General features: G+C 39.7%; 5 protein-coding genes and 2 long non-coding RNA genes across 16 annotated transcripts in view; 4 read left to right on the top strand and 3 right to left on the bottom strand.

The window, feature by feature from the left end:
• Positions 1 to 32,523: 32,523 nt before the first annotated feature.
• Positions 32,524 to 172,605, bottom strand: LOC109405544 (zinc finger protein hangover). 4 transcript variants are annotated; one of them, XM_062845952.1, is made up of 12 exons: positions 172,192 to 172,604; positions 152,933 to 153,274; positions 152,828 to 152,875; positions 134,779 to 134,937; positions 134,034 to 134,723; positions 118,701 to 119,084; positions 95,495 to 96,465; positions 91,818 to 92,485; positions 67,531 to 67,890; positions 67,392 to 67,461; positions 32,853 to 39,311; positions 32,524 to 32,791 (listed from the first exon to the last, which is right to left on the bottom strand). In XM_062845952.1, the coding sequence occupies exons 1-11, from the start codon at positions 172,318 to 172,320 to the stop codon at positions 38,912 to 38,914; spliced, it is 4,221 nt and encodes a 1,406-aa protein (XP_062701936.1). In that variant the 5' UTR covers positions 172,321 to 172,604; the 3' UTR covers positions 32,524 to 32,791; positions 32,853 to 38,911. The 4 variants fall into 4 exon arrangements, with proteins under 4 accessions (XP_062701936.1, XP_029723956.1, XP_029723958.1 ...); XM_029868096.2 differs by having other exon boundaries at positions 67,392 to 67,890; positions 172,192 to 172,603; XM_029868098.2 differs by lacking the exon at positions 118,701 to 119,084 and having other exon boundaries at positions 67,392 to 67,890; positions 172,192 to 172,603.
• On the bottom strand, positions 60,104 to 67,355 carry LOC134285362 (uncharacterized). Its single transcript, XM_062845958.1, has 3 exons — positions 64,012 to 67,355; positions 63,837 to 63,940; positions 60,104 to 63,773 (listed from the first exon to the last, which is right to left on the bottom strand). Exon 3 carries the CDS (start codon positions 62,386 to 62,388, stop codon positions 60,118 to 60,120), a length of 2,271 nt encoding a protein of 756 aa, XP_062701942.1. The 5' UTR covers positions 62,389 to 63,773; positions 63,837 to 63,940; positions 64,012 to 67,355; the 3' UTR covers positions 60,104 to 60,117.
• A 23,176-nt stretch (positions 172,606 to 195,781) lies between the features above and the next one.
• On the top strand, positions 195,782 to 200,619 carry LOC134290223 (uncharacterized protein K02A2.6-like). Its single transcript, XM_062857296.1, has one exon. The coding sequence runs from the start codon at positions 196,147 to 196,149 to the stop codon at positions 200,617 to 200,619; it is 4,473 nt and encodes a 1,490-aa protein (XP_062713280.1). The 5' UTR covers positions 195,782 to 196,146.
• A 400-nt stretch (positions 200,620 to 201,019) lies between these two features.
• LOC109405671 (protein ovarian tumor locus) overlaps positions 201,020 to 288,358 on the top strand; it is a 123,684-nt gene continuing 36,345 nt past the window's right edge. The window contains exons 1-13 of one of the 5 annotated variants that reach the window (XM_062845957.1): positions 201,020 to 201,176; positions 201,234 to 201,468; positions 202,693 to 202,790; positions 207,836 to 207,990; positions 208,056 to 208,244; positions 208,315 to 208,682; positions 208,886 to 209,105; positions 218,591 to 218,961; positions 219,025 to 219,163; positions 240,426 to 240,509; positions 267,931 to 268,412; positions 268,462 to 268,773; positions 269,137 to 269,576. In XM_062845957.1, coding sequence (XP_062701941.1) covers positions 201,238 to 201,468; positions 202,693 to 202,790; positions 207,836 to 207,990; positions 208,056 to 208,244; positions 208,315 to 208,682; positions 208,886 to 209,105; positions 218,591 to 218,961; positions 219,025 to 219,163; positions 240,426 to 240,509; positions 267,931 to 268,412; positions 268,462 to 268,773; positions 269,137 to 269,205 — 2,718 coding nt within the window. In that variant the 5' untranslated portion in view covers positions 201,020 to 201,176; positions 201,234 to 201,237 and the 3' untranslated portion in view covers positions 269,206 to 269,576. Of the gene's footprint in view, positions 201,177 to 201,233; positions 201,469 to 202,692; positions 202,791 to 207,835; positions 207,991 to 208,055; positions 208,245 to 208,314; positions 208,683 to 208,885; positions 209,106 to 218,590; positions 218,962 to 219,024; positions 219,164 to 240,425; positions 240,510 to 267,930; positions 268,413 to 268,461; positions 268,774 to 269,136; positions 269,577 to 288,358 lie in introns of those variants that run through there. The other 4 variants (XM_029856451.2, XM_029856452.2, XM_029856453.2 and 1 more) reach the window with 4 other exon arrangements.
• On the top strand, positions 217,207 to 217,579 carry LOC134286211 (uncharacterized). Its single transcript, XR_009996863.1, has 2 exons — positions 217,207 to 217,368; positions 217,403 to 217,579. It is a non-coding gene; the product is annotated as an uncharacterized LOC134286211 (long non-coding RNA).
• On the bottom strand, positions 242,676 to 252,093 carry LOC134285359 (uncharacterized). 3 transcript variants are annotated; one of them, XM_062845941.1, is made up of 3 exons: positions 251,541 to 252,093; positions 251,415 to 251,481; positions 242,676 to 251,358 (listed from the first exon to the last, which is right to left on the bottom strand). In XM_062845941.1, the coding sequence occupies exon 3, from the start codon at positions 249,388 to 249,390 to the stop codon at positions 243,889 to 243,891; it is 5,502 nt and encodes a 1,833-aa protein (XP_062701925.1). In that variant the 5' UTR covers positions 249,391 to 251,358; positions 251,415 to 251,481; positions 251,541 to 252,093; the 3' UTR covers positions 242,676 to 243,888. The 3 variants fall into 3 exon arrangements, 2 of the variants coding, with proteins under 2 accessions (XP_062701925.1, XP_062701926.1); XR_009996309.1 differs by having other exon boundaries at positions 242,676 to 243,339; positions 243,399 to 252,093; XM_062845942.1 differs by having other exon boundaries at positions 251,415 to 252,093.
• Positions 276,366 to 278,441, top strand: LOC109405533 (uncharacterized). The gene is made up of 2 exons (XR_009996311.1): positions 276,366 to 277,828; positions 277,893 to 278,441. It is a non-coding gene; the product is annotated as an uncharacterized LOC109405533 (long non-coding RNA).

Genomic DNA, 288,358 nt, shown 5'->3' on the forward strand with positions numbered 1-288,358 from the left:
ATTTAGTCTTTAAAACGCGAAAAACTATCAGTGTGTTTATTCAATTAACCATTCAAAGCCAACCAAAATTTCAAGATCGAAGACCGTTTCCCTCAAACATTAAACAGTTTCTTTCCATCCAGTTACCTAAGAAAACCGTTTACCCTTATAACCCATTTGGCCTAGTGACCAGTTCGGCCTAACGACCCGACCCATCCGGCCCAATGGCATATTCGGCCTAAAGAGCCTTTCGGCCTAACGACCCTTTCGGCCTAACGGCATTCGGCCTAACGACATTCGGCCTAACGGCATTCGGCCTAACGGCTTTCGGCCTAACGGGGTAGAACCTAAGAAAACTTAGTTATTTAACTAAACCAATCGATTCAAAAATGCCATTTGATAGAAAATTCAATAATCTTTCGAATAAGGGTCAAAAAACTTCGATAAGTTTAACCATTTTCACGTTATAGCCAGTTCAGGCAATAAGAGTCAAAAACATGAAAAGTTCAATAACTACGTAACGGTTGAGATTTGACCATATACGTAGAACAATTTTTTTCACCATTTATGGTCCTCTAACACCCTTTAAAAAGTTTGCACTCAGGAACCTATGGGAATAGGGGTGATACACAAATTATGTCACGCAAAAATCGACCTTTTTCAATCCCCCTCCCCCCTATGTCACACTTTTTGTATGGGACCTCAATATTTTTTGTAAGGGTCGTCACGCTCTGCAAAATCCGCCCTTCCCCTGAAAGCGTGACGTAATTTGTGTACGGCCCCATATAGGGATGATCAATTCACAAATCCAACAATCGGCCATCCTGACCACCAGCGGGCTTTGATGGCGTATCCAAATGCTGCATCTCATCACCGTACTCGTCATCGTCGTCGTCGACGATGAACACCTCTCGTTTCCTTCGCCACATCGTTGGGACTGTAACAGTTGGTTGTCTGGATCCTTCCACCTCTATTTCACATGCGACACATTCGTCATCCACAACGACATCGCTTTTTTCTGTATTGTTCTTATGGTTATCATCTTTTACTAGAACTAAATTACTCGGCTGCTCTTCAACTTGCGGAAGTTTATGTTTTAGTTCATAGTTTATACGCTTCAAACTTAAAATCTCACTGTTCATATCAACTATCACAGCACTTAATCTTGAAAATTCAGCATTAACGCGAATCATTTGCTCAGCCAAATGTTCATAAGAATAGATGCACTGAAATAGAGCAGTGCTTCCCCGTTGGGACCCATGGCTAAATTAACTTTGCCAATATCCACTTATCCGCGATCGGTAATGGCGGCGGCGGGCATATCAAGCCGGTTCGGAATTTGACGTTTCTCGGGGGAAAGTCAAAACAGTTTCATTCTCCTCCTCACCCCTTCACCCACCGATCGGTGGCGCCAACCGATTGCGATCCCCACGAAACGTCAAAATTCGAATCGGTTGGTTGTGCCCGCCGCCGCCATTACCGCTCGCGGATAAGCGGATACGCTCGCATCCAGGGATAGGGTGCGACTCAAAACTCTTTGCGTGCCGCACAATCTGCTATGAGACAGCACAACAAACTAGAAGGAGACTGTAGTGTCTACCTAATAATTGTGTGCATAGGATATCTACCTACATGGAATACTATTCATTACAGTACCTAAATGTCTAGGTATGATTCATTATGTCTACCTAAGGTAGTATAAATACGTGTGGTCATTGGACCACACTGCAGAGACTGCACAAGCCTTGGACTTGTCAACATCTTTAATATTCTTCTTTTGAAGGATATAAAAGTGGCGACGAGGATCAAGGAACGTGTAATTTCATTTGAGTTATTCCGAAATTATTTCCTTTTGGTTTTCAGGTTGTTGTAATAACAAATTGTTATTTTTGCGGAGAACGGAATTGTTCTTTTATGGTTTGCCATTACGTTGTGAACAGAATGTTCTTTTTGGCCGATGTTGCATGGACGAAATTGTCTTTTTGTTTTGGTAATAACGAAATGTTATTTTTTTTGTGGTGAACGAAATTGTTCTTTTGTGGCGGAATTGTCATATGTTTGGTGAATGGATTTGTGTTATTTGTACTTTTTGGTAAAGTTGCCGATATTGGGATGACGAAATCGTCTTTTTGTTTTTGTAGTTTTGTTAGCGAACAGATATATTCTTTGAAAGTGACGGACTCGTCAGTTTATTTGTGCTATTATTATTTTGGTGATGACTTTCTGAGTTTTCTAAAGGGGAAAGGACTGTAGTGTCTACCTAATAATTGTGTGCATAGGATATCTACCTACATGGAATACTATTCATTACAGTACCTAAATGTCTAGGTATGATTCATTATGTCTACCTAAGGTAGTATAAATACGTGTGGTCATTGGACCACACTGCAGAGACTGCACAAGCCTTGGACTTGTCAACATCTTTAATATTCTTCTTTTGAAGGATATAAAAGAGACGAGTACGCGCAATCGGTTGTGTGTTGCTCGCTTACTTTGCCGCGCGCTGGAGCTCTCCTGTCTCTCACGCTCTGTCGTATGCACTCTCTCGGTGCTTGTCTCCATGCTTGGCACTTGGCTTGATACTACGCACGATTGGAAAAATTTCGAATCAAACGACCCATCACTTGTCAACCCTTGACAAGCTTAACAACTTTGCCGAAAACACAAACTCTTCAATTAATTTATTATTTGAACTATCATTAAAAACGGCTACGCAGTCTCGAAATTAGCAAACGATGTTTATTACTTGCCCAACGTTTCGACACGGGGTTAGTGTCTTCTTCAGGGGGAACTAGAATTTAATACATGTACTAATTGGTCTGTTACATAATTTTGTCACGGTAACTTACACTAATTTGGTCGTTTTTGGTCTTGTGTTTCGTCTAACTGTAACTGTCCTGTCATTAATTTGTTGGTACATGCTGTAAAATTATAGTCATTATAAATGTTGTCTAGTTACTTGTCTGATCTAATAAAATTTACGGAAACTAATTGTCTTACACTTATTTTGCTTGTTATAACTTTCAACGGACATTTGGCAATGGCGCAATTTTGCCTTTATCATCCCCTCAATTATGTTTAAAATTTGTTGGTAGCGAAAACTGCCCTATCTTAATAACTACGATTCGTCTACATCTACAGTATTTTCTTGTGTGTCAAGTGTGTATCGTTTGGATGAATTTTTGCTGCTGTGCAACACTGCTGCGTATGTGGTACTTAGTCTATCAATGTCTGTCCGTTTATTAACTGTGTGGTCTGTGTTTGTGATGTGGCACATCTCGAGGAATGGAAGTAGTGTCGGTTTGTAGCTGTGGTCTATAATCTCTGTTAGGTCTAAGTTAAATCTATGGTTGTGTTGTATGCAGTGTTGGATCAGGGCTGTGGTTGTCTCTATTAGTGTTTCTTTGGCTGCTTCTGTGTTAGTCTGGTGTTCGTTCATCAATTTCTCTAGCTTGTTTACATTGCTTCTGTGTCCTATTAGTCTTTTGCTCAGATTATTCCTCGTCATTCCAACGTAACAGCTATCACAGTCGTTGCATGCGTAGCCGTTTTTAATGATAGTTGAAACGATACAGTCGAACCTCCACTAGAATTTATTATTTGATTTTTTCTGTTTGGAGACAAGCGCAGTCCCAAGCACCGTGCATTACTCCCTGCGCCGTAGAGCTAGTGCTGCGATTGTCTCTCGCACAATAAAATAAAATGTACATATTCTATTTTTTTTTTATTTAATAATTTGTTATTAACTATTGATCTCAAGCAAAACTAGGGTTAAAGAGAAATAAAAACAAGAAGGTCACAACTTTGAACTGAAACCATGAAATTGATCTATGCGAACTAAACAGAATTGGATATCAACAAAAGAATCGAATTTCCTATTCTCCTGCACATCCCTATTACCCCAATTTGCCACCAACCATAACGCACCACCACATCGACACCCACTGTCGGTGTTTGTAAGACGCCCTCCGACGACGACGAAGCCGACTACCGTCGACGACGACGAAGCCGGCGACGACGACGCCAAGGTACAAAACCGCTGATGATCGTTCGATCAGGCTCTAATAGGGGAGCCACACTGAATGGTGCAAGTTGTGCGCGATAATTTATCCGTTTTTTTTCTCCCGAATAGTGAACCTCCATGATAATTGAGTGAGTGAGGTATCGGGCGGTGCTCCACGGTTAGTGTGACCCCTCGTGGACTTGTGGAGTGAAAATCGACCGCTGTGACCCCTTTTGCAAGAGTGGAACGGAGTTTGCCGGTGTGCTACGGTGTGGCCCGGTTGGCCCGACACGGAAGAATTTCAAGCCCTGGGACGAAGCGTCGCCGGTGTGCTACAGTGTGGCCCGGTCGCCGCTAAAGACGCTGGGCGCTGCAACCAGGAGTAGAAGAATTTTCCCTCTGAAGAAACCATTTCGAAGAAGCGTTGCCGGTGTGCTACGGTGCGGCCCGAGTGGCCCGGTACGGAATAGATTCAATCCCTGTGACGAAGCGTTGCCGGTGTGCTACAGTGTGGCCCGGTCGCCGCTGAAGACGCTGGGAGCTGCGACCTGGAATTGAAGATTTTTCCCCTGAAGAGACCCTTTCGAAGAAGCGTCGTCGGTGAGCGGAGTGGCCCCGCCCAGAAGCATTCGTTTTCATCGTTCAGCTGCTAGTAAAGGTTTCGAGCACCGACGCCACGATGCCGCCCTGTTCGGGTGCGAATGTGCTGCCACGCACGGAGGTGCCGCCATTGCTGAAGAGGATCCCCTCATGTACAAACTAAAGGTGTGTAAATTATTTTCCATACTTTCCTTTTTCCCTCATGCCACTATGTAAAACGTGAAATGCCAAACTAATTAAATCGAATAATGTAAACTAGAAATTTTAATACCTTTTTGAATTTAGACACTCAGAGCCCTGATTTCCTCCATCTTTCGCGGAGACAGTTCGCTTTGGTCAAATTTTGACGTAGGACTACGTCCGGGTTTTTTTGGGAAGTTGTTCCGCTAACCGCCCAATTTCCTCTTGGAGCCTAATTAAACGACCCTGAGGCGAAGGAGAAAGCCTGGGGGCCACAAAAGGGTGGCCCGACAAAAGATTATCTAACAATTGGCGCCCAACGCAAAATAAAAAGAAAAGGTTTCCATTTTAACCTTAAAGTGGAACCCTTTTCAGAGTAGCTCCGGGAGGAATTGGAATCCATTATTCCAATTGTTATTTTTATGAGAGGTGAACTGATTCGTATCGAAATAGTATTGTGTAAAAGGAATTCCTTTGTTCTTTTGGAATCGTTCGGATGATGAGAACTACTGCTGTGAATCGTTCTTTTCCTTTCGATTCGTCTTTATAAATCAGTTTCTTCTCTTTATAAAAAAAACTGAATTATTCTATTAGTAGAGTTAAATAAATTAGTGGTGAAATTTTTGCTTCCTTAAATACACCGTGCTTCAAATTTAAGATTTTCTTGTAAATATTTTTCCTTTTTTTACTTTTATACTTTTATAGTGTCTAGTTTAGCATAAATTATGCTGTACTAGTTTATTATTTTTATTTTTTAGTTTTTTTTTGTGTATTTTTTTCTTAATTTAATAGAAATAAGCTATTATTTAAGCCACTTTCTCGTTTATTTTAGCGAAAAGTAGCTGTATTGATTCTTTTTGTAGTTTAAGCTTATTTTGTCTAATTATTTTGGTTTCATTTCGTTCTTTTTTTAATTCTATTTTACATTCTCATTTGAGAAATGGCTGAAGCACACGAAACACAATTTGCACACGCAGTTGAGAAGATTCGGGAGTGGTATCACGGCTTAAGGGTGGACCATTTGTCTCCAGAGGAGTTGGACTTCGAAACCAATATTCGATCGATCGTCATTCGGGATGATCCCACCTACTCACGACGGCGAAGGTGGCTCCGTGAGCATATGAAAACTGAGAAGCAGAATGATACTATTATTGAAGAGGTAGTTTTAGAGGGGAATGGTGAGGAAGTTGTACAGTTCTGTCGACGCAACTTCGACGAACTTTTTGCAGGATTGCAGCAGAGCGATAAGAATTTAAGGGTAAGAGGCAAATCAAAATTGCTACATTTCGGTCACCGGCTTATCCTTTATCTAAAGCACTTTAGGGATTCGGAGGAAACAGAAAGTTTCCTCAAGTCAATGCTTGTTGATGTGGTGGATCTGTTGGACCGGTATTTCTACACTAAATCCTCTGCATCTGAACAGCACAATCAGGAGGAACTGGAGGAACAAGCTCTGATCGACTTGTTTCGTTCAGAGAATGTTTCGGCAGTTCCACCTCCTCGAAATGCGGATCCAGGTGCAGCCGTTTCAGTGAGTACTACTGCTTCAGGAATTCCTGCAGTAGCTAACCAGTTTGAAGGCAGCGACTGTATACGCTCTTTACTAGCTCGCATTAATGAGTTGGAAGCGAAAATGGCCAGGATGGGAACACCGTGTGAAGAAGAAGCTCAGCACAATGAAACGGAGCTTCCGAGTAGAAGTTCACAGCCACTGGTGGATGCGCCACCAGTTCTTCAAGTTTCTTCAGCTCCTCATTCCTCTTTCACACCTTTTCCGGGATTCTCGCAAGGGTTGAGCTCTTCAGTAGCTGCCAATCCTTCTAGGCCGATTACTAGTGTAACTTTTTCGTTACCGCAAAGTCATCCTACTGCACAGCCGCAGCCACCTTCATCGTGGCACAGCTACCTTCAGAACCATCAACAGCCGTTTCAACCTCCGATCACCAACCCATGGTTAGGATTCCCTGGTACCTCTACCGTACCATCATTGAATCCTGTTCCGGGGTCCGCGGCTATGAACCTTGGACATCCTGGGAATCCATGGCTTGGAAATCCCACTTTTACTACTCCGCCGGTCAATCCGTGGGCTGGAACCTCAGTTCCTATATCAACCCCATTCGCTCATCTTTCGCTCGCTTCGTTGAGTCCATTGCCTCCAAGCAACCCGGCGCGGCACAGCTTGCCGGTGTCCAAGTGGACAATTACGAAATACGATGGTGAAGATCAAGGGTTGAAATTGAATCAATTCCTAGGAATGGTTCACGCCATGGCCGTCGCAGAACATGCTTCGGAAGCTGAACTATTTGATTCGGCGATCCACCTTTTCAAAGGGCCAGCATTGCAGTGGTACATGACCATGCGTGCCACAGGTCGTCTGGTGAACTGGCAGCATTTGGTTCTAGAGCTCAGGAGGACTTTCATGCACCCTGATCTAGACACGCTGATCAAAATGAAGGTATATCAGCGACACCAGTCACGAAATGAGACCTTCCTACAGTTCTATCACGGCATGGAGGAGCTCTTCGGGACAATGAGTGTTCCCTTACCGGAATACGAGAAAGTCCAAATCCTTCTTCAGAATATGAGGATTGATTACAAAAAGCAACTCAATTTCCTCCCTATTGTTGATCTTCCGACACTTGTGTCTGCTGGTCAGAAGATAGATGCCGTGAACTTCTCAGTCTACAACAAGGTTTTTGGACCTGAGAAGTCGGTTAACTTAGTTGAGTGTTCGGAACCGAAGAAATGCTTATCCCAGGAAAAGCCCAATAAATCCTCTACTCCACATCAACAAGCATCGTCGAGAAATACGAAGGCCCACTCTCCTCCACAGACCAATCAGAATCGCAAGGGTTCCGAAACCGGAACCGATACCCTTCGTGGACCAGCTCGGGCACCAACCACTTTGGAAGACATGATCAAGTCTCATAAACCCTTATCCAGCCGCCATTGTTTCAACTGCGGCTTATTTGGGCATCGGATGGACCAATGCAGGCTTCCAAGGGGAGTCCTGTGTGAAAACTGCGGTTTTAGAGGCTATCCGACAAATAATTGCCCATACTGCGTAAAAAACGCCTTAGCAGCGAGCCAAAACCGCCGCCCGCTGAACCCAAACTACTAAGCGTAAATCCCCCTCCATTTTTCGAAGCGGCCTCCGAGAACCTTTATCCGGAGATGCCTGCTTCTTATACTATCTCATATCCAAGTGCCAATGACAACCGTCCATACATTTCGGTTGACATTTTTGGGATTACAGTTTCTGCATTACTTGACAGCGGAAGTAATCTCACGTTGATCAACGATGCAGTGTACAACATGGTTAAACCTAAGCGCTTATTCCCTCTCCGTGATCCACCCGTCTTGCGTACCGCAAGCGGAGAAGCGCTCGAGGTCCGTGGAAAAGTTTATTTACCTTTTTCATGGAACGGCACCGTTAGGGTTGTTCCGACATTAGTCATCCCGAATCTGGCAATAAACTGCGTTTGCGGGATGGATTTCTGGAAGAAATTCCAAATTCAACCCACAATCGTAGGCTGCGCTATGGTTGAATATACGGGAGAAAACCCTACCCCGACTCCGTTGCCTTCATCTTCTGTTTTGACTGCTTCAGAACAGCAGACAATCGATCAGATCAAGACCCTTTTCATACCTGCCCGTCCGGGAAGGCTAACAACTACTCCACTGGCGGAGCATTCAATTGAACTCGCCGAAGAGTGGCGAAGAAAACCGCCGGTCAGGCAGTTCCCCTACGTAATGTCTCCCAAAACGCAAGGTTTGGTGTCCGTGGAGCTGCAACGTTTACTCGACGCTGGCATAATCGAACCCAGTCAGTCTGATTGGTCGCTGAACTGTGTACCCGTTATCAAGCCTCATAAGGTTCGGCTCTGTTTGGATGCGCGCAAGATCAATGAATGAACTGTTCGTGATGCTTACCCCTTGCCGCACCCATGTCGAATTCTTGGCCAACTTCCCAAGGCGAAATACCTTTCAACAATTGACTTGTCGGAGGCTTTCCTGCAAGTTCCGCTGGAGAAGTCTTCAAGGAAGTATACGGCCTTTAGCGTGCAAGGTAAGGGGTTGTTTCAGTACACCAGAATGCCTTTTGGTCTTGTAAATAGTCCAGCTACGTTGGCAAGACTGAAGGACCGAGTTCTAGGCCATGGTGTACTGGTACCTTATGTCTTCGTTTACCTCGACGATATCGTCGTAGTAACGGAGACATTTGAGCATCACGTACAGCTCCTTCGTGAAATTGCGCGCAGATTAAACGGAGCCAACCTTATGATAAACCTGGAGAAGTCTCAGTTTGGGGTGCCGGAAATTCCCTTCCTAGGGTATCTCTTGAGTTCGGAAGGCCTTCGTGGGAATCCCGATAAGATTCGACCGATCGTCGAATATGAAAGGCCAACCACTATTACCAAACTCAGGAGATTCCTTGGGATGGCGAATTATTATCGCTGGTTCATCCCAAACTTTAGTGAGACTTGTGGGCCTCTGTCGGATCTCCTGAAGTCAAAAACCAAGGTCATCGGTTGGAACGAAGCCGCGGAGAGAGCTTTCTGCAAAATCAAGGAGCAGCTTATCAGCACTCCTATCCTGGGGAGCCCGGATTTTTCTCGGGAATTCGTCATCCAAACGGATGCCAGCGACGAAGCCGTCGCTGGAGTTCTAACTCAGCAGCAGGAAGATGGTGAGAGAGTCATCTCATACTTCTCCCGGAAGCTCACCACTCCGCAGAAGAACTATCACGCTGCTGAAAAGGAAGCTCTCGCCGCTCTTCTCTCAATCGAGGCGTTTCGGGGGTACATTGAAGGCTACCATTTCACCCTCGTGACGGATTCCTCCGCACTCACCCACATTCTAAAGACGAAGTGGAAGGTGGGATCCCGGTGCAGTCGGTGGAGCTTGGACTTCCAGCAATTCGACATGACAGTAGTACACCGTGAAGGCAAAGAAAATGTGGTTCCGGATGCTCTGTCGCGTAGCATTGCTGTAGTCCAAGATTCACCGGCCTCCACGTGGTACTCTTCTTTAATGGAGAAGGTCACTAGTCGTCCAGACGACTTTGTCGACTTCAAGGTCGAGAACGGCAAACTTTTTAAGTTTATTACAGCCAAAAATGTACCCTTTGACTCTCGATTTGAGTGGAAGGAGCTTGTTCCAACTGATGACGTCCCCCGGGTGCTACTAAATGCACACGATAATAACTTTCACCCGGGGTTTGACAAAACGCTATCTCGTGTCCAACAACGCTACTATTGGCCCAAAATGGCCAAGGATATAAGGGCGTATGTACAGGCTTGCCCAACCTGTAAGGAGATCAAACCTTCCTACGTACAAACTGCCCCTGAGATGGGCAAAATGCGATGCGCGTCCCGACCATGGCAGATCATTTCTATGGACTTCGTTGGTCCGTTGCCACGTAGTCGAAAGGGAAATCAACATATTTTAGTAATATGCGACTACTTTTCCAAGTGGGTAATGATTCACCCGGTGAAGAAGCTGGATAGTTCAGCCGTGTGTGTGATTTTGAAAAATCAGTGGTTCTATAGGAATTCTGTCCCTGAAACCATTATCACCGATAACGGCAGCTCTTTCGTTTCGAAGGAGTTCAAAGAACTATTAGACCACTTCAAAATCACACACTGGCTGAACTCCCGCTATCATTCCCAGTCGAACCCCGTGGAGCGAGTGAACCGAACAATAAACGCGGCCGTCCGCACTTACGTCCAAGAGGACCAAAGGATCTGGGACATCAAGATCCCGGAGATCGAGCTGATGCTCAACACCAGCGTTCACTCCTCCACTGGGTTCACTCCGTATTTCATTATCCACGGACACGAGATAGCAGAACAGGGATCCGACCATCGTCTTTCTCGACACGACGAGGAACTTTCTGCGAAAGAAAAGGTGGAAAGGCGCAAGCAGGCGTTCGCCAAAATTCACGAGATCGTTCGCAAAAACCTCGAAAAGTCTCACGAGGTCTCTCGGGACCGGTACAACTTGCGAAACCGTACTTTCGCGAAATCTTTTACGGTGGGACAGCTGGTCTACCGCCGGAACATGAAACAGTCCTCGGCGGCTGAACATTATAACGCCAAGTTAGGGCGTCAATATCTTCCCTGCAAAGTGAAGAGCAAGATAGGCTCGTCTTCCTACGAATTGGAGGACTTAAGTGGGAAAAATTTGGGAATCTGGCCAACTGTTCACCTTAAACCCGGATGATAACATCCACGTAAGTACCAGAGATCCTGCTTCGCTTTCCTCCTGCCGATTCTCCGAATTCCCTAAAAAGGACTTCACGGCCGGTAACATATACCGAATACTTACCTGCTGCATCCTGTTTTCCTTTTCATTCATGCCTGTTCGTCGATGTCGTCAGAGCTATTATGTTTTTATTTCTACTCCTCTTTGCCACATTCGCAACACCATCTGCTTCTTTTCCCTTTTGTTTTGTTCTCTTTGTTCTTCCTAAAACAGGGTCGAACTAAGGAGATTGTTTACATTTTTGCGTAACGCCTCCCTGGTGGCGAATTTCGATCGTCCATAAAATGTCCAACCGAGGGGTCTAGAGCGTTGTTGCTAGGCCTCCTCATTTTTTAGTAATAGGGTGCCCTAGAATCTTAGTTATTAGCGTGTGAATGAATTGTGTGTTGTCCTGGTGTGTCAAGTTTTGATCCAGACAACCGTGTGAATGAGATGAATGAATGAATGTGATTGTATGAATGGTGGGGGGGAATGGCTGTGTATGAGTGTATGCGTATATTTTCTGTTCCCGAACAAAGTATTCGGGGATGAAAAAAAGGGAAGAGCAGGTTTCCGAAAGTTTATTTTCTCTCCTAATTAGAATCTAGAAAAAAAATAAAAAAATATATATTAAAATGTTATAATAGAGTTACAACAAAAAAAAATTACAATTACAATTAACATAAAAGTTGAATTTATAAAGATTTGATGGTGAGAGGATGGATAAGGACGCTTTTTTTCTGACGAACATTTTTCTGGAAGGCAGTTTTTCAATTTTACATACTATTTCGAAACAAATCAAACATCGACCTCATGGCCGAGCAGCCAAAAGAGAGCTTCTTCGCTGAACTCCTCAAACGTCCCTTCCTGGTGGACAGTCTCTATTATTAAGTGTTATGTGATTATGTGGGAAAGAGTTCCTCTACATGGACAAAATCATTCCACATAATCAGCTAACACTTAACAAGAGGAGGGCCACATTTTTAAGACTTTTCCCGAGTGGACAGTCTCTATTATTAAGTGTTATGTGATTATGTGGGAAAGAGTTCCTCTTCATGGACAAAATCATTCCACAAAATCAGCTTAACACTTAACAAGAGGAGGGCCACATTTTTACGACTTTTCCCGTGTGGACAGTCTCTATTATTGAGGGTTAAGTGATTATGTGGAAAAGAGTTCCTCTACATGGACAAAATCATTCCACATAATCAAACTAACGTTCAACAAGAGGAGGGCCACAACCTCCCGGTGGACAGTCTCTATTATTGATTGTTACGTGATTTTGTGGGAAAGAGTTCTTCTACATGGACAAAATCATTCCACAAAATCAGCTTAACAATTAACAAGAGGAGGGCCACAATTCCCGGTGGACAGTCTCTATTGTTAAGAGTTATGTGATTATGTGGGAAAGAGTTCCTCTACACGGACAAAATCATTCCACATAATCAGCTAACACTTAACAAGAGGAGGGCCACTAAAACAAATCCATTTCCCCTTCGTCCCATAAAAAAAAAACACAAGTTTTTTTTTTATTTCGGAGAGAGGGATGAATGTTACCTTTCAAAATAGGTCACATTTACTCTCTGTAAATAAAATGTACATATTCTATTTTTTTTATTTAATAATTTGTTATTAACTATTGATCTCAAGCAAAACTAGGGTTAAAGAGAAATAAAAACAAGAAGGTCACAACTTTGAACTGAAACCATGAAATTGATCTATGCGAACTAAACAGAATTGGATATCAACAAAAGAATCGAATTTCCTATTCTCCTGCACATCCCTATTACCCCAATTTGCCACCAACCATAACGCACCACCACATCGACACCCACTGTCGGTGTTTGTAAGACGCCCTCCGACGACGACGAAGCCGACTACCGTCGACGACGACGAAGCCGGCGACGACGAAGCCGGCGACGACGACGCCAAGGTACAAAACCGCTGATGATCGTTCGATCAGGCTCTAATAGGGGAACCACACTGAATGGTGCAAGTTGTGCGCGATAATTTATCCGTTTTTTTTTCTCCCGAATTGTGAACCTCCATGATAATTGAGTGAGTGAGGTATCGGGCGGTGCTCCACGGTTAGTGTGACCCCTCGTGGACTTGTGGAGTGAAAATCGACCGCTGTGACCCCTTTTGCAAGAGTGGAACGGAGTTTGCCGGTGTGCTACGGTGTGGCCCGGTTGGCCCGACACGGAAGAATTTCAAGCCCTGGGACGAAGCGTCGCCGGTGTGCTACAGTGTGGCCCGGTCGCCGCTAAAGACGCTGGGCGCTGCAACCAGGAGTAGAAGAATTTTCCCTCTGAAGAAACCATTTCGAAGAAGCGTTGCCGGTGTGCTACGGTGCGGCCCGAGTGGCCCGGTACGGAATAGATTCAATCCCTGTAACGAAGCGTTGCCGGTGTGCTACAGTGTGGCCCGGTCGCCGCTAAAGACGCTGGGAGCTGCGACCTGGAATTGAAGATTTTTCCCCTGAAGAGACCCTTTCGAAGAAGCGTCGTCGGTGAGCGGAGTGGCCCCGCCCGGAAGCATTCGTTTTCATCGTTCAGCTGCTAGTAAAGGTTTCGAGCACCGACGCCACGATGCCGCCCTGTTCGGGTGCGAATGTGCTGCCACGCACGGAGGTGCCGCCATTGCTGAGGAGGATCCCCTCATGTACAAACTAAAGGTGTGTAAATTATTTTCCATCCCAGGTAACCACTAAGCACTGTTCTGAGCATTATAACGGCCATTAAACAGCTTTTCAGTGCTAAGTAGCTCTATATAAGCATTCCTAATGCTTATAGGCACTATAACCAGTAAGAACTAAATTAAGCCCTGTAAGCCTATATAAAGCCTACAAGCTGTAAAGAAGTTTGTCAGTGCTGTCACAGGGCTTGGAGCACATGACGTTTATATCAATCAAAATAGATTTCGACCAAAACAGACTCGAGTCGGTCATTATCAATACATTTTAAACATCCATGTCGGACGGGATTGACGAAACGGGATTATTTTTGGCACATTTATCGGAATGGTGTTGTTAAATAGATAATGGAATTTGGTTATCTTGATTATTCCATTTTTTTCAATCAAGACAAACTCCAGCTCGTTTCCCTCTTCTTGTGAAACGTTTCCCGACCATTTATATAAACATTGCTTCTCCTGCATCAATTCCTGCGTTCGTTACCACCAACCTTACCACTGAATCATCCTCATCCCATATCATTTTCAACCCTCGAAATGCCCAAACTATTTTATTTTTCATGGTTTAAATACTAGTTTGATCACACCATTCCCATGGTGCATTGGTGGAGCAGATGAGAAAGGCAACGGACTTGGACTTGATCAGGAACTCGGAGGACAACAGTTAGAATCTGGATGAAGTAGCAAAAAAGCAACTTCAATGGAAGCGAAGGAAGTTAGAAAAGAACAGGAGATAGACAATTTTTTTTTTTTTCTTTGTCTCACTTTTGACAACTTTCGCTCCAGAGACTTGGTACGATATTTTAAAGTTGGCCGTATATCAGCCGAATAATTCGCCAAAAGTGGCTTTTGAGCAGCTCTATAAGAGGATATAGAACCAATTAGCTCTGTTAGCCAGGTTCTACATTCGACTATAGAGCCGACTTAATGCCATTTTTACGGCTTAATGGTTACTTGGGATACTTTCCTTTTTCCCTCATGCCACTATGTAAAACGTGAAATGCCAAACTAATTAAATCGAATAATGTAAACTAGAAATTTTAATACCGTCAAGGCGCCATTCACCGTGGGGACTCCATTCACCGTGTGCCTTCGAATATTTTTTCATTATTTCCATATTATGATTGAATGATATGATAATTTCCCTTAAATTTCACCAATACAACACTAATGTATTGTTACCATGTCAAAACGCTCATTAGAAACATTGAAAAGTATCATTTTGACACTAAAGTGTGTTTACATGAAGCGAGTTTCTGCTCGTTCACTGCATTCATAGTGAAAAAACGAAAACTGCGCTACGGTGATTTAAGCGATAAACTAAATGTAGTAACGTTTTTATTCCACCAAGAAGCAATTAAATTCACATATCAGGTATGTATTTTGCATTACCGAAGTAAATTTAACAAGAAAGTACGATTACTCGTACTTTTTATTTGAAACAAAAAGGCACGGTAAATGGGTATCCTAAAAATCAATGGTCTCCATTCACCGTGCCCCATATTGTCCCATATATCTAGAAAAAAATCGAAAATTTTAACATTCGTTTTTCTAATAAAATCTTGCAAGTTATTACTTAAAATGAAATTAAACGAAGAAAATTCCCTTGGCTGGGTTGTTTTGATCATTTTCAAACAAAATTTCTCATACACGGTGAATGGGTCCCTACTACCACGGTGAATGGAGACCTACCACGGAATTAGGCGACCCTACTACCCTTTACTAATTGTACTATATCACCAAATTTTGTGAAAAATTTTGTACTTCTGCGGATATTGTTTTAATTTTAACCTATAATGAAGGCAATTAAAACCGGCACCAACAATGTTTATAAGACTGGTGTCAAATGACAGCCCTTATTTGCCCCGAATACTCTTAGATCCACGGTGAATGGTGCCTTGACGGTACCTTTTTGAATTTAGACACTCTGAGCCCTGATTTCCTCCATCTTTCGCGGAGACAGTTCGCTTTGGTCAAATTTTGACGTAGGACTACGTCCGAGTTTTTTTGGGAAGTTGTTCCGCTAACCGCCCAATTTCCTCTTGGAGCCTAATTAAACGACCCTGAGGCGAAGGAGAAAGCCTGGGGGCCACAAAAGGGTGGCCCGACAAAAGACAAAAGATTATCTAACAATTTCCAATTTCCAATTTAGTCTTCGACAACGTATCCTAGGATGTCTGTTTCCCGGACGAGCCCCCAATTTGTTGGCCGGGATCTTAAACTATCAAACCCATCCACAATTCGGACTACGCTATCGAAACTCGACTTCTTCATATCTCGCAACCGACCCGGTCGGATGTAAAGTAAAACAACAACTGACTCTTTATTTAATTCAAAGTGCTCTTGTGTGTACAGCTGTTATTGGGAATATAGGGATGGTCAATTCACAAATTGGCATCTTAAAAGAAGTAACTGGTCAAAATTTCAGCCAAATCCATTGAAATTAAGGTCTGAGGTCACGCTCCTCGTGAGAGAGAGAGGATTCTTCGATTTTGGGAACTTCAATCGTAATATCTCGAATATGAAGCCAAATATTACAATTTCCACAAGACAATCTCTTCAAAATATATTTTAGAATATTCTGTGAAAATTTCATGATCTTAGACTTAGCCAAATTTGAATTTATTAGAAAAGAGTAAACTGTTGTCAAAAGCTATTTTCGCCGCCTTGACACTTGTTTCTAATATTTGAAGTAATTAGAGGCATTTGATCGCAAAATCGTCCCGACAATCTCTGAAGATATTTCCTATGATCATTTCAGTACAAAAAAAAGTACGCTAACTATGGTACATTTTTAGTAGTCTACATTTCATTTCAGTAAAAATCTAAAATTTTTGATGAAACTTCTCTCATATGAGAGAAATTATTTTCTCATTTTCTCTGCTCGTAACAGACAAACAAGAGCACATGGAATTGTGGTGGGGTTCAGGGTTACCAGGATTGGTCATGCGCATAACACGCATAGTTGCATTTCTAACAATAATATTTACATATTCTAAAGTTATTTATTTCTCTATAAAATATTTTTCATCTTTCTAAAGTAACGACCAAAATGGAACTGAGCCTGCTTTAGTTTTCTATGAGAACTTCCTCGGTTATTGGCTGAGAACTTACTTTGCCAATCGATCATTTTTCGTTTGTGAGGAATTCACTCTATAACCAAGGAAGTCCAGAATATAGTATCCATTGACAAAAGATCCTGACTCGACCGAAAAACGTTTTATTCCAATCTCATACTTCGTTTAGCCAAAGATGGCAACCCTATGAGGCTCACAATGATGATCCTCTGTATGTTGCTCTGCGTTTGCTCCCACGGTGTGTTTAGTGGAACACGCTTTGATTGCTCGAATATATACCAAGTGCACAACTTACTAATACTAAATAATATATCAAGTTCGTTAGAAGTCAATTCACTTATGACTTTCCTGTTCAGATCAGAAGGCCGGCTCCAGAGGCATGTTATCTTCCATTTGGGACATTTGTGCCATGATCGACTTTTTGTAATTATATAGGAATTTCAATGAATATCTGAGTTTGCTAAGCTCATTCGAGGATACTTGAAGAATGTTAGAGTTTTCCTCGATTTTACGATAACTGAGAAATTCAGATGAATATTTGAGTTCACTGAGCTTGCTCGAGGATTCTTGGAGAGTTTCAGAGTATTCCTCGATTGTTTGTGATTATTTAGGAATTCTAATGAATATTTGAGTTCACTGAGCTTGCTTGAGGATTCTTGAAGAGTTTTAGAGTATTCCTCGATTGTTTGTGATAATATAGGAATTCTAATGAATATTTGAGTTCACTGAGCTTGCTCGAGGATTCTTGAAGAGTTTTAGAGTATTCCTCGATTTTTTGTGATTATTTAGGAATTCTAATGAATATTTAAGTTCACTGAGCTTGCTCGAGGATTCTTGAAGAGTTTTAGAGTATTCCTCGATATTTTGTGATTATTTAGGAATTCTAATGAATATTTGAGTTCACTGAGCTTGCTCGAGGATTCTTGAAGAGTTCTAGAGTATTCCTCGATTTTTTGTGATTATTTAGGAATTCCAATGAATATTTGTGTTCATTGAGCTTGCTTGAGGATTCTTGAAGAGTTTTAGAGTATTCCTCGATATTTTGTGATTATTTAGGAATTCTAATGAATATTTGAGTTCACTGAGCTTGCTCGAGGATTCTTGAAGAGTTTTAGAATATTCCTCGATTTTTTGTGATTATTTAGGAATTCCAATGAATATTTGTGTTCATTGAGCTTGCTTGAGGATTCTTGAAGAGTTTTAGAGTATTCCTCGATATTTTGTGATTATTTAGAAATTCTAATGAATATTTGAGTTCACTGAGCTTGCTCGAGGATTCTTGAAGAGTTCTAGAATATTCCTCGATTTTTTGTGATTATTTAGGAATTCCAATGAATATTTGTGTTCATTGAGCTTGCTTGAGGATTCTTGAAGAGTTTTAGAGTATTCCTCGATTGTTTGTGATAATATAGGAATTCTAATGAATATTTGAGTTCACTGAGCTTGCTCGAGGATTCTTGAAGAGTTTAAGAGTATTCCTCGATTTTTTGTGATTATTTAGGAATTCTAATGAATATTTGAGTTCACTGAGCTTGCTCGAGGATTCTTGAAGAGTTTTAGAGTATTCCTCGATATTTTGTGATTATTTAGAAATTCTAATGAATATTTGAGTTCACTGAGCTTGCTCGAGGATTCTTGAAGAGTTTTAGAATATTCCTCGATTTTTTGTGATTATTTAGGAATTCCAATGAATATTTGTGTTCATTGAGCTTGCTTGAGGATTCTTGAAGAGTTTTAGAGTATTCCTCGATATTTTGTGATTATTTAGGAATTCTAATGAATATTTGAGTTCACTGAGCTTGCTCGAGGATTCTTGAAGAGTTTTAGAGTATTCCTCGATATTTTGTGATTATTTAGGAATTCTAATGAATATTTGAGTTCACTGAGCTTGCTCGAGGATTCTTGAAGAGTTTTAGAATATTCCTCGATTTTTTGTGATTATTTAGGAATTCCAATGAATATTTGTGTTCATTGAGCTTGCTTGAGGATTCTTGAAGAGTTTTAGAGTATTCCTCGATATTTTGTGATTATTTAGAAATTCTAATGAATATTTGAGTTCACTGAGCTTGCTCGAGGATTCTTGAAGAGTTTTAGAATATTCCTCGATTTTTTGTGATTATTTAGGAATTCTAATGAATATTTGAGTTCACTGAGCTTGCTCGAGGATTCTTGAAGAGTTTTAGAGTATTCCTCGATATTTTGTGATTATTTAGGAATTCCAATGAATATTTGTGTTCATTGAGCTTGCTTGAGGATTCTTGAAGAGTTTTAGAGTATTCCTCGATTGTTTGTGATAATATAGGAATTCTAATGAATATTTGAGTTCACTGAGCTTGCTCGAGGATTCTTGAAGAGTTTAAGAGTATTCCTCGATTTTTTGTGATTATTTAGGAATTCTAATGAATATTTGAGTTCACTGAGCTTGCTCGAGGATTCTTGAAGAGTTTTAGAGTATTCCTCGATATTTTGTGATTATTTAGAAATTCTAATGAATATTTGAGTTCACTGAGCTTGCTCGAGGATTCTTGAAGAGTTTTAGAATATTCCTCGATTTTTTGTGATTATTTAGGAATTCCAATGAATATTTGTGTTCATTGAGCTTGCTTGAGGATTCTTGAAGAGTTTTAGAGTATTCCTCGATATTTTGTGATTATTTAGGAATTCTAATGAATATTTGAGTTCACTGAGCTTGCTCGAGGATTCTTGAAGAGTTTTAGAGTATTCCTCGATATTTTGTGATTATTTAGGAATTCTAATGAATATTTGAGTTCACTGAGCTTGCTCGAGGATTCTTGAAGAGTTTTAGAATATTCCTCGATTTTTTGTGATTATTTAGGAATTCCAATGAATATTTGTGTTCATTGAGCTTGCTTGAGGATTCTTGAAGAGTTTTAGAGTATTCCTCGATATTTTGTGATTATTTAGAAATTCTAATGAATATTTGAGTTCACTGAGCTTGCTCGAGGATTCTTGAAGAGTTTTAGAATATTCCTCGATTTTTTGTGATTATTTAGGAATTCCAATGAATATTTGTGTTCATTGAGCTTGCTTGAGGATTCTTGAAGAGTTTTAGAGTATTCCTCGATATTTTGTGATTATTTAGGAATTCTAATGAATATTTGAGTTCACTGAGCTTGCTCGAGGATTCTTGAAGAGTTTTAGAGTATTCCTCGATATTTTGTGATTATTTAGGAATTCTAATGAATATTTGAGTTCACTGAGCTTGCTCGAGGATTCTTGAAGAGTTTTAGAATATTCCTCGATTTTTTGTGATTATTTAGGAATTCCAATGAATATTTGTGTTCATTGAGCTTGCTTGAGGATTCTTGAAGAGTTTTAGAGTATTCCTCGATATTTTGTGATAATTTAGGAATTCTAATGAATATTTGAGTTCACTGAGCTTGCTCGAGGATTCTTGAAGAGTTTTAGAGTATTCCTCGATATTTTGTGATTATTTAGGAATTCTAATGAATATTTGAGTTCACTGAGCTTGCTCGAGGATTCTTGAAGAGTTTTAGAGTATTCCTCGATTGTTTGTGATAATATAGGAATTCTAATGAATATTTGAGTTCACTGAGCTTGCTCGAGGATTCTTGAAGAGATTTAGAGTATTCCTCGATTTTTTGTGATTATTTAGAAATTCTAATGAATATTTGAGTTCACTGAGCTTGCTCGAGGATTCTTGAAGAGTTTTAGAATATTCCTCGATTTTTTGTGATTATTTAGGAATTCCAATGAATATTTGTGTTCATTGAGCTTGCTTGAGGATTCTTGAAGAGTTTTAGAGTATTCCTCGATATTTTGTGATTATTTAGGAATTCTAATGAATATTTGAGTTCACTGAGCTTGCTCGAGGATTCTTGAAGAGTTTTAGAGTATTCCTCGATTTTTTGTGATTATTTAGGAATTCTAATGAATATTTGAGTTCACTGAGCTTGCTCGAGGATTCTTGAAGAGTTTTAGAATATTCCTCGATTTTTTGTGATTATTTAGGAATTCCAATGAATATTTGTGTTCATTGAGCTTGCTTGAGGATTCTTGAAGAGTTTTAGAGTATTCCTCGATATTTTGTGATTATTTAGAAATTCTAATGAATATTTGAGTTCACTAAGCTTGCTCGAGGATTCTTGAAGAGTTCTAGAGTATTCCTCGATTTTTTGTGATTATTTAGGAATTCTAATGAATATTTGAGTTCACTGAGCTTGCTCGAGGATTCTTGAAGAGTTTTAGAGTATTCCTCGACATTTTGTGATTATTTAGGAATTCCAATGAATATTTGAGTTTGCTGAGCTTATTCGAGGATTCTTGAAGAATGTTAGAGTTTTCCTCGATTTTCTGTGGTTATTTAGGAATTCTAATAAATATTTGAGATTGCTGAGCTCGAGGATTCTTGAAGAATTTTAGAGTATTCCTTGATTTTACGATAACTGAGGAATCCAGATGAACATCTGAGTTCGCTGAGCTTGCTCGAGGATTCTTGAAGAATTTTAGAGAATTTATAGAGTTTTCATGATAACTTAGGAATTCTAATGAATATCTGAGTTTGCTGAGATTTTTCAAGTATTTTCGTAGAATTTTAGAAGTCTCTTAAATTTTACTATACCTGAGGATTTCAGATAAATATTTGTGTTCACTGAGCTTGCTCGAGAATTCTTAAAAAAAAATGAGAATATTCCTCGATTTTTTGTGAATGTTTAGGAATTTATGGAGTATTTGAGTTCACTGAGCTTGCTCGAGGATTCTTAAACAATATGGGAATATTTCTAGATTTTTTATGATGACTGGGAAATTCAGATGAATATATGAGTTCACTGAGCTTGCTCGAGAATTCTTAGAATATTTAAGAATATTCCTCGATTTTTTGTGATTATTTAGGAATTCTAATAAATATTTGAGTTCACTGAGCTTGCTCGAGGATTCTTGAAGAATTTGAGAGTATTCTTCGATTGTTTGTGATTTCTTAGGAATTTTAATAAATATTTGAGCGTGCTGAGCTTGCTCGAGGATTCTTGAAGAATTTTGGAGTATTTTTAGAGTTTTTATGATAACTGAAGAATTCAGATGAATATCTAATTTTAGAGTGTTCCTTGAATTTTGTGATTATTTGGAAGTTTTAATGAATATCTGAGTTTGTTGAGATTATTCGAGGATTATTGAAGAATTGGAGAGTATTCCTCGATATTTTGTGATTATTTAGTTATAATTATTATTAATATTTATTAAAGACACTTACCACTTATGTGACATTCGTGTTGTAAAGGCGACTCTCCACGAAGTGAGTGTAATTTACATTCACCTCGTGGAGAGTTGCCTTCGCAGCTCCCTCACGACTTCGGTATGCGTGTGCGACTCCTTCAGAGCTGAGAACATATCAAGTGAGTGTAACTTTTTGCATGTGAGTGTTCCTATCCTTGCAATGAACATGATTGAGGAATCGTGAAGAATTTGAGAGTATTCCTCGATTTTTTGTGATTATTTAGGAATACTAATGAATATGTGAATTGACTGAGCTTAGCTTACTGAGGTTTCTTGAAGAATGTTAGAGTTTTCCTCGATTTAACGATAACTGAGGATTTCAGACAAATATTTGAGATCACTGAGCTTGCTCCAGAATTATTGAAGAGTTTGGGAATATTTCTCGATTTTTTGTGATCATTTAGGAATTCTAATGAATATTTGAATTCATTGAGCTTGCTCGAGAATTCTTGAAGAATTTGAGAGTATTCCTAGATTTTTTTTTGTGATTATTTAGGAATTTTAATGATTATCTGAGTTTGCTGGAAATATTCGAGGGTTATTGAAGAATTTTAGTTAATTCCTTGATTTTACGATAACTTAGGAATTTGGATGAGTGTTCACTGAGCTTGCTCAAGGATTTTTGAAGAATTTGAGAGTATTCTTCGATTTCTTGTGATTGTTTAGGAATTCTAATGAATATTTGAGTCCACTGAGCTAACTCAAGAGTTCCTAAAGAAATTGGGAATATTTCTAGATTTTTTATGATAACTGGGAAATTCAGATGAATATCTGAGTCCACTGAGCTTGCTCGACAATTCTTGAAAAAATTAAAAATATTCCTCGATTTTTTTGTAATTATTTAGGCATTCTAATGAATATCTGAGTATGCTGAGCTTAATCGAGAATTCTCGAAGAATTTTAGTGTATTCCTCAATTTTACGATATCTGAGGAATTCAGATGAATATCTGAGTTCACTGAGCATGCTCGAGGATTCTTGAATAATTTGAGAGTATTCATGCATTTTTCATAATAACTTAGGAATTCTAATGAATATCTGAGTTTGCTGAGATTGAATTCGAATATTTACCGGAATTTCCAAATCACCATAAATATCAACAAATATTCACAAATACTTCAACAAACTCTCGAGCAAGCTGATTGAACTCAAATATTCACCAAAATTCCCAGCTCATCATAAAAATTAACAAATATTTACAAATACTTCAACAAACTCTAGAGCAATCTGATTGAACCCAAATATTCACCAGAATTCCCAGGTCATTATAAAAATCAACAAATATTCACAAATTCTTCAAGAACCCTCGAGCAAGCTCATTGAACTCGAATATTCACCAGAATTTCCAGATCATCATAAAATCAACAAATATTCACAAATATTTCAACAAACTCTCGAGCAATCTGATTGAACCCAAATATTCACCAGAATTCCCAGGTCATCATGGAAATCAAGAAATATTCACAAATACTTCAACAAACTCTCGAGCAAGCTCATTCAACTCAAATATTCGCCAGAATTCCCACGTCATCATAAAAATTAACAAATATTCACAAATACTTCAATAAATTCTCGAGCAAGCTGATTGAACCCAAATATTCACCAAAATTCCCAGCTCATCATAAAAATTAACAAATATTTACAAATACTTCAACAAACTCGATTCATACTAGAGTACTGCTCGATCCATACTAGAGTACTGCTCGGTTGTTTGGAACCCGTTCTACAATAATGGGGTCGGAAGGATCGAGTCCGTTCAACGACGGTTTTTGAGGTACGCTCTTCGACGTTTGCCTTGGAACAATCCATATCGTTTACCAAGTTACGAAAGCCGCTGTCAGCTAATCCACTTGGAACCGCTGTCGACCCGTAGAGATACTGCCAGGGTTTTACTGGTAACAGATATTCTGCAGGGCCGCATCGAATGTCCCGCTCTCCTAGGTCAAATAGACATCAATGTCCAACCTCGTGCTCTTCGCAACAACTACATGCTGCGGCTGCCTTTGAACCGGGCGAACTACAGCATGTTCGGGAGTGTCAATGGGCTGCAGCGTAATTTCAACAGAGTTTCTTCACTGTTTGATTTTAACGTGTCTCGTCAAATACTTCGTCAGAGATTCAGTCTGTTTTTTTCAAGGTCTACTTAGTGTTTATTCTGTATGCTGCTTTTTGTTTTTGTATGTGTAGTTTTGATTATAATTTGTATTGTATTAATTTACTATCCATTGTTAGTATGTAAGTTTTATATGTGACTGTAAGTTTTGTACTTTAAATCTTAGAATTAAGTAACATTATTGGGGCTTACACATAGCTTGTTGATTAGACAAATAAATAAATAAATAAAAACTCTCGAGCAATCTGATTGAACCCCAATATTCACCAGAATGCCCAGGTCTTTATAAAAATCAACAAATATTCACAAATTCTTCAAGAACCCTCGAGCAAGCTTATTGAACTCAAATATTCACCAAAATTTCCAGCTCATCATGAAAATTGACAAACATTTACAAATACTTCAACAAACTCTCGAGCAAGCTCATTGAACTTGAATATTCACCAGAATTCCCAGATCATCATAAAAATCAACAAATATTTACAAATACTTCAACAATTTCTCTAGCAAGCTGATTGAACCCAAATATTCACCAGAATTCCCAGGTCATCATGAACATCAACAAATATTCACAAATTCTTCAAGAACCCTCGAGCAAGTTCATTGAACTCGAATATTCACCAGAATTCCCAGATCATCATGAAAATCAAGAAATATTCACAAATACTTCAACAAACTCTCGAGCAACCTGATTGAACCCAAATATTCACCAGAATTCCCAGGTTTTTATAAAAATCAACAAATATTCACAAATTCTTCAAGAACCCTCGAGCAAGCTCATTGAACTCGAATATTCACCAGAATTCCCACGTCATCATAAAAATCAACAAATATTCACAAATATTTCGACAAACTCTCGAGCAATCTGATTGAACCCAAATATTCACCAAAATTCCCAGCTCATCATGAAAATCAAGAAATATTCACAAATACTTCAACAAACTCTCGAGCAAGCTCATTGAACTCGAATATTCACCAGAATTCCCAGATCATCATAATAATCAACAAATATTTACAAATACTTCAACAATTTCTCTAGCAAGCTGATTGAACCCAAATATTCACCAGAATTCCCAGGTCATCATGAAAATCAAGAAATATTCACAAATACTTCAACAAACTCTCGAGCAATCTGATTGAACCCAAATATTCACCAGAATTCCCACGTCATCATAAAAATTAACAAATATTCACAAATACTTCAACAAACTCTCGAGCAAGCTGATTGAACCCAAATATTGGCCAGAATTCCCAGGTCTTTATAAAAATCAACAAATATTCACAAATTCTTCAAGAACCCTCGAGCAAGCTCATTGAACTCGAATATTCACCAGAACTCCCAGATCATCATAAAAATCAAGAATTATTCACAAATACTTCAACAAACTCTCGAGCAATCTGATTGTACCCAAATATTCACCAGAATTCCCAGGTCATCATGAAAATCAAGAAATATTCACAAATACTTCAACAAACTCTCGAGCAAGCTCATTGAACTCGAATATTCACCAGAATTCCCAGATCATCATAAAAATCAACAAATATTTACAAATACTTCAACAATTTCTCTAGCAAGCTGATTGAACCCAAATATTCACCAGAATTCCCAGGTCATCATGAAAATCAAGAAATATTCACAAATACTTCAACAAACTCTCGAGCAATCTGATTGAACCCAAATATTCACCAGAATTCCCACGTCATCATAAAAATTAACAAATATTCACAAATACTTCAACAAACTCTCAAGCAAGCTGATTGAACCCAAATATTCACCAGAATTCCCAGGTCATCATGAAAATCAAGAAATATTCACAAATACTTCAACAAACTCTCGAGCAAGCTGATTGAACCCAAATATTGACCAGAATTCCCAGGTCTTTATAAAAATCAACAAATATTCACAAATTCTTCAAGAACCCTCGAGCAAGCTCATTGAACTCGAATATTCACCAGAATTCCCAGATCATCATAAAAATTAACAAATATTCACAAATATTTCAACAAACTCTCGAGCAATCTGATTGAACCCAAATATTCACCAGAATTTCCAAGTCATCATGAAAATCAAGAAATATTCACAAATACTTCAACAAACTCTCGAGCAAGCTCATTGAACTCGAATATTCACCAGAATTCCCAGATCATCATGAAAATCAACAAATATTTACAAATACTTCAAGAACCCTCGAGCAAGCTCATTGAACTCGAATATTCACCAGAATTCCCAGGTCATCATGAAAATCAAGAAATATTCACAAATACTTCAACAAACTCTCGAGCAAGCTGATTGAACTCAAATATTCATCAAAATTCCCAGGTCATCATGAAAATCAAGAAATATTCACAAATACTTCAAGAACCCTCGAGCAAGCTGATTGAACTCAAATATTCACCAGAATTCCCAGGTCATCATGAAAATCAAGAAATATTCACAAATACTTCAAGAACCCTCGAGCAAGCTGATTAAATTCAAATATTCACCAGAATTCCAAGACCATCATAAAAATCAACAAATGTTCACAAATACTTCAACAAACTCTGGAGCAAGCTGACTGAATTCAAATATCCACCAGAATTCCCAGGTCATTCTAAAAATCAACAAATATTCAGAAATTCTTCAAGAACCCTCGAGCAAGCTCATTGAACTCAAATATTCACCAGAATTTTCAGATCATCATAAAAATCAACAAAAATACACTAATATTTCAAAAATTTTCGGGCAAGGTCATTGAACTCACACATGCACCAGAGTTCCACGTTTTATCAACGACTACAGACCATGAGAGCTTTCGAGCAGTCGTGATTTCTATTCCTGGTTCAATGAAATATGGTTTATGTGAATGTCTAATTTGTTACGTGTTGAGTATTACACAGATTGGATGTAGCGCTGAATGCATGCTCTTACATTTTATTATATTTATTCATACAAACTTCAAACTGCTCATAAATAATATCATTGAATGTTTGTATATTCGAGCAATTTGCTCGAACAGCATGAAATTATTTCCTAAACAACTGTTACTGTTTCAGCAGCTACCAAACGCACCCGCTTTACTGTGCTTCATTGTTCTATCCTCTCGAAACAAGCTGGCTGAGCATTGTACCTACCGATCGATGCAATTGTATCCCCGCTTGACTCCTGAGCGGTGCTGTGTTATCAAGGCAGCCCAAAAACGAGTTTATTTTTAGTCAATACTAGAAATCCTCTACATAGAGATAAGCGGAAGTTACATATGTCGATTCGGCAACGCTGTTCATTTTGTTTACATCAGCTGCCAACACTTGCTGCAAAGCTAGATGTTCAAACTTTGTGCGTGACTTCGTAGTGGTTCAAGTTGTTTTGTTTACATTTTCTAATTATGGTAGATTATTTTTTCAAAATTTTGAAAAAAATAGCGGAGCAATCGATGAAATCTGAAATTTATTGCAAAGTGTTAAGCTAAACATATCGGCAGAACTGAAGCAAGAAGCAGCAATGAAAGTTTTTTCGAGAAGTGCATCAACAAAAGTTTCGTCATAAGCTTGAGCTTTTGAAAGCAGAATTAATTAAATTCTATTGGGCTTAAGGTTTCAGTGGAATGAAATGCTGAGTTTGTTTAATTAACGAAAGAAACGGAACTTTATTTAACTACGTCTGTACACTTCGAATTCAGTTTTACTTTTGACAAAATGGCGCTCCATGCGCAATGATGCTGCTGTCACTAAAGACCCTCGAGAAAGAGGATGCAGCATAAAGAGGCCACCTAAAAAGAGGTGTAGCGTGGCATGCTCGTTGTATATATCAACAAATTCTATCTTTTTACTAAACTTACATATACCGTCAATTTCTCGATATTAAAAATAAATAATTTTAATTTATTTAGTTCGGATTGCAATACCGTTCAATCGACGCCTTCTTACGAACGATCAGCCTGTTCATTTGGCTCACACTTTGACAGTTCTTTCTGCACGATTGGCTTACAATGGCCGCCTCCGCAGATCTCTATAATGTAGGATTACTAGTCAATACGCACCCGTTCAAACGTCAAATCCGTTATGTCGTGTATTGATTGGTCTTATGCGATTTTTTTCTTTCCTTTTGCTCTGTGCTGTGGTTTGCAGGAGAGTAAAGATAAAATAGAAATCAATGTGCACGGATCATCGTATTCATGGTTGCCAATGATCATGTTTCTGCCACTTGGCAAAATGTACAACAATTATGATTTTATTTTGTGTGATATTATATAGTTTTGATGAAGCTGCTATCCCAGGTAACCACTAAGCACTGTTCTGAGCATTATAACGGCCATTAAACAGCTTTTCAGTGCTAAGTAGCTCTATATAAGCATTCCTAATGCTTATAGGCACTATAACCAGTAAGAACTAAATTAAGCCCTGTAAGCCTATATAAAGCCTACAAGCTGTAAAGAAGTTTGTCAGTGCTGTCACAGGGCTTGGAGCACATGACGTTTATATCAATCAAAATAGATTTCGACCAAAACAGACTCGAGTCGGTCATTATCAATACATTTTAAACATCCATGTCGGACGGGATTGACGAAACGGGATTATTTTTGGCACATTTATCGGAATGGTGTTGTTAAATAGATAATGGAATTTGGTTATCTTGATTATTCCATTTTTTTCAATCAAGACAAACTCCAGCTCGTTTCCCTCTTCTTGTGAAACGTTTCCCGACCATTTATATAAACATTGCTTCTCCTGCATCAATTCCTGCGTTCGTTACCACCAACCTTACCACTGAATCATCCTCATCCCATATCATTTTCAACCCTCGAAATGCCCAAACTATTTTATTTTTCATGGTTTAAATACTAGTTTGATCACACCATTCCCATGGTGCATTGGTGGAGCAGATGAGAAAGGCAACGGACTTGGACTTGATCAGGAACTCGGAGGACAACAGTTAGAATCTGGATGAAGTAGCAAAAAAGCAACTTCAATGGAAGCGAAGGAAGTTAGAAAAGAACAGGAGATAAACATTTTTTTTTTCTTTTTTCTTTGTCTCACTTTTGACAACTTTCGCTCCAGAGACTTGGTACGATATTTTAAAGTTGGCCGTATATCAGCCGAATAATTCGCCAAAAGTGGCTTTTGAGCAGCTCTATAAGAGGATATAGAACCAATTAGCTCTGTTAGCCAGGTTCTACATTCGACTATAGAGCCGACTTAATGCCATTTTTACGGTTTAATGGTTACTTGGGATGAATTGTCAGACATCAAAGATTGTTGCAACCTTACCACTGAATCATCCTCATCCCATATCATTTTCAACCCTCGAAATGCCCAAACTATTTTATTTTTCATGGTTTAAATACTAGTTTGATCACACCATTCCCATGGTGCATTGGTGGAGCAGATGAGAAAGGCAACGGACTTGGACTTGATCAGGAACTCGGAGGACAACAGTTAGAATCTGGATGAAGTAGCAAAAAAGCAACTTCAATGGAAGCGAAGGAAGTTAGAAAAGAACAGGAGATAGACAATTTTTTTTTTCTTTGTCTCACTTTTGACAACTTTCGCTCCAGAGACTTGGTACGATATTTTAAAGTTGGCCGTATATCAGCCGAATAATTCGCCAAAAGTGGCTTTTGAGCAGCTCTATAAGAGGATATAGAACCAATTAGCTCTGTTAGCCAGGTTCTACATTCGACTATAGAGCCGACTTAATGCCATTTTTACGGCTTAATGGTTACTTGGGTAGTTTGATCACACCATTCCCATGGTGCATTGGTGGAGCAGATGAGAAAGGCAACGGACTTGGACTTGATCAGGAACTCGGAGGACAACAGTTAGAATCTGGATGAAGTAGCAAAAAAGCAACTTCAATGGAAGCGAAGGAAGTTAGAAAAGAACAGGAGATAAACATTTTTTTTTTCTTTTTTCTTTGTCTCACTTTTGACAACTTTCGCTCCAGAGACTTGGTACGATATTTTAAAGTTGGCCGTATATCAGCCGAATAATTCGCCAAAAGTGGCTTTTGAGCAGCTCTATAAGAGGATATAGAACCAATTAGCTCTGTTAGCCAGGTTCTACATTCGACTATAGAGCCGACTTAATGCCATTTTTACGGTTTAATGGTTACTTGGGATGAATTGTCAGACATCAAAGATTGTTGTTGCTAACATTGCTTATTATGCAAAACTGACAATAATTTAATCGTGAGTAATTCCATACTAACTATCCTTGCCCTGATATTTTCATTACTTTTCATTACTAGAAAGCAGCTTATTTTTCTTATTTTTTCTTTACCTAACGTATGTACACTGGATCACGGCCTGCTTCTCAGCTTACTGTTTTATGAGCCCTTCCACAGTTATTATTAAAATTATTTTCTTCAGAATGTATGTTATTCGAATATGTCGAATGCAATTATTCACTTGCTTGAATAATTATACAAAACTTACAAATAAATGTTATAAGAAAACCTGATTACCAAGAGCCAAATAGAAACCGGAGTTATGATACTGATTCATGTTGTAGCATTTTAGGGATTTCCCCCCACACAATCTTGGCCACCCTGCCGCACTTGATCAGGCGGGAAAGTTTTCCTCTCTGAGAGAACTTCAACGTGCTTTCTAAACGACAACACGTGACAATATCAATTTTTCAACGGACGAGCTTGACCTCAGACCTTAAGAGGTGCATCAAATCAATTTTGTGTTTTCGACTATTTTCGAACTTCAAAAAATCATAACTAAAGGGTGATACGGTCAAAATTTGGTCACACTTTTTTTTATAACTTTAGACTGCGTACACCAAAACAGCTGATTTTTGGACCAGTAATGCTACATTATATGTATCTTATACCATAAAATTTTCATCAAAATTTTCATCAAAATCGAATAAGTTTTGGTTGATATATAGATAAAACCATCGACCTACCTTTTTAAAATTTTGTACAAAGGCGCTCCATAGTAAATTTTCGAAAATTTAAGGTCAGTAAAGCACAATTTCGATTATAGAACTACCAATACTGCTCCGATTTTTATCAAAACTTTACAGTATAATACTATTATGAAAATATGTTCTTAGTAAAATTTTGAGTCATTTTGTATGAATACTTTCAAAGTTGTAGCAGTTTGAATACGAAAAAACTTACCGGGTGCCACTCAAGCAAATATAACTTTTAACGGCTGGATCAAATTGAATGAAATTTTTACACAACATTTTGATATGCATACTTCACTTACAGAAAAATTTTCATTGAAATCGGTTAAGTATCTCTGGCTCTATTAATGAAACAGTAAAAATGTGTTCTTATTTGTGAATCCTCTTTGCACAAAATTTTAATATTTCAGATCTCAGGGTTCAATATTATCTCCGCAAATACTAGACCGATTTTGATGAAAATTTTATGGTACAAGCTACATATAATGTATCATTACTGATCCAAAAATCAGCTGTTTTGGTGTACGCAGTCTAAAGTTATGAAAAAAATTGTGTGACCAAAATTTGGCTTGACTTGACAAAATTTGACCACTTAAACAAATATAACTTTGTAACGGCTGGATCAAATTGAATGAAATTTTTACACAACATTTTGATATGTATACTTTACATACAGAAAAATTTACATTGAAATTGGTTCAGTATTTCTGGCTCTATATTTAAATAAAAGAATAAAAATGTGTTCTTATTTTTTAATCCTCTTTGTGCAAAATTTTAAAATTGCAGTTAAAATACTAAACCGATTTTGATGAAAATTGTATGGTATAAGCTACATATAATTTATTATTACTGGTCCAAAAATCAGCTGTTTTGGTGTACGCAGTCTCAAGTAATGAAACAAATTGTGTGACCAAATTTAAACCGTATTGCCCTTTACACCAAAACTTGTCAAAAATTAATTCTTTCGGCAGGAATTGAAAGATATTCTTGTTTGCTAAAAGTTCTTCAAACAACGTATGCAAATAAAATTAAAGGAAACATACTAAATCTTCTACGGGCATTAAAAAAAGTTACGAATAATGCATTGGGGTTGTGGTACTCTGTCAACTGATGCGTTGTTCCCCGATCGACGCACACCCGTACACTGAACCAAAGCTTCATCCTACAATCGACTGCAAGGTGATACGCACCCGCCCCTTGACGAACATCATTCATTCTTCGGATGATTTCCAACCGAATGCTTAAAAGTCGAATGACTACAACCCGAATGATGATCATCCCAAAATCGAATGATTGATCAGGTGAAAACCGAGTGTTGCGTCATTCGTTATTTAGAGGAGGTTGATATGATAATTGGATGAATAACGTTTGAATTTAGTATGGAAAACCTTCTGAATTTTATATGAAAGCCAGTTTGAGTTTTGTATGAAAACCCGTATTTGGAATAAATTTGTTGTTTGCGAGGGAATACAATAACTAACACAGTTTTTTTTTTCTTATTTTCCAGTATTTATTAACCGATTTTACATATTGAATATACATACTTTCATTAAAACAAATCAGAGGGAATCCCGCTTGCGGCATGCTGCGTACAGCATTATGCATGCTTATGGCTCGGCAGGAAAAGAACAAACGGCGCGGCTGCTGCTTGGCACGGTCCCATTGATTCACTGGGAAGATGGATGACGGCCAATGAATGATGTACGAACTCCGCTTCCATTCCTCTGTCCGGCACAGCTTCGAGTTGGGTTTCCTGAAACGCAAATAAAACTTCAATCGCAGCGATTGATTTTCATAAAAATCGAATTACTTACCTCAAAATATAAAATTTCTGCCGAGATTTCTGCTATTCCATGTTTTACAGAACATGTCTGTTCCGTGTAAAAATACAAATGGCGGAGAAATGATCGCGCACTCAGCATCGACCTCTACCGCTACCGAGAACTCGACCGTCAATCACTCCAAACGCGGATGACGAATCATCCCGAAAGCGAATGACAATCGTAAAGGGGCGCAACCAAAATACTGTTCATCCATTCATGGGATGGTAGTCAGTTGCACCTGTACAGGCTAGGTATCGAATGAAGTACCACTCGAAAACTGAAGTATAAACGTAAGCATGAAGAATGATTTTGATTCGCTATTTCAGTGATAGTGCATACGCTCGGTTTTGTCATATGGAAATAGAATTATTAATTTTAGACATGAGGCGGATGACGAAAAATACGAATGAAGGATGATGTTTGGGTTCAGTGTACAAGACTCCAGGTTTTCACCATCCACACATTCTTGCGTCTTGCAACGCGACCAGATCCAATGTTGTCTCTCTCACTCGCTAAGCAAAACCTACACTCTAAATCTCTACTAATTACTTCGTGTCAGTATTAACGCAATCAGCAAGATTTGCGTATATTAGTATCAAGTCATATAGGATACCACATCTCCCTTTTTCTACGAGACGAAATATGTGTTCATATGAAATCTTGAGTCACTTGCTCTTTATGAAAACCAGATACATAAATTTCGTTTTAATCAATGCAGTTTCCCATTTTCGTTGTTCAATAACAATCTTGTAAAATGATATCTCTTCCGGTAAGTCAGATGTCTGTGCTATGGTAGCTCAAAGCAGTGTTTTTCTCTGTAATATCCCAAGTAACCATTAAGCCGTAAAAATGGCATTAAGTCGGCTCTATAGTCGAATGTAGAACCTGGCTAACAGAGCTAATTGGTTCTATATCCTCTTATAGAGCTGCTCAAAAGCCACTTTTGGCGAATTATTCGGCTGATATACGGCCAACTTTAAAATATCGTACCAAGTCTCTGGAGCGAAAGTTGTCAAAAGTGAGACAAAGAAAAAAGAAAAAAAAAATGTTTATCTCCTGTTCTTTTCTAACTTCCTTCGCTTCCATTGAAGTTGCTTTTTTGCTACTTCATCCAGATTCTAACTGTTGTCCTCCGAGTTCCTGATCAAGTCCAAGTCCGATGCCTTTCTCATCTGCTCCACCAATGCACCATGGGAATGGTGTGATCAAACTAGTATTTAAACCATGAAAAATAAAATAGTTTGGGCATTTCGAGGGTTGAAAATGATATGGGATGAGGATGATTCAGTGGTAAGGTTGGTGGTAACGAACGCAGGAATTGATGCAGGAGAAGCAATGTTTATATAAATGGTCGGGAAACGTTTCACAAGAAGAGGGAAACGAGCTGGAGTTTGTCTTGATTGAAAAAAATGGAATAATCAAGATAACCAAATTCCATTATCTATTTAACAACACCATTCCGATAAATGTGCCAAAAATAATCCCGTTTCGTCAATCCCGTCCGACATGGATGTTTAAAATGTATTGATAATGACCGACTCGAGTCTGTTTTGGTCGAAATCTATTTTGATTGATATAAACGTCATGTGCTCCAAGCCCTGTGACAGCACTGACAAACTTCTTTACAGCTTGTAGGCTTTATATAGGCTTACAGGGCTTAATTTAGTTCTTACTGGTTATAGTGCCTATAAGCATTAGGAATGCTTATATAGAGCTACTTAGCACTGAAAAGCTGTTTAATGGCCGTTATAATGCTCAGAACAGTGCTTAGTGGTTACCTGGGATAGCAGCTTCATCAAAACTATATAATATCACACAAAATAAAATCATAATTGTTGTACATTTTGCCAAGTGGCAGAAACATGATCATTGGCAACCATGAATACGATGATCCGTGCACATTGATTTCTATTTTATCTTTACTCTCCTGCAAACCACAGCACAGAGCAAAAGGAAAGAAAAAAATCGCATAAGACCAATCAATACACGACATAACGGATTTGACGTTTGAACGGGTGCGTATTGACTAGTAATCCTACATTATAGAGATCTGCGGAGGCGGCCATTGTAAGCCAATCGTGCAGAAAGAACTGTCAAAGTGTGAGCCAAATGAACAGGCTGATCGTTCGTAAGAAGGCGTCGATTGAACGGTATTGCAATCCGAACTAAATAAATTAAAATTATTTATTTTTAATATCGAGAAATTGACGGTATATGTAAGTTTAGTAAAAAGATAGAATTTGTTGATATATACAACGAGCATGCCACGCTACACCTCTTTTTAGGTGGCCTCTTTATGCTGCATCCTCTTTCTCGAGGGTCTTTAGTGACAGCAGCATCATTGCGCATGGAGCGCCATTTTGTCAAAAGTAAAACTGAATTCGAAGTGTACAGACGTAGTTAAATAAAGTTCCGTTTCTTTCGTTAATTAAACAAACTCAGCATTTCATTCCACTGAAACCTTAAGCCCAATAGAATTTAATTAATTCTGCTTTCAAAAGCTCAAGCTTATGACGAAACTTTTGTTGATGCACTTCTCGAAAAAACTTTCATTGCTGCTTCTTGCTTCAGTTCTGCCGATATGTTTAGCTTAACACTTTGCAATAAATTTCAGATTTCATCGATTGCTCCGCTATTTTTTTCAAAATTTTGAAAAAAAAATCTACCATAATTAGAAAATGCTGATGTAAACAAAATGAACAGCGTTGCCGAATCGACATATCGACAGCTTGGGGGCTCAACCGGGATCATATCCCACATTGTGCACATTATTGGAAAAAGTGAAATGGTTTATATCAAAGCATCTTATGCATCGATGGTCGATGCTTCGGTTGGCTTTAATCAACATCATAGTGGATACAACATGCAGTATTCTCCCTGGAATAATTTTATCAATCCACCGACCTTTGATGGTAATGTATATCGTAATCCAGCACCTGAGTTCGTCGAGGATTTGGAAAACTTCCTGGCGATGCATGAGAGAAATTACTGGATATCCGAAGAAGAGAAATGCTTCGTTTTTCTGGCAAGCCTCAGAAATGACGCGGCGGTTTGGGGTAGAATATTTGGTCGCCGATACCGTAGCTATGAGTCCATGAAGTCGTCATTCTTACGCACATTTTGGGGTGCAGACGTTCAGTGGCGTGTACGAGATCAGTTTTATTATGGATCCTACCAACAAAAAGGGCGATTTTCAAAGATGGGAAAATATTTCGCTGGCATGTATCGCAGAGTGTCTTTTTTATCACCACCACTACCACAGCGGCAGTTCATCAACACCATCTCTGCACATTTCCCTTTCCATTTGGAACAGCAGATAAAACGCATGGCATCGGCTGAAGACGTATACGTCATGCTTGTCCAACGTGATCGAACTCTAAACAACTCTACTCGGCATTATCATCTCCGAAAGCAGAGAATGAGTGAAGTTTACAAATCAAACCCTACCATACTTAAGAACCGGTACTATCAGCACAATGAGAGCCGTGGTAGCAGAAATGAGAATTATAGAGACTCAATCTTCCACTATTCTTCTTGTTCTTCCTCTTCTTAGTGTAACGTCCTCATTGGGACAGGACCGTCATCCTCAGCATGATCTTGCTGAATACCCGCGCGTTCAGCGCTCCGGCGATATGCGCCCTGCAACCATAATGTCGCGTATCTGTTCTCTGTTTCAACTGCTATGATCAGTTTTAAACCTTAGAAATCTATCAACCTGTGCAATCGATATGTCAATACTTCTATCTAACATTGATTTTAGTTTCCCGTGTGTCCTTCATGTATCTCACTGCCCTAACCTGCTTCATTCAAAACGTTTACCAAACTATCCTTTCCCTCAACATATCCAGCAGAACTTCCGCTTATCTCTATGTAGAGGATTTCTAGGAAAAACTCGCGCTAGTGTTCGTGTGTTGAAATGTCACTTATGAGCATGAGCATGAGCATGAGCATAGATGACCGTACTATTCGTAGTTGCTACTCCGTGATTGACCAGAACAATCGAAGTTGCACAAGGAACCAACCGACGGAGCTTGGGAGTAGCTTACCGTCCTCAATGTGCATCTTCGAGAATTCCAAACTTTATTAGGTCAATAACGGCGCCGGCCACGTCCTTACGGTCATCGAGGAAGGAAAGGAATGTTATTATGACGTGCGTTGCTTACTAAAGACCGAGATCACCTCTGCGTCTCCACGTCTGTCATGGGAAGGACTTTTTGTTAGTGGGGAGGGGAAAGGGCGCATGATATGAGTTCACTTTGGTAAGTGGAGTGATTCATGCAACCCTATTAATATCAAACCACTTATTTTCATTTGGACTAAAACAAAAAATCGCAAAAATCTAGCAAAGCGAGCGCGCGAAACTTTGCTGCTGCCGAACTACCGCACACTACTGACTGCTTGGCGTCCCGTCGTCGGAGCCCCGCAGAGGGAAGAGGAAAAAAAATCGCAAAAATCTAGCAAAGCGAGCGCGCGAAACTTTGCTGCTGCCGAATTACCGCACACTACTGACTGCTTGGCGTCCCGTCGTCGGAGCCCCGCAGAGGGAAGAGGAAAAAAAATCGCAAAAATCTAGCAAAGCGAGCGCGCGAAACTTTGCTGCTGCCGAACTACCGCACACTACTGACTGCTTGGCATCCCGTCGTCGGAGCCCCGCAGAGAGAAGGGGAAAGAAAATCGCAAAAATCTAGCAAAGCGAGCGCGCGAAACTTTGCTGCTGCCGAACTACCGCACACTACTGACTGCTTGGCGTCCCGTCGTCGGAGCCCCGCAGAGGGAAGAGGAAAAAAAAATCGCAAAAATCTAGCAAAGCGAGCGCGCGAAACTTTGCTGCTGCCGAACTACCGCACACTACTGACTGCTTGGCGTCCCGTCGTCGGAGCCCCGCAGAGGGAAGAGGAAAAAAAAATCGCAAAAATCTAGCAAAGCGAGCGCGCGAAACTTTGCTGCTGCCGAACTACCGCACACTACTGACTGCTTGGCGTCCCGTCGTCGGAGCCCTGCAGAGGGAAGAGGAAAAAAAAAATCGCAAAAATCTAGCAAAGCGAGCGCGTTAAACTTTGCTGCTGCCGAACTACCGCACACTACTCTGTTCGTGTGTTGAAATGTCACTTATCTCTATTATTTTACTTCCACTGGTTATGCCTTGCGTTAAACACAATGTCGAAAGTGGCGCGCTGTATTGTTGTTGAATAGTCAGTGATCGCTCCTCATAACTTGTTTTTAATGAATACTGGCAGCACTGCCGCTGACGAACCATAACAGATCGAGGCTTGTGTTGTTGTTTATAATGCAATTTCTTTTAGTTATAAGTCAACTGTTTCTGTAGAAACACCGAATAAATGTTCTGTGATCCGTAGAAGTGTTCCGTGTGTTTCTTTTGCGATCGTGTAATTTGACCAGATATCGGGGTCGGCCAACAATTGTATTGTCGCGCTTATCTTTTATTATATCAGAAGCCAGAGGCAGATAATCGCCATATTCTGATTTTTCTTGAGAGGCATAATATACCTGATACTCTACACAGCGCGCTAATTCTGACATTGTCAATGTCGAATTAAAATAAATAAGTTTGTACTGACAATAGTCTTTACTCTAACACAGACCCTCCCCCCCCCACCCCGTTTTTTATGAACGGCCCCTAACAATATAGTGTTAAAAAATTGAACAAGTAAATGAAGAAGTATGAAAAATTATTTTTAAATTTGGATGGCCCATTAGCTTGAGGAGCGATTTGCGTTCTTCTGTGACAGCTGATTCTCGATAACTGGTACTGAAACTTAGCAAGAATGTCATCAAAAAAAAAAACATGCAGTAAAAATAACATATTTTAGTATTATTATTTATTGGATACAATACAGTAGCGACCAATACTAATAGTTAATAGGCTTCGAGATGCTAAATGCTGTACTTCTAGATGCGAGCAATGAATGAAACATTTGCATTGATGTTGATTTAATGTTACTACTTGGTTTTTCGTACATGTATGGCAATTTATTAAGTTAAGTATGTTTACATTGCTACGAGATAAATTAAAGTGATAAAATGCATCATCAAGTCGGTTCTTGTTTAATCTCTGTTGAATCAACAGCATCGCTGCTGCTTTGCTGCTTGCAAGACGAACTGCTGCTGCTACTACTACTGTTACTGGAACTAGTGGATTCTGTTGATGTTCTATGCGAGAATTGAACGTTTCCTCCTAATCCTCCATTGAGGAAGTGCTCTGATACGTGCTGCCTAAGTAACTCCGCTGAGTTGAACGGAACTTGACATAACTCACAAAAGTATTGTTTAATGTTTTTTTTGTCATCGGTTTCCATTTCGTTATTTGAATCATCTTCGTCATTTGAATCGCTGCTTTCGTTCAGATTGTCCTCTTCCTCGTCATCATCTTCATTATCAATAAATTCGGCTTCAATAACGTTATCGTCATCACCATCGGCATCTTCAACCCTACAAATTATACAAAATATAGGAAACATTATCCTGGTTAACAACGGTTATTCTGGCAACGTGCAAAGATGGAAACACTGACTTGCAAAGAGGAGTTACACTCACTTGCTATTTTCTCATCTGAGAAACATGCTATCAAAAACAGTGTATGAAGAGCTTTTACCTTATCTTCTAAAAGTTTGCGAGCAGAGCAAGGGTCGCACACGAGAGTCGTGACAGAGTTATTAAGGCGACTCTCCACAAGGTGAGTGTAATTTACAATCACCTCGTGGAGAGTCGCCTTCACTGCCCCTCTTCGCATATCAGTCCCATGTTGTTTTTCAAAGCGCCTATTATATTTTGTGCTATATCTCCGAATATGTTCAAGAAAAATGTATTCACTTCATGCATACCCTTTTCGTAGCTGTGAAATGAGGCGAAAAGAATATCAAATTTGGTTTAAATGACCTCGTGAGTGACAAAAGTATGATTCGCATTAGAAACGACATGGGACTGCCATGCGAAGAGAGGTAGTTCATAGCTCTCTCACGGCTTTGGTATGCATGTGTGACCCTTGCTTTATTTGTCAAACTTTTAGATAAAACTATAAGGTGAAAGTCCCCCATACTCTGTTTTTGATAGCATGCTTCTATGTTGAGAAAATAGTAAGTGAGTGAACTTTTTGCAAGTGAGTGTTCCCATCCCTAGCAACGTGTGGTTAAAAGATGATATTTGATCACGAGTGTCTAACTGGACATATTTTTTTTTTTATTATCTGTATTAACGAGATTTTTAGCCCTAGGCTAGTTCATCTCGGGACCCACGCTTTGCTTCCCTTCCGAAGGAAGAACTCACATTTTGTGAGTTTGTCGGGAGTGGGATTCGATCCCAGGTCCTCGGCGTGATAGTCAAGTGTTCTAACCATTACACCAGGCCCGCTCCACTATTAATTGGACATAATTTCACTGTTCTGAAGTCGGTATTAACATGGTTTTTCGTCAAACAACTACGAAAGATTAGTTCATTATGTAACTAGTAGCCTAGGGAGAGATGGCATCTGAAGGCATGGCAACCCTGCCATGTGTAGAAGCGAGTAGAGACTTGACATTGTATGATCTGTCTTAACCCCACGTCTCCACTAGTCTGAAATGTCTTGCCATTTTGCTGCCAGAAAGAGAAAACGTAACAGAAATGATCAACATCGCTGCTTTGCATGCAAACAGCGAGATAACATTTCTGTCATGACACATCTGTCCAGCAAAATGGCAAGACATTTCTGTCTAGTGGAGACGTCGGGTAAGAGTGCGAGCGAAAAGCTCAACTGATTCCGTTAAACGGAAACGAGATGTGTTTGGCTGTGTATGAACCGGCTATGATAAAAAGGTGAATAAAGCAAAGACGAGTCAGTTCTAGTTGAAATCTCATAACGTACAGTGGTGTTTTTATTTCGATCTGAGAAGCGTGCTTAAAACAGAATAGTTGCGACGAAGGAAAAAAAGTGGTGAACAGTAAGACTTTTCTTTGCTGGACTTATTTGCCTGCCTTTGGAAAGAACTTTGGATCGACGGCTGCGGGAGTGACTTAGAAGTAAAATTCGCGCGTAGTCCAAAACATCTACGGTGGAGTTGGCCGCTTTCACATCGGGGGATTGACTGGCTGTTGCTGATTCGTCCGAATCGGGAAAGCGTAACAAAGGCAAGCTTGAGCGGGCTATACTGCCCCCATTCGCACAACAGTCCCATGTGAATAGGAAACCCAGCAAAGATGGGACTGTTATGCGAATAGGGGCAGTATACTATCCAGTGGGCGGTGGCGTTTTTGCCTGAACAAATACGGCAATTGTTACACCCGGGTGGCAAATCAAGGTGAATCACGTCAACTGACGGCTCCTGCAATTGCCAACAGGCATTTCCACGGAGTCCATTGGGTCGGCAAGGGCTGACGGAGTATTCTGATTTCCATTGGAAGCGCGCAAACCATGGCCCACCGAAATCAGCTTCGCGTGAATAAGGATCAAAACCATTTCGAGAAGCCAACCATCCGGTGGGGTCGGCAACGGTCGCAGCCAACAAGACAGTCCAGTGGTGATGAATTTCACGGTTTTTCGGAGGATGAATTGCAACGAGGACAAAAGCGGAAATATGCTGTCGAAGCAGAGGAAAGATCACCCGGAACGATGCCTAGAAGATCTAAGAGGATTAGAAGAATTAAGTGTGACAAAGGTTTCGTATATTTGAGCTCAAAATGATTTTAAAATTACGTTTGAATTCTCATTGAAAATTAAAATCATTATGAACTAGGTTTTAAGTGTTATTTCTGAATTTGCTCAAGATTGTTAATGTAATTCTTTCCTAAGGGGAAGAACTGTATGATCTGTCTTAAGAGTGCGAGCGAAAAGCTCGACTGATTCCGTTAAACGGAAACGAGATGTGTTTGGCTGTGTATGAGCCGGCTATGATAAAAAGGTGAATAAAGCAAAGACGAGTCAGTTCTAGTTGAAATCTCATAACGTACAGTGGTGTTTTTATTTCGATCTGAGAAGCGTGCTTAAGGCTGCGGCCAGAGTGGACGCGTCACGCGACGCGACGCGGTGCGGCGCGTTTTTGACGCGGCTTCCAACGCGGCTTGATAGCCACAGTGAACGCGGTGCAAAGCGTCTGTTCGTAAAGCAAACTGAAAAGTTTTCATAATTTCCGCCATCTTTGCACATAAATACTGACCATAACTATTTTATTTATATATGTTATTTTATTAAACTCACCATATTTATTTTATCTTTCGAATTACAAGAAACGGTGAGAAGTTTTGATAAGATTTTTTAGATATTGGAACACTTCACACCATCAATGTACAATTTCTAACTCTGGTTGCAGAGACAGTTTGTGACAGGTTCGCCTTGACAACCAGTAGCACACAATCAAAGTGAGCTATCTCCTCTCTATCGGTTTAAAAGCCATAACATTTCAACAGTTTTCTAGAGTTATCTGATGAAAGATTTCCAGGAGATATGTGATTATTGTGCTCAACCTAAAATTAAAAATGAACCATTTATCTTAATTTACCTTCAACTGCTATTTCTTTCAGATGATTCAGAAGAGGTATACATTTGGGATAATGGTGATTTCCTAACCTCAAATCTACCCGCCCTACAGGTACAAATTTTGAAATTTTATGAACAAGTGAGCTTGCAGTCAGAGCTACCACAGGGTTGTATACGTAAAAAATGGCACCCCTTCGTTTATTTTTAAACAGCAATGCAATAAAACAAGTTGGTAACTCAAAAATAGTATATTTTTATTTTGAAACTATTTTTTAAGCTTACAGCCCTAGTAGAATACTTTGAGATAGTAAAATAATCGAGAGGGTGCCAACCGTTTTTATGCATGAAACATGGGTAGGGGTAATGTGAAAGCTCTGCTTGTAATGGATGTAGAATGACAGAGATTTCGATTATTTCCGTTAAGTCTTTAATCATAAATTTGAAGGAAATACTTATTTTGATTCGCAAAATAGGTGAAAAGTGAGGTTACGAGACGCCACCGGATAATAAACATGTGATATTATTCATGTTAATATATTTTATTAATTTTATTAATTTTGAATACATTTGAAAAACAATTTCGTAAAATTAGCGCCATGATTTTGTAAAAACGGACGAAATCCACACAAAAATACAAAATTATCCGCGCAACCGCATGACTTCCGCATCAAAAACAGTGCATGCACTGTTTTGTCGTGCGTCGCGCGGCTAAACGCTTTCCGCTTCGCATCGTTCCGCGCGCACTCTGGCATGTTTTGATTGTTTTCCCTGTATTCTAATGAACGGAGTTCTGCCGCGCGTCGACGCGCGACCTGTCAAATGCCGCATTGCACCGCGCCGCGCCGCGTGACGCGTCCACTCTGGCTGGCACCTAAAACAGAATAGACATCACGCGCCTTTTTATATTTCCCTTTGTGTATTTGCCTTAAATAAAAGTACAGGGTGCGTGCGGTAATTTTGCACTAACCTTCAAACAGGAATATTTCATCAAAGGGTTGCAATAAAAATATAAATCCTGCATCATCAAATGCACCATATTTCTAGTGAACTGTGAAAAATATAAAACCAATAATAATCAAAAACGTGGTGGTATGAGAAAATATTTTCAGATCCTATGTTTTACACTAGCGCGCCCAATAACATTTCGGGTTCTACTATTTGTTATGTAAATAAGACGAAATCAGTAAAATGTAATAAGTAAAAGCCCGATAATGATACACGAGACGTAATGATACAGATATGCTTCAAAAATTATAATTCAAATAATTGGTGGTAATTTTAACACATTATCGAATAGCATCAATAAAAACTGGTTGTTTTTTCGATACACTAAGTCTAGGGTACAACTTTTTTTAGCAAGTGTCGGATCACTTAGCGGTCTTCAACAAAGATGTTCCGCATAGAATTCCCTATAATAATACTAAAAATAAGGGTTATTGAACGCTTCCAGTGCCATTCGAAGTAGATCTCCAAGGTAATAGTCAATTAAGTCATTCTGATCTGTTCTATCACAGCAGCTTTAGTCTTTGCTACATTGAAGTGTAGTTTTATTGGAAATATGCTGAATGTCGTTATTGAAAAGAGACGTCTAGAACTGTGTCCTGCTAGTTGTTCCGTCATGCACATACGTCATGTCTTAATATGTAATGCTTAGGAGATTAACGAAAACACGTGTGTTCGGTCGGATGTCCATTGCGTGGAAAGTCAAGGAAAATAGGTTTGCTATGTAAGCCTCGCTTGAAGCACTGCCCGTGAGAACCCGGTCATCTGTACACCAGCTAATCCGTATCTTCGTACACAGCTAAATACTGTACTGTCAACCGGCGAAAAGCCTACGGGTAAATATTAAAAATTGAATAATAATGCTGTCTAGCGCATTGTTTCCTATCGGCCACTATTGTAGTCTAGTCCCAACTGCAAGCTTTTTTCCAATCTTAGCGTCAATTGTCTTCTAGATTCTTCTAGATAGATTCATCGAATCAGTCGAACCCGTTGTAGTGTACCCCACTGTGTACACTACTTTCGATAATCAATACATGTACGATAGAAGTGAGTGGCAACTCAGCATGCATGATGTATACGACCGAAAGAAATATATTTCAGTTTAGTTCTCACTGTTAACCGAGTCAGATGCCTGCCGAATCCGAAAACCTTTGAATATAACAGTGGCTCGAGGATGAACTGGATTTATTGTTTATCATTTTTGTCGCGTGATTTTTTTTCGGCCATTGCTTCTTGTGAAAGCGTGCAAAAGTTTGTGAAAATGCGTACAACGCGTGAATTTTGTGTTGTGCATTTTATGTTGGCTCGGCAGCATCTTTTTGTGCATTTTTTTGTTTTGTTTCGGTGACGATACTGGGTGACGTTTTTTTTCTCGTTTTGCACTTCAACTTTTTTTCCTGCCGATTAGGTCGTTGATTTTTACATAGGTAACTAAATCATTTTTCCAATCGTGCAGCGTATTTTTTTTATTTTTTGTTGTAAGTGTGTTTTTTTTTAATTGAACTGTTCATAAACGTCATTTTGAATCGCTAGCAACGATTCTTTTGAACCCAGATTTTATTGTTTGTCATTTTGTGCTATTTTGCTTGACGACGGTGAGCAGTATGAACAATGATATCATTTACAAGAGAGTCGCACTTCGGCATATTAGGATGTTTCAGCAACAACGGTGCGTCAGGGAGTGTTTGTTGCCCAATTTTGATGTGAATACTGTTTCCCGACGATGGAGAGAAGGGCGTATGACGATCACCTCACGCAAACGCTATACTGAATGTGTCTGATGCCGGGAGTCAATCAGGAAAATTATCGTTTGGCGCTTCCACATCTCTAACGTGTAGTCTGTTTGCGGGTTTTTTGTGCAGCATCTAGGGTAGTTTCGCCAACTATGGAGAACTGTTTCGAAATGGGAAAGAATCAACCTTGGAACCAACTCTTTAACCTTAAATGGTAGTAAAAATGGATGTAGCAGTATGCAACTATATAATTATAAAAATAGCAGTTTTGATAATAGTTTTTTTTATTAGTCTAATATCTCACTTACTGATGCAAGTGTTTCATTTTAAATTAGAGCAAATCAAACCTGATTTTGCATTCTGAATGACTGATTGGAATTGTGTTGTAGAACCTGACTTTTCTGAATAAAAAGATAAATAGTTTTCAATCCTAAGGGAAAAGGAGTTGTAGTGTACTCCACTGTGTACACTACTTTCGATAATCAATACATGTACGATAGAAGTGAGTGGCAACTCAGCATGCATGATGTATACGACCGAAAGAAATATATTTCAGTTTAGTTCTCACTGTTAACCGAGTCAGATGCCTGCCGAATCCGAAAACCTTTGAATATAACACCCGTATGTTAAAATATAGTCGATTCTGTGTCAAATTGTTTTCTTGATTTCTACTTCTCTGTGTTCATCTCTTGTGTCCTTAAATTGTCATCGGTCCAAAACCCACATTAACATGTAACTGAACTTCTGATATTTTTTTCTGTTGGTGTCATAGCACCATCTAAGAGATAAACAAAAATACGCCAAGTTGGTCAGTTGACTTTAATAAAACAAAAATTGCTTGCCAACTATTATGTATTCATCCCCCTACAAATACCTTGAAAAATATTCAAATTCGTTCTGTCCTATCGGTCCTACCAAGATAAACCATGTCATATTCTCATGCGCGGCCTAGAAATGTCAACCTAGTCATACAAAAGTAACGTTGTTCAGTTAATAAAAAGCAATCAGTTTTTCGTCCAAACTGTCACGTCGAACGCATTGACATCAACAATGCGTTTAAGTGTTCGCACGTTAGCTTCGAATCTATCAGCACAATTAAGTGCTGCAAATCTTCTTCCCACTATTAATTTTTCGGTTGATTTTAATTGCTTTATTTAAAGAAAATATAATCAAGTACCTAACATTGTAAAAATTCGAAAAAGCGACTATGGCATTAATAAATTACTAATCAAAATCAACCGAGAAATGTGGCAAATAGAGCCCAAACAACATTTTGAAGTCGGCTGGCTGTAAAAGGTTCCAAAACCAGTCACAAATCCTATAAAACTTTTATTAGGATTTGTAACGATCATCAAAACCTTCTCAAATCCAACCGATTTGGAACTATTGCTTGGGAATGGACTCTACTGAGCCCTGGCGGTTCCTCCGTGTTTATCGAGCATGTCTGATGCATATGATCAGCCATACTCCATCTGCAGCAGCCGATTCGCGATGAACCGTTGGAGGCGCATTAAAGTGTTAAAAAGGTGATATGTTTCACTAAAGAACACTACATTACAATAATCAAAATGAAACTCCTTCACTTTAATACCGTCAACCCCTGCGAACTTGGCCAGGGTAATCCAAGGATCAATTTTAATAGTTTATTTTGCTTTACCTGTAAGCGTTTCAGGTGTGATCTGGCGCAGTTTTGCCACACTGGAGATCCGTATGTTAGCTTTGGTCGGAAAATACATTTGAACAGAAGCAACTTATTGGCGAGTTGTAGAGCAGACCTTCGATTAATGAGTGGATATAATGCCCTGGTTAGCCAATTCTCCTTAGCTATGCTTTCATTTATATGTTTGTCAAATAACAATTTTTGGTCTAAGATTAGTCCAAGATATTTTCCCTCCGTCGTCCACTTAACGGGAATCCCATTGATTTTTAACATTGATGATGGAAAATGGTGTACAGCTCTCCTCTTTGTAAAAAAGACAATTTGGGTTTTCAATGGATTTATCTTGATCCTCCATCGGTGTTGATATTCCTCCAGTTTGTTTTGGGCATGCTGGAGCTTGGTAGTCACTATCTTGGCATCGTCGTGGGTAGTGAGGAAACTCGTATCATCAGCAAAGAAGCCATACACGACATCGCCCACCTTTTCGACGTCGCTGGTGAACACGTTGTATAATGTGGGGCTCAAGACGGAACCATGGGGAAGGCCGAAAGGGATGCTATGGCAGCCGGATAGTGTCCCGTTTACAGTTATTTGGAACTGTCTTTGTGTCAAAAAAGACTGCACAAGTTTGACAAAATAAATTGGGCAACGGGATACATGAAGCTTACGTATAACAGCATCATGCCAAACTGTATCATATGCTTTCTCCACATCTAATAATACCATTCCCGTCGATTTTTTCGCTTCGAATCCGGCATTTATCATTTTGGTCACACGCACTAATTGGTGACACGTGGAGTGACCTGCCTTAAACCCGAATTGTTCATTTGGAACTACTTGAGCAAGTTCTATGTGGTTGTTCAAGCGTTTAAGGACAATCCTTTCCAAAATTTTACTTAAACTGCTGAGTAAGCTGATGAGGCGATAGTTACTCGGTATTATTAAAGCTTGAGTCATTTAATATCTGGACGCAAAAAAACGGATCTGTCTCGGAAATATGTTATTGAAATAAAAAATATGTTGTACTTAAAATCAAGGATATTTATTGAACTTTCTAGGAAAAATAGCCTTAAAATTATTCCGAATTGATTTTTATGAAATTTTGACCTTTCCCCGAAAAACCACTCATCATATCTTGGACAGTCTGTTATTTCACCTGAGCGGCTATTTAGTTCCACCATCTTTGCATCTATGTTGCATCCCGACCACCTTTCCACTCTTCTTCAACTTCTGCTTGACAATTGCCCAATATTTCTCGATTGGGCGGAACTAAGGGCAATTTAATGAATTGATTTTTTTTTTGTTAAAATCCACCTCGTTGTATTGATACCACTGTAGCACTTCTCTGCTGTAGTGGCAACTTGCCAGATCTGGCCAAAACTTAACAGGTCCATTGTAAGCTGTTCAGAACGGAAGAACACGCTTTTCCAGGCACTCCTGCTTGTACACTTTGGAATCCATGGTCCTGTTTGTCACGAAAACCTTTGTTTTTTGGTCGCAGCTGCAAATACCTTGCCTGATCATCAACTTTCTTATTGGCAAAAACAAACTTGAACTTACTGGGGACATCACCCCGACCTGCGGATTTATAAAATTATTGTCCGGGAAGCTGACCATTGTCCATTTTCACGTACTTCGCAATTTTTGAACCTGACCACGTTGGATTTTCGAAGTGTGTGTCCAAAATTAATTATCGATGCGCGGCTTCCATTACGTATAACTTTTAGGAAACGAAACCAATCGTGACAAAATTTTCAACACTGAAGGAGGCAACATTCCAAAACAAACTGCTGTCAAAGTTTTCCAGATCCGACCACCAGAGGCGCTACAGTAAATTGAACAGTGCGTCCAGATATTAAATGACTCAAGCTTTATATCCTTATCCGGCTTTGGAATTGGAACTACGGTTGCAGTTTTCCAAATATCTGAAAAGTACCCATACTTCAGTCATGCGTTGAATATTTTGCAGAGAAACACTAATCCTTTGCGTGGCAAATGCTTTAGTTGCAGGTTCCGTATTCCATCTTGGCCGGGTGCTTTCCGACATTTCATCTGTTTAATAATTGTTCTTATTTCACCAGGCTTACAGGATGTTGAAGGATCCTCGTTGACGTTATCCATTGTCACAATTTCTTCTACGGAGCGATTAACTGCTTCTGCCGTAGTCGTGTCTCCAGGCAGAGTATTATTATGTGATGCAGAGAATGCTTCGGCTAGGACGTTGGCTTTTTCTGCATTCGTTACCAGGAGTTTGTTTCCGCTTTTCAGGGGAGGTTGGTATTTTACCGTGTTCCGGCTTATCTTCCAAAATTTGTCACTGCTGTTGGTTAGATTTCGTAACGTTGTTTCAAAATTCCTATAGTTGAAGATTGCACATTCTTCGCGAATTCGGTTGTTCAACTCGTTGACCACTGCATTAAGATATGGGTCCCTGGTACGGTAGTATTGACGGCGGCGAACGTTCCTTAGGCGAATAAGCAGCTTTACGTTTTCCGGTAACTCCTCCCAAGTAACCATTAAGCCGTAAAAATGGCATTAAGTCGGCTCTATAGTCGAATGTAGAAGCTGGCTAACAGAGCTAATTGGTTCTATATCCTCTTATAGAGCTGCTCAAAAGCCACTTTTGGCGAATTATTCGGCTGATATACGGCCAACTTTAAAATATCGTACCAAGTCTCTGGAGCGAAAGTTGTCAAAAGTGAGACAAAGAAAAAAGAAAAAAAAATTGTTTATCTCCTGTTCTTTTCTAACTTCCTTCGCTTCCATTGAAGTTGCTTTTTTGCTACTTCATCCAGATTCTAACTGTTGTCCTCCGAGTTCCTGATCAAGTCCAAGTCCGTTGCCTTTCTCATCTGCTCCACCAATGCACCATGGGAATGGTGTGATCAAACTAGTATTTAAACCATGAAAAATAAAATAGTTTGGGCATTTCGAGGGTTGAAAATGATATGGGATGAGGATGATTCAGTGGTAAGGTTGGTGGTAACGAACGCAGGAATTGATGCAGGAGAAGCAATGTTTATATAAATGGTCGGGAAACGTTTCACAAGAAGAGGGAAACGAGCTGGAGTTTGTCTTGATTGAAAAAAATGGAATAATCAAGATAACCAAATTCCATTATCTATTTAACAACACCATTCCGGTAAATGTGCCAAAAATAATCCCGTTTCGTCAATCCCGTCCGACATGGATGTTTAAAATGTATTGATAATGACCGACTCGAGTCTGTTTTGGTCGAAATCTATTTTGATTGATATAAACGTCATGTGCTCCAAGCCCTGTGACAGCACTGACAAACTTCTTTACAGCTTGTAGGCTTTATATAGGCTTACAGGGCTTAATTTAGTTCTTACTGGTTATAGTGCCTATAAGCATTAGGAATGCTTATATAGAGCTACTTAGCACTGAAAAGCTGTTTAATGGCCGTTATAATGCTCAGAACAGTGCTTAGTGGTTACCTGGGCTGTTTACGAGTGGTGCGTGTGACTAGTGGAACTGAAGTATTCTCAGCTTCTACCATTACTGAAGAAAACAGTGCTACAGCTTCGTCGATTTGTTCTTTTGTGTTTAGGTTGTTGATAATACCTGAGTTGATGTCAAGACTTCGATGCACGACGTTGGAGAAATTGTGCCAATCAGCATGACGATAGTTCCGGCACAGACAAACAGACGTAACACTCTGATATTTTGCATCGTACACCGATTTAACGGTCTATTTGAAAATTGGATAGTTGGCCAACTGACCACCCGTGGCGCTCGCATCGTTTTTGCTCGAGTTTGACGTTTGCCCACTACCGCCACCTAGTTGATTGGCTATCGTCTGCAGCACTCGTTCCTGCGGACCTCTTCAGTGGGAAGGGCCGGCCAACCTCTGTCCAGTGTCCGTGATCGGACATTTTGGTCCTTCGAACCGCCCAGTCAACCAGTCATCGTATAAGATTTTGAATAAGATGTTAAAGTGGATGTGATATGCGTACATTTTACATGCGCCTAAATGGGAGCATGTACGTATATGGCCTCCACTTTATCATCTTATGCAACATATTATACGATTACTGGTTGTCTGGGCGGATCCACGAGCGATCCGTTTTGGTGTTGCACCCGCAACGTACGCGTCCCAAGCAACACACATGTTATAATAAAGTTACGACAGCGCAAGTTTTGGTTGTATAGAAGTTTATTTTACGTAATTCAAACATTGTGTTGAAATAACTTAAAATAAACTTCTATACAACCAAAACTTGCGCTGTCGTAACTTTTATATAACATGTGTGTTGCTTGGGGTGTCGTCAATCTGACGATTGAGGCACCACCCCGCATACAGTCCACTACCCAGTCGCCAATCTGACGATTGCGACGATACCCGTTCCGCTGAGACGATAGCCGGCGCAGTTATTCAGAGCTGGTTTTCCTCTGGTTGTCCAAGAGTCGTGTTTCTCTGACGTGTCCGAACACGTCCTGTTCCTGCGTGGTGCGAGAGGCGCATCACAGTTTCGGTTCAAATGTGAACCAGTGAGTGAAAGTTTGAAAGTCCGATTTGTTAAACGCGAAAGTAAGTCGCGCGCGAGTGGTCGAAGTTTCGGCGTGAACGCCGACAGTGATAGTGGTAGAGTATTTCCCTGACGTGTCCGAGCACGTTCTGCTCCTGCGTGGTGCGAGAGGCGCATCACAGTTCCGGTTCAGGTGAACCAGTCGTGAGTGGAAGTAAATCGAATAGCGATTTTTGTTGCCGTGTTCTTGCAACCGCAACGTTGTGTCGCCAGTCTGCGGATTGGGACGAACCAATTTTCCTAGCGATTCGGCCAGAGTGTGTTCGTGAATCTATTGCGATGTCCAAGTGATTTTGTGAATGGAAATCAAATTTCAAGTCAGATAAAATTCAAACCCGAAAGTAAACCGAGCGCGAGTGGTACTGTGATCAGTCCGACATTTTCAACCCGCAAGCAGATCGCGCGCGAGTGTTTCCAGATGCCAGAGAGTGAAAACATCTGAACTTGTCCGAACACGTTTCGTTCCGATGTGGAGAGGAGTGTTAATCGATTAAGTGAATGCGTACTGAAATTGTGAACATTGATAAATGAAGTAAAGCTTTTGGTGTTTTGAAAAACATTTGAGAAAAAGTCAGTGTGGAAGTGAGTTTTGAACATGGCCGAAAAAGTTGAGCTTTTGTTACAAATTAGTGAGATTGAAGTGGAGCTGACGTGCATCGAAGAGGCCCTCAGCAATATCTGTTTTGATTCAGAGAAAAATGAGGTGTTCATGCAATTCCTCAAGCATCAAGTGGAAGAATGTGGACATGAGTGTGAAGAAGTGGATTCCCTACTGATGCTTTACAGAGCAGAGCCAGAATATGCCGAGCTTTTTGTGGAGTGCGAGTTGTTGAAGGTCCAACATTCTGATGTGAGTATACTGATGGAGAAGTTGAGCGTGTCTGCTGCTGCATCTAGTAAGCCTGTTTGTGAACAACTGCCAGCTGATGTGGAAACCCGATCTTTGACATCGTCGGTGAAGCAGCCCATTCCAGCTTCAGCAACGAAACTCAATTCGTCGACATCGATTCTTGTACCGTTGGATGATCAGCCGTTTAATCAACCATTGGAAGTGGTAATTTCTCCTTTAATCAACCATTGGAAGTGGTAATTTCTCCTGATGAAACTACAGTATTTTTGAAAAAGTATTCCGAAATCGAGGAGCAATGTCAGCCTTACAAGAGGACCCTTATCGTAACCGGGAACAAAGATCCACACAAACTCGAGCAAGTCATCGTGCAGCAAGTGAAGATGCTCGAGATAATTGCTTCTGCATTGCTGATGATCCTGCTGAATGAATCGGATCAACCGTCAAAGCCTCCAGACCCTGATGTAAGGATATCTCATCCGACTGTGAAGCCGAGAAATCCACCTGACGAGCTATCACTAAGCTCTTTTATCGTTGAACGTCAACCGCAACACAAAGAACTTTATTCTTTGCCGGGGAGTATGTTCGCTCACGAAGCGAAGTTTCCAGTTTCTGCCGGTGATGTTTTCACCCCACATCGACGCCGACAACAGCGAGACCAGATTCCAGCATCGTGCGAACGAAACGAGACGAGGACGCGAAGAACACGCTGCGACATGTTCGCATCTCAGCGTCGATCAGGGCACCGACCAATGCGAGCGAGGCTAGCGCTGATTGGTGGATGGTGTGTTTTGGGAGTGCTGGGGTGGGATATATAAGTGATCGCATTTGCTCGAAGAGAATCAGTTTTTGTAAAGCAGTCATAGGATAAACATCGTTGTAACCGTATCCCTCAAGCCTTCTTTCTTGGACAGCCGAATAATCAGCCTTTTACAAGACTAACACTTAAGAGTTATTCAGTCGTCGAGCTATCGTCTGCAGCACTCGTTCCTGCGGCCCTCTTCAGTGGGAAGAGCCGGCCAACCTCTGTCCAGTGTCCGTGATCGGACACCATGATCTGTGACGAGCGTTCAGGTCTCCAATTACAAAAAATGGGTCATCGAAACGGACGAGTCTCCGAACATCTCTTTTGAACTGATTCAGAGTACGAGTGTTTGAGGATCCTGGGAAGTAGGCAGCAATAATACAAATCCTGGCAGAGTCCGTTTCAACTGTAATGCCAGCTGTTTCAATGACTGATGTTTGCAGCTCCATTTGGTTGAATTTTAATCCTTTTCGAACGAATATCGCAACTCCTCCTCCTCGTTCGGCGTCTTCACTGTTCCTGTCAACTCTAACACAAGCATATTGATCGTTGTAGACGGATATTCGGTGGGACAGCCACGTTTCCGTCAAGACCGCAATATCTAGTTCGTGTTGGTGTAGGAACTCAAAAAATTCTGTAGTTTTATGGCGTATAGAACGACTGTTCCAATTTAGAATTTTAAGACTAGTTTGATTATGCATTGTTGTACACATACTTAATTGTAAGCTCGGCTAGAGCTGCAAACTGCATTTCCTTGGAGCAACACTCTGAAAGGCGAGTAATTAGATCCCTTGCCAGGTTCACAAACTCATCTGGAGTGAATAGTTGTTGTTGAGTCTGTGTTGGAGTTGGGTTTGATTTTAAGGCTTCAGCGAAATTACACCCACTGACGACGAACGATGATGTAAACGAACGACGTCTTCCCGCAGCTGAAGAAATGTTTGTGTTCCGGTTTGCCAGCTGTTCTTTTCTCTGTTGTAATGCTTCGATGTAACGCTTCCTTTGAGGGCAGCCTTTGTAGTTAGCGGTATGATTTTGGCTGCAATTAGCGCAGCGGATTTTTTCACGTAACTGGGTGTTATTACCAGCCACTTCAGCCCTTGTTGGCATTTCACATTTGTAACGTTCCGTCCTGTTTCCAAAAGCTAGCGGCTTAAGCGCCACCTCCTCTAAAGAAGGACCGTTAGCTCTGCTAAGTTTTACCCGGATGAGACTGCCAACTCAGGGCAGGTTTAAGTTCCACCAGAACCGAAGTCGCACTTCAACAACACCAAAACGTCGTAGCCAATAAACCAATTCAGTACTTACCAACTTCAAATTGAACACAAAAACTAAGAAAAATATATACAAACCTCAAAAATCAAACAATAAGAAAAAAGCTTAGCAACTAATAGGAAAATTTCAACCTTAAATCTAATCAAAAAAATCCGTGACGAAAGCAAAGTGGAGTGTGGTCTAAACTAGAAGTAATTTTATTCGTTTTATTCAATTTACGCACGCGAAATAATAGAAGCGATCAATTTTTCGAGTAATGACCGTGCAATAGGTAGAAATTGATTTATTAAATTAAGGAAAGCCTAGTTCCCTAACCGTGTGTGACGTCACGTTCTCAATTCAATTCTAATTAACTGGATTTGTTTCTAGAAACAGTTTTCGAGCAAAGGGCAGATCTGACCTTGTCTTCTTCCGGCGATCCCACGTCGGATGTCCTTGGACTTGGCACAGACTACGTAGCAAACTCTCAATGCGGCAGTTTCGAGCCAACAATGTACGCCACCCACAGGACTCGCGCGCAGGTGTCTTATTTCGGGGTACAGATATCCCCTAGCACTGTGGAGTGTTTCCGTTAAAAATGTCACGGCTGACACCACGCGACTGATGGACTTGCGAGTCGTGTCACACGTGCGGGTTTTGTTGCACGACTGTCGAAACAGCTATGCGACGAGATGTGGGCTTCGATGGGCGTCCCCTTGGCGTCGCGTCGGTGCGAAATTCAAACGACGACGCACGTGCTTCCGCAACCGTTGGACCGTAGTCACTCCGCACAAACCGCCCACGTTGGCTGGGCTCGTTTTCCTGCTCAACGCGGATAATTTCACTATTTGCTCGAATTATTTCACGTTATTTCACTAGGCTTACCTGAATTTAGGAATGTTCACTAATCCAAAGCACGAATTATCACAAATTATCCCAATGGTGGGATTTTCTCTAAAAACTTTTATCACACTCGACTAATTGAATCACTAAATGTAAGAAAAATATCATTAAATACACTTAATTTATTTAAATAGACAAGAAACGACCGCGAACTTACTTCGAGTTTAGTGTTACACAATAAGAATTAGCTTTAATCAAACTTTAAAGTCACTTCGAAAGTTGGACTGTTCAGTTGTACGCACTCCACAATTATGATCAACCCGACGCGAGTTAGATTGGGCAGATCCTAATCGCTGCAGCGCTAATCCCGTCTATTGTTCGATTTAAGAGAGAGATTTGATTGCATTAGGTATTTCTCGCTATTCTTAAACAATACTGCACCGATTTATTCTCTACGACGCAATTTGGCATGTTACTGCGTAATAAATTTGAATATTGGAATATTCCATCCGGTTTACTTGTTCAAACACTAGGTGTCGCATTATTGGGTGGTGTCTTCGGTAAGCTTGAAAAGTACGCAGCCTAGTTACGATATTTCGTTGCAGTCAAACTTGCTGCACCCATCTGACAGCATGACAACTGACAGCACAACAAAAAACATATCAACATGATAAACATTTTAAAGTAGGTTCACAATGTCCTTACATTCTCGCCCATCCTAACTGAATAAAAATTTTGAAATGTATTTCGAAATTTTTATACTACAACAATTACTATTTCCAAACCGAATGACAAGAACTAACATTAATCACGATTTCCACATCTAAACCGACAAATGGTTGATTGAATGAAGAATCTGAATGATTTTTTTACGGGTTGGTTGTGAATGACACCTATTGCAGGTATGTTGTGGCTTTAATCTTAATCCGAATATCTTAATGCAATTTCCGAAACCTCAGGGATGCCTGAGAAAAAAAAATAATAATTACCTAGTCTACCAAATCCAATTTACCTCAGAAAAGTCTGAGAACTCTAATCATTCAAAACCGAATTTACCTCAGAAATGTCTGAGCACACAATCATCACGCGTCTCTTTTTTTTTCATCCAATTAACCTCAGAAATGTCTGAGACCTTCTATTCATTCAAACTACTTTTTACTTCAGATACTGTTCTGAACATTATTACCTAAACTGTACACTAATTTTGCCACAACCATACTTTGGACCAAATGAAATGTTACGCGATGCTGTGAGTTAACTGACGTTGAGAGAGATGGGCTGTCAAACGGATCTGTCAAATGAACTCGAGTGATGATTGGCCGGGCTATTGTCAAACGAAAGTGAAAGTGAAATGAAAACCAAAATAAACAGTGATTGGATGCATCGGTGATTGAAAACTATAGAATAATCGAAATTGATGGAGAAAACTACTATTTGACGCTACAATTGCAGAAAATTAATAGGCTATTGATGGAAGGAGTTGCGGGCTATTGAATGAGGTATGTATCTAGTGAAACTATGGGGAGAAAGAGTGTTTTTTCTTCGAAGCAAAATGTGTCTACAAAAATGAAATTGAAAGTGAAAGTGCATCGATCCCTCATTCAACCAAATTCCAATTAGAACTAACTAACATGACAAAGTTTTAAAAGGATAATGTATTTTATTTACTGTGAACTAGTTTATACCTAAGAATCAACAACGGAGGAAACACTATGTGACATCTCGACGTTGGATTATTGCCGTACACCTCTAAGAGTATTTTGTTTTCGTTGGCTGGTTTCTGTGCATCGGCGGATGCACCGTCATAGCTGGTATTTCTTATGCGCGTTTGAGGAAGGATCCGTGATAGCTACCAGGAATCCGGTTCCCATCCAAATCCTCTACTACGTAGGTGTTTGTTCCGAGCACTTCACGTACTCGAACCTTGCTAAATTTGTTTCCAAATTTGCCTACAAAGTTCTTTTGCTTGTCCGATAGATGCATTTCCTTTTTGTACACAACATCTCCTACTGCGAAGTGGTGTTTTGTATTGGCTCGTAGATTATATGGTGTGCTATACCTTTTATATGCTTTCAACAGGTTTTCTCGGACGATATTGAACAAATTGCTTGTTTCTCGTTTTAGGTCTTCTGAACTCCGGTTATCCTGGACGCGTTGCAGGAGTTCATATTCGTCTCCACTGCTCACCATATTCCGACCGAAGTTAACGAAATACGGTGTGTAACCCGTACTATCGTGTACGTTCGTGCGAATCGCCTTCGCAATCTGGTGCACAGATTCGTCCCAGTCCCTGTGATCCTTCTTATGGTTCAGCGAGCATCGGATCGCGGTGACGATAACCCGATTAACACGTTCGGTGGGATTCGGCGCTGGATGGTACACGGAGAGGTTCCAGTGAGTAACCGCATACTTTTGTAGTAGTTTTGTGAACAATTCACCTTTAAAGACTTGTGCATTGTCGGTTATGCATACGGCAGGTGCGCCAAATAAATTGAAAACCATGTTTTCGACGAATGCACAAACTGATTGGGCTGTTGCAGTTCGCATACATTGCACCAACACGAATTTGGAAAAGAAGTCACTGACCACCAAAATCCAAACGTTTCCTTTCCTGCTTCGCGGGTATGGTCCGAGAAAATCTAAGGAGATTAGCTCCCATGGACGTGAGCAAAGTTTTGGTTTTCCGCAACGAGGAGTCACGTTCAAATTTGGCACTTTTGATTCACGGCAAACTTCGCATCGGAAGCAAAATCTCTTCACTTCGGTTGCCATTCGTGGCCAATAGAACCGCTCACGAATTTTGGCAAGTGTCTTGACTGGTCCAAGGTGGGCTTCTTCGTGAATTTTTCGCATGATATCTGGTCGCTCGTTGAAGGGTACCACGTACTTCCATCTGAAGCTGTTATCTTCAGCAACTGACGTATTTGTGACGAATTTGTATATTTTCCCATCTTGAATGTTGAAGTCACGGTACTTGTCGGGAAACTGCTCGATCATTCTCTTCAGTTGAGTGATGTAGGGATCCCCAAGGACAACGTCGACTGTATTAACCGCTCTCGACAAGGCATCTGCTGGGATGTTTTCGCTACCTTTACGGTACTGTAACAGCAGATCGTACTTGGACAGTTTCAATGCCCAGCGTGCAATTCTAGGCGATTTGCTCTCGATGGACATGTTGCGTAGAAACGTGAGGCTCATGGCATCGGTTTGTACTACGAACTGTGATCCCTCAACGAAATGTTTGAAGTTCTCTATACTCAAGAGGACGGCGAGACACTCTCTTTCCGTAGCGCTATAGCGTCGCTGGGTACTTGATAGCTTCTTAGAAAAGTACGCTATAGGTCGCCTTTCGCCGTCGATGTTCTGCGTCAGCACAGCTCCTATCGCGAGGTCCGAGCTGTCCGTTTCTATCACGAAAGTTCTCGTAAAATCCGGGTTCGCGAGTACTGGCGCTGTTACGAGTAGGGTTTTAAGTTTTGTTAGTGCATCATCAGCTTCTGCAGTCCAAGTGAACTTCTTACGATTCTTTTTTAGCAAATCGGAGATAGGACTAGTAACTTCTGAATAATTGGGTATGAATTTTTGGTAAAATCCAGCCAATCCGAGGAGTCTTCTTATGTCCTTTATCGTCTTGGGTACGGGGTACTCTAGGACAGGCTGTATCTTGCTAATGTCCATGGACAAGCCGTCTTCTGAGAGGACGTACCCCAAATACCGGATCTTCGTCTGACAAAATTTACTTTTCTGCAAATTTATCGTGAGACCCGCGTTACGAAGTCTCCGAGCTACTTCTCTAATCAGTTCGATATGTTCCTCCAAGCTATTAGAAACGATGATGATGTCATCGAGGTATACATAAACCCTCGGCTCCAAATCGTGACCCAATACTCGAGCCATAAGGCGAGCCATGGTTGCCGGAGCGTTGGACAAACCAAACGGCATTACTGTAAACCGATAAAGGCTCTTAGCCGTTCGAAATGCGGTCATGTTCTTTGAAGATTCATCCAAGGCCACTTGATAATACGATTCGCTAAGATCTATTACCGTGAAATATTTGGATTTCGGTATTCTCTGCAGTATGGACATCATATTCGGGAACGGGAACTCATCCCGTTTGGTGAACTGGTTCAACCTTCGTGAGTCAAGGCATATGCGCCATTTCCCATTGGCTTTTTTGATGGGTAGTAATGGGTTCAGGAAATCAACGGCTTGAGGACATTCTTCAATGACGCCTAACTTCTTCATTCTCTCAACCTCTGCATCGATTACGCTTTCAACTGACGGGGACCAACGATAGGAAGGAAATTTCTTTGGTTTTGCTCCTGGAACAAGGTCGATTTGGTGTTTTAATAGAGCTGTTCTCCCTAATTGTCCTTCCTTTGTCGCAGGGAGAGTCTGGACAGCATCAAAGAGCATTTGCCGTTCCGCCTCACTCAGAGGGTGTTCCGTTTGCAAATCTTCGGCATGGTGCATGTGCGATTCTGGAATTTCCACCGTGGGCATTTCCAAACTTGGATCCAACTCAATTTTAGGCGTTTCGTTTACTTCGCAAGGAAGTAATTCGAAGCAAATCGTCTCGTTGTTATTCCCAAAATAGTCTTCCACGAAGCCAACGTCTAGTTGATTTATTTCAGGCAAAACGGTTTCTGAAGAGCTGTTGGACACTGATTCGTTCTTAGAGGCGGTCAAACGGAAACCAAACTTATTAAGAAAGTCCATTCCCAATATGAGCTTCTTGGTAATTTCTGGAACGATGATTGTTGGAAGAACATGGGTGACATTCCCGAATGAAAATGGGACGTTGACGTATCCGTGACAGTGGTATCCAGTTCCATCAGCGGTTTTAACTTGGAGAGGCACTGGATGAATTTGGAGTCCTAGCTTTTCGATTAAGTCTAAGGCGCTGATGATTGAAATACTGGCTCCAGTATCGGCTAATCCTTCGATTTCTTCTGACAATATTCTGACCTTCAAATGCGGGCATCGGGAAACGGAAGTGTTGATTTGAAAAACTCGTTCAAAGTAGGAAAATACAGCGTTGGGAATCTTCACATCACTCGTAGGAGGACAATGATTCCCAGAATCGTCCTCAACTACTCGTTTTTTGGCTCTTCGTCTTCGTAACGAAGGTTATGCTGGTTTGGACACTTGAACGCCGTTGTGTCCATCATTCCGCAAATATGACAGAAGATTCTCTTCCGTTTATCACAATCGCGCCATAGATGACCCGCCGTATTGCAGTTCCAGCAAGTCATTTCCGATGGTTTTTGCTCATTGGAAGACTTGGTTTCCGAAGCTGTCTTCCCTGGTGCTTTATTTCGGTTTTGCATCATCTTGGAACGCAGCGCATAAACTTCGGCTTCTGAAGCATCCAAATAATCCTCGTTTCCCTCATCTTCCAACGCGACATGGTGTACAGACTTTGACTGGTTGTAAACCTGATACAAATTACTCTCAAGCGCGTCAAATTTGTAGCACATCTGGGCCAAATGGTCTATCGACTGAATTGGCTCCAACGCTAGACGCCGCTTGTACGAGAGTTTCATGTTCTCAACTATCATCTCAAATTTCTCGGCTTCTGACATTTTCCGGATCATACGTTGAGCTAACATCTCCATATCGGCTAAGAAAGCACTGAAGAGCTCGTTCGGGCGCTGCTTACGATTGCGCATCTCTTCGCGTATCAGCCTGTCTCTGTTAGGATTGTCGTATCTCATTTTGAGATAGACTTCCAGCGTTTCCCACGAATTGAACTTCTCCTCGTATGTCGTGTACCAAACATAAGCGTTGTCCTTAAACAAAAGATGGGCGTGCATACGGAGCTCCTGCTTGCTGATATCGTACGATCGGCATAGAATGTCGATCTGCCTTAAAAAGTCGGTAACGGGAACGGTATTCGTATCTCCGGTGAATTTTGGCCACTTCTCGATGATCGCACACTGTTGATGGGGTTGTCTTCTTGGCGGTAGATTTCCACGATAGCCATCGACATCAGGTTGGTATCTTGGTATCCCAGGTGATGCTACGGCCGGTCTAGGATTAAGAATGTTTCCAAACTGAACTGGAACAAATCGATCTCCTTCAGCTGCAAAAGTTCGATGCAGATTCGCGGTATTTTGTCTCGGTGTACTCCGAGCATCCGGACGAGATCCACTTAGTTGAAGAGGCGGGCTCGGTTCACGCAAATTCATTAACTGCGGTGGAATTATTCGGTTTGGTAGACTGTTCTGCACCTCCTGGTCCGCGAAACGCACTTGCGCGACTTCATCTGCCAAGTTGTTCATCAAATTGTCTTGTCCAATAGAATATCTTGTTCCTTGCTGGGTTATCTGCTCCACACATCTCTTCACATAAGCCTTGATCTGTGAACAATGCACGTACTCATTCATGTTTATGTTTTCAGCCGCTATCCTCGGTGTCTGACGCATCTCATCGCCTCCTTGAGGACGCTGATCACTCCTCGGCTGCGACAGAACTTCCTGCTGTTGGCGTCTGAATTGCTGATGATTCTCGATGATCTCTTGGGCTGGATACGAATTAGGAATGCTGCGTACAGGGCCTTGTGGATTTTGTAGATTGAAATTAACCGACGAAACCATCTGCGGTGGCGACTGTACAAAGTCCGGAGCGGATGGTCTAGCAGCACGAGGAATCGCTCCTGTGTACTGCGGCTGGGAACCTCCGGTACGCCACAAATGGAATGCACCTCCTTCTGGTCTAGGATGCACCACTGCTGGTTCGGGATTGTTCAGTGCCGGCTGACGATTTACTGAAACGGATCCGATATCACCGCCCACTGCACCTTCCAAATTTATCGAGCCTGTGGAATTCGGCCGACCGGGATTCATCAACGAGCCACTTCTAACCTGTTCACCATCTCCTGGACGTATGGCATCCGGTGGCTGCATGATAAACCGCGGCGAGTTCGCTGCCGGTAAGTCCCTGATTTCGTCCTGCGGTACTGGAGTCTCCATCATACGGAAGTCCACCTGGAAGTACCTTCTGGCCAAATCATCGACCAACTCCAACAAACGTCGACGATTCTCGAGCTCTACTGGATTATGCGGGACGTAACGACGAACTCTCTGATGGTAATGGACCAATCTCGACAGCATACCTCTGCTCGATTCATCAATCATAATCCTTTCGATTTCTTGCAGCTTGTACGGTACTATCTCGAGATCCGCCTGCATCATGTGATCGGCAACGACCAGCGTTCTCAACGAATTCGGACCACGGAGAAGGTTCCTCAATTCCCTTCGACGCGTCTCCTGGCCGCCTACAAGAGGACATGCGCGAATTGCCAGCTCATAGTCCAGCTCTTCGTTATCGAGGTCATCGGCATAGATTCGGTACCACTCCATTATGAAAATTTACTTTTTATCACTATCAAACTCAGTTAGGTTCATATAATTCCTGTTCCAACCACAAAACCAATCACAAACTCTTTGACAACCGCGAAATTGACAGCAGAAACAAAACAATTCAACTTTATTACAGCACTATTTGAAAATTGTTTGTGAGTTCAAGCAAATTTGCTCAAAACTTAGCAAAAGTAGAGGAAAAATTATTCAAATTCAACTTATTCAACTAATTATTCAAATTTTAAACTAATTTCGAATTCAATTCTTAGATCTAACCAAAACCAACCAAATTCAATAAACCTAACCAAATTTCTTAACTTCTAGATTCCAAACAGACTGATTATTCAATCAACTAATTCGAAAAAACCTATCAAACTTCAAATATTGGCAAATTCTAATCAACTCGGCCCCACGTTGGGCGCCAAAATGTAACGTTCCGTCCTGTTTCCAAAAGCTAGCGGCTTAAGCGCCACCTCCTCTAAAGAAGGACCGTTAGCTCTGCTAAGTTTTACCCGGATGAGACTGCCAACTCAGGGCAGGTTTAAGTTCCACCAGAACCGAAGTCGCACTTCAACAACACCAAAACGTCGTAGCCAATAAACCAATTCAGTACTTACCAACTTCAAATTGAACACAAAAACTAAGAAAAATATATACAAACCTCAAAAATCAAACAATAAGAAAAAAGCTTAGCAACTAATAGGAAAATTTCAACCTTAAATCTAATCAAAAAAATCCGTGACGAAAGCAAAGTGGAGTGTGGTCTAAACTAGAAGTAATTTTATTCGTTTTATTCAATTTACGCACGCGAAATAATAGAAGCGATCAATTTTTCGAGTAATGACCGTGCAATAGGTAGAAATTGATTTATTAAATTAAGGAAAGCCTAGTTCCCTAACCGTGTGTGACGTCACGTTCTCAATTCAATTCTAATTAACTGGATTTGTTTCTAGAAACAGTTTTCGAGCAAAGGGCAGATCTGACCTTGTCTTCTTCCGGCGATCCCACGTCGGATGTCCTTGGACTTGGCACAGACTACGTAGCAAACTCTCAATGCGGCAGTTTCGAGCCAACAATGTACGCCACCCACAGGACTCGCGCGCAGGTGTCTTATTTCGGGGTACAGATATCCCCTAGCACTGTGGAGTGTTTCCGTTAAAAATGTCACGGCTGACACCACGCGACTGATGGACTTGCGAGTCGTGTCACACGTGCGGGTTTTGTTGCACGACTGTCGAAACAGCTATGCGACGAGATGTGGGCTTCGATGGGCGTCCCCTTGGCGTCGCGTCGGTGCGAAATTCAAACGACGACGCACGTGCTTCCGCAACCGTTGGACCGTAGTCACTCCGCACAAACCGCCCACGTTGGCTGGGCTCGTTTTCCTGCTCAACGCGGATAATTTCACTATTTGCTCGAATTATTTCACGTTATTTCACTAGGCTTACCTGAATTTAGGAATGTTCACTAATCCAAAGCACGAATTATCACAAATTATCCCAATGGTGGGATTTTCTCTAAAAACTTTTATCACACTCGACTAATTGAATCACTAAATGTAAGAAAAATATCATTAAATACACTTAATTTATTTAAATAGACAAGAAACGACCGCGAACTTACTTCGAGTTTAGTGTTACACAATAAGAATTAGCTTTAATCAAACTTTAAAGTCACTTCGAAAGTTGGACTGTTCAGTTGTACGCACTCCACAATTATGATCAACCCGACGCGAGTTAGATTGGGCAGATCCTAATCGCTGCAGCGCTAATCCCGTCTATTGTTCGATTTAAGAGAGAGATTTGATTGCATTAGGTATTTCTCGCTATTCTTAAACAATACCGCACCGATTTATTCTCTACGACGCAATTTGGCATGTTACTGCGTAATAAATTTGAATATTGGAATATTCCATCCGGTTTACTTGTTCAAACACTAGGTGTCGCATTATTGGGTGGTGTCTTCGGTAAGCTTGAAAAGTACGCAGCCTAGTTACGATATTTCGTTGCAGTCAAACTTGCTGCACCCATCTGACAGCATGACAACTGACAGCACAACAAAAAACATATCAACATGATAAACATTTTAAAGTAGGTTCACAATGTCCTTACACATTCACTGGTTTGATGCAGTTCGCCACACTTAACCCTTTCCTTCCCACGACTTTGAACGACTATATCTATGCTAAAAAGCGTTTCCAAAATAAGTGCTTGAACAAAAATTATTGCAAATTGGCTAAATTTTTCGAAATCAATGAAAAAAAATTTGGTTGTAAATCAATAGGTTTTTGATTGTTTATCAATAGTTTCACTATTGAAACAAGTAGTTAGTAGTTGGATCAACCTTATGAGGTTATAACCATATTTTGAAAATTATTACATCATATTAATCTAATTCCATTTGTCCCGAGTTCGCCGAAAACCGATGGTGCTCTAGAGCAACCATGGGAAGTAGAGAGTTAACACATTTTGCCTCAAGGTTGCAATAACGCATTCCGTGGCCGAATTTCTGACACCTGAAGCATTGGACAGCATCCGTAGGTTTTCGGGTGTAGTGTCGCCATTCAATAATCACATTGAACAGCGAAGTCTTCTTTTGCAGCTCCTGCAGCCGAATGGATCCTCTAGGAAAGGACACAAGGTAGAGTGCATCGTCTCCGGTTTTAGAGACACGTAGCAGCTTGACGTCCAACGGTATTATTCCTTCGTTACTTAATTCTTCATGTATATCTTCCACTTCGAACCTTGATAGCCCAGATAGCACGTATTTTACTGGTATTTCGTCGTTTGTTCCATGGGTATAAAACAGAACATTGGTATTCCTCAACGCTTCCACCGCTGTGGTGAAATTTTGTTTTTTGTTTATGTGGATCCGAATTGATCCATTGCTTAACCTCATTCTGTACTCGGATTTTTCGATGCTGAGAGTAGCCATTGTCTTGTTAATATCAACAACGCTTTTGCCGTACACCGTGATGGGTGGACAACGAGTTTTGGTTCTTGGCGGTTGTTGGTGGTTAACGAAACCAGCATTGTTGTTAGGAATAGTGTCTTCTTGCTGCGTATCATCGTCCATAGTGAACACATCATATTTATTTTGCGTGGATACATTCACTGCAGTCTGCGCGTTTATTTGTTGTTTGTCCTGCCTTTGTCTGCGACCATGAGGTGTCAATAGAGCATTGTCAACCATAGCGTTTATCCCCGCCGGAGTCAACCGCACTTTACTTTTATCGTAATTTCTCCGAATCATGGAGGAAGATGGACCAGATTCGTTGTTCGCGGAGCCCGCGGCATGATTCTGACCTGGCTTGCCCAGGTTGAGTCTTTTAGAGAACGTTTGTAGATAGATTTAAAGCTTTAGCGAGAGCGAAAAAAAACCGACGACTTTGCCTGTTAACGCTAGGGCCTCGTCATACTGAAAATTCTCTCAGTTCAAGTCAGTCTTGTTAGAATTTTCTTGACACTGCGTACCGTTGTACAGGAATCACACTCGTATCACATGTCTGTCCGGGGTATTACGTGACTATAGATGTTTTCCAGAACCCTATCACAAACAAACAGACGCAACACTAATAATTCCCACGTACACCAAAAATTCAACAAAATTTAATAGTTAGCCAGCTGTCCATCTGTGGCGCTCGCAGCGTTTTTGTTCAAGTTTTACATTCGCTCACTATTGTCACCTAGTTTATGATTGGTCACTCTATTGGCCAAACTTAGTCCTTTTAGATTGGGTAAATATGTTTCCGCGACTATGATTTTGAATAGCAAACGTCTCACTTGAAAGAAATTGCTATTAAAATCATCGTCATGTAAACATAATCCCCAATGCCAAACACGCTATTTCACAAAATGCTCAGTAGGTGCCGGTAGTGAGCGAACGTCAAACAGGAGCAAAAATTATGTGAGCGCCGTCTGCGAACAATTTGCATACTACAGAATATTTAATTTAAATATTCTTTAAAAAATAAAACGATAAGAAATGACTAGAGGGAGACTGGAGACGTATGCTTGTCTGTGACGAAATGTTAGAAGTGTTGCGTGTGTTTGTCTGTGACCCTTTATGCCTTTGTGATTTTATGCAAGATTCATCAAAAGCCATAAGGACATATTTTATTTGTTTCAGTTTGTACTACGTCCGATAAAAAGTAAGGACCACTTTTAGCAACGCACGGTGGAAAATCAATATGTTTTTCAAGTCCCTAAACCCAAAATAAAAACCACTGGTGGGAAGGTGGGGTGCTATCTTAAAATAGCACCCGACAAGGAGTGGTATAATAGGGATAGCGATGAGGACTTCCGTGGCGAAGCTCTAACTATCTTGTATAATGTGAAGTTGCCTAATTATTGGGAGCTACAGTGCCAGCACAAATATTATTGAAAACATTATTCTGATATACTTTATGGTAAAATTTCAGTCGTTCATAAAAATTCGAGAATTCTTAAGTGCACGAAATATGGGCACCTCACGGTACTTGGTGGGTTTGTAATTTATCGAAAACAATTATAGGTGGAACCACTTTGACAGTTCTTTCTGCACGATTGGTTTACAATGCAATGGCCGCCAGCCGCATATATCCCTTGAGCCTGGAACACAGCGTCCGTTCCGTCGAAGTTTACGTTTTTTGACAGTTTTCCCATGGGAAATATTTCAAACTACTGTCACGCACACGCAAACGTATGCATTGTGTGGGGCACTTTAATGTTGGATTACTACTGCAGTTGAACTACCCTAACAAAAATGTATTATTCACTGTAATTAGGTGATTGATTGTATCATCCCGTGTGATCAAGATGATAGCTCGAAAAGGTTGTTAAGCACATTGTATCACATTTTTTTTAGAGTAGACAAAAGATAATTCTTGAAAAGCACTCTTACTCATCCTGATGACTACGTGTAGTGTGTATTTTTCTTTTTCTCACTTTGCGCTCTGATGTTCATGTTATGTCTGCCCATACGAAACAAATTGTAAAATACTAAATTGGGTAAAGTATACTTACTCATCATCTTCCGTTTTTATTTCAACAGACGAAGTGACTTGTTGCGACTCATGGCTACCTGCCGCATTCGTAGCACCGTGTACATGGTGCTTTGAATCTTCGGTTACTATCTCTTCAGAATTATCATCATCGTGCTCTTTAGCGTTAAGGTGAGAAACCATATGCTGCAGTAAACGCTCCTTTCTAGTAAATGCTTTACCGCAAATTTCACAATTCCATTCAAATGTCTGCGATGGCTTTTGTACTCGAGCGTGGCTCAGTTTATGGTCGATCCATTCTGACACCGTGTTGAATTTCATAGAACATGCCGTACATTCTCGGAACTTTTCAATAAACGATGGGGATACAACTTCAGATGATATTGAGGAATTTTCTGGAGTCGAATTTTTCGACTCATTCCGTTTGTGTACTTCTACAATATGTCGCTTCAAATTATTACCACTGGCAAATGTAGAGTAGCAGTATGGACAAGTTGGTAATCGTTTCTCTGCAGAAGTACCTGGAAATATGAATGAACAAGCGTAAAAAGAATATATATATTTTTTTCTATGAAAACTCGACTAATTTATTCAGCTCAACATTTATTTCTATCTTATCAAATACAATGGGCTTAGGACGAATTTCGCGCCAACTCGACCAACGGTTTGCAGCACCCTCTCAGAATCGAACGAAACTTTGTGGCCATAAACAATAGGTCTTTCTAAGCAACTTTGCATATTTTGTTTTTCGAAATTTTTTAAGAGTAACATTTGAAGAGGGCCTAATTTTTTTTCATAGATTTTTTTCAAATCGATGTAACTCAAAAATGACAAGACCTACAAAAAAGTGTTGTATGGCGGACTATCGTGAAATTCTATGAAGTTTTTTAGAAACATATCCAAAAAATTCAAAATTGATTCCTACACTGAAAAATAAAGGTTTTAAAAATTTAGATCGATATTACAAAAAGCCCTATGTTTTTATATCGATGATTTTTTTCTGGAGAAATGTATTTCAATTACCTACATTTTCTCCAAACAATGTTGCTGTGACATATTTAAGGGAAAAAAGTTTTTCTAACAAAAACTTTTTTCATATCCACATTGAGTGAATATTTTTCATCGCGTTTCGTGCCAACATGGCCATATATAGGTTCAGCAGCCTCTCATCAACCAATGAAACTTTATGGAAGTTCAAAAAATTGTTTAAGAAGCAACTTGGCATAATCTAATATTTATCTAGACTAACATTTGAAAATGGCGTATTGGAGTGACCCACACTTATATGAAAAACATAAAATTCAAAAAATGCCAAACCTTACCTCCTGCACAGTGAATCAAAATTCAACCATCGCGCAACAATAACGACAATGTCGCAACCTGAATTTGTTGCGACATTCTACCCAATGCGACAAAAGTTTGTCCCAACTTGAACAGACTAGGGCAAAGATCGTGCAGGACGAGTTTAGAGATTTTTAAGGCTTGCATTGCGATTTTCGAGCGGTTACTTCGAATCGATATACACTGCAACGCTGCTGAAGATTTGCTCTGATTCTAATCTTTCTTCGTGCGTGGTTGAAAAAGGAGACAGTGCTGCAGTATTCTAAAATAGATCTAACATAGGCAATATAAAGTGTTTTAATTGTATATGGGTCATGAAAGTTATAGCAGAAGCGCTTAATGAACCCCAGCATATTATTAACCCTGTGAATGATTGTGTTGTAGTGGTCAACGAATGTAAGTTTAGAATCTAAGATTACTCCTAAATCCCTAACCCTTTCAGATTTTTCCACATTCTTATTTCCTAATGCAATTGAGACATTCGGTGTTGTTCTTTTTCTGCTAAATGATATTAAATTGCATTTTTTAACATTCAGTTCTAATAGGCTTTTGTTGCACCATGTGTAGAATATTTCTATTTCATTGCGGAATACATTGATGTCTTCATCATTTCTTATTTCCAAAAAGAGCTTCATGTCGTCGGCATAAATTAACACTTTTAATTGCTTGAGAATGAAGGAAATGTCGTTTACATAAATGATAAAAAGAAGAGGTCCCAAATGAGAACCTTGTGGTACACCGGAAGTGACTTGAATTGGTTTTGATTTGTATCCATCAAATTTAATTATTTGTTGGCGGTCAGTCAGATATGATTCAAGCCATTTCAGGTGACCTGGTTCAATTCCAATTTTGTGCAATTTGAAAAGCAGCATTGGTATGTCGATGTGATCAAATGCCTTACTAAAGTCCGTATAAAAAGCTTCCACGTGGTTTCCATTATCCATTGCATTCAATATAGGGTAGAAGCTTCAGTTTTGGCCAGCCCGGAGTTTTGGCCATAGTGCGGTATTCAGCCTGTTACGATCTAAATTGGCATAAATTTATTTTTTACTAGTAAATTCTAATATAATATGATGATTACAGCTGTGAAAACCATACATTTTGATTAAAAAATGGAAGGAAAAAATATATTTTCTTAAAAAATCAGCTCCCATATATCTATTTTGGCCAGGGTGCTTCTAATTTGGCCACTCCCATAAGAAATACACGCGATTGGCCAAAATAGAAACCAAAGCTGAGAATATGGCCAAAACTGCGGCAATGCTTCTATTTTGGCCAGCGCCACTTTTAATACGAAAATCATGTATTAGCTTGATTTCTGCATTTTTCTAATAAAGTATAGATTGAAACCTTTCATTTAACACATTGGTAGTTTTCATTGGATTATTGGTTATTTTTATAAAAATGATTTCCCTTAGACTGGCCAAAACCTATAGTCAACAAATTGAAGCAAGTTTGTTGAAGTTGATCGGCCTTTAAAAAAGCCGTGCTGCATGTTAGTTATTCTGTTTTTGATTTGTAGAAATAACTTTTTGTTGACAATTGCCTCAAATAGTTTTGGAATGCAATAGATAATGGCTATGCCGCGATAATTACGTACGTCTGATTTACGACCAGATTTAAAAATAGGCACTAAAAAAGAGCTTTTCCATATTTTTGGGAAGTTTGCAGTATCGAGTGATATTTTAAAAAGCCAAAATAAAGGAGCAGTGAGTTCCTTAGCTAAAGTCCAAGTTCAAAAGTGCTTCAAAAATTTCATTTGGTTGAATTTGATTCACACCAACATTCCTAATAAAATCAGGGTAGAAAGCAAAGTAATCGCGGTCACGATCTTCTTCCGAAAAAGTTGTATAGATTTCCTGGAAAAAATCAGCAAATAGATTACAATTTTTTCCGGGGTGTCCCCAACTTTTTCGTCAAGATGCATTACGGATGGAAAATTGTCAGATTTTAATTTGGTTTTTACGTAATTGAAGAAGTTCTTTGAGCAGGACTTTATTTCGAGTTCAGTTTTCGTATTATATTCTTCAAATGCATTATTAATTTCAAAATTTAATTGGTCGCATAGGTTCAAATATTTAGCTAAATTTTCATCAGTTTTATATTTTTTTGTATATTTTATGTGCTTTTTGTTTGCGATTTTTCAGATTTTTGATTTGTTGATTATACCAGATTGGATATTTTGAATTTATATGACGACGTTTCGTTTTTATTGGAGTTTCTTGCCCAATAATTTCATTTAAAATTTTGTAGAACTCTTCTACGGCAGATTCGACATTTCCTTCATTCCTAAGAATAGCTTGCCAATCTATACTACTTAATTTACATTTAATGTTTTCGTACTTCGCTAATTTGTATTCAAACACTTCCTCATATTCGCAGTCGTTGGGGATTTTGTGCTCATGTATGAACAAAGAATATTCGATTGCTGTGTGGAAAGCTTCATTTTTCCATAACGGAGACAATGATTCGCTAACACAGAAGTCGTCAAAGATATTCGTTAATAAAAAGTCAAGGTAGCAATTTTGGCGGTTTTTTATGTGATTTATTTGGTTTAGACCTAAATTTGCAGTTTTGTCAAAAATAAATTGCAAGGTTTCATTCTCCCCAACGACTGGGAGTAAAATACTTTCATTTTCAGAGTCCAGAATGAAATCAGCATTACGTTGATTAAAGTCCCCATATATGTGGACCTTAACTTCGGGAGGAAGTTGAGACATGATTTGTTCAGCACATTGAAAGAAGTTTTCATATGTATTTTTATTCGCATGATCTGGTGGAAAATACACTGAGGCGAAAATATGTGTTTCACCTGCTATGTGAGATTTCACCCAGACATGCTCAAATTCTTTAAATTTAGATGTGTTAATGATTTCTGAATTAAAATTGACCGAAATAGCTACAAGAACTCCTCCTCCTGATTTCCTCTGGGACACATGAAAGTTTCGGTCGTTTCTGAATACATTGAAATCACTTCCAAAAATTTCTTCCCTTCGAACACTTTCATCCCAGCTTGTCTCAGTTGCCAAAACTACCGAGAATGATGTGCTTAATAAATTTTTATAGATTTCTTTTATTTTGGCTGGACTTTTCATTCGATTGAAATTCTGACAATAAATCAAAATTTCGGTCGAATTGTTTTCAGTCGAAGAAATAGTTGGAAGTGTGTCGGTTTTTGAAATATTTAAATTACAGTCAGATTGAAGATTACCGGTTAAAGAAATATTAATAGTTACCGGCTCCACTTCTATTTCTTCCAAGGAAGAAAGCGTCCTTACTTCATAAAATTTCGTTCCGGCAGGGGCGAGTAGAATCTATTTGAACTTTCCCGCAGTTGTTGCAGTCGGTTCGTGCATCCGCTTTTGAGATATTGGCGGTAAGAAGATAAGTCCGACGCAGCTTCAGCAGGGCTTACTCCATACTCCTGATGAACGGCGTTAAAAATTCGTAGAAGATGTGCAGGATCGGTAGGCAGGCCTTCAGACGCAAGAAGAACTCGTATGCTGGTGATTGTCATCCCATCAATACAAACGGTTTCGGGTTGATCCTTCATGTAAGCGAGGAATAACCGAACAACCCTCATAATGTTAGGATCGCGGAGTCTCGCTTTCAGAAATCGACCGTCACCCTCGGCGGATTGCTCTGTGAGACGTACGATGGGTGGATGCATTGGGTCGAGTTGAATGTCGTGATGTGGTTCAGAGATGTCCATATCCTCAGTGTGGAAAAGAGAAATAGAAAATACACCACTCACGCTGTGCATCTCAACAGGAGCCCGTCTCTTATATGTGGATCCACCACTGCGATTTGGATGCGCGCAAGCTTGGTGGGTAGAAATAAATCTCTTAGCTCCCTGAGCACTAGGCCACACAACAGTGCGTCGAGAGCGCTTTAAAATTCTCTCCGGTGAAAGTGTAAAAAATCACCCGGGCGCGCGCTCCAGTGAGGTTTTTGCGCCAGAGTGCGCGCTGCAGTGAAACACCAGAGAGTTCTGGCCCCGGTGACACCATGGTAATGATTCGGTGACTGCTGGGTGAAAACACGGGAGAGCGCGTGAGAGCGATGCGCGCGAAAGAGTGAGCCACACTCGATCCAAGGCGAACGAGCAAGAGCACACACTAGCGCTTGGTCTACCCACCACCCAAAACAAGAGAAACTGGCTTCTTGGTGTGGTGAAAAATGTTCCTATCCCCAGTGTGGTCGATAAACTGACGCTGCAGTGAATCGCTACGGTGAAGTGCCATCTCTGATGTGGTTGATTTTGTTGTTGTTGCTGTAGTTGATATTGCTGACTGTTCATCGGGGTTGTTTGACTGTCCATCGCTTGTTGTTGTTCTTGCTGGTTAGTTGGTGTAGGTCCTTGTTTTTCTGTCCGATATGGGTTGATATTTTCACTCCTTTTAAAGGTGATGGGTTTTGGAACCGAGAGACCGGAGATAGAATGCTCGGTGGTAGAGGGTGGTCCGGAAAATTTAGTTTTGGCAATAGCCAACAGCTGCTTGTCTGTTTTTTTGTTGTTGGTTGTGGTGTTGTTTTTGTTGTTGTTGTTGTTGTCGCTGTTGTTGTTGTTGTTGTTGTTATTAATGTGGTTGTTGTTGTTGTTGTTGTTGCTTGTATGTGGATGCTGCTTACGACGTCTCTTATTGCGAGGCACCTTTTCAGCACTTTTGGCATCAAGCTTGGGCCAGTGTCTGCGCCAAAGCAGATTTCGGCCGCTGTCTACAAACCGCCAACCGCTGTCTGGTGGTTGTGAAATACGCATTTTTGCTCTACGTTCAGCGAATAGCTCAGCAATGGCATCGCACTTTGTTGTGTCAGTAGGTAAGTGGCTTGAAGGATTGCTTAGCGCTGACTCTGTTAACTGATGTTGTTGTTGTTGTTGTTGATGATGGTGCTGTTGTTTTTCTGGTAGTTCGTCTGCTAAAGACTGGCTCGATTTAGGCGAACAAGCTACCGCTTTATTAGATATATTAGACACAGCAGCAGAGACAAAAAGCACTTCATCCAAAATTTTGTCTAGTTTGTTTGGTTCGTCAGCAAGTGTCGGTGTAGCAATTCTTCCTTACCTTCGCGGTACGCCCGTTAGGGATGACTTCGAGAAGGGGGGATGACTTCGTACAATGAGTACACTCTAATGGTAAGCGTTCCACCTGCTACCGCCTTAAGTTGTTCGCTCTTCCCCGGAGGCTCGGGCCCTGGCTAGTGCATAGACTACCCGTTGGGCTTAAGCTCCTGGATGGGGAGGGGAAGCCAACTCAACTAGCTGTTGTTCGGCTCGCCATTTTCTGTAGTTCAAGGACGATTCGAGATACCGAGGAAGAAACGGCATCCCACTTGTCCTCCCCCGTACACATCCTTTCAACAATGTTGTCGGGAGTGATGTCTCTACCGCATATCTCCTGCATACTCGACCTTTGCTCCACGAAGCGTGGGCATTCAAAGAGCACATGCTCCGCGGTCTCGTCGTAATCTGCACACTCCGGACATGAAGGAGAACCAGCGTGTCCGAATCTGTGCAGATACCACCTAAAGCACCCATGGCCTGACAGAAATTGTGTCAAGTGAAAATTCACCTCGCCATAGGGCCTGCTCGTCCACTTGGACACGCTCGGTATGAGCCTGTGTGTCCATCTGCCCTTGCTGGAGTTTGTCCAATCTCTCTGCCATTTCAACATCGACGATGTTCTGGCAATCCGTCTCGCGCCTTTTGTGCCTCGTCTCGCGAAGCACTCCTCGTCCTCTGACACCACAAGTGCTATGGGCATCATACCCGCCAGCACGCATACCGCGTCCTTTGACACCGTACGGTATGCGCTGATGACCCTAAGGGCCATCAATCTGTGTGTACTTTCGAGCCTCTCTACGTTTCGCTTGACCTCTAGCGCGCTCGACCATGCAGCGGCACCATACCGTAGTATGGAGACCGCTACTGTCGCGAGAAGTCTACGCTTACTCGAGACAATGAATTAACTACATCGGCTGTTTTCCTACTCTCTACATCGACCAATGTGGCGCTAGCTTCTATGCGCGAAAAATCGCTAAAAGTAAATCGCAAAAATAGTGTATGGCGAAAAGCATCTAAAGGCAAATTTATCGAAGTGGAATACATTATTCGAAAAAATATTTGGTAGTGGTTGTGCACAATGGTAACTACTATTTTGCCTACCAAATGTTTTTTTCAGTAAAAGCTTTCTTTTTCAAGTAATTCAAGTTTAGATGCTTTTCACCATACAAAATAAAATGGATTTACTCCTGCTGATCAACTGTGGGTGTGCGCCAAGCGGGTAGTCCATTGTCGAGCTATTTGACATTATCTTCGATAATGCCGCGATCGCCATGCTCGCCCTCTTGCAAGCATATTCTACGTGACTACCAAAGTTCAGCTTATCATCGATCATGACTCCGAGTTGCTTCAATGAGCGCTTGGAGTTGATCTCACACCCGCTTGTGGTGACCACCGCCTGTTGTTCCGACTGACGGTTGTTCACCACCACCACTTCCGTCTTGTGGTGTGCGAGTGCCAGCTGACGTGACCTCATCCAGTCCTCTATTATGCCAATTGCATGCGCCGCTGTCAGTTCCACTTCCTCTATCGACTCGCCGCATACCGTGAGGGTAATGTCATCAGCGAAGCCGACCAGCTTTACGCCCGGTGGAAGTGTGAGCCTCAATACACCATCGTACGCCGCGTTCCATAGTACCGGGCCCAGGATTGACCCTTGTGGTACTCCCGCGGTGATGTTGTACCTCTTTTCGCCCTCGTCCGTGTCATAGAGTAGCACCCTATTCCTCTATGTCACGCCTTGTGTATGGGACCTCACGATTGTTTGTATGGGTCGTCACGTTCTACAAAACCCCCCTCCCCTCCTAAAGCGTGACGTAATTTGTGCATGGCCCCTAATGGGGCGTTCAACGAGCATGAAGTTTGTATGGGAAACTTGGCCAAATGTATGCAGAAATCTTAAGCTCTTAAGCTCTTATTAATTTAACGCTTACAGCGCCACCTAGCGGCAAAAATCAAAAGCTTAAGATTTCTGCATACATTTGGTCAAGTTTTCCCATACAAACTTCAAGCTCGTTGAGCGCCCCATTAGGGACACGCTTTAGAAGGGGAGGGGGCGAGGTTTTGCAGAGCGTGACGACCCATACAAACAGTGGTGAGGTCCCACATAAAAAGCGTGGCATAGAGGGGAGGGGAGGGGGTTGAAAAAGGACGAATTTTGCGTGGCATAATTTGTGCATCACCCCTTAGACTAACTCGTTTCCGCTCAAATGCTGAACGTAGCTCCTGGGAGTCCAAAACAATCGATACAGGAGGTAAGACTTGTCATTGTTCGAATTTTATGTTTTTCATATAAGTGTGGGCCACCCTAATACGCCCTTTTCAAATGGTAGTCTAGATAAATGTTGAATTATGCAAAATTGCTTCTAAACATCCATAAAGTTTCATTGGTTGACGAGAGGCTGCTGAACCTATATATGGCCATGTTGGCACGAAACACGATGAAAAATATTCACTCAATGTGGACATGAAAAAAGTTTTTGTTAGAAAAACTGTTTTCCCTTAAATATGTCACAGCAACATTGTTTGGAGAAAATGTAGGTAATTGAAATACCTTTCTCCAGAAAAAAAAAATCATCAATATTAAAACATAGGGTTTTTCTGTAAAATCGATTTAAATTTTTTAAACCTTTATTTTTCAGTGTAGGAATTAATTTTGTATTTTTTGGATATTTTTCTAAAAAACTTCATGGAATTTCACGATAGTCCGCCATACAACACTTTTTTGTAGGTCTTGTCATTTTTGAGTTACATCGATTTGAAAAAAAATCTATGAAAAAAAATAGGCCCTCTTCAAATGTTACTCTTGAAAAATTTCGAAAAACAAAATATGCAAAGTTGCTTAGAAAGACCTATTGTTTATGGCCACAAAGTTTCGTTCGATTCTGAGAGGGTGCTGCCAGCCCCATAGAAGGGTTGGCGCGAAATTCGTCTTAGGGGTAAACCGAGGGCTTCGATATTGGGTGAAGAAAATAGCTTTATGTAGTATCGTCTACGAAGAAATAGCACTCGACTCCGCCGTTGACTTTAACTATGTCGGATGTTGTATAGCGTTGTAGCGCTCAGGACAGACGCTTGAGAAACAACAAATGGAACAGGCTTCCGGTCAGAAGTACTGCCGTTTACGGAGACTTGGAATGTACGGTCCTTCATAAAACTGCGAACCATTTTGAGGATCAGCATAGAGAAATTTCCATGAAGCGTTTTGTGTAATATTGCTCCGTGCCAAACCGAATCGTACGCTTTTCCGACGTTGACAAGTATCAATCCTGATGACTTTCCTTGTTGAAAAATCAGTCTCACTTTCTTCACTAGTCGAACAATTTGGTCGTCATAGAATGCCCCTTTTGGAAGCCGAACTGTTCATTCGGAATAATGCGTTTCTCGATACGGGCCAATATTAATCGTTCGAAAACTTTACTTAATGTGAACGGATCTCCCGTTCCAATTAACGACACGTAACGACACGTGCAAACAATTGGGCCGTGTGTGAATGGCATTTTTGAACCGGAGATTGTGCATTAACATTTCGATCAGTGGAATCTGTGAGCTTAAGCAGCACCAAGTATTTAGCGTGTGGCAGCTCCATTAGTTTCACAAGTTGAGAATTGTGGCTGGTTTAAAAAGCCCATTTTCTTAGTAATTACACGTGGTGTAATTGGTGGTTGGTGCCATTGTATTCCGAAATACCGTAAAACGGGACGAACAGAAACACTTTCCAGCATACTTAGGCAAGTATTTCTGGAACCGTGCGTAATAAAGTCAGTTGCAAGGGTCTCAACTTTGTGTCCCACCTGCCTTTTTAATTGCTGTAATGAGGATTCAAAACTAATTTTTATTTCGTTAACTTTTTTAAAAAAGGTTGCTTGTTTCTTTTCCCCCTGCAATGGGGCGAATAGAAAAAACTTTAAACAATTTTCGATATTTTTTCAATTAAAAGACAAAAAAAAATTTTTAAATCAAATAAAACTCTAAGACTAGATTATAATAATTCACCTAATGAAGAAAAAATTGTCGAATGTCGAAAAATACTTTAGTCTGTGAATACATACCAAATCGATAAAACGCAATTTCAATGGCGGAAGTTTTTTTTTGCCTCTAAATCTATACTTTGCTTATAGAAATTTTCACAAAAAAATAACGGAATTATCATCTCAAAAAAGGTTAATTGAAACACTGGTAGCATCCAACTAGCTAATAAAATTAGGTTTTGATGAATTTTAAAACATAATTGCCATCTTTTTTACAAAAAGTTATTTGTTTCTATTCGCCCCATTGTTTCTATTCACCCCGTTTTACGGTACGCCATTTTGTTCCGAGTCATTGATCGGACCCCACACGAGCGTCAATATTTCATCAATATCTTTTGACGGAATTTTCATCAAAGTTGAAGATCAATCGAAAGATTTTGTTGGCGGATTATGCACAGCGAGAGAGAATAAAAGAACAACGTCTGTTGTCTGGAAGAAACGCGTACGAACTAACTTTATTTATCTTTAGTTTACATTGGTTTGTGTGTTGTAAGCTACACTGGAGTAAATCGTGTTAATAACTTTATTTGTTGCCAACACAGTTGTGCTGACACTCCTCCTCAACCGATAGAAGTTTTGACACCAAGTGATTCGCGGTGCCGCTCCAATTTGATCCTGTCCAATGGCTTGGTCATGATGTCCGCGACCAAGGGGTGGATCACTCTTGGAACATCTGAAAAACATTTGTTGCATTCAAATGCATTTTTATGCATTCATTGATTCATTCAGTAAACGAGCAACCCATGGATTGCTACAATACGAAGGGGGAGAGGGTCGAGAATACTCTATTTTAGCGTGACGTATTCAATTCTCCCTAAAACAACCAAAAATAAAAACACATTTTAATTTTTGCTAGACTCTTTCGTCTTGCAGTAAAAAATTACAATTACAATATGTATGTATTAACGGCACGGCTCTAAACCTACATTATTCCCCAAACCAGCTGGTTACAGTTAGACTCAGTAGTCTAAGTCCAGTATATTTACACTAGTGGGAGAACTAGCCCAGCTGCCGTTTCCAGTCGATTCAAGGACAGTTCCTGCAATAAGAATTCACGATATAGGTTTCATGACTTAGTTAACCGTTAATTTAATATGGCTAATTAAATATTAATATAACTTACAATTACACGGTTACTGCCCAAATTGTCCATTTCAATAGTTTACTTTTGAGCAGAACATGAAACACATCATAACGGTTTTCTCAATACAGCTGTGGTTTGACATTCGCATATATATCAATGCTAAGTTGATGGGAAATTAAAAAAATGCATTTCCATACATTGAATGCAAATTAAATGCACATTCAAAGAACGATTTGTCCGCGACCATTTTATCCGTCGGTAGATAACGGAGATCGATGACTCCCCGTTGACGTAGATCTTTCGTGAATTCGTGTTTAGTGTCGATATGTTTAGATCGACGCTCGATGCGGTCCGACTCCACCATTTTTATACAGGACTGATTGTCCTCCCACACGACTATGGGTTCCGAGTTGTCCTCTGCCAGATCCTTGAGGAGCTTCTTCATCCACAGTACTTCCTGGCAGCCTTCCGACAGGGCTATGAACTCGGCCTCAGTGGAAGAGAGGACAGCACAGTTCTGTTTCCGTGTGGCGCAGCTTACTACGCCGCCGCCGAACTTGATGATTTGGCCAGAATTCGATTTCCGGTCGCTTTCGTTGCCGGTCCAGTCCGCATCGACGAAGCATTCGAGGCCTTCAGATCCGCCGCCTAGATGGAGCCGCAAATTTTTCGTCCCCTTTAAGTACCTCAGCATACGTTTAGCTTCGGTCCAGTCACGATCGGTGGGGTTCGAGACCTTCCTGCATAGTAGAGAAGTCCCGACGCTGATGTCCGGCCTGGTATTGACCGCCACATACAACAAACTGCCTACCAATGAACGATAGGATGTGTGCGTTGGCAGGGCTGTCTCCTCCTTTTGTTTTATGTACCCGGGGTCAAGCGGTACCTTCGAGGGTTTTGCATCTCCGTGTCCAAATCTTCCCAGCAGCTTCTCGATGTAGCTTTCTTGGCACATGGTGTAGTGCCCGTCGACTTTTTCGATGTGGATTCCGAGGAACTGACGAAGGTCTCCTAGGGAGTACAGCTTGAAATGTTGCCCCAACTTGGCTTGAATCTCCCCGAACTCCTGCTCTGAGTGGCAGAAAACGACCATATCGTCTACGTAAATCACTATGCAGCACATCTTACCGTCCTTGTTTCTTCGCACGTAGAGGCACGAATCCACTTTGCCGGGCTCGAATCCCATCTGTTTGAAAATGCCATCGATTTTTGCATTCCAAACCAGCGCGGATTGTTTCAAGACGTAGAGGCAGCGTTTCAGCCGACAAACCAGATTATCATCCGACCGAAATCCGGGAGGCTGCTTCATAAAGATGTATTCTTCGAGGCTGGCATAGAGATAGGCGCACTTGATATCCAGGTGTTTGGCAATCATCCTGTCGCGATTGTCAACAGTGTGCGAAGAGTTGTTTGCTTTACTACAGGGGCAAACACTTCGTCGTAGTCTGTACCATAGCGTTGGAAGAACCCTTGTGCAACCAACCTCGCTTTGTGTCGCACAATTTGGCCGTTCTCGTCCTCCTTCTGTTTAAAAGTCCATTTGCAGCCAATGGCCGTTCTGCCAGGAGGAAGCTGCACCAGTTCCCAGGTCTGGTTCTCTGCAAGGGCTGTAATCTCCTCCTTCATCGCTGCCTGCCAAATGGCTTTTTCCGGTTGCTGGATCGCTTCTTCGAACGATCGAGGTTCACTGACGAAATGTTTGGTCACACTGGTCATCTGGTCGAAACGGTGCGGTGGAATGCCTTTAGTGACTCGTTCGGACCTCCTCGGTTAGCTTTCACGATGGGCCGTTTCAATGGGGCCTTCAATACCGGCGTCGCTGTCACTGAAACCTTCAAAATCTTGCTCGGAGGTGGAGCTGTCGATTTGTGCAGAGCGGAAAGTGTCGGAGCAGAGGCTCCGGTTCGTTGAACACATCGTTTCCGGAACCTTCTTGTATTCTTGGCTCTACATGTACTTCGACGACGGGATCGCTCTTCTTCTGGATCAAATCAAATACTATTGTCTCTTCCGGGCCGGGGACGGATATTGGCCTCACGAGTGGTTTCTGCTTCCGGTTAGCCCCATCAGCTCCTACTTCCGATGCGCTTTCTGTGAAGCGATGACCTTCTTCGTGGATCTATCCAAAAACCGGTAGGCTTTGTGCTCTACTGAGTAGCCTACGAAAATGAGCTCCTTAGCAGTGGGGGCCAGCTTCTTGCGCTTTTCTTTCGGGATATGCACCCACGCACTGCATCCAAAAACCCTCAGGTTTTTCACGTCCGGTTTGGAATCGTACCAGATCTCATATGGTGATAACTTAACAGGCTTCGTCGGGAGGATGTTTTGAAGAAATACGGCCGTGTTTAGTGCCTCCGCCCAATAGCACTCCAGCAGATTGGCGTCGAACAAGAGGCAGCGGACCATTTCAACAAGGTAACGGTTCTTACTTTCCGCTACCCCGTTTTGTTGCGGACTGTAGCCCGCCGTGTACTGCGGCTGTATTCCCTCCTTCCTATAGAATCCACGCAACTTCTCCCCGGTGAACTCTCCACCTTGATCCGAACGTATTATTCTGGGCTTCCGACCGAACCGATTTTGCGCCATTGCCACGCCCAAGTAACCACAGTGCTGAAGCCTTATTACATGCAGATATACGGTGTATTTAGTGCAACCATTACTTTACATGCAAACTTAAGGTTGATTTAAAGTAGAAGTGGGCAATTATAGAATCAAATTAGGATTATACTGGTATAATCTTGAAGCAGTCGCATAATTGCCCATTTCCTTTTTAAATCAACTTTAAGTTTGCATGTAAAGTAATGATTGCTCTAAGTACACCGTATATCTGCATGCAATAAGGCTTCAGCACCGTGGTTACTTGGGCGTATTCCCGGATTTTGGCTGCTACTTCTGACTTGTGTTTGAGTAAGTACACCACGCAGTAGCGGGAGTGATCGTCAATCATAGACATGAAATAACGATATCCGCTGACTGATGGCACTTCAATCGGGCCGCAGACGTCCGTGTGCACAATGTCCATAGTCGTTTTTGTGCATGTTGACGATTCCTTGGGGAACGGGGTCCGCGAGCTCTTCCCCTTCAGGCAACAGTCGCAAGGCTCATCGATGCCACAGTCAAACATTTGCAAACCGTTTACCAGGTCGTTCTTTTTCATCCGGATAATCGCTGTCGAGTCCCTGTGCCTGAACCTTCTATGCCAGACGTGCGGGCAGTCTTTGTTGTGATGACCGCTAACAGATAACGCCACCTCCTCCGGTTGCTTTAGCTGGTATAGTCCATGCTTCAACGTTGCCACGGCCACCGTCGTTCCGTCGCGCGTGATTCGGCACCCACGAGCATCAAAAATCACTTCGGCATTTTTCTGCACTATCGCCGGCACCGACAACAAGTTCATGGCAAGGTCAGGTGTGTAAAGCGCGACACTTATGTTTATTTGTCTTGGTAGTCCGTTTTCATCACAACACTCGATCCTGCCACACCCCTGGCCTTCCACTTTCGTCAATTTTCCGTCGGCTAGCTTCACATATTTAATGTCACAACTGTTCAGTTCACTAAAGAAGCTCCGATCGGCAACTGTGTGGCTAGTCGCACCAGAGTCCACAACCCACGGCTTCGATTCATCGGAATTAGCACACGCGCCGGCCACGAAGGCAAACGAAACACAATCTTCTCTTTTCTTCGGGGGTTGTTCTCCTTTCGGCTTCTGGTCACCGTCCGAATCACGAGCGCGCTGCGGGCACTCAAACTGCTTATGGCCCTCCTTTTTGCACCGGTGACAAATCAGAGGCTTCTTCTTCTTGCTGCTTCGGCCTTGTACCCCAGCAACCTTCAAGACTTGGTCGTTTCCGGATGCGCCTTGATGTTTCATCACCTCGTCCAGGAGCTTTCGCTTTACGAGTTCCAGGGTGAGATCCGCGTCGGACCGGCTCTCAAGGGCGGTCGTCAGGGTATCGTAGGAACTCGGCAAACTCCTCAAAAGAATCTTCAATCTCTGCCAGTCCCTGTCCTGCATTCCTCAGCCTTTCAAACAACTCCTCCATGGCAAAGATGTGCTCTGCCATATCTTCACCATCCGCGAAACGCTTATCGCAGATCTGCTTCAAAAGCGAAACTTTTGAGGTTAGAGTTGCTTTTTGGTGGTGATTCTGGATCGCGATTCAGGCCGCCTTCGCTGTTGGAGCCGCACGGATCAGCCCGTGCTGGTTGTCCTCGATGAGCAGGCCAATGGTTGCCCGGGCCTTCGCATCCAGCGCAATCCAGGCATTGTCGGATTCTCCTGCCTTTTTAACGCCGGGATCGACGTAACGCCACAGATCCTCACGGATAAGGAGCAGTTCCACCTTAAATTTCCAGGTGGGATAGTTGATTAGAATAACTAGCCACAGAAGTCCAATGTCGCGACTGTCCGTGTGACTAACATCTAGTTTGCCACGCCTTTACAGCGTCAACAGCGGTACTAGAAGTGTTAAATGAATTTTGTTTACCAAAACAAAAAATGCTCTTCAAGCTGGATACTAAAAACAATTAATTATTACAATAAAAGTTAATAATTAATTTAAATGGGAAAAGTGACTACAGCGCCATAGGAGTTCTAGTGTATTTCTATTGATAGTTGTTATTATTCAACTTTTGGAGGCTGAACCGATTGCCATTCATTTCCGCGCGAAAAACTTTCGATATTGGGCAAAAAATGAACGATTTTCGCAAAAATCGACAAAATTTCAAAATGGCGTCAGAGACGAACCAGCCAAGGGCTGAAAGTCTCTCTAATAAAGACAAATCAATCAATCAAAATGGCGTCAAATTTTCTTCCGTCCCGATACTCTCTACCACGCAGAGGCGCATAACCTGTTGGCGGATTATGCACAGCGAGAGAGAATAAAAGAACAACGTCTGTTGTCTGGAAGAAACGCGTACGAACTTACATTATTTATCTTTAGTTTACATTGGTTTGTGTGTTGTAAGCTACACTGGAGTAAATCGTGTTAATACTTTATTTGTTACCAACACAGCTGTGCTGACAGATTTTCCATAGATATTGTATTGTGGATTTACCGGCTACTTGTATTCTAGCGGTCGCTTCAGTACGGCCTCCAAAGTAGCCGTTTTATAAAAAGAGTAACTTAAGAATAAGATTAAACATTTTTATTGAATGCGCTATTCCTCGTTGCCACTAGTCTCTCAATGACATTCAATTTTTGACAATTAAGTTGATTCTAATATGAAAACGGCTACTTTGTAATTGTAATTGTAATTGCTCAGTCCACACCCAGGCCGACAACTGTCAGCCCATCTGCTTGTAGGCAGATGTGGACCTACTAAGCCTCCCCCGTTAACATGTCCTACACCGAATTAGCACACCGGGATCTTCCACAGGCAGGCGCTGGCGTTACCAGTCCCAACAAGTGTCAGATACACTCAGAAATAAAAGTATACACAGAATTACTATTATTTATGCATTTTGTATCCGCATCTCTCTCACTCTCTTTCTGTTTTCATGCTATCTGGTGCTTCGCCTGGGTTGACGAAACACTTCTCTTCAACCCAGGCTAAACGGCAGATAGCATGAAAACAGAAAGAGAGTGAGAGAGATGTGGATACAAAATGCATAAATAATAGTAATTCCGTGTATACTTTTATTTCTGAGTGTACATTAAATAGATGGAGTAGAGGATATAAGAAGATGTGGGATTAGGATGGGAAGAGGCAGAAATGAAGAGATAGTAGAGAGGTTTCGATTTTGTTGCTGAAACGAGAAAAAGAAAGAATGATAAAAAACATTAGCGATATGTTCATAGATTTTGATTTGGTCGATAATTTCTCATCTATTTTGTTTCCATATCGTTGCATTTTCATCGCCTTTCTAGTTTTTGTTTGGGCCATCTCGCGTTTTTTCGTATGTCCTCTTTGCCGGTTGGCGACGTTCGGGATATAAGTAGAAAAGCATGCATTTAATATGATTAGCACGACAGTAATTGTGATTGCTCAGTACTTCCAGCACATTTGTCCGCAGTACATATCAGGCATCCCGTTTTAACAAGTCCTACACAGAATTAGAAACCCGAATCTTCCACAGAAGTCCTAACTAGTGTCAGATAAGTTCAATTGAGGATAGGAAGCGGCAAAATGAGAAGACAGTAGAGAAGGTTTAGTTCATTGGTAGCTGTGTTCATGTGATGTTTGTCTGACATTGAAAAACTATTTTCCGTAAGTGTTTAACTTACGTTCATACGCCTATCGTTGACGACCTTTGTATAAAGACACGGATCAGTCGTAATTGAATGTAATTTTGTGAGTTTTTCGGCCGCCTAAATTCGTAACGTGATTTGAAACACGTTTTTGCTAACTCCTACTATCGAGAATAATCGGAAGTTATCGATTCACCCGTCATTAAACCAATTAAATCTGATTTGCATTACCCGTGCAGCGTTTTAAACTGATAGTGCTAATTGTTTTTGCCGCCCGCCATGAACTGTAAAAAGTGCTCCAAAAGCATCGACAAAGGCGAAATGTATACTGTGTGTGAAGGCAAATGCGCTAACCGATTCCACGCAACATGTGTCGGTGTTGATGAAGATCAGTGGAATGCACTGGCAAATAACATTATTTGGCTGTGTGATTGCTGCATGGACGACTTCTGCAAATATCGAGATCGTCAAGCACCGCATGTGCGTGATACCACTACTTTTTTTTTTAAATAAAAAGGGATCATTGTCATTCTACTCCTGTGACGTCGGCGCCTTGTCTTCGTGGAGGAACGAATGTTGATGTGTGCGAATCAGACGATCAGCTGTCGCAGATACACCCGCTCGAAAGCAATACATTTGATTTGTTTTTGACTAATATTGATCCACTCGTGACCGAACATGACATCAGTTCGCTGGTATGTCGTTGTTAAGGCATGAACTCGACGGATAGTTTTGAGGTGATAAGGTTGGTTTCCAAACGAAGAGATTACACGAAACTAGATTATATTTCTTTTAAATTAGTTTTAAATGAAAACTGCAGAGCGTTAGCAATGAACGATAGAACGTGGCCTAAAGGGGTCAAATTCCGTGAATTTTTGAATCGGCATAATGAGACTTGGAAGCCTTAAATGATTGTGAATCTTTGCTTGTTTTTTTGCTACGTTTTTGAAAGTTGAATTGTACTATTTTATGCTTGTTTGAAAAGTGCATTTATTGATGCTGTAGTTAAAAGTTGTTGTAAATTTCTTTTGTATGTAATGTTTTATTGGTTGATATCCTTGTGATGTAATACGTTAGATTTAGTTTTAAGTTTTCATTGAGCCCTTTTAGGGCGGATGGAGAAATAAATACAAATACAAATACAAAAACTCTCCACTTCAAATTTAATACCGGAAAAATATCTGATCAGATGTATAGTTTGGCAATTCTATGTCCACATTGAAATGCTTTTGTTAATACATCTTTTATCAAGAAGGAATAATGTTGTTTACTGTTATAAAATAATTCAGTTAAAGGACAGCTAATGTATTGTAATCTGCTATTCTGCTATTCTGCTATTATCAACGCATCCCCTGGCTTTCGCCCATCTGCGTTGTTTTTTCACTAGGCAATACGTCTACCAATTGATGTTTATGGGCTTGCCGGACCAAGTCATGTAGCTAAGCCAAACACCCCACCTACAACTGTTGGGTAGGCACCATTGTCCCGCCCACTGGTCTTTTACAGCTAGTTGTAGGTGCATGTGTGCGTGTAAGTATTGGTGTATGTGTGTTAGTGTTGGTGTATTGTAGGCGCCAACTCGTTCTAATCCACTCTGATTGCTAACACCCTATTGAACCATTACCCTTAAATCTGGCAATCTATGAAATAGAATGAGTTAAACGCCTGTACATAATAGTCAATTAATCAAACAAGGAATATTAGTATTAAAGCGAAGATACAATGAAGCACCGCCCCGAATCTCGAGAGCACAAACCCCAAGAACCAAATGACAGGCTGCGCGAACAGTCGATCGACTGGCTACCAACAGTGAATAGCCAATCGAGCAAACCCTCCAGCACAAACCGCCACCAGCTCTCCCGACCTGCGCCCAACAAATTCGAGGCACAGCCCAGCCATAGCTTCACCTTAAAACCAAAATCTAGATTGCAGAGCACAATACTTCCCAAGTAACCACGCAGCTCGGGCCGCAAATCACGCACAACACGTCACAAATAAGACAAACACTACCCCGCCCGTACAACCGAAACCGATCTAGGGTAGAGAAGGATCTCTTTCCACTCCAACCCAGACTCAACTGCACCGACAGGGTAGCGCACCCCACACACACTGCACTCATGCATCCATCACGACCCGAGCCGCACGGTCACCTGGGTTGCTTCTATCTGCAATCTGCATGACCTCACCCAACCCGTAACGCAGAGTTTAAATCCCTCTCTTGCATTACAAAGCAGTCCCTCTTCCCAAAGTTTGTGCGTGGTATAAATGAGATTATAAAGCTGAAGAAATCGTCACCAACACAACCGTCAACAATGAGCACTCAATGGTGTCGGCAGAATCAATTACGACCCCCTCAGTCCCAAACCCAATTATCCTACACTACCCAAGTAACCACAATGCTGAAGCCGTACGCACTGCACGTACGAAGTACATACAGACCTACCCACACCGCCTAAACAAACCACCTAGGCCGAACACAAGCGAAAAGCGGCGCCACCACTGTTAAACCACGACCATACCAGTAGGTATAATCGCAATTAAGCAATCGTAGAACCATTTCCCGTTCCTACTCAGCCCTAACGATCCATAGCAATGCTTGTCAATATATGCACCCCACACACGCAACCCCCACAACCCAACACTATGGTCACTTGAGTATCCCTGGGATTATGATTACATGATGGTCAGGGATCACAGCCACAGGGTGGCCACTCAATTTAGTAAAATAAATTCCCGGTTATTTCCCGGTTTTTCCCGGTACCTAAAAAATTTTTCCCGGTTTTCTAGAAATTGATTTATATGGTTAAATCGGAACACTGATTGCTATTTTCTATTTTCTCACTTTTCTAATTTTGTAAACAAGGTAAGGTTAACACTGGAAGCGCACCATTGTCAAAGGTCTAACAATGTCAAAAAATATCATTCATCATAAACAGCCCAAGTGAAGTAGACTTTTGGCTCAATTGATCGCGTTCTAGGTGGTTGACAATTTATGGCGGCTTTAATAAATTTTACATTTATATATTTTTTGAATTCCCCAATAACATAACACCATAACTGTTCAATTTATGCTTTAAACTTGAACTGTTTAACGCTCAAAATGACATTAAAATACATGAATGCGATTTTTTGTACAAGAAGTTCTTTTGTTATGTGCAAGTTACCAACATTCAAAATTCAGAAAACGTTAGTAAAATCTCGAACAAAGCGAAAACTAAATCATGCCTAACAATTAGAAGCGAATGAGCCCTGCTATTAGAGCATCTTTGGTGGAAAAACAAAATCCTATATAGGCCACATTTAGTAAGAAGCTCATATTTTCTCTAGTCTTAAAAACTTAAAATATTTCTCAAGAAAGTATTTTCGAAATTTTATACATATTAGATATGCTCTATTTAAAGTTAGGGTAAAGTTTTCTAATAGAAATGCCAAATGAAATTTTTGAAAAAAAAACTCAAATCAATTTCTCGAGAATCTATTGGAGCAATCCCTGGGAGATTATTCGAAAAATCTCTTGAAGAAACTTGTAAAGGTAATCTGGAAAGTAAAAACTGTTCGTGGAATCTCTGGAATAATTATTAAAGGATTCCTTGATAATGTTCACTGTTGAGATGCTTGACAGTATACTAATGAAAGAGGGACTCCTGAAGAAATCCATGGGAGGATTCAAATAGGTAAAATATAGTTGGAATTCCCAAATAAATTAGCGTCAGTGTACCAGTAGCCGCTCGTGTTCCAATAGCCGCTCACCGTCTTGAAAATGATGTTTATTGGCATAAATATGTATGATTGTCTTCATCCGTGTATAATTTGACATGCATATTTTGAATATCCGTGGAAAAAAAATGTATTTTTGCAGGGAACTTTGTTTTCTACACTCGTGAGCGGCTATTGGAACACGAGCGGCTACTGGTACACTGAGGGTACTCCATAAGTATTTGACGAAAAGCTTGTAAAATCTTTAAGAATGTCTTTAGAAATTATTTATAATTTTATCAATAATTTTCTGGAAAAAAAAGGAAATTATTGGTTAAACTGCTTGATATGGTTGAATTGTTTTGGAAAAGTTTCTTGTAAGACGTTTCAAGAAATCCCTGGGAAAATATTTTGTAAAATCTCTTAATGAATGTTTGGAGAAATCTCTAGGCGAATCTGCGAAGAAAACCTTGGTTTATCATCAAGAGAAATGTTAGGCAACCTGGAAGAATCGATTATATACTATCTAAAGAACATGTCCAACGTGGAATACTGGAAAAAATGTTATGAAATTCTTGAAGACGATCGATCTAACAGAATTTCTAAAATCATACACATTTGTAATTGTAAAGGAACACTGCGGTAAAATAAGGTATTTTTTTAATATGGCAATATTTTTTTTTCTGTAATGATACAATACACTGACTGTCCTACCCAAGACACATTATTTAAAGTTTTCCATTTATACCTTAGCTTTTTCAAAAACAATTGTAATTCTCTACAACAGTTCTGAGCATGAGCATGAGCATAGATGACCGTACAATTCGTAGTTGCTACTCCGTGATTGACCAGAACAATCGAAATTGCGCAAGGAACCAACAAACGGAGCTTGGGATTAACTACCGCTCTCAATGTGCACAGTTCGAGAATTCCAGACTTTATTAGTCAATAACGGCGCCGGCCACGTCCTTACGGTCATCGAGGAAGGAAAGGAATGTTAGTGTGACGTACGTTGCTACTAGAGACCGAGATCACCTCATTTTCTCCACGACTGTCACGGGAAGGAGTTTTTGTTAGTGGGGAGGGGGAGAGTCACATGATTTGGATTCACTTTGGTAAGTGATGATTCATGCAACCTTTACTTGAGTCAAAACATTTGACTAAAATATTACAGATGTCGACACCGAAGATGACGAACCATTCAAATTTTTGTGTAAATGCAAAAAAATGAAAGAAAGATATTTATTATCAACTGAATGTGCATTGGAAACTAGCGCCGACACATGACGTGACGAACTTTTCAATATTTGTTAGATAAATACACAAAAACCAGAGCAGAATTTTATACATCCTTTAGCAGTAATTATTATGATAAAATGGAACGAGCTCACCAATAAACATCCTTCGAAGTGTCCAGTGCGTATGTGCTGCAGCATCTTCCACTAACTGGCCTCTTCTCCGAAATCACACTGAACCGTTACAACTATACAAGGGTACGACGATGTGTACAATCAAATCGGCGACGACGACGACGCGGCTGGCCCGAATGAAAAGATGTAATTCTCTACAACAGTTCTATTGAAAAAGTCCAAGATTTAACATCAAAATTTAAGAAAAATCTAAAATAAATCTTATCATTAAGTTTTGAACTCTGTATCGAGTATCTGCGATATAGTATCTTTAGATTACAAAAATATAGATCATGTTTAAGAAAAAATAAAAATTCTCATGTAGATGCAATAGAAATTATTATCCTGGACCTTCAATTTTAAGGGTGGTTTATGTTCTAAGCAAATTCCCGGTTTTTTCCCGGTTTTTCCCGGTTGTTTGCGATTCCCGGGCAATTCCCGGTTTTCCCGGAATTCCCGGTTGAGTGGCCACCCTGCAGCCATCAAAACGTTCCACACTTTACCAGGGCTTGCGACCTGTAACTATGATGATTTCCGCTATGGGAAACCATGATAGCTAGCGGTGTTACAGCTAATGTATTGTAATCCAGAATAAACCTACAGAAAATGTCTCAATAAAAAGTTAACTCTAGTTCAACTAACTACACAAACTAAAAAGTGTTATTATATTTCATCCTAATCTTGACCCTATCATAGTTATGCGCTTAGTATAAGTGGACGCCACTTATGATTTTGGTTGGACAATGACCAAAACTAGTGTTTCCATACAAAACATTTTTTAATGACATGACTATATTTTGAATCCCTATAAAACTATGGAGTCCAAAAACATCAGGAATCACTAACAAAAGTAATACAAAGCATAGTTTTATGAGAATTTACAATATCAGGCAATTTTAGAGCGGCTTATATTGAAATATACGACTCTCTATGTCTATATTTAAAAAAATCATATCTCAAAAACTAAAAAAAACATGTATCTCTAATTTTGATATGTTACGCCAAATTTTCTGAATTTTCTGATAAAAATATAAAACCAGGGTATCCTTTTGGTCCGAGACCATAAAAACATAAAAAGTACTTAAAAAATGCATATTTTTTAACCAAAGACACCAAAACTACAATTCAATAGCTTTTAAACGAAAAAAAAAGGAGTTTGAAATCGGTCAACTGGTTCAAAAGTTATGATTTTTTGAAAAAATAAATAGTTTTTAAAACCCTTGATTTTTAGGACCACCCTATGCATATAGCGTCTTTAGTATTTCCTATAGATAGTAGAGTAAACATAGATCTGCGGACATCACTGAATAAAATGTTTCAAGCGTGCGAATAGTATTTTTCAGGAGTGCGACTGTTGGATATGACGTCATGCGCTCCATTGTTGTTGTTGGAATCGTGACGTCATGCTCGTTTGGATACAAATTTTGACAGTTCGTTTGGATACAACGGATTCATCATCGACGGATCTATGTTTACTCTACTATCTATAGTATTTCCCATTCCTAGAATAATCTATAAAGATAAACGATGAAATAAGAAATCAATCACTTCTGCCATTACGCCCGTATTACTAAACTTTAGGTATGTTTTCAATGTGTAGATAGAAATCAAAACCAAGTAAAAAAAAGTCTTACCGCTGGTTACAGGAACTGACACCATGTTCGTCGGCGTTCGATTTGTATGAGACATTCTTTTCACTTTGCTTGGTGGCAATTGATCGGGCTGCCATATATCGTTTGGATCTCGAACTTTTCTTCCATCCGGTGATCTGAAGTGCCAGCCTCTATGTACCTGAAGGGCATTCAAGATGTGGAAGGTTTTTGGGCACATATCGCATTGATAAACAGTATCATCCGGCTTGCGATTATCCATAACAATGGAGGTGTCCAACATTGAAAAGAGAGCATCACTGGCACACTGCATTTCATGAAACTGTTCTCCATTTGAACCACCATTTGTCGAGCTGGTGCCGCCAACATGAGCTTGAGATGTGTGATAGAACAGTTCCGTTTTGTCGAAGAATACTCGTGGGCATAATTCACAAGGTGAAGCGTCCGGAATTTTCGGATGTTTCTTGTAACGGTGAACCCACAATGATTTTTTGGTACTATAGATACCGCCACAATCTTTACAAGAGTGATCGCTTCTGTCGTGCTCTTCATGAGTGTTCATGTGTATAGTCAGTCTTTTGCTAGTGTTGAAGCTTTCAGCACAGTACCGGCACTGAAACCAAAGATGCGGTTGATGGGCGGAGTACATTGATGAACTGTCCTGCTGTACATTTTCATCGGAAGTTTGACCTCTGAAACAACAAAAAAAGTAAAATTTGATTACCCTCTAATTACACTAGTTTACGGCATTTTTGAACTCGGTAAGCTGATGATCATTTTTAGTGTAGAATCATGCCCTGAGTTCAAAAATGCGAAAGAAAAAAATTACAGTAGAGCGCAAATTTTTTCGACTTTCCATACAAGGTTGATTATTTGAAATTGATTTTTCGCTCACTTCAAACATCTTATTCTCCGTAATGAATACTCCTATCGAGCTCTGAATTTTTTATTGTAACTCGCCTATATATGATATGTCAAATAAACGGCAAGAAAGAATTTTTAAACTGTTTTTTTTTTCTTTTTGATAAAATATACATTTCTTTATGTATTTTTTGGAAATTTTGCTAAAATTTAAGCAGATCGTCCCTAGAACTCGCCAATATCTTGAATTTCATCAATCTGACGCAAAACCTGCATTTAGATGATCGAATGGAATTATATTCAACTTTTAATTTATGGAAAAAGATTAAAAATTGGTTGAACAAAACGCAAGATATTTAAATTTTAGTAAATTTCATATTTTAAAAAGTTGTAAAACTCGATATTGAGCTAAAACACAAAAACTGTTCTACTTGAAGGTCAGTTTCGAAATCAGTGCTAAATTGCCCTTCAAAAATTTTGGTCATTGACAAGTTCACGACTTTCATTTTATTTTGTAAACTAGTGATTATCACTATTCTCTATTACGAAATAGCATTCAAATGATCACCAGAACATGCTGAGAGCCCTGAGACGCAAGAAAGCGGTCAACGCTGCACATCGTAATCGACGAGAATCTGGTTGGTGTGATTGACCGGAAATGGCACAGTAAGTTTCTGTGACAGCTATACCATGGAACATGGAACTACATTTCTTCTGTTATCTCACTCACCGCTTTGATCCCGGTAGCGCTCGTGCTATGCGCAACAAAAAAAACCAGGAAACCATTCCCCAAAATATTAATCCCCAGAAATCCATTCTGCTAGCCTGAGCATCTGATGTTAGGGGCGGCTGATCAACGTCCGAATGCCAGGAAACGACTGTAAGCTCAACTGTGCACTATAGTGCTCCGGAAAGTAGGGGGTTGGTGTCAGGCCGCTACGAGCAAGCCGTAAAAACAATTGTAACGAAAAATCACCATGGACAGGATCCATGGTGCGAACCTGTTCGAACGTTTAGATGTAATCATACCATCTACCAGAGCTGCGGCAACACACGCGAGCTGCCCAAGTAACCACGAAGCCGTATATAAGTGCATCAATTTTGCTATATATTGTGAATATAATGCTGCATTACTTTATACACCTCATTGAAGCAATATTAAAGTCGAAAAGGGCCCCACTAAAATCAAATTAATGCCACATATTGCAGCACGTTGACAGTCATTGCTAAAGTAACATAAATGCATGTGCTGTACATTTGCATTTACACATGCTAAATACGTGCAACACGAAAAACCAAAACAAAAATCTATTTTTAGTACCGCTTCATTATCGGCGCTACTAATTCCCCCACATATGAATGTTTTAACCATTATTTTTTGTCACCGGGTCAGGAGTCGAACCAGAATTGTTGAAGACCGCTAGATGAGTTCCATACGCGCTGTCCCCTTGGACCGTTTCTGCTGCAGTGATAACGACAGATATTTCATTAACTAAAAGGAGACTGTTCTTCTGTCTGAATCATTGCAGTAGAGGGCAAAACGACTATGTCATATGTAATAGAGTCCCTGTAATCACATTTTGATAATCACTGATGAATACCATCATTATTTGGCATGTGATAGCAGACAACAGAAGAGCGAAGAGGTAATCTCATAAACAGGACTTTCTGAAAAAGTCGTCGATCGGTGGTTCAAACGCTGATTAAGTTGGTCGGGAGTCGAACCAGACGTGTTGATGACCGCTAGAGTAAAGTTGTTCACTCTTCTTGATTGCATTTGTTTACCATTAGAGTCAAGCTTTTATAATGAATTGTATTGTTAGAGCAACCTTTGCTAGTTTGTACATTGCATTTATTCAGTTTTTGCAGTGTTGAATTATTGAATTAACGTATATCAGCATTTAATACACCCTAATGTAAAGAAAAATGTAATGCATCATTCCATTGATAATGCCAATCTAAAGGATTATTGCATGACAAGTGTGGAATTACTGCATTTCGCATTGCAAAGGTTGATATTCAGTCTAATTCGTGCAATGATATAATGCTTGTGGTTACTTGGGTGGGAACAGCTTTCATCGTGATGAATTATATGCAGAGGCGCGTGATCGGTTGGTGGCCGATCGACGAAAGAATGTGCAGATTGAGAATCAAGGGCCGATTCTTCAACTTCAGCATAATAAACGTGCACAGCCCACACTCCGGAAGCACTGATGATGACAAGGACGCATTTTACGCGCAGCTCAACGCGAGTACGACCGCTGCCCAAGCCACGACGTTATTTACCTTTGCGTATTTTCACAAAAAATTAACAAGATTAACGATATGGTGCTTGATTTTCAGTGAACCGTTTATGCTAGTTTTCTTGTGATTCTTTTTCTTGTGTCTTCTATATTGGAAGTTTGGTTAATAATAATTTCAAAAAATAGAAGGACAAATTGAGTATCAACATTCTTCCTGTAAATAGAAATCAAATATATCAAGAACAACAAAAAAGGACAGTGACGCTTTTTCGTTTGATCGCGAAAAATATCGGTTCTTGTTGGCACCACGAGTGTGCATGAGCATCTCTCTCTGTAGAGTAAAGATACGTTTAAGCCCCGAGACCTGACAATCAATCGTCGATGCTATCAAAACCCAGCATGACATCGCAAATGAGGTCTAGAATAAAGACGCTATATGCATATAGCATACAGTGTCTTTAGTCTAAAAGGTCACGGGTGCAGCTTGAACAAGTACATCATCTGATGATCCGATGAAGCTAAAATTTCAAAAACATTACCAGAATCTTCTAGACGACGCCAGATAAATTCTTAAATAATACGAATTAGTATACTTACTTTTCTAAAGTACAGTGAACGGATTGCATGTGTGATTTCAACTGTTCGTTATTCCTGTACACGATGTGGCATACACTGCACTCCACTGAAGCTTTAGAGTCAGGTTCACTTGTGTCCGGATCACTACTCATCGTTGCCAGTGGAATCGTATGCTGATGAACCGCCGTTGATTGTTGAATTGGTTTCAGCAAAGAAGCCCCAGCGCTCACTACAGGTGTTGGTATCGACTCATCCCGTACACCATGAACTCGGAACAAATGTACACGTAAGCCTTTGTCGTTCATGAATTTGGCTGTGCACTGATTACAGTAGTAGAACTTTTTATCCATACCGTGGATTTTGCTCATGTGCTGCCTAAGCGCTTCAAAATCAGTCAAAACAAATCCGCATAGGCCGCAATTGATTGTTTTTATTACGAGAACATGTGGGTTGATCCTATTTTCAGGTGGCTTGTCTTCAACCCTATCATTCTCAAACGATAAATGTGTTGGCTTATTTCCATCATTTGCCTTGCTTGGTTGATTCACCGCAGAGCTGTGTTGAGATTCGATGTGCTCTTGTAAATTATCTATTGAATTGTACGTGTTGGTACACTGTCTGCAGGAGTACAACTGAACTTTTGTGGCGCTTGTGTTAAAATTTCGGTGCTCCATAAAACAGTGTACGGTGAACGCCTCGCGATTTTCACTGTTGAAATCACAGTTGAGACAATTAAATCTTGCATGATTGGCGTTCTGGTGCTCAAGCCATTCAGTAAGCGATGGAAATATCTGCTCGCAATCTTTACATGGAAACTGTGTTGTAGGCAGCAGCTGCTTCTGTTGCTTACTGATGTTTTCTCCGTGAGCAGTTTGAAGATGATCTCTGAGCTCAGACTGCCTAGGAAATCCTTCCGAGCATTTAGAGCACTGGTAAATTTGCGGTAATTGATTGGGATGCTTTGACTCCATATGGCGTAATACATTGTAGTACTGAAACAAAAAAGCCAAACATTAAACTTTTTCGCTGAATTAACCGTTGCGCGAAAAATTAGCATTATTAACTAATTCACAAATAAAAAGAAATTAAAAACCCCGATTTAATCCACCCATGGTAAACAAAACCCTTCTTACACTTATTAAAATTATTGTTGTATTATTCGTATTTAACTTTTTTTTTTGTGTGATTGACCTTGTTCCGTCGGAGGAACAGACACACAGGACCGGTAGCTCGATAGGAAGGGAGGGAATCTTAGCCTTCGGAAAGGCTGTGGCTTCCACTGGGGAGGAAAAGTCGGTTGTGGCACTAAAAACTACTTAACTAGATATATTTCAGGTTTGTACAGGTTGGTGGTTTAAAGAAGACTAATTTGTTGCGCACGCACTCCTCTCGAAGGATCGGTAGAGACTGTTGGAGGTATATAATCTGTTGCTTGCGCTGCGCTGTGGTGAGGATGGAATCTTCCATGCACATAGGAGGTGGTGTGATGGTTCGGTCGTCGTCGTCGGCTGACACATAAGGACACGCGGCCACGCGTGGTCGATCGGCTGATCCTTGCATGATCGATCATTGACATCGTCGCTTGGTAGGCAGGCACAGACAAACGACGTGGTGTGTGTGAGGGTCATAGGGTAATTGTTAGTGGGTTTGGAGCCGTAATATACTCGCGGCGACTCGAGGTTAGTTGCATGGGAACAGGGGGTCAAATCAAAATAGATCTTCGCTTTGGGAGCGAACATACTCCCGGGCCGGAAAAGGTGGAACTTGCTAGGATGGCTACATCAGGGAGGCAACTTATCTTGCACATTGGCACAACATGGCATCTCAGGAGGACTAACAATCAGGTAACTTCTTAGACGTGGTTATAGGTATCTTCAAAAGGAGGAACAGGAATAAGGAACTTGTGAATGGTCTATTAGGAGGATTATTCATTCACGAGGGTTCTTAGGACATACAACTTAGACAACTTAGGCAACTTTGAGGTGGATTTGCAGGCTTGACTAGACAATGGACTTGACTCTTCGGGAACGCTATGAGCTCTGGAGGATAAAGGAGGAGAACTACTTCTAGGGACTTCAAACTGCAGGGAGTGAGCTCATGTTCTGGAGAATTATTGTGGACTCTAGGAAAGAAACTAGGAGGACAATCTATGACAAATTCTACCGGAGGTGGATCGTTTCTATTGTGGACTGTATTTCTGGCTGTACTTGGATATCTTGGTAGAACTTGGAACTAGGGGTTCATGGGCTTCATTCAAGGATAGGCAATCTGTTTTGTTTTAGCAGGGTCTTCATCTTCGGAGGAACGAAATCACAAGGCAATCAGGTTTCGGGTTATGGTTTGGATTCTAGATTATTTGGAGATTCAAGGGACTCAAACTTCACAGGGAACTATATCATGGGATGGAATTTCATTCTGGGTTTTTCAAGGAACAATCAACAACAAGGAACTCAACGTAGGTACGGAATGGCAATTCAATGACGGCAGAGGAAGGCAACTTTGTTATTTCGTAAGAGGTTTCTACGGAGGACTGGGGAAACCACTCAAAGCCAGGATAGGAAATTCACACACCACAGATCGAATGCTTGCTCACCTGTGGCGTCTGGCTCGTCTTTCTTCGGGTCGTTGGGTGGACGCGTTCGGGACACGCGCTCTGGGATGGCTTCGCTGGATCGGGATCGCTTGGATAGTCCATCGGGAGGCTTCTTCGGCCTTGGGTCGGAATGGAGCTGCTTGCATTCACCTGTCGGGCTGACCGGCGGCGGATCCAGTGGTGGATGGTTCACCGTTGAGAACACCACGATCCACTTCTTCTTCTCCGGAGGTTCTCTCACTACCGGGCGGGTTCCGGTTATCTTCGGGCTTGAGACTTGTTCTTCTAGGCTCTGGATTCGCTTGGGTGCCGGACGGATTCCGGCTGTCGTTGGAGGTAGCTTCTCTGTTGGACACATATTCTTCGGGATGGGCTTCGCAATTCGTTGGATGCCGTCAGACATAACAGGAAGGAGAACCGACGGATTCTCTGTAGGAGTGCCGGTTGGCGTCAGGCTTGAGTTGGTCATCGGACGGGTTTCGGCAGGCTTCGGGACGGGTTTGTCCACTGGACGGCTTCCAGCGAACTTCAGCGGTGGCTTGGTTACCGGACGGAGACCGGCTGACACTACGAAGGGCTTGGCTGCCGGACTGGTACCGGCGGACATCACGATTGGCTTCACCACTAGACTGGTTCCAGTGGACTTCGGAAACGGCTTGGGCTTGATCATCGGACTGGTGCCGACGAGCTTTAGGAACGTCTTGGCCATCGGGCAGGTACCGACGGACTTCGAGGACAGCTTGACCACCGGACGAATATCGATGGCTATCATGATGGACTTCGTCACCGGACGGGCACCGGCGGACGTCAGAACTCGCTTTCGCACTGGACTGGTACCAGTGTGTTTCGGAAGTGGCTTGAACACCGGACAGGAACCGGTGGGCATCTGGTAGGACTCGACCATCGGACGGGCACCGACGGACTTCAAATTCGGTCTGGTTGCCGGACAAGAACCGGCGGACTTGAGAGCGGAATTGTCTACTGGACTGCTTCCAGCGGACATCGGATTCGGTTTGAGCGTCGGACGGGAACCGACGGACATAGGAGCGCAATTGCCCACCGGACTGGTTCCAATGGACATCGGAATCGGCGTGGCTACCGGAGGAGGACCGTCAAACATCGTGGGCGTCTTGGCCGCCGAACGGGTATCGACAATTGGCTTGACTACCGAGCTAGTACCGATAGACGGTGGGCGCAGGATCGGCTTGTCCACTGGACAGGCACCAGCGGACATCAGAAGTGGCTTGTCTATCGGACGGGAACCGGAAGACATCTGGGAGGACTTGACCACCGGACGGGAACCGATGGGCACCAGGTTGGCTTTAACCACCGGTCGGGAACCGGCAGGCATTTCGTGCGACTTGAGCACCGGACGGGAACCGGCAGACATCTTGGACTTCTTGACCGCCGAACGGGTATCGACGGTTGGATTGACTACCGGACTGGTACCGATAGACGATGGAGGCAGGCTAGGCTTGCCTACTGGACTGGCACCAGCAGACATCAGGAGTGGCTTGTCCACCGGACAGGAACCGGCAGACACCTGGATGGAATTGACCACCGGACGGGAACCGGCAGGCATCTCGTTGGACTTGACCATCGGACGGGCACCGATGAGCATCTTGGTTGGTTTGACCGTCGGACTGGAACCGACGAACATCATGGCGGAGTTAATCACCGGATGGGTACCGGTAGAATTCTTGGTCATCTTGGCCGCCGAACGGGTATCGACGGGCATCAGGGCGGAATCGACCACCGGACTGGCTCCGGTAGACCTTAGGATCGGATTGGTTGCCGAATGGGATCCGGTCACGCGCTGGAACTGTACCGGATAAGAACCGGTCGTAGACTCGAACTGTGGGGTTACCGAACGGGATTCGGTCACGAACTGCAGCGTCTGGGATACCGGATAGGAACCGGTCGGATTGTGTTGCGGTTGGAATGCCGGAAGGGAGCCGGCTTTACACTGGAGCGACGGAGATACCGAACTGGATTCGGGTACCGGAAGGAGACCGATCGGACTCTGTTGCTGCTGGTATGCTGGAAGGGAACCGGCCTTGCACTGGGGCGGTTGTGGAACCGGAAGCGATCCGGTCGGATACTGGGATACCGGAGGCATTCCGGCTGGCTTCGGGATCCGCATGGGCTTGGAATGGAATCCTGGTGGTGGTCGGAACGGCTTCAGCACCGGATGGCATCCGGTAAGAATCGGAATCGTCAGCTTCGGATGAACTCCAGTCGGGTCGAATGGAATTCGGAACGTATTCACCACTGGGTTGGTTCCGGAAGGCGCTTTGCTTGACGTCGGTGTCTTTAGTTCTTCGGATGGAATGCCGACAAACTCGGCTGGCTCGTTGCCGACAAGGACATCCTCCTGGCTCGTCGAAGGATGCTTACTTTCATACGTTGGACACTCGAAGGCAACGGCTGTCACCTCTTCTTCACACTTGGCTGCTTCATCGGCCAGCGTGGTTGCCGACTCGGGAATAGTGACCTCGGCGAAATCACTCTCAGGTTGGACCTCGGCTGGCCCACGCAAAGGAATCTTCTTGTCGGTGGAATATTCGCCGCGGTGCGGCTTTTCGGTCTGGATTGGATTGGTAACACTCGTACTCACCTTTTTCGGCAATGACGAGCGTGACCTCTCAAACACGTCAGGACTCGGAACGAGCTGTTCCGTCGTTTGGCTCGGCAACTGGCTTCTTCGGTTAGGATGGCTGAGCCAGCATGTAGTGGTCGTCACGGAGTAGCTGGATGACGACCTTCGCTTGTTGAAACCTTTGTCACTGGTGGTCGGGCAGGAAATTAATAGAGTTTCCACCAGAACGCAGGCTTTATCGTGGATGTCTTCGAAGAGCCAGTAATCCTCATCTAGCTCTTCGAATCTTTCGGCTGGGAGTGCAGACAAAAGTTCACCGTACACTCTCTGGTACTCTCGATAATGGCACTGGAGTTCACTTTGATAGGTTTTCAATCGGGCCAAAGTCGGGCGAATGGCACAATCTTCTTCACTTATTCGTTCTTGGATGTTCTTCACTTTAGCCACAACTTGACTACGTTGGGCGAACAGATTTTCCAATCCAATCATTTTGAGGTTTGGGAACCACTACTGATTGAGAATCACTACACACGCGCGCGAGACTTTCGGAAGGAATGGTTTCGGACTTCTTCGCTTTTCATCACTTTTGCTTTGGGAAACGCAGTTTCTTTCTCTCCGCCAGAGAAAGCCACGGAAAATCACTTGAACACTGGGATCGAACTACCGGAGCAGGAACACAAGCAATCCACTCGGTGGGAAAGCTTTATGCTATCGGCGATAGCAATGGAAGGGAATTGTCCCAATCGGCTGATTGGCGACAACACAGCTGCGGTTGCAGCTTCACAGGGCACTGGATCCTTTATCCGGCTCGAAGGACCAAATGTTCCGTCGGAGGAACAGACACACAGGACCGGTAGATCGATAGGAAGGGAGGGAATCTTAGCCTTCGGAAGGGCTGTGGCTTCCACTGGGGAGGAAAAGTCGGTTGTGGCACTAAAAACTACTTAACTAGATATATTTCAGGTTTGTACAGGTTGGTTAGAAGACTAATTTGTTGCGCACGCACTCCTCTCGAAGGATCGGTAGAGACTGTTGGAGGTATATAATCTGTTGCTTGCGCTGCGCTGTGGTGAGGATGGAATCTTCCATGCACATAGGAGGTGGTGTGATGGTTCGGTCGTCGTCGTCGGCTGACACATAAGGACACGCGGCCACGCGTGGTCGATCGGCTGATCCTTGCATGATCGATCATTGACATCGTCGCTTGGTGGGCAGGCACAGACAAACGACGTGGTGTGTGTGAGGGTCATAGGGTAATTGTTAGTGGGTTTGGAGCCGTAATATACTCGCGGCGACTCGAGGTTAGTTGCATGGGAACAGGGGGTCAAATCAAAATAGATCTTCGCTTTGGGAGCGAACAGACCTAAAGTTCAAGAAAATATTTTGGATTTGGCATCTAGTGGATTGGTTTTCAAATTAGCATCATGATGGACTATGTACCAAACTACCAGAAATGCCAGGCACCTCCTAGCATATTGTATGGAATGTTGAAAAAAGCTTACATAATCTGGAATATTGTATCTTTTGTTAACTGCCAACAGATCTTTTATTTATTTTATTTATTTAAAAAGGACTAGAATGATATACAGGGGATAGACAAAATGATCGGGACAGGCAAAATTTTCACTTTTCAAAAAATGGTCAAAAAGCTGTAACTTTTTGAAAAATGCATCAAAAAATCTAAATTTTAGTTAAAGTTAATCAACTAGTAGTGTATGAATGGTCCAATTTTGGGAAAGATCGAGCTGAAGCATTAAACATGAAGTTAGAAAGATTCTAGAAAAATTCTAAATTATCCGATAGCCAATTTTGAACTATTATATCTCCGAATTCAATAAACCGAATGCAATAAAATTTTAAGCGTTTATGACTTATATAACGAGCTTTGAAAAAAGTTTAACTTAACTTGAAATTTTTTTTTTTTTTTTTTTTGAAGAGTGACCAGGTGGAGCTGCAGGACAGCTGATAGCAAAGCCTGGACCCTTTCCCAACTTTCCCTCTACTAGGACCAATACTCACGATGGACTAGACGATGTCGTCAACTTGAGCAAAGTGTGTAGTAATTAGCATTGGGTCGTAGTAGTTTTTTAAAAATACTGTTTTTAACTTTTCCCATCGCACTAGTGTTTTGATCGAATGAAAGCTCCAAGATGATTTGATAATTGATCAATATTTCAATAATCGAAAATCTCCGAGGTCACTGGACAACATTCAGAGATAAAAAAAGTGTCTATGCCTATGTTAACGCCTTCAGAGTACTATTCTTAAGAAATATACAAAGAGCAAAAAGAAAAAAAATGTGTCGTAGCTAATTTTTAAAGATTTGATATTTCTGAAAATTATTCGCAGACAGCTACCAGAGCTAGCGTTTTTAGCCGATATGGGCAACTAGTTTTTCTGACAGCTTCCCCAAACAATAATCAGATAATATCCTCAGTTATTTTATAATACATTCTGAAAATTATTTCAAGCTGATTACCAATAGTGTCAATAACCGATGTTAGTCATTGACAGCACCAGCATCATCCCCAAATAACTCTCATATTAGTGTTAGATAACACTTTTTGAGCTTCCATTCGATATTGTAAAGAAATTTGTCAAACCCTATTTGTCAAAATATAGTCAATAATGTATCAAATTGTGTTTCTAATTTCGCTAGTCGTCTTCTGCATATCTGTGATCATCTCAGTCCAAAGTAATATTATATCCATCGTAACCCTTTACAATGTCAACCGTCCTAAGTCCTAACTAAATTCCTGCTTTTTTGATCAGTGAAATAATACCGTCTAAGGTATAAAGACAAAAAAGTTCAGTCAACTGATTTTTGTCAAAAATAAAAACTGATAATGATTATTTGTCAACTTTTATAAATTCACAAAACCCATAAAAATAAGAAATACAAATATAAACTCGTATAATCAACAGTTTTATCTTTACCTAATCAGTCCATAATTTTCTAATTGTAATGAATCTAATCTGTAAGGCTGAAAGTCAACTTATCCTAGCGTCCCCTGTCCTGTGTACTAACGAATTTAAGTAACGAATGATGAGTGTAACGCAGAGACCTCCTCTACCCACTCTTGCGTTACATTAAATTTAACAATTATTGATAAATTTGAGAAAATTCAAAGAATGCAAAGATTAGGTCTATGCAAGCTGAATTATAATTTGTTTTTGACTTGTGATAAATGCACGACGGATACTCCTTTGGTTCCCATTAGCACTTACGGAGATTCCTTCACTTGCGCTCAAGTCGTAAACTAGATATATCTAGCTCAAAGTCCAAGCGGTGGTGAATGAACTGGCGCTAAAGTGCTAATGGGTTAAGCCCTCCCATCGCGTCAAGATCGAATATCCAGGGGGAGGGTTTAACTTAACTTGAAATTATTACTATGAAAAAAAGTTACAACGATTTCATTTTTTTATGTTTTAAGTTTAACTCGCGAGTGGACTTAAAGGTAGGCTAATCGTGATACGTAATAATCTAAGTGATTATGATATTAGAGTACATATTAGAACAACTGATAGGTTTGGGGTTTCTCTATAGACTGATCGTCTTCTTTATTCAAGATCTTTAGAGCCCTTCGGCTCGATCGTTCGTATGAACGACGAATGCCCTAGGGGTGCGCAGATAATATACATCAGTTCTTCCCCTTTTACAATGTTATCAATTTAATCAGAGCTTGAAAATTTTCAAGAATAACTTGTACAAACACAGTTTGTTTACAACGGAAAATAAACTATCTTTTAAATCAAATCTTAAAAATGTGTACTTGGTTATACCTAAATAAGATTTGAAAACCATATCTCGTTCTGCGATGCTCCGTGCGTTTTTCGATGAAACTCTATAATTCACACATAACTCGCTCCTCATCGAATCCTTATTAGACCCTTGTCCAGGAGCGTCACGCTCAAAGCTCGCGGCTATTTTCCTCGAATTCACTTGGATGTCTACATGTCTGCTATAGTATATCCGATACCTTATCCCATCCTCGTCGCCACTTTTATGTTTTCAGTTTAACTCGCGAGTGGACTTAAAGGTAGGCTAATCGTGATACGTAATAATCTAAGTGATTATGATATTAGAGTACAGATTAGAACAACTGATAGGTTTGGGGTTTCTCTATAGACTGACCGTCTTCTTGATTCAAGATCTTTAGAGCCCTTCGGCTCGACCGTTCGTATGAATGACGAATGCCCTAGGGGTGCGCAGATAATATACATCACAATTATTTTAAGATTTTTTAGTAAATTGGTCTAATTTTAATATGCTTACCATTACTTTTCAAATTTATTGCTGGTTATTTTGTTACTTCCTTTCAAAACATATTCATATTAAAGTTAATTCGAGGAAATTAAAATAAACTTTCATTACCATCTCGAATTTTGATGCGATGTTGAAATTTTCGATAATTTGGTGTTATGTCAGAAAAATAATCTAAACGCTATAATTTTCTTCCGTGTGAAAAAAGTTTTTTAAAGCCAATTATATAAGTCATGAACGCTCAAAATTTCATTGTATTTGATTCATTGAATCCGGAGATATAACAGTTCAAAATTGGCTATCGGATAATTTTGACTTTTTCTAGAATTTTTCTAATTTTATGTAGAATAGCTCGATCTTTCCCAAAATTGGACCATTGATACAGAACTAGTTGATCAACTTAAAGTAAAAATTTTAGATTTTTTGATGCATTTTTCTGAAAGTTACAGCTATTTATCCATTTTTTGAAAAATGAAACTTTTTTTTTAAAGACACGGACACGTTTAGTACTTCCAGTGAGCTATTCGCTCTTTGAAGGAAGCACGACACTAGACAACGGACTAGCATGCAACGCCCAGTGGCACAGCCGAAAAATTTTCCTGACAGCTGCGGCGGGAATCGAACCCGCGCTCCTAGCATGATGCGACTAAATGCTTGGTGACAATAGCCGCACGACCACGAAGCCACACGAAGCCTGTCCCGATCATTTTGTCTATCCCCTGTATCTACTATGTTAATCAGTTTTGGTATTAGCTAGTTATTTTGACTATTACAACCTAAACCTGTAAGGTTTATTAAAAATATGTTTGTCCGGTTCTTGCATTTGTCCCACAATATTTAGATTTAGAGCTTTCATTTAACATATTGTTATTTTTCATAGAATTCCTATTCGTTTGTAATTTGTTATTTATAATTTTATTGAAAACAATTACCTGCTAGTATACACTTTATATGAGGTCAGCATTTCTTAATAAAAAATAATTTTCCTTAGACTGGCCAAAAGCTCATGCAAGATAACAAGCGAAAATAATAATAAAACCCCGATTTAATCCACCTATGCTGAACAGAACCACTTATTAAAATTATTGTTGTATTATTTGTATTTAACATAGAATATATTTTGTGCGATTGACTAAAAGTTCTAGAAAATATTGTGGATTTGACATCTAGTGGATTGGTTTCCAAAATAGCATCATGGATCATGGAAATGCCAGACACCTCCTAGAATCTTGTATGGAATATTTAAAAAATAGCTTACCGTAAAATGGGGTGTTAAGGAACGGAAAAAATTTTCGTCCGCATTAATTTATGGGTTCTACTTAAAACTTTCAGGAAAAACAGTCCGATCATTGTCTTGCTGCCTGCTACGCAAATAGATTACCAAATTTGACAATTTTTTGGAGAAATTGAAGAAATTTAACAAAATGTGCGAATTTTTGGAAAATTTGAAAATGGGGGGTTAAGGAATTTAAGGGAATGAGCATTGGTGGCCGTACACTTCGTAGTTGCTACTCCGTGATTGACCAGAGCTAGCGGAATTGCACAGGGAACCAATAGATGAGGCTTGGGATTAGCACAACATCCTCAATGTAGGGTGGGGCGGGGAAAGATGGGTCGCGGGGCAAGATGGGTCAGTGCCATTTTCGAGCGCATTACTCATGTTTTGATTTTGTTAATAATTTTGTTAGATGACTAGCATGAATATACAAAAGTTTGGGGCATTGATTGAAAAATTATTCACTCTCATTGGAAATAAAAAATAAAATGGTTTTTAGCCATTTTTCTTATGCGATACATTCCATCATATAATCTCCATGTAAACGGCCGCGGGGCAAGATGGGTCACCTTCAATTTTGAACGTATTTTTGGAGCATTCAAAAGTTATTTATTTTTTATTACAAGACTATAACATTATAACATAAAATTATGATAATATTTTAGTGAAAACATCAATTTGCAAGTCGCCTTAGGACCACTCAAATCGTAAAGTTTTATATATTCCAAATACATTTATAAAATGTTTACTAGTAGCTCGTGTTAACTCAGTATGGATATGGATCATATATGAATGCGGAACAAATCTTATATTTTGACGTTTTTCGTTGAGAAAATGTGAATTACTTAAAAGGTAACCCATCTTGCCCCGCACTTTCGATCACTTTTTAAAACTGCTTGTTTAACATCATATTTTGTATTTATTGAACTTTTATCGACTTTTAGCATAGCTAACTAGTGTATTAAAGAGTAACGGACGAATACAAACCAATACGATTTGTATTTACAAAGTTATGGTGATCCATCCTTAGGTGACTCATCTTGCCCCGCCCCACCCTACACGTTCCGAGAGCTCTAACTTTATTGGGTCAATAACGGCGCCGGCCACGTCCTTATGGTCAACCGAGGGGGGAAAGGAATGTTAGTTCGACAACCGTTGCTACTAGAGGTTGTATATGTATATTAGACTGGGTCAACAAAGTCGATTTTTTGGAACAAAGCTTTTTCGATTCCTTTTAGTGTCCTAAACAACTGTGCAAAATTTGGGAGCGATTGGTTCCATGATCCATGATGCTATTTTGGATCACTTTGCGGTCTTCAGCAAAGTTTTTCAGCATATCCTAGGCTATACTTCAACGTCATTAGTTAGATCGTGTTAGACGAATAATTTCAACTTATGAGTAAAATGCAAAAAAGTACGTTTTCCCATACTAACTTCCATACAAATTTCAATCGCAATGCGGAATACGGGGACGCAATCAATCGCTTCCAAATTTTGCACAGTTGTTTTGGACGCTAATATAGATTGAAAAACCTTTGTTCCGGGTTGATATGATCAAATTTAAAGTTTCTCCATATAACGTTGATGTTTGTGAAGAATTAGCAATAAGTTAAAATTCACAAATACAAAGAAATTAAAAAAAAATAAATAAAATATAACGTTGACCCACTGTATATACTACTGTGCCCTCCACAGTTGTCGCGGGAAGGAGTTTTTGTTAGTTGGGAGGGATTGATAGTTACATAAATCAGGATTCACTTTGGTAAGCAATGTAATCTATGTAACAGTGAACGTACATAAAACACACATACACATAATTGTGACACCTCACAGTTTGGAAGAGTGGTGAGACCGTGAAAACTCGGCAGTGTGCTTGCTTTGATACCGTGGACTCGATATATTTAGGCAAAATTCTGTGCCGACACCAACAGTGACGGACCGCACAAACCAAAGGAAAAATTTCTGAAGCATATTGTAGAACAAAGTACTATGGTCTGCGCCTTTCAGTAGCAGATTGTACAATAATAAATCTAAATTTAAATTGAAAAAAAAAATAATTAAGAAAAAAACACAATTTGTAATCTATCACCTGCCAGACATTACAAGAATAAAGTTAATTCAAAAACATAAGCAAAGGAGGTAATTTTCAAGCAGTTATCTTGAACATTAACAAAGACAAAAACTAATGTCGCTTTCGCTTTCGCGGCGGTACCACACCGCCACGTGCTACACTTTTCGCTGAATAAACGAACATTTTCGGTGCAGTTGCATTGGTGTGCGTGTATAAAAACCAAAATATTGACAACTTTGCAAACGCTGATTGGTGGACACGGTTTGCACCAGGTACACTCCCTATTTTTTTGAGTGCTACACTGAAGACACCAGTCTTCCAAAATGCTTCATTTTACCGCAATTATCTCAAAAGTTACTGAACTATAAATAGATCACTGGGCGTAAATGGGTTAACCACTTAATATTTATAATGGCCTAAAGCATTCCCAAAATAAAATAATATTTACGTAAAATAAACATAAAGAAGTTAAAATAAAAAAATATTTCGTTTTAGAAGATTATTGCTGTAAAATATACAAAGAATAAACTGCCCCCACTCGCATAACAGTCCCATCTTTGCTGGGTTTCCTATTCATATGGGACTGTTATGCGAGTGGGGGCAGTATATAACTGAATTAAGACAGAAAATTAATAGTTTCCTAATGAATTTCTCCTTGAATTGATTTATAGTTTCAATAACTGACAGGCTTACATATAATTAATAAACTACAATTACAATTACAATGAAGTTACTCGCCCGGATCCGGGCTTAAATTGTCAATCTTCCCGAGCAAAGTCCAACAGCAGAACTACAGCAAATTGAAAACATGATTTGTATTCAGCAACAAATTGATATCACTTTTTGATATCATTTTATCTTTACTCAATTTTTTTTTTTTTTTTTTTTTTATGGGTTTTCAGTTGGAGCTGCGTGACAGCTTGATTGTCAAGGCTGAACCCGTTATTTAAATTTCATCTCTACCAAGACCAATGTTTAGACGGAATAGGCTATGTTGCCCAATTTAACACTAGTTTTTACATTGTGCCTAAGTAGTTTTAATCAAAATTTTGCATTTTCCCTCCCGTAGATGTATTAGTCATGTCTGTCTAGCCCTCAGTCATGTGAAGTATATGAAGCACCAGGAATGTTTATATCCTTGCTGTTACTTCTTGGAAATAACATAACACAAAATGCTGTCTATGTTGACAACTGTGCCTATGCTATCTCCAAGAAATATTATGTAAAATGTATAGTTGAATTAATTATGGTCAAATACCAATTGAAGACAACAACCTTTACTGCGATAACACCTATGTTGGTAGCCACCTACAGCACTGGTGCCATCCCCAATGATAGACACTAGTTTTGAACATGTCATGCATGGGCTTCCAATGATACGAGAAACGAAAACAATTTAACTATTAAAACAGAGCCAATCCGTTCATTTGTCCTATCGGTCCTACCTAGATAAACCAAGTCATTTTCTCCCCGTAACCTAGAAATGTCAGCCTAGTCATACACAAGTAACGTCCTTCAACTTAGAAACAATCAGTTTTTGTCCAAAATGTCACGTCGAACGCATTGGACGTCAATAAAGTGTTAAAGTATGGTCCACTGCACGAACTTGGGCCGGCCCGCTCACTCCCAAAGATAATTTGGCGTTTAAGCGGTGTCGTCACCACTCAAACGTCAAACCATGTGTGAGAGCAAGCAGGCCAGTAGTATCGTGCAGTAATCCATTGTTCGCACGTTAGCTTCGAATCTATCAGCACTATTATGTGCTGCAACTTTCCTTCCTACTATTCGGTTGATTTTACCAGATTTATATAAAGAGAATATCACTGGATATCATTGTAATATTTAAAAAAAAAAACAAATTTGTTTTGATAAAATTACTAATTTAAATATATTTAATTATTGTAAATTACTCAAATTATTGTAAATTTAGTAGTAAATCAAAATCAACCAAAAATCGTGGGAAAGAAAGCCCAAACAGCATTTTCAAGTCTACTGGCAATAAAAAGTTTTCAAAACCTGTTACAAAACCTATAATATTTCTAGTAGTGTAACGATCCTCAAAACCTTCTCCAATCCAACCGACTTGGAACTATTGCTTGGGAATAGACTCTACTGAGCCCCGGCGGTTCCTCCTGTTTATCGAGCATGTCTGATGCATATGATCAGCCATACTCCATCTGCAGCAGCCGGTTCGTGATGAACCGTTGGAGGCGCATTAAAGTGTTAAAAAGGTGATATGATTCACTAAAGAATACTACATTACAATAACCTTCACTTTAATACCGTCAAACCCTGCGAACTTGGCCAGGGCATTTTATCTTTACTCAATTTGATTTCAAATTTTGCTTTCGGTTTGCTGTCATTTTGAATTACTGTAAATGTTTAGTGTTACAATAGTTTTTAAATCTGGGACTCGATTTGATTAGGTTGTATGTGCTTTTGTCGATATAAAATTCGATCAGTTTATTTTAGTCATTGTAGCAATATGGCAGATATTTTGCAAACTTTTAGTAATGGAACAGAAAGCCTGTTTTGTGAGGATTCTGCTGTATGTATCAACTTTGCTCAATTTCAACGGTTCTCGCTATAATAAGCGAATACAACTGATCGAATTTTTAATCGACAAACGCACATACGACCTATTCAAATCGAGCTCCAGAAATCTTTTAATAAACTACATAAAGTAATTCTAGGGATATATCATTAGTGCAATTATATTATTGCATTTAGGATTTGATATCCACCGAAAAACTCTACATTTAACGATTTTTCATTTTTTTTGCGCTGATAACAAAAACAGTTATCAATTTGCTATCATCGATAGCAGGAATGGTTTTCAATTTGCTGTCACAGGAACATTTTTCTGCTCTCAATTTTGATGTTTTAACCGTTAAAACGACCAAAACGACAACAACCTGAGTTATCAAAATTTGCAATATCACAACATCAAAATTAGTTTTCAATTTGCTATCAGATTTTACTCGGGTTATGACACTGACATATATTATCAGCTATATTATATATATTTCTTGTAATATGTCACTATCCTGCAATTTTGCAGGAATGAAATTTTCTTCCATTTGTGGCTGTTCATAAACAACGTAGATATTTTGGGGGGAGGGGTGGGCGGTCTTATCTGGCAGAAGTCTACGCTCCATACAAATTTTCATTTTTCTAAGGGCAAAAGTTCACGAGGGGGAGGGGTGGTCTGAGATGACCAAAATTTGTCTACGTAGTTTATGAACAGCCCCTTTGTTTTGGCAACGGTTTTTTTTTGCATTCTTTTCCCTAAAATAGCCGAACGTAGCTAGTAATTTTTGTTCTGTGTATTTATGTCTCATATAATGAATTTGAATTATTTTCTCAGTTGAAAGGTAAACCAAATTTATGAAGTGTAAATGTGAATAGTAGATATACAGGGGATAGACAAAATGATAGGGACAGGCAAAACTTTCCCTTCTCAATTTTTTTTAAATATCTTGAAATATACACGATTGGAGTGTTGGGTTCGATTAAACTAATTACTAAATAACGAATTATAACCGAGACTTGTGATACGGTAAATAAGTAGTAATGAAACGCGCGTCCGTCCGGGTGTGCAGTCAGTAAGTAAACTGATATTTATTGTATTGTCTCCACACTGCTGTACCAGACAGTCAGTGGTGTAGCTAGGGGTGGATGCTACAGTTCTCCCCCTTTTAGTTAACAACATATTTATAGGTTCAGCAAAACTTAACTGCCGTAAGCATCCTTTTATACAATACAATTCAACGGCTAAACTTAACTACCGTAAAACAATTGCAAATCGGTGAAACAAGTATACCGGAAACTAATTCAACTTAAATGTCTTCATGACAAGTTACAATTCAAACAAACAAACAAACATAAACAAACAAACTAATAGTATTCAAAGTCGATGTCTTTCTTCAGACGCTTAGGTCGTTTTGAACGCCTGATAAACTCCTGTCGGTTCCTCGATGGTGACGAACGATTCTGCATACGACTTGACGGGCCGGCCTGTGGTTCGACTTGTTCGGGCGGCAAACTTGACGATTCTCGCTGATCTTCCTCTCGTGACAAACTTCTTCGGCGCGGAACACTAACCTCCACGTCAGGACCACGAGCTGTGACCCCGTTACGAACGTCCTCGTCACGGTAGATGAAAGATTCGGATGGAAAACCGTAAAATTCGTCTTCGTCGTCGCTAAACCTTTCGTCGTCGTCCTCTCTAGATCGTTTTCTTCGCTGAATTCTCTCGCTCCTTCCCAAGACCAAACCTCGGCGCTTCGGGGTGCCAACCAACTTGAGCTGATTGCGGTGAGCAGAGTAAACTCTTCCTCCAACAGAAACCTGAAAGACATTTGAGGAGATACGTTTGAGAAATTTGGCTTCTAACCATCGTCTAATATCCGTAGGTCTGAAATTTTTGTAGTAAACTATATCTCCAGGACGCAACTTGTCAATCCAGTCATGCTTCTTAAACTTAGGACTATGTACAACACACTTATCCACTTCCTTGGGCTTCGTCGAATGATGCTTAAAACTATTCTTTGGATGGATCAAATCCAACAGCGTCTTCGGTTTAAAACTAAACAAACGTTCGGATGGAAATGTTCTTCCGTCCTCTAAACAAGTATTCCGGTAACCAAACAAGAAATACGAAACCAGGTCTTCAGTACTTAAACCAGTCATATCCGGATCCAGTAGAAACTTCTTTAAACCTTCCTTGACTACTCGAACCATGCGCTCCGCTTGTCCGTTGCTCGATGGGTTATACGGTGGACTCTTCATCACCTTCACTCCATGTTTTTCGAAGAAAACTATAAACTCTTTCGAACTAAACGGTGGTCCGCCATCTGTAACAACTACGTCAGGTAACCCAAACCTAGCGAAAACGCTCATAAACTTTGAAATGACTTTCCTGGCATCTGTTCCAAACTTCATGTATTCAACTTCCAACCATTTAGAAAAACTGTCCACAATGACCAGGAAAACTTTGTTGTCGAAGTAGAAGAAGTCTGCATGAATGCGTGTAAACGGTTTAGTTGTAGGAATCCAATTGGAACTTGGAACTGGCTTTGCAACTGCATTCATCTGGCAACACACACTACATGTTTTGACGAAACTTTCGATGTCATTGTTCATACCATACCAGTAAACTGTCCTTCTTGCAATCTGCTTGATCTTGGTGATTCCTGAGTGATTCTTGTGCAACAGCTTCAACATCTGCTTTTGTAAACTAGCAGGAATAAACACACGATCCTGGTACAATAAACAACCTTCGACCAGTTCAAGATCTTGATGCTGTGCATAAACGTCCAAAAAACTACGCTCCAACTTCTTCGGCCAACCATGCTTCATGTAGAAAACTATTGTCTGTATAAACTCATCTTGCTTTGACTCGCTGGCAATTAAAACATGGTCCAAAGGAAACTCATCGTAAACGTTCAAACTTTTGATAAACTCTCGTTGCAACGAAACTGGAACTTCATCTGGCAAAGGAAACCTTGAGCAAAAGTCTGCATTGCCCATTTTCGCTGACGGTCTGTAAACAATGTCGAAATCGTAGATATTTAGTTCCATTACATATCTCTGCAGACGCGTTACGAACAACGAATTTCTGCCTTCTTTGCCAAATATGCCTATCAACGGTTTGTGATCTGTATACACAGTAAACTTTTTCCCAAACAAAAACTTGTGAAACTTCTTTATGGTACTCACAACGGCCAACGCTTCCAAGTGTAAAATTGGGTAGGACTTCTGCGAGTTAGTTAAACTGAAGGAGGTAAAACTAATGGGCCTCTCTTCTCCATTGATTTCGTGAGCAATCACGCCACCTAACCCATAACTGCTAGCATCTGTTACAACAACAACAGGCTTTTGTGGATCAAAAAACTCAAGTAGCTTTGAAGACAACAAACATTGCTTACTTTCGTTAAACACTCGATGACACTCATCGGTCCAGACAAACTTAACGTCTTTCTTTAGTAAACGATACAAACAGCTTAAACGTGAGGATAGATTTGGGATAAACTTACCGTAGTAATTTATCAAACCAAGAAACGCTTTCAACTCGGTGACGTTATTCGGAACATTAGCTTTCCGAATCGTTTCGACCTTTTCTGGACACGGCAACAAACCTCTATCGGTTAAAATGTGACCCAAAAATGGCAAACTTGTCACAAACCATTTGCATTTTTGCAAATTTACTTTTATGTTGGCTTTAGAAAGTCGTTCCAAAACCAAATAAAGCTTTCTTAAACAGTCCTCGTAATCCTCACCAGCTATTAAAACATCGTCTAAGTAGCAATAAACTCCGTCTATGCCTTGCAAAACTTGATCCATGACTCGCTGAAAAATAGCAGCACTTTAAGAAGCACCTTGTGGTAAACGATTATACGAAAACAACCCTTTAATCGTATTAATCACCATAATTTTCCTAGACTTTTTCGATAACATTAACTGTGTATACGCTCCGGCAAGATCTAAGGAACAAAAAACTTTCGCACCGGCTAATGAAGCAAACATATCCTGTGTCAACGGCAGTGGATAGGTGTTCGGAATGATCACCTTGTTGATCGAAACCTTGCAGTCGATCACCATCCTGATACCACCGTCTTTCTTCACTACAACGATCACCGGCGATGCCCACTCGCTTGCATCGATCGGTGTTATGACGCCATCTTTCTCCAAACTGTCCAAATGTTCAACAACCTTGTCCTTTAAACGCAATGGAACGTCATACGCACGTTTGAAAATCGGTGATGCTCCTTTTTTCAACACTAGATCCGCCTCAAAACCTTTGATGGGAGTAAACAAAGACTTATCAAAAACATTGGCAAACTTACCCTTGATATCGTCCACGACACGTTCCTCCGACATCGGCAACGACAGCTGATTCAGGTTTGAACTACTGCCGAACGCACTCCTCCATTCCGGAAAAAAGATGTCCAGCCAATCTCGTCCAAGTAACGGTGTGAACGAGCTCCCACAGCGCAAAACAACTAGTTTGACGAACTTCCGACGTCCGTTCAACTCCACCTGCACTGGAATCTGTCCTTCGACCACCAAACGACTTCCGTTGATCACCGCTAACTTCTTCGTACACTTCTGCATCGGAATGTCGGCGAATTCTCCCTCGTAGGTGTCCTTGCTGACTACGGAAACTGCAGCTCCACAATCTATCTCCATGTCCAGACGAATCCCCTCGACCAACACTGATCGGAAACACGGCTCGTTGATTTTGCCGATGGAAGAGATCATCAAGCACTCCATGTCCTCATCGTCCGAGACAGATCTGTTCAACCGCCGACGTAAACTCTTCGTATACTCCGTCATCTTCGGTTTTTCTGCAGGAGAATCCACAAACTTCACTGATTTCTTCTCTTTGTTCTTCAGGTCGTAGCAGAAGCGACGTGTGTGACCATCTCTGCCACAGAAACTACAGTGAAACTTCCGTGATCGGGATGAAGAACGATTTCCACGGTTAGATGAAACTGGACTACGGCTCCTGTACCGCTTGCTTGCTCCACGGCTCCGACTCCTACTACGGTATCCACCACGTGAAACTGCTGGCTCTTGTCGCTTTCCAAGCCTGTTTAAAACACTCACTCGACCGGATTCACGAGAAACTAGCTTTCGGTTCGCTCCAGCTAACTCTCTGTTGATGATGATCTTCTCCGCCTTGGCTAGCGTCAAACCTTCCTCATCGAACAAACGCTGTTGTACATCCGGGTCGCGAATGCCACACACAAGCTTGTCGCGGATTGCGATGTCCTTGAACTCGCCAAACTCACACATCTCCGCTTGCAGCTTCACAGCTAGGATGAAATCCTCCGCACTTTCGGTAGAACCTTGGACTCGTTGATAAAACTTGTAACGCTGGATCATGTCGTTCTCTGTCTTGTCGTATCGCTTCTTCAACGCATCCGTAATCTCCTTGAATGACACTGTCTTCAAATCCTTTCCGGGAAACAGAAGCTTCAATTCGCTGTACACTTCCTTGCCGCATGCCGCCAAAAACGATGCTTTCTGTTCATTCGGATCCTCCATCTTGTTGTCGATGAAGATCCATTCCATCTGCTCCAGGTACTGGCTAAACGGAATCGTACCGGGCACGTACGGCTCAACGTGATTCACTAACGGCATACTGACAGCAAAAAACAAACGACGAAAACTAGAAAACGATTTGATGAATTATTACACAAAACCAAACTAGATTTTTTTTTTCAGTGTAATAATCGAGAAAACTGATCAAAACAAACAGCTGACAAAATAATTGCAAAAATTTAAAAACTTTTTTGCGAAAACTTTTTGTCCAATTTTTCAACAGTTTTGACCCACAGTGCAAACTATGTTGTTACTGTGTCAACATGAAAACTTTCAAACTGTTTTCAAATGATCGTGCTCAACAACAAACTTTATCAACGAAACGTGAAACAAACAAACAATAAACAAACAAACTAAACTGTTATCGTCGCTCAAAACTAGCATAAACTATTTCTGCTTTTTCCTCTGAGCATAAACTATGCAACGATGTCGCACAACAATCTGCGAAACAACTTTTGTTGCGGGGAAACTTTGACGCAACACTGTGTGACAAACTACAATGTTGGATGAAACAAACTGTTCGTACGTGACAAAAATGTTCGGCTGCGACTAAAAGTCGTTCGTGTTTACAACACACAAAGCCAGATCACTGTACGGAAACAAAATGAAACACAATTTCTTTGCTTGCTAGGCAGAAGAAAATGGTTCAGAAACTCACTTTGGCACAAAACGGCATGCAAATTAAAACACAATTTCTCTCTTTATTTCTGCTTTCAAGAGGTAAAAACTTACGGTTCTTGCAGCAAACCTGTGCAAAGTGGTGAAACAAACCAACTCCAGGGCAGTGTAGGTACTGCACAAACTGTTGCTGTTCCCTCCGCCGTCGTCGTCGTCGCAAAGGGATGAATGGGGAATGGCTCGCTCGCAGTAAAACGCCCAACAGTGAAAACCACCAAAATCACTGCAAACTAGCACTTTTCACACTTCCCGGGACGCGAAACTACTCCACTTCTCGTCGCCACTGAAATATACACGATTGGAGTGTTGGGTTCGATTAAACTAATTACTAAATAACGAATTATAACCGAGACTTGTGATACGGTAAATAAGTAGTAATGAAACGCGCGTCCGTCCGGGTGTGCAGTCAGTAAGTAAACTGATATTTATTGTATTGTCTCCACACTGCTGTACCAGACAGTCAGTGGTGTAGCTAGGGGTGGATGCTACATATCTGTAACTTTTCGAAAAGTGCATCAAATATTCTCAAATTTTCACTGTAAGTTCATCAATTATTTGTGTATCAGTGGAAAAAATTTGGAAAAGATCGAACTATTCTGCACGAAGTTATGAAGATTCTAAAAAAAGGTATAATTATTCGATAGCCAACTTTGAACTGTTTATCTCCGGATTCAATGAACCGAATGCAATGAAGTTTTGACCATTTATGACTTATATGATGAGCTTTGAAAAACGTTTGACATAACTTAAAATTCTTAACACGGAAAATTATAACGATTAGATTATTTTTCTGATAAAACACCAAAGTTTCTTAAGTTTCAACATCGTTTCAAAATTCAAGATACTAGTTATAGTTCATTTAAATTCCCTCTGATAGTCTTGAATACAGATATGTTTTGAAAGAAAGTAACAACATAGGCGGCAATTCATTGAAAAATTAATGGGATGCATATTAAAAATAGAACAATTTACTAAAAAACATAAAATAAATGAAATTGCTATAACCTTTTCTCTTGTTAATAATTTAAAGTTGAGTCAAACGTTTTTCAGAGCTCATATAAGTCATAAATGGACAAAATTTCATTGCATTCGGTTCATTGAATCCGCAGATATAACAGCTCAAAGTTGGCTATCGGATAATTCTACCTTTTTCTAAAATGCTTATAACTTCGTGCAGAATAGCCCGATCTTTTCCAAAATTTATCCACTAATACACAACTAGTTGATCAACTCACAGTGAGAATTTGAGAATATTTGCTGCACTTTTCGAAAAGTTACAGCTAATTGGACATTTTTTGAAAAATGAAAATGTTGCCTGTCCCTACCATTTTGTCTATCCCCTGTAGGAAAGCTGAATGGTCCACTGCACGAAATAATGCTGGCCGGCTTACTCTGACCGAAAACTTGACGTTTGAGCGGTGCCGGCACTTCTCAAACGTCAAATTTTATGTGGGAGTAAACAGGCCAGCCTAAATTTGTGCAGTGGACCATTCTGGATAAATAAATTAATTTGAAATTGAACTGGAAACAACTAAACGAGGTTTCACAAAACAACTTCCGAATGCCACTTTGGAAAACGAAATTTTGGAATATTCAACCTTTTACCCCGGTGTGTCTTAAAAGTGAATCAAACTTACATTATTATATTGCTTTTTGCAAACGGGACAACTCTGAGGATTGCGCAGATGGGAAGACGATGAATTTCCATCCTGATCAAATAGTTCATATCCGTATTCGTCTTGCCCTGTTTGTTGTGGTGGCAAATGATGCTGATAGACGTGATCGACATAAGCAGTGTGCTCTTCAAATCGTTCGCCACAAGAACAGCACACGATAAACGTGATGCACTCTAGATTATTATAGTGCTTTCGGCGTAGAATGGCGTCTTCAAATACTTGCGAACAGAATGCACATGATTGTTCCGACCTTTCCTTGCTGTTCTGCACTTCTGGATGTGCGTCATGTACATGTTGGCGAAGATTAATTTTCGGCTTAAATTCTTTGTTGCACAGTTTGCATCCCTAAAACGTTATATTTTAGTACGTTAAAGTGAAATAAGCATAGCTAGTTGCAGAAATTAAAAAAAAACAAACACATACACTGGATTCTTTTCAAGGCTGTTAAGGTACAGATGATATATTTTTAAAATTTGCAAATAATTTCCATAACTATCTTATATTATTTTTCTATAAAATGTGAAAAACCGAAAACCCAATCATATTTTATTCTAAAAAAATGTCTGCTGAGCTAATAATGATGGATTGAGGCGTGAAGCGGGGACACATTACGGAAGGACGAAATTTATTTATTTATTTATCTATCACCGTCTTGAATTGTAATACAAATTCCCCAGACTGCATCTTAATCTAAGTTTCTAATCCTATTTTTAAAGACAAACTTTAAAATATGAAAATCGAACAGAGCACAAACACTATTAAAAGCACGAATACATTAGTCCAGTCGAGGGGGGCGACACATCTAAATCTCCGAATAGATATCAACGAAGATACATCTACCGTTTTAGATGAGTGTGCTACTTGCAAGATTTTCGGATCTACTTTGCACTGCATCCACTTTCAAATCCTGCCGAGCGCTGCTTTAGATAGGAGGAGATGTGAATGGATGGGATGTAGATAAGCGAAGGCCAGTTAAGTACAGAATGTGAAAAGGGTTTATTTGGTTTTTACAAATAATTCGTTCAGAGGTTTTCTCAACCTTTTCAACTTTATCCACGCAAACTATGTTCAGTAACACATACATTAAATATTTATCAAAGTATTTACCTATATTTTATTTAAGCTAAGTTGCATAATTATATCAAAAGCGCCACAAATTAAACGTATATGTGAGCTGGTAGAAAAAAAACAGGCTCTTTTTAAAAGTGTGTGTTAGCAGAACAAATGTAAATAATGCCCTTGATAATGCTTAATCATTTTCATAGTTTTTGCTGGTTTATGTTTTCAAAATAGATAAGGCCTGCAGTTCAGTAGCGGAATCTTCCAGCCACCTCTACCGGTAAACTCCTCATTATCTCCGGGCAGCAAAACCTCCAGCGAATTCTTATGGAAAATTGCGTAGACGAAAAAAATCAACAATTTATTCTGAGGAATTCAGCGGTAACTCGTATAAGGGAATGCTCCAGCTACTCCTTCCAGTGAATTTTCCAGCAGTTCTTTCTGGCCGGGGAATTCTTCAGTTCTTAACTTTCGAGAATATTTAAGCCAATGAGCAAATCTTGTCGATAAGCCTTCAGTAACTTCTTCCTGAATTTTTTTTTCGCAATTCCTTCCAAAAAATCCATCCGGTAAATCCTCCAGAGATTACAACTGTCATTACCTCCAGGCAACCCACCAGCAATTCCTTCCAGATAGTCATTATCCGGAGAAATTCTTGAAGGAACTCCCGGAGGACTTCCCGAAAGAACTCCTGGAAGAATTCACTTAAGGCTCGATTTAAGGAATCCCAAAAAAATCCCGATGCAACTTCTGAAGCGATCCCTGAAGGAACTGATAAAAAGATTCTTACTCCGAAGATGAGTAATTTAATGTACCCTGAGAAGAAATTTATATTGTCTTCCGGGAGAAATATATATAGGCATGCCCCTCCTTGCACAAAATTCCTGAAAGAAACTCCGGTAATAGTTCCTGAGCTCATCACAGCCAAAAACTCTGGACTCCAGAGTCTGGAGCAATTCGTTGTGTAGTTATTTCTTCCAGCAATCCCTATAACAATCGGTCAATCCTTATGCAACTCTTTTCGGAACATATTTCTGCAATTCCTTCCGGTCAATGCAACAACTTTCGCTCCCAAGAATCCTCCATCAATATTCTTTCCGGGAAATCAGCCAACCAATACTTCCCGATCACCCTCTAGCCTGGAAGTTTTCCTGGAATAAACGGATATCCTTTTCCGCTACTCCTTCAGCAAACCCATTATGGAATCTCTTAGGAAACCCTCCGGCAATCCACTAGAAGTTTCTTCCAAATTTTTGATGGAATTCCCGAAAGAACGCAAACAGTAATCAAATAAAAAAAGACAAAACAACGGAATCCCGGCTTCCGATGGCAATCAATTCTGGAGCTCGATTTGAATAGGTCGTATGTGCTTTTGTCGATATAAAATTCGATCAGTTTATTTTAGTCATTGTAGCAATATGGCAGATATTTTGCAAACTTTTAATGATGGAAGAGAAAGCCTGTTTTGTGGGGATTCTGCTGTATGTATCAACTTTGCTCAATTTCAACGGTTTTCGCTATAATAAGCGAATCCAACTGATCGAATTTTTAATCGACAAAAGCACATACGACCTATTCAAATCGAGCTCCAGAATTATATGATTTCAGCTAATCCAGTGCACATCCGGCTGCAGGTTTCATTTCATCCATAGCTCCAGCAGCATAGGTAGCACCCTAGCGGGACCTGTGATTGTGTTCCGACGTAGTAATCTCGAGCCGAGCCATACGAGCTCCTACACGTCCACTGGGTTGTTCCGCTCGATCCTCTTCTAATTGTGACAAGGTGTGCTTCTTGCTGATCCGACGACCAACCAAGCCATACGAGCTCCGACGCAGCCCCTGGGTTGCTCCGGCTCCGGTTGTTCCTGTTCCGGATGCTATACTTCTTGCTGATCCGATGACCAGCTTGTTTTGTTTTGGTCTTTTTGATCTTAGTTTGACAACAACATTCTTTTCTTTGCTTTCGTCGATCACATCAGATGTGTGAGATGTGAGTAGTTTGAAAAAAAGATTTTGAGATGGATTTTGGATGGAAGCAGATAGCAAGATGTAAACAGATAATGCACAGTGTATAAGATGTATCGGATTTTTGATGGAAATTAGATAATCTGGATGTGTCGCCCCCCTCGAGTCCAGTGGATTATTGATGCCGTAGCATGTCCTATAAAATCTAACAAACGGAAGGTCACGGTCACGTAGTAGTCGGGAAGGAGCATACAAAGACACATTTTCTAACAAAGACGGACAGTTAATGTTGCCTACTAACAGATCAAATACAAACAGTCTTTGCAAATTCTTGCGTCTAGAAGAGAGCGTCTCTAATGCTATCAGGGCGCAACGACTACCATAGTCAGGAAGGTCTGCAGGATAGGCCCAGGGCAGTTGACGTAGCGCGTACCGAATGAAGCAGCGTTGAACTCTCTCCATTCGGATGAACTGCGTAGTGTGATGGGGTGACCACACGCAAACAGCGTATTCCAAAACGCTTCGAACGAGCGAACAGTAAAGCGTTTTCAATGCATAAATATCTCGGAATTTTATGCATGGTGACTCCTAGATCTCGAATAGATTCAGCACATTCCAAAATATCCGGGCCAATTGCGTACTCAAATTGAATGCTTGAGGAACGCCGGGTGGATGTGATGCACTTGCATTTTTTGGTGTTCAGTTCCATCCCGTTTTCTAAACACCACTGCTGAATTTCGTTAACATCGGTCTGAAGCGCGCAGCAATCAACGAGCGACGAAATAGTCCTGTACAACTTTAGGTCTTCAGCATACAAAACTTTCTCAGATTTCAGTCGATAGCAGAGATCATTCACGAACAGCACAAAAATTAAAGATCCTACGACACTGCCTTGAGTTGAGGCACGCCTGAAGTGATGGAAAAGAGACGAGATTGCGTACCGTTGAAATGCAAGGCCAGATCCAAAAAGGCCCTAAAACACAACTTCCCATAATAGCTGTGTACACTATGGTAAAGAATCTAATCGTTTTAACGTTGAACTTTTCGTCATTGAAATCATCGTCATCATCAAACATTTGAAAGCAGTTTTTTCGTTCAAAACAAAAGTTTTTGCTATGAAAATATATTCACTGTACTCCGCATGAGGAATATAGTGCAGTGAATATATTTTCATGATCCTTGTTTTGTTTTGCAGCGAGAAAACTGCTTTTTATTGTCCGAAAAATGATGACGAATGCTTGAGCCTTAATGTGTTGAATATTAAAACGATTACATTCTTTACCGTATTGCAACCAGCATAAAATACACCCGTATAATGCAGGAAAATTACCAGGTACCCAAGGAATTTATTGATATGTATGACTAAAAAACAATCGATTTTGTACATACACGATAAATTTACGTCCGCGTAATGGTTGGTTCATTTCCACTGATTTTTAAAATAAAGACGTATGATAAAATTTCGTAGGTAGTTATGATGCAGAGCATAGATGATTGTACAATTTGTAGTTGTTACTACGTAATTGACCAGAATAATCGGAATTGTGCAAGGAATCAACAAACGGAGCTTGAGAGTTGGAAGCTACCGCTCAATGTGCATTTTCGAGGATTCCAAACTTAATTAAGCCAATAACGGCAGACTTCAGTGGGCTGGACACGAAGTGCGAATGTCGGAAGAAAGAATAGCGAAAACAATATTCAACAGAGAACCCGGTAGAGGTAGGCGACTTCGTGGGCGGCCGCGAACTCGCTGGCTGCACGCGGTTGAAGAAGATCTACGATCCCTACACGTTCGGGAAAACTGGAGGAACATCGCCCAAGACTGACGAAGATGGTGCTCTACTATACGCTCGGCGTTGGAGTAAAGTTTTTCTGTAGCCAACAAGGTATCAAGGTAGGTAACGGCGCCGGCCACGTTCTTACGGTCATCGAGGAATGGAAGTAAAGTTAGTGTGATGTAGATTACTACTAAAGACCGAGATCATTTCATCTTCTCCACGACTGTCCGGGTAGGAGTTGTTATTAGTGGGAAGGTGGTAAGGGAATTACTACGAAAGGCCGAATCACAAAAGGTTGAATCACAAAAGGCCGAATTACAAAAGGACGACAGCACGAAAGGCCGAAGGTAACAAAAGGCCAAGAATCACAAAAGTAGTCATTTTATTACTCAACCCTTTCCATTACTTTTACTAATGGTGCCAATGGATTGCCTGTAGGGATTGCGTCCAATGTAGGTCAGCTTGAGTAAAATCATTTTATTTTGTATGACGAAAGGCAAATAAACTCGAATTTCTCGCAATGAAATCTTTTCCAGAAAAAATATTTGGTAGACACCAAAGCGGTCGTCATTGTGCATAACCGCTACCAAATATTTTTTCGATTAATGTGTTTTACTTCGAGATTTGCCTTTTCTTACCTTACCGATCAGGCTAAGGCCGGGGTGGCCTCTGCTGTGCATAGTAGCCGCCTCCATTCCACTCGGTCCATGGCTGTTTGTCTCCAGTTCCGCACTCTGCGTAGGGTCCGCAGATCGTCCTCCACTTGGTCAACCCACCTAGCCCGCTGCGCTCCACGTCTTCTTGTACCGGTCGGATGACTCTCGAGAACCATTTTGGTCGGGTTGCTATCCGACATCCTGATGACGTGACCCGCTCATCGTAACCTCCCGATTTTCGCGGTATGGACGATGGTTGGTTCTCTTAGCAGCTGATGCAGCTCGTGGTTCATTCGCCTTCTTCAAGTCCCGTCTTCCATCTGCACTCCGCCGTAGATGGTGCGCAACCATATAGTTCATTCGCCTTCTTCAAGTCCCGTCTTCCATCTGCACTCCGCCGTAGATGGTGCGCAACACCTTCCGTTCGAAAACTCCAAGGGCGCGTAGGTCGTAGAGTTCTGCGGAGTCCAAAGTAAGCACGATTTCCTGCCACAATGCGCCTCTGAATTTCTCTGCTGGTGTCGTTGTCGGCGGTCAACAGTGAGCCCAAGTATACACGAATTCTTGAACCGCCTCGATTTCATCACCGTCGATATAAATTTGGGGGATTCCTCCCTGGAGCCCTTTGCCATCATGTACTTTGTCTTCGACACATTAATGACTAATCCGATTCGCCTGACTTCACTCTTTAGTCGGATGTACGTTTCCGCCATCGTCTCAAATATACGAGCAATAATATCAATATCATCGGCGAAACCAAGCAGCTGGACGGACTTCGTGAAAATCGTCCCACTCGTGTTTATCCCCGCTCTCCTTATTACACCCTCTAACCCAATGTTGAACAGCAAGCACGAAAGACCATCACCTTGCCGTAACCCTCTGCGAGATTCGAAGGGACTCGAGAGTGTCCCTGATACTCGAACTACGCACATCACTCGATCCATCGTCGCCTTGATCAATCGTATCAGTTTATCCGGGAATCCGTATTCGTGCATAATCTGCCATAGCTGTTCTCGATCGATTGTATCATTCGCCGATTTGAAATCGATGAACAAGTGATGTGTGGGCACGTTGTATTCGCGGCACTTCTGCAAGACCTGGCGGATGGCGAACATCTGGTCCGTTGTAGCGCGTTCACCCATAAATCCAGCCTGATATTGCCCCACGAACTCACTTGCAAACGGTGATAGACGGCGGCATAAAATTTGAGAGAGTATCTTGTAGGCAGCGCTCAGTAGTGTGATTGCGCGGTAGTTCCCGCAATCCAACTTGTCGCCCTTTTTGTAGATGGGACACACGATATCTTCCATCCATTCCTCCGGTAATATTTCCTCCTCCCAAATCTAGGTAATGACCCAGTGTAGTGCTCTCACCAGTGCTTCTCCACCGTATTGTAGAAGCTCGCTTGGTAGTTGATCTGGTCCAGCGGCTTTGTTGTTTTTCAACCGGCCAACCTCCTCCTCAATCTCTTGGAGGTCAGGGGCCGGAAGTCTTTCGTCCTGTGCACATTCTCCTAGATCTGTTACCACGCCACCTTCGGTACTTGCAACGTCGCCATTGAAGTGCTCATCGTAATGATGCCGCCACCTCTCGACCACCTCACGCTCGCTCGTGAGAATATTCCCGTGATTATCTCGGCACATGTCGGCTTGTGGCACAAAGCCTCTGCGCGAGCGGTTCAGCTTCTCGTAGAACTTTCGTGTGTCCTTAGCGCGGTACAGCTGTTCCATCGCTTCGCGATCTCGTTCTTCCTGCTGGCGCTTCTTCATCCGGAAGACTGAGTTCTGCCTGTTTCGCGCCTGTTTGTAACGTGCCTCATTCGCTCTCGTACGGTGTTGCAGCATTCTTTTCGTTTTTCAACTGTTCACATTGCCGTTGTCATTCGGAGTCGCGAAGCCTAGTGCTACCTATGGCGGATCGGATGTCACCCATCCTCAAGTATAGCTGCGCCAAGCTGCTCTTCCGTTGGTAGGGCCACTGCTAATTGCTGCGCGTAGTCTTGAGCCACTTCTACGTTACGCAGCTGCTCGATGTTGAGTCGCGGCGTTCGACTTCGACGCGAGGTGATAACTGTCGAAAGTTTTGAGCGCATGCATACCCCAAGTAACCACGGTGCTAAAGCCTTATTGCATGCAGATATACGGTGTACTTAGAGCAATCAGTACTTTACATGCAAACTTAAAGTTGATTTAAAGTGGAAATGGGCAATTATGCGACTGCTTCAAGATTATACCACTATAATCCTAATTTGATTCTATAATTGCCCACTTCCACTTTAAATCAATCTTAAGTTTGCATGTAAAGTAATGATTGCACTAAATACACCGTATATCTGCATGTAATAAGGCTTCAGCACTGTGGTTACTTGGGACAGCTACTAAGTAGTGATCCGTATCTATATTCGCACTGCGGTATGTGCGGACATTAGTTTTATCCGAGAATTTACCGTCGATTAGAACGTGGTCGATTTGGTTTTCTGTTTGATGGTCGGGTGATCTCCAGGTGGCTTTGTGGATATCTTTGCGGGGGAAGAAGATGCTTCGGACAACCATACCACGGGAGGCTGCAAAGTTTACGCATCCTGGCCGTTATCACTCGATACGGCGTGCAGGCTGTTTCGCCCGATTACCGGTCTGTACATTTCCTCCCTTCCTACCTGCGCGTTCATGTCGCCGACAACGATTTTCACGTCACGCGGCGAGCAAGAATCGTATGTTTGCTCTAACTGCGCGTAGAACGCTTCTATCTCGTTATCAGGTCTCTCTTCGTGTGGGCAGTGGACGTTGATGATGCTGTAGTTGAAGAAACGGCCCTTAACTCTCAACATGCACATCCTTGCGTTGATCGGCTGCCACCCGATCACACGTTGTCGCATTTTGCCCAACACTGTAAATCCTGTTCCCAGTTCATTGGTGGTGCCACAGCTTTGGTAGAAGGTAGCCGCTCGATGCCTGCTTTTCCACACTTTCTGTCCAGTCCAACAAAGTTCCTGCAACGCCACGATGTCGAAGTTGCGGGAATGTAGTTCGTCGTAAATTATCCTGTCACATCCTGCGAAACTTAGTGACTAGTAACTTGCAATTCCATGTTCCAAGTTTCCAATCGCAGTCCTTATTTCGTCGCGTGGGTCTCTGCCGATTGTATTGAGTCGTATTTTCTCCTATGTTATTCGCAATGGGGATTTTTACGGGTGGCTTATTGGGCCTACGCCAACACTCCTGTCTCGCCGGAGGGCCATCGTGCCAATTCTGTTTAACGTCCCAACCAACACTGGGACGACCACGCTGATGGGGCTACCACCTTGGATCTAGCTGGGCGTGGTGCAGCGTTTCTTACTCAGCCGCTGGATGCCAGAACAGACGCTGTTTGAGCCGCACCTCCTTGGTGAACAGACGCTCGGATCGTACCTCCTCAATCTAACTGAAGTCAGAAGGACAACATTTGCCTTTTCACCATACAATATTTTTGCGATTTACTTTTTAGCGATTTTTCGCGCATAGAAGCTAGCGGCACATTGATCGATGCGGAGAATAAAAAAAATAGCCAAAGCATTTAATTCTTTATAGCTAGGTACCGTCGTTAGGGTGACAACGGGTCAAAAATACATGATTCCAAATGCATTGTTCACAGAGCGTTCATGATTAACAATAAATTTAATCATGAATAATCATTGATAAATTAAAATTCCAATTTTAGTGATTATTGATTACGATTAACGATTTATTTAATTTTTATGAAAAAAACTAAAGATGATTAAAATATATTTGTTGTTTAAAATATTTTTTAAGTTTCCTGATTTAATCCACCTATGGCGAACATAACCCTTCTTACACTTATTAAACAGATTGTTCTATTATTCGTATATAACCTATTTATTTTGCATGATTGTGATTTTTGGTCATTCCAGAAAATATTGTAGATTTGGCATCAAGTTGATTGCTTTCCAGAATAGAATCATTGATCTTGTATGGAATGCTTAAACAATAGCTTACATATTCTGGAATATTATATCTCTTGTTAACTGCCAATCGATTAACAAATGGATAAGAAAATTATCGAGATACACGTTATCCAATATTCTTAATCAGTTGAATAAATTAGGTCTCCAGTTAGCCTAGTGGTGAAGGCTATTAATCGCCAATCCGGAGACGGCGGGTTCGATTCCCGTTCCGGTCGGGACAATTTTTCCGACTCCCTGCGCATAGTGTATCATTGTGCTTGCCTAACAATATACTGATTCATGCGATGGCTGGCAAAGAAAGCCCGTTAATTAATAACTGTGGAAGTGCTCAAAGAACACTAAGTTGAAGCGAGGCAGGCCAAGTCCCAGTGGGGACGTCGAATCATAAAGAAGAAGAAGTACTTGTGACCCATGGTTATGGCACGTTATGGATCAAAACCAGGCGTCTTATGGTATAAAAAGGATAAAAAGAGCCGGAACCCGTGGCTCAGTGGCCACCAGTGATGGAATTACTCTCATCACGAAGCAACTCGCGAGTGTAAAGCCAACACAAGGCTTACTCACGATTCCGAGAGTAAACAGTGTGTGAGTTTATTCGCACCCGCCTGCTTCGTGAGTAAGAAGCAAAACAAAAACAGAAACACTCATGAGTTTTTATTCGTGAAGAACTAGTGGAGGTGCGGGAAGTGCATTTTATATTGTTATAATAGCAAATCCAGTGATTATCCTACATAAACTAATACTTTATGCTTCATTGTTCCTGAAAAGCAGCACTACCAGTCGTTAAATTGTTGGAAAAAGTTTTTCATCAAAATGCAAAAAACTCGCGAAGCTTCGCGAATCAAATGCGAGTGCTTGCCAGCTTCGTTTACTCACGAATAAAGAGGTGCAAGTATTCTCGGGCCCCTGTTGTTCACGAGTAAGTTTGTTTTGGTTTGTGTCTGCTCAGCTGCAATCTTCATCATTTTCCATCTCTGGTGGCCACACGTTTACTTCATAAGTAGATGGTCATGGGTTCGATCCCAGCCCAGACACTTGCAATTTTTCGTCAGTTACTCTTCCCTCCGAGAGCGGCTGATACTTGACCCTCTTCTGAGCATACGCTCTAACGAATTCGGAAACTTGGATATCGGCTAATGGGAACTCATAATAGACCCCTAATCGGAATGAAAAAAGAACAAGAGCCACACATCAATATCCTCGTGCTCATAATTCTACCATGAACAGGGTAGAAAAGTAACAGCAGCGCAAAGCAACCAGTTTGATATAGTAGAATTAGAATAGATTACATTTAGGCGCTCTACAAAAGTGGAAGAGCAGCTGCCAATTGGAATCGGCCACGTAGTGCCCTAGAGGGCAAAAGAGCTGTAAATTCGGTTAATGGTACTATTGAGCAGGGTTATGATTGATTAAAGAAGAATTAGCAAGAATCACTAAAGAAACATAGTTATTATCGGAAACATATGTTAGATAGGGTGCGGGCACCGGTTTTGGCCAGTCTAATGTCGTTTTCGTTTTTGCGGTGGTGCTACACCGGTGCAGCACTTTTGCACCGAAACTGTTCGTTTTTGATTTTCGTGCTGCACCGGTGTAGCACTTTTTCTGCACCGCTCAAGATAGTGCAGCACTCAGAAAATCGGGAGTGTAGCAGGTGTACACCGCGTCCACCAATCAGCGTTTGCAAAATTGTAAATATTTTGGTTTTTTTTTTCACGCACACCAATGCAACTGCGCCGAAAATGTTCGTTTTTGTAGTGGAAAGTGTAGCACGAAGCGGTGTAGAACCGCCGCAAAAACGAAAACGACATAACAGAAATCATTTTTATAAAAAACAACCAATAATCCTATGAAAACCACCAATGTATCAAATGAAAGATTTCAAACTATATTTTGAAGGAAAAATGCAGAAATCAAGCCAATACTTGATTTTTGTATTATAAGTGGCACTGGCCAAAATAGAAGCACTGCCGCAGTTTTGGCCATATCAGTGTGTGGATTTTTATCGCGAACCACTGAATGGTCCATTCTCAGCTCCTCGAAATGCTGTTCATTCTCTTGTCCGGTTTGATACGAGAGCGCAATCAAGAGAGAAGATGCTCGACGACGCTAAGGGTGCTATTACTTTCACCAAATATTTGACCACTTTTGACAGATAAATTTTGGCAGGTGGTTTGGCTCTGTTTGTCCCTATTCGTTTTTCGAAAGTGACAAATATTTTTGTTTGCCAGGTACACCTTGGTCAAAATTTAACTGTCAAAAGTGGTCAAATATTTGTCATTGGTCAAAGAGTGTCATACTAGCTTAATGAAAGCGATGCATACGGTAAGAATATTTTATTGTCATAATTCTTTTTTATTGTAACTACACAACCTGCAACGTCATGAATACAGTTAAATTAAATAGTAGTTCAAGTTTTTAAAGCGAAGACGCATTAAGTACTGATAAAAATAACGATTATTCACAGTTCCCAAGTAACATTTTAAGTTTTGTTCGGCTCTACAAGAGATCTTCATGACTAATTTTATAAAACTTGCCATAAAACTGATTTATACATCAAAACCTCTTGATAACCTCTTTAAGAGCATTTTCCGGCTAAGTGGACCACTCTCGGAGAGCTTTTGCAAACCGCATTAAGAGTAGTAATTAAACCGTTTTAAAACCTAGTTGAAAAATTGCCCATTCTCGATTGTTGTTGTTTTTTTTTTTCAACAAAAACTTTGACAGCTCAGATGCAGAGAAGCTTCTTCGATGGCACGTAAAGTTCAGGACGATACAACATTCGTAAGTAGAAGTCATAATTATTTCAAAGTAATATTTGAGTAGTTATTGTGTTGGTAGGCTAATGCGCATTCAATTTTACCGTGAATATTGGGGTTGCAGAATCATAAAATTAATGCGCTTCAAAAATAGTGAATATTATCATCTTGGAATGAAATAAATCAATTTACTCATTTAGTAAAACTATCTCGAATTACAAGAAAAATCAGCAGAGAGTTTATTTATGTGAGCATGTTATGGAAATGGTGGCAAACTATCAATTCATTGCTAATTTGAGCAAAATTAACTATTTTCCATTCATGTTAGCTAATTCTTCAATATGGCGACAACCATAATCAGCGAAAATAAAACGAAAGCAAGTTTACTTTTATAATGACCGCAATAAAACCTAGCAGTGTCGTGGTTCTGCTTTTCCACCAACAGATGTCGTTACTAATCGAACGGATCGCCATCTGTTGAGAGTTTTAACAGTTTTATTGTGGTAATAATGATTGCCAGAAGGTTTACATATCGGAAAGTTTTGTTTACTCTTAAAATCTGTCTTTATGGATATCTTCAAGTATAATATAAAACATTTTATCAATGGTTTCCATAAAAACAGTCATAAAACTGTGAGTTTTAATTATTGCTGTAATAAAACCCTAATAAAATCAAAGAAAACCAATCAGCAATGAAATTGTTACTTGGGTTGCCCCAAACCAACGATGAGACATCATCGGTAAGTGTTACACTTGGCGATGCCCGCTCATCGCCGCAGCTTGTCTATATCGGAGTATCTTCTTTGTGTTTCTTTGTGAACCATGCGACTCGACGAAAGAACATACACCGCTTTGGTAATTGAAACAGAACCAGCAGAATGGAAGAAAAACTGCCGAGTGGTTCACTTAGGGGCTGTCCATAAACCACGTGGTCATTTTTTTGGGACTTCTGAACCCCCCCGCGTGGTCATTAGTCCATACAAATTTTTTTTTTCCTTCTATACAAAATGGTCATTGGCCGAATCCCCCCCTTATGACCACGTGGTTTATGGACAGCCCCTTATGTCGGATTCGTTTATTTGCACCGCCTGCGCCGCTTTGCCACCGGGTGTAGCAAACTTGCACCGAAACCGTTCGTTTATTCACAGGTACTGTTCTGTTTTGACACTCGATTGGCACCGGTGCAAGAAAATGCTACACCCAGATTAAGCTCGATGTAGCAGGTACAAAGCTAGATTTACCAATACATGCATATCGCTGAACTTGTATCGTGGTTTTGTTTTGGTAGGAATGATAATTTTCTTTTCGGCATTAGGTAAATAATTTTCTTGGATTATTTGTTTATTTTGAGATGTTTTGTTTCCAAACAGCAAATCTGTGCATTTAAACAATATTTAAACTTGATCGGCTTTCAACTTCTGAGGAATCTTCAAAATTTATCGTTGAAATTAAATTTCAAAGAGTTGCTACAACGTTTTTCCCATCACTATTTTTTTTTGTTATCGCAAATATGAGGATATATTTTCCGTTGTTAACCGTCGTTGCGTCTAACTGCTGCTCAGTTAGCAGCGGTAACGACGTTTAGGAACGAATAAACGTTATTTTTTCAATTACAGCAAATACGGATTTTTTCAAATACATTGAAAGTCAAACAAATGCCACAAAAGGATGGTTGAAGAATTTTTAAAATGAGTTGCGTTTCAATGACGTTATGTTTTAAAAAAACATTCATTTTTTTTCTTTTTACGTTGTAGCTAACCGTTTTCTATTGAACTGTCTTTAACACTGTTAGTGTTAAATGTGTGTACGTTTAAAATTGTATGTTAGCATTATTTATTCACCAACGAAAATGTTTAAATTCTGCTTTTAATTGCAAAAGAGTATTCAAACATTGGATAATAATTTTCAAGTATCATTGATTCACAGACAATTGATCATTACAAGTTTATAATGTACAAGTGGATTACTGAAAACTTAAAATTGTTTAATTGGATATAGGAAGTGAAAATATAAATAAATTGAAATAATTTTGTTCATCACTGAATCACGAAAACATTGATTAGGTTTATTTTCGTCATTTTTCATTATTTTCATTGATGCTCTCACCCGCTCTTACTAATACCATCATAAACTGTCAACAAATTGCACCAAAACCGTTCGTTTTTCCGGTGTCAATTGCTACACCGGTGCAGTGCACCGTCGGGAATAAACGAATTCGACATTATCACTTTTTCGTTCAAACACTGGGCCATATTCTTAAGTTTGATTTCTATTTTGGCCAATCACGTGTATTTCTTATGGAAGTGGCCAAATTAGAAGCACCCTGGCCAAAATAGATACCTATATGGGAGCTGATTTTTTAAGGATATATATTTTTTCTTCCAGTTTTTAATCAAAAATGTGTGGTTTTCACAGCTGTAATCATCATATTGTATTAGGATCGACTAGTAAAAAATAAATTTACGCCGATTTAGATCGCAACAGGCTCAATAAAGTACTATGGCTAAAACTCCGGACTGGCGAAAACTGAAGCTTCTACCCAGTTCTACCCTAGTTCAATGTTTTAGGGGGACGAATCTAGTGCTTTTACCCTATTAGATTTGCGTATTTTTTGCACAACCAGAAAATAAAATAAATGCTGGGGCCCGTGGCGTAGTGGCTACACGTTTGACTCATAAGCAGATGGTCATGGGTTCGATCCCAGCCCCGGCACTTTCGTTATTTGCTCTTTCCCCCTGAGAGCAGCTGACACTGACCCTCTTCTGATCCCATGGCTCAAATGAACCCGGATACTTGGACATCGGCGAACGGCAACCCATATTGGACCCCAAATCGGACTGGAAACAGGACCAGCCACACATCCTCGTGATCATCATTCTACCACGATAAGGTAGAGATTGAAAGGCAGCACAACGGCAACCAGTTTGATAAAGTACAATTAAAATAGAATACATTTAGGCGGTGTACAAAGTGTATAAGCTGTAATTGGAATCGCTCACGCAGTGGCCTAGTGGACAATAGAGCTGTAAATTAGGTTAAGTGATTGAAAATAAAATAAATGTACATGAACGCAAAAAAAAGAATCCATTATGTGTCAAAAACTATGCTTAAAAACTCACGTAGCTTTTGTTAGCGATGATCTCCTTAGTTCCCGGAACCTCGTTGACTGATGACGCCATAGCAGCAGCCTTTGGAACGCTCTCATCGGCCATTACTATCGCGTACAAGTTGATGCAGCTCTTACGTTTCAGGTGACCGATGAATTGTCCTTTACTGCCAAACTGTCGCAAACATTTAAAACACACATTCCGAGGCAAATTTGGATACTTCTTGCGCATGTGTCCCATGAAATACTTGTAGGATGGGTAAATTTTGTTACAACATTTGCACTTCATTTCTTGTGCTTGTTCTAAAAACTCCAAATTTCGCAATATAAATGCCAACCTGTTTGGGGTTACTAGGTGGCGATATTTGGACGGATCACTGTAATCAAATGTCTCCCTTTCCGATTTGAGCTTCATTCTGAATTTGGCCTTCAAGTCGATACTGGGGATACCGGTTGAAGTTGAAATAATTGGCGTATTGTCGCTTGATTTAGGATGTACTCGAGTTTCGACACATTCCAAAGTAACTTGCGGTACCTGTGCCGATAAGGGATTTACTGGATTCTGCTTTAGGCCATGTATATTACGCTCATGACGGCGAGCATTGGCTCGATTCGAGAAAGTCATTTCGCACACGGAACAAGCTGCTACCATTTGGTGCTGCATACCATCAACATCGTCACCTGTTTCATTGTCGGATGGATGCTAGAAAAGACAGAGTTGTTAATCGACGAATTCGGATTTTTGCGATAGTACATACCTTTACAATATCATCACTGTTGTTGTGGTGTAGTACAAGCGATTCCAGAAGAGGTGGACCACCTGATATATCACCTTCGTCAAAATCGTCGTCGTAGTTTTCTTCATTTTGTGACTGAATCAAGAACTGTGAAGGATCTAATTCCATCACTACACCCCTCTAAAATGAAAATAATACTTGAGAAAATGTTACATCATGTGCAAACCTAGCAGAAAAACAAGCAGCAATCAGGCATTAACCCTTTCCTTCCCACGACTTTGAACTACGGTAATGTTGCTATGCTTTATCATTGACAAGAATAGTCAATTAGCATTTGATTGTGTATAAAACTGATATTGATCATACTGCCCCACCCAGGGTGCTCATTATGCCCACCCCCAAAACGCAACTCGCGATTTTATACGTTTTTAAAAACATAAAATTCTACAACATTTATAACTTTATTCGGAATTTCAACGATTAGCTTTTGTCAGTTAAGGTTCAAATGAGGATTGAACGATAAAATTACACATTGGTTGCACTTAATTTACTGGATTTGGTGGCAAAATGCTTAAGCTGCTCATTATGCCCCGCCTACCCCTACTAGTGCTTTTTGTCTTTATTTAATGAGCTTTCTTCATGAGCTCATTGTTAAACTTAAGAAGATTTGGATAATGTGACAATATTATTGTTGTTTTTGGGTATAAATAACCATTACATTTTAGGATTTGTTTGGAATCTAATCACAAAATTATTATGTTTTTACAACATGCAAAAATATTGACTTTTATGAAATATTGAAGAAAAACTTCGTATTAAAGAGATCCAGTACTTGTTTAGGAAACATCAGAAAACGACGCCGTGCCCTGGATCTGACGTGCAATTTTGTCTAGTTTTTGGCTTTTTTTTGTGCTTAGCGCAAAAATGTGCAAACAGTGACCTATACTGTTTGCGCATTTTCGCGCTAAAAGCACGAAAAAAAATTTTTTTTTCTATCAGGTCACAATGGAGCCGCATGGTTGCGGAGAAAGTGATATTGTTTGAAGTTTATATTTTATTTTCACATAGGTAATTCAAATTGACTTCAGGTAACCCTGATTCTAGTAAGAGGCCTTCACTTAGGCACGTGGTGATAGGCGGAGGGGGAGCGGAATATGGGGTGGGGTGGGGGGTTGGTTGGGTGTTGATTGATAAGCAGTGTACGCAGAATATGCCACCGCAAGCGAAAAATAGGCAACAAAGAAGGCACAGCAACAACGCTTTGTTTTTTCGTTAGCAGATAATGACAAAATCGCTCCCGAGTATGTTCACAACAAAAACGGTAGGAATATTTGTCTCGTTCTATTCACATCGTGATTTTCGCATTGTTTTACAACAAGTTTTAAAAACTCAATTCTGAGGTTTGCAAGAGTCTTATTCCGTCCAAATGCTTATGAATGCGATAATGTGGGCCGAAAATTTCAGCAGAAATGCCGGAATATCAGTACACGCACGACAAGCGATGTTTGTTTTATTGCTCTCATCGCCTGACATGCGTTTGTTGCGGAGCGCCTTTGTTACCAACATGCACCGCTTAGGACAAAGCGTTTGTTTTTTGACGTGATCCGTTTTTCGTACCCTGTTGATAAGGTGATGGTCACAGTCTGACATTTTTTTATTTTATTTTTTTCAATATGATTCTGTTTGTTGACAGAAAATCACAGCAAGATGGATGTTACAGTTAAAAAACATTGTAATGCCATCTTTTTTATCTAGAAATATGTGTATGGATTTGGTATGGATGAAATTTTGCTTAAAGGTACTTTATTCTGCTGAAGTCCGTAGCTTGATTGGCAACGGATAGCGAAGTGCTTTCCGTTGAATTTTGTTCAAGAAGTCGGCAATGGATAAATATAATATTTCATAGCGGCACATTCAAAAATTTTATTTGATTCTGTTATTTAGCACTAGCAGTCCCGGCAAACTTTGTCTTGCCAAGAAGTGGTGGATTGACAACTGTTGAGGTCATTGCTGCGTCATTGTTCTAGAATAATTTCATTTCGATCGTGTTGATTTTCTTCCCAGCTCATAAAAAAATCAGTATTTAAGCAATTTTCTAACTTATGTGTTGATTTTCGTAACTTTTTCTGCTTGTGAACACAGCCACCATGAATACGAACTGAACATAGATATTAGACCTTTCCATAAAAAAACAAAATTCCTGGAATTCAACCAGTCACCTCCACATCTGAACTAAAATGCTAAAAAAACTTCTAATCACATTTTCAGCTAAATTGGTGAAGATTTCGAGATGCCTCAACTTGAGGCCTCAAGTCAGAAATGTGTTTTTTGGTCATTTTTTAACCTTAAAAAATGCCCATGAAGGCTAGAAGCAATATAAAATATCGCGGCCGCCAGCAAATGAAAGATTTTTCTATTCCTTAGAACTTTTGTGAACATTATGTACTGATCGGAGAATGTTTTGATTTTCAGTCATGCAAGTACACTAAAAAGTTATATTTTCTACAGTGTTTGTTCTACGAAATTTAAGCATATAAGTTTTATAAAAAGTACCAAATCATTAAAAAATTACCCACATTTTTCTGAACAATATTGCCATACTCCCATTTTTTGAGATTAGTGCAACGTAAGAACTATATCTGTCTATACATCTATACTGCCCCCACTCGCATAACTGTCCCATATGAATAGGAATCCCAGCAAAGATAGGACTGTTATGCGAGTGGGGGCAGTACCCGAGCAGGGAATGAGAACAAACCTATAACAAATTGATAACTCATTTTGTTATTGATAACAAAATGAAATCAAAACAAGTTTTCGTTCTGAATTGTTTTTATTTAATATCAAATTGAGATATCATTTTGTTATCATTTCAAAAACTCAATGATAACAAAATTTGATTTCAAAAATCTAAAATAGGTATAATATGCTTTATTCACATTAATTATATTCACAAGGGGCTGTTCATAAACCACGTAGACCAAAATTTGGCCTCTTCCCTCGTAGACTTTTGTTCATACATAAATTTTGAAATTTGTATGGAGCGTAGACTTAAGCCAGACATCCCGCCCCGCTCCCCCCCAAAAGTCTACGTGGTTTATGAACGGCCCCCAAAATGCTTGTTTAATCTACCTGAGTATTGTACTTACATGTTGACACAGAATTTATAATTTATGATTCTGGGTAATGGTCAAGCTATTGATTTCAATTGGCTTGAACTTAATAAGTCTTTTTAGGGTGACTGGTTATTATTGGCAGGGTTGTTCTCTTCGTTGAGGGGTTTTTCATCGGCCAAATTACCTGAAACTTGGTCGTATAGCTCAGCTTGGTTGGGAAAGATTTGAGATCAACGTTGAATTCAACAGTTTAGTAAAGCCTTCCATGACGAAAAGAACAAAACTGCCCAGAATACAAAAGTTCCCCTATAAGTTAATTAAAACAGTTTCAATCTAAACATATTGTCAAATATTTTGAAATTTGAACTATTCGCACTTTCGTAAGGTAATAACGAGAGTTCTACAGTACTATAAATTTTCTCACATTTTAGGTCGTTTGGTATAAAGTCATTTGGCATAATAGTCGTTTGGCATAATGTTTATTTGGCATAATTCTAAATTAACCCTCTAATACCCAATCCCGCCTTTAGACGGGGTATAGTTTGAGCATTTTTGTATTTTTTTCCGTGGAAAATCTTTTTTTTTATATATTTTTGGCTGATATTTAGGACTGTTCTGTATATCTCAAAATGGTTTTTGGTGTATTTTAAAGCGTATTTACATTTTTTTTTAAATCATTGAAAAATTTATGTTTTAGTCATTTAGTCATTTAGTCATTAGATGTAAAAGTCATTGTTTATTTTGTATTGAATCGCTACAATTAACATATTTTATTGTTTTCCCAAATCATTCTATCCTTGTTTAATAGTTCAAGGGAAAAAGTTGTACGGAAAATAATTTTTTTTGCGAAAAAAATTTAAAATAATAATATTTCAACAATATCATAAAATCTCAAAATGTTTTCATCCCAAAAAATCCGTTCCCCAAATTGGCTTCCAGGAAAAATATAAAAGTGTGGGGATGTTCAAAATTAAAAATTAGAAAAATCAAAAACTGAAATTCACGAAATCGAGAATTAAAAAGAATCATCTTCAAAAACATGTTTAAATCGATTTTAGATGACGAAAAATGATATTTAGATCAAAATCAAAAATTTGGGTATTAGAGGGTTAAAGACAAATGAAGTTGGATATGGCCAACCGAAGTAATTCACAAATTTTACCTTTATAAAGTTTTCCCGCAAAGGAAGAATTCATTCACTCAGCCAAATAACCTAAAGATTTCCATAAGGCCCAACTTATGAAACGGCCTTTAAATAATTCATAATGATTCGGATGAATTTCATAAGGTCGCTCTATGACGTAGAATCGTCTCAGAGCTTGGCTTTTATTCATGTTTAGCAACATGGTATTCTCAAGCGTCGGTGGCCGCGTACATAAATAACGGGCTCAGTGATCCCGACGTTCATGGATCGAATCCAGTCTGCATCATTTTAAGATTTTTTTGTTCTTTTCATAAGTCTATCTTATGAAATTTGTTATAGCAAGCATGATCAGGTATTCTTATGGCATCCATGCTATAAGTAAGCAAAAAAACATAAGGTATTTTGATGAATTTTGTAAGTTTTTTCGCTGAGTGTTGTACTGCCGGTAGAAGCATAATTGTCCCATGTGCATTTTTGGCAATATTGAGATTTTGCAGCCCATGACCATGTATCGTGGAGTAATATCATATGGGGAAATAAGAATAGGTAGATTGTTCCGAAAATTGTTGAAAAAATGCATGGCCGATTTGTAACATTCTTAAAAGTGGACGCATAAGCGTCACGCTCAAATTAAAAATTGGTTGATGTTAGAACACGATTCAGCACTAATACTTCATAGTTGAGACAATTTACTTTTTCCGAACTTTGTGCTTATGTAGTTGACGATGTTTAAAAATTTACCATATTTTGCACATATAATCTGTCAAACGTTTTAACTTTTAAAAGTGTATTAACTGAACAAAAAATCCATAGGACCTACTCTTCATATGTAGTTTAGTAGGTCCTGTATAAAAATATTACATTAAAAGAGTTTAAAAAAGTTGAAAACACTTGACACTTTCATTGAACAAAATATGATAAACTTCCAAATGACACTCTGAACATATACAGATTTTTCATATTTTTTGTAGTAAATATAAAACCTCAAACGAAGCTGCATATGAAAGCCTTAGGTATAAGATAAAACACAAAAAATATTGAAAAAAAATTATTGAGTACATATTGTTTTAAAAATGTTGCGATTAACTTTTACACGTGCTTTTACAAAGCGTCTGATTTTATTGAAAGCTAATTACAAACTCAAAATTACAGAGTGAAAATTCCGTTGCTATGGATACTGCAGAACCACATGACTACTTTGATAGGGAATACAATTCAAATTCAAATATGCTATAAGATTTATGGCTGGTTGTGGTATCTGCTTAATATTATGGTTTGGTAACAAAAAATGTGTTCAAAAATCTTTTAAATTTTCCTAAAAGCTCTATAATTTTCAGAAAACTTAGTCGAACTCGCTCAAAATTTTACCAATGGAGCTTTAATATATGGGTTATAATTGGTCAAAATTTCAGCGTTTTTGATTGACGTATAAAAAAGTTACAGTGACGATTCGTTCGTTAAGAGCTCGTTAGATGGGCTGTCTCGATGGTTGAATGTTCACTGGTTGGGGCAAAACCCAACTAAAAAGCACTGTCAATGTCAAAATTGATGTCAAAACGAGTTTGACGTCTGATCGCCGTCGCATCACAGCTCCTGTATACAGAACGTTTACGCAAGTATGTGAGTGTTCCGTGACGTATTTCTCGTCACTTGCGTGTGTCTAGAGCATTTTGATCAGTTGCCCCAACGAACGAACACGATTCGCTAATCGAGACGCAGTCGTGACCCAACCAGCGAATCCGGACTGTATAAACATTTCAATAAAAAATCATTTTGACCAAAAAATTACTGAACGGACAATTGTTTGATACACTGTATACATCTATCGGAAACCAATATCTACTGACCGTTATATTACCTCAGACTCTAATCACTTTGGCTCCCAAAAGCAAGCCGCGTATCATTTAATGGCTCCCCGCCTCTACAATATTCCAATGGAAAGGATTGATTTTTAGAAGAGAAAAGAAAAATCCACGATTCCGCTATATTGAATGGTTACGACGAAGGTTTCGTTAACAAAATATAACGGAAACTCGAGAGGAAGATACATAGACAACACGTCACTACATTACAACCAGATCGCGAAGAGCTTCAAAGGGTTAGCTTACCCTTCTACCCGAAGGTGACTAACACAATCCAGAAAACTCTGAAACATCATGGATTTAAAACAGTTTATAAAAGTAGTAATACTCTGAAAGACCGTCTTTGCTCCCTGAAGGATTAAGTTCCCAAGGAAGATCTGTCCGGAATCTACGAAATTCCATGTAAAAGCTGCCCAGCTATTTACATTGGGCAAACTCTTACGAAAATTCAAAACACGTCTGAGGGAACACAGAAACGCAGTTGAAAATCAGAGAGCCCATGATTCGAGCGTAGCAGCACACACTACAGAACTAAACCATTCAGTAAACTGGGATCACGCTAAGCTGAAAAAGTGTGTGAGGAAAGTCTCACATCTCAACGCTTGGGAGTCGATGTACATTGCGACTGCGGAGCAGCCGTTGATGAATGAAGACGAAGCTCCAATAACATCTACACTATTCCACTTGACGAAACGAAAAATCAAATGACCTACCACCAACGTGTTTGACGTATAGTGTTCCAAGTATGAAGCTGTATTATGCCGTTTTTCTTTTTGATCCAGTTCCAACCTGGGTTGGTCCAGTCCATAGCCTTACCATCTGTGCCATTCCTCACATTCTACTGAGACACATAATACGTCACTTTTGTTAAAGCAATGTATGCTTGTCCCTACCTGTCACATGAATCAATGATCAATCATCGTAATCATCAAGAAAAAGCAAAGCTACTATGTTTAAATATTCTGTCTACCAACAGTTGCGTCAACCCCAGATATCAAAAAACTCAGAAAAGCTTCTACTTTTCGATTTTTGTGATTTTTTTTCGTAGATCGGATAATAAAATGGTGTATGGCAATACTGCCGTGAATCGCAAGTCAGTCCCATATGTAAAAAGTAGGCATTGAGAAAATGGACCCTGCAGTTTTCAAATTCGATTAATATAAAAAACTTCAAAAAATTGCCGTGACTTGAAAACTTCTGCGATCATAGTGAAACTTTCACAAATTGTTTCAAACGTAAAGAAGTAGGGTAAAAACACTAGACTTCGCCCCCCTAAAATTCTGCTTCAATCTTCGCCACTTCATACATAAAAAATGGAATTTGTATGGAGGGGGCGAAGACTAGAGGAGTGGCGAAGTCTAGTGCTTTTACCCTAACTGTAGAAAATTTTAAAGTAACAAAAACATTGATCAATTTTGTATTGGAAGCTACAATTTTGTATTGGAAGCTACGCAGCTGACTTGCGATTACTTTTCATTATGGGACAATCTGACTTGGTGTTGTTTTTCGATTTTACTGAACAAATTATATATTTTTATTTACGTAGCTGATAGATCATTGGAAGAAAGGTCGAAAACGGGCATTAACTCAATTTTGCCCAAAATGCAGATGGGACTGACTTGCGATTCACGGCAGAATATTGTTCAGAAAAATGTGGGTAATTATTTAATGATTTGGTACTTTTTATAAAAGTTATATGTTTGAATTTCGTAGCACAAAAACCTTTGAAAAATGTAACTTTTTAGGGTACTTGCATGACTGAAAATCGAATAGATATGATCAAAACATTCTCCGATCAGTACATAATGCTCACAAAAGTTGTAAGGAATGAAAAAATCTTTCATTTACTGGCGGCCGCGATATTTTATATGGCTTCTAGCCTTCATGGACATTTTTAAGGTAAAAAATGACCAAAAACCACATTTCTGACTTGAGGCACCTTGAAATCTTCACCAATTTAGCTAAAAATTTGACCAGAAGTTTGTTTTAGCATTAGAATTCAGATGTGGGGATGACTGGTTGATTTCCAGGAATTTTGTTTTTTTTTTTATGAAAAGGTCTAATAGATATAGATAGGTAGTGGTCGTAAACGATCGAACGTAAGGACTGTTCATTTTATAAAGAGGACAACTTTGCAAGGCTATAAAAAGAAAACGCGTAGTTCAAATTTGAGCAGCCTTGGTTAGTTGTTCAGTACATTATATTAGCAGATAATAACCATAAATAAATTGGGTTGAAAATATTAAACTTCATAGAAATGTGGCAAAGTGATTCGAGAGATCTATTTTTCAATTCCCAAAAACTAAAGATAAACACTAAATTTCTGTAAAACATCGGTGTATCGTTTTTAATTGCATAAAAGTGTTTGCCATGCTGCAGCAGTTTGAGTGATACATATTCTGGCAAAATATAAACCTAATCGGAATAATGGTTGTTGAGATATTAAAGTTACAAGTTGGACTCGATTTTCAGAATAAAATTTATTTGTTAAACAAAAATGTATAAAAATATTAAATTTCGAATGTTTTCAATGGATCTAGTCGAAAGTACTAATAATGCAATTTCAAATGCAGAAAACCGCTTCTTGATAGCATTGTTGGCTTGGTTACTGTGCTTCATGGCAGTTACCGGAGATAAAACCGCTTCGTTCTTTGAAGGTACTTCTAAATAACAATGTACTCTATTGCAAATACAACTTAACAATGATGTCGAAAATAAAAATTAACATGTAGTTATTTTCAAATCAGTTATATAATCACATAGGGTCAGACCTTGCTGAAAATAAATAATAATAAGCTTCTCTAGAATCAAAAACTTGCATTTATGGAGCAAAAAGTATGCAATTTTTCATTATGGCCATCATTAAGTATTAAATTTATGATGAAGAATGTACTTTAAAGCATATTTTTCTTCGGTATCATTTAGAATGCGATTCTCTTCTATACTGGAAAAATTTTGAACTGATTCCGTAGTGTTATTGCATCACTGGACTTGAATAAGTATTTTTTATCAATTTCATTGATAACAAGGCAACTCACTATATCAAGCTGTATAATGCTTGGTGCATTATTACTGACCAACTATTACACTCTACCTTTAGAAGAATAGTATGAGACCCCAACACATTGAAAAGTTCATGAAAATTTTAAAGTTATGTGTGTGGAAAGTTATGTAGAATTTTGAGAAATGGGGTTTTATTGAGTTTTAACGAAAACCGCTTCAGTTCCATAACTAAGGACAATTTGTATAATGTTATATTTTTCCTACACTGTAGAATAGCTATGGAAATTTATGCAAAAAACCGATAATGATTGTATTGAAAAATAAAAAAGATATCACACAAATCGGCACCAACATTTCAAAAGGGCGTAACTGCATTTTGAAACAAACCACTTTTTCACATCTGTGGGTCATATTTTAAGTTTCCCACGAAATTCACAAACATTATTAGACAGAGAAATTGCTCTTCTTTCCTATACTGGCGGTGATTTGCATGGCGGCATTGAAATACAATCCACAGATGTGAAAGAGGGGTTTGTTTCAAAATGCAGTTACGCCCTTTTGAAATGTTGGTGCCGAAATAAGGTGTCCTCTTTATAAAATGAACAGTCCTTATTCATGCTACCTCTTGATTCCCTTTTTGTGTATGTAAAGTCAAAATAAGCTAACCGGAGCAATAGTGCGGTGGACCTTGTCTTTCTACGAGACAATCAGCTGCCCTTCTTCAATCTCATACTTGAGGCTGAATAAGGGCGGGATTATGAAGATGTTATAATGAGTTTAAATTTTCACCTATATGGTTTCGCATTATGCGTTTTACACAGTGCATTCTGTGCACCCTCGCCTTTGGCGCACTCAAATCGATACCGATCTGGCTTTATTGTTGCTGTTCTTTTTCGTGCTGTGATTGTTAGGAGTTTAATCTTGCCTAGTTTGGGTAGTGGCTACGGTTAGGATAGCTCAGATCAATCTGCAGCACAAAAGAACAGCAACGATCAATCTTTGTAGACTTATGCAAAATGGTACAGCCCAAGTGGCGTTAGTCCAAGAACCTTACTTTCATAAGCGGAATTTCTATCTAGGAAACCTTGTGAATCCGGCGTTTGCTACTTTCGGTAAAAATGAAATGGCAAACTCACGTGTCATGCCTCGAGCATGTGTGCTTGTCAACAACGCAATCGTTGCTACACTCATCTCTGAACTAACTGCTAGAGATGTATGTGCTATCACAATCGATGTATCTGTTGGAAACCTCAACAGGAAATACGTATATTGTTCGGTTTATTTACCGCATGATGAACCATCCCCTACGGATGCTTTCAAGCAAGTCATTGCATACTGCACTTCAAAAGGCCTTCCGCTAATTGTTGGTAGTGATGCTAATGCTCACCATATAATCTGGGGCAGCTCAGACATCAATTTGAGAGGCTCCAGTTTGATGGAATACTTAAGTAGTACAGATCTTGGATTACTTAACATAACATAGGCAACCGCCCAACCTTCATGGTATCTGCTAGAGAGGAAGTGTTAGACATAACGCTTTGCTCTAGCAGAATTAGTCACGAGCTGACCAATTGGCATGTGCCAGATGAAGAATCTTTATCTGACCATCGCTACATCTTGTTTGAACATGTGAATGTTACTTCGCAAACTTTGCATTTCAGGAACCCCCGGTCAACCAACTGGGATCTCTTTACCGATTTGGTTGCAGCCAAATTTCATGGATACTCAACATCCATTGAAAATCCAAGTGATTTAGATGATGCCGTTGATACTATAACGGCCTTCATCGTGGAAGCTTTTGAAGAAGCTTGCCCTCTGCGGTCTGTGAAGACCACAAGAAGAACCCCTTGGTGGAACTCTGATCTGGCGAAGCTCAGGAAACAATGTAGAAAGAGTTGGAACAGACGACGTTCTGCTGGATCGGAGGCTTTCAGGTCGGCTCGCAAGGCCTACCAGAAAGCTCTTCGGTCTGCTGAACGATCCGGCTGGAAAAACCTTTATACAAATGTTTCCAGTCTGAGTGAAACCAATCGGTTGAACAAAATCCTTGCAAAATCTAAGGATTTTCAAGTGAACGAACTTCGTTTACCAAATGGTGATTTCACTTCCTCTGATGAGGAAGTTTTGGAATGTTTAATCAATACACATTTCCCCGGATGTGTGGATATTACATCTTCGGGTGAACCTGATGTCTTTTCTTGTAGTTATGATTCTTTAGCTTCGGCTCGGAGTATCATAACTTCAGAATCGATTGAATGGGCACTTAATAGCTTTGCGCCTTTCAAATCTCCTGGGGCAGATGGGATTTATCCTATTTTGCTCCAAAAGGGATTTGATCATTTCAAACATGTTTTGAAACAACTAATTGTTTGCAGTTTTGCTACAGGGTATATTCCCAAATCCTGGCGGGATATTACTGTAAAGTTTATTCCGAAAGTGGGTCGTGCGTCGTATGAAGAAGCAAAGAGCTTCAGACCTATCAGTTTGACCTCTTTTCTTCTGAAATGCTTAGAACGCATTGTCGATCATCACATCCGTGATGTTCATCTGGCCAATGTGCCTCTTCATGTGAACCAACATGCTTACCAATCCGGAAAGTCCACTGTGACTCTTTTACACAAAGTTGTTTACGATATCGAGAAGGCATTCGCTGAAAAGCAATCCTGCTTGGGTGTTTTCTTAGATATCGAGGGTTCCTTTGACAACGTGCCTTTTGATGCCATATTGGAAGCCGCACGGAGTCATGGTATATCTCCAATGATTTCCAATTGGATTCACCAAATGCTCAAAAACCGACATCTCTTCTCGACATTGCGTCAAGCGGCGATTAGGAAATTGAGTGTTTGTGGATGCCCCCAAGGTGGAGTCTTATCACCACTTTTGTGGAATCTCGTAGCAGATACGCTATTGGGGCAACTCAATAATAGCGGTTTTCCTACTTATGTTTTGCCGACGACTACCTAACATTGTTAGTCGGTATGTGCATCAGCACCCTTTTCGACCTGATGCAAAACGCTCTTCAGGTAGTTGAGGGTTGGTGTCGCCAATATGGCCTTTCGGTAAATCCGAGTAAAACATCTATTGTTCTTTTCACGGAAAAGTGAAACCGTAATGGTGTTCGACCTTTACGTCTCTTTGATTCAGAAATCAATGTGACTGAACAGGTAAAGGCGAACCTTTGGTACAACTTAGGGGTTAAAACCCAAATATATCAAATGGATTTACACAACTGTTGTTCGTCCAATATTGGCCTATGGATGTCTTGAGGGCCCATATAGCCGAGGCGGTAAACGCACGGGTATTCAGCATGACCATGCTGAGGGTGACGGGTTCGATTCCCGGTCGGTCCAGGATCTTTTCGTAAAGGAAATTTCCTTGACTTCCTTGGGCATAGAGTATCTTCGTGCCTGCCACACGATATACACATGCAAAATGGTCATTGGCAGAGGAAGCTCTCAGTTAATAACTGTGGAAGTGCTCATAGAACACTAAGCTGAGAAGCAGGCTTTGTCCCAGTGAGGACGTTACGCCAAGAAGAGGAGGATGTCTTGTGTGGTGGCAAAAGAGCGAAGTGAGAACGGTCCAATCAAAGTTAGGCCATCTCCAAAGGATGTGCTTAATGGCGATGTCTGGAGCGTTCTCTTCAACTCTTACGGCAGCGCTCGAAGTTCTCTTTGACGTTGCCCCACTACACATTCATCTCAAACAAAAAGCACTTTCTTGCACTTACTGCCTATGGGTACTCGGTCTACTAGAGGAAACTCCTGTGAACCGCAGTTCAACACACACCTCGTTGTTTCCACTTTTAATGAATTGAGACAAAGTTGTCCTTGCTCCAAGTGATCTTACAATTGTTTGTAATTTTCCATATAGGACATTTTCCACGAATTTCCCTTCCCGGGAAGAGTGGACATCTGGTTATCTGGAGAGAAGTAATTCAGACGGCATCGTATGTTACACTGATGGCTCCCTTCTCGAAGGTCGAGCAGGTGCTGGTGTTTATTCTCGTGAGCTAAGGTTGCATCAGTCTTACTTACTTGGTAGACACTTCACCGTTTTTCAGGCCGAAATCTTCGCTCTTATGTGCGGAGTGCAATCAGCACTTCAGCAGCACGTAATGGGCAAAGTAATATACTTCTGTTCAGATAGCCAGGCTGCTATTAAAGCACTTGCTTCGGCCAACTCCAGATCGAAGATAGTTATCGCTTGTCGAACTCAAATCGAGGAGCTGAATTCAGCAAACGCTGTTCACCTTGTATGGGTACCTGGCCATTCTTCCATCGCTGGAAATGAATTGGCTGATGAGTTAGCTCACACTGGAGCATCACATGACTTCATTGGCCCTGAGCCAGCTATTCCGGTATCCAAGTGTTGGGTAAAGCTTCAGATTGACACCTGGGCTGCCACTCAGCATAAACAATACTGGAATAGTTTGGAGTCATGTCGTCAAACAAAATTGTATTCACGCTAGTTCGCAAATACCCATTAATGGGTATTTTAGTACCCATTTCGAAGTAAAGTGGCTTAACCCATTTAATGGGTATTTGCCGTTTACCCATTAATGGGTATTCGACTCGAACTTCAAAAAATGGGTATATTAGACCCATTGTTTTTTAACTTAAAATGGGTAAAAATGCCCCATTTTTGGAAAATTTCCAGGCTATCCAGCTATTAGAAACAATTTTAAACACAATGCTAATGAAAATATAAAAACTAAATGCATTACGCAAAATTTTCTCTTGAATTTTATTTCAATTAAACAATTTCGTAACATTACACGATTACACAATCTATAAAATAAACTTTAAATCGTTTCCGCCGAACAGCGTGGGGCTTCAGAGCCGCTTGCCGTTCCTGCCTTATGGTCTACGACATTCTCAGGGACTGTCCATCCCAAGTCCATCCTCAGGGATGCCTCACTTGACATTACTCTGTCCTAAACGTTAATTAAATAAGATTTAGTCAAAGATACTTTTGAGGATGCGGTACAAAAAGTTGTTCGGAAACTTACCTTCCAGCTCCCGGAATGAATTTTCATCGGCCTGTCTTTAATGTCGTGATCATATAATTTCAGCGAGGTTCACCGTTGGATGTTGCAACCACCGACGCAAATAAACCCAGTTGTCGGACTGTCCCGGATTTATGAAAAAGGTTTTTATAAAACTCAACAAAAATACTTTTAAGACGAAACAAGGACGATTCTAAAAATGGCGGCGTTGTTCGTCAAACTTTTACATGGGTATTATTCACCCATTGAGGGGTTGGATGGTAGTACTTCAAAATGTGGAAAAAATACCCATTATTTGAAGCTTGTAAAACACCCATTATTTGACAGCTCAGTACTGATGCAAAAAATGGGTACTAGGGACCCATTTAATGGGTATTTGCAAACTAGCGTATTGTACTGAGCCATCTCTATAGAGCCCCTATAGGGGTTGCAAAGTATCTAACAAATCTGTCAAAGCAGAATTGCAGCATGCTGGTCAAAGCATTGACTGGCCACTGCCGACTCAGCTATCACATGGCGAATATTCAGCAAGCTGATTCATTTGCCTGTGATAGCTGTGAATCCGATTATGGAACTTAGTATCATTTAATATGTAACTGTCCAGTTTTTGCGAAACTGCGTTTCCGAGTACTCGAAAAACACTTATTAAGTGACTGACTTCAGAAACCTGAATCTTCAGGACGTTCTGCTGTTCTTGACCCACTGTGGTAAAGATTTTTTTTTTTTAGTTTTTATTTATGTGTATTTTAACTTAGATGCTAATTCTACACTCACTGTGGTAAAGAGCTATAGGCTCTCTTTCGCTTTATGCGTTATTACAGTACCCTTTTCAGGGCGCTGGCTGTTTGAACCCATTGTGGTACGCTTATGCGTTATTACAGTGTCCTTTTCAGAACGCTATGTGAACCCATTGTGGCACGCTTTTGCGTGTATGACGATCCTATTCCTTTACCTGTCCTTTCCCCTGTCCTATCCTTTTTCCTTCCCTTCTCCGTAGGTAAATGATGAATAGGCTCGTGTTCATGGTGATGGCACAAATTTTCCAAATGGAGGAGAACGTGCCTCTAGAGCCGACCTACTGATACCTGATAGGTAGTGGTCGTAAACGATCGAACGTATTCATGCTACCTCTTGATTCCCTTTTTGTGTATGTGAAGTCAACATAAGGAAGTGCAAGAAGGAATTTGAAGGAAATGTAGAACAAGACCTTCTCGTGATATTCAAAAAAATCTTCAGAAGACCTTCCAAAAATCTATTAGGAGTTCCTTTGAATGTTAATTCCGGAATTTTCTCAGCTCCCCAGAAAGTTTTCTGTGAATTCTTCTAGTATTCGGTTTATTGATTTCTCCAAAAAAATCCCCTAGTAGATTCAAGTAATATCTAAGGGGTTCCTCCAGTGTACCTGGAGCAAATTCCTCTCCGAAATGTTTCTTCGCACTTCTTATAAATACTTATCCTCAAAACTTCTCCAATATTTCGTCCAGGAATCTCTCCTAAAGTTTCTCCAGGGATTAGAAATAAATGGAACAATTCCTCAATGATTTTCTCATCTGCGATACTTCAGGAAATTCTTCCCATAATTGATCCAGGAGTTCCTGAATTTCTCTGGAAGTTTTTTCATGAACTTCTTTCATAGGGTTTTGTCAGGAACTCCTCTGGAAGTTGTCCAGATTTTTCAAGACACCCTGGAACAATTCCTCAAGTTTTGTCAGCAATTCCTCTCGAATTTCTTCTACAGTCAGGTTTTTTTATGCGGGAGATACGTACCGCGTAAAAAAACTCAGTTCAAAATTCGAAAAACCGCGTAAAAAAGTCTCACCATTTCTCGACGAATCATGCAAAAGTAAGACGATGGAATTTTTTTTTTGTATGGAGTTTGTATGGCCGCGTAAATCAAAACCGCGTAAAAAAAAAGACCTGACTGTATATTCTTCCAGAAGTTTCTACAGGAATCTCCCCACATGCTGGAGAAACTGTGCTACGGAAGAACCATCAGTGAGAATTTCTAGTGAGAGGCAACCTGGAGGAATAAATGAGGAAAGCATCGAAAAAATTTCAAGGCAAAATGATATTTTATTTTTAAATTTACCGAGAAGTTTTCATTTCTGAGCGGAAACATTTTTGGTGAGGCAACGCAACATTGTCAACATCGATCAACAATGACGTGTTTAAATTGAACCAGAAAATAATGAAATTTGGCAGCACAATGATTTTCGAGCTTTGAAATAATTTTCGAACTGTCAAATTTGATTAAAATTATTTTTAATATCCCAATTGAGACAGAGCCTAACTTTAGACAACGGACAACAGAATTGGCGACAAACATACAGTGTATCAAACAATTGTCCATACAGTAATTTTTTGGTGAAAATATTTTTTTATTTAAATGTTTATAACTTTTTTATACGTCAATCAAAAACGCGGAAATATTGACCAATTATAACCCATTTATTAAAGCTCCATTGGTAAAATTTTGAGCGAGATCGTATAAGTTTTCTGAAAGTTATAGAACTTTCAGTTAAACTTATAAGATTTTTGAACACATTTTCAAAACATTATATCTCAATATGTACTTGATGAAACTTTTTCATTTTTTTTGTGTTACAGCTTATACCTAAGGCTTTCATATGCAGCTTCGTTTGAGCTGCATGAGAAAGCCTTAGGTATAAGATGTAACACAAAAGAAATGAAAAAATTTCATCGAGTACATATTGAGATATAATGTTTTAAAAATGTGTTCAAAAATCTTATAAGTTTTACTAAAAGTTCTATAATTTTCAGAAAACTTATTCGATCTCGCTCAAAATTTTACCAATGGAGCTTTAATATTTGGGTCATGATTGGTCAAAATTTCAGCATTTTTGATTGACGCATAAAAAAGTTATAAAAATTTGAATGAAAAATTATTTTGACAAAAAATTTGCTGTACGGACAATAGGGTCCTAAAATGAAAAATATTTTCGCGCTTTTGGTGCATTATACGAAAGAGCTTGGTTTTCTGATCTCAATGGTAATTTTTCCGAGCTTGAACAATAACAGAATAGTTAATAAACTCGGAAATAAAATAATGATGAGCAAGTCTTGTTTGACATTTGAGGTCAACCTTGACGTAACGAAAGTGAAACGGCGGGTTGCAAAAGACACCACATTGGCTCACTTTTGACAACAAATGTTCCTGTTTGACATACACGGTAAACAAAATTTACCCAAAATTGAGTGCTAAACAAGGAGTGTTGCAAAAATTATTAAAATTTTTGAAAATATATTTTATGGGCTTTACCTAATTGGAATACTTAAAAAATAAGTAAACATGTCGTTTTAATCAATGCTTGATCGAATTATGCAGAAATTGAGATAGGCCTTTAGGAGCCTATTGTTTGATACACTGTAGCTAAAGGTCCAATCTGCAAAAGAGAGGCTCTCTTTGCTCCGATTTTCTTTAAATTATTACGATGTGGATATTTTGACAATTTGTGATGAGATCGGAAGAGGTTTGGTTATTCTACCTTCTGACGCAAGAAGTAAATCAGAATTTATAAATAAAAGCACGTTATAATCAAAAGAGAGAAGATTTAAAGAGAGCCACCTATAGAAATGTTTGGCCTGAATTTTCATTTTTGACGAAAAGTTTTCACCAACTGGAGCGGGAATCGAACCCACACTCCGAGGCTTACTAAACGCCTAGACGACTGACGGCTCTAACCGCACGGCCACAAAGCTCCATTATGCCAAATGACATACCAAACGACGTCATGCTAAATGACTTTATGCCAAATGTCCCGCTTCCGTTTTTACTCGATCAAAAGCCATTTATCTAACAGGACATGCGAAGAAAATTTCTCTCGGGTGCACAATCACGCACCATTTTACTAAATACACCCAAAGTAAACCAAACACTAGCTACTATATATATTATTGGACGGATTCGATTATGTACCTCGTCGTTGTCATCTTCCTGCTCCTTAGGTTCCTCTTTAATTAGATTCTAAATAAAAAAAAATTATATAATAACACTTCTTCGTTTGTGAGCAAACATATTTACCAAGTTACCGCTAGCTGACGAGCTGCTGATCTGTACACCATTCTCCTTCAGCTGTTCCTGAAGCGTGCCATGGCTTGTGCGTGATTTATCGGCTGTGTCAGTCAAACGCGGAGGCACCTTCTGGGAAATGCTTTCAATCGTTACTCCGGGGCACAGTTCTTTAACATGCTGGATGACGGCATTGCGATCGACAGCGGAACTTATCGCGACACGATCTATTTCAGTCCAACTTCTTTGACGTTTCTCTGCTGCATCACAACGATTTTTGAAACTCTGCCAGGAGTTCAAGTAGCTGATACAAGCATGGCAAATTTTTTGTGACAAGTCATCTTCTTGGAGGACCTGAAATAAAAAAAAACTCGTTTTTGTTTCCTTAAAAGTTCTGTAATTCAATGATGGCTCGAATATCGGGTTGTATAAACAGGTAAATTTTACCACAAAATCAATGCATTCCGCAACGGCTTCGTTGCGCAAGCTGAAGTGTACAGGGATAACGACGGAAGCCTCTTGGTGGACAGACGTGTGGTGAAAACTGGAAAAAGAATTTTGATGAGCTCCTGAACGGCACGGAGACCGTATGGTATGCACGGCGGACAAGGTAGCGAATAAAATGGCAATTTCAGTGTATCAGGGAGCGGGAATATACCAACTCCTTCACGCTCCCATTGAAGTACCCATTTTTTCATTGCTATCTTCTCTGTCACTCTACAAAAGGCTCCATAATATCCATTATGTAGTTAAGCCGCTTAACTTCATAATGGGTATTTTTAAATGAAGCCTCTTGTAGAGTGACAGAGACAGCAATACAAAATGGGTACTTGGACGGGAGTCTGCCCGCTAAGAGAAGTGTAGGTCGCCAGCACCAGCTCAAAAACATCATAGCAGTTGGTATCACAGGACGATTACGCAGCTGAACGTATCAGCTGGCCCGGAGAAGTTGCTGTTTTATCTGCGCCACTAATTTCTCTCTAAAATAAAAGCTCTCATTTTTGAGTAGCGCCCATGCCGCACAGGGACTGTGTTGGAAACACACATTTTTTTAAATTGCTCGTACGCTCAAATTTTTGCAAAATATCAATATTTTTCGGTATTTGAAGGTGGTTTATAAACCCAGTGAGGTTGCCATGTCGAAATTATTGCAAAATACATGCTCATGTGAGCGTACGAGCAATTTTAAAAAAATGTGTGTTTCCAACACAGTCATGTGCGGCATGGATGTTTACTAAAAATGTGCAGGCCGAACACATTTTTGAGCGTAGCCGTTTTTGCGTGTTTAAGGGATTATACAGGGTGTTAGCACAGACAAACAGACGTAACACTTCGAACATTTTTCGATTCAAATCATAGTCACGGAAACAAATTCGCCCAATGCTAAAAGGACTAAGTTTGGCCGACCATCAACTAGGTGGCGGTAGTGAGCAAACGTCATACTCGAACAAAACCGATGCGAGCGCCACGGATGGGCAGTTGGCCAACTATCATATTTTGAAAAAGACCGATAAATCGATGTACGATGGGAATTATCAGAGTGTTACGTCTGTTTGTCTGTGGTGTTAGATTCGTCAGTGCAAACTTTTTAAAGGGTGATAGAGGACCATAAATGGTGAAAAAAATTGTTCTACGCATATAGTCAAATCTCAACCGTTACGTAATTATTGAACTTTCCATGTTTTTGATTATTATTGCCTTAACTGGCTATAACTTTAAAATGGTCAAACTTATTGCAGTTTTTTACCCTTATTCGAAAGATTATTGAATTTTCTATCAAATGACTTCTTCGAATCGATTGGTTTAGTTAAATAACTAAGTTTTCTAGAGCAAATAGCTCAAAAGTAGTGTGTTTTAATTTATGTTTGTCAATTATCTTTGAAAAATGCGTAATAAATTACAATTCGTTTTTTGACTCCAAACTTCTAGCTCTTATAGTTTTCTTGCAATTTTGATTTAAATGTACGGCACAGTGCGCAAAAAAGAGCTTTTCTTTATTACGCATTTTTTAAAGATAATTGACAAAGGGGCTGTCCATAAACCACGTGGTCATTTTTTCGGGGCTTCTTAACCGCAATTCCAATTACTGAGTTTATAAACCGTGACATAGTTGCAATTATGGTAGAGGTACCTACAACCCATGGAAAAACGGAAATTTGTATTGCTTCGGCATACTTTCCGGGAGACGTGGATGATGTACCACCACCAGAAGTAGCAGCTTTTGTCTCGTATTGTAGAAAGCATAATAAAGCTTTCATTATTGGATGTGACGCAAATGCTCATCATACTGTATGGGCTAGCACAAACATCAATAATAGAGGCGAACACCTTTTGGATTTCATTTCAAAGAATGAAATTGATATATGTAACAGAGGCGATGAACCTACTTTTATAAACGCCATAAGGCAAGAAGTTCTTGACTTAACCCTCGAGCAGTCGCGTCTTTGACTACCTGCAGCGACGCCGCGCTCACGCTGTATACCACATGCGTGCATTTTTCATGGTGCGTGTACTCAGTACACGACGCGACCGCTCCCGGGTTAAGGTGAATATATAACGAAGCCAAACCTCGAATTTTCGAGAGCACAAATCTGAAGAACCGAATGTCGGTTTGAACTGAAAAGTTGATCGATTGGTTACCCGCTGGTGGTGAGCAATCGATCAACTTTTCAGCGCAAACCGACATTCGGTTCTTCAGATTTGTGCTCTTGAAAATTCGAGTTGTGGCTTCGTCATATATTCACCTTAACCTTTTGTAGCCCTACACTTTCGAAAAAAGTTACAAATTGGCATGTGTCAGACGAAGTTTCTTTGTCTGATCACAAGCAAATATTGTTTCAATATGAGGCTGGTCATCAACTCGTAGAAACTACAAGAAATCCCAGGAAAACAAACTGGGAGCAATACACCACAAAACTTATATCGGGATTGGACAGTTTAAATGACATTCCAAATTCTCGTCATGGGCTTGAAGAAAGTGCTTCGACACTTTCGAGCATAATAAAACAGGCCTTTCATGACAGTTGCGCACCAAAGAAACGCTCTTCAAATAGAGATGTTCCTTGGTGGAATAGTAATCTGCAAAAATTGCGACATAAAACCCGGAAGCTGTTTAACCGGGCTAAAAGAACACAACAGTGGGAACAATACAAAGAGTCTCTCACAAATTATAACAAGGAAATTCGAAGGTCGAAGAGGATAAATTGGAGGCACACATGTGAAAACATTGAAAGTACTCCAATTGCTGCAAGACTGCAAAAAGTCCTCGCTAAAGACCATTCAATTGGCCTTGGAACTCTTAAAAAAGAAGATGGTTCTTTTACTAAGAGCGCCTATGAAATTTTAGAAACAATGATGGAAACCCATTTTCCGTGTTCTATTCTTGTTTCAATAGAAGACCAAAATTCATCTGTATCGCATACTGGTACTAATGAAATCAGGAGATATAATCATAATGATAATGATTCAACTGAGTTAGAAAGCACCAGGAGTGATACATGTCTTTTGGCCAAAGACATTTTTACGGAGCAAAAAGTTGAATGGGCGATTGATTCCTTTGAACCCTTCAAAGCGCCTGGTAGGGATGGATTTTTTCCTGTACTACTGCAGAAGGGTAAAGAAATGTTAACACCCGTTTAAACTAAATTGTTCCAATTAAGCTTATCGTTAAGCTACATTCCTACCGCTTGGCGAGAAGTGCGGGTCACTTTCATTCCCAAAGCAAATAAGAAGGATAAAGCATCACCAAAATCCTTCAGACCGATAAGTTTATCGTCCATTATATTAAAAATAATGGAAAAAATTATAGACGAGCATATTAAATCGTCATACCTAATTAAAATGCCTTTAAGCAAAAATCAGTTTGCGTATCAGGAAGGCAAATCTTCGGTAACAGCGCTTCACAACCTGGTTACAAAATTGGAAAAATCACTCGAAGCAAAAGAGATTTCACTTGCTGCGTTCCTCGATATTGAAGGAGCGTTCGATAACACGTCTTACATTTCAATGAAGAATGCTATGACAAAACGTGGTTTTGACAGATGCATTGTTGATTGGATTGGCGAAATGTTATCAAAAAGAGAAATATCATCAACCCTTGGCAGCTCCTCTATTAGAGTTAAAGCAATGAAGGGGTGCCCACAAGGAGGCGTGCTATCACCTCTATTGTGGTCTTTGATAGTCGATGATCTTCTCAAAAAAATGGAAGCACAAGGCTTCGAAATAATTGGCTTCGCAGATGATATAGTCATATTAGTTCGTGGCAAATATGACAATGTCATCGCTAACAGAATGCAAACTGCCTTGAATTTAGTCTCTTCGTGGTGCGAAAAAGAAGGACTAAATGTGAATCCTTCTAAAACCACGATCGTACCTTTTACGCGGAAGAGAAAAATATCGATAAGTAATTTGAAATTGAAAGGAACTCTTTTGGAACTTTCAGATTCAGTCAAGTATCTCGGTGTATATCTTGACAATAAACTAAACTGGAATCTACATCTTGAGCAAGTAGTTGTTAAAGCTATAAATGCTCTATGGATAACTAAAAAAACATTTGGTAAAAAATGGGGACTAAAGCCGAAAATGATCTATTGGATTTACACGGCGATCGTGAGACCCAGAGTTACCTACGCGTCATTGGTCTGGTGGCCAAAAACTAATGAAAGGTTAGCTCAAAAGAAGCTGGAAAAACTTCAAAGGATAGCTACTCTTTCAATTACTGGTGCAATGCGAAGTACTCCATCTAAAGCGCTAGACACTTTACTATACCTACTTCCATTGCATCACTTTGTTCAATTAGAAGCTGCAAAGAGTCTTTTGAAACTAAAAAGATCAAAAAACCTCTTTGAAGGTGACCTGAGAGGACACCTCAGTATTCAAAAAACAATTAGTATCAACTCGCTAGTCACAAGCAATGGTGATTGGATGAGCAGACGATACAATTTTCAGCGTTCTTTCCAAGTGATCAATCCTGGGAGAAATATGTGGGAAAATGGTGGCCCACAGCTACAACCAGGATCGATCGTTTTTTACACTGATGGTTCTAAATTGAATCATCAAGTCGGAGCAGGTGTCACTGGCCCAGGGATTATTGTATCAATACCAATGGGTAAGTGGCCAACAGTTTTTCAAGCTGAAATTCAAGCAATTTTAGAATGTTGTAGTATCTGCTTACGTAGAAATTACAGGCATTCAAAAATTTGCATAATGTCTGATAGTCAAGCAGCTCTAAATACTTTGAAATCAGCATCATGCACTTCAAAACATGTTTGGGAGTGTATCCAATCACTTCAACAATTGGCTTGCCGTAATCAGGTAAAGCTGTTTTGGGTTCCAGGACATTGTGGAATTGAAGGAAACGAGCAAGCCGATATGCTAGCAAGACTTGGGTCGTCTCATCAATTCATAGGGCCTGAACCATTTTGTAGCATATCTGGATGTTCTCTCAGAATGGAGTTTAAAGCTTGGGAACAGCAGAAAATAAAATCCATTTGGGAGAACACCACAACTGCGAGGCAGTCTAAGCGTTTTATAAAGCCAAACGTTGCAAACACTCGCAAAATTCTGGAACTTTCCAAAAAAGATATTAGTACTTTAACTGGCCTCTTAACAGGTCATTGTCCGAGCCGGTATCATCTGAAGGTTATTGGAAAACTTCAAGATGATGTATGTCGCTTGTGCGGCATAGATACAGAAGACTCGGAACACTTGTTATGCCGTTGTCCGGCAGTTATAACTAAAAGAATTAAGTTCTTCGACAAAGGGCTAATAGAACCCTTTGATGTCTGGAGGACAAACCCAAATACGGTGGTCCAATTCATTCGAAGTGTGGCACCGTGTTGGGATATCGCTTCTGGTCAAAGTCTGATTATTACCAATACCAATGGTGATACGTCGACTTGACTAAGCTAAATAAAAATGGGGCATATGTCACAATAGATCTATCAACTGGTCGCAGTGACTTAGATACCCAACAAGGAATAAAAAAAAAACCAATCGATTCAAAGATGCCGTTTGATAGACACCTCAATAATCTATCGAATAAGAATTAAAAAACTGTGATAAGTTTGACCAATTTCAAGTTATAGCTTTTATATCCTTCAAAAGAAGAATATTAGACATGTTAACAAGTCCAAGGCTTGTGCAGTATCTGCTGTGTGGTCCAATGACCACCCGTATTTATACTATCTTAGGTAGACATACACACTTAATTTTGATTACCGAGTTCGGTAAATTTTTGACGAGATTAAAACTGCTGAGCACCGAACTCGTTCAGCAAAAATGCATTGTTTACCTTTTCCATACGATTTTGACAGTTGTTTTACTGAACCTCAGTAAAATCGATTACCGAAACTACCGAGATCGTACTGCTGTTATAATCTCGTCAAAAAAGTACCGAACAGGCAATTCAGAAATAAGTGTGTAATGAATCATACCTACATATTTAGGTACTGTAATGAATAGTATTTCATGTAGGTAGATATCCTATGCGCACAACCATTAGGTAGACACTACAATAGCCAGTCAAAGCCATAAGAGTCAAAAACATGGAAAGTTCAATAACTACGTAACGGTTGAGATTTGACCATATGCGTAGAAAATTTTTTTTCACCATTTTATGGTCCTCTACCACCCTTTAAAAAGTTTGCACTCAGGAACCTAACACCCTGTATACATTGTGGGTGATCAAAACTTGAACATTTTTATTACATAATCTGAAAGTATAATACCAGCTATTCACTGCCCCTCTTCGCATGTCAGTCCCATGTTGTTTCTAATGCGAATCTTATTTTTGTCACTCACGAAGTCATTTAAAACAAATTTGATATATTTCCCGCCTCATTTCAATATGCCACGAAAAGTATATGCATGAATTGAATACATTTCTTTGAAAATAATTGGAGTTCTTGTACAGCAGTTTTGTTCTCTTCGTCATGGGAAGTTTTTTGAAACCTATTAAACTCAAAGTTGGCCTTAAATCCTTCCAAAGTAAGCTGAATGATGTGGCCATGTTTCAGGCATTTTGGCCGACAAAAACCCCCCACTACGAAGAGAACAAACCTGCCGATAATATCCAACGTCACCCTATTAGATATTCAAAATAAGTCATGTTTAGAAGTACATCACGAATAATACTTTTTATATTTAGAATTATGTGTCAAAATGTTGAATATTCGATGGGCTAAACGTGCTTTGAACTAAGTAGGGTGCCTGTACCAGTTATCGCACTACCTAAGGAAAACTACTTCTACAAAAATAAGAAGAAGACCGACGAATGTCGACGATATGTCAAATGATAGATTTGTTTTCATACTTTACAGGAAAAATATAAAATCTGAGCCAAATCCACTTTTACTATTTATTTCGGCGTGTGCCAATGATAGGAACCCTGTACCAGTTATGGACATACTTTTTAATTTCGGTTCCACTTCGCACTATTTACATGCATTCCTTATGGGATTTGCCATAACTGGTACACTATGGCGAAATAGGGTGCAAGGAAGCCGAAATTTTAAGGAAAATGATTTATTTCTATCATAATTTGAGCGAAATGTTAAATTTGAATGAGTGCAATCATCTTTTATGAACGTGATCGATTGTTCACATATTTTTTCTTGATAATTTGCATCGTTAAAGGTTGAAAATCAATTATGGCGAATTTGAGGTACTATAGCCATAACTGGTACACTGAGCCTACTTGTAAAAAATCAGTGTATAAAAAGTTGTTAGAAGATTTTTTTTATTTAGTGTCAACCTAAGTTTGTTTGTTGAAAAAATAATATCTCTTGAACCATAAGAGATAAAAATATGTTGATTGTGACCTGAAATTATGGAAGGACCAGATTAAAATAAATAGATACTTCAATGCAATTGTACTTTCGACCTCCAAATCTGAATGACAAATTTCCGAAACTATCAACACGGTGCCTTTTTGAAGACTTTAAGGGCCGATTTCTTCACCCGGGCTTAAATTTTAAACCAGGCTTAGCAAAATTTTAAGCCAGGCTTAACTTTTTTTCGATTTCTTCACCTCGGCTTAACCACTAAGGGCCGATTTCTTCACCCGGGCTTAAATTTTAAACCAGGCTTAGCAAAATTTTAAGCCGGGCTTAACTTTTTTTCGATTTCTTCACCTCGGCTTAACCACTAAACCCGGTTTAATAAAGCTAAGGTTTACGTTAAGCGTGGCTTATTTTAAGCGGTGCTCTGAGGTGGCTTAGCAGAGATAAGCCAAGCTTAAGCCGCAAATTGCAGAGTTTGGGTTTCTTCACCTGATTCATGGATACATTTTTGAAACAGCAAAACATATTTTTAATAAAACATGTACAATAAGGAACGATTCAATTGTAAAACGTGTGGATACGGATGGAGGTGATAATAAAGAAAATGATAATCTTCAGCCAGCGCGTCGTCAATATAATATATTCAACATCGGTTTTTTGGGACAATTAAGTTTTTACATTAGATTGAAAGCCTTCAAAAAGGCACCGTGTTGATAGTTTTGGAAATGTGTCATCCTGATTTGGAAGTCGAAAGTACATTCGCATTAAAGTTTTTATTTATTTTAATCCGGTCCTTTCACAGCTGGATTCGCTGTTTGGGTCACGACTGCGCCCCGATTAGCGAACCGTGTTCGTTCGTTGGGGCAACTGACAACCAGTGCTGCCACATTTAAATCTGTATTTTGCCTTTCAAAAATCTTTACAATCTGTATCACCATATTTTGGCAAAAATCTGTATGAAATCTGTAATATTTCGCGAAAAATCTGTTTGAAATTCTGTAAGTTTCTGAAAAATCTGTATAATCTGTATCATTTCCAAAAATCTGTAATATTGGTATACATAATTCTGTATGAAAAGCTGCAAAAAAATCTGCATGATTACAGAAAAATCTGTATATGTGGCATCCCTGCTGACAACTGACCCGAATGCTCTAGGCACACGCAAGTGACGAGAAATACGTCACGAAACACTCACATACACTCAGGCAAATAAACCTAAGATTATCATAAGGTCTAACTTATGAAATAGCCTTTAAACAATTCATAACGGCTAGAACGATTTTCATAAGGTCGGTCTATGATGCAGAATCGACTCACAGTTTGGCTTTTATACACATTTAGCAACACGATATTCTCAAGCGTCGATAGCCGCGTGGGTTGGGCACGAGCTCAGTGATCTCGACGTTCATGGATCGATTCCAGTCTGCATCATTTTGTGATTTTTCTGCTCTTTTCATAAGTTTATGTTATGTAATTAGGTCATAATAAGCATGTTCAATTTTCATAAGGTATTCTTATAGCATCCATACTTTACAGTTATGGCTAAATTTCATAAGGTATTTTGATGAATTTCGGTAGTTTACTTCGCTGAGTGTACTTGCACAAACGTTCTGTATACACTGCGAATCCGGCATTACCCTTTAAGGAATAAAAAGTACCCTTTTTTGCTAGTATATGAAACTGTCAAAATAAAGGGTACTTGTCAAATTTTGAAAATGGGTAAATTTTGCCCTTATCTTAATTCCAACCGAGTACTCTTCAATGAGTGAAAATTTTGTTGAGCATTTTCGAGGTGCATCCAGTACTGATGTAAGTGATTTTGCTGGTTTTTGCGGGTAAGTGAAACAAAATATTCAACAGCGTTGTTAAGTCGCGAACTAATTAGTAAATTCTGTATTTCATTAGGATGTCGATGGCTCCGAGAGTGGCCTTCCTTTTAATCTCCACCTGGATCAAAGTTAGGCCCAGGATTCCTTCAACCAGGCGCGGGAATATAAGTTGTCCGTGGTCCGACTGGCAAAGCCCACATGAATAAATAAACATTAAAAGGTAAAATAACAAAAATTAATAAAAAGTTTGCAAAAAAAAATATTTTAAAGTTGTTTTTTATTTATTTATTGAAAAGTTCAAAAATTTCATAAAGTCCCCATAAAATGAAAAAGAGGGTAAATTTTACTCTCTTCATAATTTGAAATCGTTCCAGAAAAAGAGTAAAAATCACACGTTGATTTGACGTACAAGCAGTTTACCCTTTAAAGAGTAAAGACCGTTTACTCTTTTTATGAGTTCACCTAGTTACTCTCGAAAAAAGTACTTTTTCATTCTTTAAAGAGTACTTTGATCTCTCAGTGTATAGGAGCTGCGATGCAGTGGCGGTCAGACGTCAAACTCGTTTTGACATCGATTTTGACACTGACAGTGCTTTTTAGTTGGGTTTTGCCCCAACCAGTGAACATTCAAGGGGTGATACACAAATTATGTCACGCAAAAATCTACCTTTTTCAACCCCCCCCCCCCCCCCTACCCCCTATGTCACACTTTTTGTATTGGACCTCATATTTTTTTGTATGAGTCGTCACGTTCTGCAAACACCCCCTCACCTCCCCCCTAAGAGCGTGACGTAATTTGTGTATGGCCCCCAATCAACGAGACAGCCCATCCTAACGAGCCCCCAACGAACGAATCGGCATATTACTATACAGTAATACATTATATGAGGATCGGAATGACTAATTATATTCACAAATTTTATACATAAGTTCCACTACCTAAAAATGACGCAAGTGGATTTTAAATATCTTTTTACAACTCAGCACTATGAAATTTGATTTATACTTGCCGTATCACAACGGACTAGTTTTTCGTACTATACCAAACAATTGCCATATGATTCATAAAGCAACTGATTTAGGTTGTATTATGAATCATAATGCAATTGTTTGATTCACAACCAGAGTTGTCACGGCAAGAGCGATTCTGGATATCAAAACATAAAATCAACATTACAACGCCTTTTCTGCAATGTCGACACTAGCGTTGGGTAAACTATTAACAGTCTAGGTAGTTTATTATTGTTAATTTCCTTCTGCACCCGAAAAAATTACCGAGCAATTCCGCTTTTCCTATTAAAATTTCAACGGATGTTTTGTTGTTGTTACTTCATACTGCATATAACGGGCATTTCAAAATATCGGCGGCTTAAAATGACGTTTCCATTGGAAAGTCACTGGAATGACATGGGAAATTTCGTTAAGCCTGGCTTATGTCGAATTCGTTTATTTGCACCGGCTGCACCGCTTTGCCACCGGGTGTAGCAAACTTGCACCGAAACCGTTCGTTTATTCGCAGGTACTGTTCTGTTTTGACACCCGATTGGCACCGGTGCAAGAAAATGCTACACCCAGTTTGAGCGCGGTGTAGCAGGTACAAAGCTAGTTTTACCAACACATGCATATCGCTGAACTTGTATCGTGATTTTGTTTTGGTAAGAATGATGATTTTCTCTTCGGCATTAGGTATACAGTTTTCTTGGATATTCATTTATTTTGAGATGTTTTAATTTCCAAACAGCAAATCTGTGCGTTTAAAAATTATTTAAACTTGATCGATAATTATCACGTCTTACAACTTCTGAGGAATAAATTTTTAAATTTATCGGTAACATAAAATTTCAAAGAGTTGATTCAACGTATATTTTTCCCATCACTTTTTTTTATTATCAAAAATATGTGGATTAATTGAATGATTTTAATCATTAGAATTTTCTGTCGCATGGTGATCTATGATGTATGAAAAAAAATTAAGTAATAAAGAATTGATATGCCCAGAATAAAATAAAAACAGTTTCAAAAACCGTAAATTCTATTTTTTTTTACAACAAATATTGAATTTTTGAATTACATTGAAAGTCAAACAAATGTCACTAAAGGATAATTAAAGCGTTTTTAATATGAGTTGCGTTTCAATAACGTTATGTTTTAAAAAGCATTTATTTATTTTCCTTTTTACGTTGTAGCTAAACGTTTTCTATTGAACTGCCTTTAACATTTTTTGTGTTAAATTTGTGCACGTAGATCTTTACAATTGTATGTTAGCATACTTTTTTTATTGGGCAGCGGAAATTGTTAAATTCTAAAAAGTAACTTTTAATTGAAAAATTATGATATTATTCTCAATTTAGTTGAAAATCGGAGTTTTTGACTAGCGAAGTTGGGTTTTTCTCCAAATCCGTGCGTCGGACCTAACTTCGGAAGTGGTGCGCTGTATAGTAAACCTGGTCCGCTATACAGCGCACCACTTCCGAAGTTAGGTCCGACGCACGAATTTGGAGAAAAATCCAACTTCGCTAGTCGAAAATTCCGGGTTTGAACTGCACGGAGAATACAAGAATTTGAAGAAGATAAATAATGTAGGAGTGTTAAAACATTGGATAACAATTTTCCAGTAACATTTATCATTACAAGTTTATTATGTACAAGAGGATTACTGAAAACTTTTAAAATTGTTCAATTGTGTATAGAAAGTAAAAAATAAAAATAATTTAGTTCATCACGGAAATCATGAAAACATTGATTTGATATCCTTTATTGTTTTCATTGACGCGCTCACGCGCTCTTAGGGGCGATTTCTTCACCCTGGCTTAGGCGTTAAGCCAGGTTTAACTGTATGGGTAAGCCTGGCTTACGCGTTAAGCCGAGGTGAAGAAATCGGCCCTAAGCCTGGCTTACCGATTAAGCCGAGGTGAAGAAATCGGCCCTTACTAATACCATCATAAGCTGTCAACAAATTGCACCGAAACCGTTCGTTTTTCCGGTGTCAATTGCTACACCGGTGCAGTGCACCGTCGGGAATAAACGAATTCGACATTAGCTTAAGCCATCGCCTTCATTTGCTAAGCCGGTGTGAAGAAATGCAATTATTTAAACCTGGCTTAAGAATTTGGCTTAACTTTAAGTGTGGTTTAAGATAAACCAGGCTTACGTCGTTAAGCCGGGTAGGTGAAGAAATCGGCCCTAAACCCTGTTTAATAAAGCTACGGTTTACGTTAAGTGTGGCTTATTTTAAGCGGTGCTCTGAGGTGGCTTAGCAGTGCTAAGCCAGGCTTAAGCTGCAAATTGCAGAGTTTGAGTTTCTTCACCTGCTTCATGGATACATTTTTGAAACAGCAGAACATATTTTTAATGAAACTTGTACACTTAGGAACAATACAATTGTAAAACTTTTGGATACTGATGGAGACGATCATATAGAAAATGATAATCTACATCCAGCGCGTCGTCAATATAAAATATTCAACATCGGTTTTTGAGACAATCAAGTTTTTACATTAGATTGAAAGTCTTCAAAAAGGCACCGTGTTTGCAAATTTGTCACCCTGATTTGGAAATCGAAAGCACATTTGAAATGAAGCTTCTATTTATTTTAATCCAGTCCTTTCCATAATGTCAGGTCACAATGAACAATGTTATGGTTCAAGAGATATTATTTTTTTAACAAACAAATTACACTAAAAAAAATCCTCAAATAACTTTTTACACACTGATTTCTTACAGAAACTTAGTTCAAAGCACGTTTAGCCCATCGAATATTCAACATTTTGACTCATAGTTCTAAATATAAAAAAGTATTAGTCGTGGTGTACTTCTAAACATGACTTTTTTTGAATACCTAATAGGGTGACGATGGCTATTATCGGCAGGTTTGTTCTTTTTGTCGTGGGGGTTTTTCGTTGGCCAAAATGCCTGAAACATTGCCATATCATTCAGCTTAATTTGGAAGGATTTGTGGCCAACTTTGAGTTCAATAGGTTTCAAAAAACCTTTTATGACGACGAAAACAAAACTGCCGAAAATACATAAGTCCACTACCTAAAAATGACGCAAGTGGATTTTAAATATCTTTTCGCAACTCAGCACTATGAAATTTGATTTATACTTGCCGTATCACAACGGACTAGTTTTTCATACTATACCAAAAAAATTGCAATATGATTCATAAGCACGATGGTACTGATAGAAACAATCATATTCTAGTGATTTGTTTTTCACTGCAAAAATGTTTTGCAACTCGTTGCAGAGGAATTCCTGGAGGAATCACAGATAAATTCCTAGAAAGAAGTTTCCTGGAAAAATCTCTTAAAGAAATTCCAGGGGGAACCCCTGGAGGAGTTCCTGAATGAGTTCTTGGAGGAATTTCTGGAGCAATAACTGGAGGTGTTCCTGAAAGAATTCCTGGACAAATATCTGGAGGAATCTCAGAGGAACCTCTGGAAAAATTCATGGAGCTATCTCAGAAGAATTCCTAGAAAAACTTCTGGTGGATGTCTTGAAGGATTTTCTGGAAAAATCTCAGATGAATTCCTGGAGAAAAACATAAAGGAATTCCTCTAGGAATGCTTGAAGGGCTCCCCGAAAGAAATTTCTGGATGTATTCCTGGATGAATCTCTGGAGGAATCCCTGGAAAAATCCTGGAGGTATCTCGGAGTAATCCCTGAAGAAATCTCTGGAGAAATCCATGGAGGAAATCCTGGAGAATTTCTTGAAGAAATTCCTAGAGGAATCCCCGAAAGAAATTCCTGCAAGAATTTCTGGAAAAAATGTGTAGGAATAAATAGAAATAAATTCCTGGAAGAATTCCTGAAGGGATTCCTTAAACAAATTCAGGAAGAATTCCTGAATGAACCCCTGGAGGTGTGCCTAGAGGAATCCTTGGGCAAATTCCTTGAGGAATTCTGGGAGGAATCTCAGAGGAATTCCAGAAGAAATTCCTGGATGATCTAGTGGAAAAATCTCTGAAAGAATCCTTTTAAAAAATCCTAAAGGAATTCCTGGAAGAGTTGCTAGAGGAAACTTTGAAGGTATTCTTGAAGGAATCTCTGGTAAAATCTCAAAGGAATTCCTGGACAAAATGGAGAAATTCCTCTAGGAATCCCTGGGATAATTCCTGAGGAATCCCTGGAAGAAATTCATGCAGGAATTCCTGTAGGAATCGTAGATAACTTTCTGAAGGAATTCCCGCAGGGACCCCTTAGAGAAAGTCCTTGAAAAATTCCTGAAGGAGCCCCTGGAGGTATTCCTGGAGGAATCGCAAGGCAAATTCCTGGAGGAATCTTAGAGGAAATGTGTATTTTAACTTAAAGGCTAATTCTACACTCCTTAAGAGATTTCAGTTTCTAGTTGAACTTGAACTTTGCTGTGGCTTTCGTTGAATGTAAACAGTTCAAAATTTTAAACATCTTCGAAAAATGGTCTAGACTCTGAAACATCACACGACCAACACATTTTCAAAAAGTCACTATCGAAATGCAACTTTAACAAGGCGATAATGAAGATTATTATTTGAAGGCAATTTGGATATCAAAACATAAAGCAACATTGCAACGCCTTTTCTGCAATGTGGCACTCCAACTTTGTACAATGAAATGAAAATTCGAACACCAAATGTTGTGGAACGATCATATGAAGCAGGTACTAAATCGAAGATCTTCGATACTAGCGTTGGGTAAAATATCAACAGTCTAGGTAGTTCATCATTATTAATTTCCTTCTGCATCCGAAAAATTTACCGAGCGATTTCGTTTTTCCTGCTCAAATTTCAGCGGATGTTTTGTTGTTGTTACTCCATACTGCATATAACGGGTAATTCAAAATATCGGCGGCTTAAGGTGAAACGGGACGCCGTGTTATTTTTCCTATCTTGCCTCTCTTTCTAACAATTTGCCTCGCGATTTTGAAGATGGTAATCTCGAGTTCTATCGCACTGAAGCTGCTGAAAACCAATCAGCATATGCACTGCAAGTGAGCATACACAATGATAGGTTTTTGTTGCAAAATATGAAGTAGAATCTGAGATTACCATCTTAGTAGCCACAGAGCAATGGCGGGTATTTCCTCGATCGTCCCGTCCGCCCTTAAAATGACGTTTCCATTGGAAAGTCACTGGAATGATATGGGAAAATTCGTTAAGCTTGGCTTAGCGTAAGCCATCGCCTTCATTTGCTAAGCCGGTGTGAAGAAATGCAAATATTTAAACCTGGCTTAAAAATTTGGCTTAACTTTAAGTGTGGTTTAAGATAAACCAGGCTTACGTCGTTAAGCCGGGTAGGTGAAGAAATCGGCCCTAAAACTTGGTTGTTTCAAAAAACCGATGTTGAATAGGGTAGAAGCTTCAGTTTTGGCCAGTCCGGAGTTTTGGCCATAGTGCGGTATTGAGCCTGTTGCGATCTAAATCGGCGTAAATTTATTTTTTACTAGTAGATCCTAATACAATATGATGATTACAGCTGTGAAAACCACACATTTTGATTAAAAACTGGAAGAAAAAAATATATTTCCTTAAAAAATCTGCTCCCATATATCTATTTTGGCCAGGGTGCTTCTAATTTGGCCACTCCCATAAGAAATACACGTGATTGGCCAAAATAGAAACCAAACTTAAGAATATGGCCAAAACTGCGGCAGAGCTTCTATTTTGGCCAGTGCCACTTTTAATACAAAAATCAAGTATTGGCATGATTTCTGCATTTTTCCTTCAAAATATAGATTGAAGCCTTTCTTTTGACGCATTGGTTGTTTTCATAGGATTATTGGTTATTTTTATAAAAATGATTTCCCTTAGACTGGCCAAAACCGGTGCCCGCACCCTATTTTATATTGGCGACGCGCCGGCTGTAGATTATCATTTTTTATCATCGCCTCCATCCGTATCCAAACGCTTTACAATTGTATAGTTCCTAAATGTACATATTTAATTAAAAATATGTTCTGCTGTTTCAAAAATTTACTCATGAAGCAAGTGAAGAAACCCAAACTCTGCAATTTGCGGCTTAAGCCTGGCTTAGCGCTGCTAAGCTACCTCAGAGCACCGCTTAAAATAAGCCACACTTAACGTAAACCGTAGCTTTATTAAACCGGGTTTAGTGGTTAAGCCGAGGTGAAGAAATCGAAAAAAAGTTAAGCCCGGCTTAAAATTTTGCTAAGCCTGGTTTAAAATTTAAGCCCGGGTGAAGAAATCGGCCCTAATTTGATTGCTGGTTAAGGGGAAGGGTGGTTAAGTCAAAATGGTAGCGCTGCGCGGGTTGCTCGAATAGTAGCCGCCGTTAAGGTTGCTCTTAGAAGTGCTGTTACGGTAATCCTAAACCTAGTGGACCGATTTGAAAACTATTGTAAGTTTTTGTATTACAAATCTTGAGGTACTGAACGGTTCACTTTTCATAAATAGTTGGGAATATGAAGATGTCTATGACTTGACTACAATAATGCCGATTATGACAACATTAGAATTAAACTAAATAATACAAACTGGCAATCCGCTTTGAAACATTGCGAAGTAGACTGTGCCGTAGAAGTCTTTTATAACATTGATGGAAATAATTCATTCTGAGGTTCCACTCATAAAGAAGCGTCGAAATAATAGTTCTAAAAATCCAGTCTGGTTCAACAAGCAAATTATCAATTTAAAAAATCGAAAACAAAAATTTCACAAAGTTTACAGACAAAACAAAAATCAAGAAAATTTAGAAAAGTATTTGAGTGCATGTGATCATCTTAATTTAGCTGTATCGGCTGCACTTGAAGAGTATAACAGGAAAACCGAGAATGAAGTAAAATCGTGCGCAAAGAGATTCTTCAATTGTGCAAAAACTAGGTTGAACTCGAGTATTTTTCCATCAAAAATGTCATTGGATGGCAAAGTAGGCGAAAATTCCGAGCAAATTTGCAACCTTTTTCCAAGAAACTTATAGTAAACTTTCGGATGCAGATCGTGATTTTGAATATTTCACACAGTTTTCCGATTTGACCAGTGATATTGGTGTCAACCTAATTTTGTTACGGGACATATTGACAGGTCTGAAGGATTTAGATGTCAACAAAGGATCAGGACCAGATGGGATTCCACCGATATTTCTGAAAAACTTGGCAAATTGGCGAGACTACATTAAATTTTAAAAACGTGCTAGAGCAGCCGTTTTGGTGTCTGACGCTAAAAAGCGTTACGGCGAACGTTTCTTCTCATCGGACCTTCGGGCCAAAAAGCTTTCGAACAATTTGCGAAGAGAAGGCGTACACAATGCCATTCTTCACTTATTGTGATGTAGTGTATTACCCTGGCTTGTCAGCAGCACTTGGAGCAGTTAAACCGATGTTTCAAGGCTACGGTACATTTTGTATACAGGATGCGCCGCAGAGTCCATCGCAGCGCTTCGCCACACCATAACGGACATGACCCAGCGACGAACTTTCGTAACCGCATATGCTGCTTCATGCGGCAAGGTTACACCAACAATGTGCCGAACTACCTGATGGAGCACCTACAGCGGGGGACGCAGGAACGCACCAGATCCTTTACCATCCCTAGGCATACGACATCCCACAAGAAAAACATCCTAGTTTCTGGGGCTCTAACATGGAATGAGCTCCCCTTACAAATCAAGCAAAAACCAACTATGTCATCTTCAGACAGGCCATTAGAAGCCTGTAACCAAGAAGAAGCTATTATGTTTCCAGTACAAAACCGAATTAGCGACATTTTTTCTTTGACTTCCGCTGCTTTTGCCTTGCGTTAAACACAATGTCGGAAGTGGGGCGCTGTATTGTACACCTGGTGCTCTATACAGCGCCCCACTTCCGACATTGTGTTTAACGCAAGGCAAAAGCAGCGGAAGTCAAAGAAAAAATGTGGCTTATTCGGTTTTGAACTGGAAACATAATAACATTGTGATTTTAGTTACATTCCTCTCACGACTTTATCTACAATTAGTTAGAGTTAGTTACACTTGCAAACTGTAATTCAGTTACTAGCTCCTTAAGTATGTATTTATCAATGTGCCTTTCCTTGACCTGAAATAAGGTTTCACAGCCAACAGGGTATCGTTTCGTTAATAAATAAAATTTATTCAATTACAAATTTAATTACAAATAACTATTACTATGAAAACGCACTAAAATATAATCTAGTGCTTGACTTGATTCTTAACTTTGTCAAAGTTAATGTAACTGACAGGTTTACGTTGAACAATAAAGTACTACCTATTAGAAAAATAATCATCACATATTAAAGGAAATTTGGCTTCAGGGTAGGCACAGGTCAGATAGGGGTACGTCGGAGGGCAATTAAGAAGAGGAGATTGCCTTGCACATCAGGCATGCATAAAGAAACAATTGCCTCACCAGCTATCGATCCGTGTTGGTATTCTCATGCGCGATGCGAAGCAGCGGTGCTCCGGAAGCCGGAATAGCCAAAATTTTGTTTTGCTGTATTTCATACAAGCGGCATATATTTAACCTCCTCACCGCTAACAAGAAGAAGCTATCCGAGACGTCCCGCACCATCCGCACTCATCCTTCTCCGCAAGAAAGTAAAACCAAGATGGCCTCTTACTTTCTCAACTCATTGGGAAGGATTCGCTTTCCCACTAAAAGGTGCTTCCAAATTCATGTTTTTATAATTCTTGAGCTTCTGATAGACAAACAATTGAAAATTCAACTTACCTTGATCCGTACGCAGGAGAAAATTTTCTGATCCAAACGTTGCCGATCGGCGGCATAGTTGGAGAAAATTGGAACACACTCTTCTTCCGGAGCCAGGCACAGCCGACAATTCTTCCTTCTCACAACCATGTCTGTTCTGTCCGACGCACCGCTGGAAGCTGTCTATTTGATTAGATTGATTACTGTGATTGCTTTTGCACACAGCTGTCCAATGGAACGAAAAACTTTCAGTTCCTTATAATATTATTCGATTTTCACTTAACAATATCGTAAACATCCGGGCCCCCCCGGGTGACCCATCACCGAAAACATGGTCCTGCACTTTCAGTTCCAATCCCATCCGCTTCTGAAACGAAACAAACTGAAAAAGCAAAAGATTTTGACGTTTGTTTACAAGAACACAATTCGAGAGTTCGAAGGTACGCTGCTGCCACCTGGAAAAAGTTTACTGTATGAGTGAAGGACCGATTTTTTAGCATGGGGAAGCATTCGAGAGTTCGAAGGTACGCTGCTGCCACCTGGAAAAAGTTTACTGTATGAGTGAAGGACCGATTTTTTAGCATGGGGAAGCATAGGAAGTCAGTTTTCAAATGCTTCTAAAAAATTCAAAACAATATTTAATTAAAAGCGGGTTGGTGTACGTGATGAGAAATTCAATTAGCAAACTTTTTAGCATATAATTTTGATTAAAAAGTTTTTTCCCAGATTAGGTACTGATTGTGTAGAAAACGAAGATTCTTAACCCGTACATCAATCCGTTTTTAATTAAATAATGTTTTGAATTTTTTAGAAGCATTTTAAAATTGACTTCCTATACTTCCCCATGTTAAAAAATCGGCGCTTCACGCACATGATCAACTGTGGTAATTTGCTTCGTAGTCCCCAATAGGAAGTCAGTTTTCAAATGCTTCTAAAAAATTCAAAACAATATTTAATTAAAAGCGGGTTGGTGTACGTGATGAGAAATTCAATTAGCAAACTTTTTAGCATATAATTTTGATTAAAAAGTTTTTTCCCAGATTAGGTACTGATTGTGTAGAAAACGAAGATTCTTAACCCGTACATCAATCCGTTTTTAATTAAATAATGTTTTGAATTTTTTAGAAGCATTTTAAAATTGACTTCCTATACTTCCCCATGTTAAAAAATCGGCGCTTCACGCACATGATCAACTGTGGTAATTTGCTTCGTAGTAAAAAGATGGGAAAAATACCGAGCTGATCTTAGTGTGTGCCGATAAATGACGGAAAAACAGTGGAATTATTCCGGGGAACTGTTTTCCAGCATCAGGTAAGGGAGCGTTCATAAATTACGTCACGCAAAAATTGCTCATTTTCAACCCCCCCTCCCCCCTATGTCACACTTTTTGTATGAGACCTCTGAAATTTTTGTATGGATTGTCACATTTTGCTAAACCCCCCCTCCCTCCTAAAAGCGTGACGTAATTTATGGACGCTCCCTTATGCCATGTTCAGACTACAGAGTTATATCATGATACAAGCAAAGTGATATTACAATATCACGAAACCGTTCACACTGGGCTTTAGGTGATATTGCTTGACAGGTGATATTCAGATGTAAACATGTTTACAATTCTTCATCTTTTTCATTTCCACTTTGTTTTATCCCGTGTTTTTCTACATCAGACAATTTGTTTTGAAATGTTCTGGTTATTAGTGTTGTGGATTTTTAGCCGGAACCTAGGCCCAGATCCACGCGCGAAACCTACACTGCAGAATTCACATCATCAGCTGCCAGAGCAACGACGTGATGTGGACATTTAACTGCTCTGAGACGCCTAGAATGTCTTACAACTGAATGAATACTACTGTGGCCAAAAAAAAGGTATTCGCATGAAGCTTCGGATCAAGCTACCGGAATCCTTGTTGGATGTGTTCTTTTTTATATGCTTCCTCTGGCAATTCACTTTGGAGTACCCTCCAAAATTTCGTAGTGCTCTGAAAATTCCCTCTGCAGATTATGCAAGGAATCCATTTAACAATTTCTCGACGATTTTTATCTGGCAAATCCTGCAGGAGTTTCCTTTTGAGAATCCTACAAGGAATAGCTATGAGGGTTCCTTTCAGAGACTCCTCAATCTTCGGTGAATCTTTCAGGAGTACCCTCTTGGGATTCCTCTAGTAATTAATTCCAGCATTCTCCCAGGAATTAATTCCAAAGATTTATCAAGGAATTACTCACGGGAAGAAATCCTTCGGTGCTGCCCCCAGCAATTTCTCTTGGAGATTTATTTAGCAGCTCCAGAGATACCTCCAGGCAGTGCCGGATTTAGGCTTCGGGGGGCCCGGGGCAAACATTTTAGAAGAGGCCCCCTAAAAGCAAGATTTTAAAGATGTAAACCTTATATTATTTTGTTTGTCAATGTTTTGTAATTCGTATTTTTTTTTAATTTTTACTGTTTTTTTTTGTGATTGCAATATTTTACGAGTACTTCAAGACTGAAAAAAGTTAGGTCTTTAGGGGGCAACTGTAGCAATAAATTTACGAAAACGTCGATGAAACCCAAAATATAGACATATAGATATGGAAAACCACTGCTCTGAGATGATTTAGAAAGCTAGGTTTCCAAAATTGATCCGAATTTCCTAAACATCTCCTGGAATAACTATCATATCTTTCCCATAAAAACATCTGTCCTCAACGAACTGATGCAGATGGGCATTGAGTATTCTTCGTGCAGTTGAAAATCGGAATTTTTGAAACGCGAAAATTGATTTTTCTCCTCAACCGTGCGTCGGGCAAAATGCGCTGGATAGAGGGCCAGATCCGCTGCCCAGCGCACTACGTCCGACGTTAGGTTTCACGTATGGATTTGGAGGAAAATCGATTGTCGCGTGTCAATATGTGTTTTCAGAATATAATCGTATAATCATCAGAAGCGTGCACAATCATTGTCAAATAAGTGATTGAATTGTTAAACTGTCAATGAAATGACATTTCTATTGATACACAAACATCGTTTAATTTACTCTGAAAAAAATAATCTTTGGTTTTGTTAAGAAACGTTTTTATTTTTTTTCTACAGAACTCAATAAAAACTTTCAAGAAATTTTAGAGAAGCTCGTGTACGCCATAATAAACAAGAAACTTCTTTTTATCCAACTGTTGAATATTGTATACCCCTCTGGAGAAACAATTGAATCGTTTAGTTGTTGTTTTTTTTTTTTTAAATTTAAATTGTTTTGCATTTATCAATATATTGACAAAACGGTTTTATGGAATGGCAGCTTATATAGAAGAAAAACTGTAAATCCATTCTAAAAATAGTGCCAGTGCACCAAAAATCATGAAGTTTAGGATTTCGATTTACTCTCAAGTCAAATTTCAGACTATGAAATAATCTCGATACTTCTGGTAACCCAATTACAGCTACTCTAAGACAACTGTGTTTTATATAAGTTCGTTGAACAAAATATATGTAGTGCTTGGGGATTCTTGGGGGCCCCCTCAATCGGGGGGCCCGGGGCACTTGCCCCCATTGCCCCCCCTTAAATCCGGGCCTGGAGGAATTCCCGAAGATTTTTCCAGGAATCCTTTCCGGGGTTTCCTCCACGAACTTGTTTTCGGAGATTTCCTCCGAGTTCCCTCTGCAGATTCACACAGCGATCAATTTGAAAATTTTTCTGGGAATTCAATCTGGCGAGGACTTCTAGCGGACCTCCTAGGGATTTCTGCAGGAATTCCTTCCGGGGATTCATCCAGGAGTTTCCTCTGGGGATTCTTCAAGGTGTTACCTCTGGGCGCTCATCCAGAAGTTTTTGCTGGGGATTCTTCCAGGAGTTCCCTCTCTGGATTCCTGCGAGAGTTTTCTCTGGGCGTTCCTCCAAAAAAAAATCTCTGAAGATTCCCCCAGGAGTTCCCTCTGGATTTTTTTTTTCTTGAAGTTCCCTCTGCGGGTTCCTCTAGAAGTTCTCTATGGGGATTCCTCCAGATGTTCCATCTGAAAATTGCGCTAGAAATTCGTTCTGTGGATTCCGCCAGGATCACTTTCTGGATATTACTCCAGGAGTTCACTCTGGGGATTCCTCCAGAAGCTCCCTTTGAAGATTTCTCCAGAAGTTTCCTCTGGGGATTCCTTAAAGAATCAATTCAGAAATTCCTTCAAGGATCTTTTCACGGATTTAAAGGATTCCTTCAGGACTTCTTTCAAGAATTCCTTCATTAATTCTTTCAGGAGTTCCTTCGAGAATTGTTTCTAGGTTTTCTCTAGGAATTCCTTCAAGGATTCTTTTAGAATTTTTTTCAAGGAGACATCCAGGAATTCCATCAATATTTTCCATCAAATTCCTTCCAAGATTTCTTATAGGATTCCTTCAGGAATACCTTCAAGGTTTCTTTTACGATATCTTTCGAGGTTGCCTTCTAGGATTCCTTTAGAATTCCTCCAGCAGTTTTGCTAAGGATTCCTTTATATTTTTTTTTTTCAAGGATGCCTTTAGGAATTCCTTCAAGGATTTCTTTAGGAATTCCTTCGAGAAATTCCTTCAAGGATTCCTTCAGCAATTCTTTCAGAAATTCCTTCAAGGATTCCTTCAGAAATTCCTTCAAGGATTCCTTCAGGAATTCCTTCAAGGAATCTTTCAGGAATTTACTCAAAGGTTCCTTCAAGGAATTCTTCAAGATTTCTTCAGGAATTTCTTCAGATACCCCATCAAGGATTAATCCATGAATTCTTTTGGAAATTCCTTCAAGAATTTCTCTAGGAATTCCTTATAGGTTTCCTTCAGGGATTATTTCAGGGATTCCTTCAGGATTTTCTCCAGGATTCCTTCAGGGTTCCTTCAGCAGTTCTGTTAAGGACTATAAATTCATTCAAGAAATGCTTTTGGAATTCCTTTAAGAAATTCTGTAGGAGTGCCTTCAAGAATACCTTCAATGATTCATTCAGGAATTCTTTCGAGGATTCCTTCAAAAATTTCTTCAGGAATTCCTTCTACGATTCCTTAAGGAATTCCTTCAAGGATTCATTCAAAAATTCCTTCAAGGACTCCTTCAGGAATTCTTACAAGGATTCCTTCAGAAATTCCATCAAGAATTCATTCATGAATTCTTTTGAAAATTCATTCAAAGATTTCTCCAGGAATGCCCTGAAGGATTTCTATAGGAATTCTTTTAGGGATTCCTTTAGGAATTCTTCCGAGGATTCATTCAGGATTCTTTCAGCAGTTCTGCTAAGGATTCCATTACATAAGTGACCCGATTTTGTCAGCCCCTTTTCGGAACACATTTTTTGCTCTCTTCAAAAACTTAAACAGTTTTTCAAACTTTTTATCCCTGTATCAATTGCCTAAAATGTGACCGTAAGATAATGAGAGCAAAAAGATTGCCGCAAAATGTGGCTGACAAAATTGGGCCCTTACTGTATAAGTTCATTCAAGGATTGCTTTAGGAATGCCTTCCAGATTTATTTGGGAGTGAGTGCCTTCAATGATTCTTTCAGAAATTTCTACAAGGATACAGTTATTACTTTAAAGATATCTTTATGAATTCCCCCAAGAATTCCTTTACAAATTCCTTCAGGAATTGCCTTCAGGGTTTTTTCAAGAATTCCATCAAGGATTTCTTCGAGAATTCCTTCAAGGATTCCTCCAGGAATTCCTTCGAGGATTTTTTCAGGGATTCCTTCAAGGATTCCACCAGGAATTCTTTCTAGGATTCCTCAAGAAATTCCTTCAAAGATTTCTCCTGGAATTCCTTCGAGGATTTCTCCAGGAATTCCTCCAAGGACTCCTTCAGAAAGTCCTTCAAAGATTCTTCCAGGAATTCATCCGAAGATTTTTTCAGGAATTACTTCGAGGATTTCTCCAAGAATTTAGAGAAGACATTTATCAGAAATTAATTCAAATACTACTTCTGGAGTTCAGTTAAAAATTCCTTCAGGAATTCCTTCGACGAGTCCTTCAGGAATTGAGTTTTTATATTTAGATATTTATTTTTATTTTTCAGGAGTTTCTTTAAGGACTCCTTCAAATATTCCTTCAGGAATTCCTTCAAGGATTCCTTTAAGAAAGCTCTCAAGGGTTTCTTTAGAAATTCCTACAAGGATAGCCTCAGTAATTCCCTTAAGGATTTCTTCAGAAAGTTTCTAAAAGACCCTTAAAGGAATTTCTAAAGGAATTCTTGTATGAATTTCTAAAGGAATTCTTGAATGAATTCCTGAAGAAAATCTTTAAAAAATCATGGAGGAATCCTTGAAGGAACCACTTGAAGGAATTCCTGGAGGAAACTTGAAAAGGATTCGTTATGGAATTCTTAAAGGATATCCTGAAGTAATCTTCGAAGGAATTCCTGGAAAAATCCTTGAAGGGATTCCTGAATAAATCTTCGAAGGAATTTATGGAGGAATCCTGGAAGGAATTCCTAGAGGAATCGTTGCAGGAATTTCTAAGGGAATCCAGGAAGAACTTCCAGGAGATGATCGGAGGAATTCCTAGAGAAACCTATGAAGGAATTTCTGGAGGAATCCTTGAAGGAATTCCTTGAGAAATCCGTAAAGGAATTGCTGGAGGAATCCTTGACAAAAATACTGGAAGAATCCTTGAAAAAATTCCTTGATAAATCCCTGAAGGAATTCTTCAAATTCTTGAAGGAGTTCCTGAAGAAATTCTTGAAGGAATTCCTGGAGAATCCTTGAAGGAAGTCCAGAAGAAATCCTTGAAGGAATTCCTGAAGAATTCCTTGAAGGAATTCCTGGAGAAATTCTTGAAGGAATTCCTGGAGGGATCCTTGGAATTTTGAGGAATTTCTGGAGGAATCTCAGAGAAAATTCTTTAAGGAATCCTTGAAGAATTTCCTGGAGGAATCCTAAACAGAATTCCTGGAGGAATCCTTGAAGGAATTCCTGAAGAAATCTTTGAAGGAATTCCTGGAGGAATTTTAGAAAGAATTCCTTATGGAATCCTTAAAGGAATTCGTGGAGGAATCCTTGGAGAAATTTCCGGAGGAATCCTTAAAGGAGCTCTTGGGGGAATCTTTGGAGGAATTCCTGGAAGAATCCTTGAAGGAATTCCTGCAGAAATCCTTGAAGGATTTTTTGAAGAAATCTTAGAAGGAATTCCTTGAGGAATCATTGAAAGAATTCCTGGAGGAATCTTTAGAGGATCTTTTGGTGGAATCTTTGAAAGAATTTCTTAAGGAATCCTTGTAGAAATTCCTGGAGGAATCCATGAAGAAATTCCTGGAGGAATCTATGGAGAACTTTCTGGAGGAATCCTTGAAGGATTTTTTTGGGGGAATCGTTGGAGGAATTCCTGGAGGAATCCTTGGAGAATTCCTAGAGAAATCCTTGAAGGAATTTCTGAAGAAATCATTGAAAGAATTCCTGGAGGAATCGTTGAAGGAATTCCTGGAGGAATCCTTGACGGAATATCTGGAGAAACCCTAGAAGGAATTTCTTGATGAATCCTTGAAGGAATTCCTTGGAATTCCTGGAAGAATCCTTGAAAGAACTTCCGAAGGAATTCCTGGAGGAATCCTTGTAGGAATTTCGGGAGGAATCCTTTGAGGAAATCCTGGAGGGATCCTTGCTGGAATATCTGGAAGAATCCTTGAAAGAATTTCTGGAGGAATCCTTGAAGGAACTTCTGGATGAATCCTTGTTGGAATTTTTGCAAGAATCCTACAAGGAAGTCCTGCAAGAATCATTGAAAGAATTTCTGGAGAAATCTTTGAAGAAACTCCTGGAGGAATCCTTGAAAGAATTGCTGAATAAATCCTCGAAGGAATTCATGGAGGAATCCTTGTAAGATTTTCTGGAGGAATCTTTGAAGGAATTCCTTGAGAAATTCTCAAAGGAATTCCTGGAGGAATTTCTGGAAGGAATTATTGGAGGATTCTTTGCAGAAATTCCTTGAAAAATCCTTGAAGAAATATCCGAAGAAATCATTGAAAGAGTTCATGGAGGAATCCGTGAAAGAATTCCAAAAGGAATTTATTAAGGAAACCTTGAAAGAGTTTATAAAGGAATCCTTGAAGAAATTTCTGGAGGAATCCTTGATGGAATTCTTGGTGAAATCCTTGAAGGAATTCCTTAAGAAATCTTTGAAGGAATTTCCGGAGAAATCCTTGAAGGAATACCTAGAGGAATCTTTAGAGAAAATTTTGAAAGAATCTTAGAAAGAATTCCTTAAGGAATCCTTGAAGCAATTTCGGGAGGCATCCTTGAAGAAGTTTCTGGAAGTTCCTTGAAGGAATTTCTTGGGGAATCGTTGGAGAAATTCCCGGAGGAATCCTTTAAGGAATTCCTGGAGGGATCCTTGCTGGAATATCTGGAAAAATCCTTGAAGGAATTTCTGGAGGAGTCCTTGAAGGAATTTCTGGATGAATCCTTGAAGAAATTTCTGCAAGAATCCTAGAAGGAAGTCCTGCAAGAATCATTGAAAGAATTTCTGGAGGAATCTTTGAAGGAACTCCTGGAGGAATCCTTGAAATTATTCCTGAATAAATCGTCGAAGGAATTCCTGGAGGAATCCTTGAAGGATTTGCTGGATGAATCCTTGAAGCCCTGCAAGAATCATTGAAAGAATTTCTGGAGGAATCTTTGAAGGAACTCCTGGAGGAATCCTTGAAATTATTCCTGAATAAATCCTCGAAGGAATTCCTAGAGGAATCCTTGAAGGATTTGCTGGATGAATCTTTGAAGGAATTGCTTGAGAAATCCTTGAAGGAATTCCTAGAGGAATCCTTGAAGGAATTCCTAGAAAAATCCTTAAAGGTATATCCGAAGAAATCATTGACAGAGTTCATGGAGGAATTCGTGAAAGAATTCCATAAGGAATTTCTGAAGGAATCCTGGAAAGAATTCCTGAAGGAATCACTGAGTGAATTCTAGAGGAATCTTTGAAGAAATTGCTGGAAGAATCTTTTAAGGAATTCATGAAGAATTCTTTAAAGGAATTCCTAGAGGAATACTTGAAGGAATTCCTTGAGAAATTCTTGAAGGAATGCCTGAAGAAATCTTTGAAGGAATTTCTGGAGAAATCCTTGAAGGAATTCCTGGAGGAATCCTTGCTGAAATATGTGGAGGAATCCTTGAAGGAATTTCTGGAGGAATCTTTGAATAAATTCCTGAAGAAATCTTTGAATTAATTTCTAAAGGAATCCTTGAAGGAACTCCTCAAGAAATCCTTGAAGTTATTATTAAAGGAATTCGTGAAGGAATCCTACTCCTTAAAAATTCCTTGAAGGAGTTATTAAAGGAACTCGAGAAGGAATCCTTGAAGGAATTCTTGAAAAAATTTCTAAAATAATTAGAGTGTCCTTCCCGGGACATCCCGGGACAAGAATTCCCGGGATTTGAGTGATTTCGGGATTTCCCGAATCTCGGGATATCATTTCAGAAATCCCGACAATCCCGGGAATCCCGGGATGAAGACAATATGTAGATAAAACTGCCAAATATCAAGGCAAAAACTTTATCTGGCCATTTTCACTTTCGAAATATGAGCGGTTTTCTCACACACCACCATCGGGCTTTGGACACTAGGTCATACTTGAAAAAAAAAATCAATCATTCATGATAAACTTGGTATCATGTTATGCTTTTCATTCATCTTTTTCTATTTATTGGTTTATTCAGTAGCAGCAAGAACAAACTGGACATAGCCCACATACCATATTACATTGTAATTTTGGAAATCTGAGACCAAACTTTTACTATATTATGTAAATGATTTGAATTTTTCAGAACAGAATCAATGAATCTCAATAACAAGTACAAAAGTTTTAAAATTATGGAAAACCGGCAATTGCAAAAAGAGTCCAACCTTTTGTATTGAAATATTCGGAAACTAAGAGTTCAAAAGGTACTCTAAAGTTATATTGAAGTGCGATTTTTGCGATATATATCAACAATACAAACATCTTCCGTAGCGATATAATACAGATTATGATAATTATTTCTCTTAAACTATTAGATATCGGTAGAAAATTACTTGCAATAAATTAACTACTAAATAGTTGAAAACAGACTGTTCTTGGCGAACATAACGTTGATACTTTTATATGTATTTCGTTATTGACATTTGTACATCAAGTAGTAGTGCAGTACATTGTATAGACACTTTATAATACTTCTTGTGATGGATACAGAAATAACCATAACTTAAAAAATGAATATTTCAACTGCACAAAAGCTAAACATATCAATTTTCTGGGTTTTATTGAAATTTTAAAAAATCCCGGGATCCCGGGATTTCCCGGGATTAGCTAAGTATTTTGTCCCGAATCCCGGGACACGAAAATTGGCCGGGAAATGGACACTCTAAAAATAATCCTTGAAAAGTTTTTAAAGAAACTCTCGAAAAAATTCCGGAAGGAATCTTTCAAGGAGTTTTTAAAGTAATCCTTGAGGAATTTTTTCAAGGAACCCGTGAAAAAATTCCTGAATGTATATATTGAGGAAAACTTGAATGAGTTTATAAAGGAATTCTTGAAGCAATTTATGAAGGAATCCTTGAAAAAAAAAAATGCTGAAGGAATCACTGAGTGATTTCTTTTAAGATGTTTGTCAAAACTGCTTTCGGGGATTCTTTCAGGAATTCCTTCGAAATGCTTCCTAGTACTTCTTCAGGATTTTTTCATGAATTCCTTTAGGAATTCCCATGGGAATTCATAAAAAAATCCTGTAGAATTTCTTTTAGAACCGCTTCGGGAGCTCCTTTAAGGATGACTTCAAGAATTTCTTTGGGATTTTTTTCAAAGATTACTTCAGAAGTTTTTTCGAGGATTCTCTTAAGTATTTCTTTAAGAACTCTGTCAGATTTATTCAAGAATTTCTTCAAGGATTGTTTTGGGAAATCCCTTCAAATATTTCTTCAGAAATTCCATTTAGGATACCTTCAAGGATTTAATTTTCAAAAGTTCCTGCTGAAAAAAAACTATTACTCCTAGAATTCTCTCAAGGCTTCTCCATATATGCTTCTGACAATTCTCTCGCGGGTTTACTCAGTAATTTCTAAGGAATTTTGACCGTATTTTTTACAAGATTCCTAAATATACTGTCCTTTAAATTTTAATAAGATTGACAAACTCCACCAGAATTTCCAAAGATTTCTTTGAAAATTCCCTTCAAAAATGTTTTGAAATATAACATATACCGTCAAGGCGCCATTCACCGTGGGGGCTCCATTCACCGTGTGCCTTCGAATATTTTTTCATTATTTCCATATTATGATTGAATGATATGACAATTTCCCTTCAATTTCACCAATACAACACTAATGTGTTGTTACCATGTCAAAACGCTCATTAGAAACATTTAAAAGTATCATTTTGACACTAAAGTGTTTTTACATGTAGTGAGTTTCTGTTCGGTCACTACATTCATAGTGAAAAAACGAAAACTGCGCTAAGGTGATTTAAGCGATAAACTAAATGTAGTAACGTTTTTATTCCACCAAGAAGCAATTAAATTCACATACCAGGTATGTATTTTGCATTACCGAAGTAAGTTTAACAAGAAAGTACGATTACTCGTACTTTTTAATTGAAACAAAAAGGCACGGTAAATGGGTACCCTAAAAATCAATGGTCTCCATTCACCGTGCCCCATATTGTCCCATATATCTAGAAAAAATCGAAAATTTGAACATTCGTTTTTCTAATAAAATCTTGGAAGTTATTACTTGAAATGAATTTAAACGAAGAAAATTCCCTTGGCTGGGTTGTTTTGATCATTTTTAAACAAAGTAGAATAAAATTTCTCATACACGGTGAATGGGTCCCTACTACCACGGTGAATGGTGACCTACCACGGAATTAGGCGACCCTACTACCTTTTACTAATTGTACTATATCACCAAATTTTGTGAAAAATTTTCTATTTCTGTGGATATTGCTTTAATTTTAACCTACAATGAAGGCAATTAAAAGCGGCACCAACAATGTTTATAAGACTGGTGTCAAATTACAGCCCTTATTTGCCCCGAATCCTTTTAGATCCACGGTGAATGGTGCCTTGACGGTACCCCAGAAAATTATTTTAGGATTTCCTTGATAACCATTCTAAAAAGATGCCTTTAAATGATTCTTCAAGTTTTTCTCCTTTGATTACCTACTTCTTAAAATTTACAATAAAAAATCCTACAAGAACTTCTCCAAGGGTTCTTTGAGAAAATCTTTCAAAGATTCTTCCACGATTATTCTCTTCAAAATATTAGGATTCGAGACATTTTTCCAAGGCTTTCTCCAGGAGTTCTTCCATGGATTCCTCCAAAGATTTTGTCAGGAATTCACTTAAAGAGCTATCTAGAAATCTCAATGACTTCTTCCAAGAATTCTCCAAAGATTCAATGTTTATCCATGATCCAAGCTTCCCTATGAAAACTTCTCCAAGAATTCCTTCTAGGAATTCTCTCTGGAGATTCCTGCGGGAGTTCCCTGTGGCAATTCCTCCGGGAGTTCCCTCCAGGAGTTTCTGCTGAGAATTCTACCAGAAGTTTTATCTACGTATTCCAACTAGGAGTTTCCTCGGGGGATTGCTCCACAGGTTTCTTCAGAAGTTTTCTCTGGTGATTCCTCCAGGAGTTCCTTCTGAGGATTCCTCCAGGAGCTCCTTCTGGAAAAATTCACAGATGCTCTTTTTAGACTTGCTAGAGAAATCACAAGAAGAATCATTGCATATTTGCAGTAGTTCCTGATCGAATGTGTAGAATAATTCACGTAAACAAAAGCGAATAAAAAAGTTTATTTGGAATTCTGCTTGGTACATTGAGTTTTTTCTTCATATCACACTTATTTGTGGCTTTTTTAACTAGGTACGCACACAACACAAACACACATAACTAGGATTAGTGGGTAGTTAGATAGGTGGACATCTTCCGGATAGTTAACTAATATTCCACCAATTGGTTTGCTTTTTGCTGCTTGGTAATCTACTAGCCACAGGCACGCGTCACCATCACGGAATGCCTCTCATACGGCTGATAATTTCACCAAACGATTCGCTCTCGAAGACGGAGATGCTGTTGGAGAAAACAACGGCGGTTATCGTCAGTTAACTTGCGGGGACGTCGTTCAACTTACCCGAAAATGCTGTTTGGAATTCTATCTGGGTGCTGACTGCTGATATACTTTTGCGAAATTGAACTCTGGCCGCAGAACATTATCGCAGCGCTCCGTTGCTGTGCGGGGAAGTGCTTGAAGTTGAAATGTGGGTTCTAGAAGAAGTTCCTCCGGCAATTGCGATGTTCTGATGATCGTGTCGCGATGTGTGACAGTCCATCGTACTATCCGGGCCACAGTAATTCCTTCCTTCCCATTGCAATTTTCCACACTCACAGGGCCTTTCGTTGTGGCCACCACTGGAGCTTCCATTAATCCGAAGCAATATTCACGGGTCCATCACCTGCTGTCTGATTTTCCGGAATAACCGCAGCGGAAGAGTTTTGCAGAAAATGAAATATTTTTGCTGCTTTTGGAGCACAATCCTCCTTCTTCTTCTTCTTCTTTCTGTGCGGGCTGATGGGGATCACATCAACTCGTCGATGTATAGGGCCAGTCAACTTGACTATATGCCCTGTTTCTCCGTTTTTCATGATAGTCGTTACATGTGTAGTTAGTTCACAAGTCTAGTTTACACTCTTTCACAAAATCCACTAACTCTTTATATAATTCCATGCTCTTGGTTTTAAACACTTCTACTAATTCTGAATATCCATTCCCAAAACTGTATCTAGCTCTGATACTGTTGTAGCGGGGGCAGGTCAGGATCGAATGTTCTGCCGTTTCTTCCTCCGCGCATAACTCGCAATCTCCGCTCTCCACAATTTTCATTCTGGCCAGCCAGCTCTTCGCGTAGTTGTGGCCGGTCATGATTCTATTCAGAAGTCGTATATCCCGACCTCCAAAACTTTTTCCATGATACCACGGCTTATCATGTAGCTTTTGGTGCAGCGTGAAGAACCGTATTCCTTTCTCCTGTGAATACTCCTGGTACCAGCGTTGTGCTGATTCTGCTGTCTGTACTTTTATCTGCCTCATGACGTCTTTCGCAAATAGTTGGTGCTCCAACACGGTAGTTTGGTTTACTCCTTCCCTCGCTAGTTGATCCGCTACTTCATTTCCAGCGATTCCTACATGGCTTGGAATCCACTGGAAGCTAATACGCCATTTCCGTGCTGTTTCTAACACATATGCTAGCACTGTCTCCGCCCTGTTGAAATCCCTTGCTTCTTCCAACATCAAGCACGCTGTCATCGAGTCCGTATAGATGACGTAGTTGAGCAGTTGTCCCTCTTCGACGAATTGTAGTGCCACGCCTAAGGCATGGATTTCTGCCGCAGTAATGCTTATATCTCCTTCCAGCTTAAACGATCGTTTCACCTCCACGTCCTCAATGTATACACCTATTCCGCAGACACCGTCTGCTTTCGAAGCATCGGTGAAGATTCTGCCCCGTCCACAGTACGTCTCGTTCATCGCCACTAATGCTGCTTGTTTCATTCTTGTCGGCGCCAAGTTACTTTTCTTATGACCGACAATTCCTTCCAGCGTTGAGGTTATTTCTACCGCCTCTGCTTCCTGGCTCTTCGTCGATATTGCCTCCACCGTCATTATGTTGTCATAAAGTTGTTTGTTCCTGTAGTACATCCTTTCTACGTATGAGTATTTTCCTTCATCCCCGTCTTCGATTTCGGTTATGTTCCTCAGTTGCTCTGCTATCACGTTATTTCTTTCGAAACATCTTGCTATACTCTTGCCTGTCACGTAGTTGAATCTTTCTTCCAAAGGTTCCTGTCCTGCAAGAGCCGTCAAAGCATTTAGCGGCGTACTGCGCGTGCAACCTGTAACTTTCCGTAAACATTGGTTGTTTACAACGTTTAGCAGCTGTTTGTTGGTCTTTCCGGCGTTGTTGGTCACTGAGCACCCATATTCCATAACGCTTCGTATTATGGCGACGTAGATGCTATTCAGAGTTTGTGGATGACTTCCTGTTTTCACTCCGCTGATTACTTTGAGCATATTTAGCCTGTCAGCTATTTTTGCTCGGGTCTCCCTGACGTGCGGTCCAAAACTCAAGTGACGGTCAATCGTTACTCCCAGGTACCGGTGACTCTTCACTGTTTCCAGAGGGACGTCAGCGATGTTGACATCTAACGATTTGTTGTTGTTTGTGAAAAGTATCGCTTTAGTTTTGTTTGCGTTGATTTCGAAATTTAACTCAGTACGACTGCAGCGATCGACACGATCGATCGTGATCGCGGTGTGCTCACCAGAAAGTAAACTCGATCGGAGTATAAACGAAAAATTAACTGGCAATATAGCGCTAGATCGCTGCGCCATTTTTCGCTCTTTTGTAGCAAAAGAGCACCCAGAAGAAGAAGAAGAAATTTAACTCTTGTGCCAGATAGCAAAATTCGTCGAGTTTCTCTTGCGCCTTGTTTCGAAGAACATCCATATTTTTGCCTCGAACCATGATCCCGAAATCGTCCGCGTATTGTACCAGGACGACGTCTCCATCGGATATCTCGTGTAGTTTGGCCGTGTACAAATTGAACAGGGTAGGCGAGAGCACGTCTCCCTGCGGTAACCCGTTGCTGATGGTCCTAGTCACCGTTCCTTCTCTTAATTGCAGGATCATCCGGCGGTTTCGGAGGAATCCTGTAATCCACACGTTGATTTCGCTTGGAACCAGATAAGAATCCAGTATTCGCTCCAATGTGTTCGTTTGTACCGCGTTGAATGCATTTGATAAGTCAATGCAGATCATCGCCGATACATATCCTTCCCGTTTGTTGGCCTTGATGTGATTGACGACGTATGTGAGGCAGCTGTTCGTTGAAGAGTGCTTCCGGAACCCGAAGGATGTTCGAGGTAATATATTGTGCGTTTCTATGTGGTCCTGTAGTTGGTCCAATACTGCTGTGTTGATGACCTTGGTTGTTGTAGGAACTAACGAGATTGGGCGCTTTCCCGCAGCGGTGTTCTGGTCCCTACCAGGCTTCGGGATCGCCACAACTTTGATCAGTTTTAACGAGTCGTCCGGACATCCATTTCTCCACATCCGATTAAGATCCACAATCAAGTTCTGTTTCACCTCAGGACTCAACTGTCGGAGCATTTCGTATGTGATACGATCCTCTCCGGCTGCTGACCTCTTCTTTTTTCGATTCAGTATTGTTTGTAGGATCTCCATGTTCAACAGATCCTGTTTGGCCACTCCTCTATGTAGCTGTTGGTATTCATTTTGTCCAAAATGGGCGTCCATGAATGCATCTGCTTCTTCCGGTGAGTCATAAAGGATGTTGTTTTCTTTTTTGAAATGTCGTTTTCCAGTTAGCCGACCTATTTTGTTCCAAAGTTCCTTTGACCCAATGAACGGATTGATTTCATCGGGAAAACTTTTCCAATTACGCAACATCTCCTGCCTTTTTGTTCGTTGGAATATCGCTGCTTTCTTCTTAAACTCCATCATGTTTTCCAGATTTGATTCTCGGTTGAACTTCCTCCTCGCTTCCGATTTTTGTTTCCATGCATCTTCAACCTCTTGAGTCCACCAATATTTAGGTTCCCTTTTATCTATTCTTCTATGTGCCTTACTCACCCTTTTCACATTTCTTTGCAAATCTTCTATCCCTCTTACATCTTCTTTGTCTAAATCTGCCAGGCTCTTGTTGATCTTCTGTTGGTCGTATACATATCGAACAGGTCGCTTAACTGTCCCTGCGTTGAAGTTGATTTCTACGGCTAGATGGTGGCTTCCGATACCCGTGTCCAACACCTTCCACTCCAGGTCGGTGAAAACGTTGGGAGTGCTCATAGTGATGTCAATAGCAGTAGATGATTGATCTAGTCTGATCGGAACGTACGTTGGTGATCCATCGTTCAAGATGAGGTAGTTGAAGTCCTCCACCAGTTGCATCAGAACTTCGCCACGCTTATCCGAACGATCATTTCCCCACAAATAATGGTGAGCATTCAGGTCTCCTCCTATTATAACCTTTCGAAAAGATCGCAATACTCCGAAAATTTTGATTAGGTCGTCCTCTACCGATTTGTTATCGGCCATTGGGCTGATGTAAATCGACACAAGTACCAACTCCAAAGATAGTATTTTCAGAGCAGTAGCCTGTGTGTAGTCTGATAGTCCGGGTAAAGTCAATAGAGAAAAGTTGAAGTCTTTTTTCAGGAGGATGGCCGCTCCTCCATAATTGTCATAGCGAGAATGTAGAATTTGGTGATACGTGGAAATTCGGTATTTGTTGGTATCCTCTAGTGTTAGATCCGTCCATGTTTCTGATAGCAAAGTTGCGTCGTAATCCCCAGATGTTAAAACTCGTTGCAGTTCGGCTTTGTTCTTATACATGCTTTGGATATTGCATTGCAATATCCTAAACGAGCTATCTTCGTTTGGCGTGAAGATCCCTACAAGAAAGTCTGAGCTAAGTCGAAGCATTGCTTCGAGATGCTCTTGAACTTCTCTTGTACATCGTCTGGCATATCATGATCAATACACATCGAGTAAAACTTCATTACCTTTTCCTGGAAATCGCGGTGCGCGGTCTCCAACGTTTTGCGCTTTTCTTCATTGATCATCCTTTCTAGCTGTTCCTTGTCGGTGACTCGGTGTGGGTTGTTAAGCCCTACTCCGTCCTCCCGATCGATCTTGCAGGTTTGATGTTCGCTGTTCCTTGCTTGCTTTTCTGTGCTGCATTCCTCTTCTGTGTGTCGTCGTTTTGTATTCTTCTTTTTGTCCTTCTCCTTCACAGCTGGTTTGTACAGCTTTACCGCCGGTTGGATTGGTTGTCGAGGTAGGTTTGTTCGCTCCCATTGTTTCCTTAATGATTCCTGGTTTTCGGTCGTGACTTCAGCGAAGGTCTCCGATATCGTTGGATAGTCCTCCAAATTGTTCAGCAGTTCAAACGGGTTTTGGCTGAACACCGAGCACATGTCGCGAGCTTCTGCATAGGTGAGATTCTGCTTAGCACGGATTGCGTTGATGCTGGCTTGCTTCTTTTTCTCCGGGCAGGTCGGATCTGTCGTTTGGTGGTTCATTCTGCAACTGGCGCATTTCACGGGGTTTGCACAAGCATCATACTGGGTTTCCTCTTCGTGGCGGTCCCCACAATTTTTACAGCGTCGGGCTCCCTTGCAGTTGAAGGTCCTGTGACCATATCTCAGGCACTTCTCACACAGCTCCACCTTCCTGATGAATGGTAGGATTCTGGTGATGCAGCTAAATAGCTTGACTTTTTCTGGTAGTTTCGATGTGCGGAAAGTAACACTTACTCGGTTTAGCGGTATTTGAACATTGTTTTCCTTCCGATGCAGTCGGCGCACCCGAACAACGGGACATTCGGTGTCCAGACCCTGCAGTACTTCTTCTTCTGAGATGTCTGCTGGGACCCCAGCGATGATGCCAGCGATTGTTACCAGATGGCTAGGAATGTACGCTCGATATGTTCCTTCAGCTGTGTTGATTGCTTCCACCAATGCGTTAGCCTTGATGAAATTGTTAACCAGGACCATGATCTTGAATCTGCCCAGGTATTTCATGTCCACTATGTGTCCACGGAAACCGTCCATTTTTCGCAAGGCCGAGCCAAGCGAAAATTTGTTGATCTTCGTGTTCCTGTCAGCAGCGTTTCTTGTTCTCAGCTCGACGTAGATACGGTACGGTCCTGTATCTCCCAGGGTGTACTGGAAGTTTTCCTGATCGCTTCTCGTAATACCATTCATCCTGTTCTCGTTGAGGTGTCTCCCCATCATGGAGTGTCCACCTGTCGGCCATATTACGGGGGGCCCCGTCCCCCCAACGGCTCCCTCGGAACCATCCGGTTCCAACATTTTCGCCCTAACCTCACTACTCTCACTAGGCTTTTTCTCCCTCCTGTTCGCAAAACAAAATGGCCGATATTTGGCGGAGTGATTCCGCCGCGTTGGTAGTAATTTCTCTTTTTTATTTCTTGTCACTTTCTCTTTCTATATTCGATTGTGTTTTCACTAAACTATTATATTCAGTATATATAATTCACTATTTCAAACCACTTAAAATTAAAAAAAAAATCAATCCAAAATTCAACGCCAAAAATAACCCTCCTTTCTTCTCAGCAGCCAAACGTGGAATGCACAATCCTCCTGATTTCGGTCAAGGAAAACAACAATAAAAACAAACTTTTCCAAATGACATTTCTGTCAAATTCCCGCCAGGGTTGCCAGAAAATCGACATTCGAGCAGCAATTTCGAGCAGTTGTATCGTGATATTCAGAATATCACGTTCGGGAAGGTGATATTGGAGGTGTCAAAAATGTATGGCAATATCACGTTCCAGAAACATGATATTGGCCTTGTATCACGAAAACCGCTTGTATCATGATACAACGGCGTAGTCTGAACATAGCATAAGTGAACAGCACATGGAAATCTCGATGGAAATTAAGAGCTTTTTAATTAAAATCTAAATTGAAAATAAATTAACAAAATCAAGGCCCCGGAGGAGCTGGGTATCGTTTACCCAGATTTTGCCACCAACATTGGTAACCCAGATTTGAGTAATACTTATGACACACATGTGATACAAGAATCACTGTACAATTACGCTTGAAATGAGTGCCATACTGAAAATTCTCTCAGTTCAAGTCAGTCTTGTTAGAATTTTCTTGACACTGCGTACCGTTGTACAGGAATCATACTCGTATCACATGTCTGTCCGGGGTATAAAGGTGCCTTTACTCAGTTTAGAGTAACTGCAGTTTTGCTCAGTCTGGGTCGCTTTGACACCAATCTGGGTAACTGAGGGTTAGCGTGTAGAGCTTGCTGACGTTTATTCACCTCTCTCTTTCATGCATGCAGGCGGGATAGGATTTGTTTTCATCGGGAAACTTTTCCTGATGACAACTATTCTATTTCGCCCAAGGTTTTTATATATTGTAAGGTTGAGCATGAAGCGAAATTTCAAAGGAATTTGAGGAGGCGGGGGATTTGTTTTCAGAATGAGCAATTTTACGAGACGTTTCGGATCAGCTGATCGCTCATTTCATGAATGACAATTTGACAGGAGGTTGCGCCCAAGCCCGTCAGCACAGACAAACAGACGTAACACTCTGATAATTCACATCGTTCACCGATTTAACGGTCTTTTTCAAAATTTGATAGTTGGCCAACTGCCCAACCGTGGTGCTCGCATCGTTTTTGTTCGAGTTTGACGTTTGCTCACTACCGCCACCTAGTTGGTGGTCGGCCAAACATAGGCCTTTTAGCATTGGGAGAATAATATTATGTTTTCGTGACTATGATTTGAATCGAAAAATGTTCGAAGTGTTACGTCTGTTTGTCTGTGGTGTTACGTCTGTTTGTCTGTGCCGTCAGTGTTAATATCAATATCAACACTGTTGTCGTTTCGTAAAATAGACTATTTCTATTTCGGTGAAAAAACAATGGCCGCCTAATCAGTTTTGAAATCTAAGACTACCTTAGAATATGTAAATACCTTGATTTCGCCTGCGCATGTTTGAAAGAGAAAGGTGAATAAACGTTAGCAAGCTCTATTTTTACAAAATGTCGACACAGGCGTATACGCCCCGAAGTAAACAAAATGTATGCGGAACTGTCAATGAAAGACACTTTCAAATTCGATGAGAATATGAGAATAAACAGTTAACCCTTTCACATTCTTTGTATTGGGCGATGATTGTTTTTCTCTCTAAAATAAAAGTACTCATTTTCAGTAAACAATGCTGCATAGAATGTATTTATAGTTTATTGCATTGCTAACTGGACTGCGACAAAGTGCGGAATCTAAAATAAAAGTGCGATATTGCATCAAATCGTTCCGGTGTCTTCACCGCACTTATTCATCACGAGCTAATGAATAAGTGCGGTGAAGACACCGCACGATCTGACACAAAATCGCACTTTTATTTGAGACTCCGCACTTCATCGTCGCACTTATAACCGCGCAATGCGCAATTTTACGTAACGCTAAGAGCAACCCAAGTAACCACAAGCATTATATCATTGCACGAATTAGACTGAATATCAACCTTTGCAATGCGAAATGCAGTAATTCCACACTTGTCATGCAATAATCCTTTAGATTGGCATTATCAATGGAATGATGCATTACATTTTTCTTTACATTAGGGTGTATTAAATGCTGATATACGTTAATTCAATAATTCAACACTGCAAAAACTGAATAAATGCAATGTACAAACTAGCAAAGGTTGCTCTAACAATACAATTCATTATAAAAGCTTGACTCTAATGGTAAACAAATGCAATCAAGAAGAGTGAACAACTTTACTCTAGCGGTCATCAACACGTCTGGTTCGACTCCCGACCAACTTAATCAGCGTTTGAACCACCGATCGACGACTTTTTCAGAAAGTCCTGTTTATGAGATTACCTCTTCGCTCTTCTGTTGTCTGCTATCACATGCCAAATAATGATGGAAACCACAATTAGCATGTGAGCAGTATGCGAAGGGTGTTTCACTTTTCTTATATTGATTAAATATATTCTAAAATGCATTATGTATTCATCAGTGATTATCAAAATGTGATTACAGGGACTCTATTACATATGACATAGTCGTTTTGCCCTCTACTGCAATGATTCAGACAGAAGAACAGTCTTCTTTTAGTTAATGAAATATCTGTCGTTATCACTGCAGCAGAAACGGTCCAAGGGGACAGCGCGTATGGAACTCATCTAGCGGTCTTCAACAATTCTGGTTCGACTCCTGACCCGGTGACAAAAAATAATGGTTAAAACATTCATATGTGGGGGAATTAGTAGCGCCGATAATGAAGCGGTACTAAAAATAGATTTTTGTTTTGGTTTTTCGTGTTGCACGTATTTAGCATGTGTAAATGCAAATGTACAGCACATGCATTTATGTTACTTTAGCAATGACTGTCAACGTGCTGCAATATGTGGCATTAATTTGATTTTAGTGGGGCCCTTTTCGACTTTAATATTGCTTCAATGAGGTGTATAAAGTAATGCAGCATTATATTCACAATTTTAAATATAAATATATAGCAAAATTGATGCACTTATATACGGCTTCGTGGTTACTTGGGAACATTAACGGCGGCTACTATTCGAGCAACCCGCGCAGCGCTTCCATCTTGACTTAACCACCCTTTTCCACACCGGTAGCAATCAAATTAGTCACCCTCATTCGTATCGGGAGGGCTGTCATATTTGCATAGAATTTTTAGCAGCGCAACTGTCCCGCTACTATTGTCGGGCCGCCACCAAACCGGACTTCGCACAATCAAGTCGCGACGCGACCCAACTCGCGACGTTTTTAAATCATGTCAAAGGCAGTGCGCATCCTCCCCGTTGTTGTCAGCAATACAGCGCACTAGATGCGAAACAGTTGCGACACTTGTGGACCAAGAAAATGGCAATTTTAGATTGAATGTCGGTCTTGATTCCAACCGGATAGACAATATATTTGGTCACCCACCCATAGCGCTACTATTTTGCGAGCGCATCCAGCAGCAACCGGTAAAGTTTGCTGCAATGATGGAGGGCTGCCAAACGGGGTATAGAAGCGCACCGTTAAAGGTGCTCTAAGGGGGTAGGGAGGGGGTCTAGCACTGCGTTACGCTTCATACAAAAAATCTAAATTTCCCATACAAAAGTTGTTACGTGGGGAAGAGAGGGGGTTAAAAATGGTAAAATTTTGCATCACGTAATATTTGAATGAACCCGAAAGGGTAATGCCAGATTCGCAGTGTATGCATGGTAACTATTTATGCTAACAGATGCTAACTACAACAAACTTTGGGAATGTTCAAAAATTACGTCCAACATTTTGGGGAGGGGGGGGGGGGGGTCTACAAAAGTGTGACACTACGTGTATTAGATATAGGGAAAGTGCGTGACAGAGGGGGGAGGGGGGGTCTAGAAATCCCAAAAATTGATGGACGTAATATTTGAATCTTCCCTTTTGTCGTTTTCGTTTTTGCGGCGGTATTACGGTATTACACCGATTCGTGTTACACTTTTCACTGAAAAAAAATGTACATTTTCGGTGTAGTTGCGTCAAGAGTTGCGCTGGTGTGCGTGAATAAAAACCAAAATATTGACAACTTTGTAAACGCTGATTGGTGGACACGGTGCGCTCGTGCTACACTCCCGAATTTTTGTGTGCTGCACAATCTCGAGCGGTGCAGAAAAAAGTGCTACACCCACGAAAATCAAAAACGAAAACTTTCGCCACAAAAACGAAAACGACGTTTATTTTAGTGTAATTTATTTAAGGTGTCTAAAAATATGCAAAAAAAATCGATATTAAATCTGGAGCTCGATTTGAATAGGTCGTATGTGCTTTCGTCGATTTAAAATTCGATCAGTTTATTTTAGTCATTGTAGCAATATGGTAGATATTTTGCAAACTTTTATTTAATGATGGAACAGAAAGCCTGTTTTGTGAGGATTCTGCTGTATGTATCAACTTTGCTCAATTTCAACGGTTTTCGCTATAATAAGCGAATCCAACAGATCGAATTTTTAATCGACAAAAGCACATACGACCTATTCAAATCGAGCTCCAGAAATATCGATTTTTTTTTGCATATTTTTAGACACCTTAAATAAATTATACTATGTTGGGGACAACTGGAATGCGGATAGCCCCTACCTATTCCGCCGCCGCTGGACTCGCGGGCGACTGAACATCTGTCACCCTTTGATGTCGACACAGCGCATACATGTGTAATTGTTATGAATGAATGTTGTCCGAATGTAATGTAAATAAAGTTAGTTTGTTATTGTTCGTTTTACCGCAACAACGCGTTTTAATTCGTTCGTCCGATAACTATGTTTTAATTTGTTTCTCGCGCTAATGATCTCGGTACGCGAGTTCGGCCACCACGTACGGGCGCGGGATACAAAAGTGGCGACTTCGGGAGTGGTTAATATTGCGAAAAGTCGTTAATTAATTAGCCACCGTGTCACCCACGGCGAAGCGGCGAAGAATGAGTGAGGGTAGTGCTGGTCAGATCCCGTCGCAAAATGGGAACCAGCAGCCTCCGTCGAATGTGCAGCAGCAGTTTCGGCCGCCGCCGGTAGTGAATGTGCCCCCTCCCAGTGCGAGTTTTCCTCCGCCCGGACAGATGGACCCGTATCTACTGTGGTTCCAGCAGCAGCAGCAGAATTATGTTGCTGAACTTTTCCGGCAGCAGCAGGAGGTGCTTCGACAGCAGCAGGAGGTGATGCAGCAGCAGCAGCAATCATTCATGGCCCAGCAGGAACAGGTAATACGGAGCATCCTGACGTCGATCCAGGTGCAGGTTCCGTCGAATCCGGAGGCGATATTGGACTCGCTCGCCAGCAATATAAAGGAGTTCAGATACGATCCGGAAAACAACGTCACGTTCGCTGTTTGGTACAGTAGGTATGAGGACCTGTTCGAGAAGGATGCCAGCCGGCTGGATGGTGAAGCGAAAGTGAGATTGCTGATGCGGAAGCTGGGGATGTCGGAACACGAAAGGTACGTCAGTTTCATTCTACCGAAAGCGCCGAAGGAGTTCGACTTTCCGACGACGGTGAAGAAATTGAGTGCTTTGTTCGGTGCAGCCGAGTCCGTCATCAGTCGGAGATATCGTTGCCTGCAGATTTCGAAGCAGCCGCAGGAGGACTACGTGTCGTACGCGTGCCGCATCAACAAATCATGTGTGGAGTTCGAGTTGTCCAAGCTTTCGGAGGAGCAGTTCAAGTGCCTCGTGTTTGTGTGTGGACTGAAGTCGGACAAGGATGCGGAAGTGCGGCTACGACTTTTGTCGAAGATCGAGGAGCGGAACGATGTGACGTTGGAGCAGCTGTCCGAGGAGTGTCAACGATTGCTGAATTTGCGACACGACACGGCGATGATCGAGGAGCACTCGACCGCCGTGAATGCCCTGAGGACGAATCAGCAGCGGTTCAAGAGTGGATCACCGTCGAAATTCCACCAGTCCGGTGGGGAGAAAAGTGGTTCCGGATCAAGTAGCGGCAAGGCAAGTCCGGAATTAGCGTGCTGGCTCTGCGGAGGAATGCACTACGCCAGAGAGTGCAGCTACAGGACCAGCAAGTGCAGCGATTGTGGCAAGGTTGGCCATAAAACTGGTTACTGTAGGAGTGCAGCGAAGGTCAAGCCCCGGCGATGGAAGCAAAATGTCGCATCGACGAAAGTAGTGACCGTCAACTCGTGCAGTGTGCAGCAGCGTCGAAAGTACGTACCGGTCGGGATCAACGGATCGCCAGTGCGTCTGCAAATTGATACCGGTTCCGACATCACCATCATTTCCTCGGAATCGTGGAGGAAGATTGGCAGCCCTTCAATGACCGTGTCGACGGTCGTAGCCAAGTCAGCGAGCGGTAGGCAACTGCAGATTGAAGGTGAGTTTGCATGCGATCTTTCCATTGATGGACGAGTGATGCGTGGCACGGTACGTGTTACGAAGGAGGAGCTCCACCTACTGGGTTCCGACATGATTGATGTTTTTGGATTGTGGTCGGTTCCGTTGGACTCCATTTGTAACCGTGTCAGCAGTACTCCAGCCAGTGTGAGCAAGCTACAGGCCGAGTTCCCGCGAGTGTTCGCTGGTAGTCTCGGGCTCTGCAAGAAAGCGAAGGTGCAGTTCCAGCTGAAGACCGGAGTGACCCCTGTGTTTCGGCCGAAGCGTCCGGTTGCGTACGCGATGTACCAGGCAGTCGACAACGAGCTGGACCGATTGGAACGTGCGAAGATCATCACACCGGTAGATTTTTCGGAGTGGGCAGCTCCGATTGTGGTGGTTCGTAAGGCGAATGGGAAGATCAGGATCTGCGGAGACTATTCGACGGGACTGAATGAAGCGCTGCAACCTCATCAGTATCCATTACCTCTGCCGCAGGATATCTTCGCCAATCTTGCAAACTGCACGGTCTTCAGTCAGATTGACCTGACGGATGCGTTTCTGCAAGTGGAGGTGGACGAAGGCTCTCGTAACCTCCTGACGATCAACACGCATCGTGGTCTGTACCGCTACAATCGTCTTCCGCCGGGAGTGAAAGCTGCGCCCGGAGCATTTCAACAGCTGATCGACACGATGCTGGTCGGATTGAAAGGAGTGAGCGGCTACCTGGACGACATTGTTGTTGGCGGCGTCGACGAAGAAGATCACAACAGGAATCTTCGTGCGGTGCTGCAGCGGATCCAGGAGTTCGGATTCACCATCCGAGCGGAAAAGTGTAGCTTCGGGAAGAGCCAAATCCGCTATCTGGGGCATCTGTGCGATCGGCACGGAATACGGCCTGACCCGGCAAAAATCGAAGCGATCCAGATGCTGCCTGCGCCGAAGGACGTCAGCGGAGTTCGTTCTTTTCTGGGCGCAATAAACTATTATGGAAAGTTCGTGCCCAACATGCGCACGCTTCGGTTCCCGCTCGATGAGCTGCTGAAGGAAAAAGGAGAATTCCGTTGGACCGCCGAGTGTCAGCGTTCTTTCGATCGGTTCAAGGAGATCCTTGGTTCCGACCTTCTGTTGACCCACTACGATCCGCGACGAGAGATCATCGTTTCGGCGGATGCTTCATCGATCGGCGTCGGTGCGACTATCAGTCATAGGTTCCCCGACGGTTCAGTGAAGGTGGTTCAGCACGCGGCACGAGCGCTTACGAAGGCGGAGATGGGCTACAGCCAGCCGGATCGCGAAGGACTGGCAGTGGTGTTCGCTGTAACGAAATTCCACAAGATGATTTTCGGCAGGAAGTTTCGTTTGCAGACCGACCACGCACCTTTGGTTCGGATCTTCGGCTCACGGAAAGGTATTCCGGTGTACACTGCGAACCGTCTTCAGCGCTGGGCGCTGACGTTGCTGTTGTACGACTTCACCATCGAGTACGTGCAAACGGAGAAGTTCGGGAACGCCGATGTCCTGTCGAGGCTGATCAACAACCACGCCAAGCCTGACGAGGATTACGTGATTGCGAGCGTGATTCTGGAGGAGGATTTGCGGTTTGTAGCGGACGAAGCAGTAAGCTGTCTTCCGCTCAGTTTCAAGTCGGTGGAACAGGAGACGCAATCCGACGAACAGCTGCGCAAAGTGTACCGGTATCTTCGAGAAGGCTGGCCGGAAGAGGCGAAGATCGTGGATCCGGAGATACGCCGGCTCCATGGAAGGCGAGATTCGCTGTGCACCGTTGGGAAGTGCATCATGTTCGGAGAACGCTTGGTGATTCCCGAGAAGCATCGGCAGCGATGTCTGCGGCAGCTGCACCGGGGACACCCCGGAATCCTACGAATGAAGGCGTTGGCGAGAAGTTATGTGTATTGGCCGTCGATTGATGAGGAGATTGCCCAGTACGTGAAGGCGTGCAAGCACTGCGCTTCCGTAGCAAGGAGTCCACCGAAACAAGCACCCGTTCCGTGGCCTCGACCAACTGGCCCATGGAAGCGAGTTCATGTGGACTACGCCGGTCCTATCGACGGAGTACACTACTTGCTGGCAGTCGACGCGCATTCGAAGTGGCCGGAAGTGGTGCCAACACAACGGATCACTTCCACAGCCACGATCAGCATCTTGAGAAGCATCTTTGCCCGGCTGGGAATGCCTGAAACGCTCGTCAGCGACAACGGGACGCAGTTCACGAGCAGCGAGTTCCAGCAGTTCTGCAGCGACAGTGGCATCGATCACGTCACCACGGCACCGTTTCACCCACAGTCGAACGGTCAGGCTGAAAGGTTCGTGGACACGTTCAAGAGGGCGTTGAAGAAGATCCAGGAGGGGAAGGTCGGCGTTGGAGAAGCGTTGGATGTTTTCCTGTTGACCTACCGCACAACACCGAATCGACAGGTCGACGAAGGTAAATCACCGTCCGAAGCAATGTTCGGCCGGCGCATCAGGACAAGTCTGGACCTGCTTCGCCCTCCACCAGAGCGCCCACCGAGTGACGAAAAGGAAGGAAACCGAAGGAGCTTCTCTGCACACGATGCCGTTTATGCGAAGGTGTACAGCAACAACAAGTGGCGCTGGGCACCTGGAACGGTGTGTGAGAAAATCGGCAAGGTGATGTACACCGTCTGGGTTGAAGATCAGCGGATGGTTCGAGCGCATGTTAACCAGATGCGCAGTCGTGGCGGTACTACACCAGGTAGCAGCAGGCCGCAGTCAGCACTGCCGCTAGACGTTCTGCTGGATGCGTGGAGCATTCCGAGAACTGCGCCGCCAGTCCCAACACCATCTTTGTTCCCGACGGACCCCACGGACTCGTCAAGAGAGTTCCCACCGTTGCCACCTGTGCCGTCTGCGTCCTCGTCGGTGTCTACGTCCATGTCCTCGTCATCATCGTCATCTATGTCTGCTACGTCAGCATCCCCAGAGTTCGCATCGGCAGATAGCGAACCAGTTACTCCGGTACAGCTTCCACGAAGGTCTTCCAGAGCACGAAGGCCTCCGCAGTGGTTCGACCCGTACCATCTCTATTGAGAAGGGGGGATGTTGGGGACAACTGGAATGCGGATAGCCCCTACCTATTCCGCCGCCGCTGGACTCGCGGGCGACTGAACATCTGTCACCCTTTGATGTCGACACAGCGCATACATGTGTAATTGTTATGAATGAATGTTGTCCGAATGTAATGTAAATAAAGTTAGTTTGTTATTGTTCGTTTTACCGCAACAACGCGTTTTAATTCGTTCGTCCGATAACTATGTTTTAATTTGTTTCTCGCGCTAATGATCTCGGTACGCGAGTTCGGCCACCACGTACGGGCGCGGGATACAAAATACTAAAATAAACGTCGTTTTCGTTTTTGTGGCGGAATTTTTTTTTCCGTGCATTTGTCGGACTGTGCATGCAAAGAATCCATTTTGAAAGCTTGGCGTCTGTAGAATCCATCTAATCCAAGCCAACCTAAGCGGGAGAAAAGAAGCTAACCAACAAACGAACCGAGACGGAGATTCCAAATAGTTTGGAAATTAAAATTCCAAATTTTGTTTTCAATTGCCGCGAATAGTGAATATTGAGAAAAGTATCAATAAAAGGTAACAATTTGTAAATTATATCATGCTTTTACTAAACCGTTCCTTGTTCTTTTATAGTTCAATGGAGCCAACAACTTCAAACCGAACATTCGCGGCAGGCAGCCGTCAAGCGCCAGACCCGTACGACCAGTTTCTGGAACGTGAAGGATTCTACCGGAAACATACAGCTCGTGACTCCACTTGCCTGTTTCGGGTGGTCTCGGAGCAGGTTTTCGATGTGCAGTTGTACCATGACAAGGTCAGAGCTGATTGTGTGCAATTCATGAGGAAAAGACGCGATCTATACGAAAAGGTAACTATTCTAGGGCAAGAAATAACCAGCAAAAAGTTGCCAGCTTCTATAGTTTTTTGTAATTTGTAATTTATTAATTATACGAAAGCCTGGCAGTTATTGAACTATAAATCAGGTCAAGGAAAAAGTTTTTGGAGCTGAAAAAACAGTAGGGTCTTTACCATTTGGGCAGGTGTACCTATTTTGGGCACTTGCTACTATAACTTTCCTATAAGTTCCTATAAGTTTCCTTGACCTCATTTAAAGTGTATACTGGCAGGTTATCGTTTTTAATAAAATTACAAATTACAAACTACTACTAAGTCATTTTCAAAGCAATTGATATGAATTTTTGTACAAAGTTAGGCACGTACAGTATCTAACTCTATACAAAAATTCAAATCAATCGGTTTGATTTTTTTTTTTTTGTAATTGTAATTTATTAGCAATACGATAACCTATTAGCTTAAGCTTTACATCGGGTCAAGGAAAAAAAAAACAATTGAAAATACATTGGTAAATCTAATCTAGTTACAAAATTGTTAAGAAATACTTATTTCGATTGTGAATTTAAAAATTGAATTTGATTCTTTATCGGTTTATATTTCTTAGGGCTATTTTGAATGTTTCCATCGAAGGCTTGGTTTTTTTCTTGTTAGAAACCCAAGATGGCCGCCACAATGGCCGACTTTGGCACCTACTCACGATTTCGAGGGCACAAATCTCTTCGAAAACAAAACCAGCGCATTTGATCTTCTTATTTCAAGCTTATTACAAGTGAGCAAGCACAGAATAATAAAATGCGCTGTTGTTTGAAGCTTGCTGCTTGAGATTTGTGCGTTTTAAGTTCTCATGCATTCTGGAAGCAGGAATTCAAAACGGTTGTCCTTAACATCCGTTGGTAGTGCGTTCCAGAGCGGTATTCCGTGCACCAGGATACTCTTCTTGCTCGTAGTGTGTATCGGCAATGGAAATTGACAAGTGCCCAAAATAGAAACACCTGCTCAAATGGTATAAGACCCTATTTCAGCTCGAGGGAACCTGAATTGAGTCGAGATCGAGAATGCAATTGGAATTGTCAAACGATCGAATTTCGACCATCACAAACGATATTGGCATTTAATTAACAAGCAAGCCTGATTAATGGTTATACACCACCAGGCTTACGTTTATGATAATAAATTACAATTACAATCAATCAATACAACTTATTCCAAAAAAGTAACTGCAACATACATTTTACAGAAAATTAACGGAAATTACGATGAATACCTGGACGAAATGAGTAAGTTCAGGTCATATGGATCTTTCGTCGAGCTGAATGCATTGGCGCATGCTTATCGGTAAGTTTTTTTTTAATATTTAGGGGGCTGTCCATAAACCAGGTGGTTAATTTTCTGGATATTCCGAAATTGGTCATCGGTCAATTGGCTTGTGAAGCGAACTGACTGGGGATCAGCATGCTCACTTGCTGCTGCAAGTGTGGAGAGAAGATGCGGAATTGTGGCTTCGTGGTCGTGCGGCTAAGGTCACCAAGCCTTTAGTCGCATCGTGCTAAGGAGCGCGGGTTCGATTCCCGCCGCAGCTGTCAGGAAAAGTTTTCGGCTGTGCCACTGGGCGTTGCATGTTAGTCCGTTGTCTAGTGTCGTGCTTCCTTCAAAGAGCAAATAGCTCACTGGAAGTATTTAACGTGTCCGTGTCTTAAAAAAAATGATTTAGTGGATTTAGGGTATTTTATCCAATAGTGGACCCCTAGCAATTATTCTGAAATTTCCCGCTCAAATCTGCTTCTACCGGTAGACCTCCACCGGGAGACCATGGCTCATGTCCCTAGACAGCAGTTCCATGTGATGAAAATGAAACTAATCTGGAAAGCGATAATTTGATTAGGGTAGCGAGCCACTTGGGCAGTGGCCGGTATTTTGGACACTCTTCGCTATAACTCAGTCAATTCCAAACCAATAGGCTCCTAAAGGCCTATCTCAATTTCTGCATAATTCGATCAAGCATTGATTAAAACGACATGTTTACTTATTTTTTAAGTATTCCAATTAGGTAAAGCCCATAAAATATATTTTCAAAAATTTTAATAATTTTTGCAACACTCCTTGTTTAGCACTCAATTTTGGGTAAATTTTGTTTACCGTGTATGTCAAACAGGAACATTTGTTGTCAAAAGTGAGCCAATGTGGTGTCTTTTGCAACCCGCCGTTTCACTTTCGTTACGTCAAGGTTGACCTCAAATGTCAAACAAGACTTGCTCATCATTATTTTATTTCCGAGTTTATTAACTATTCTGTTATTGTTCAAGCTCGGAAAAATTACCATTGAGATCAGAAAACCAAGCTCTTTCGTATAATGCACCAAAAGCGCGAAAATATTTTTCATTTTAGGACCCTATTGACTTGAACTTTTGTACACTATAAGTTAAACCTAAGGGGGTCCACTATTGTCTCCAATTTAACATGGTAAGAGCAGGGTTGTTACAACAGCGCGGATTTCGCGGATTTGGCGCGGATTTACCCATAGAAATTGGCCCTCGCGCGGATTTGGCGTGGAATTGGGTTTCTACGATATTCATCAGCGTACTTTCGTATGGGATTGTATTTTTTTTATTTACCAACGATTGACAAATCATTTCATTCGTACTTCATTCTTTGAATCTGGCATGTGATACTACATACCATATTATATATTTCTATGATTCATGTATGAATATATTAGGCTTAAAATATTCAATAAGACTGAAAAAGTCAGTTGGATTACATAAATAAATAAATAAGTAAATAAATAAATATACAGTGGACTTTACCCATTAAAGCTTCAATTGGGTTTTTTACGGGTATCCGGATTATTTCATAATCGGATTCTCCGCCCAACAATTAGAAATTGAAATAAATCAAGTTTGAATATTTTCTATCAAATGAGGAATATCCAGAGCATAATTTTGTTGATCATCCAGAACTGCAAACAACTAGGCGTCGTGCGTGACCTGTAACATACCCGATGGCCTCTTCTTAGGTTTTTGAACATTATATTCACTTGTCATTTCTCCGGTATATGTGTTATATGATCAGCCCAAGGGGGTCTGCCGTGATTAATTAGCTCTTAATTTATTTTGGTGAGCTTCGTGGTCGTGCGATTAGTGGTGTCAAATGTTTAAGTGGTGTAAAAAAGTCTTGGAGTGAGAGTCGGAAGAAGCTTGGAAAGAAAAATTCCTAACTGGGTTCTGTGTGTTGTTTATAATTTGGTGGTAGTAATGTTCATTTTGTTCAGCCTCTGGCTGAAGACGGTGTGAATTGCCATATTTGTTTAATATTTTAAACAACATGAACATTTGCCGGCACGATTTCCCAACTTCTTTACCCCTAATTTAATCACATTTTATTTACGTGAATAGCTTGGTAGCTTAAATTATGCCATCATTCTGCTAACAATTGAGTGGAAAACAAATGAGAAGATTTAACGAGAATAACAATGTGTATGTGGGAAGGCACACGGTATACAAGAAGACGAGGCATGCCATTTATCTGTGTAAACTTCAATTTTTGAAGTCAACTTGGGACGTCATCCTTATCGTCTTTTTACATGGATGTAACTGATGAAGAACAATTGATCGTATTGCCTTTGCACGATTTAAGTTACGTATTATGTAAAATGTTTGCCATACAATAAAGTATCTTTTTGATTGTATCTTGCTTTTAAGTTTTAGCCTGATAAATACTATGGAATTCTTTTCTATTATATGGATCTATTTACCATGAATGATGTTCAAATAGTTGATTTTGCTGTTTCAAAACATTCATTACGTATACAGTATTCAATTTGATAAAATGTTTTCGGACCTATTTGAAATTTTGATTTCATATGTCGGAACAAAAGAACGTGTGTTTTGTAGGTGCAGTGTAACAAGGTTGGTCTTAAATATCCCAAGGATTCCCAAGACATTTGCTCATGCGTATAGTTAGAGCGCAAATGCGCGTACCAGGCCAAATGGCCCCTCAGCTTTAATGTCTAGCGTGTTTGTTTTGCTTTACTGCGCGCTCGGATTCATATTCCGACATCAACTGTAAGGTCGTCTTCAGTGTCCCATACTTGATTCACTTACAGTTCCACTAACACAATCAGTTTTTTTTATCAAATTTTGAAAAACTGGTTCATAACATAAACATTTGTTTTACAATCAAAGCCTCACGAAATCTATTGCAAGAAACCCATATACGGCAAATTTTAATATTTTTACAGTTCTCAAACATTATTACCAAAAAAAAATTGAAAACAAATCACTACCATGCAAGCATTTGGGTTGGCGAAGGGACTAAATTACATGCTGAGTACACTCATGGAATTCAAAACATAAAAATAAACATGGCAAATAATGCCCAAACGATCATTTATTAACAGTAAAACTATCAATCTCTACTAGTTTTGATTGGAATTTATCAAGTCAATAAAAAAGTTTTACCTTCCGATTATTACAGCACAACGGTTAAACAGTATAACATGCAAGTTTGTTTAAACGAGTTGTACAAAATATAACAGCTCGACTTCTGAATGGTTGAAACAAAGAATTTTTACCATATTGCGACATTTGCACCCATTTAGACTCGGCCAGAATTCATTATTATCACAGTCGACCATACGACTTCGCAACGGATAATGTACACAAGTTAAGTTCGCTTGAGTTCATGGCAGGGTCGTTGGTTGCATAACAATTACACGGAATTAATGTGAAATTATTACAGAAATCTAAACAATGATGAGAGACCCAATAATATTATTTTTTGCATGAATATCCATCCAAACTATTAATGTAGCTCATAATTATTAATCATTTGTAAAGTGTTACTTCAAGAGTCGTGCAATATAATGTTCATGTTGTGGTTCACAGGAAAAATGCGCCTGTACGGCAGACTTCCTTGGGCTGGTTATATCAATCGGATGCCGGAAGATTATTGTAGTTTTTTTCTTTTTCAAAGAGCCAAGGTAGGTGTTGGGCGCGTAATCGGTAACGAAAATGACACATAACTGTATGCAACTACGTATCCAGAATATAATGTGACTAAACGTTCTGAACAACTAATGGTGTTTGACTAACAACCGGGTTATTTGGAAATAAATTATTTGTTTGTCATAGATAGACGACGTAAATGTGAGTCCGTAAAAGTAATCAATAATACCTGCCTTGCTTTATATAATAACTTATTAGAAATGGATTGACTACGAGACCCTACAGATATTTCTGAGCATAGCAAAACGTCAAATTATGCTCTGAATATACCTCATTTGATAAAAAATCTTCAAACTTGATTTATTTCAATTTTTGCCGATAGAATATTTTGAAGCAAGGTTAGAACATAAACTAAAACCATACATGTACCATACAATGTACGGTATTTTAAATCCCACCTATCAGTATTTTTTTTTTTTTTTTTTTACTTATTCGTTTATTTGGGAGGCTCGGGCGCCACATGGGCATAACTGAGCCGAAATCTTTTGTTTTTACATTGATTTTTCATTACACAATTTATTACTGCCTTAATACTATGTTAGTTTGGGAAGCCGAAGTACTCGCGGCTGTTTCGAGGTTAAGGAAAGAGAAATAAAAAAAATAAATAAAATTGGGAAGGAGGGATATATGGGTTTAAAACTAAATTATTTGCTAACTTATACTATAAACATTGATGGGACGAATTGTCCATATCTGTAATAGAGAAAAAGAAAGGACTTTATCGGTAGATAACGACAAGAAGAGGACAAACAGAAGGGGGGCGACGACAGTCAGGGGCGAACAACAAAAACCTATCAGTATTTAGAACAATTCATTTGCAATAAAATGTATGGTTTTGCAAAAATTTATATATGGAGAAAAATATGTTTTTGTATTGTTACGATACTTAACAACCTGTACACTGCCGTTCTACGCCCAATTGTCCCATGTTACCTGGGAACCCCATATAACATGGGACAATCTGGCGTAGAACAGAGTACAATATATTGTAAAAATCCTATTTACAATTCACTGTATGGTGTCTACATTACATTATTGTTTTTGTTTTTTTTTATTTTTACAGTGCTGTCTATTGTAAAAATATGGTTCTAAATAGTACTGTTACAATACAACGTTAGGTTTCTCTACTGTATTTTTTATTCGGAGGTGGTTTGTGAAAAAAGGAATGTTCATGGTGTGGGCTCAGGTTCAGTTAGGCTTTCTGTATCGCCGGTCTAACGAATACGGAGTCATGGGTCTGAATCCCACCAGAACGCGATTTTTTTCACAAATTCAACTCTCAATTTATCAATTAGCAACATTATGTGCCTTCTAATTAATTACATGTTTTTCCGTATGCATCTGGGATAGTTTGAGTTATCTGTTCTATTATTACAGACGTAATGTGTTACTTTTCGAACCTTACAATTGTGGTACCTGGTTCGTCAATTGTGACTCCTATGAAGACACGTTGATGGTATTCTTTTCACCGGAAAAGCATTTTGATTCGATTTTCCCTACGACCTTTATCGAGCAAGCAGCTTATTGCCAAGGTGGGTTATCGTATCCTTAGGGTATGTTTGTCCATATTTCCATACTTTTTTTTTTGTATTTGCAGCATTGGTGTACGAAGTGCTCTATGTTCGAGTATTCAAGCTTCCAGATGTTATGTACTCCGTTGAACGCATGTTACACGATCCGAATGGTAAGGCCATGAAAATCATCGAAGGCACAGACAAAAATGGAGATGTGATTGAAGAAAAAATTTTTACCTACGAAGGAAGAGAATTTATTCTTGATACTCCTGGTAAACATTCTTGCACTACAACATCATGTATGTAAACATTTGTATTTATGTATGTTTTTTATATTTCTAGAGACCACAGAATGTGTTTTGGACAACTATCGGTTATGCCACTTCCACAACAGAGAAAATTTTGCGCACATCGTTGATGTATATCGAACCAAACGTTCGGATAAAATAGTCAAAGAGATTCGAAACGTAAATCTTAACGGTTCACGGGGTCCTATTTCGCGAGAGCTTGTCCTTGTGAATCCAATGCTATGCGAGAAGAAAATTTCGTGCGTGCGTCAATTGTTGAAGGAAGGCATTACTCCTTTTCCTTACAAGGTGGCAAAAGCGTTGGATCCTAACATATATCGTAACATCGAGTTTGATTCGTGGAGTGACATCCGCAGGGAACTAAAATGTAGAAGCTGGTATTTCAGTGGAAATGGTTTGCAGGTAACATCAGTATATTGAAAAGGTTCAAGATTTTTTAATTATTTATGTAGGAACAGGAACTGTTATTATCAACATAAACGACGGTGGTGCTGGTATTTAGTTACAATTCAATATACTATGACAGTTTAAACATAGAATGTGGTTTTAGACGTTAAGCTTGACAATTCAATACGCAGGGGCTTTAGTCTATTTATTTTGTTCAGGTTGGTGTGCGGTGCTTGGTAAAACTGAACAACCATGATGAACGGCTGTTACACGGATATATACAAGAGATGAAACCTAACAATGGACCCTGTGTCGTCTATCTAGAAGAACTGGCCGAATGTCGGTCCGTTTCATACGAACAATTGCGACCGATGGCTACAGATCATTCTAAGCCATGGAGCTTTACATACAAATCGCGAAAAAATTCGGAAGATAAAGGTGAGTATCTGTTATTATCTTCTTCATTTTTTAAGTAGAGTACGATTTGAAGTTTTAGAGCTCAAACCAAGTTGTTTCTTCCGGTTGTGAAACTTGAATGAATGTTGTCATTTCTCTGAACGCCAGTTCCCTATAAATGCCCAATTTCCCTAAAAAGAGTACATAACCGAGTAGGGAATGAAAACATATTGAAAACAAATTGAGTTATTTAGTTATCACGAATTTTGATAACAAAATGATTTTTCATTTTGTATGACTTAAGTGTTAACATAACAAAATAATGTACTGGAATATCTAATTGAAAACAATATGATTTCTCATTGACAACAATTTTGTTATTCACATTTTTCGACTTGACTTCTCAGCGAATTATTGATTCCATAGGGTAATAACTAAAAATTAATAACAGATTTAGTATTCGTTTTGGTATTTTATAAGGCCTTAATTAACATTAACCTTTCAGGACGCGCGCCATCAAGCAACCGAAACTGGACCGCGCTCCCGCTGTATACGACGAGCGAGGTTTTTTGGTAGTGTTGTACTTTTTACAACAGCGCGCGTTCTGAAGGGCTAGTAAGTAAAAATTTAGAGATTTCATTTTAAATTAAGAAGAATCTCATGATTTAGAAGTTGTTTTTTTAAATACGATATCATCAGAATATGGCCCCTATTAATGGCGTAGTATTATCGATTGTAACATCTCCATTTCATAGTTACATAGAACAGTCATTTCTAGCTCCCCCACCCCCCTCACAAATAACACGTTTGTTTGAATTCCGATTCCAACTAAACGAAACTTGATTATTTCATAGTTTATCTAATAGAATCGAGTCAATGATTTCATACCGAAATGAAATCGATGAATACGCGAAAAAAGCAAACAATTATTATATATTTATCAGGCAACGCCGATGGAGCTACAGCATGAAAAATAGACAACAAATAAGCTATTTTTATTGTAATAAACAATCTACCATTACGCTTGTGATTCAACAAAAACAACATTATCCTTCCAGGAATAAGACTCAGCAAAGGCGAACCAGACATAGCTTTATTTTTCAAAAACTTTTTTTATGAGGTAAAACGTCTAGGGATTGGACTAAATATCAGTGAAATTGATTATGAATTGGTAGTTTTGCAAAATTGTATGGACACTGTGACAAGGCCGAAAGTCCAAAATACTGCTCAATTTAATGGACGATTTGGTTGTTCACTTTGCCGACACGAAGGAAAATTGTATGCAAATTATATAGGGTGGAGCGGGGCAAGATGGGTCACCTAAGGATGGATCACCATAACTTTGTAAATACAAATCGTATTGGTTTGTATTTGTCCGCTACTCTTTAATACACTAGTTAGCTATGCTAAAAGTTGATAAAAAGTTCATTAAATACAAAATATGATGTTAAACAAGCAGTTTTAAAAAGTGATCGATTTTGCGCCGTGAAAAAAGTGCGGGGCAAGATGGGTCACCTTTTAAGTAATTCACATTTTCTCAACGAAAAACGTCAAAATATAAGTTTTGTATATGGAGATTATATGGAATGTATCGCTTAAGAAAAATGGCTAAAAACCATTTTATTTTTTATTTCCAATGAGGGGGAATAATTTTTCAATCAATGCCCCAAACTTTTGTATATTCATGCTGGTCATCTAACAAAATTATTAACATAATCAAAACATGAGTAATGCGCCCGAAAATGGCACTGACCCATCTTGCCCCGCCCCACCCTACAAATAGATTAGTGATGGACATTGAGTGACGAAGAAAAGTAAATTTGGAGTCGAAGGACTATTCCTGGAGGTCGATTTGAAAAGGTCGTAGGGTATTGGTTCCCTTATTAAGCATGTGGCTCCCATTTTCATCCTACAAAAATCAAAGGATTGAAGCGTTGTTTGTTTTGTTTCTTATTTTTGTATTTTTTGTTAGATGTGAGCACCCATGAAAACAAAAAGAACGGAATCAATCGGTGCCGTATTCGCTTGTTTTCGGATAGGATGAAAATGGGAGCGTGAGATTACTGATGGCACACATACCCTATGTGCTTTTGTCGATGAAAAATTCGATCAGTTGTATTCGCTTATTATAGCAAAAACCGTTGAAATTGAACTAAGTTGATACAAACAGCAGGATCATCACAAAACAGGCTTTCCGTTCTATCAGTAAAAGTCTCCAAAATATCTTCCATATTGCTACAATAACTAAAATAAACTGATCGAATTTTATATCGATAAATGTTCATACGTCCTATTCAAATCTAGCTCCAGATTTTATGTAATATTTTTGTACAATTATATTTCAGGTTGGATATTCGATCTTGCCGCCATAGGAAGGCTTAACCCAATAGCACTTTAAGGGGTTATATATGTTGAAGTGCGTGAAAATAAGGAAAAGTTTGAACTTTTGTTAAACATACGTAACCATATTTTTTTTAAATTCTCGTTTTACGTTATACATAGTACAATATTTTATGTATAAAATCAGCTTGAGAACCTCGGAAAAATAGTGCTAATTACCAAAGTTATTATGTACATTTTCTGTAAAACGCGTTTTCTTCAAAGAAATTTGCCGTGACTATGATTACAGTCTAACGGCTCAACTGAAAGCACAAACCCAAAAGAAAACTGTTACTAGAGGACCTTGTGGTGTCCATGAACGATCAGAATATAAATAAATGTTTTTAATTTTCAAACGGGGACGATTTTTTTCCAAAAAACACCTTTTTCATGCAAAAAACGTATGAAAAAAATCAACACTATGATTTTTTGTTTTTTTTTTTTAAATGTTGATCGTTCAAGGACACGACACATGAACAGCGAACACTCAAATACAATTGGTTGAAATCGGTTGAATACAATTGGTTGAAATCGGTTGAGAACTGTTTCCGCAATCGTAGTCACCGCATCGACGTGACGTGCACGGACTATTACGGCCATAACCCCTCCTTGATCTTCGGTTTTGGATTGATATGCGCTCTTAGGCCGGAACAAATCTCATTTTCTTTTGCCACAGTGCTCGCTGACTCGTCAGGGAGGGGGGGGGGGGGGGGTGGTGATAAATAATAAATGCATTTGATGAAAAAATACCCTAACAATTAAGGAATCGCGCCACTTGGGCGGTGGCTTCTATATTCGTCTGTTTTCCACTAAAACTCAGTCAAATTTAAACCAATGGACTACCCGCTTGGCGCACACCCACAGTTGATCAGCAGGAGTAAACCCATTTTATTTTGTATGGTGAAAAACATCTAAACTTGAATTACTTGAAATAGAAAGCTTTTACTGAAAAAATATTTGGTAGGCTTAATAGTAGTTACCATTGTGTACAACCACTACCAAATATTTTTTCGAATAATGTATTCCACTTCGATAAATTTGCCTTTAGATGCTATTCGCCATACAATATTTTTGCGATTTACTTTTAGCGATTTTTCACGCATAGAAGCTAGCGCCACATTGGTCCATGCGGAGAGTAGGAAAACAGCCGATGTAGTTAATTCATTGACACAACTTTTGGAATGTGGTGAGATAGGTATAGTATCAACCAGTGTACAACATTTCAAGTCAATTGGTTCAAAATTGACTGAGTTATAGTGGAAAACAGACGAATATAGAAGCCACCGCCCAAGTGGCGCGATACCCTAGAAGAAAATCGAAATTTGTGTCAGCCTTATTGCCCCATCAACTGCAAAATGAAAATGGAACTGTCGTTTCCCTCCACCACACGCGAAAACACGATCTGACGAACCGAAAAACAATCACTCGAATGCAGCTGCAGCGGACTTCTGCATCTACTTCCCTGAAAATGTATGCGGAACCGATGTTTCCCTCCAACTAGAGATGGTCAAAACAGTTCTTTTAAGGGTACCATTCTCAATTCCTTTTAGAAAGAACTAGTTCTTTTGAACCGTTCTTCCGTTCATTAGGGTTCATTCAAATATTACGTAACGCTAAGGGGGGAGGGAGGGGGTCTAGCGCTGTGTTACGCTTCATACAAAATTTCGAAAACTTCCATACAAAAGTTGTTACGTGGGGGAGGGAGGGGGTCAAGAGGGGGTATAAAATTGTCAAATTTAGCGTTACGTAATATTTGAATGAACCCTTAGTTTTTATGGTTGTTTTGTGCAGAGAATTTGTTATTGTGGATTTAGCACCAAATTGGTGTCGGAAAAAACTTCATTGACTTCCGCTGCCTTTTCTTATGCGTTAAACATAACGTCGGTAGTGCGCTGTATAGCAAATCTGATGCTCTATTCAGCGCACTACTTCCGACGTTATGTTTAACGCACAGGAAAAGCAGCGGAAGTCAATGAAGTTACTTCCGACACCAATTTGGTGCTAAATCCTCAATACAACTTCTCTGGTTTTGTGAACTGAAGCTTGACGTTTGTACGTTTGTAATCGCTCAGCATTAAAGTGCATAATTTCCAGACTACAGAAAAAAGGTGTAACAACTACATATTCACAAAGTCAGCTCATGCGTCCGCAAGATTGTGAAATTCGCAAAAAAATTGTACGGATAGCTAGGTTTACTAGTGACCTTGGAAAACAAAAAAAAATCGACTTTTGCATCTAGAAGAGTGTACGAGCTGTTTTTGTGAATGTGTAGCTGTTACACATTTTTGGTGTGGTCTGGAAATTATGCACTTATGAGTAGGGCTTACACATTTTAGGTGCTGAGCGTTTTTAGCGTGCGTGTTATTTACGTGTCTACTACAGTCTGTTTATAACACAGTCACGCAAAGAGTGAAACCAAATCTACCTATCGAACTGTCAGATCGGCTACCTATCTAGCACGCCAGCAAAATTATTGCGCGTAAACCCCAAAATTTTATTCCCACCTTTGGGTTTCCGCGCCGAAGACCCAGCGCCAGATTCGGCGACAAAGAGAGCTGACAGCAGACGCCGGGCAGTTGGCAGCCCTGATATTTGACGGTGGTCGCCCGTTAAGCCTGGTTTAGACGGTGCAAGTGACTTGATTCCAGTCAGTTGAAAATGCCCAATTGAATGCAAATTGAACGTGTAAACACCACCGTTCATCTCACTTGAGCAACTGATTTGACTTGAACGAATGTTGAACATGTTGAACTTTTCCGTTCAAGTCAAACGAAATCATCTCACTTGCCCCGTTTGAACCTGCGATTCATGTTAGTTGAATTCAAGTTATCTGTCAAATGAGCTGAATTCAATTCAGTTTGCTTACGCACCGCACGAATTGATCAATGTAAACACTTGCTTCAACTGAACATGCATTCAAGAGCATGCAAGTGACCGTTCGAGTCGTTTGCTGAGTCTAAACACATCATTCGTTTCGAATGAATATATTTGAGGAGTTGGCAAGTGAAATGTTCGTTTCAGTTGACCCATGTAAACCAGGCATTAGTCATGGGAGTGGATTGTTGTCACGCAAATAGAGCTTTTCGTTGAAAATGCATGTGTATTGAGGTCTTGTTGACAGATTTTCTGTTGTGTTAGTGTGAAATTAACTGATTTCCTGTATCGCGTAAGCCTTCGCTGGAAGGAAACGTCATGTTGCTCAGCGAAGCAAGAAAAATTTTCAGTGAAAAAAGCAATATTTTTTTTCCGCGCAACCATTAGTTTTTAGTATGTTTCTCCTGAGATTTTGTCTAACTGATTCTTTTCAAAAATCGCCCTATGGATAAGGAATGTTTTTTGGAAAATAAAAATTAACGAGAGCTCTGGCGAAATGTCCTCAAAATCACTTGCAGAAAGCTTACAAGCTGCGTTTATTTAAGAATCAAAAGTTCATTCTTCATCCAGCACTCAACTAGTCCATTTCAGATCAATGTGCCCTTTCTTCAATAACTTAGAGTAGGAAAAAAACACAAATTTACTTTCACACTCTCGCGAATTTGGCGCGAATTCGTTTCCATAATTGCGCGGATTTGGCGTAGATTCAAGTTTTGCTCGCGTGGATTTGGCGCGGATTTTTTCCAGCCTTCTCGTAACAACCCTGTAAGATGGGAAATCGTCCAGGCTCTGCTATTAAAAACATATTTTTTATTTTTTTATCGACTTTTAGCATAGCTAACTAATATATTAACCCGGGAGCGGTCGCGTCGTGTACTGAGTACACGCACCATGAAAAATGCACACTTGTGATACAAAGCGTGAGCGTGGCGTCGTTGCAGGTAGTCGAAGACGCGACTGCTCGAGGGTTAAAGAGTAGAGGACGCATACATGCACTGAAATAATTCTAAGAGCCTATTTTATCAGACACTACACATACATTGTACCCCTAGTCTGACACGTTCACTTCAAATGAATCATTATACGTATCATACCATAAACAGTTCCAAATGAAAAATCTTCTAATAAAATTCAATGACACTTGCGCATATCGGAGTTATATGCACATAACACGATCGATACATTAGCTGTGCATATAACTTTGACCGGGTGGAAAAGCAACATTGGTAGATAAAGTGGAATACGTTTTGCATAATTTCGCAATTCCAGTAAGTGAGCTTCGTGGTCGTGCGGCTAGCAGCGTCGGTCATTTAGACGTTGTGAGTTCGACTCCCGCTCCAGCCTGAGGAAACTTTTTTTCAAAATGTGAAGGATATTATTGGAGTTGCATATACATTGGCGCACCTAGCCCACATGATAGAAGCAAAATGCAAGACATATAACAATATGATGACGATCTGAGAGTCATACCACATGCGTCGCATATAACTCTCACATCCCATTTTCAACCCAAGATTAGATTCATATGATATTCCAATAGTGCAGTAATATAGGACTGACATATAACTGTGATCGGGAGAGTTGGCTCAGTGTGGGGTCTCCAGTTAGCCTAGTGGTTAAGGCTATGGATCGCCAATCCGGAGAGGGCGGGTTCGATTCCCGTTCCAGTCGGGAAAAATTTCTCGACTCACTGGGCATAGTGTACAATTGTCCTTGCCTCACAATATACAAATTCATGCAATGGCAGGCAAAGAAAGCCCTTCAATTAATAACTGTGGAAGTGCTCAAAGAACACTAAGTTGAAGCGAGGCAGGCCAAGTCCCAGTGGGGACGTCGAGCCATAAAAGAAGAAGAAAAAGGACGCATACAAACCAATACGATTTGTAATTACAGAGGTAGGGGTAGGCGGGGTATAATGAGCAGGTGGGGCATAATGAGCACCTTGTATTTTCACTGTAAATCTTTAAATTAACAAAACAAGTTGCTTGATTGTAGCCTTATTATCTAAAATCCAATGAGTTGATGACAAAACATTAGTCAAAAAATCCGTTTACCTTGAAATATTAATCAAAATGCGTAAAGTGGCCATATACTGGGAAAATATTATAAGAATCAGGTGACCTAAAATAAGGTTTTGGGTATCGAAATCACAACTTAGTGGGCATCTATCGATTTTTTTGATATTCCCTAGGCCAATGAAATGTATTTGTAACACTTTTGAACTATTTGTATAATTATTTTGGAGTTGGTAGTAGGGTGGGGCAGAATTAGCAACTAGTGAAAAAAATAATGAAAATGGTAAACATCTTCAACAAACAAATTTTAATTTTGGTTTTCTCTGTTTTGATGCATATAGTAAGGTTTTGTCTGTAACTTTCAATTTATTAGCTGTAAAATCTCAGTGTCTGTATATTATCACCGTTTAAAAATTCCTCAATAGAAGACTCATTGGAACCCCACAGTTCCCTACAAATTAAACCCCGTAATCCCTTCAAATTCTCATTGATGGTTGCCGGTATGCTTTATCATTGACAAGAATAGTCAATTAGCATTTTATTGTCTACAAAACTGATATTGATCATACTGCCCCACCCAGGGTGCTCATTATGCCCCACCCCCAAAACGCAACTCGCGATTTTATACGTTTTTTAAAACATAAAATTCTACAACATTTATAACTTTATTCGGAATTTCAACGATTTGTTTTTTGTCAGTTAAGGATCAAATGAGGATTGAACGATAAAATTACACATTGGTTGCACTTAATTTACTGGATTTGGTGGCAAAATGGTTAAGCTACTCATTATGCCCCGCCTACCCCTATGATCCATCCTTAGGTGACCCATCTTGCCCCGCCCCACCCTACACGCAATCTGAGAGCCAAGTGTTTGGGGATTAACACAAAAGGCCGAATCACGAAAGGCCGAACCACGAAAGGCCGAATCACAAAAGGCCGAAACCAGTATAACTACCACAAAAGGCCGAAAGCACAAAAGGCCGAATCACGAAAGGCCGAAGGTAACGAAAGGCCGAATGTAACAAAAGGCCGAAGGTAACGAAAGGCCGAATGTAACGAAAGGCCGAAGGTAACGAAAGGCCGAATGTAACAAAAGGCCGAACGTAACGAAAGGCCGAATTACGAAAAACGCATATTCACTTGGTTTCCGTTTAGTCAAATACTCTATTAATTAAAAGAATGTATGTATGCTCGTATGTATGTATGTATGTTATAACCACAAATTGAATAGTTAAAAAATAACTCCCCACTCCAACGTAAAATGCACATAAATGTGAACCATGCGGCGTAGCCGCATGGAGGATTGAGGAACTGAGGCGGCAGAAGGCCGCCGAAGTATCCGATAACCGATGCACCGTAATTGCGTCGACTCGAATCCAAGGAAAACAGCAGTTCCAATAGTGTGCTAGGTATAATGCGAACAGAAGTTGTTATCTTTTTTTAAGTCCGACGAGCGTTAGCGAGTTCGGACAGCAAGCGTTTCCCTATATATATATATATATATATATATATATATATATATATATATATATATATATATATATATATATATATATATATATATATATATATATATATATATATATATATATATATATATATATATATATATATATATATATATATATATATATATATATATATATATATATATATATATATATATATATATATATATATATATATATATATATATATATATATATATATATATATATAACAAACATAGTTGTTCGGCCAGCTATTTCGCCTTTCTATCATTTATGTGCTGCTGTTATAAGCTTATTATGCCATGTTATGTATAATTATCACTATACATGTCACATTTGTAGACAACAGTTCAAACTTCTAAAAAGATTTGAGTATAATGAATTTATGTTGGACAATATGTATTTGCTTATATGTTTTTTTCTTGTTATATGGTAAAAGTAATGGAAAGGAAAGGGTTAAGTAATTAAATGGCTACTTTTGTAATTCGGCCTTTCGTTACATTCGGCCTTTCGTTACATTCGGCCTTTCGTTACCTTCGGCCTTTCGTTCCATTCGGCCTTTCGTGCTTCGGCCTTTTGTTACCTTCGGCCTTTCGTGCTTTCGGCCTTTTGTGATTCGGCCTTTTGTGATTCGGCCTTTCGTGATTCGGCCTTTCGTAGTAGTCCCAGTGTTTGTTCGTATCCGAAATTATTCAAAGAACCCGAAAAAAAAAATATGAATGCTCATTACACTCAGTCTAAATACAACTTTTTTTCTTTTTGTACAGCTGTGAAGCGAAAATTTCAGTCTAAATTTATGGATGTTCCAAAAACAAAGCAGATAGATGATGACTTAAAAGGCTATATGACTTGCTGCGGGACGGACAAGTCGTGTTGCTACAATATGAGCCATTACAATGGAATGCATGATTTCCACATCCCACCGATTGAAATGGTCGTCATGCCATTCACAATAGATGATAACAGCAGCCAAAAAAGCCCCCAAAATGCAAAAACTGAGCTCAACAAAAGCGATAAAACTGACACTCAAACGGAAACGGATAACACGGATTGTTCCTCATCTGGATTCTACGACACATTCTCAACATCTAGCGTACCCGGACAGAATCCGCTGTTCTGTTATTCTTATTCCGATACTGTAAGTAGCATTATTATTTCTGTTAAATTATAATAACTTGAAACTTATATCTATTTTTAATAGTTTCCGTACGATGCAACGGCAACAACCTTCTATTCGCAGCCATATCCTGGTCAGCCTTGTGCTTATGCTACTACTGGTTCATATTCGTGTCCATTCTATGGATCGCTAGGACCAGTGGCGGCTGTTGCAACACATACAGGTAAGTCTATTACAATAATGGTGGTATCATATTTCCCGAAAGTCATTTCACGGTATGTCATTTCCCAAAAAGAAAACATGTTTCCTTGTTGAAATATGTATTGAAATTGCTTTCCGAAAGAATGAACAATCCAGGAAGTGTGTATTATTCCTTGTAATGTGATACCAAATTAAAACCAATTTCGGGACCATGCCGTTAAGCATATAACCATCTGGCTTACAGTGGTATGATACAATGGTAGTTTGCCATAGCAATAAGTAAAGTAGCATTTAGCATTCACATGTGTAATTTTTCGATCAAATATCGAAAATCAAACGATTTAACGAGATTCCTCATTTAGTCAATGCTTACCTGATGAATAACTTTTGACGTAAAAGTAGTTCATAAGTGTCAAATTGGTGGTGATTGGCGCAAGAATGAATGAAGCGTTCGTCATATTTAGATTCATACGTCTTGTATAGTTATTATACAAAACAAATTGTATGCCAAACCAAGTAAACCAGCATATTCCACATATGGTTACACTCCCGTGCAAAAGTTTGGGGTCACCCCCTCAAAAACATGGACATGTTTTTGGGTCATATCTCAGTCATCTTTCATTCAATCAACTTGTTCTTAGTCTCTATCGAAAGATAAAGGATTAGATTTGAAAAAAAAGGTCGTGGTTGTGATCTGTTAAATGTTGTTCGGCTTTTGCTTTCGGTATGCTCGCGCTTCGCGCTTTCATCTCGTATGCTCCTATTGTGTCCAAATGATCTTATTCGAACCGAGTTTCATTCTAAATAGACACAGTATTACGTTCACCGAGAAAAGTCAATAAAATTCAATTATCAATCACATAATATGTTTGATTGACTTATCACATATTCTTTCTTTAATTCTCCATAAGTTTTATATATTGTTAATGGAGCGTCGTTCAAAAATTCGTTTTTGCTCCAAACCGCTTATTCGATTTATAACCAGATTGTATGCCTTCTCCCAATAGAGTTAACTCCTAAACTACCAAGCTGCCGGTGGACGCATAAATGTCCCATGTGCAAAAACAGACAATCGAGAAAATCGCGTCCAAAGTTCGAATAAAGTAAATTGTCTCAACTATGAAGTATAAGTGCTGAATCGTGTTCTAACATCAACCAATTTTGAATTTGAGCACTAATTTTTGTTTCAGAGCGATTTTATAGTTCCATAGGATTTCCAATGGAACGTGACGCTTATGCGTCCACTTTTACGAATGTTACAAATCGGCCTTGCATTTTTTCAACAATTTTCGGAACAAACTACCTATTTTTATTTCCCCATATGATAGTACCCCATGATACATGGTCATGGGCTGCAAAATCTCAATATTGCCAAAAATGCACATGGGACAATTATGCTTCCACCGGCAGCAAGGGTCCAAAAAAAGTCGGAAGTCCAACTTTGACAAGGCATTTCTTGGCCGTTTTTTAACCGATTTTAAAACTTTTTTTTGCGATGGAACCGGACAGGTTTCAAGAATAGCGTCCATCTTAAAGATTTTAAAATAGATGCGTCTACCCTAAGTTATTAAGCAAAAGGCACTTCCTACTTTTTTTGAAAACGCCATTTATTGCACACTTTGGTCAATAAAATGAAATTTAAAGCGATGACATATGATTTTTTCGACCCTAAATCATGCGTACAGCCAGAGTGAACATGTTTATGCAAAATAAGTGATTTTTCAGTACACTGATATTTTAAATTACTGAAAAAACTGCTAAAATACCCTATTTTTCACATAAAATAAACAATAAATCAAAATTCAAAGCGATGACATATAGTTTTTTTGGTCTTAAATTGTTCGTAGGATTGTACTGGGCATTTTTGATTAAAAATAAAAATATTTTAATTACACTCTTATTTTGTTTTACCCGAAGAACTATGAGAATTCCATATTTTTTACACAAAGTAGTCAACAAAACTAAAATTAAAACGATAACTTGTAGTTTTTTAGCCTTGAATTGTTCTTAGTAGTTTGGGGGACATACTTGAAGAATAATAGTGATGTTTTCATTACACTCATATTTTGATTTACTCAAAAACCATCGAAAATACCACATTTCTAGGGTGTCCATCCATCCGGGAAATACGGGAAAACCGGGAAAAACCCGGGAATACGAAACCACCGGGAAAAATACGGGAAAAACACGGGAAATTGTAAAAGGCACCGGGAAAAATCTTTATTGTGTCTATCTGTACAGTAGATGTATGAGAAATTAGATCTCTAATGGCGCTGTAGCCTATAAATTATTTAATTTTATTTCATACCTCAGATGTATTTATCCATTATTTTTAAATACACATGTTGTTGTGAATGTTTTGTTTTGGCTATGAAAATTGATTTGACACTTGTAGGACCGGTGCTGACGCTGCAAGGGCATGGCAAACTAGATGTTGATTACAAGAACGCTCGCGATATTGACATTCTGTGGCTAGTTATTCTACTATCTGTACTTCATAAGTGTCAAGCAAGTCTTGAATAGAATGATAGCAACATTAACAGAGTTGCCGGGTGAATATGTTTTTTAGAAAGGCAGCCTCTCAGAAATTTTAGTAGTTTCTTTTTGATCTTGATAAATTCATATTAAAGAAATCAAAATATACTTCTTAGGCGAAATTTTCAGATTTCTGCAATATTTCGCGATGGACTTTTTGAGTCTTGTTAGGAAAATCGGAATTCCTGGCGAACTCAGTGAACCTGCAGAAGTTACTTACGGCGAATAGATTTTCACGTTTGAAGAAAAAAAAATGTGTCAGTTTCTGGAGGGATTCTGGTGACATTCTTAGTGAAACTTTTCATACATTTCTGCCAGATCCCTTAAATTTGATCCCTTTGGCAGAAGTCAAGGAGAAAATTATTGAAAAACAGTGATATTGTCCCTATCCGCTTCTGTACAGAATTTTGGAGGAGCTTTAGGTAAAATTCAAATAAAATTCTGAAGAGTAAGTACAACACTGTAAATTACAGCGAGTTTTCAAAGAAAAAACTGCTCATGAAAGACTCCCTGACGGGATCCCATAAGAAATTTCCTACAGATTTCCTTAGTATAGTAGTAGAATCCACAGAAGAATCTTCAATGGAATCTGTGAAGAAATGTTTCGAAATGTTACTTCCTGTAAGCATCACTCGGATCCCCGGAAGAGTATGCAATAGAATCCCTGATATGTTTACGGCAGTATCAGCCAAACGAAGTATTTTAAAAAAAAGTTTTAGGTACAATATTCATGATTTTTTTTTTTTGCAGTACCCATGGAGTTCCTAAAGGAAGAAATGTTGAATGTCCTCAAGATATTATTTAATATTGGAGAAGAACTCAAACGTTTTACTTCAAAATTCGGAGAAAATCGGTGTCAAAAGATTTTGGATTCGGCAAGTAAATTGTTTAAAATGACGATGGAAGCAGAACAAAAAGTTAGATGGAGATTTTCACAAAATGTAGCAAATAATTGATACATTAGTTTCTAAAGGTCAGGCTTACCGAAAATGTTTCGATATTTTTCTACCGATTTTTTATGATATTCGACAACAATTTCGTGAAAAAATCAGACACAGTGATATCAATAATAATAATAATTCAATAATATTTTCATATAGATTCCATTTCTTTGTTATAGAAAGGACCTTTTCAACTAACTCTAATCCTAAATTTTGTGTTAGAAGAGGAAATTAACACCAGTGATTGTAGAGTTAGTAAGTTTTTTTTAAAATCATAATTTATGAAATCAGGAAATCTATAAGATTCGTATCAAGTTATAGACCAAATTAAAACTGTATATAAAAAATACACTGAGGAGCGCCCTACTACAACCATAATATGCGTTAGTACATACTCGGGAAGTTAGTCCATACCCGGGAAAAATCCGGGAATCGGAAAACTGAATTTGAATGGACACCCTGAAAGTGGTTAACCAATAAAAATGGCTTACAATGCATTGCAGTTTTTTGCCTTGAAAATATCCGTGATAGAATTCAGGACATATTTGATGAACAATAGTCACGTTTTTATGACACTTTTAATTTATTTTACTCAAAAAGTTACAAAAATACCATAATTTTCATACAAAATAGTCAATAAACCAAAATTTAAAGCCATAACATGTAGTCTTTTGGCTTTAAATTTCCAATAGAATGTACTGGTCATGATTTTGATAAAATTTTAAAGTTTACATCTCACGAATATTTTGTTTTTCTCAAAAATATACGAAAATCTCACATTTTTACACAAAAAAGCCAATAAGCCAGACTTTAAATCAATGACATGTAGTTTTAATACTTTGAATTTATCGTAGTAGTTTAGTGGATTTAGTTGAACAATACTGGAGATGATTTTATAACACTCATATCTTATTTCACTCGAAATACTAGGAAAATACCGCATTTTTTACACAAAATTGTCAACAAATAATAATTGAAGGCAATCAATGCCACGAAATTATTCGTAATAAAGTAATAGACTTGTTTGATAAGCAACAGTAATCTTTCAATGCTTCTCTTGTCACTAAAAAAACAGAAATAGGGGTAGGCGGGGCAATATGGACACCCTAAGGTTTTTGCCAACTTTACCTGGCAAGATGTCAAAAAAGTTTAGTTTTTTGATACATGTATCCTTTTAAAGTCTATTTAGCATCTATTGCATAAGAATGCCCACGGAGAAAAATGATTTATCCACTTCAAAATATGTTATGAAAAATGTTAGTTTTTCATGACCATCTTCAAGCATACGGGGCAGAATGGACACCCCCATGGGGCAATATGGACACCATGAGAATATTACGAATTTTGTACATTATTTACACCTATAAGGTCATTTCATTACAAAACAACTATTATGGATGAATAATACGCCGAAGTACTTCATTTTTGTTCAGTTAATTTGAATTCAGGCTGTTTTGGATAAAGCTTTATTTTTGTCGGCATGTACAGCTGTGCCTTGAACAACTATTTTCCACTGCTGTCGCTTTTTGACCAATTTGTTTCACCATATGTCTACTATAGTGAACATTTAACCGAAAATATACTGAAATCGAAGAATTTGGTTGGTTTGTGCTTTAGGTTATATTTTTCCCTTGCCGCTTCTTTCAAAAAGGTGAGTGTCCATTTTGCCCCGGCAGCAGAAGATATTTCCAAACTTAATTTTTGATATAATAAAGAAGAAAATACAAACATGTTAAGCATGTAGATACAGCAAAACTACTTGCATGTGTTCTAGAAATATCAGGTTTTAATCGACCTGCAATAAATTGATCACTAAATCTTATTTTAGATGGTGTGAAAATTATAATTTCCATGCACAAAAAACGGAGGACGCAACTTTTTCGTGTAAAATCAAGTATAATTTTAATTTCGAATGTTTCTTTCCTGAAACTACGTTTTAGACAAATGGACTATATTCTCCATTCATTAAAAGTTCAAAAAAGTTCGCATGTTTCAAAATATTGAGGGTGTCCATTCTGCCCCGGGTGTCCATATTGCCCCGCCTACCCCTACCCTATATCTATAGAAATATGAATCAAAATTTAATGCGATAGTATATAGTTTTTTTGGCCTTGAAATGCTCGTAAGAGTGCACTTAATATATTTAAGTGCATACGCACACTTAACGAAACAGTTAAAAACGGAAAAACATATTTTGCATTCTGGAAACATCCTTGTATGTACATGGAATTTGCAGCATCGTATCAAAATCGACAGCATATCGGAAATAGCTGCTAGAGTGCTAGATATAGGAGCCCTCTTCTTATTCCTCTAGCACGGTTGAACAGATTATTTCTTCATTTAACTTGCTTTTCGAATAATCATCCAGAAGAATCTTCAACTTTTTCACGGAACGACACGCTTCCAGTAAGAACCTTCAGCATTTCGGGAAAATATTTGTTTGACACTTCCTTCTACAAAAAAGTAGTAGTAGATGCTCATAATCGAAAGAAATAAACACTAGACAAACTTTTGAAAAGTAATAGATCGGACGGCCTCGAGCTGAAACACTTGTTTTATTCATAGCAGTAAAGTTCGAAACTTTTTTTCATTTGTACGGGATTTCCGTGTATTTTTTGGTGATTGCTACCGTGCGAGCACCATATTATAGACAGCTCCATATTCTGAACAGTCGACTAACGCAAAATAGTTTTTCCTTTTATGAAGCATATATTGATTCGAGAGTTGAGGTGTTAATTTTATTAAGCCCCTCTATTATCCAATCGTTACAAAACATATCGTTTTTGACTGAACTGCGAACGTAGAGAATGTGTTTGTACATAGTAAGTAACACTATGTGTTCAGAATTAGGACCACGGCTTCTTATGGTGTCCATAATTAGGAACACGTCGTCCACAAACAAAAATATGTCTAGATCAGAGACTGGAAGTTATTATGAGATTTAATTTATTTTATACATTTAGCTAGACAACAAACACATTTGATGGTAATGTGAAGCATTATCTCTAGCAACAAGAACTTCAATTTATTTTAGTGTTTGTTGTGAGATTCCCTTAACCGTTCAGAATATGGGTACCGCACGGTACTACATGTTCAGCAGGCGCAAATGGATGTCGACAATTTCGTCGCAAGAGTACTGGAACTCGTATAATTTGGTGAGCTTATTTCTGTATATGTATTCTTAATTGTGCCTAAACTTTGACCAATCATATTCTTTGGACCTTCCATTAACACCCGTGACCCCTAGGCCTTAGAGAAACTACGTCAATGTTGAAATATAGTCAGTGATTAGCCCCAAATATCTGTGCTTTGGTAATGGACGGGAAGAAAGCAAATTTCATAACAGCGCAGAGTTAGCATTGTTAAAATTCACAAATTAAAACATGAGCATGAGCATGAGCATGAGATGACCGTACAATTCGTAGTTGCTACTCCGTTACTGACCAGAACAGTCAACCACAGACAAACAGGCGTAACACTCTGATATTTTGCATCGTACACCGATTTAACGGTCTATTTGAAAATTGGATAGTTGGCCAACTGACCACCCGTGGCGCTCGCATCGTTTTTGCTCGAGTTTGACGTTTGCCCACTACCGCCACCTAGTTGATGGTCAGCCAAACTCAGTCATTTTAGCATTGGGCGAACATGTTTCCGTGACTATGATATGATTCGAAAAATGTTCGAAGTGTTACGTCTGTTTGTCTGTGAGTCAACATTGCACAGGGAACCAAATGGATGGGGCCTGGGTGTAGCTTTCCATCCTCAATGTGCAATTTTGAAGGTTCAAAACTTTATATTGTCAGTACCGGCGCCGGCCACGTCCTTACGGTCATCGGGGAAGGGAAGGAATGTTGGTGTGACATCCGTTGCTACTAGAGACCGTGTGTACCTCCGCATCCCCACGGTTGTCACAGGAAGGAAGTTTGTTACAAAGGAAGGGAAGGGATAGAAAGTTACATAGATCTGGATTCACATTGGCAAATGATGTGAGCTATGCAACCCTTGATATGGTTTAGTCTTCCGCCAGCCGGCTGTCGGAAGAATACAATATTTTTATTGTATGTTTGTGTATTAAATTTAATTGTATACCGGGTATGAATATTTTTTAAACCACGCTTATGTCGGATCCACTCGTAATAACGCACGTTTTAAGCTTATCGTTTCTCAGTCAGAAAATAAACTGTATGCAACTCCGTTTAGTGTTACTGCCAATGCTGAAAAACCAAAACCCGCGCCGTAGCTTTACGAGTAAACTGGACAACTAAACAACTAGAATCGTTGCTTTTGAGTTTTATCTATGTTCTTGTATTACTATTTTTTCGCGTTCCCGTGTTAACCCTTTCCTTCCCACGACTTTGAACGACTATATCTATGCCAAAACAGCGTTTCCGAAAAAAGTGGTAGAACAAAAGTTTTTGCAAATTGGCTAAATTTTTCGAAATCAATGAAAAAAATTTTGGTTGTAAATCAATAGGTTTTTGATTGTTTATCAATAGTTCAACTATTGAAACAAGTAGTTAGTAGTTGGGTTAACCTTATGAGGTTGTAACCATATTCTAAAAATTATTGCATCATATTCATCTATTTCCATTTGTCCGGAGTTCGTCGAAAATCGATGGTGCTCTAGAGCAACCATGGGAAGTAGAGGGTTAATAAGATTGGGGATAATAAAACCGTTGTACATATTTATTATCCGCGAATGTTCGCAACGCGTAATATAAGTTGAAGGTGTGATGAACAGAAATACATTATCGTAAATGTTCGAAAAAGATATCGAAATTATGGAACTCGGCACGAATAAATCGACGCGGAAAACGTGGTCTACTTGTCACTGTATCGAACGGTAATCTTGACCTTTCAAAGAAAGAGATACTTCGCCGTTTTGATCGCTGATTGCCTGCTTGTAAATCTGAAATAGAAAAAAGTATTAAATTGTGATACGTTCTCCACTGTTATATTTTTGTAAATTGTTATTTATATATAGTTTAAATTTACATCCATCCCTCTGAAACAAATAGTATATTAGCAATGAAAAATAAATAGAATAAAATAAATAAATAGTGTAAAAAAGTACACCAAATCTTGATCCTGGAATGTTCCTGCATTTAAATAAACCAGGCTGGAAAATAGCAAGATCAAAACTTGAAATGGTAGATCTTACACCGTAACGCACCATTCCAAGGTGATCTACCCACGTTACGGGAATGTTAAAATTCACAAATTAAAACAAATTAAAAAAAATCCCTGTTAAATAAAATTCCCCGAGGATTTCAGGTTTCCTTTGTATTTTTTTCAGGTAATATATAACCTAGAACTGGTACAAAAACAAAATCAAGAACACAATTCTGCATGTTTTCGCTTTGAATTTTGGAATATTGGCTATTTTGTGTGAACATTTTTTGGGTACATTCGTGATTTTTTTAGTTGAACAAAATGTGATTGTAATGTTAACATCAAAATTTTATCAAATGCATGCCTGGTACAACGGAAAATTAAAAGTCAATTAACTATATGTTATTGCTTTGAATTTTTGTAAAATATATTAGGAGTGTCATGAAAACTTCACTATTGTTTATCAAATACGTCCAGTATTCTTTCACGAATAAAAGCAAAAAAAAAACCCACATACATTGAATCCAATTTTTTTTTGTTGACTACTTTGTGTGAAAAATGTGGTATTTTTCTAGTATACCGAGTGAAATAAATTCCGAGTGTAAAATAACATCACTAGTATTGTTTAAATAAACCCGGCTGATAATGACACTACATGTCATTGATTTAAAATTTGGCTTATTGGCTTTTTTGTGTAAAAATGTGATATTTTTATAAATTTTTTGATAAAATAAAATATTAATGTAATGTTAACTTCAAATCTTATCAAAATCATTTCCAGTACATTCTATTGGAAATTTAAGGCCAAAAAACTACATGTTATGACATTAAATTTTGGTGTATTGACTATTTTGTATGAAAATTATGGCATTTTTGTAACTTTTTGAGTAAAATAAATTAAAAGTGTCATAAAAACGTGACTGTTGTTCATCAAATATGTCCTGAACTCTTTCACGGATAATTTCAAGGCAAAAAACTGCAATGCATTGTAAGCCATTTTTATTTGTTAACCACTTTGTGTGAGAAATGTGGTATTTTCGATGGTTTTTGAGTAAATCAAAATATGAGTGTAATGAAAACATCACTATTATTCCTCAAGTATGACCCCCAAACTACTAAGAACAATTCAAGGCTAAAAAACTACAAGTTATCGTTTTAATTTTAGTTTTGTTGACTACTTTGTGTAAAAAATATGGAAATTTCGTAGTTCTTCGGGTAAACCAAAATAAGAGTGTAACTAACACATTTTTATTGTTAATCAAAAATGTCCAGTACAATCCTACGAATAATTTAAGACCAAAAAAATTATATGTCATCGCTTAAAATTTTGATTTATTGCTTATTTTATGTGAAAAATAGGCTATTTTAGCAGTTTTTTCAGTGAATTAAAATATTAGTGTACTGAAAAATCACTTATTTTGCATAAACATGTTCACTCCGGCTGTACGCATGATTTAGGGTAGAAAAAATCATATGTCATCGCTTTAAATTTTATTTTATTGACCAATGTGTGCAAAAAATGCGTTCTCAAAAAAATTAGGAAGTGCCTTATGCTTAATAACTTTGGGTAGACGCATCTATTTTAAAATCTTTAAGATGAACGCTGTTCTTGAAACCTGTCCGGTTCCATCGCAAAAAAAAGTTTTAAAATCGGTTGAAAAACGGCCGAGAAATGCCTTGTCTAAGTTGGACTTCCGACTTTTTTTGGACCCTTGGTAGTTCGCGGGAGTTTTTACCCCCTCAGTAGTATAGACACTATAGATTCCATAGACTCGCGGAGACGAAGACAACTGTAGCCAAACGAACTGTCAGTTTGTGTAGCCAAACGAGCATGACGTCACGATTTCAATAGCGACAATGGATTGCGTGACGTCATATTCGCTCGGTACACTCTAATTTGACGGTAAAACACACTAAAATTAAATTGCTCAACCATGTCTCCGCGAGTCTATGGAATCTATAGTGTCTATACTCAGTAGTTTAAGTGTTAATAAACTATAGAGGACGAATGTCGCTGCTGTTACCTTTGTTCTCGTTCGCAAACATGCCGGGTACCTATCTGTCAAACTGCATACTTTTTCGCTTTGACACTCATATCCCTCCCTATCTCCGCCAGCAAGAGATGTTGCAACGGCGACGCCAGCGACATTCTTCCTCTATAGTTTATTAGCTCTATTCTTCTCCCAACTGGGGAAATTTTAACAGTGATCGTTCAGCTTACCAGTAGACAAGTTTGCTGCATATAAGGGTGGATGTACCAATTGTGGCACTACTAAGGAAAACTATTTGTACAAAAATCACGAGAAGACCAACGAATGTCATCAATATGTGAAAAAATAACTAGGTTTCCACACTTTACAGGAAAAATATAGAAACGGAGCCAAAACTACTTTTAGTATTTATTACAGCGTGTGCCAATGATAGGAACCCTGTACCAATTATGGTTGCATTTTTTAACTTCCGTTCCTTTTCGCACTATTTGCATGCATTCCTTATGGGATTAGCCATAATTGGTACACTATGGCGAAAAAGGGTGCAAGGATGCCGAAATTTTAAGGAAAATGAATTATTTCTACCATAATTTGAGCAAAATGTGAAGTTTAAGGTGAATATACAGGGGATACTCAAAATAACTGGGACAGGTAAAACTTTCACTTTTAAAAAAATGTTCAACTCGCTGTAACTTTTCGAAAAGGGCATCAAATATGCTCAAATTTTTACTGTAAGTTGATCAACTAGTTGTGTATCAGTGGTCAAAATTTGAGAAAGATCGGGCCATTCTACACAAAGTTATAAAGATTCTAGAAATAGATATAATTATACGATGGCCAACTTTCAGCTATTATATCTCCGGATTCAATGAACCGAATGCAATGAAATTTTGATCATTCATGACTCATATAATGAACTTTGAAAAACAGTTTACTTAATTTGAAATTATTAATAAGAAAAACAGTTATGGCGGTTAGAATAAATGTATGTTTTTTTAGTAAATTTATCTATTTTTTATATGCATCCCATTACTTTTTCAATTTAATGCCGATTATTTTGTTACTTCCTTTGAAAACATATTCATATTGAAGTCGATTAGAGGGAATTTAAATGAACTATAATTACTATCTCGAATTTTGAAACGATGATGAAATTTTGGATAAATTGGTGGTATGTTGGAAAAATAAACCAATCGTAATAATTTTCTTTCGTGTAAAGAATTTTAAGTTTAGTCAAATGTTTTTATTAGCTCATTATATAAGTCATAAATGATCAAAATTTCATTGCATTCGGTTCATTGAATCCGGAGATATAATAGCTCAAAGTTGGCCATCGGATAATTATACCTTTTTCTAGAATCTTTATAACTTTGTGTAAAATGGCCCGATCTTTTCCAAATTTTGACCACTGATACACAACTAGTTGATCAACTTACAGTTACAGCGAGTTGAACATTTATTGAAAAGTGAATATTTTACCTATCCCAGTTATTTTGAGTATCCCTGTAGAACGAAGCAACACCTTGAATTTTCGAAAGCACAAATCTGAGGAACCAAACATCGCACCGAGATGAAAAGTTGATCGATTGGTCACCCGCTGGTGGTGACCAATCGATCAACTTTTCAGCTTTGTGGGATACTTGGTTCTTCAGATTTGTGCTTTTGAAAATTCAAGGTGTGGCTTCGTTCTATATTCACCTTAAATGAGTGCAACCATCTTTTGTAAGCGTGATCTTGTTCACAATTTTTTTTCTTGTTGGTTTACACCGTTAGGGTGAAAATCAACTATGGCGAATGATTGGTACTATAACCATAATTGACACACTTACCTTATTACGAAAAATATAATGAAGCACTTCATAGGCGCCGTCCACAAATTACGTAACGCTCTAGGGGGAGGGGGGGAGTCCAGCCGAGCGTTACGGTCCATACAAAAATTTTAGGAGTTTCATACAAAAAAGCGTTGCGGAGGGGGGGAGGGGGGTCGAAAAATTCCGATTTCAGCGTTACGTAATAAATGGACGCTGCTATATGCATATTAAAATATAACATATTGTAGTGGAACCTTACAAATGCGTAATAAATTAGGACATCACAATTGGACAAACACAAACAAAACATATATTTTGCCCAGTTACCTTAGTGGATAACAATTTCCGATGACAGGATGACGAGGTTTCATTAATGTTGTTGGTCCATCAGTCAATCCTGTAATCGTATTTTCTATGGTAGGTTGCCTTTCGTTCGCAGCATTTGTTGCTTTCATAGCTTGAGTTTCGCCTAGGAATTTCTAATCCTAAGGGGCATCCCGATTCGGGTTTCATCATTAGAGTTCTATAACTTGAAGTCTGTGCCAGGGAAAGGTTTTCATCTCTAGTACTTAATCACGGCCCGAAAGGGCCTGAATGTTGGCAATCGAAATAGGATTGCGGGCCTCTATTCTGCCAGAGCCCTATAAATGTGCATTAATTCTAGGCGAATATTTACAAGTTAAAATAGCACATTCAACACAAAAATAAAACTTGTAATAATATGGCGCCAAAGATAGTACACAGAAATCTTGGCTACTATTTTTCAAGGCAAACTGCAGTGATGCCCATCGAATAGTGTAATCCAGGGGTTCTCAAACTTTTCTAGACTGCGACCCACTTTGGATTGGAATAGAATTTGGCGACCCATCAGCAAGTTTTTTTTCCAAAAAAAAGGTAATTTAAGAAAATTAGGACTAATTATATTTTATCGCTATGGTTGTGAGATATGTTGTTGACGTAGTAGGCCTTGCCTCGGGTAGGTTAGTTACACCCTTGACAACCCTTGTTATTTTTCCTAACAGTCAGTTCTTGACTAGACTCCGACCAGTGTGGTCGGTAATAAAGTTACTCCGAAACTTACCCGTGTCCGTTTCATTCCGAAGCTCCCACTTCTACATATGCTTAAGTATATGAGTTAAAAGTGACTAATTCAAGGTTGCGATTAGCTTGAGTTACGTAACATTTACTTCATGATAGTTTAAGTTTTTTTTTTTTAATATACAACGTTCATTTTCTGATAATCAAAATAAGGTTAAAATACCCAAGAAATATGCTTCTGTAAAACATGTGCCTTAAGGCATTGAGATAAGCTGGTACGCTTCTAATAAAAAATGAACCTTTTTGACTCCATGTATGGTATGTGGGGGCAAGATGGGTCAGGGGGCAAGATGGGTCAGTACCGTTTTCAACCGTACTATTTATTTTTTGAATCTTTCTATAATTTTCCCAGATGAACGACGTGGATACACAAAAAAGTGATTTTAAGTGATTTAAGTTTTCAAAGTTTTTTATGGCTACCTGAATAAAAATATTGTACTTCTGAGAATAATCTACCGATATGTTTCAACACTTCTTTCATGTAATCTATACGTATGTGAAGCTTAGATGTATAGAGAAAAATTAGAAGATCTAGTATTTTTTGTTGGAGAAAAATCGAATTTCTGATAGCTGACCCATCTTGCCCCCGTAGAAATGAGGTGGGGCAAGATGGGTCATGTTTTGACAATTGTTTGTCAAGAAGCAGGTTTCAAACTGTATGACCTTTCTATACCCTTATATCATAGCTGATTAGTGTATCTGGAAGTCGTGATAGAAAACAGAGAAATGCTATTTATATTCAGAATGTTATAGGGATCCATTTCTTAGGTGACCCATCCTGCCCCCACTTACCATAATATTGTAATACAATGGAACTCCACAGATTTTTAGGAATTTGGCACACATTCAAGTATAAAGAAAATATAAAATTTCAACAAGGACTTCGAAGATATGATGGCAATTTAATCCTTCTGCAGAGCTTTAAGAATTTTCTTTCGATTTCAGCTATTTTTTATAGGTAGGGTAGGTAACACAGCGTAACAAAAATTAACTTTTTGTCTGTCTCAAGAGCAAACTTATGTGTCTCCGAAGGATTTTGGGGCGCTGAATCCGAATCCGGGCTCAGATTTGCTCTAACACGTCACAATTTCGAGCTATACCTCAATTTATAGGGCAAAATATGCGGTTTTGGGCTTTTTTGACTGCATGCCATTAAGCAAGGAAATTTTTTTTTAAGCAATCAAAAGGTTAATTGGTCAATTAACATCTAAATTAACGACTCATGCAAAATATTTCGTTTTTCCTAATCAAATTTAATAGATTAAAGCATTTTATGTTAGCATGAAAACTTGCATGCAACTTTTGGAGGGTGACTTGTATGGGAAATATCGCACCTAACATAGATCGCTTAAAACTGTCAAATTCGATTTGGTATAACGAAATATTTTGCATGAGTCGTTAATTTAGATGTTAATTGACCAATTAACCTTTTGATTGCTTAAAAAAATATTTCCTTGCTTAATGGCTTGCAGTCAAAAAAGCCCAAAACCGCATATTTTGCCCTATAAATTGAGGTATAGCTCAAAATTGTGAAGTGTTAGAGCAAATCTGAGCCCGGATTCGGATTCAGCGGCCCAAAATCCTTCGGAGACACATAAGTTTGCTTTTGAGACAAAAAAATGTTGCGCTGTGTAATCATGAATTGAACCAAATTGTGGCTTTCTGAAGCAGCGGCACATTTGATCGATTTTTTCATCCACATGGAAATAATTTACTACGGTAAGGTCTCAAGTATATGAAAGCCACGGGTATTAGCTTTCCGTAAAGTGGCAAAAAGTTAACATTTGCACCAAATTTCATTGAGAAATTCAATTATTTGTCAATAGTGATTTTAATCTTAATTTGAACCATCGTAATCATAATTTGAACCAATTTTAAACTAGATTTGAACTAGTGGCGGCAGCAGCTCGAGCAATTCCCGCAACAGCCAATTTCATGCTAAACAACTAAAAATCACATGGATCTGCTAATTCTCATAACTCTTTTTCATTAGGCAGTGGAATTTCAGCTCAGAATGTTCGGAATTCTTCAGGAATTCGAAAACTAAATTTGGAATTTTCCATCGCCCAAGAGTAAACAAAGCAACCGCTAGCGCAGTCTGCAGGCCAACACTGGAAGCTCGCCCCCATTCACTAGTTCAAATCTAGATTTCAAATGGTTCAATTCAAGATAAGATTATCCAAGTAAGAATTACTTAAATTTGATAATTTTATGACAAATAATGCGGAATATTATTCGGTTGGTCGATTCTACGATAAATAAGCTTTCATTTGACGTGTTCACTTATTGCGTGTGATACAATGCATGAGCTGTACGAGTGCACCGAAAATGTGCTTTCTCTGGGGGGGAATGGGGTGAATCACAGTGATTTTTTAATTGCCAGTTTTCCATGACAAAAACGCATTTTTCAATGCATTTAAAGTCCATGTTATCAGGTTTTATTACGGAAAGCTGTTTACCATCTTTTTCGGGACAATATTTGCCTAAAAAATACGTCGTTTTGATGAATTTTGAAATGGTTCAAATTAAGATTACAATTTGACTAGTTCAAAGTTTGATTTCTTACCCTAGCTTAACCGAAGCCTTTATAAATATACATATGTTTCGTAGACATAACCAAAAAGTCGATGGTTTGTTTTCAAAATCCAGTGCTTTTCCGCCTGATTTTTGACATTCCGACTTTTTGTAATTCTAACTACTGAAACTATCAATAAAAAATTATTCTTAAATGTAAACTACAAGCACCAATCTAACTTGAACTTATCCTTCAAGAACAGAAAATTTGGAGGATTCTTAAACATTCACAGAATTTTAGACCTTCTTATAATGAATTTCATCGTTAGAGACAGATTTTAGAATACAGAATAGCTTCAATACTCGATTTGATTCGACTGTGACTCATAATACAGAAGTTTGGAAAAAATCAGTCTTGTGCATTATCACCATCATAACACAAAAAAGCCGCAACATCAACATTGCCCTTCTTCCTCCATCAACGCTACAGCCGACCGTCTCTATGTTGCTATCGAACACATTGGAGACGAACGCATTGATACGGTGGCTGCCGCCGCCACGCTCTTTCTCTGCAAATCTCTTGAGTAGCCGAACGCTTCTTAATCGTCGTTCCGACGCAGAGCTATGTCACTCACTGCTGGGTGACTCTCGTCTGAAAATGCCAGGATGAAGGTCAATTTATTAATGCCGTTTTTCTTTTTGAACCTGGGTTGGAACTGGATTGGCGGAAAATGTGTAAACAAACAAACGTCAAACAAATTCAAACAAACTTTAGTACAAGCGAAACCGAAGTCGGGTTGGGGTTGAAACTGTGATCTCATCCAGTTCCAACCCAGGTTGGAACTGGATCAAAAAGAAAAACGGTATAAGTAGTATTGCATGGCGCAGCAAACACAAACATAGCACGCCCTATGAATAGAATGCAAAGCGTAGAACAAAAACTCGCTTCGGTGTTTCATCGTGTGGTTCGAAAACAAGAGACGATCGCTGCTGTTGGATGTGGTTGACTCTGAATTGAACGAGGGTTGGCTTGAGTGGCTTTTGCGTGAATCGATTATGTTTTGATGGACTGCGTTTGTCGTATGAAGTGATGGTTAGAGCGAGTGTCATTCGACATTGACCATCCTGAAACTGCACAACCCTGGAAAAAATCAAAGAGGAACCAAAGTTAAGGAAGTTAAGGAAGATATTTATTACAATAACGCCTAAACCTTCGCGACCCACTAAAAATCAGCCCGCGACCCACCAGTGGGTCGCGACCCATAGTTTGAGAAATCGATAACTAATTAATGAGGCGTCCTATTTGAATGTGGTGTTCGGTAAAGTTGTAGCTTATAGAGTAGCCAAGGGTACCAAGGGTTAACTTACACTCTAAGGGCCGATTTCTTCACCCTGGCTTAGGCGTTAAGCCAGGTTTAACTATATGGGTAAGCTTGGCTTACGAGTTAAGCCGAGGTGAAGAAATCGGCACTAAGGGCCGATGTCTGGGATCGAACCCATGACCATCTGCTTACTTACAGTTTTATAGGGAAGAATTCACAAATCAGCCATTTTTATCTCACTTCCATCCACTTTCGCACTTCATACAACGAACTTAGCTGATTTAGTATGGTTTTATATACCATTTTCTACCATAACTTTCTAGAACTTAGACCGTCCGCAATGCTGTTTTATTTTGTATGGCGAGTTTTAAAATTTTTAAAACTCGCCATACAAAATAAAACAGCATTGCGAACGGCCTTAGTTTATGAAAATTTCATAACCATTTCTGTGTCTTGCCTTTCAACTATCAAAGAAGGAATTGAAGTTGTGCAAAAAATGACGATGTGAATAAAAATCCAACTTAGATTTCATTTGGAAGGTGATCCCAAACTTTTGCATGATGCAACATACTAAGGGGTAACCCCATACTTTTGCATTGTGACTTGTAAACCTAACTCGATAATTTAAATTATGTAATGAATTTTTCCGCTAAAATATAATGAATGGCTCTCAAAGAGGATAGAAATAGGGTTCTAATGCAACTTTGGTCGACCCAATTTTAAATTAAACGGAAAACAATTTTTCGTACAGAAAAACATGTGTTTAGGTAAACTTTTTATTACTATGAATTTCATAAGAATGGTAAGTACCTACGAATCAAATCTAACCCTTTATCTTTCAATAGAGTCTAAGAACATGTAGATTGAATGCAAGGTGACTGAGATATGACCCAAATACATTTCCATGTTTTGAGGGGGTGACCCCAAACTTTTGCACGGGAGTGCAACCCCACGTCTGCACTAGACAGAAATGTCTTGCCATTTTGCTGCCAGAAAGAGAAAACGTTACAGAAGTGATCAACACCGCTGCTCTCCATGCAGACGGTAGGAGAACATTTCTGTCATGACACATCTGTCCAGAAAAAAGACATGACATTTCTGTCTAGTGGAGAAGTCGGGTAAGATTCCAGAACACAGGGTCAACTATTTCTCATTATTGTCGAAACAGATGTTTGATTTCTTGTTAAATATTGCTTATCCAGCGAAATCATCCAACCTCAAGACAAAGAAGACCTATTCTGCAAACGTCAAACTGCTGCACACTTTAAGAAGTATGCACACAACCTTGCAACAAAAATAAATACATAGTCGAAAATTTAAATTATGTTTAATGACGTTCAGCTGCATACAAAAGTGCTAAAACTACACCTAATATAGTTGAAAAATAAGTTACATATTGCGGCAGCAATTGTGACTACATAAACCATAAATGGATCAATTTTCATTATTTTTGAATTTTATGGCAACCAAGTGAGTGAGTGCATTTAAGTAGAGGTGGGCAAAACGGCTCACTTCAGTGACCGGATCCGAAGTGGATCCATCACATAAGTGAACCGGATCTTTTGAGCAGATCAGCGGTTCAGCTATGGAATGAATGACCAAGCTTCACCGAACCAAATGGGATTGCTTCCTTCCAGTTTATTCTCTCAAACATAGCAGCCCACACTCATTCTCTTGATCCGTCATACCCGCATTATCTCTCTCCCAGCGCCAGCACCACACAACACACTGGATGCTGCTGAAGAACCGAACGAAAGAAATGATAATGTTGAGTTCGTGTTGTTCGGATCAGCTCTGTCCGAACCGGACTGCCGGTACTGCTCTTCCGCTTGAGCTAAGAGCGAGAGATCGTGTGCGTTGTTTGCGGCTGCATGGCCAGGGGGAGGAAACCGGACAACCGCTGTTGGTTGCGTGTGCTTGGCGCGAAAAAAAAACATGCTTTGGAAATAAACCAGAGCAAAACAAAGAGAACCTATCGGTTCTTTTAGGCTCTTTCTCACAGAAGCATGTAAACTAGTGACCCAGCTCTGTCTGTAAAAGATCTACGGCTCACTCACTCACTTTACAGATACGAATCTTTTGAACGGGTCCGAATCCCTCCCTATTTCCGCCACTAAGAGATGTTACGGTAGCAACATTCTCCCTCTAAAGTTTATTGCCTCTATTGTTATGTGTCTCAGAAATTTGTTTTGGTAGCTGTCTCTTAGTCTTTCTTGCCTTTTGGCTTTTCCATCGTATCTGCTAGGTTTTTCGCCTTTGGACTTTTCTGCCTTCTGTTCTTTCCGCTCTTTCGGTCTCTTCTATGAGCGGTCAATGACGACCTCAAATTCTACACTCAGCCAAATAATCTTAAGATTACCATGAGGCCTAACTTATGAAACGCCCTTTAAATAAATCATAATAATTCGAATGAATTTCATAAGGTCGCTCTATGACAAAAAAAATCGTCACACAACTTGGCTTTTTTTTTTATTTTTATTTATGTGTATTTTAACATAACGCTAATTCTACACTCAAAGTTTGACTTTTATACATGTTAACCCTCTAATACCCAATCCCGCCTTTAGACGGGGTATAGTTTGAGCATTTTTGTAATTTTTGTTTCGTGGAAAATCATTTTTTTTTATATTTTTGGTTGATATTTAGAACTGTTCTGTACACTCAGCGAAAAAAACTAGCGAAATTCATCGAAATACCTTATGAAAATTTGCTATAACTAATTCTTATGGATGACATAAGAATACCTTATGAAAATTGATCGTGCTATGACAAATTTCATAAGATAGATTTATGAAAAGAACAAAAAAATCTTGAAATGATGCAGACTGGATTCGATCCATGAACGTCGAGATCATCGAGCCCGTGTTTTATCCACACGGCTACCGACGTTTGAGAAAACCATGATGCTAAACATGAATAAAAGCCAAGCTGTGAAACGATTTTACATCATAGAGTGACCTTATGAAATTTATCCGAATCATTATGATTTATTTAAAGGCTGTTTCATAAGTTGGGCCTTATGGAAATCTTAAGGTTATTTGGCTGAGTGTATATCTCAAAATGGTTTTTGGTGTATTTTAGCGTATTTACATTTTTTTAAAATCATTGAAAAATTGATATTTTAGTCACCTTTTAGAAGTCATTGTTTATTTTGTATTGAATCGCTACAATTAACATATTTTATTTTTTTCCCAAATCATTTTATCCTTGTTTAGTACTTTGAGGGAATCGAATACACTCTAAAATTATTTTCCTTAAAATTACACGGAAAATAAAATTTTCTGCGAAAAAAAATTGAAATATTAATATTTCAACATTTATCATAAAATCTCAAAATGTTTTCATCTCAAAAAATCTGTTCCCCAAATTGGCTTCCAGGAAAAATATAAAAGTGTGGGGATGTTCAAAAATAAAAATTAGAAAAATCAAAAACTGAAATTCACGAAATCGAGAATTAAAAAGAATCATAATCCAAAACATGTTCATATCGATTTTAGATGACAAAAAATGATATTTAGATCAAAATCAAAAATTTGGGTATTAGAGGGTTAAGCAATATGGTATTCTCAAGCGTCGGTAGCCGTGAGGATTAAACACGAGCTCGGTAATCTCGATGTTCATCGATCGAATCCAGTCTGCATCCTTTAAGATTTTTTTGCTCTTTTCATTAGTCTATCTTATGAAATTTGTCAAAACTTATGTCATCCAAAATTTTTAATAATTATAGCAAAAAGTCATAAGGTATTTTGATGAATTTTGTTATGGATCTTTCAACATTTCAGTGGTGCATAACATTTTAACAGATTGAATTTGTTATTGGAGTCTTCAAGTTTGGTCTGTAATGCCTTTCTATGTATGATTGTACGACGGTCTGTGTGATTTTCTATGAGTTAATCAATAGATTAGACTCAATTTCATTAGACGTAATTTTATTTAAATGATTACAATTTGTTTCAGCTTTACCCGCAGTAAGATACAGCGAAGGAGTGCCAAATTTTAATGCCCCTCAAAGCACTGTTCCAAACGGAAGCGATTTGCCACGTAAGTATCATTATACCAAAGTATCAATCAGACCATCCAAATCGAAAAAAGTTTACCACCCTCATTCTTGTTTACGGACGTATCCACTTTCGAACGTTTTTGGTTCGATCGAATCAGTAGGCCATTTGATTTTGCTGGCGTAAACGGGAATGCGAACGATTTTCGTTCGAAAGTGGATTCGATCGAAAACAAAAATGAGGTTCGATTGACCGAACGTAAAACATAATTCAAAAAATCACACTCCACAATTTTATAATGTAATATTCATCATATTTTGCATTGAAAGTCTTGAATTGAGCTGCATTTTGGGTCTGGCTTAAATGGTTATTTATGCAACAAGTTGCAAAATGATATTTTTTTCAGCACGAGTCGTACATTTATCCAACGAGGCTTGCCGAGTTGGATAAATACGACGAGTGCTGAAAAAATCGAGTTTTGCAACGAGTTGCATACAAAGTTTTTTGTAATTGCAATAAATATCGAATCAGTATCACTTTTTCTGGCTACACGAACATGTAACAAGAGGAACCACGTGCCAGCACTCATACGCGTCAACGTGGTGCTTTTGTTCGATCAGGTAGGCTATGATTCCCCATAATATGGATGCTACTGGTATTGACATGTTTTGGCCAAAAAAATTAGCTGTCTTTACCTGCTGCTTCATGAGTAGAAATCCTCTACATAGAGATGAGCGGAAGTTACATACATCGATTCGGCAACGCTGTTTGTTTTGGTTTACAACAGCTGCCAACACTTGCTACAAAGCTAGATGTTCAAACTTTATGCGTGACTTCGTTGTGGTTCAAGTTGTTTTGTTTACATTTTCTAATTATGGTAGAATTTTTTTTTTCAATTTTTTGTTGAAATAGCGGAGCAATCGAAGAAATCTGAAATTCAATGCAAAAGTGTTACGCTAATCATATCGGCAGAAGTGAAGCAAGAAGCAGCAATGGAAGTTTTTTCGACAAGTGCCGCAACAAAAGTGTCGTCATAAGCATGAGCTTTTGAAAGCAGAATCTATAAATTTTTATCTTTTTACTAAACATACATATGCCGCCAATATCTCGATATTAAAAATAAATTATTTTAATTTATTCAGTTCCGATTGCAATACCGTTCAAACGACGCCTTCCTACGAACGATAAGCATGTTCATTTGGCTCACACTTTGACAGTTCTCTCTGCACGATTGGCTTACAATGGCCGCCTCCGCAGATCTCTATAAAGGCTCCCCCAAACCAAGGCGACTTTTCCGGCGACACGATTTTTTATCGCCGCGATTTTTCTCAACGACTATAGCGATAAATGCGTCGCATCAACCATCTACACCAACGCGAAAACTAGTCACAAACAAAACTTAGTCGCCCCGCGACAGCGACGAAAACTGTGCATGCAGCGACCAGCGCCGCGACACACCGGCGACAAGTACAAAAATCGCTGCACTGTCGCTTGTCGCCTGCGACGACGTCGTCGCAGTGTAGAAGGTCCCATTCAAATCAGTGCGCAGCGATTTCGCGACAAAAACATAGCGACAAAAAGTCGTGTCGCTGGAAAAGAGTCGCGTCGGTTTGGGGGAGCCTTAATGTAGGATTACTAGGTAATACTCCTCAAAAGGGGGGGGGGGGGGGGGGTGGGGGGTCATGGCGGATAGCTCATGGGGACCAACTCCCACGTCTTGGGGAGATGGTCCATCAGATGGTTTAAATCCGAGACAAATCGATGGATCGTACTAGCGTAAGTTTAAAAACACTATAATAAAGAAAAAAACTACGGCGAACAGCATTTGCTGAGTGTTACACTAAAATAGAAAAGAATGTTTGATTTGAATTTGGAATGAGTATATTTCAGTGTAAAAGAAAAATGTAAAGCAATGAGTTTTCCGTGTATGTGATAGGAGTTAGTTGTGTAGAGTTTGAGGAAATTTGGCTCAGTGCGAGCGGAAACAGATAGGAAAGAGATAGAAGAGTAGGAAGAAGGAAAATTCAAAAAGTAATAAAAACGCGCCGTGTTCAGACGTGTTTCAGTTTGCTAAATAAATTTCGTTAATTTAATACAGTCTACTCGCTTTCCCATCCCTGATAAAAAATATCATAAAAATACAATAAATTTTATTGTTACAACATCATTTTTTCGGAAAATATTTTTATTTTATTATTTTTAGTTTTACAATAAAAAATGGTGGTCGTTATGTATCTTAACCATACAATTTTGAGAAAATTTTCATACATTTTTTCGCGAAAAACAGTAGAATGTATTGTGTTTTTATGAGACATTTTTAGGGCATTTTTCAAAAGAAAACAATATAGGTGGGGCTGGCTCACCGTCACTTCCGGTCCGCTTTAGTGCTTTATGCAGGCCAGGTGTTGTTCTAGTTTTTCCAACTGTATTGTAAAGCATGAGCGGTGATCCTTGGCTATCGGACGGCATGGTTAATGAAAATGCGAGAACTGGTATAATTCTAGGAGGCCAGGGAACCGGTTCAGGGACCACTTGTGGGACAATGTTCTCTTCAGTAGCTGGTTTGATAACTGGAAAATTATCCATGAAATTCAACGAATTATGATGCGCCACATGGTAGGGTCATATAAATTCAGGGAATTGGTCACATTTCCGGGGCCTCGGGAATCGGTTTCAGGACCACTGTTGGGCAGTAGCGGGCAGAAGATTTTGTTAATTTATTGTTCGACCGAGATGTAATTACAAAATTCCTGTAGAATAGAGGTACAGTTAGATATTATAACATGTATAGGTTTGATAATCTTACTATGGTGCTTGCTACCACTCAACTTATGTTCGTCGAATTCAAATTTGTAGTCCTCGTATTGTCTAGTCTGTTAAGAATTGCAGTTAATATCGAAATCCTCATGTCTTTATCGGTTTGTTCGCTCACCTATACTATCAGTAGTCAGACTCGTATGCGCTGTCCTGCTTTAATTAAACCAATTCTATGGCTCACACTAAGGACTAAGGAATATGTAGATTAGCATTATTGGCACGTCTTAAATCACAGCAAACTTACCCAACAAGTTAAGGAATGTGTATATAATAATAATGTTTGTGTAATTCAACAAATTCAGACAAAAGAAATCATTAACTATAAGTAAACAATAATAATTAGGGTTAAGTTTCTGTGCACTTCATGAGGAATTATTCGCTTACTTTTAGATATAGAATCCGAAAACTAGAATATTTGTTATGTCGAATTCAATAAACTTAGTATAAATATTTAACTAGAAAACTCATATAAACCAAACAAATTAATTTGAGGAGATATATTCCGAGCGTTTGCACTTTAGCAGTCTTCGCGTGATTTGCATATTCGATTGTTTTGCAGCACTCTAGGATATCGTTCGCTGTCGAAGGTACAGAGCCTGTCAGTGTCAGACGTCGTTGACGGCAATGGGGCACGAAGAGTTCGACGGGCTGTTAGACGTAGCGCAGTTAACACTCTCCCCCGGAATGCGCTTCTGGATTCCCTGAAGCGTATTATGACAAACGCCTACGTCAAGAACGGCGATTTTGACCGCTGGCCGCTCGTAAATCCCGGTAGAAGTCTGGATCGTAGCGCTTCGTACTTGTCCATCACTCCCTCGTTTGCTGCCAATGACCCTTCCTTTAGGCCAAGTGTTGCGGGGTAATTTGGGGTCCACTAAAATGACGATGTCACCAATTTCCACTGGTTTCACTTTTTCAAACCATTTGGTCCGTCGAGTGATTAGTGGCAAATAATCTCGAACCCACTGTTTCCAAAACTGATTCGCCATGGTTTGGGAAAGCTGCCAACAGTTTTTCAACACTGAAGAGGTGTCGTCGAACGCAACCCATGATCGTAAACCATTGCTTGAACCCAGCAAAAAATGGTTGGGGGTTAACACCGGTGATTGATCGTCGTCGATAGGAATGTTAGTTAGCGGACGAGAGTTAATAACGTTTTCCACTTCAGCCAACATATTTTCAAGAACCTCCATAGATACGCTTCGGTGTGATTGCAGCTTTGCAAGGTTTTGCTTAACACTGCGAACAAGGCGCTCCCACGCTCCGCCCATATGCGGTGACGCAGGAGGGATGAACGTCCAAGTTGTATACGGTGTAGTGAACTCTGTCGCGAGCCGCTCGTGGTCGATGTTCTCGACTGCCACCCTAAGTTCTTTACTTGCTCCTATAAAATTCGTGCCTCTGTCACTGTATATGACTGCTGGAACACCTCTCCTTGCCGTTACATTCCTAAGCGCCATAATGCATGAACCAGTAGTTAAGGAATGTACGATCTGGAGATGGATGGCACGTACAGTAAGGCAAGTCGCCAGTAGAACCCATCGTTTTTCCTGACGCCGTCCGACGCTAACTATTAATGGCCCAAAATAATCAACGCCCATGTGTGTGAAGGGGCGAGCATAAGCATCTAGGCGGGACAGGGGCAAATCACTCATTAGGGGTGCTTGTGGTTTAGCACGCTCGTTTTTGCACAGCTGACAGTCCTTCCGAATCCTGTTGTATGTTGCTTTCAAGCGAGGGATGCTGTATCGTTGTCGTAGCTCGTTGACAACCGTATTGTGATTTTGATGATGGTACTTACCATGGTAATGGGCCACGATAAGTTTGGTAATTTGATTTTGCCTTGGGAGGATTATTGGATTCACTGCATCTGTGTCGATATATTTGCATGCGATGGTTCTACCACGCACGCGTAATACACGGTGTTCATCCATAAACGGACAAAGTCGGTATATACGGCTATTCCTTGGAATTGTGGTTTTCTTGTTACCGGACATTCCTACATCCGATAACACTGCTACTTCATCGGCGTATGTACTACCTTGGGCTACCCGGTACAGATAATTTGCAGCTGCATTCAGTTCCGATTGTGTCAGGACTCCCGTATTTTTGTGTTCTGGTGTTGGTGCTCTCAAGTTTCTAATGAAGCGAAACACGAACGCTGTTCTACGCAGTAGTGATGTCCACTGGGAAAATTTCATTGGGTCGATGATTGGTGTTGGCATCAGCATATGTACAAGCAGATGCGGGCGCAGTTCTGCTTTAGTTTCTTCTTTGGTATGCTGCTTTAAAGGCCATTCGGTAGCAGATTTCTTCAAAAATTCCGGTCCATTGAACCAGCGGCTGGTCCTAGACATATCGGGAACCCGTTTCCATTTCGTTCCTTCGTCAGCAACATTTTCTTTGGTCGGTAGCCACTGCCATTCGTTCACTTCCGTAGCTTCAAGTATCTCACTGATCCTGAAGGCTACAAACTGACTATATCGGCGATGATCCGATTTTATCCAACTAATGACGTCACTAGAGTCAGTCCAGAAAAATCGTCGATTAACTTTGATTGAGAGAGACTGCTGTATACTAGTCGCTAAACGAACTCCTATAACGCTAGCTGGAAGCTCAGACCGTGGGATCGACAGAAATTTTAGCGGCGCTACACGAGTTTTAGAAGCCACTAAAGCTGTTTCGATCCTATCTCCTTCGTGAAACCTCAGATATACAACAGCAGCGAATCCCTTTTCACTTGCATCGACAAATATGTGCATCTGGATATCATTGGAGCTTTCAACTGATGTAGCTGTCCTGTAGCATCGAGGAACTTCCACCATTGCCACTTCAGGAAGGACTTTCAACCACTGTAACCACAGCTCAAATTGGGTTTGTTCGATTGGATCGTCCCAAGTGATCGATGTTCTCCAAATTTCTTGCAAAATTGTTTTTAGAAACATCAAAAAATGTCCGATCAAACCTAGCGGATCGAAAATCATCATCAACGTTCTAAGCACCTCCCGCTTTGTTGGACGGCGGCTACCGGAAATCAAGTCAGGATCGTACCGCGGAGATATTTTGAACGTGAAGCAGTCTGAGGACGTATTCCACCACATTCCAAGAACTTTTTCGGTGCCGACTCCTTCAGCCATGTTGAATTCCTTTTCGATGATCTGCTGCTCGTTCATTGCAGCCAACACCTCAGGGCAGTTTGAAATCCAGTTACGCATATCAAAACCAGCCTCGGCGTGAATGTTTTTCACGGTGCATGCTAATTCCGTAGCCTCTTGCTTCGTTTCAACGCTAGAAAGCATGTCATCAACGTAATGTTGTTTGACAATAGCATTTACGGCGGCGGGATGCTCTTCTTCGTACCTTTGCGCATTTACGTTCTTAACATATTGCGCAATGCTAGGCGCACATGACACGCCAAATGGTAGCACCCGCATGGCGTAGATGCTTGGTTCAGTGTCCTGTTCGTTTTCTTTCCAGAAAAAACATAGTTGGGGATTTCCTTTCAAACGTATTTGCAGGTACATTTCCCTGATATCGCCACATATTCCGATCCGAAATTCCCGAAATTGAATAAGGACCGTCAGAAGCGATGACAACAAGTCGGGTCCTTTTAGTAACAACGAATTAAGTGAAATGCCGTTTGCTTTAGCGGCCGCATCCCACACAATCCTAACTTTACCAGGTTTGTTAGGATTCAACACCGGAAATATTGGCAAATACCATTTCTTTTGATGGTGTTCGTTTAATTCGCAATCTGTCACTTTACAAATGTAGCCTTTGGACAAATAGTCTGCGATCTTTGATCTCATTGTTTCTGAGAAATTAGGATCTCGCTCCATACGCCTATCAAGGCATAACCACCTTCGGTACGCCATGTGCTTGCTCTCTGGAAAACGAATGTGATCGTATCTCCAGAGAAGTTCCGTTTCGTAGCGACCCTCTATTAGCTGAGTTCCTTTTTCAAGAAGATCAAAGGCGCGTTGTTCATCTATCGACCGTAAAGCTTCCTCGGACTTATAAATCCCGAGAGTTTCGATGGCAAAGTAGTGTTTCATTTCTTTATGAAGGGCATCCTCGGTTTCGTTGTTACATTCACACAGAGTTATGGTGTGGACGTTGACGTGGCTGAGCTCCGAGCTTGTTTGAGAGTAGCTTCCGTAGAGTATCCATCCTAAACGCGTTTTAACAGCAATTGGCTGACTTGGCTTTCCCTCACGACTTTTCATAACATGACCTAGCTCAGCGTGGTCAAGGCCAATCAGTATTCTGGGACTAACATCATTGTAGGATGCTACTGGCAATCCTTGGAGATAGTCGAACTGCTGCTGCAAGTCGGAGAAAACTAATGTTTGGGGTCGAAGTTGTAGGCCATGAATAGTGTGTATCTTATCCATCTTGTATTTTCGGGCATCCTGTCCTACGCCTGAAATTTCTACGTCGACTAGTTGAGATTCATCCTCCACTCTCTTGGTTCCTCCGGTCCACTTTAGGCATAGCGATGATCGTGTACCAGTGATACCTAATTCTTCAGCCAAACTCGCTTCCATGAGCGTTAGCTCAGACCCGTCGTCAATGAATGCATACGTCTGCACTGACTTCTCTGGCCCATGCAGTACAATAGGAACAATCCTAAACAGGACACCACTGGTTTGTGTTTGATGAACATTGCAGTTTCCAGTATCGTTAATTGAACCTTCGGTAGTGGAGCTAGACATCGTTTGCTTCTCACTATGCAACATGGGGTGATGCAGAAAGGTGCAGCCGTGCACACCGCAAGGTTTCTGCTGTCTACATGATCCGTTGTGCTTCCGCAAGCATTTGCGACAAATTCTCCCTACACGCACTACATCCCATTTTGCGTCGATGCTGAGTTGTGAGAAGCGGGGACATTTGGCTATTGACGAACAACTACCTTTGCAAGCGACGCATTCTGTCATGTGTACTGAAGATGTTGCATGCGCTTCTCCTTGCTCTTTTTCTTGCATCTCACTGGACTCACTTTCGGAATGGACGTTAATGAACCCGTCGCTTTTAGTCCATCGATTTTTTGACGCTCCTGTTGATGTTTGCATGACCGTAGAAGCATCTTCAGCGATTGCATACAACCAGTGACTGAAGTCCACTAAATTCGGGGCTGGATTGTTTCTGGAGTACCTGGCCCAATCCAGTTTCAAAACGGGTGGGAGACGATCAATCAACTCATATTTTAAGGCCGCATTATAGATGAAGTCATCGACGCCACAAGCTTCGATGGTCGCGACGAGATTTTCAATTGTCAACGCAAAATTGACTAGAGTGTCAAATTTCTCAACTTGAGGTGGTGGTAAAGAACGTATCTTCCTGATCGACGCTTGAACGATAGCTTCAGGCCTACCGTATAACATTCTTAATGTAGCGATGACACTGGAGACATTAGATGGATGTAGCAGACGGCATCTAACGGCTTCCAAGGCTTTTCCTTTCAAGCACTTTCTCAATCTCAGCATATTTTCCTCATTTGAAAAGCCGCACATTTGCGTGGAGGTATTATACATTGAGAAAAATAAAGGCCAATCCTCAGGGTTCCCGTTGAACTCAGGTAACTCTTTCGATACAGCTTGACGTGCTGCTAATTGGCTGCGGTTCAGGATATACGCGTTGTCCTCGGATGCATTCGACTCCTGACATACGGAAGATGGATTTCGTGTGCCCCTTGGTCTTCCAAACTGTTGATTGCCTAGCTCAGATTGCGTCGTCACATGGTTCCGATTATGCATCTCCGACGTGAAAGGATGGCGAAACGACACTGCAGCCCGGAACGGTAGTGCTGTGCCGAACTGAGGTGCGGCTGTTTGGGAACCAGGAACTTGTAGTCTCGAAACCACGGGCGCAGAAGCAGACCCCTGATGAGAGCTTTCCCGCATCAACTCGAATCGATCATCTGGTGCTGTCACCGGTGCTGTATGGAGCTGGGAGTTTAGAGCCAACGTGCTGTGCTGCCGCAGGTTACTTCGATGGGGATCTTGTTGACGTGTTGCCATGGATGGTGCAACTGTTTCCCGCGGAGTAGATCGTAGGTTGGGAACAAAACTCTGCTGTGCCGTATGCTGCCCTCGCTGGGTTAACATGTTCGTTGGATCAGCTGCCTGCCTCTGATTACTAGGCTGACTAATGTTTGTTTTATATCCTTCAAAAGAAGAATATTAAAGATGTTAACAGTCCAAGGCTTGTGCAGTATCTGCTGTGTGGTCCAATGACCACCCGTATTTATACTACCTTAGGTAGACATCATGAATCATACCTAGATATTTAGGTACTGTAATGAATGGTATTTCATGTAGGTAGATATCGTGTGCGCACAACCATTAGGTAGACACTACAGTCCTCTCCCCTTTAGAAAACTTCAAAAAAAATAACATTATTCACCAAAATAATGATGACACAAATTAACTGACGAGTCCGTCACTTTCAAAGAACATATCTGTTCGTTAACAAAACTACAAAAACAAAAAGACGATTTCGCTATTCCAACATCGGCAACTTTACCAAAAAATACAAATAACACAAATCCATTCACCAAAACATAACATATGACAATTCCGCCACAAAAGAACAATTTCGTTCACCACAAAAAATAACATTTCGTTATTACCAAAACAAAAAGACAATTTCGTCAATGCAACATTGGCCAAAAAGAACATTTTGTTCACAACATAATGGCAATTCTACTATAAAAGAACAATTCCGTTCTCCACAAAAATAACAATTTGTTATTACAACAACCTGAAAACCAAAAGAAAATAATTTCGGAATAACTCAAAAGAAATTACACGTTCCTTGATCCTCGTCGCCACTTTTATATCCTTCAAAAGAAGAATATTAAAGATGTTAACAGTCCAAGGCTTGTGCAGTATCTGCTGTGTGGTCCAATGACCACCCGTATTTATACTACCTTAGGTAGACATCATGAATCATACCTAGATATTTAGGTACTGTAATGAATGGTATTTCATGTAGGTAGATATCGTGTGCGCACAACCATTAGGTAGACACTACAGTTTGCTCTCGCTTTACTTGAGAATAATTCGCGATGAAGACCTTCTTCAACTAGCCCGGAATCACAGTCTTCGCCGCAGTTCTCTGTATCCCGCAACCAACCTTGCACTTTGTACAAATGTTCGCTTCCCAAAATTTCTTCGCTGGTCACTGTTATGTTATCATCATCTGCTGCATCCAATAGTCGATACTTTTCTTTCAGATATTTTTGTTCTATTTGCTTCATTTCCTCCAGCATTTGTAACTGCCTATCCAGTTTTCGCTGTTCGCTGCGTTTGCTGCTTGTCTGGCTAATGGTTTTCTTCGAGTTTGGAGGATTTGAGAGTGGTGCTCGTTGTGATGTTTCAGAGTGGTCGTCTCTTGGAGCGTCTTCCAAGCGCGGTAGATTGATTTCGTTTTCCGAACACATTGGACAGCTCCAACTCTGATTAGCGATTCCACCAGTTACTTCCACACATGCAAAATGGTACCATAAATCGCAGCTGTCACATTGTACCATTTTGCTATTATCACGGTCGTTGCACATCTCGCAGTGACTAAACCGAGTCACCCTCACGCGAATAGTTGCATTTGGAGGTTTAGCACTGAAGCAGCCTCCCTGGAGTTGACGGTCGCAGTCTATTACTCCGGCTTCACCCAACGATGCTCGGTCCTTCAGCCTGTTGCTCTTTATGTGAGCAGCGTTAATGTCATGAGGAAGATCATTTACCTGAGCGCTCGACGGAAGAGCCACTTGCTGTGCAGCTGTTGCACTCGTCGTGCCTAGTACCGACGTCACCTCAATCGCTTTCGCTCCGCTAACTGCATTTTCCACGATAGTGAGATTGGTGATTCCGGTGACTACAGCAGCATCTGTAGTTGGATTTGCCGACGCTACATCACTCTTGCTTGCGGCAGCCTCATCTAGCTTCGATCCGGACGTAGGAGTTCTGTTAGACATCGTCTCTAATTGGTCGCATAGAATTTTGTAAAATGTTGGGCAGTAGCGGGCAGAAGATTTTGTTAATTTATTGTTCGACCGAGATGTAATTACAAAATTCCTGTAGAATAGAGGTACAGTTAGATATTATAACATGTATAGGTTTGATAATCTTACTATGGTGCTTGCTACCACTCAACTTATGTTCGTCGAATTCAAATTTGTAGTCCTCGTATTGTCTAGTCTGTTAAGAATTGCAGTTAATATCGAAATCCTCATGTCTTTATCGGTTTGTTCGCTCACCTATACTATCAGTAGTCAGACTCGTATGCGCTGTCCTGCTTTAATTAAACCAATTCTATGGCTCACACTAAGGACTAAGGAATATGTAGATTAGCATTATTGGCACGTCTTAAATCACAGCAAACTTACCCAACAAGTTAAGGAATGTGTATATAATAATAATGTTTGTGTAATTCAACAAATTCAGACAAAAGAAATCATTAACTATAAGTAAACAATAATAATTAGGGTTAAGTTTCTGTGCACTTCATGAGGAATTATTCGCTTACTTTTAGATATAGAATCCGAAAACTAGAATATTTGTTATGTCGAATTCAATAAACTTGATATAAATATTTAACTAGAAAACTCATATAAACCAAACAAATTAATTTGAGGAGATATATTCCGAGCGTTTGCACTTTAGCAGTCTTCGCGTGATTTGCATATTCGATTGTTTTGCAGCACTCTAGGATATCGTTCGCTGTCGAAGGTACAGAGCCTGTCAGTGTCAGACGTCGTTGACGGCAATGGGGCACGAAGAGTTCGACGGGCTGTTAGACGTAGCGCAGTTAACAACCACCATGTGGCTAATCCAGCCTGTAATATCTGATGTGAGTAATGATGTATTCACATCAAAATTCTACAACTTTTTATATATCGGGTAGATCATGGATCATAGAAAATGAGAGAATCTTTCCGGGGTCCGGGGAACCGGTCCCATGACCATTAGGTGTATAATGTTGTTTCCCTTAGTAGGTTTTAAAACTGATGATTTTTTTAAATGAAATTCTGCAAATTTTGATGTGTCACACGAGATGGTCATATAAAATGCCAAAATGGATCACATTTTCGGGGCATCCGGAACCACCAAGTGGCCAAACCTGCTTTTGATATTCGACATGATCACTGATATATTCGCATCAATATTCTGCAAATTTCGATATATCGCACGGTATGTTCACAATCAATTTAAGAATTGATCAAGTTTCCGGGGTCCCCGGAACCGGTCCTGGGAACCGGTTCCAGGACCACCAAGTGGACAATGTTGATGACTGATAAATGGTCGGGGTTCTGCTAAACCGAACCAAAGACCATTTTTTTTAAATTGAGTTTTCTTAACCATTGGGTGAAGAAAATAATGAACTTCGAACTTCCTTCCATGTAAAAATCCAGTGATTCTGACAGCTCTTTGTGGAGTAAATTCAAAATTTCTGTTTGGCAGAACATACAAAACATTATTTCGCATCCAACCAGAGTGAACTGTAAACCATTCCATAGAATCAGCGACATATTTTAGTTTTGGTTCAGGTGATGAACATTTCAAGTTCTCCTCATCGCCGTCAGATTTCTAACTTCTAACAGACTCATAGAAACAATCGTGAGAGAAATGAATACGTTGTTAGAAATATGGGTGTTGGAGGAACCAATTATGTTTCGATGGCGCTGCTCGCCATTTTTCCAAATCACATTCAGCCAGACCGAACCAAGTTCACAGCATCTTAGAATCAATTTACAATACAAAAACCAACTGGTTTTAATACCAGCGAAGAAAACCATTTTCATGGTTTTCTTCGACCAGCATGAATTTAAAGTACATAAATTGCTCCACATTTACATCTCAGGACCTCAGGGCATGCAAAGACATTGTTTGAATAATCGCTCTTGCTCTGTGCCTCCACATGCACCGGTTATGAAGAAAAAGCATGGGTGGGAAGGGCTGAGCTGTTCATATTTCAAACTATTTTGAGACCTTCGTGCTAGCATACTATACGCGTCCTCTTTGATTCATGTAGAGGATTGTGAGTCATATCGATTTCAACTTGATAGACGATGAAAAATCGAGATTTTGTTCACTATCCTACTGGTTTTATCTGAAACAAAAAAAAACACATTCAGCCAAACTGAATTATAAACCATTTTCTAATGTTTTTGATCGGCCAGAGTGAACTGAGTGCAAAGTACCAAGAAATAAAATGTAATTATATCAGTGATTCCAAATAATTTACATGTATTCTTCATTTCTGATGGTGAATGAAGGCTTGTAAGTTACATGTGTGCGGAAAAGTTTCAAATAATCTTCGCTGTTGTTTATTTGTGAGTGGTTGAACTTTAAGCTAAATTATCTCGGAATTATCTTTTTGGCGCTTAGTTCGGTTTAGCAGAACCCCGGCCAAATCTATATATGTATATAAAAATGCAGTGGCATACGTGGGACCGCGCATAACTTGCGAACGGAAGGTCCGGTTTTGGCCGTCTTAGTTTTGTTTTGTTAGTTTTAACCCAAAGAAGGTTTATGAGGCAAAAAACGTGGAAAAATTGAGAGTTTATAAAAATCCATCTTCCATACATTTTGACCGGGGACTTGGTCTTGGCTAGAAACTTGAAACGTCAAAAAACGTAGTAGGCAAGACAAAGTTTGCCGGGTACAGCTATAAAATTTTGCGAATTTTGTTGTCTCATACGGCAAGGTTATACAAACTGCGAGAATTAACCACACTCACGGGCTCTTGGGAACCGGTTCCGGGACCACCAAGTGGCTAATCCTGCCTCTGATATCTGATGTGAGCACTGATGTATTCGCATTAAAATTCTGCAAATTTCGATGCATCAGACAACATGATTATAGAAAATGCAAGAATTGACCACATTTCCGGGGTTTTGAAAACCGGTCCCGGAAACCACTAAGTGACCAAACCTGCTTTTCGTGTCTGATGTGGCCACTGATATATTGGCAACAAAATTTTGCAAATTTAGATATGTCGCACGGCATAATAAAAAAAATGTGAATTGACCACATTTCCGGGGTCCTCGGAACCGGCTCTGGGAACCGGTTCCGGAACCACCAAGCGGACAATGTTGTCTTCAGTTGCTGGTTGGATGAATTATCTATGAAATTCTACGAATTTTGATGTGTCATACGGCAAGGTCATACAAACTGCGAGAATTGACCTCATTTCTGGGGTCCCGGGAATCGGTTCCGGGACCACCAAGTGGCCAATCTTGCTTCTGGCTTCTGACATGGTCACTGATGTATTCTCCAAAAAATCTGCAACTTTTAATATGTCGCACGGCACGGATTCACCATATTTGCAAAATAGTCACCTATCGGGGGTCTCCGGGAAGCCGTTCCGAGGCCTCAAGATTTAGTGCCGTGGCCACCTGATAACCAAAACTCATCTGGTCAGTTAGATTAGTGGTTGGGGCAGTGTGATGCTGCTTTTCCCGGAGCAGTTAGCTCTCCAAACATTCAAATCAGCTGCATTTTCATAACTTATTGCGAAAAATACTCTCCTGCGAAAATGGCCAAACCATGGTCCCTCTGGCGTCGGTTCCAAGTGGCCACATCCAACTGAACTTTAGTTTTGAGCCGGATATACAAAATTTAAGCCCTAACGATAATTTTGAGTACAAAAACTTTATTATTTTATTGAGAACCCAACTAACATTTATTGTGAATGTAAACGTCAACAAAGCGTCCTCAATACGGCTTGATGCTGAGTTACTGTGTTGTACATATAGATGGAAGCTTCTATGCAAGCCCTATACCAATGAATCTGGCGAACTTAATCAGCCTGTATATGCTGTGCGAGAAGCTTCTATGCCACCAAGTCATAGCTCTTTTCTCGGCTCCTATGTAACTACTAACTGAATAACATCTTGAGAAGGCGCTTTTTCAGCCTTTTCGCAGTTGTTAAATAATAGTTATACGGCATCCCCAAACTAAACTTTTAAATATAATTAGGTTATGGATATCGTGACGCAATACATGTGGAACTGGAATTATCACTTTTAAAATTGAATAATTAAAGTACTTGCCGCTATTTGGAATCGAACTCCCGATCTCCGTATCCATTGGTCCCGATGATGTCCTCGCTGCCACACTGCTATATATAAATAACATAGAAAATAGCCCGTTTTGTTTTACTCCAGACAAGGCTTAATAATTGTGCCACAAGAAACCTTACCCAACTTCATCTTGCTGCAAAAGCTTGTGAAACGTCAAACGCAATAATGTTTACATTGAACAAGCTGTGTGATTGCGCCAACAGATTCTTCTTCACAGCTTCTAGCTGAAAGAGTGTTCTTTAAACGGCTACGAAGGGCTGCTGTTTTGTGTTTTGGCAACATTACAAAACGTACTGTATAAAAGCAGCTGTTGTAGTGGCTGGGACTCTTACTCGATTTGCACATCTTCCGGCATTGAATTAAAGTGCAATAAAAGCAACCCAAATAATTTCACAGCACAGAGATGGATAGCTGTAAAGAATTTGTGTAGTAGCTATATATCCCGCTTAAAGTTTGTTTTGACAATAATGTTTACATCCGACAAGCCGTGTTGGTAAACCAACAGTTTATTTATTAAAGATTCTAGCCGTAATGAAATCGCATAACGGCCTTTAAAGCGCTGCTGGTTTGGGGATTTGTCAGTATAACGAATTGTACTGTATAGTAGCAGCTGTTTTGTTAGTGGGGACTCCTATTCGATGTGTTCAATCAAGTTTTCACATCTTCCGGGAAAACTCCCGAAGTTGGAATAGAGTGGAGTAAAGGCAGCCCCAGTGACAAGCAATGGATTTCTGAAAACCGAGTTTGGTAGCTGGATGGTGCTTGTTTTGCAGTCGTGTATTAGCTTATGCTTTATATTTGACTAGCTTTCCTTTTATTCAGCGTTGACTGCTTTTACTCGATGGTCACACAACAGAAAGCAAATGACTGAAGCTTATAGCGCTGAAAATGTTAGTTGGGAAATGACTGTGAAATCGTTGTACCAAATCCGGGTCAATATGACCTGAACACCTTAAACGTAACTTTTTTTGAACACCTTCGGAAGGTTAAAATAATTAAAGAAGGTACCATAAAACGGGATGAATAGAAACAATGGGGCGAATAGAAACAAATAACTTTTTGTAAAAAGATGGCAATTATGTTTTAAAATTCATCAAAACTTAATTTGATTAGCTAGTTGGATGCTACCAGTGTTTCAAATAACCTTTTTTGAGATGATAATTCCGTTAATTTTTTTGTGAAAATTTTTAAAAGCAAAGTATAGATTTAGAGGCAAAAAAAACTTCCGCCATTGAAATTGCGTTTTACCGATTCGGTATGTATTCACAGACTAAAGTATTTTTCGACATTCGACAATTTTTTATTCATTAGGTGAATTATTATAATCTAGTCTTAGAGGTTTATTTGAATTAAAAGTTATTTTTGTCTTGAAATTGAAAAAAAATATCGAAAATTGTTTAAAGTTGTTTCTATTCGTCCCATTGCGGGGCGAATAGAAACAAGCAACCTTTCTTAAAAAAGTTAACGAAATAAAAATTAGTTTTGAATCCTAATTACAGCAATTAAAAGGCAGGTGGGACCCAAAGTTGAGACCCTTGCAACTGACTTTATTACGCACGGTTCCAGAAATACTTGCCTAAGTATGCTGGAAAGTGTTTCTATCCGCCCCGTTTTACGGTAATCTACAATTTATTTGATAGCTCATGAATAGTAATCCTACATTATAGAGATCTGCGGGGGCGGCCATTGTGAGCCAATCGTGCAGAGAGAACTGTCAAAGTGTGAGCCAAATGAACATGCTTATCGTTCGTAGGAAGGCGTCGTTTGAACGGTATTGCAATCGGAACTAAATAAATTAAAATAATTTATTTTTAATATCGAGATATTGGCGGCATAGGGTAATTTTCCAATTGTTGCACGGCTAAAAACTCGCCTATTGTTGCACACTCCATGTTATTCTTATGAGATGTGCAACAATTGGCGAATTTTTAGCTGTGCAACAATTGGCAAATTACCCTATGTATGTTTAGTAAAAAGATAAAAATTTATAGATTCTGCTTTCAAAAGCTTATGCTTATGACGACACTTTTGTTGCGGCACTTATCGAAAAAACTTCCATTGCTGCTTCTTGCTTCACTTCTGCCGATATGATTAGCGTAACACTTTTGCATTGAATTTCAGATTTCTTCGATTGCTCCGCTATTTCAACAAAAAATTGAAAAAAAAAATTCTACCATAATTAGAAAATGTAAACAAAACAACTTGAACCACAACGAAGTCACGCATAAAGTTTGAACATCTAGCTTTGTAGCAAGTGTTGGCAGCTGTTGTAAACCAAAACAAACAGCGTTGCCGAATCGATGTATGTAACTTCCGCTCATCTCTATGTAGAGGATTTCTACTCATGAAGCAGCAGGTAAAGACAGCTAATTTTTTTGGCCAAAACATGTCAATACCAGTAGCATCCATATTATGGGGAAAGAAAAGTGGGGTAACTCGGGGCTTTTGATATACACTAGTATGAAATCATCAGAAAAATAACGGACTCGGCCAGTTCAGTATCAGCACTTCAAGGAACTTGTAACATCCATCCTTGGATCCAGGCTAGGCAGAAACTGGTCTCCAAAGGTAAGTCCATAACCTTCATGTGGATTCCAGGTAATGAAGAAGCAGACCGGTTAGCCGATGGTTACACGGAGTACCCCTGCCGCGGTTGTAGCTGAAAAGGAAGGTGAAAGAAGCATGATCCATCGAATGGCACCATGACAGAGAAAGTTTCACGCGAAAAGTAAAAAACCACACCGATAGCTGGAAGGTCCTGCCGACAGGCGGGACCAATGCATACTCTCAAGAGTTAGAACCGGTCACACCCGCGTCTCGCACAATTTCGAAGGCAGCGGTAGCGGCTTCCGAAAACAGTGTGACATCTGCAGAGTTCACAATTCTGTAGAACACTTTCTCTGCAACTACCCATCTGTAACGGTTCGTAGCACCCCCTCAGCAGGTTTATGAGAGCTTGTCGTGGTCTAGAGTAGTATTCGTCAGTTTGTTAAATAAAATTCAGGAAAGTGTTTGTGTTGTTTGTTTCCACTCTGTGTGTTTGATGGTCACCCGAAAAGGACGCAGCCAACAATATCAGCTACCAATACCCTGCAATTTCACTCACCAGAGGACTCTACATGTAAGCATGATGTTGGTAGCCATTGGTAGCGAATGGAGGCCATGTTTGAGTAGATCCTGGATCGATCGGGAAGATAAGATCAGCCATTTGCCCAAGTAATCTCCAACAGCATAGTTGGAAGTGCTCGCTGTTCTTTGAGCCAAAGTGAGGATCAAGTGTGTGTAGGATTCCAAGTAAACAAGTAAACCCCGAATCTAGATAATTCAACGAATTGTTTAATGCCTGGAAACCCCCCCCCCCCCCCCCCCTCACACAGAACCCCGAGGTTTTACCGTGGTTTTACCACTACCAAAGAGGTGAACCCTAACCACAAAATGGGTCACCTTCCGCTGTGGCTACATCCGGCAAAGGCTTGGGCAGATGAGGATTCGGCCATTCGCTACATCAGGCCGAGGACCACCCTAAGAGCTGTTCTCCAGTGGCCGCAGATACCCCGATTCGATCGGGCGCTTAAGGTCGCATTGAACGAGCAGAAGAAGGACGAGGAAGGAGAGGATCGGTGGATGAGGACAGCAGGAGAAAGGGGCCCCGAAGACAGAAGGTCAGATTAGTCTTAAGAAAGTGGGTGGAAGTAGAGTGAAAGTAGAGAGCTAGGGAAAGATAGAGAGGAAGTGCACAAAGTTTTGAGGAATAAACAGGAGTGCGAAAAAGGCAATCCAAGTGTTTCACTGAATCCGCGAAAGAGTAGGATAAGCGTGCCGAACCTTGGGTTTTGATTGAAAATACAGAGCCTCGTCAGCCGCTGAGAAGGGTCTCCTTCTGTGACCCTCTCCTCAGCCAACGGTAGCTGTGGCAACCGCCATTAGTTACACTTGGCGCCCAAAAAAAATAGTCTTACCAGCTATTTTACGGGTTCAGCTCGGGAATCACTTGAGAGTAAGCCATCACGACCGAAGTCTCTGGTAATACTACCGAAACTTCACAGAACTGATTAGCAATCTACCAAATTCACTCGTACTTACGTGCATGTTAAATTTTTCATTCAACTCGGAGGGGTTCTGTTGTCCAAAAGCATAATGAACGAAAAACGATTGTTCAAAAAGAACGGCGGAGTGCAAAACTAGTCATTTTAATTTAAAATGGAGCAATTTTTGTGTGTTACTGTGATATTTTCCGATGTGTCAATAAAAGGCCAAAGAATGATAGATTTTATTTACCCAAATTATGTGTGCTTCTTTTGAAGCGTGTCCAATTAGGATTTTACAATTTTATAGGTTTTTCAATTTTACTAGGTTATCAAATTTCTTTGTGATGTCTCATTAGCTCATAAGAAGTTCTTTTCAATTTCATTTTCTGTGATATTTGTTGACGAACGGTGTAGTTTCGATAAAATGAGGCCATCAATGAATGAATTACCCACGACTGAAACCTGGAATAGAAAAAGAATAATGAATAATATGAATGAATCTTGAAATATTTCAACAGGCATTGAGAGTGTAGGTAAATGAGAACTGCCGTTCTACGCCCAGTTGTCCCATGTTATATGGGAATCCCATAAAACATGGGACAACTATGCGTAGAACGGCAGAGAATCACTAGTGTGGTAGTTTGAAACAGGAAGCAGGTGCGTTTTGGCACAGACAAACAGACGTATCACTTGAAACAAATTGCGATAAAATTCATCGTTACAAAAATATAATCGCCCAATGCTAAACAAGCTATGTTACGCAAACCACTCAGTAGGTGGCGGTAGTGAGCAAACGTCAAACAGGAGCAAAAACGATGCGAGCGCCGTGGCCGAGTGATTTGCGAACTAAAAAATATTTGAACTAACCGTTAAAAAGGGTAACGATGAGAAGTGAGTAGAGTGAGACGTCTGTTTGTGTGTGGTTTTGGTTTCCGCATACAAGCGTTTGTTTGTGTGTTGGAGACCGGTTTTTAACACTGAACCATGAAGAAAGTCTAATTCTTTTAGGTAAGAATTCTTAGATCTTTCAACAATGTTGTTCCCCTGCCTGTCCTGAGTCATCCGTGTCTCAGACTGTTTTTTTTTTGTTTGGTAATAGTCCTGGTACTGTGAATTTGGATTCCAGAACCATGGCCCAATATTTTTCAGGCTCTGTTTAGAGCAAAAGAGAGAAGATTTGCTGAAAAGGCAGAAAAAGATGTGCTAGTGTATACCGGTTCTTCACACATGCAGAAAACTGATCGATCGCCGAGAAGTAAACATCTCGTCTTTCTCAGAGTTCATCGGTTGGAAGCAGATGAGAAGTGATCGGGTTGACCCTAGTACAGGAGTAGGTATAGGTACAGCGAGAAGCTGTGGAATTGTGTAGGTCGTATGATTGAACATATCGAGAGTGAGAACACACGTTTGTGTCGTTCGTTGTAGGAGAGCTTCGTCCACGACGGCCAATTTGTCCCTAAAAAGCGCCAGTCACACGGTGCATATATTGATCAATAGTTTGCCGTTTTATGGAAACATTGAATGTATAATATTGTTCAAACATAGATTGACATCAATCATTCAACTTTTCCCCTATCTTCCGTTTGATCAACCACACAGCAATATTTCCCCTCCATAGCGCATTTTTCTTCAATTTTCTCTACAATATTTCCCCACCTTCAAAATTGTTACATCAATCCTCTCGAAGATTGTTCAAACCATGGGTCAAATTATTCCATGGATCATTTGATTGGTTCAATATTTCCCCTCCAGATCAACCTATCATTCTTTCAATGCAGCAGCGCGTGAACGAGAGCGTCATCATTGCAGAGCATTCTGCCGTGTTGCCGTATTTTTTTTAAATTAAAATAAATTAAAATTTAAATAAATTTAAATTTAAATAAATTTCAATAGCTAAATATATTACACAAAAAAAGTGAATTCAGATGTAATAAATCATCGAACAAAAAAAAACAATTTATGCAGAAGTAATGTAGTAAATTTATGCAAAGTTTATGTAAAGTAATTAATGCAGAGGTAAATGTAATGAACTCAACGATTACAATGCATTAGTGATAATAAACAGTTCACAACATTTTTTGTGTAATCTTATAACTCGGTTGGTGTCCCACAGAACTTTGCTAAAAATTACTGGTGCACTGGCGGTTTCTAACACCAGTTAATTAATAATTTGCACATTATGGTGGTAACATGCTTAGCTGCGTTGCCTATAAATTAGAAATACCCCCTTCTGACAAATAACACCCTTCTGTAGTAATTTTGTGTAATGTCGAAATATAAAGGTAATTCAGCAAGACGGCACTGATGGTGTTTCGAGTCCCATCCCATTGGCTGTCCAAAAACTTTTCGTAATAAAAAAATATGTAAAATGTTTGATTACATATGTAAAAATGGTAAAGCTTAGAAGAAGAATTAATGTGAATAGAAAATTCATTAAAAGTATAAATAAAAATGTGACAGAAATGCATTGTATTCATTGGGCATTGGGATCGGTAGGACTGAAAATCAACCGCACACCCACCGACGACGCATTGATTCAATAAAAGGCTTTGCTTTGCTAGCTGTGCACGTATGATAAGCATGCACGGACACTTGTTTTTTTTTCTCTTTATGCATTAACTTCTCTCATACTGCCAGGAGATTTTCTCTCTGCTCGAGCCTCGGCTTGATCTATCTCTCGTGAAAGATATTGGATTGATACTTGGTTTGATCCTCGTGATTTCATCAATAATCCTTGAGAAAGAAATAATTGATAGAATGGTGGAATAAAGGAAACAAGAAAGCGCTGCCAAATAAACATTTTCAAGCACATGTTGCGCATCGTAAATTTTCATTAGATTATTTAGGAATAATGTTTAATATTTAACATTGGTTCATCATGTTTTATATCACATCTTTAATTTCCACTAACGCATATGCGATTTTCTAGTACCTTTAGTATAAAATGCTACAAAACTCAGTATATTTTCGACAGCTTTGTTCTCTTCGTCATGGGGTGTTATCTAAAGTCTGATAAACTGAAAGTTGGCGTCACATTTTTGCCAATCAAACTGTTTACAACTAAGTTTCAAGCTATTTGGACGACAAAAAACTCTTATGGCAAAGAGAGAAACACTGCCAATAATACTCAAAGTCACTCTCAAGGCATATAATTTAATCATCGTTCAGTAATCAATCTAGCTATAGATAAACCTGTTAATAACGGATAAAGCAAACATTTTCAATTATAGCCGAAACAACCAAATCAATATGGCAATAACCTCTTATCAGCCATTGTTTTCCAAACCTCTACTGCTTTACATATTTACTATGACATTAGCAAAAATCAAAACTTGTTCGAACCTAACTATTATTTAATTATTTATTTATTTTTAACTTTAAATTTTGTAAGAGGGAAAAGCCCCTTAGAGTGATTTCCAAATTTACATGTTGAAGTTCGAACCTAACTGTTTATACTTATTGTTTAAGCTCCATTTTGTATGAAATATTTTGGTTCACCGGTAGAAGTTCATAACTTGTGTTAGAAATTAAAAAAACATTAACCTTCTCAAGACATTAGGAAAAATAGCATGATGAATTAGTAGATAGATCCACTATTTACCAATTCATCATACTTATCCGAGAGATTGGGTTCAATAAATAAGAGTTGATGAATGCTTACAAAAAATCGAATATGGCGTGGTAAATAACCAGAATCATCAAAACATTATTTTTTTCATAATCATTAATGGAATTGAATAAGCAAGTGAAATATCGAAATTTTCACTTTTCTAATGATCAAGTCTTTATTTTATTTACAATGCAAAAACGTGACACTTTATTTCTAAAAATTTGCTTTCAAAGCATTCCATAAAATTCAATTGAGCTGGCCACCATGAACGCCGTGAACCACGCGCTAAATGTTGGTGAATTGCTATCTCTTCCTCACTGATGGAATGGTCTTCGCTCAATCTGCCTTCTCTTTTACCCTGCTGGATTGATCGAATAAAACAACTCAAGGGGAAACTTTCACGGACTTGGATGATCTTGATGGTTTGGTCAAACTGGATGATAGCGGTGGTTGGATCAATCTTTCGGAGGGGAAATTATTGAAGATATAAACACTAACCTCAATCTCGCTTTTGCAGGTTGGTCAGTATTTATATCAAGATTCAACATTATCATCCATCTTCTTCGCAATAAAAATGCAAGCAATACATTTAGCAATATTTCTATCAATTTGTTTTTCTTGATGAAGTTGAAGGAAGGATTGTACCTCTTGGTTGAATCAATTTATTGATAAGTGTAAATGGCACTAAAGAGATAGGTTGTAGTAGACAAGTGATAGGCAAATGAGTAGTGCGATTGGTGGATAATTACCTCTGTCAATAATTCTTCTAGAGGAAAAATTCCGTTAATCCATCGTACGAGTAGCTCTAGTCCTGCTTGGTTTACATGATGCCGAATCTCGTGCTGTGGAGACAGCGATTGTTGAAGATCCTAGGATGTATTTTTAATTTGTTTGTTTTAGCCGTATTGCTGGATGGGTCCAATCAAGAGTGAATCTGCTCACAAGTTCCCCTTGAGGAAGTGAGAGATAGCAAATCCCAGTCTGCGATCCCAACGACTGCCCTGATCGTAAACAACCCATTTGATCAGGGTCGGTGCTATCGTTGGAACGTAAGCAGTGGAATGCAGGTCGGAGTACCTGAAATGAAGTACGATTAGTGCTTAATGAATGCTGTAGAAGATTTGGATGAAGACCCTTTTCTGTTAAATGATTCGTCTAGAAAAGCTCGTAAATTCCAAAATCTTTGTTAAAGCAGCCAAAAAATGATTTGTAAATTTTGTAAATAATTGCATGACGGCCGTAATTTATTAGTAGATTTTTAGCATGTGTAGTTTTTTTTTTATTATTTATTTTAAACTGGTTTTTATTCATTTGTGAAGACATTGTGATGCGTTTTGTCCTAGGATTGTAAATAGAATAGAAATTTGTTGAGAATACGGAATAAGAACAATACAAATAACAGAAATAGAACCAAAGAGTACCATACCAAAGAATCCATGTAACTCAATTAAAACAAGTCAAGCAAAAACAATTAAAACATAACCATAGATAGAGAAAAGTAAAACAATTTCACTGAATTAACTTCTGTTTGTGAATATTTTTAATGATGTAGAATCAATTTTCCGGGTTGATTTTTGGCCAATTAATCTACGGTGATTCTTCATCATGTACACAGAATAATTCTCAAATAAAGTTACATTTAACTTACCTCATGATCTGCATCTCATAAATTTTTGATCATTTTTCATTAACAAATAGTTGACAGTTCCATACATCACAGTAGTAACACACACCAATAGACCATTGTTCGATTCAATTTCGAAACGCGCAGTAGTAGATCAATCGCAACTCCGACAAACCGTGAAAGATTTCAATCGATAATGTTACCGTGCTTTCATGTGAGTTTGCTCCAACTTTTAAACTTGTAAATTTTTGTAAATATATTTTTAGTATACCGTTAAGTAAAATTTGTGTAAAATGATTTTGTTAAAACATTTTTATATGTAAATTTTGTAATTGTTGGTAATTTCTTTTTAAACAATCGTGTGGAAAATCGTGAGTGATGATAGAGGTTACCTTGCCTAGTGCTTGCGTATTTGCGTAAATAGCGAGGAGTTGGAAACACAACGATGATAACCTATGACCCCGATACTCGACAATCATACTTACCCATCCACAAACTATTTCATTACTGTCTTTTGTATGACTGAATCTAGTACGTCGCGAGTGGAACGTTTCGTGTTACCGTCAGTTCGCGTGAATTTATAAAAGTGTCGACTGCTATGTGTAATGTGAAGTGGTTCAGAGTTAAGTGTGATTGGTCTTGTAATTTTGTGATTGAAACAAAAAATATCCACTTTGTAAATATTTTTTTTACCCGAGCTGGGGGAGAGTGTAACGGTTCGTAGCACCCCCTCAGCAGGTTTATGAGAGTTTGTCGTGGTCTAGAGTAGTATTCGTCAGTTTGTTAAATAAAATTCAGGAAAGTGTTTGTGTTGTTTGTTACCACTAACCGCCATTAGTTACACATCCTCCGAACACCTGAGACAACAATATGGAATCACCTTATCAGAACAGCTCTACAGAATGACCGAGACAGCGAAACAGTCCTCCTTATGTCGAATTCGTTTATTTGCACCGCCTGCACCGCTTTGCCACCGGGTGTAGCAAACTTGCACCGAAACCGTTCGTTTATTCGCAGGTACTGTTCTGTTTTGACACCCGATTGGCACCGGTGCAAGAAAATGCTACAGTCATGACTCGCTGGTTGGGGGCTTAATAGTTGGGTGACTTTTTAGTTGGGGCCCCGTTAGTTGGGCTGTCAGCCAACTAAAAAGTACCTGGATGTCATAATTCAATGTCAAACTGAAAATGACAACCAATCTGTAATTCCAAGGGGTGAGCTAATGAGTTTTTGGTTTCTTAAACTTTACTAATAATCGAAAAGAATTTCTATTTCATATTTCTTTTAAAAAAAAATAATATGTACAATTACTTCGAAACAAATGCAAAACATCGGTAATCTTTATTTTGTCGATCATTGAAAGCGTTTGGTGCTTGCTTTTGGTCCGGGTGCTTTGGGACTGTCCATTAATTACGTAAGGGAAATTTTACGATTTTTCGACACCCCCACCCCCCCTTGTAAGATTTTTTGTATGAGAACCCAAATATTTTTGTATGGCGCGTAAGATTTCTCAAACCCCCCCTCCCCCCAAAAACCCTTACGTTATGAATTAACTACATCGGCTGTTTTCCTACTCTCCGCATCGACCAATGTGGCGCTAGCTTCTATGCGCGAAAAATCGCTAAAAGTAAATCGCAAAAATATTGTATGGCGAATACCATCTAAAGGCAAATTCTTCAAAGTGGAACACATTATACGAAAAAATATTTGGTAGTGGTTGTGCACAATGGTGACCACTATTAAGCCTACAAATATGTTTTCGGGAAAAGCTTTGTATTTCAAGTAATTCAAGTTTAGATGCATTTCGCCATACAAAATTCTAGATTGAGTTTAAATAAGGGCGAAAGTAACATGAGAGAGTTCTCTTCATCGACTCTCTCTTCTGCAAATTAAAGTGACAAGATGCAAATTCAATCGAACTTTTTTACACTTAAACGCTAAATTGCATCGCAACCTAGCGATTTATGACCAAAAAGTTCAACCATACTTGCATCTTGTCACTTTAATTTGAAGAAGAGAGAGTCGATGAAGAGAACTCTCTCATGTTACTTTCGCCCTTATTTAAACTCAATCTAGAATTAAATTGATTTACTCCTGCTGATCAACTGTGGCTGCGCGCAAAGCGGGTAGTCCATTAATGGGCAGCCCCTTTCATAAACATCTATATTTTCACTTCACCGACTAAAAATGGGTGAAAATAATTATTTCCTGCATTGGCCATATAGGTATCTTGCAAAACGTATCAGTTTTGTTCTAAATGTGAAACAAATTGAAAAATTTTCCTTTTTGCTTCCAACCTAAACATGATTTAAAAAAAACAATGCGTACGCCCCTTGTGCTGCTGTCACTTCACCCAACTAGCGAATCGAATTCGTTGGTTGGGTGGAGGTTGTGGCTCAACGAGCGGGTTCCGACTGTACACCCAGTTTGAGCGCGGTGTAGCAGGTACAAAGCTAGTTTTACAAATCAGTGCTGTAATGAATCATTACAGCACTGTTAGTTAGGTGTGGGAAAGTAGGCCTTTTCCTGTCAGATTAGCGTGAGGTAAAACAGCCTATTACGATGAGAAATTGCAAAAAATAAATTACCGAACAGCTAAAACGTGATTGAGTGTGTTGATATTTACCGTATTTATAAATATTCCAAGATCAAAGTTTGATGCATTTTTTCGTGTTTTGTAGTATTTTGGTTTCAATGTACAGCTAATTAACATTTTATTTCAGCAGGATTCAGGTAAATTTATCGTAATAATATAAATTATATTGTAAAAATTTGTAACAGTGGCGAGCGTATCACTAATACGTAGCTTATTTGACGTACGATGGCCAGGACAGTGCTCGACCATTGGAGGATTGCGTCAGTCTTGTCTAAGAGTCAAAGATTTGTCCCAAATCTTTGTGCTTTGGTTCGGACGGGAAGGAGGCAACCCTCATAACAGAGGTTTAGGACTGTACCATCTACGAATTTGTGCGACTCGCTTAATGCTAATGCTAATAAATTCCAGATGGCGGCCGAATTGAATATGGCCGACCAAACTCTTTTTAACTGTAAAAAGTAGCTCTGTCTTACCTCATTACAATACCGTTTCATTTTGAAGGATTTTAAGGAGATACTTTAAGATTATAACAGTTCACATGAGCCAACATTTGACCAAAATCGAGGGGTCCGCAAACATTGTTGTACCTTTAAATAACGGGGTCTCCATGAATTTGAATAACCTAATGCATTTTCCTTACTTATTTGAATTTACATATAGACGTTTATATTGTTTATTTCGTACTTTTTCTGATTTTATTGTAGTGAACGATATGATAACCTTGAGGTATTTCTACAACCTTGGTATTGAGTACTTCCGTCAAAATCAATTCCGCATGCTTCCTCCACCGATTCCTCTGTCCCTCGAAACGGCACATGCTCTTCCTGGCATTGGAGAGTATGTGAGCAATGAAGAACAAGATGATAAATGTCTGGAAAATGACTTCGAAAGAAAATTGAACGTTTCTTCGAGTAGCAATGAAAATAGAGGGAATAATCAACTACCAAGACAACGAGGAACAAACATGGGAATGACCAAGAATGAAAACCATCCATCATCTCAGCGCAAATGTACTTATACATCAAAAAGTCTCAACAAGAAGGTATCTGAGCATAGGACTTCGTGCGGTATAGGCACTACCATTTCTGAATACACTAGCCCCTCTTGCGTATCTCCTGTGTTGAGTAACAAACAGTCAACACAATCAGCTGCTGTGGATAATAGTAACGGTCATGAACCTGCGCAGGTAAAATAGTATCCCAAATGTAACAGCTCAAAATATTCACCAACAATAGTTGCAGACATTTTCTTATGGTCCGGCGCATCCTGCTATCAACCCGTATCCAATTGGAGTACAGCTTTATGCAAACATGGATCCTATGATGACACCACAGGGAGCATGCTACGTACCGACCTACGTAGTGCATCCTTATGGAACCGTGATGACACCATCACCAACAGGAGGAATCGTTGCACCCCCTCCGCCAGAAATGGTGATGCATGAACATTTACCGAGCAGCCCTGTAGACGTTATATCGGAAGCTCATGGTCTACAATATGGTACCCATTTTCCACCTATAATATATGGCCCACCACAACATCCACAGGTAAGTGCATGGCATTTGATTTTTAATACCGAACCATGCCCTAATACCGTGACCTTAAGAATGCTCTTCACTTTAAACAGACCCGCAAAAATTATTTCACAATTTATCTCAATTTGTCAAACGCTATATTATTGTTTATTGTAGAGGCGAAAGTCGGCACGGCACTGGATTTCTTTTTATTCTTCCTTTTTTTCACACACTAACTCTACGATTATTACTACTTATTGTTTATTTTTCTAAATAATGGGACTTACTTTCTAACACTTTCTCGCAACCACACGGCACACTAACGTCGACGACACCGACGACAAACGGACACCCGGACTTCTCCAACGAACCCACAACAACCGTCACCGCGAACAGACGAACCGGGCAGCCGACGATCCACACAACAATATAACGCCGCCACGGCGTCAATCGCGGGTCTTTTAACTTGCCGTCGCAAGAACTCATACTCCCGATCTGAAAAGAAATAAGAGAAAAGAGAAAAGCCAAAACGGGCGTCGTCCACTCTGGCTTCATTAGTTCGGCCGCGTGACTGAGACCTTGTTGGGGTTCAGTCAGCGCTGCCGGGCGACAAACAAAAATTAAAAGAAAAACATTTCTCCGGCATTGGAGCGAGAACGTTATATCACCAGGTCAACCAGCAACAAGCAGTAAGCATTCTCTCTGCTTGCATCGCTTGTTTCTTGGTTAACCGGCGTTGGTCTATAAACATGACCGTGAAATCCACATGTGATGTAATCCACTAATTGCGTTGAGCACCATGAGGAAATAAAGGGTCTTTCTTAGATCAATGGTGATCATTGATCTTTAGATTTATTCGATACAGGGAGGGAAATGCTTCCTTCGGTCGGCAGGACCGCTACAATTATATGTATTATGTATAAAAAATATGATTAGTAGAATTTCAAGTATTTAAGCCATTTTACTTTACTATTACTTTAGAGCTTTTAGTAGAACTTGTTACTTCAGACTCTAGTTTAATTTAAAAACACTTCACTTATACTTTACTTTTGCAAAAGAAAATAAAAAAATGAATAACTCTTTTAAAGAAAAACTAGAAAGGACGAGCAAATTCCTTTTAATTCTACTACTGTGCTTATCTTCGGACAGATAGGCCTATTTCGTCTGTGACTTACAGACTTCTTCAGTGTCAAGTGCTCGACTGAAGAAAACCTCGCATTCGTTGTGGTATTTATACTAGGAGTGTATGTGTAGGTACGTGTGTGGGTAAAAGTGTAGGTATAAAAATGTAGGTATGTACCTTTTGCAAAAGAAAATAAAAAAATGAATAACTCTTTTAAAGAAAAACTAGAAAGGACGAGCAAATTCCTTTTAATTCTACTACTGTGCTTATCTTCGGACAGATAGGCCTATTTCGTCTGTGACTTACAGACTTCTTCAGTGTCAAGTGCTCGACTGAAGAAAACCTCGCATTCGTTGTGGTATTTATACTAGGAGTGTATGTGTAGGTACGTGTGTGGGTAAAAGTGTAGGTATAAAAATGTAGGTAAATGTAGGTATATCAAACAGTACCTAAAAAAAAGAACCTGTGCGTTGAACATTGCCTAGAGATTTGTTCAGCTGATTCATAAAGTAAAAAGTATCAATAATATTTTCAGTATACAGTTTTAGAAACAACACGGTATTTGGAAATCGAAAGTAATCATGCCCTAATACCGTGCATTGGTGCTTTTCAAACATTTTTATTAGCCTGTGTTTGTAAATATATGCCAAACATATCACGTCATATCTAAGATGGTTTGATATGCTAACGTTTGAACTAGTTACTCAGTAAAGAACATGATACATTCAGTAAAATATTTGATTTTTTTGACAAATACACGGTATTAGGAGACACACGGTATTAGGGCATGGCACGGTCCCATATAAAAAAAAAACAAATCCGAATCTATCACAATACAGTCGGAACCCGCTCGTTGAGCCACAACCTCCACCCAACCAACGAATTCGATTCGCTAGTTGGGTGAAGTGACAGCAGCACAAGGGGCGTACGCATTGTTTTTTTTAAATCATGTTTAGGTTGGAAGCAAAAAGGAAAATTTTTCAATTTGTTTCACATTTAGAACAAAACTGATACGTTTTGCAAGATACCTATATGGCCAATGCAGGAAATAATTATTTTCACCCATTTTTAGTCGGTGAAGTGAAAATATAGATGTTTATGAAAGGGGCTGCCCATTAATGGACTACCCGCTTTGCGCGCAGCCACAGTTGATCAGCAGGAGTAAATCAATTTAATTCTAGATTGAGTTTAAATAAGGGCGAAAGTAACATGAGAGAGTTCTCTTCATCGACTCTCTCTTCTTCAAATTAAAGTGACAAGATGCAAGTATGGTTGAACTTTTTGGTCATAAATCGCTAGGTTGCGATGCAATTTAGCGTTTAAGTGTAAAAAAGTTCGATTGAATTTGCATCTTGTCACTTTAATTTGCAGAAGAGAGAGTCGATGAAGAGAACTCTCTCATGTTACTTTCGCCCTTATTTAAACTCAATCTAGAATTTTGTATGGCGAAATGCATCTAAACTTGAATTACTTGAAATACAAAGCTTTTCCCGAAAACATATTTGTAGGCTTAATAGTGGTCACCATTGTGCACAACCACTACCAAATATTTTTTCGTATAATGTGTTCCACTTTGAAGAATTTGCCTTTAGATGGTATTCGCCATACAATATTTTTGCGATTTACTTTTAGCGATTTTTCGCGCATAGAAGCTAGCGCCACATTGGTCGATGCGGAGAGTAGGAAAACAGCCGATGTAGTTAATTCATAACGTAAGGGTTTTTGGGGGGAGGGGGGGTTTGAGAAATCTTACGCGCCATACAAAAATATTTGGGTTCTCATACAAAAAATCTTACAAGGGGGGGTGGGGGTGTCGAAAAATCGTAAAATTTCCCTTACGTAATTAATGGACAGTCCCAAAGCACCCGGACCAAAAGCAAGCACCAAACGCTTTCAATGATCGACAAAATAAAGATTACCGATGTTTTGCATTTGTTTCGAAGTAATTGTACATATTATTTTTTTTTAAAAGAAATATGAAATAGAAATTCTTTTCGATTATTAGTAAAGTTTAAGAAACCAAAAACTCATTAGCTCACCCCTTGGAATTACAGATTGGTTGTCATTTTCAGTTTGACATTGAATTATGACATCCAGGTACTTTTTAGTTGGCTGACAGCCCAACTAACGGGGCCCCAACTAAAAAGTCACCCAACTATTAAGCCCCCAACCAGCGAGTCATGACTGTACAAAAAAAAAACTATGTTTACAAATCGATCTGAGGATATGGGTTTTAAAATAGTAAATTGTAGACAACGACCATGCAATCTGTATTTAGGTATTTCACAATGTTTTTAAGGACAAACGTCTTAAAATCCCACTTCAACAGTACATCAAAACTTTAGACGCACAAATCTCAAGAAACAAGCTTCATACAACAGTGAATTTCATTAGTCTGTTCTTGCTCACTTGTAATAAGCTTAAAATAAGAAGATCAGATGCGCTGGTTTTGTTTATGAAGAGATTTGTGCCCTCGAAATCGTGAGTAGGTTCCAAAGTCGGCCATTTTGGGATTCTAACAAGTCTGTCCTTAACTACAAAATCGGTAGAACATCTTACCGAGTATTTTGAAGTCAAGAAAAAATAACAATTATTGTTTAATGTAATCACAAACATTGTTTGTAAATAGTGATGTGCCGAATAGTACTATTCGGCCTTCGGTCGTATACCACATAGGTATTTCATAATATATTATTCGGCCGAATTCCGCTGATTGTCTCATTAAAAACCTTGTGAAAACCCTGATTAATTCCACCTATGATGAACAGAATCCTTCTTACACTTATCAAAATTATTGTTGTATTATTCGTATTAAATATATTTCCCTGTGCTTGGATTATATCTTCCATGAAGCTTTGATTTTGGGCATGTGGCCGATGTGCTTTGCAGTAATGATTGGAATAGCTGAAATTATAAGCAATGGCAAACAGTTCTGTAAAAATCAGATCTTCAAGTCATCTGATATAGTTATAGGGGATTTTTTTTATTACCGAACAGTTTGGGCCGAAGGGTCTCCGATTTCGATGAAAATTTCACTAGAGCTAGAGGTCGTGGATATATGAACATATTTGGAATTCAAAAAAAATATAGTGGGCTATTTTCCCGGAAAACGCTAGATGAAATTTCACGATTTTCCAAAATTTTCTAAAACACCCCAAATTTCAAAAAATCATATCTCAAAAACAAAGCATCGCAGAACAAACTTTTTTTTAGTAAAATCGACGCCAAATTACCTCAGCAATCCAATAAAAATACACCGAGAAAAAAATTTCTCAGAAAATTTTTCACCATAGAGAAAAAACGTCTGAAAATGCTGATAAAAGTACCGTCTGTATCATAGATTATTTTAACCTTCCAGGACGCGCGCCATTAAGCAACCAAAACTGCACCGCGCTTGCGTTGTATACAAAAAGCGAGGTTTTTTGGTAGTGTTGTACTTTTTACAACAGCGCGCGCGCTGAAAGGTTAAACAAAATTTTTCTAAGCGCGAAAACTAATGTTCTTCATTTCGCTCTTTGACACCAAAATGGAATCTCTTACCGTTTTGGAGATATAGTCAAAAAACCAACGGATAGTCGCTATATTTTCATAGTAAGCCATCTACAACATCGGCCGTTCACTTGTTACAACACATTTGCATTGCAACCAGCAAATGACATTCGCTCATTAAAACGTAAGTTTGACACTAACGTGCATCGGAGTGCACTGACAGCACTTCTATGGAACTTGAATGCCTTTTAAATGCATTGAATAGTTATGTTTTGTAATAATCGGGTTTGTAACTAAAATGTGTTTCAAAATACGGGTTTACAACGAGCGAATGCCACCGGTGAGCGTGAGATTACTTATTGTACTCAAACCAAGCAAGCTGGAAATTTATAAACCGATGGACAAATGTGCGCGATTCGACGAGGTCCTTTTGTTACAGGTTAAATTAGAAATCCTCTACATAGAGATAAGCGGAAGTTACATATGTCGATTCGGCAACGCTGTTCATTTTGTTTACATCAGCTGCCAACACTTGCTGCAAAGCTAGATGTTCAAACTTTGTGCGTGACTTCGTAGTGGTTCAAGTTGTTTTGTTTACATTTTCTAATTATGGTAGATTTTTTTTTTCAAAATTTTGAAAAAAATAGCGGAGCAATCGATGAAATCTGAAGTTTATTGCAAAGTGTTAAGCTAAACATATCGGCAGAAATGAAGCAAGAAGCAGCAATGAAAGTTTTTTCGAGAAGTGCAGCAACAAAAGTTTCGTCATAAGCTTGAGCTTTTGAAAGCAGAATTAATTAAATTCTATCTTTTTACTAAACTTACATATACCGTCAATTTCTCGATATTAAAAATAAATAATTGTAATTTATTTAGTTCGGATTGCAATACCGTTCAATCGACGCCTTCTTACGAACGATCAGCCTGTTCATTTGGCTCACACTTTGACAGTTCTTTCTGCACGATTGGCTTACAATGGCCGCCTCCGCAGATCTCTATAATGTAGGATTACTAGGTTAAATGAACTGAACTGCGTAAGTAACAAAAATGTTTATTGGTGTTGTATTTTTTTATTATAATTCTTTTGTTTCGTTCAGAAACATAGGAAGCATTCTAGAAATTTTCAAAAGATATACTGCCCATAACTGCATAACAGTCACATTCGACAAAAGTAGGCATTGAAGAAAATGGAATTTAAAGTTTGCAACATGCGCTAGTATGGAGACGGAACGCAATTTCAAAAATTTCACAATAATTTAAAGTTCATCCTTTTGCAATAAAATTTTCTACAGCACTTCTTGTATGCTGGACGAATAGTTAAAAAAATAATCAGACCCAAATATGATTGATGGTACGCTATGAGGCCAGTGTGTATTTCCAGTGTGACTGTTATGCGGTTACATTCATGAATATAAGCTAATGAGACAAAACGACTTGGTATTTGTTTGACATTTTGCAGAACAAACCTATTAAGTTCATTTGGGTGGATGAAAGTAATGATGATTAGGAGATGATCCCCGGTATTAACTCAATATTGGCAAAAATTGCAAATGTTACAATTATGCAGTTATGGGCAGTATAGTTCCAATACTGATGGTGCTTCGTAAATGCACAGGATGTGAATACAGTCAGGTCTTTTTTACGCGGTTTTCATTTACGCGGCCGCGTAAATGAAAACTCCATACAAAAAAAAATCATCGTCTTATTTTTGCATGATTCGTCGAGAAATGGTGAGACTTTTTTACGCGGTTTTTCGAATTTTGAACTGAGTTTTTTTTACGCGGTACGTATCCCCCGCGTAAAAAAAACCTCACTGTATAAATGAGGACGTTAGAGGATTTCTTTTAATTAAACGTTTACTCGGCATCTTAGAGCATTAAACAATTTTAAACAATATTTTAATAATTTGAACCGTGCACCGATTCATTGGTTGATTCAAATATAATTTGGGTAGTAGAAAAAGCGAATACTGGGCTACTCGAATAGTTTGGGTCGTTTATGTTCTAGTTTGACGTTTGCATAATACCGTCATGTAGTTCATGATTGACCGAACGTTGAATAAATTTATGTTTTTTTAGCAAATTTTTAATACCTAGATAACGATACCAAAGTCTACGCTAATCAATTTGTTTGTCATGATAGTTCTTATAACTGATTTAGTATTTTTGACAGCAAACCGTTCATTAGAAAAATAAGTGATAAATTGATTTGATTGAATTTGATTTTTTTATTAATAGAAGACAAAGCTTACTTTGACGATAATGATCGATCCTCGAGCGTACCGCGCTACCGCAACTGTTGTCCACTCAATAGGTCTATACCTACTCGGTATTAATGTTTATATGACCTTTGCTAAACATTATTATCATCACTGTTGGAATTGTGTCGCTTCCTAGAACAGGATAAGCTTGGTGTTACAGTTACAAAATCCAACGAGAAGACATGGCGCAAGGTGCAAACATACTTCTATTGGCCAAAGATGCGGCAGGACGTCGGAAAATACGTAAGATCCTGCTCAACATGCAAGGCAAGCAAAGCTCCTACAGGAACAATGAGGCCTACGATGGGCAATGCGAAACCGGCCAAACTCCCTTGGGAGCTGATCTCGTTGGATTTTGTGGGACCCCTAACGCGCTCGACAGCAGGAAATACGGTGATTTTAGTAGCAGTCGACTGGGTGACAAAATACGTCATCGCACACCCCATGCGTAGCGCAGATTCGACGAAAATGGTCAACTTTCTGGAGAATGAAGTGTTTCTACGATTTTCTCGGCCAAGGCAAACAGTTTTTGTCCGCAGCGTTTCGATCATTGTTGGCGCGTCACCAAATCGAGCATATGACAACTGCGTACTACTGCCCGATGGTTAACAATGCAGAACGGGTGAACAGAGTGTTAGTGACGTGCATTCGTGCATTATTGAAGGAAGAGCACAAGGCATGGGATGAAAATTTGCCAGCAATTGTAGCCGCCATCAACAGCGCAAAACACGACTCTACTGGAGTAAGTCCCCATTTCGCGAACTCTACAAACAGCAGGACATGAACACCCATCAAGATCCCAAGGTAGCCCAAGAAATACGCCTGTCGACGTTGAAGCGCATCCACGAGTTCGTTGTGAAGCGGATGAAAGCCAGTCACGAGAGAAGCAAGCAGCACTATAATTTAAGATCCCGTACGGTGTCATTCAAGGTAGGTGACGTTGTCTGGCGGAGAAACTTTGGACTCTCATCGAAGGTGGATGGCATAAACCAGAAGCTAAACCCGAAGTTCACTGCGGCCATCGTTAGAGGAGTGCTAGGACACAACATGTACTCCCTGGAAGACGTAGCAACCGGAAAGCAAGGAAAATACCACGCCAAAGACCTCAAAGCTGATTAGCCAGATTTTTATCAAGCTATGTACGCGCCAGTTCTTGGTTGCCAACGAGAAGCCTAAACGGTTAAAACACGTGACGTAGATTCGGTTGGAGGCCCCAGAACATCGTAAATGAAACCCCACCAATCTCCACGGAAAAGTTCAGACGAACAGCTAGATCCTCAATACGCTTAGCCAAGTAAACAAAACTCCATATTCATTAGTCTTCTTCAGGTCGTAGGGGCGGCACCACGAAATCGAATTGATCTTCGGATCCTAAGCAACGCGACCCAAGGGCGCGGTAAAACCCTTGTTCCGGGCTCGTGGTGTTTGGAGTGATTAAGTCCACTCTTTCCTCTAAATTACACGACCACCTCCCAACTAACTACGGTTAGTTGAGAGTTTTTTGCGTGCCGTATCAATCATCCTGATACGGACAATTTCAAATCGAGCCATTTACCAATGTTTTTCGTTTGGTGTAGAATCTGGCAGTGGTGGTAACTAACCACGAACACAGATCACTTGAATGTTCACCGCTGTGGGTGACGTTTAGCAAAGCAAACAAGAACTTAGTTGGAGACGTTCTGGCCAAACTATGTTGGCAATCTGATCATCTTTTCTGAGCAGATCTGGCTGCTGCATCATGTTCGTTTAGTTTGAAGTCATTAGCGCTACCTCTGGAGAACGACAGGTTCTCGCACTTTAGCTTTCTTCAGGTTTTATATTTATCAGTATAATCTCCAACGCACTTCTTAAGGAAGTGATTCACGAAAAATTCAGCCCACTCGGTAGGATTGTGTTACAGTTAGTTTTATAGAGCAATTATTTGTACTGAAAAGCGTAAATTTGTTCAAGTGTTAAACAAACATCGAAGGAAAACAATTTCTAGGCATCCCTAAATTGTTTGAAAAGCGAAGCAAAGGAAAAATTTTCTTGAAATCGTCGTGACGTGTCGTGCCAGCAAAAGACTTCCGCCAAAAACGAACGAGCACCACAAGTGGCAAAGCCTCGACAACGAGCGGACATAGTGGGTGATAGTGCGCAGAAACCGAATCTCCAAAGTCGGGCCGGAACGAGATTGGCCATAGAGATTACGCTAGCGCAGATCCGGTTTCTTCAGTGTAAGTGCATCCGTAAAGGAAATAAACCGCAGTTGCAATTAATCAGATACATAACTTAAAACAGGCAAAAACCCGCGTCACAACATTCCGCACGTGTCGGGAGCTGTCGAGAGAACAGTCGCCCAATCCGCTGCGCCTGGACTGTCAACGTAACGATTTGCGGCCAACATCGCTTTTCTGTAAGTTCAGAATCATCTACCAATGTTCATTTGATGATATCCGATTTGTAACAACAGGGAGCGTATTGACCAGACTGTCCAGGAGACGGACCGCAGCACTCTGACACGAGGATTGAGCACGATCGGGCATCCTTGCATAAAGGCACTGTAAGTGAAGCAAAAGGCACTATAGGCTTGATACTAATTGGCGTGCTTTTCAGGAATCTAAACCACCTGCGAATAAGCTCCAGATCGAGCTACTCGGCAACGGAGAGAGTCTCTCTCTCTTCTTGGCGTAACGTCCTCATTGGGACAAAGCCTGCATCTCAGCTTAGTGTTCAATGAGCACTTCCACAGTTATTAACTGAGAGCTTCCTCTGCCAATGACCATTTTGCATGCGTATATCGTGTGGCAGGCACGAAGATACTTTATGCCCAAGGAAGTCAAGGAAATTTCCTTTACGAAAAGATCCTGGACCGACCGGGAATCGAACCCGTCACCCTCAGCATGGTCATGCTGAATACCCGTGCGTTTACCGCCTCGGCTATATGGGCCCTGTGTGAGTGTGTCGCACCAAACAAGCCCCTCTACAGGGTAAGGAAATTATTCACAGCAGGAATAAACAGCACTTAACCTAAACGTCCCCACAGGGTTTTGTTTACCATCTTCACAGCGCACATAGAGGGAACCTCGGAGGGAGCTCTGCACGTCAGAGGCGTTCCCGTCTCTACCCTCGTCCGTCTGGAACCAATCCGCACCAAATCGTCGACCACGCACGGAAACCACGAGCAAGAAGGCGCGAGCAATCCGGCACAACCAAGCGCGATCGCATCGGCAAATCACGTCATCCGCCGAGCCTTCTGGAATTCCCCAGACGGAGGTCACGCGACGGCCATCGAAAGAGGCAGCTGGGAGTGTCAACGGCCTCGGTGATTCTAGGTGACAGAGGCCCGCCACCTGATGAGAACGATGGCGGAGTGCAGGCTGGCCGGCACGTCGCGGCAAGGCACACATTAGGGAGGATCGATGATACACGGTTGCTGGTGCAATCCTAATTTTCGGTGAGCTACGAATACCCTAAGTTAAGCTATATGAACTAGAGTTAAGAAACAGTAGGGACAGGTAGGCTCTTTGCAAATCAGAGCAATAAAGCAACTTTGTTATGACAAATTGAGTTCGGGCCAGTGCTGAAAAATTCATTTCGTCATATCTAAATTCAATCACCTACAGCTCATTTTAGAAGCTGAACCTGAGAATGTGGTATATGAAAAACTTGTGCAGCTAGACCAGTTCTGCAAGAAAGTCACGGAAAAAACGATATTTTTCGAATATTTAAGGTAAATGTCACGGACTACCTTCGAAAAATGCAAATGATATTCACGGTGAATATCATTTGGCATTTTTCAAAGGTAGGCCGTGACATTTACCCTAAATATTCAAAAAATAGCGGTTTTCCGTGACTTTCTTGCAGAACTGGTCTAGCCGCACAAGTTTTTCATATACCATATTCTCAGGTTCAGCTTCTAAAATGAGCTGTAGGTGATTGAATTTAGATATGACGAAATGAAATTTTCAGCACTGGTTCGGGCTGCAGTTTGTTGTTTCCGTCATTCTCGCATCCCTAATTGACGGGAAAGAGATTTTTGAGTAAAATTGGTTTAAAGCAACAATGTTCTATCAGTGCGTTAAGAAGTTTTAGGCATGGAAAACTCTTGTTTTTAATTCATTGTCCGTACTAATTAGTACATTGTACATGTTTGTTCCTGTAATCTACGGTATATATCTTTCAAGTTTTAAATAAGTATTTTTCCTAAAACACATTATACAAACACATTTTGCACAGGTCATGCTACTGAATATTGAGTGGAAAATGATCTCATTATGGTGTATAGAAAAATCCACGTACCAATGAATTTTTAAGTAACGAAAACACTATAAAAAGAAAACAAAGTTTTGTGTGTAACGAGATCTCATAGTTACCTGATATCCACTTTTCTCTAACCGTTTCATCCCACCGAAGAAGTGCACCACCTAGCCAAGGTGGAACCAATAGACGACTGGTTCCAAAGGTTAATGCCAAAATTTCGCCTTAGCTGCACCGTTTCTGCAAATCCGTTACTGCAAAATCTGAACATCTAAGAACTGTGATATTTTTGAATTAGGCTTTTCTGTATTTCTCCTTTCCGTTAACCCTTCAGCGCGCGCGCTGTTATAAAAAGTACAACACCACCAAAAAACCTCGCTCGTTGTATACAACGTGCGCGCGGTGCAGTTTCGGTTGCTCGATGGCGCGCGTCCTGGAAGGTTAAGCAAATTCGAAGGTTTTTTTTGTACATTTTTCCTTATAAGTTAACTTTCAATGTTTGGCCCTAATTCGTTATGCATAATTTTTGTTTATGTCACTGTTGTAAGGTAAACCCAAATCTCAGTAATAGATAGTAAGTGGTCATTGTACGTTATGTTAAATATAAAAGCAAATAAATAATAATAAAACTTATCTCTAACGGTTTGCATATGATTACTTTGATTGATATGGAAATAGTTATTTATGCAACAAGTTGCAAAATGATGATTTTTTCAGCACGAGTCGTACATTTATCCAACGAGGCTTGCCGAGTTGGATAATTACGACGAGTGCTGAAAAAAATCGAGTTTTGCAACGAGTTGCATACAACATTTTTTGTAATTACGAAAAATGCCAATTCAGTTAAATAATTTCTAGCTGAACAAACATGTTTCAGGAGGGACCACGTGCTCGTCAGCGTAGTTTGTTTTTGTTCAATCAGGTAGGCTATGGTATTGGTAGTAGTTGTCATCAACGAACGAGCTCCGTCATCAAACAGTTGTGCTTTGGCGTAAGCAGAAGAAGTTTCAGAAACTGCTTCTACATTTGATTTACAGTTTGAAACCATCCCGATTCGGATTCGAGCTGCTCAGTGTATGTAGAAGCAGCATCTGGATCTACAGAAGGTGCGTCAGAATGCAAAAAGTGTGTGCTGGCAAAGGTGCCCAAAAGTGCTACTTTTCAGTACTCTTAAGAGTGCCGAAAAGTAATACTTTTCGGCACACTTGCATTAGTGTTGAAAAGTAGGCCATTTCGGCATACTTCATCCAATTGAAAAGTTAAACTTTTCACAACGTAATTGCAAAAATATATGTTCAAATATGCATTTGCTCGTTGTGAACTTGTTATTTGCAATGCTTTTTAGTTACAAATCCATTAATTTTAAAATTTGGTAAGTAGTTGCATTTGAAAAGCAATAAAGTGTCATAGCTTAGCTGTCAGTCATGGTGGCAGTGTACTCCAATGCATGTTGGTGTCAAACTTACGTTGTAATGAGCGAATGTCATTTGTTCGTTGCAATGCAAATGTGTTGTAACAAGTGAACGGCAGCTGTTGAAGAAGGCTTCCTATGAAACTATAGCGACTGGCCGTCGGTTTTATGGCTTATCTCCAAAACGGTAAGAGATTCCATTTTGGTGTCAAAGAACGAAAGGAAGAACATTAGTTTTTGCGCTTAGAAAAATATTGTTTAAAATAATCTATGATACAGACGGTAGGGTAAGAAATAAAACTTTGAACTAGTCAAATTGTAATCTTAATTTGAACCATTTCGAAATTCATTAAAACGACGTACTTGTTAGGCAAATGTTGTCCCTAAAAGATGTTAAACAGCTTTCCGTAATATAACCTGATAAGGGGCTATCCAGTAATTACGTAAGGGAATTTTAGCGATTTTCTGACACCCCCTCCCCCCCTTGTAAGATTTTTTGTATGAGAACCCAAATTTTTTTGTTTGACGCGTAAGGGGCTGTCCATAAACCACGTGGTCATGAGGGGGGGGGGGGTGGGTTCGGCTAATGACCATTTTGTATGGACGAATAAAAAATTTTGTATGGATTAATGATCACGCGGGGGGGTTTGAGAAGTCCCAAAAAAAAATGACCACGTGGTTTATGGACAGCCCCTAAGATTTCTCAAAACCCCCCTCCCCCCAAAAACCCTTACGTAATTAATGGACAGCCCCTAACATGGACTTTAAAAGCATTGAAAAAAGCGTTTTTGTCATGGAAAACAGGCAATTGAAAAATCGCTGTGATTTCACCCATTTCCCACCAGAGAAAGCACATTTTCGGTGCACTCGTACAGCTCATGCATTGAATTATCAAATTTAAGTAATTCTTACTTGGAGAATGTTATCTTAAGTTGAACCATTTGTAATCTAAATTTGAACTAGTAAACGGGGGTGAGCTTCCAGTGTTGGTCTGCAGACTGCGCTAGTGGTTGTTTTGTTTACTCTTGGGATGAAAAATTCCAAATTTAGTTTCCAAGTTCCTGAAGAGTTTAGAACATTCTTTGAATCTTAGTTGAAATTCCACTGCCTAATGAAAAATAGTAATGGGAATTAGCATGTGTTTTTCTACTGTTCAGCACGAAATTGGCTGTTGTGGGAGATGCTCGAGCTGCTGCCGCCAGTAGTTCAAATCAGGGTTGTGCAGTTTCATGATGGTTAATGTCGAACGACACTCGCTTTAACTATCACTTCATACGACTAACGCAGTCCGTCAAAACATAATCGATTCACGCAAACGCCACTCAAACCAACCCTCGTTCAATGCAGAGTCAGCTACATCCAGCAGCAGCGATCGTCTCTTGTTTTCGAACCACACGATGAAACACCGAAGCGAATTTTTGTTCTACGCCTTGCATTCTATTCATAGGGCGTGCTATGTTTGTGTTTGCTGCGCCATGCAATACTACTTAACAAATTGACCTTCATCCTGGCGCTTTCAGATGAGAGTCACCCAGCAGTGAGTGACATAGCTCTGCGTCGGAATGATAGTTAAGAAGCGTTCGGCTGCTCAAGATATTTGCAGAGAAATAGCGTAGCGGCGTCGGTGGTGTAGTGGTAAGCGTGGTTGCCTCTCACCCCAGTCGGTCTAGGTTCAATCCTAGTCGACGCCGTCGGTATTTCTGAGACAAAAATATCTGATCACGCCTTCCCTCGGATAGGAAGTAAAGCCGTAGGTCCCGGCCCATGTGTTGATGGGTTCGATATGTAGGGTGTCAGGTGTGTGTGGATGTCTCCCTGACCGTCCGTGTTTAGGCTTAGTACCAGAAATAGGCGGACGTTAAACTAGAGCTGATGCCGAACGGTGTCGGCTCGCCAGAAATAAGAAGAAGAAGAAGAGAAATAGCGTGGCGGCGGCAGCCACCGTATCAATGCGTTCGTCTCGAATGTGTTCGTTGGCAACATAGAGACGGTCGGCTGTAGCGTTGATGGAGGAAGAAGGGCAATGGTGATGTTGCGGCTTTTTTGTGTTATGATGGTGATAATGCACAAGACTGGTTCAAATTAAGATTAAAATTGGTTCAAATTATGATTACGATGGTTCAAATTAAGATTAAAATCATTGTTGATGAATAATCGAATTTTTCAATGAAATTCGGTGCAAATACAAACTTTTTACCACTTAACAGAAAGCTTATACCCGTGGTTTTCATGTACATACGATTATATTAGTAAATTATTTCCATTTGGGAGAAAAAATCCAAAATTTGCGCTACTTCGAAAAGCCGCAATTTGGTTCAACTTTTGATTACCTACCCTACTTTTATCAGCATTTTTAGAAGTTTTTTCTCAATGGTAAAAAAATTCTGTTTGGGGTGTTTTAGAAAATTATGGAAAATCGTGAAATTTCATCTAGCGTTTTCCGGGAAAATAGTCCACTATATTTTTTTTTTTGAATTTCAAATATGTTCATATATCCACGACCTCTAGCTCTGGTAAAATTTTCATTGAAATCGGAGACCCTTCGGCCCAAACCTGTTCGGTAATAAAAAAAATCCCCTATACTGATCATGCTGATGCCTAGTATATCGAACATTTGTCGAAGTCATTTATTTGTTGGGAAAATATAATTCCAAGTTGGTGAGAATATTACAAACTGAGGGAGGGTAATAGGTCCAATCAGACCCCTGAATGGGCAATGTGGGTTAGTGTGTGGAAATGTCATTAAAGGTTTGTAATATTCTCCGAGGCTTTTGAAATCCAACAGGGCGCGTCCCCGAGTTGCGGATAGGGGGAAAAAGGATATTTTTCGCATTTGTACTGTAATCAGCCAATGTGATATTATCTCCTATGGTGTTGTAGTGCAAATGAATGATCTCATTCTATAGGAATTCGAACCTTGTAATGTATTGTTCATTAACTTCCATTTTCTAAAGCATTGTCCAGTTAGAATCCGGACGCAAAGGATAATTTATTGTGACGCTCTAAATGATCATAATCATATTTTTTTCACTGCAGTCTGATCATAAACAAGTCCTCTATTGACGGTGAAAATTTCATCGATTTTCTTGCTACGAGTGAAAAGTTATTTCAGATTGAAGACATGCGAAGAAAAAAAATCTTGCACAAACACGCTGAAAATTTAGGGTGGTCAGGTACGACAGTCGCGAAAAATGTTAATATCTCCAAAACCATTATGTGTGATGTGCTCAGATGTTGTTAACCATGCCATGAGGAAATGTCCAAGGAAGATTAAAGTTTATGCTCATGGATAAATCTGCTTGGAATTCCAAGATTTGGCAGGAAGTTCGAGCTCTGGACACTGGACATCGTTTTCTCACATCACGATTTTGACACCAAATGTGTACAAAGATGATAACCTCAAGAATCGCGTGCTGCTTTCCAAAAATGCCCACAAGGGATCTGAAGAGGTTTGAGCTACTTTGGTGAGCTATCACGGCAGCTTGAGATGTGCAGTGGTGTCATCACTGTTGGATAGTGTCTATTAACGAAAAAACACTCAAATTTCGCTTCTTTGGAATTCACTGATAAGCCCGTAATTTCGCAAGAAGAGAAATATTTGGTAAAGTTTCTTTGGATTCCTAATCAGACTGGTAGAGGGTCTCAGGACACTACAGAGATGACCCGATTGTTAAACAAATACGCCGAAGGGGTTGATGTTAAAATTTACTACCATTGTGCAGATTTTTAAGGAAGTTATTACGGAAAAAATGAGAAAATGTATTCAAAATCAAATTTAATAATTTTAATGATATTTTTCCATGAAGCTACAGTAAATTATCTTTGTTTTGAAAGCCTAACCTTTTATGTTTGTTATTCCACCTCTGAGATATAAGTGATTATCTGCGTCCAGATTCTAACTGGACAATGCCCTATGCTTAACCTTCATCCAGCCAACGTACATTTTCCACCTTCAGAAAAGCACAAAAATGGTCATAACTTTTTTGTTTTTCGATGGATTTTGATGAAATTTTCAAAACTTCCCGAAAAACTCTTCTAGTTTATGATGCCGGGGACATGGGTGCCTGGTCCACATGGTTCCGGAGTTATTCCGGATTGTCTTGGGGTACCAAAATTGGCCACATACTTTGCGCAACGTATATCTCAAGATCCCGATGAGATAGAAGTATAGTGTCTTCGGCGAATTTGTTCATCAGGTTAAGAACTAACTGGCAACGGCGACTTTGGTTCGCGATTTGGCCGCTAGGCGGCGCCAGTGTTAAAAATGTGCAAACTCTCATATCTCAGAAACCTGATAAGATAGAATGATGCTGTCTTCAGCAAAATTCTTCAGCAAGGTCAGAACTTACTGATAGTAAAGTCTTTGGTTTAGAATTTGTCCGCTAGGTGGCGCATTGTGTCTGGAAAGTTCAAACACGTTTTTCTCGATATCCTAATGAGGTACAATCATGCGGTTTTTAGTAAAGTTGTTCAGTAGGCTAAGAACTATCTGGCAATGGCATGTTTGGTTCGAGAATCGTCCGCTAGGTGGCGCCAGGGTAAAAAATCATCAAACTTCCATATCTCAGAATCCTGATAAGATAGAATGATGTCGTCTTCAACAAAATTCTTCAGCAAGCTAAAAACTGTCTGATAGTTGAGTCTTTGATTCGTGATTTATTCGCTAGGTGGCACCTTGTGTATAATATTTAAACACGTGTATCTCATTTTTGTAATAAGCTGAAAGCATGGCATTTTTTGTAAAATAGTTCGGCAGGTTGAGATCTATCCGGCAATGGCGACGCTAGGTGACACCAGCAATCAAAATATTCAATCAATTTTATCTCAAAAATCGGAAAACGTCCAGCAATTGTTCCGAAAGTTAAAAGGAAGTAAGACGTATATGGCGTCCTTGGATCTGATATTATTCGATAGGTTCCGTCTAGTATTAAGAAAATATTTGTATGAACACCCTAATGAACAAGAAGTATTTCATTTTCAGCATAGTTGTCCAGCAAGCTAAGAGCCATTTAGCAGGATTGTCGAGTACGGTGGTACAAGAGGCAATACTTTAACACCGTCTTTGACCACCTGCAGACAAATTTTGTCGCCCTACAATATTGCTTTATTTGCTCCGTTTTTTCTTTCAGGAATGTCTCCGGGAATTTCTACAGGAACTCTTCCGGGATTTTTTCCAGGATTTTTTCCGGGAATTCCACCGGGAATTTATCCAAGAATTCCATTGGGAATTCCTCAAGAACTGTCTCCAGGAATTTCTTCAGGAATATCTTCCGGGAATTCTACTAGGACATCCTCCAGAAGTTTCTCCAGGAAATCCTCTAGGACATCCTCCAGGAATTCCTCCGGGGATTCCTCCTGAAATTTCCCCAGGATTTCATCTGGGACTCCCATAAGGAATTTCTTAAGGAATTCTTTCGGCGATTTCGGCATGAATTCTTCTAGGAATTTTTCCAGAAATTCCTCCGGACTTTTTTTCAAAGATTTTCTCCGAAAAAATCAATTTTCCCAGGAATTCGTCCATGAGTGCCTCCGGGAGTTCCTCCGGGAATTTCTTCAGGAATTCCTCCGGGGTGTTTTATTAGAATTCCTTCAAGAACATCGCTAGGAATTTTTCCAGGAGTTTTTCCAGGAATATATTCGGGGATTTTCTAAGGAAAACTGTCGGTTTTTTTTATCCCAGAAAATCCTCTGGGAATTTCTCCAGGAATCTCTTCAGGAAGTCTTTAGTGATTTTTTTTCTCAGAAAACTCTCGTGAGTTTCTCCCGGAATTTCTCCAGGACTTCCTTTATGAATACCTGCAGGAATTCCTCCGAGAATGTCTCCGGGAATTTCTCCAGGAAATCGTCCAGGAATTGTTTTGGGAATTTCTTCTGAACATCTTCCAGAAAATCCTCCAGGTATTCTTTCAGAAATTCCTCCGGGGACTCTTCTGAAATTTCTCCGGGAACTTTCAAAGGAAATCTTGGAGATTTTCTTAGGAAATCCTCTGGGAATTCCACCAAGTATTCCTCAGAGAATCGCTCTAGGATTCCCTCCAGGAATTCCTCAGGAAATTTCTCTATGCACACTAAGTTTTTTTTGCCGAATCTCGGCAAACCGTTTGCCGAGATTGGCACCGCCGAGTGCTCGGCAACCATCTCGGCAAAAAATAGATTTGCCGAGATCTCAGCAATCACAAATCTGACAGCTAACGATATTTTTGCCGAAATCTCAGAATTAATATTTGCTGAATTTCGGCACTTGTGTTTTGTTTTTGTTTTGGAATCAAAAAGGAAAAAAAAACTCAAAATAAAATGAAAAATTCCTCATTGCACCCGCTTGGAAATACGATGATACAATCTTGGCTACGTAAATTTATTCAGGTTCACTTTAACAATAAAAATAACGATTTTAAGGCACACGGTTATTCTTCATATAATCCATAGGCAACACCGTGCGGGCAAACACCGAGTGGCTCCTCGAACGCGACTGTGAATTTCAGTTTCAAAATGATGATGCCGCTAACCTGTAATGAAATGAAAATGAACATTAATTTCCAATAATTACAATATTTACAGAATAATTGCATTCTTGAATACTCACTTACACTTTTTGCGCTTTGCGTTCTTTCCATTTTTTTCGGATATCTTCATGCAGCACTAATCAAGTTTGTTTGTCTTTTTTCCACTGAGGTGGCGGCGACAAAAGTGACAGTTGTGTTACCGAAATTCGGCAATGGATGATAAAATTGCTGAATTCTCAGTAATCTCATTTGCTGATCTCAGTACAATCTATGTTTACCGATAACCTCAGCAAAAAATGCTGTCAGTTTTCCGAATTTTCAAACTGTTTGCTGATATTTCAGCAAAACATTTTAGACAATCTCGGCAAACATGTTGTTTGCTGAAATATCAGCAAAATGATGGTTTGCCGATTGAAGTCAGCATATTTTTCTGCCGAGCTCGAGAATTGATTTTAAGTGTGTGAATTCCTCCGGTAATTTCTCCAGCAATTCTTTTGGAAAATTCTTCATGGAATCCTCCTGGAAATTTCTGGAAGAATCTCTGGAGGAATCCCCTGAGGGAAACCCGAAAGAATTCCTAGAAATAACCTCGG

The sequence above is a fragment of the Aedes albopictus genome, chromosome 1, assembly GCF_035046485.1.
Source record: "Aedes albopictus strain Foshan chromosome 1, AalbF5, whole genome shotgun sequence".
In the NCBI taxonomy this organism is placed as follows: domain Eukaryota; kingdom Metazoa; phylum Arthropoda; class Insecta; order Diptera; family Culicidae; genus Aedes; species Aedes albopictus.

What these genes read in the sequence shown, in the direction of transcription:
- LOC134290223 (XM_062857296.1), top strand. Translation starts at nt 196,147, where the DNA reads ATGAGTGAGGGTAGTGCTGGTCAGATCCCGTCGCAAAATGGGAACCAG.
- LOC134285359 (XM_062845941.1), bottom strand. Translation starts at nt 249,390, where the DNA reads ATGTTAACCCAGCGAGGGCAGCATACGGCACAGCAGAGTTTTGTTCCC.
- LOC109405544 (XM_029868096.2), bottom strand. Translation starts at nt 172,320, where the DNA reads ATGGTTGTGAGAAGGAAGAATTGTCGGCTGTGCCTGGCTCCGGAAGAA. An exon ending in TCTCCTGCGTACGGATCAAG is followed by an intron (nt 153,275 to 172,191) that starts GTAAGTTGAATT and finishes TTTTTATTTCAG; the next exon opens with GTCCTCCAAGAAGATGACTT. An exon ending in TCATCGCTAACAAAAGCTAC is followed by an intron (nt 119,085 to 134,033) that starts GTGAGTTTTTAA and finishes ATAACGTTTTAG; the next exon opens with GGATGCAAACTGTGCAACAA.
- LOC134285362 (XM_062845958.1), bottom strand. Translation starts at nt 62,388, where the DNA reads ATGGAGTGGTACCGAATCTATGCCGATGACCTCGATAACGAAGAGCTG.